A 288,358-nucleotide genomic window follows, 5' to 3' on the forward strand; every position below is an offset into this window, starting at 1 on the left:
GCAGAGCATCCTGAATCTTATTTGTAGATTGAGATGGCAAGTTCATCATATGGAAGAATGGAGGTGGAGAAATTTAATGGCACTAATTTCAAGTTGTGGAAACTCAAGATGGAAGACATGTTGGAAGATCATGACCTATGGGAAGTGACTTAAAATGCTACAAGACCAGCAACTGTAGCTCAAAAAAATTGGGATATCAAAGACCGCAAAGCTAAGGGTCTCAGAAGACTCTGTTTAACCGATGCAGTCCTTCTGAATGTTCTAGATGAGAAAACTGCATATAGTTTGTGGGAAAGACTTTGGGCCGTGTATTAGGCCAAATCTTTGGTGAATAAGTTGTTCCTAAGGAAGAAGTTGTACTCTCTGCAAATGGAGGAAGGTGGATCCTTAATGGATCATTTAAATGCATTTAATCTGCTAGCTACACAGTTGACATTAGCTGGTGTCAAGTTAGAGGAGGAGGATCATTGCTACACACTTTTGTGTTCTTTATCGGATTCATGGGACCATCTTGTGATGGCTCTCAGAAGCACATTAGTCACTTTCAAAATGGATGATGTGGTGTATTCACTGCTACTAGAGGAGATGCGGAGAAAGGCTTTCGTTTTGGAAAAAGAAGCCCTTGTTGTTTGTGGGAGATCCATTGAAAGAGGGAAGAAAAATGACAATAAGTCTGACAACAAGGGTAGATCCAAATCTCGTGGGAAGTCAATGACTTCCAATAAGTCCAAGGAAAAATTTTGGAACTGTGATAAACCTGGGCACTTTCGTAAAGAGTGCAAAGAGTCGAAGAAGAAGAAGAAAGGTTCAGATTCAGCTTCAAAAAGATCTCAAGAAGATGGTGATGCATTCATCGTAGCTTTGGCAGCCCATGCATATGAGGATGTGTGGTTGGTTGAATCGGGTGCATCTTTTCACATGACCTCTCATCGAAATTGGTTCTCAAAATATGAAGAGTTTGATGGTGGAAAGGTGTACTTGGGTGATGATTCTCACCTAAAGATAGTTGGATGGGGAAGGGTCACTATCAAATTTCCTGATGGACGAGTAAAGGGAATCAATGGAGTTATGCACATTCCAGGTTTGGCATGAAACCTATTATTTGTAAGTATACTGAATGATGTAGGTGTGCAAGTTGTTTTTTCAAAAGAAGGATGCAAGATGATGAGAGGATTGATAGTGCTTGCAAGGGGTACTAGGAGAGGTACCTTATTTCAGCTAGATGCATGTATTCCTCTATGTAATAGTTCTTCATCCTCACCATCTGAACAAGCAATGAATAATTCTATGGTTATTGGTTCCGATGGCAATGCACACACTTTGGAAGGTAAGCTTCTTGCAAAAAAGACAATGTTGTGGCATATGAGATTTGGTCACATTGGTGAAAAGGGTCTCAGAACCTTGAAAAATAAAAATCTCGTTGAGGGGTTAAATGATTGCAATCTCGAGTTTGACTTCTACGAACACTGTGTCTATGGTAAACAAAATCGTGTTCAGTTTTACTCTAGTTCTCACAAATCTTCTGATGTTTTGGATCTCATTCATTCTGATGTATTTGGTCCTATAAAAATTCCTTCAATCTCCAATTCTGTATTTTTTGTATCTTTTGTAGATGATTACAGTAGAAGGACATGGATTTATTTCCTTAAAATTAAGACACAAGTCTTTAGTCAATTCAAGGAATTTAAAGCCCTTGTAGAGAATCAGACTAGTAAGAAGATTAAGTGTGTGAGAACTGACAATGGTGGTGAGTTTTGCTCAGCAGAGTTTGAACAATTCTATAAAGAACAAGGTATCAAGAGGCATAAGACAAATCCTTATACCCCAGAGTAAAATGGAGTTGCAGAGAGAATGATCAGGACATTGATGGAGAAGGCTAGGAGTATGCTTAGTGGAGCTAGTTTAGAATGAAGGTTCTAGGCCGAAGCTGTGGCCACTACTTGCTATCTGGTTAATAGATCTCCTACATCAGCCCTTGTTGGTAAGACACCCATGGAGGTGTGGTCTGGTAAGAAGCCTTCAATTAGACATCTTCATGTTTTTGGTTGTGAAGCTTATGCATATGTTCCAAAGGAGAAAAGATCTAAGTTGGAAAACAAAGTTGTTAAATGTATTTTCATCAGATATAATGCTGGTGTGAAAGGATACAAGCTTTGGGATCCTGAGACTAGTAAGGTGTTGTATAGTAGAAATTTTATTTTAGAGAGCTAACATCTTCTCCTATTGTGCTACAACTAGATGAAAAAGAAAAAGAAAAATGTGTTGTTCAGTTGCCTCCTACCACTGAGAAGACTGAACAGAGAGACCATGTTGTGTCTAATGATGAGGAGAGCTCTAGCAACTCTGATAGTTTTGAAGAAGAGGAAGAACAACCTCAACCGTATCCCTTGAGGAGATCCAAGAGAGAAAGAAAACAACCAGAAAGGTTTGGTTATTCTATGTTAGATTCTAGTTGTGCTTTTGCTTTGATTACTAACACCGATGAGCCTAGATTTGTGAAAGAGGCTTTGGGCATGGAAGATGCAGGTTCCTGGATTGAGGCTATGGATGATGAGATGGCTTCATTAGAGAAAAACAAAAATTGGGACCTTGTACCTTTGCCTAAAGGGAGAAAATTTGTTGGCTATAAATGGGTGTTCAAGAAGAAATTCTATGCAGATGGCAGTGTTGAAAGGTACAAAGTTAGATTGGTTGGAAAGGGGTATTCACAGGTAGAGGGAATAGATTATGGTGAAATATTCTCTCCTGTTGCAAAGTTGACATCCATTAGATTTATGTTATCTCTTGTTGCATCATATGATTTAGAGATAGAACAAATGGATGTGAAGAAAACTTTCCTTCATGGTGATTTGGAGGAAGAGATTTATATGTCACAACCTCAGCACTACATTGTTAAAGGTAAATAATCCTTAGTTTGCATATTAAAGAAATCTCTATATGGTTTGAAGCAATCTCCTAGGATGTGGTACCTTAAGTTTGATCCCTTTGTGTTGTCAATTGGATTTGTAAGATCAAAATTAGATCATTGTGTTTATTTTAGAGTTGAAAATGATTACCTTCTTATTGTTGCATTATATGTTGATGATATGTTGCTGTATGGGAAGAGTAAGGGTATGATTTTTGATTTTAAATCTCAGTTGTTAGCACAATTTCAGATGAAAGATCTTGGGGCAGCTAGGTACATCTTGGGTATGGAAATCAGTAGAGACAGGTGTAATAGAAAACTTTGGTTGAGTCGGAGTAAGTATGTGAAGTTTGTATTGGATAGGTTCAACATGGAAGATTGTAGACCACTATGTGTTCCTATTTCTATGGGAACAAAGTTATCTGTAGATGATTGTCCAAAATCTCCTAGTGAGGTAGAGGACATGAGTAGAGTACCTTTGCCAGTGTAGTTGGCATTCTTATGTATGCTATGGTCTATACTAGACCAGACATTGCCCAAGCAATGAGAATCCTGAGTCAATTTATGGCTAATCCTGGATGGGTACATTGGGATACAGTTAAGCAAGTATTCAGATATTTGAGGGGTACATTAGATTACTCCATATGTTATCATGGTAACTCTTCTGGATCTCCGCATTCAGTTTGTATTCATGGGTTTTTGGATTCAGATTGGGTAGGTGATATTGACCGCAGGAGATCCACCAGTGCTTATGTGTTCACTATGTTTGGTGGTGCCATTAGTTGGATGAGCAAGTGACAACCTGTGGTTGCTTTGTCCACTACAGAAGCTGAGTACATGGCTGCTACTCATGCTTGTAAGGAAGCCATTTAGCTTAAGAGATTGTGTTCTGATGTTAGTGTTGATGCAGAACATATTACTATTTGTTGTGATAGTCAGAGCACTATTTGCCTTGCAAAGAATCCAACTTTCCATGCCAGAACGAAGCACATTGTTGTGCAGTTTCACTTTGTGAGAGATATGGTGGAAGATGGAAAGGTAAATTTGGAGAAGGTAGATACTGTGAAGAATTTTGTAGATGCATTAACGAAACCAGTGGGCACTGAGAAGTTCAGATGGTGTTCGGAGTCTATGGGCCTTTCAGCCTATAGCGATTAGTTCCTATTATGTTCTTGTTTCTCTTACAAGGTGTTCGACAAGTGGGAGAATGTTAGGAATAAGTTTTCTCAAACTTGGATAATTCCTATTCTTATTATTTGTTTTGTAAAATGTATATTTTTCAAATAATGTTGATGTTTCGGCATATTGAATTGTGTATAAGGAGATCATAGCTAAAATGGTTATGATGAATTCCTATGACACGTAAGAGCTATGTTAGGAAGATTCAATGATAGGTGAAGATGTGGCAATTGATAAATTTGAGTATTGTACATTCTACCCCAATAGTGGGGTTTGAATTTTTTTTAGGGTTCCTATTTCTCAGAGAATGGTAAAACCCTAATATGGTTATCTTTGGGAGTAACCCTAGAAATGAAGCACATGTTATAAGCATTTTTGAGGGTTGCAAAGAGAAGTATGTGAGAAAGTGTATTTTTGGTACTGTGAGTTGCTACTGGTGTCTTTTGTTGTCACTATTGAACTTGCATTGCAAGTGTATTGTAACCTTGTGTTGAAGATAATACATTGTGTAGGTTCTGGAGGGGTGAGGCTATTTTACCAAAAGGTTTTTCCCCACTGGAAAATCTTTGTGTTATGTGTTTCTTTCTCTATCTATTTTCTTTATGCTTGGTTTGTTGTAATATTGTTGTTTACATGATAGTGAATCTGTAAGTGTAAAAAATTTTAATAGGATTTGCAGCATACTTCTCTTAAGAGATTAGTGTAGGAAGCTATTTTCGTACCTGAGTTTCCTTACAGACTTGCGTATCGCCTGGTTTGCTCAAATTTTTTGGCATGATGTTGGTCATGGACCTGGATCATCTATTGGGGTGCTAATTAAATCATTGTTGCACTTTTATGTTGCATTGAGATGTGTACCGCATCTATCCTCCTGAGCTTATATTTGATTAAGTGATGTTTTTCTTGTGTTCTCATCTAGTCCTTGTGATATGATCTTTGTGATGGTGGTGCACCACACATGAGCACGTGCACATGCATTTTTTGGGTGAATTGCAAGGATGGATCTTCCATGGTACTTCAAAAAGTTATGATCATTTGGGGTTGTGTTGGGAATATGCATGCCTACAGGTACTCATTGTTGGATGAGCATGGGTAGGGTAGGGTAGCACCATGGAGGGGGCTTCTATCTCATAGCCTAGTGACCATTGCCTGGTTGGTTGGCAGAGGAATTTTTAAGTAAGTGATAACTAAATAAAATATTGGGTGGTCATAAAACTTAAGATAGTAAAATGGTTAGTGCAAGAGGCTTCCGTTGGGGAGTTAAGCCACATGATCTGAGATTGGGCCTTACAATGCCAAGTGACTCTCCATGTTGTCAAACCCTACATGGTATCCATTAAGTGTTTGACCTGGACCTATAGTACTTGCATTCTCTCATGTTCTTGGTTTTAGTCATCATTACTGCCTAGCATGAGTGATAGTCATGGACATTTTTTTAATGTGTGTTTGTGGTTGGATCATTATCTCTGTCAGCATGATGAGAGTGAACCTATAGGTTTCATGTGGTTGGGAGGCACAACTACCTATACCACTACTAGGGACTAGTGTATAGAGATGGTTTATTGTTCCAGTGTGATTGTTGCTTGATGTTTTCACTTGATACTTTGAGTTTCAAAGTATGCTTTCTTGTGATTTATGCTTTCATTGGAATACTTGGATATCATGTTTAGATGATGTTAGTTTATTTGACACATTCCCTTATTATGGTGTTTAGCATATGATTAGATCATGTTATTTTCTTAGTTGGAGTATCTATTGCTTACTAGTTAGCATGTTAGATTTCCTATTCTAATGATGTTATTATGCTTTAGTAGTGATATCCTCATAAGACAGCTCCAACTATCTAGTTGGCAGTTTGAGATGTTACGCGCGAGGGATGGCTAGAACCCTTGAGGTCTCATGCTGCTATTATAGTTGGGAGGAATCATGCATGAGTTCAGTTATGTCCATTTTTGTATATTACAATGTTACCTTCAATTTGTTTCCTTATACTGTCATGGTTTAGATGGTTATATGTGTTACTATCTTTCTACTTTTGCATTTGAGTGCCCAAGCCTCAACTTGTGGATCTGGTACTCCCTGGTGTGGAGGTTCTAAGTCTCTTTGTGCCTTTTTGAATGTTCAATAGAGCATTCTTGCATTTCCTAGGTGACTATGTTCTAGCACTGGGCGATATTTGTAAAGTATCGCATGGCCATAGAAGAAGTATCATGTGATACTAGAAATTATCGCATGCCCTTAGGAAGATTATCATGCGATACTTGATAGTATCGCACACCCTTTAAGGAACCATTGTAGAATACTAGTAAAGGATCACATGGCATTTGGAGAAGTGTTGCCTAAACACTGAAAGTATCGCACAACCTCTTAAGAAATGTGTACAATACTAGAAAGTGTCACACAGTGCTGCATGAAAGTGTCACCTGGGTTGTTGGGAAAACCTGTTTGGGTGAACAACAGACACTTTTTAGTTTGTTCAAAAGTTTCTGAGAGGTGTTTTGACTACCCTCTACGGCATTCTTGAATCCCTTGGTTTTGGATTTTGAATTCAAAATCATTTGTGTCCTTCTGTGGTTTGTTGTTTTTAGTCTGTAGTGGCATTTGGACATTTTTTTAGTATTTTGTTGTGATCTTTGTGATCCCTGTATGATGTTGTCATGTACATTCATACTTGTTTAAAAAATATATATCTTTACTAGTATTGAATCCTTGTTCCAAGGATCTTTGGGTAGGGCATTATAAATATCAGCCCCTTATTTCATAACTTGACATGGGTTTCTTTATGAGGTGCCACCAAGATCCCATTGGACTATGTTACCACTATCGAATACCCAATGTCCAGTAACGATGAAACTACTTTAAATTAAAACAATCATGTGTTGAGATGGGGAATCATCCCCTAGTCTTTGAAATGCACTAGCGGCTCAAGACCAGGGTGAAGATAAGAAGATACACTATTTGATGGTCTAGTCAGCACATGACTGGGCGTAGGGCATGAAGGTATTGTATATGAGAAATGTTAGTATGCTAATAGAAACCAAATTTAAATAAAGCTTCTACAAACCAAAAAAAATTCATAAACTTCAAGATAGACTAAGATGAGCTCTCAATTAAGAATATGAGCCATTAATGGGCTCTCTCAATAAGAAGCTCTCTTGTTGAGTGGCTTTGTCTAAATAGATAGGATGTATGCTCAAGCTTATGCTTCAAAAAGGGCTTCAAATGGAGTTGGAATTTGGGTGTGAGTGTATGGTTTTGATGTAAAATGGCTTCTTAAAATGGCATTATGACTTTACTTCATGGATTGTGTTATTTTTCAAAGGGGAAGGATCCAATTTATAGGCAAGAGGCTTGAGGGATTGAGGGCTAAGATGCAAGGATGGGAAAAAGCTCATGGAGGGCTCAGATTGCATGAGAGGAGAGCACATAGATTGTGCTTCCTTACAGCCAATCAAGGACTGACACATGTCACAGGGTGAGAGGATGGAGGAAAGGGGAAGGATGAGTCAAAAAAGGAGGCTCAAGGGATAAAATCTTCATAAAGACCCTCATAATGGCTTGTAAGAGCAATAAAAGGGCTTGGAAGAGTCATTTATGGCCTAGTGGGCTTCATAAAGTTTTATGGTTGAGATATTTTGAGGGAGATGAGAGCAATTTTGACTTGGGCTTGATTAGGAAGGTTTTAAGCTTGCTTAGGCTTGTGAAAATGATTAGAGGATGGATTAGGATGGTTTAGGATGAGCTTAGGGATAGACAAGTGGATGGCATTTAATGAGGGTGGGTGAAGGAGGAGATATTTGTTAACTTTGGCTTGGGTTAGTAAGTCTTAACCCATGTTTAGGGAATGTGACAAGGTTAGGAGGGGATTAAGATTAGGTTTAAAGACATCTTCTAGAAGAGTCTAGACTTTGGATGAGGATAAAGACTTTCTAGAATAGTCTAGAATTTCCTAGGATGAGGATGAAGACTTTCTAGAAGAGTCTAGAACTTCTTAGGATGAGGATAAATTAGATTTTTAGGAAATAAATAAAGTTTTATTTATTTCAAGGGTTTGGGTTGAGGAGATATTTATTAAAACCTTTTTAATAAAAATGAGGATTAATATTTAATCTTAATTAAATATTTTGAGTTGGGATTAGGGGTAGGAAATGATGGGATTAGCCTTTAATCAAAATTAAAGAAGGTTTAGAAGATTTTGGAAGAGGTTAGTGGTCTTAAGGAAATTGGCCAAGTTTTGGGCAAAAAATAATTTTTTTATTTATTTTGGGTTTTTTGGTCAATTTATTAATTAAATAATTAATAAATAAGGAAATAATGTTTAAATAAGATTTAAACATTTTTGGGAGGGATTCCTTAATTAAATATTTTAAATTAAGATAAAGGGATTTAATGGCATAAAAATAAATAAATAAATTAAATAATTAATTAATTAATAAATGATGATGTCATCAGGAATTTTTTAGAAAATAAAAATACTTTATTTTCTAAAGGTTTTAAGGTGTCTACATTTTGCCCCTCTTTGATGTGATGTCGCAAGTGGCATGGCATCAAAGATAAGAAAATAAGATGCCCAAGGCTAGAGCAGAATAGGAGAGAATGGACTGCAAGATGCCCCCTCAAGAAAACGGTGGGGAGAGAAAGCGAGGCTCGACGACTTCTTGAAAAGTACAAGAATCTGAGATGAGCAAGAAGACTCAGATTGGCTTAAGAGAAGAGGTTTAGTTAACTCAAACTCTCACTATGGGAGAATGACAAAGGAGAATTAGAGGCACAAGAGGAAGCAAGCTTAAGATCTCAAGGGTTGCAGAGGATGAAGGAGCAAAGCGCTATAAAAGGAATCTAGGATGGGGAGATGGATGAGGGGACTAAAAAGCTGATGCAACAAGATTTCAAAGAGTTAGATTGGCAGAAGATGGGTTTCGGAGATCCCTATGACTAGTATTGTGGATCTTGAAAGATGAGGCTTGGTGGATTGATTTGGATTGGTGGATCCCTAAGACTAGGATTGTGGATCCCTAAAGCTAAGAGTGATGATTGATTCTAAGAGATACGGTTGCAAAAGCTGGGGTAGGAGAGACAGATGCTGGATATGGATGGGGGCTAATGGAGATGAAGGGAAACCATTGAAGCATTTTGAGCGGGGGGGATACTTCAAAGAGAAGTACCACCATGTAGTTGAGCACTAGATTTGCTATAGGACTGTTGGTTAATTGCCAAGTTTACTAAGAACATCAAGGCCTTTTCACCAACTATCCAGAGGACTGACGAACTGACTCAAAACAAACACGCAAGGATTGCCCCAGTATCACACATGAATCCTAGAGGAAGTAGTGTGGAAATGACACTGGGTAACCCACAAGTAGAAAAGAAAACAAGCAAAAGACATGATCAAGACCTTATGCTCTGATTGCCCCATTTGCAGTATACCATGATATGGAAGATCGTGGCAACCTTGAGGAGGGAACAAGGAGATTGCTTGGAAAAGATATTTCAAGACCCAATAGGGAAGAGTCCAAATCAAAAGAAAGCGAAAATCCAAAAGAGAATCGTTTGCCAACGAGATGGGTAGGACGAGGTACTAACGGACCAAGATCAGACATGAGGAAAGCTATATCCTGCAAGGACCTATCGGAGAGAACCTAAGCTGAACTAAGAAAGATAACACTTTGGTGACAGGAAATCTAGCTAAAGGATGCATTGGAATAGCTAACCAAGATGTGCGATGGGTGCAAGATGTTGATCAAGGATGAACTAACACAAACACTGGATAGATACAATGGTACTAAGCTAAAGAGGATGTACAAGCTGATGGACCAAGATATTTACAAGCTAAAGCTGACTAAGATAGTTACAAGCAGGAAAAAGCTCAAGATGATAGGATAGCGGGATGGTTTAATGTTGTGCAAGATGCGAAAGCTAAGGGTGGGGTGATAGCGAAAGATATAGATTTGGCAGGATGCATCCAATGATGATGAGATATTTTGTGACCAAGGATAGCTAGAGGAGCAGGATGAGATGGCTGGATAGGATGGTAGATAGCTAGGATTATGATGGATATAAAGAAATGACATTAGGTTTGCATGAGGATAGCCTAGAGCTAGATACCAATGACAAGGGAGGATTGACAAGATAAGATCTCCAAGGAATATAGTGCCCCCAATCAGAAGATAACATGTGGAAGGAGGTCTTATGATGGATGTGATAGGATTGAAGCTAGGATGGAAAAAGCTAAAGGGGCTAGGGAGATGGATGATAGCTGGGATGGTTGGTCGAAGCTGCAGGAGATAAGTGGATGGTGTGAGATGGAAGATGGAGGGTGGAGGATAGGTGGATAGATTGGAAGATGGAGTTGGATGTCAAGAGATGACCAAAAGCATGAGGGTGATAGGCTAAGCTGGGGATGGCAGGATTACGCATGATGCTTGTTTGCCAAGTTTTCATCATGGTAATTGTCCAAGGCGCTTGAATTGCCAAGTTTTCACCAGTGGACGCTTTATTTTTCTTTATTATTTTTTGACTTTTTGACTTTCGACTTAGCTAGAATGATTTTGGCTTTCTTCAGCTATTTTTGGCTCATAGATGTTGGTAGGATGGATGAAAAAGGATTGGATTGAACAAGTGGAATGGTGGGTGGGAGTTTGATAGATAATGGATGCGAAGACATAAGGCTTGTGGGTAAATGGATGAGGAAAATGGAAAGATCATCATTGGCACACACCTTGAGAGGTGATAAAGTAGTGTGAAAGATGGTTTTGAGCGAGGTTGAGGAGAAAATGGAGGAAGAGAAAGATAAGGACTAAAAGTAGAGTTGGATGATGGAGGATGGGAAATTTAGGATAAGAAGCATATGGACTAAAACTGGATTGGGGGGATGAAGGATGCTTATATGGAGATTTGGATGAAGGATGGATGGATGAGGCTTTTTGAGTAGCATGAATGGATGCCAATTGAGATTTTTCTTTGAGATGCATTTCTTTTATGAGCATCTTGGGTAGCCACATGATTTTTGACTTTTTTAGCTTGGGCTTTTGTGGCCTCTTGACTTTTTCTTTGATTGGGATTAAATGTTTCTTGTTTTGAACATGTATTTTAGAAGGGACATGTTGAGACTTGGATTTTTGTGGATTTTTGGATTTATGCTTTTGTATTTTGGCATCCAATATGCTTCTATTAGCCATGGGATGGGAACAAGAGCATGGAGGAAATGGAGGGATAATTGATGGAGTGATAGGGTTTAAAGGTTCGAAGGGATTCAAGGGTGAGTGCCTTTGATGATCTAGCTGGTGGATTTGAGGGGATGGAAGGATAGATTGGAACATAGGATATGGATGGATATAATTGCCCAAAATAAATGGAGGGAAGGAAGGATATGGGCCCAAAATAGATGGAAATGGGGAAGGTGTAGGTCCCAAAACAGATGGAGGGGATAAAGGATTCATATTAGGTATGTAAGGACCCAAAATGGATGGAAAGGGTGTGGGATTTAGATAAGGGATATATGGACCCAAAATGGAGGGTTGGAGACAAGAAGTAGGATGAGGGCCCAAAATAGATGCAGAATAAGATGGATGGGAATTTTGGGGTGGAGATGGAAGGACTTGGGACCATGCAGGAATAGCGGGGATACCAACATCTAGAAATACATTTTCATTTCTTTTTTCAATATGATGTTCATTATTTAGAACACAAGGTGTGAGTCCATTACTAGCTGAAGGAGTTGGAGCTTCGGATATGATAATTAGTTCTTTTTTGATGGATCTATCATCATGGATTATGGGAGATGTATGATCATGAAGCAGAGGAGATGGGAGGATAGGATCTTGAGTTGGGTGGGCTGAGGGAAAGGGATCTTGAGATGGAGTAAGTAAGATGGTAGGATTTAGATATGGAGGGGATGGTAAAAGTGGATTATGTAGGGGAATAAGTGGGATGGCAGGATCTGCTATTCTATCGGAGGATATTTCAACATGCTTTTGGACAAGATCTTGACAGGAATGGATGGGAGTGGATGCATGAGGTTCATTATATGGGATTTGGATAATGCTTGGAGGAGGAGATGTGGATGGGATTTGGAGCAATTTGATGGGTGGTATGGAGATGATAGCTATGGGAGATGGGGGTGATATTATAGATGGGGAAGCTTCATCACTAACTACTTCACATGGTTGGATTAGATGACATGGCTTATCGACTGTTGGAGGCAACTTTTCTTGTATTTCCTCTAGGAGATTCCTTGGAGACTTGTGTGTCAGAGGTGGAGGTGGTGGATTGATAGGAATAGCTGGTGTGATGAGGGTGGAAGATTGGAAACTTGGTTGATTGGGTGATGGAGGAGAAGCTAGGATATCATATGGCATGACTAGATAGTTTGGAATAATTCTTGGATTTTGGGGGATGGTTGGTGGAAGGCCTCTAAGGCTCTCAAGATACCCGTCATAGTCAACAAGATTTTCATCATCATTGGAATAGGAGGTGGCGGGAGCAAGGACAATACGACCGAACACATCATGATAGGTTTGGGATTTCATGTTTTGATGATGAGTCAGATGGGGATGGGGTCTTGCATATGGATGAACATGGAAGCTCATGGTTGGATTTGGATTAAGCACAGATTTTGGATTGGCTGATGAAGGATTTCCTAGGGAGAGTCAAAGCTATATGACAGACCTAAGGAGGATTGGCTGGAGATTTTTGGCTTTCTTGTGGATGGAAGACTTCAAGGGCATGCTGTCAAAAAGTGAGAGTTTTGCTTTCCTATGTGCTGGATTGGTGGAGATTGTGCCAACTTAAGGATAAACTAATGATCCTATGGGCATGACACAAGATTGACCACTTGTGGATCCCAACCTTTAGCTCAAGGTGATGAGGGATAACAAGTGACAAAGCTAGATTACCCTAGACAAAGCTCTGTCAAAGGGATAACCTTGGTGAGGCTGGTGGATTGGTCAGATTGATTGGATAGAAAATTCTAGCAAAATGACAACAAATCTCTAAAGGCTTGGGTTTCTAGCTGGCCGAGGGGGATGATTTGGAGAGACTTTGGATTTGGAATTTTTCTAAAGAAAGGAAATAGATAGATTCGGTTGCAGCGGGGGAGCTTGGATGATTTTCTGATGAGGCAATGACTACGCTAAGTATGCCTTGAGCTGGGAGATTTTTGTTTTTTTGGGATTTTGACCAAAGTTGGAAAACATTCATTCAAAAGCTATGAACAAACAAGCATACAAAATTTTGGAGCAAGCACGTCAAACACACCAACATCCTAGGAAGCTTTCTACAAGGATGAATTTTTTTATAGCTAGGGAGTCCTTGATATACGCAAGGTACGTGAGCCCCAAATCCGTAGATGAAACCAAAAAGATGTCACACAGCCGAGAGGAGCGGTAACCCAATTCTCCTCTTTCACTTCTCAAGGGTATAAAGTTCCTTGAGGCTGAGCCCGAGTGACAAAATCTTGATTCCAAGAGAGGTGTCTTTGGATTCACCTCCCAATTTTTATACTCTGTCAGAACGCTAGAGTTGAGGTCATCCCAAGGGGTGATGAAATCCCCAAGAAGGCCTCCTAAAAAGTGTAAAACAAGACCACATACATGATCTTGGGCTTTAAAAGACACGCGTTTATTCCAATTGATGATTTAGATTTTGTAAGCTATGATTGAAGACATTTGTGATTATGGCATACAATGTTCATTCTAATTTGACAGCATCGTCAGCATAATGAAAGTCAAGAGATCCTCAACATAAGAAATGCGAGTGTCATTGAAAATGCGTCCAAACCATGCAAAGTTCATTGATTGTTAGGAATTCAAGATTGAGTGTGAGTTTGTTTTAAGCCCAAAACAAAGATATGTGAAACTCGATTTGTCAAGCGCACGTCCGGAGGCCCTCCACGTCAAGAGTTGTTCAATTTTAGTGCCCAAACTTGAAGTGTGATCGATTTAATCTAGAGTTTTGGTCATTCAAAATTTTTGATAAAGTTAAAGCAAACGTTCAAAGACCAAGTGAGTGAGTTAGATTGTGGAACATTTAACACCTTTTTCAAGTAGACTCATCCCCATAAATGGCACTAAGATTGCAACCAATGGTTGAATTGATGGGTGATTAGAAAAGAGGTGAGTCCAAGGAACTAATCAAATTGATTTTTTCATATTTGTATTTAACTTAACAAAGTTTCTTAAATTTCCAAAAATCAAACTTTTCCTAAATTGCATGTGGAAAAGAGATTTGTTTTGTTCAATTTTAAAAGCTCCAAATGAAGTGTTTGATATTGCAATGGTTAATTGATCATTAGCATTCAATATTGTATTTGTTGTTTTAATCATGCATTCAAGGAAAATTTGATTTTAATCCATGGCATTCAAGAGTGTGTTTAGCAACATGCATTCAAAGACAAGTGATTAAACATTCAAGTTTTTTCCTTTGAGCATTCAAGATTGAGATTTTGTGTGTTGTTTTAAGAACTTTGAAGTGCTTTGTTTTAACCTTAGATCATTCAAGATTGTTTTGGACTCAAAAGTGAAAATGAATTTTTGGACTTTGGTTTTCATTCAAGATTTGGTGTTCTAGTTTGCATGATTTAAGCTCAAAAATGATATTCCTAGATTGTTTTGATGCATGAAAAACTTAAGAAATATTCAAGATTTTGCAACAAGACATTTGTTTCGAACAAATAAAAAAGCTTTTAGGACAATTTTGGCAACCATTTAGGACTCTTAGTTTTCATGAGACTTTTAAAAGAACTTTAAAATATTTGCAAATGAGGTTCATTTTATCCTTGATTGATGCTTTGAGTTTGATTTAGATTTTAGTGTGCACTTAGTGTTGATTTTGAACCTTTTGAAATTGAAACTTGAAGTTCTTTTTAAATTCCCAAAAATGAAGTGTTCCTAACTTTGCATGAATGCATCTAAAACCTTGATGTTGCAAGGATGCAAATGATTGGATTGGTTTAGTTTCACTTGTTAAAAGATTTTTTCTTTTTTGCAAATTTTTAATTTTTTAATGGATTTAAGTATGATTTAGGGGTTCATTTTAAGCACTAAAAAGAAGTGTGTATGATTTTGCTTCCTTAAAAAAAAATGGCCAAGATCTCCCACAAGAAGAAGAAGAAGAAGTAGATGGAATAAGAAGAATATAGACAAGAAGAGGAAGAAGAATTCCAAGTGCTTTGTCCACCTATAAGCTTGAAAAATCTGCAAACACTATGAGATAGACTATGAGTTCCTTTGTCTTCTTCATGCTCATGTGGACCTACAAAACCAATTTATACAATCCTACCAATCACAAAAACAAGACAAATTAGCCAAAATTAGCAAATGACATACAAAACTTGACTAAAAAAGCTAATGAAGATGACCCATGCGGGGTCCCACCGGGCGCGCCAAAATGTATATGAGCAATGTTAGTATGCTAATAGAAACCAAATTTAAATAAAGCTTCTACAAACCAAAAAAAATTCATAAACTTCAAGATAGACTAAGATGAGCTCTTAATTAAGAGTATGAGCCATTAATGGGCTCTCTCAATAAGAAGCTCTCTTGTTGAGTGGCTTTGTCTAAATAGATAGGATGTATGCTCAAGCTTATGCTTCAAAAAGGGCTTCAAATGGAGTTGGAATTTCGGTGTGAGCGTATGGTTTTGATGTAAAATGGCTTCTTAAAATGGCATTATGACTTTATTTCATGGATTGTGTTATTTTGCAAAGGGGAAGGATCCAATTTATAGGCAAGAGGCTTGAGGGATTGAGGGCTAAGATGCAAGGATGGGAAAAAGCTCATGGAGGGCTCAGATTGCATGAGAGGAGAGCACATGGATTGTGCTTCCTTACAGCCAATCAGGGAGTGACACATGTCACAGGGTGAGAGGATGGAGGAAAGGGGAAGGATGAGTCAAAAAAGGAGGCTCAAGGGATAAAATCTTCATAAAGACCCTCATAATGGCTTGTAAGAGCAATAAAAGGGCTTGGAAGAGTCATTTATGGCCTAGTGGGCTTCATAAAGTTTTATGGTTGAGATATTTTGAGGGAGATGAGAGAAATTTTGACTTGGGCTTGATTAGGAAGGTTTTAAGCTTGCTTAGGCTTGTGCAAATGATTAGAGGATGGATTAGGATGGTTTAGGATGAGCTTAGGGATAGACAAGTGGATGGCATTTAATGAGGGTGGGTGAAGGAGGAGATATTTGTTAACTTTGGCTTGGGTTAGTAAGTCTTAACCCATGTTTAGGGAATGTGACAAGGTTAGGAGGGGATTAGGATTAGGTTTAAAGACATCTTCTAGAAGAGTCTAGACTTTGGATGAGGATAAAGACTTTCTAGAATAGTCTAGAATTTCCTAGGATGAGGATGAAGACTTTCTAGAAGAGTCTAAAACTTCTTAGGATGAGGATAAATTAGATTTTTAGGAAATAAATAAAGTTTTATTTATTTCAAGGGTTTGGGTTGAGGAGATATTTATTAAAACTTTTTTAATAAACATGAGGATTTCATATAGCACCCTATTAAAGGATTTCATATAGCCTATTAGGACTACTCTACTTAAGAGATTTGACTAAAATTACCTATTAGAATGTCTCAGCATAGATCCTACGATTGGAACTTGCTTGCCTAGTAAGATATCACCTCTACACAATGTCCAATTGTTCATTTACGATCAAATGTGTCAATTTTGTATCTTTCTCTCTATCCTATGTTCTTCTCTAACTAATTCTATAAGTCTTTCTTACTTCTAAGTCACCTTGAATGGCCTACAAACTATCTTGTTCACTTCTCCAATTTGATCACTCACCCATCCACACTGTAAAGAGTTTAGGGCTTCGTCGTCCTAAAGAAGACTTAGGTAGCTTAGGGTTAGGTATGAATCTACAACTGAGATTCATCCATTTTTCAGCTTAATCCTTCCCATTTTCTGATTGGCTATATGCAATTACATAGGGAATCCACATATAGATTCATCCTTATCTCCAAAATATCATAATCTATCCTTAAGTCGACTTAAAAATGGTTTAAAAAGTTGTTTGTGTCATTACAAACAAATATGTCAAAACAAATTGACACCCCAAGCAAAGCTATCCTTGTTACCCGTGACTCTCGCATCCCTAGCAAAAAAGCCCCAGATGTCTTCCCTTGATCCCCCCCTCCTCATCCTAAGGAGGTGAAAGAGGCCAGTGATGATGATGTGGAGTCTGATATAGAGTCTGAGGAGGAGGAGGAGGAGAAGGGAAAGGAAAGTGAGATGGAAGAAGATAAGGGGAGAGATAATGACAAGGAGATGGAGACCCCTATGGACCCCAAGGTTAACCCCAAGAAAAGAAAAGTGAGCCAAGCCCTGACCCAGGAACATCCTAGTGACCCTATTGAAGTGCCCCCCAGCCCCACCCCGCCCAATTTGCCTCAAGAGGTTCCCATTTCACCCCTAGAGGAGATGATTGAAATTATGGTTGAAAAAGGGGGGGAGGTAATTAGAAAGAACAAGAGGAGGGCCTGGAGGAACTTCTATGGGGACAAGTTCAGTTTGGGTATTGTTAGAGAACTTTCTAAAATCCAGGTGCTAGAGGACCTTGACAGAAGCACCCACTACGACGAGCTCCTTGACCCGGCTCTTTTGGTTATCTCTGACAATGTGCAGAAAACTAGTTTCAACTTCCTAAATAATGCAAAGAATAGTTTGATTGACAACTTTCGTTCCATCAAGTGGCTTTTTCAAGAAATTGAGGCTCTGAAGGACAGGAGCAACCAGCCCAACAACTAGGATACTAACAAGGACCATCAAGCCAGAGGGAGCAAGGACTAAGTGGGTAGCCAGGAGAAAGATAGAGTCTAGGCCTCCAGAGACCATCAGGATGATAGACTCACCCAGCTAGAGTAGAAGGTCCAAAGGCTAGATTCTGTCCACCAGATAATCACCAAACAGATAGTAGAGACACTTCACACCTTGAATGAGAATATTGTCAATCTGGGTGACTATCTGACTACTACTAGCCTTAAAAGGGATGCAGAGTAGAACACAGAGCAAGGATTCAACTGGGATGAATTTCAAAAAGAGGTTAGTGACCAGGAGAATTAGGGGAACCAAATGAACACTCCTACCAGGATTCAGGATGAAGTGGCCAGTCAGAAGGACAGTGATGCTGCAAAAACCCAGTAGGCCTTGGACACAGATGGCCACTAGCCTGTTTGCCTAGCTTTGTCTCTAGCCTTTGTACTTTGGCTTCAGGCCTTCTTTTGTTTTCGGCCTTCTGAGGCAGTTTTTTCTATTTGTTTAGACTATTTTTTCTCGCTCTTTTTGTTGTAAAACTTTGGGTTTTGAGATCCCTATAAAACTTGTTTTACCTAATCAAAAACAAATATGTCAAAACTATGTCACTCGACATATGAAGTCACTAATGCTTGACATGCACTATATTTCTATTTTGACTCGGCATCCACTATTTACTTGGCTCCTAAGTCACTCAGCATGGTCTATCTACTCCGCACTCGAATGACTAAACACATGAGTGACTCAACACTCATTGCAACTTGGCATGGTCTAATATTTACATGTTGTTCTCGACATGTATTACTAGTTCTGCATGAATTGGGTAAAAAGATTAAGTGTGTTGACACTCACTTGTCAAAACAATCTAAGATCAACAATCTCCCCCTTTGACATGAGTGTCAAAAATACTTGAATATACATAATCAATCTTATCTTCACAAGCATAACATTTCCATGACTCGTCTTATATATAAAACTTCAAAATTTTCAAAATTTTGCAATAACCTATATACCTTAAAATTGATAACTCCCCCTGAGTTAATGTAACTATTTTGTATCCAAAATCTATATCCTCTCTGACTTTAATGCATTGTATCTTATACTCTTTCATTTGATATGCTCTGTCATAGCCGATATCTACATCTGTTGCTTGTTGTTTTCTTTTCCCAAAAAAAATGTATATCACCCTTATGATATAACTTTACTACTAGGCTCCCCCTTTATTATTTCTTCTTTTATTCTCTACTCCCCCTTTTTTCATACTCCCCTATGGTATACTTATCCCTTTGCTTTATCTCCCTGTTTTTGACACTTATGTCAAATGGGCTATACACATATAGTGTGTTTGTCCAAAAAGGATTTATGGACCTCCATTATGATTTTGAGAGTTGCATCCCAATTGTCACATGCAACATCCAATGACTTTATCTGGATTGCAAGCTCAACAACAAGGTGCACTAAGCCATATAAGGTAGAAAGATTGGGATCTTTCTTTAGTAGAGTCTCAGCATAACCTAGTTCCTTGTGCAATATTTCCATGTGTGGGATAAGGGATGCCTGTATACATGTCAATTTGGATCTTATGCTAGCCTCTTCTACTATTAACACAACTAATTGACTTTTTTTGAAAGCAATGTATGAAAATGCTTCTCACTCTGAGTAGGGTTCTAGGGTAACCTTGTACTTGATATGTTGAGATTTCTCTCCAAGCTTAGAATATGATGTTGGGTCTCTTGAGTGAAGAGTGTAGGGTCACACAATTTGGTGTACAATGAGAATATATTCTCAAGTACCTTCTTCACATCCTCAACCTTTGTTGCCAATGCAACTTGAGTGAGTGTTATATCACTAGATATCTTTTCATTTACCTTGCTCTGAAATTTCTTTTCAGACTATTCTAAAAGTTTTGCATTAGCATCAATGTCTTCATTATTGACCTTTTCCACTATATCTGACAGTTGTTCTAGTAGTCACTTGGTATCTTTAGGAGTTTACAAACAAAATGCATCCGGAAAGATGTCTTTAATGTCTTGAAGTGTGTGCTTTTGCATGTGTTCTCTCCTACTTTCTTGATGCTTTTTCTTCTCTAACTTTGTTGCAAAAAGCCTATTTGGTCTAATATCATTGTATCATAATCAAACTTAAGTATAACAATCTCTTCATCAAGAATAATATCTCCATAGTGAATTACCTTTTCAACTTTTGAAGAGCTAGAACCTGGCACTAAAATTTGCAATGGTATAGGTTTTGTGCTTGGCTTCTGAAGAGTTTGTGTTGGTGGAGTGCCAGATGTTGGTAGAGTTACTAATGCTTGGATGGATTCTTACTCCTTTAACTTAGGTTTTTGCTCACTCTCTTTAGATTAGCTCTTGTCTATCACAATGACTTAAATAGCACCTTTTCCTTATGCTTGAGATACAGATGAATCTATCTATCTGGCTTCCTATTGTCCAGTAGTAGTGTCTTTGTCTTCTTCTGTAGTCTGCTTCTTCTCAATTGTGTCGATTCTAACAAGTGTATCAACCTTAGTAGATGTATCTACTATTGTTTGAGTCAAAGGTTGTACTTGAGTAACTGAAGGGATGATAGAAGGTGGTTCTTGTGGATTCACCTTGTCCCTTGTGACATCAGTTACTACCTTTTGGAGCTCATCTATTCTGACCAAAACTAGATTTTCACATAGCTTAGCTTGCAATGTAGATTGGTCCAATATCCTCTTCAAGTCTTCTGCAGTTAAGGGATTGATGTTCTGAGCTCAAAGATCAATGACATCCTTAACAATAATAGTTTTAGTAGACTTGACTATGTCATGTGGGTAACTGACACTTGGCACACTCTGTTCATCTTGTTGTTGTTTAGTTGTTACCTTGTCATCAATTTTCTTTTCAGTTTCCTCCCCACTATATCATTATTCTCCTTGCCATCATATTTTTCATCTTCATCCTTATCATCATCTTTACCTTCAGAGGGATCAACTTCTCCTTCCTTCACTATGGTTAACCCATAGATAAGTTTCCATATTTAGGTTGATTTATTGACCACATCTTCAATATCATTCTGAAGAACATTGAATGCTCTATACTTAGGTGTAAACCTAATAGCATATCTTTTGACAGCCTTAGCAATTTTTTTCTTTGTTAGCTCTAGCATCACTTAAGCTAATGTTGTTTCTCTAATTTGTTTTTCCAAATTTAAATAGTAATGTTACTTTTGCTCAACAATATCATATAATCCTTTTGGTATTGTGTTGGCAAAATCTAGTGGAGTATTCTTAAATTTTGAGATCATGGCATACAATGCCTCTTCCACTTGATTCTTCTCTTCATTTCCAAGTTTATAAAAAATCAATGTGTTTTAAACTAGATAAATATGCATTATTCTTGACATTTTCACACATATTTTCAAGATCAGAGAGTGGTTTGTGACTTACCACTTTGAATTGGCTTATATCCTATGATTCTATCCTTTCTTCATCTAAATCAGGTTGTACAACATATTTTCTTCTTTGTTTCTTTTGCACTTAGCCACCTTGCTCTATTTTCTTGGACTTTTCTTTGGCCTTCTGAGTTGTTGCTCATGTGCTTGCTCTGGTGGTAGGAGTTGTGTGCTTGGCTAGGCTAGATTTCACAGTTTTATTTACCTTTACCACTGGCTTTGCCTTAGCCTTCCTCTTTTTTGGCTCGACAGGAGGAGGTGCTTCCTCAGCTTCTTCTCCCTTGATACCTTATGTTTCCTCCTCTTCCTTATCCTCTCCCATGCCTTGAGTCAATTCATGAGGTTCTTGTGTTTGTTCTTCCTCTTCATCCTCTTCTTCCTCTTCTTCTTACTCCTATCCTCCTTCTCCAATTTTAGCTTTTAGCTTCTTAACCAGCCTATCTTTCTTCTTGAGAGTGGAGGAAGTTTTCAACTCCATGGTAACCTTTGATTTTACCATTTCATAGTTGCCAAGGGTAAAAGTACAAAGCTATGCCACCTTTTTGGTTGACTTAGTAGAACAACTGAATTTGAGTATTTCTATCTAAAAATCCATTTTGTTTAAACATATGATCTTGATAAATTTATTCTAGCTAAGTGATGCATGATCTCATGCTTTTCCAATTGGAAATATCTATTAAATGCATGTTTTATACTAGTTAGTGTCCAATTACTAAAGAATAAAATTATTTTAGAAAATTGATGTTTCAATAACTCTTGCTATTTTTATGATATTTTTAAAATATCATATAAACACCATTTTATATAGCTCAAGGTCAAGAATATTCTCATATAGATTTCATAGTGTTTTAATTAGATATAGTATATTGTAATTAAAAAATTCTACAAGTATGTATTTTAACACTCAAGAATATTTTGATATCAAGAAAGAAAAAAATACTATATTATATCAAAATAAATTTAAAAATATGGTGTTCTAGAGGAGAGAGTCCTCTTCCATAATGTATAATTTTTCTTTTGGTTTGAATAGATTTATTTTTAAAAATGTGGTGGGAGATGAAAACTATCAATTTGAGATGAGTTTAAATTTGAATTGTTATAAAAGAGGAAATATAGGTCTAAAGCAAATTTTTATTTCTGATTGTTCTAGCTACATATTTTATCTATAACATAATCTGATATCAAAGGGGAATAAGTTTATTTCTATGTAGTTTTGTGGTGGGAACTAGACCCCTAATTTTTAGTGTTTTTTAGCAACTAAAAAGTTATCTTTGAAAAATAGGAAAATATATCATTTCTTATTCCAAATAATTATTAAAAATTATAATCCTAAATTTCATCCATTTCTACACATTTCATTAGTTTACTTCATTTTTAAATTGTAAATAAAAATACCAGTTTTATGTCATTGAAGGTGAATAGTTGTACTTTTGTTAGCGTTTTCCTTTGTAAAAAGGTGTCACAAGTTTGTGCTTTTACCCCCAAATATCTTTGCACTTTTGTCAATTTCCTCTACTAGGAGTGTAGTGATGGCTGTTAATGCTTCATCAACATTAATTTCATACCCAAGTGGCCTTAACCATCTGACCCTTGGTGCAACAACTTGCACAAAAGTGTAATCAACATCAACCATAAAACATATGTCATTATAATGTTGTTCAACCAAAGAAAAGTTGGTATCCACATTCTTTCCTTCACTGATTTCTTAAAATCTTCAAAGTAACTTGTCATCAATGTTTCAAATTTTTCTCCCATCTTCTCAATGTACTCATTGACCTGTACTGTAATTGACCTATCGGTCTTCCATCCTACAGTACCAAAAGAGGGAAATGTATTTTGTACATAAAATAATATGCAAACTAGGATTGAACCAAATTTACATTGTGCACTCTTTGTCTTCCTAATAGCTCCATGATTTTCCACTAGTTGTTGTAATTGAAGCTCAACCAGATCATATGTATGATCTTTCTTCACAATCTTATAGCCAACATCTACAGCTATATTGGGTACATTATTCAATATATTGGATTGATAGAATTTATGAGAGATTACCCTCACAACAAATTCTAGCCGTGGATCAGTGATGGTATCTATTATCATGCCTCTCTTGTTATATTTCACTTTAGTATTTTTCTCTATTACTTCCTTGGAATCACTCCTTAGAGTCTTGGGCTGATCTAGAGTTGGGTATCCAATAACTCTATGAATTATTCTTTTGGTAATCTTAATCAGTCCACCCTCTAGCCATAAGGCTCCATCATGTATTCGGCTTAACACAATCTTAATCCATTTGGTTTTAAATACACTAGGAAAATGTAGGGCACACATTAAACCCTACTTCTCAACGATTTTATACTCTTCCTTCATAACACCATTTTCACATAAGCTATCATATGCATCTTTGATCTCCATATCTCCTATACCTCCTATTTTGCAATTGTAACACTTTCTAACATCTTGCACCATAATAACATTCGGCGAGATCATTAAAAGTGCACCAGAAGGATCTTGTTTTGTAAGCTATGTCAGGAATGGCCTTAAATATAGGTTGTTTCACTTTGTTACTAACAATTTGGACATTCAAAATTTTCTTCCCTTCTACATTTTTTGAGCTAGACGACATTCTGTCAAACTAGGGTTTGTGCAAAATAAGACTACGTAGCTCGACTTATGGTAAATACCTTGTGAAATCTGTATGCTGGTGTGATATCATTGTTGGATTCTCTAAAAATTAATTGGACAAGTTTTTGAATCACCTTTCACTCCAATTGCTCTTGCTTGAATTTGAAATTATGAATAATGAGCAGAAATTGATCATATACCCTTCATAAACCTTGCATTTAATGCTTAGTGCTTATACAATTGTAAGCTTGGTATCAACCATTTTTAGAATTACTCGACATTCATTGATATTTCCATCACTCAACATCTACTACAAACTTAGCATCTACTAGGTAGTCTAGCAGCTCGACATCAACTAGCATTCCACTCAGCACACACAGGAAACATTTCATGCTCGACAAAAACATGAAAATCTCAAAGATTTAACTTTAATTTTCATGCTAATGTAGATTTTTCAGTACTATCTCATTTTGGAACTGATGTATGATATAACACTTGAATATCAATCCCACATAGCTCTTGGTTGCCTAGTTTGATGAGGTGTGATCACCTGACCCATTGGGTGAAGTGATCCCTTCTCCATTTGATGTGCTACAATAATCCTTCTTCTTCCATGTCTTTCTCATCTCATGTCTGATGTGTTCAACATCTACCTTGCCTTTTCCTTTGTCAAATTCACAACTTGGTGCCTTTGACCTAGTTGGACAATGCTTACTGATGTGACCAGTCTTCAAATAGCTAAAACATGTAGTTTGACTCAACCACCTTTTGTAGTTACCACTAAAGTGTGTCCTTATGCAATTTTGAGGAACATGTCCATATTCTTGACAACAATGATAGCTATATCTTGTATTATAATTCTAATTATAAAAGTTCCCATAGCTTCTTACCTTTGTTGGCTTGTTTGATGACCACACGGATTTGGATCTATATTCAAAGGCTCTATGTCCATACTTCTGAGAGTTGTAGCAAGATCCTTCAAATCTTTGTTTATGCATGGTCCTGGTTCTGCATTCATGTGCCTGATGACCTTGCTTGTTGCACTTATAACAATGAGTCATGTTCTTAGGCTTGACATTCTAATTTGTATTCTTGCTCCTACACATATTAGCAGTATATTCTAGAAAATAATGATAGCTATATCTTGTATTATAATCCCAATTATAAAAGTTCCCATAGCTTCTTACCTTTGTTGGCTTGTTTGATGACCACATGGATTTGGATCTATATTCAAACACTCTATGTCCATACTTTTGACAGTTGTAGCAATATCCTTCAAATTTTTATTTATGCATGGTCTTGGTTCTGCATTCATGTGCCTGATGACCTTGCTTGTTGCACTTATAACAATGATTCGAGTTCTTAGGCTTGACATTCTGATTTGTATTCTTGCTCCTACACATAGTAGTTGTATGTCCTTTCTTACCACAATTATGACAAGTTGGTTTGGAGTTCTTACCTTTGATATTCCTTTCTTCAACAACTTTGGATGATTCTCCTTCTTTAGTGCTTGTGTAGCCCAATCTTGATGTATCATTGTTGGATCTAGGGGATCTCAATTGCTCAAAGTATTTGATGGCTTCATTTGGCTTATTGAAACTTTCAACAAATTCCTTTTCTCTTTTCAGGTCACTCTGCAACTATTCATTCTGTAACTTTAATGCAGTTATCACAATGTCCTTCACATTCAATTCATAGTTGGCATTCATCATTTGACTTAGAGTATCCAATTGCATGTTGAAAATCTTGGTGAGTTCTATTGACTTCTCTTCCAATCTATTAGCAAAAGCTCTCTTGTCTTCTTCAATCATAGCTTTGTATTCTATGGCTTTCTTCTTCTGTTCAACCACTTCACATACTAGTATGGCTTGTGATTCTTTCTCTAACTTGAGATTTTTGATTTCCTCAGCTTGGATTCTATTCTTTTCCATTAGATCTACAATAGTTGCATCAAATTCATTTGATTCTCCATCTGCAAATAGCTTAGAAGTGTCTATCTCTTTGTATAGTGTGTCATTCTCTGCAATAACAATCTCTTTCCTTCTCTTCAAGGATTTCTTTAGTTCCTCTCTTGCCTCATTCAGTTGGTGTAGTATGAGATCTATTTCAATCTCTTGGTTTTCAATAGTCTTTCCTAACTTGTAGACGTCCATTTCAAGATCTTTCCTCAAAGCTACAAAGCTTCTCTTTCAAAGAACAAGGCTTCGATACCAATTATTGGAATTACAAGTACAAAGAGTAAAATTCTGAGAGGAGGGGGGGTGAATCAATAGATTAAACTTAGACCCATAAAACTTTCACCATTCATTCATCATATGCATTCAATATGTAAAATGAAATAATGTGTAAATAATATGAAACTAAATCATGTAAACATGTAATCAATCACACAAATAACACTAGATATTATTACCTAGAAACTTTCTAAGAAAGAAGGTAAAACTGGGGTGGGGATGACACCCACAAATCTTTACTACTATAGCAATATAGTGTATCCAATTAAGGTTACAATGGTTTGACCATGAATCATGGTTTTCCCTTTTTAAGGCCTTCTCTATTAAAGGCTTACAAAGACTATTAAGTCCCACCTTGTTAGAGGATTTCAACACCCTATTAAAAGTGTGCCTTGTTAGAGGACTTCAACTTACAATCAAATAAGCACCCTATTAAAGGATTTCATACAGCTTGTTAGGACTACTTTGCTTAAGAGATTTGACTGAAATCACCTATTAGAATGTCTCAGCATAGATCCTATGATTGGTACTTTCTTTCCTCATAATAGATCACCTCTACACAATGTCCAATTGATCCTTCATGATCAAATGTGTCGATATTATATCCTTCTCTCTATCCTCTATTATTCTCTATCTGATTCTGCAATTCATTCTTACTTCTAAGTCACCTTGAATGCTCTACAAACTATTTTTTTTGCTTCTCCAATTCAATCACTCACCCATCCATACTGTAAAAAGTTTAGGACTTCATCCTCCTTAAGAAGACTTGGGTGGCTTAGGGTTAATTATGAATCTATGACTGAGATTCATCCATATTTTTCTTAATCCTTCCCATTTTCTGATTGGCTACATGCAATTACATAGGGAATACACATATAGATTTTTCCTTATCTCCAAAAGATCATAGGCTATCATTAAGTCAACTTTAAAATGGTTTACATAGTTGTTTGTGCCATTATAAACAAATATGTCAAAACTATGTCACTTGGCATATGAGGTCATTGATGCTTAATATGCACTATATTTCTATTCTGACTCAGCACCTGCACTGCTTGACAGCCATTGTTTACTCAACTCCTGAGTCACTCAGCATGGTCTATCTACTCGACACTTGAATGACCTGGCACATGAGGGACTTAGTACTCATCGCAACTCAGCATGGTCTATTATTTATGTGTTGTGTTCGACATGTATTACTAGTTTGGCATGAACTGACTAAAAGGCTTAAGTGTGTTGGTACTCACTTGTCAAAACCAATCTAAGATCAATAATTTCCATTACTCTTTAAAATATATAGACATCCTGGGCAATTTCTTTCCTTTGGCCAAAACTAACTACCCTTTCGATACTTTCCAAGAATCAAGATCAAAATTAACATTACAACCTTGTGTATACAACTGGCTCATAAAAATTAGATTACACTTAAGCGTAGGGACATTCCTAACATCTTTCAAAATCCATTTACTTTCTATTTTTAGTGACAATAAGATATCCCCTTTACCAAAAATGTCTCACTCTTTGTTATCCTGAAGAAAACTTTACCAAACATACCTTCATTGTAATTTTTGAAAGCACTCTATCATGGAGTAGCATGAAAGCATGCACTAGAATTGAGAACCCATGAACTTACATTCATGCCACCAGCTACAACTGCCAAAAAATCATCATCTTTAATCATTGTAGTATGTACACCATCATTCATCACTTTTTTTGGGGTCATTTTTAAATTCCAACATTGCTACTTTGTGTGTCCTGGTTTACCATGAAACCAACTACTTCTATTTATGCCTCTTCACTTTGAATGATGTTCAATCTACTTCTTCTATTGTTATTTTGTTTGTCTTGTTATTCACTTCTACCTTGATTATTTGTGCTCACAACTGTAAGAACATCACAGGAGGAAGATTTTTGGTTCTTCCTTCACATGTCTTTGCTAAGAAGTGTAGCTATAACTTCATCAAATTTTAGCTAATTCTTGACTTCTATTGAAGTCCTTGTAGCCATTACTACCTCTTCCGAGTTGTTTGAAAGTGAAAATAACAATTAAATTTCTTTGATCTCATCATCTAGAGTTATACCAACTAAAATCAATTGAGTTATTAAAGTATTGAACTCATTTAGATGATTAGACATCACTTACCCTTCTTTCATTTTCAGATTGTATAACTTCTTCATTATAAAAAAATTATATGATGTTGAAGGTATCTCATATAATGAAGATGAGATGACACATTGTTTGATAGTACTAGAAAAGTCATTGCCTTTACTGTAAAACCCCTCCCTTGGTACACTATTATAAATATTAATAACACAAATATAGTTAGAGCTAGAAAACATAAGGGAGGAAATGTCCTATTTCTATCTTTAGTGCATTAGAATGTGAATTATATATTGTTACCATATGCCTTATGATAAAATTATGGTAAGAAGGTTTTGGGATCTAAGTATGTCATGGTTGACATGTTCCTTATCTATAATGAACCTAAGAACTCAGTTAGATTGTTGTATATATTTTAGTTATTGATGTACTAAGTAACCTATTCAAAATTATACTAGGTTGATAAGCTAAGACCTATGGAATAAAGGCTTGAGATGGCATAACTAAGAAACTACATCGATGGGTTCATGATATTTTATGGCCCATGGGAAGACGAATCAACACCCACTCTTGTGAATAATATTAATAGTCCTAAGATGAAAATTGTTATCAAGTTTGGATAAATGTCTACATGGTAGAACTCAATATGATGTAATGTAATCAGTAAATTAGGTGGATATCTTGGTAACTATAAGGAAAGATTTTATGGACCAATAAAGTAAAATTGATTTATTCTATATTGGGCTCCAAAAACTATGTGATATTACTATGCAAAAATATTGTTACCTAAAATAATTGATACACTTTATAACATATTATCTCATAATAATAGAGGGATAATGTTAGCAAGCAAACTTTATTTAACTGAATCAAGGGATATTAGTTAAGATGCTTACATTCTGATAATTTTGACCTAAAATTTGTATTTGGAATTAATCTTCATGTTGGCTGATTTAGTTGTATAGATTCAACATTTCATCATTATGATAAGAAATGAATTATGATGTGATTCAGAAGGCTAGTTAATCTTTTGATTTGATATTAATGTGATATGCAGATTTTGGTATTTTAACATTTTGAATGTTATATTGAAATGATTAAGTAAAGGAACTCCATTAAATTATGTTAATATGGATTATACAACATTTAAATCCTTATGCATTTATGATATATATTTTATATGACCTCCTTGGACTACTGATGCTTGAGTTTAGTGTGCAGGAAGTAGAACCATGGAAATTTTCGGGGGAAACAAGTTCCAAACCTATGTGAACATGGTTTAGCCAAGGCAAATCTTTGGAAGATCCAAAAGCCTCATTGTGATGAATTTTATTTCGTAAATGTAAGCTTTCTTGTGTGTGAAATTGTTAATCTCAAAGCTGCATTATGGGGATGTCATGATGATGTGGAATGTGCTTTTATGTGTCACTTGACACTTGTAGATTTTTTTGTGTTAATGACATACCGCCTAGGGTTTCGGTCATGGTAGCATTTTACCTTAAAACTAATTATCTTATTAATGACTAAGTAAACCCACTTGGCAAGGGATAGGATGGGTAACAATCAAAGGAAATTCGAAATTAGACTTGACTAGGGTTTTGAAGGGTCATTACGTGGTCCCAAAGTGCCGTCTATGTGAAAATAAGCTACACATATGATAGTATAACATGTTAGGGACCTAATTTTGACCATATTGATTCCTAGGTAGCTTAGGGGGTCCCTTTACCCATGCATTCTTCCACCAATTCGAAAATTAAGTTGTTGCATGAGTTCTTCCCCCATGTTCCACTAAGTCAAATATAGCAACTTAGGGGGAGACAAGTTTGTAAGAGGAAGTGGTTTGGTGTTTTTGCAAAAATATTTAGTGAGAAAGCCTATTTAGGGAGTCTTGGACAAACTAGTGGGGTGTTCACCAACTCTCTAACTTTAGAGACACCTAGGGTTTGGAAGCTAGGAGGGAACTCTTCTACAACCTTTCATTTCCATTTTGCAAAGGAATTCAAGGTTGGTGTTCTTGCCATGTAGTTAATTTCTTCCATTTTGAAGTTGAATATAAGTATTGCATTCATGTGAATGTAGGTAGTGAGAATGTCATTGTAAGGAAAATGTGTGGTATCATCCTGTATCATGTTGTGTTGTGTTGTGATAAGTATGAAGTTTGGATTTCTGTTGTTTTCTTGCTTTAGATTTTCCATAATTTTGTACATGAGTGTTGTTATGGGTGTGAGGGCTTCACTCACCCTTTGGGAAGGGAAGAGAAGTCTAGGGAGAAGGGCTTAGTTGGGCTTAAAATATAGTTGAGAACCTTGGAGTATGGGCTCCATTGTATGCCATATTCATTCATATCTTGCTTTGGGGGTGATAAGGGAAAGATGGTGTAGAAAGGGAGTTTATGGAGTATGGGCTTCAAGGAAGCTATAACTTATGGTAGTGTGTTTGGAGGAGGTTTGTGGAAGCCCCGAAAGGGAATGAAAATTGTTAATTTGTGGAAGCCCTGAAAGGATATGTAAATTGTTGATTTGTGAAAGCCTTGAAAGGGCTTGAAGATTGTTACTCTAGATATGGTATGATATGGCAAGTCTCCTAATTGAAAGAATACCTTTACCCTATGTTCAAGGTTCCATTGGTGAACCATTGTGAAATACCCTTGGGATGGGATTTTTCAAGTGTTGTAATGTGATTTTTATGTATTTGTAAGATTGGAATGAAAACCGGTTTGAATCTTGTTTCCCCTACTCGGTGGGTGGCTTCATAGAAGCCTAGGATGGGAGGTGAGCCTCCATGGTTCCAAGTTTTGTGTTGTTTTGCAGGTTTTGAAAAGATGGTTCCTATGGAGATATTAGGTTTTCACCCTTGGGCTATGTTGAAGAACCAGGTGTTTGTGAAGGGATAAATATTTCCATGTCATCTCATGATGTGTTGTGTTGTTAAGTTTTCCTTTGTTGTTTTCATAAAAGATATTTATTCCCCATTGCATATTGTTGCATATGTGTAATGTGAAGTTTGGAAATTGGTATATGGTTGTTTTGCAAGAGAAATATTGTAGCACTACTATAGTTGTGTAGGAAGGTGGACGTCAAACCATGTAAAAGAATATTTAATGTTGTGCGAAAATATATTGAAGTTTTGTAAATTGATTTATTGTTCTTGATTAGATTTTTGTGTTCCATCAATAAGCCTATGGAATTTTTACGTCAGGGAAATATTATAATGAAAATTCATTGTAAATCTAAGAGTGTCTTCATTTTAAGATTTTATGATTTTAATTTCTATAATGGAAGTGAGAGTTCTTGCTTTTGTAATAGATCATATGAAATGATTCAATTTGTCTCTATAACAAGCAATACCATTTGTAATCCAAGCCATAGTAGTAAACATTATAATTAATCTAGTACATGAATGTGTTAAAATTGGTTAGCTTAAAACAATAAAATCTCTAAATATGATAATATCAACTTTATCACAAAAACAAAACACCTTGTCTTCATAGTTAAGATGGAAGAAAATGAATCCCTAAATGACATAGTTTGAAAATCCATAAGGGAAAATTTGTTGTAGGTGCATATTTCACTCTCTTGGAAAATGTATGGGAGAAGGAAATAATTCCTCTCCCCAATTACAGACAATAAAATATTCAAAAGATTAACACAAGTACAATGTCCTATCAACTAAATAGACACACCAAATAAGGATTATAATAGAAGATTTGAAGAAATGTTGTGATAATATCAGTCATGTGATTGCATGTCAAAATCTACAACAAAAAAAAATGATAATAATAAAATTATACCTATGAAGAGATGTGTGTGGTAATTAAAATATCTGTAAAAAAACTATTACCTAGCCTAGGTGGGAAAGTACCCACATGTTCAAACTTTTAAAACAAACATATATTTTCTTTTAACCCTTGGAAACCCTTCCCAAGGTTGACCCCACCTTGGTTACATCACATAACACCCTCATCTTCCACGTGGAAGGGAGTCCCCACTAAAATAACCCCATTCACCTCCTCCTAGCGCATGAATATGGGGAGAGGTTAAATTAAGACTAAGGGAGGACTTAGTTGGTGAAAGAGATAACCTAGGAATTAGTAAAAGTTAACCACCATTTTTATGCATCGGAGTGGGAATCTAAAGAGGCCCTCTTGGAAGTAGGCATCCCATCTCCTTGTCACATGCTTTAATTGGGAATGGGGCATGCCTAGGTCAGAGTTAGGGTTGGGGAGGTAAAGTAATAATTGGGGGGGGGAGATAAGAAAGTCAAGCTAGAGTGGCAGATAGGTAGTATAGCTATTGGGGCTTGAAAAATAACTTTTTCTTTTATAGTTTTCTTTTGAAATATGATAGGAATTTCATGTTTATGTGGAAATGTTTAGAGTTAGATTATTATATAAGTCATGTGTTAGTGGTAGGTTAGTTTAGTAGGAAACCGTTGAAAAGGGTAATAGTGAGTTAGTACTTTAGTTGTTTGAATTATTAATTATGTTGTTTTTGTTGCCATTTTATTTTAGCATTGGAAAGAGGAAAGGTAGGTAGCAAGGAAGTGAATTTGGAGATTTAATAATTAGATTGTTGCTAAATTAGTAACAGTTAAATTTGTAGATAAAATCAGTAATCAATAAAAATAGCTAAAATTTAAATTGAATTTAGTGAGGCATGAAGACATAGCTAAATTGGATGGGAAGTTGGTCATATAGTTGGTGTAGGAATGTGTAAATTATTATTTAATAAGTTTATTAATGGATCTTTATATACTTTTGTTTTACATACATGCGTATATACAAATTTAGTGTTATTTAATATATAGGACATCTTATAGTAGGAAGTGAAATTATATGTATGCATTGTATAATGCGCATTAACAAAATGTTAAATTAAATGGGACAATATAATAATACACATGAATAGAAGTGGACATAGGATGTAGCAAGTCAAGATTATGTGTGTGGGTGTGGGTGTGTGTATGGTTATGGTTAGATGACCCCAAATCAGAACTTTTAGGACAATTATTAAACATCTTCACTTTCACAAACTATTGAATCACTTTAACCACATTGATGTAGAATTTGAATGTCACCTTTACATACATAATGTCTTATTTCAAGAAAAGGATGTGTATTCAAAATGATAACATCATCTGACTCCTACATTATAAATTAGATTCCAACAAATGTTAGAAAACTAATTGTCTCCTTGGAAACTTGAAGTCTGAAGTTTCTAATGAAACATAATCCTCCCAAATCAACTAGAATTAATTAGATCCAACTCAATGATTGAATAAAATAACAATCCTACATCCTCAAGTAATAGGAGTTGTTATATTCAAACAACCCCAAGTTTGGTAGAATATTCATAACAAGGTATAGGTCTATTTATGTGCTATCCTCTAGTTCACCTTTCAAAAATAAAATAAAATTTGTTGATTGTGTTTTTCCTTGTAAAAGTCTAGGCATGACATTTACTTTCAAATCAAGTTTCTCCCAATAATTGTCCAATATGTTTCCTTTACCCTTTTACCAAAAAAAACATGTTTCAAATCCCACTTGATAAGAAGTGAATCTATCTACACTTTCCATGGCCCAAAATTTTACACATAATTTTTTTCAATTCTTCACTTATCTACCTCAGCTACGACACCAAGAAATTTGTACCAATTTCCATAAAATCAAAGTAATCATAACCAACTCTAATACCAATTGTTGAGCTACAAGAAAAAAAAATAAAAATCTAAGCTATATCAAACAACTAAAGTATAAAGAGTTCAACACTAGGATTTATAGTGGTTCATCCAAAATGCTTGTATTCCATCCACTCTTCAAGTAGGGAAGTGTCTCTTATTTAGATAATAAAAAGTACAATACTTTCAGCAAATACAAAACTGGTTTTGCATATTCCTTTTTTAGTCAGACCCAATGGAAGATGAAAAGCAAGGGAAGAGGAAGAGATGACAATAGTTGGGCTTCACCATCAGAACCGTTACTAAGTCCTATTCCAAAACCATTAAAATTCAAACTCCATCTTAGTTTCAATTTAATTTGGATAGGAGGAAGGATTGAAGGTTAAGTCATTTGAGAATTTAGTTGATGCTATGTTGCAAAAGCCACCTAAAATCCTTCAAATTTTGAAACAATGAGGAGAAAAATATTTTAACTAAAGTTCAAAAGGAACAACATCCCAAATCTTGTAAATGTCATTTATAAGATATTTGGACAATTTGAAGTTATTATTGAGATGTATGCAATTTTTAAAAGTTAAACATTTTAACCCTCATATATTACTAATTCTATAATGTCATTTTTTAAAATTATTTTGTTATTCAATTGAATCAATAGGACTAGATTTCTTTTAAACGTTTATCATTCTATTATACCAAATTTAAAATAATAATAAAATTAAACTCGTGTCATGACTAATTCATGTGAGGAGACAATAGTTTCTTGGGTTTTCATATGCTTAAAAACTATCTAGAGGCTTGAGGTTTGAATTATTTTTCATATTAGGATTTTTCCTTTCCAAGATTTATTGGCTTTGGAAATTGTTATTTCATACCTAATAAGAGACTTTCATATTGTTTCTTTGTTAAGAACTATAGTAATTCATTTAGCAATGAGGAAAATCCCTATTAGAATATTTGGAATAACTAAGAGGGGAGGTGAATCAGTTATCCCTAGGTCCATATGTATAAATCAAACACTTAAAACTTCAAGAAAATCAACCCAATAATTCACTGAATAAAATTGCTCACATTAACCTGAACTATTCATTCCATAATATCTCTCTCTTCTATAGGTGCCAAATTGTAGAAACTTATCACGGTCAACAATAAACTTAAGCTTAAAAATAGTAAGTAGCATAAACACACAAAAAACATCCACACAATATTTGACATCAAGATTTAATGTAGAAAACCAATTTGGGAAAAACCACCAGTAACATGCTACCACTTTTCACAGATATAAAGTGAGCTCTATTAGGAGGCAACCGCATTAAAGGTTACAAAATACACTATTAGGTGTGACCTTATTAAAGGATACAATCACCCTGTTAGGAGTGACCCTGTTAGAGGACTTAAATAAATTCTATTAGAATGTCACCTTGATTAAAGGATTTACAAATGACTTTAGGTAAACCCTATCAAAAGGATTTTACAACTACTACAATAGTTAGAAAGTAATAGAAAAACTTTGATCTGATAACATACAACTCACTTTGCAAATTTAGAAGAATATTTAGCTCAACTATGGTTCATTGATTAGACTCCAACATTCTCATCATCTCAGATCTTCTTGGAAACTCTTCAAGCAATCCTTCACCTTAAAAACTTCACACAACTCCTTGCAAGTTTGTTCACCACTCATCTTCACAAGTTTCCAATCTAATGACCACACAAAAAAATTAGATACCTCCTTAAATAGGTAGTCTTGATCTTTTTAAGCTTAATCACAATTGTAGATCTTAGTGTTTATGATTAGATCTGAAAAAATTAATGAATCTACCCATCTTCTTGTTCTTCTTCTCTTCTCAACATCTATTCTAATATTATCCTTTCATCTCTCAACTAAATATTTTCTTGCATTAAATAATACAACTCATCAATCCTCATTATCAAGACGTTTTTCTTATCCCAAGATTTCAACTATGTTGACTACAAATCTTGATTCATTCACAAATCATTATTTTTTTGTCACTCAGTCATCACTATGCCTTCTCATTTTTCACTGAATCACTTAGTCATTACTACGTTCTTATGCCCATTCTTCACTAGACCACTTGGTTATTGATACATTCTTTTGCTTAGTCAATACTGTCACTCAACAATCTTTGTTATGCTTGGTAATTCTTAAATCTTTTGCTTCAACTCCTTCATTGATTATGCAACACTAATACTCAGTCAAGCTTATCATTATGACTTGTTTCAACTTTGAACTTCATCTAACTATCACCTTCACTTCATATATTGATTAAACAATAAATTATCTTGTGAAGTACAAACTTATCAAGTCTCCATTGTAATTACATCTCACTCACATATCTCAACTCAACCTTTCACCAGGTTTTGTCATGATCTCTTCTTTTCAAATCCTCTTCATCAATCAATAGATATGGCACTCTGCACTATTAGTGAATTTCTCTCCAGTGGGTTTTACATCAATGACAATATAAAAATTGTTCCAATTAAGATCTCAATAATTATAGCTCCAACAATCTCCCTCTTTGACATTGATGACAACACCTTGAAGTACATCCTCAAGTTACCATGCAATCTAAAAATAACACAACACCTTAAGTGTTCAGATCCCTCTCTGTAAAATTGGTAGATATTGAGTAATATTCTTAGTTTCATTTTGATTCTCATCTAGTCAAATTTAGTGATAATGATAGTCTTTAATTGTATCCCTTTGATGCAAAGTGCTAGAAGCAAAAGATGGTTTTGCCCAAAATTGGGATGTTGCACAAATCTTTGAGGAAATTGCTTGACATACCAAAAGGTGACAATGCAAAGGCTATAAGGTCCAAATCATTTTCTATACTGATAATGGATCACCCTTGAAAAGATCCTACCACAAATTTCCTCCACCAATCTCCAAACTGTGAAATTCAGAAAATTGCACTTTTAGGCCTAAAGCCCAATTAGCCCTCCTAACTCAGTATTTAAAAAATAAATTAATATTTCTCCAAAAGACTTGGAAAAAATTAGGGATTCTAATACCCTTTTATAAGTTCTTAGAGACCACAAATTTACAGACTCCAACCCTACTCCAGCATTCCAAAATGGTCTCAAGACTCACAAACCCAATAGGCCTAATTGGATGTGGTTTCTTAAGGAACTACCCTAGAATAGATACATGGGATTGGATCACTATTATTAATGGATTCTCTAACCAAAAAATACACTATTTTAATCATTCATTTTCCAAATAAATACTTCTAATTCATTTAATCCTTCAAATTCAATTCCTAGTTGCTAAATACATAAGGATATTTAGCCTATGGCAAGGAAGGAAAAATAGAAAACGTCATTCCCTAAGTCTGTGCTTTTGGAACCTAATTGTAAATCATCCTAACTTTATCCCCCCAAGTCATCATACAAATCCACTTGTGGGAAGTCAAGTTAGGGCTTTATCTTTGATGGATACCCTAGATTTAAGGGTTTAACAGACCAATTTTCCAAGAAAGAATGTAACTTTTTTCTTACTTGATGGAATGACTTCAAATAAACTTATACAACATGTTAACTCCTTCCCCTATCTAACCATTTCATTTTAAGACTTTGGAAAACTCTGTACAAAACCATACCAACAACAAATACAATGGATTTTTGCACAAAACAAAGTTTACTTTATGGATATCAGTAAATCCTTTCGTATAATGGTGATCTCTTTACTAGAGAGAGATGAAACAACCTTAAATATCCTTCCTCCAATGGATACAACCACATTTTGGGAAGTTGGAGGTGGTTTTCAAGTTTTTGCAACTTCTTGGCTAAAAGTTGTTAATTAGCAACTTTTGCAAAAATTGCAACTTTGCCTTACAAACAAAGAAACTGACTCCTACACTTCCTATAAGCTTTACATAAGAATAAAACATAAATAAAACTTAGTTTTTAGACCATGGTGACCTTATTTAATCTAATACTGACAAAGACTCCTAACTAAGGGTCATATAGGACTAATGCAATCAAGATTTATAAAACATCCTAAAGCAATGCCCTTTACAAGTGACCAAGACCAATATTTAACATGTCTAAGCATGATCAAATCATGGTTCTTATCATCTTGTTTGGGTGATGTATACCCTTGCTCCCTTTCCTTGCCTTTGCTCCTTGTCCTTGCATGGATGCCTTGCACCACCCTCTTTCTTTATGTCTTCATTAACATCGTTCTTCATCATCTCTCCTTGTCTATCTTCATCTCCCTCATTGGAAACTGCCTAAAATCTTCATTATCTCCCTCTTTGACAATAATGCCAAAGACATATCAACCACTATAAAAACATCAGGTGCACTGTCATACATATTCTTCATGTAGATATCATCAGTCTCACTTGTAGATTTTCTCCTTCTTGTTAAATATTAACATGATAATCCTATTGGTCTGAGAAGTGTAGATTGCACCTCAATCTTCTTCCATTAATATCACAAGTTAGCCTTTATATGCACTAGACTTCACATAAGATAGGCGGCGATCCTTGAAGAAACTACATTTTGTGGTAACCATAACAATTTTGTTATGTTAGTTAAGCAATTAATTATTTCTTGAGGTGTGGATTATCTCAAATGGTGTTGGTTGACCTAGGGAAGGTCATGTTCCTTTAAGGGACATGCCCTTTGGTCTTGATATATATAATAAGCATTATTGTAGTTTGAGGACACGCAATAATTAGAAGTCTACTCTCTCAAGCAATAATACCTATACAAATACATTGTAGATATAAATCAAGTTCAAATCAAAGTTAAAGAATTTGCAAAAACTTACATGGTATTAGAGCTTAGTTTCTTCGTTGGAAGCTTAATCGCTTGAAGGTAGATCCATTCAAATTCATGGGTAGAATCAAACAAGCTTGGCTAACGGATGGTGTATTAGAATTTCCCAAAAAAAATATTTCTCTAGAAGCACAACAAGCAAGAAATTTGAACCAATTTGATAATGAAAATCCAAATTATCTAAAATTCATTTTTTCTCCATTGTCTACTATTATGATCCTCAGTTTGACATAGGTTTATTTGGTGATCTTTCTTTGATATATCTAGGAGGAGAGTTAAACTAGTAAGCTAATTGGAAAGGTTGTTTCACTACATTCCATGACAGGGATTTTCTGTGGTTGAAGTTATTGTAAAGGCAAAACTACACAGAAAGAATGATTGAAAGCTAGATGAGTTAGATTGTCTTTGAAAGTCATAAATATCTAACTTTCAAAGTATTAAAGTCATAAACCAATGGCAAAAATAAATAAGCTCTTATCAGATGCGTGATATAGTATCACATGGTCATTGAGAACTAATATTTGTTGAAATGATAGTGGAGCTTATAAATAAACTTGGGTAAAGCATCGACAATAATATTTGACAACTTTAGTAGGATTAGGCATGATGTTCATATTGAGCATACAAATCACTTCTACTTACTATGAGATGAGTTCAGTGTTGGGAATGGAATTAGTATGGCCTCTTACATGATTTTGGTGTCTTGAATTTAGCTTCTTACACAAGAAATTTAAGAGTGAAGCTTGCCGTAAAATCTATGAAATTTTTTTTATCACATTGAAACACAATTGTGAGGTACAAGAATACATTTTGATCACAGAATTGGAGCTACACAATAAATATCATTGACAGTGTATATGTAAAAGTAATAAATAAACGAGAGCCTCCCTCAGTGATTGAGTGTTTCTGGGGTATCGAAAAAAACAAACCACCAACTCAAAAATATTCCTTGCTCCTAACAAGAGTCTAGGTGAAGATTGGGATTACTGCCATTACAAATAATTTATTTGTGTCATGATTTGGCAAAATATTGCTATTACAAGAATCCCTAGTTGTAATGTTGACCTACATATAATGAGTTAGTACATATATCCACTTGTATGAGCACAATGTCTCAACCTTAGCTTGTCTGTAGCTGACTTGTTGAAGATTGCCATTCATAGCAGACTGCATGCACTAGGAGTTGTGGTAGAAGCAATGGGAGGTGGTTGAATGATTTAGAGATGAAGTAAGTGTATTCAAGTTGTGATAGATTCCATTTGATAAATTGAATAGTGTATAAATTTTGATATGCTAGAGACCAGATTTGAGTATATCTGGGGAATTAACTAAGGGTATGGAGTAGTTGAGATTCATACATCAAGATTCAACACTACTATAGTTCATCACCAATTTCAGCATTCCTTGAGAATCGTAGTGATTCAAGGGGTTGGAAAAATTGGAACAAAGATTCCACCAGAAGTGAAATTATTGCGTGGAAGCTAAATTCGGTATGCTCTCTTAATATCTTTTCACTATTGAGAATCGAGGAGTTTAATCACATTATTACACAAAGCAGGACTCTATTAATAGGAAAGCATTGGGGCAGATGCAGATGTATACATAATATATAATTACTAGAGTGTTATGCACCAATTTGGAGAATGGCAATGAAAAATGAAAGAAAATAATGCAACAAATTATGAGATGGGGATGTTGATTTGATGTTACATTTTCAAAGGGAGATGTTCAACCTCATAGGGAGGTTGAATCAACTATCTTATTGTGTAGACCAAAGCCATATCTGTTGGAAGGGAGTATTTCAATCATTTTACGTTGCTTGTTAATTTTTATTTTTTGTGATATGACTCTTTTCAGAAATGAGTCTTATGTGCGATTACATTTCTTTCAGAGTATGAGTTAAAGAATTAAAATTGGTTAAACCATTAATTCTGAGATAAATCTAGACTAAGTGACATAAACATAAATTCTCATGGTTTGATAATGACATGTAACCCCTTGAGAAGTTATCTGTAATCTTTGACTAGATAACAAGAGGAGATCTTACAATGTACAAATTGAGAGGGAGTCCTACCAAATGTAGTTAAACCTAAACTTCAAAGGAAGTAGATAGGAAACTTTTAAACTCTTCACTAAGAGAGTATATCACATTAAGTTTCATGGACTTTAGTTACTTCAATTTAGTTTAAATACAGTAATGGATAAATTGAGAACTTGCATACATGGATTGAATCCACCTTAGAGATGCTCGAACTTAAGAGGGAGTTTATATATGGGCCTACTTTCACCTAGTTTTGCATTATAAACTCTTCCTTTGGGGATTCATATGTATTAGCATTTATTTTCAAGACTTATATTTAGCCTAGGCTACATTATTGGTTGTGTTTGTTATAATCATTGGCTATGTTATAGAAAAGACTAAACCTCTTTTATATAGTTGAGTCTATAATTGGATATTTTGCATGATCATGTATCTGATATGTGAATATAGCATAGACCATATTTGTTGCATATTTGGCTAAATTTATCTATGTGTCTTTTTTTTTTTTTGTGTGGATAGTAGTGATCCATGGTTTGATTCTTCTCAACTCAAGGATTGAGTACTTAGTGGACTTAATGTTTGAATACTAGTACTCGGAGCACTTGGTGAATATCATGTATTTGATATTTGGATACTAGTGTAGGTGACATCATGGATTTGATATCCAATTTAGTACTTGGTGGACTTAACGTCCTGATACCAGTACAAGTGACATCATGGATTAGATGTCGTATTTATTACTATCTGACTAGAACCAAAATAAGTGATTTATCTAAATTAGAACCACTAATGTTTCAAATGCTTTTAAACTTACAGCTTGGAAGGTTTCTATGACAAAAGGATACCATTCCATGTTTGAGAAATTGTTCCAAGGCCTAAAAGGAAATTTGTTGTTTCTTCTAAATGGATATTTAAAATTAAGCATGTTGTTGATGGTAGCATTAAGCTAGATTCATAGCTAAAGGATTCTCTCAGAAGAAGGGAATTATTTATGAAGAACCCTTTGCTCCTAGTTGTCAGATACACCTTTGTAAATATAGTCCTAGCTATTGCAACATTGAAGTGATGGAAAGTAAATCAGATGGAAAGATTACAGAAGAGGTTTATTTGGAACAACCTGAAGGATTTGAAACTCATAACCCTAAAATATTTGTTTACAGGCTCAAGTATGAGAGAATTGACTTGGACCTTTATGGGTACACATGCTTAGATTGGGTTGGAAGTGTTACTGATAGGAAAAGCACTTCAAGATGTTGTTTTAGCAATGATATCTTGGATATGCAAAAAGCAAGCATCAGTAGCACAGAGTTCCACATAAGCTGAATACATTGCTACAACAATGACCTCTCGAAAGGCAGTTTGGCTTAGAAAGTTCTTGTGGGATCATTTGGTCAACCCATGAATCCTAATACTATTCATTGTGATAATCAGAGTTCCATTAAGCTTTCTGTGAATCCAATTTTCATGACAGGTCCAAGCATATTGAAATTCCTAACCATCATGTAAGAGATCTGATAGACAAAAATTCTATAAAATTAGAATACATTTGCACTGTAGATCAAACAATAGATATTCTTACCATACCTCACTCTAGAGTGAAGATAGATCACTTTAGGAAAAGACTTGGAATGGTTGAATTATTATACATTTGTATTCTTTAATTCTTAAAGAAATAATTTTTAAAATTATTATTGTCAGGCTATTGACTATTATGGGCTTCACCATTTGTGTTCATTATCTAAGAGGTGACAATCTCTGAGATAATGATCACTTGTATAAAAGACATTATGAGAGATGAAGATATCTTACATAATGTGCTAAATAGTAGAGATCCATCCACTATCAGATCTAGATGAGTTCAAGATCACATTATGATGTAGATTATTGTTATGCATATGAGTCACAATTTAGATAAAGGAAGAATTTTATTATTCTCTAGAGTTTATCCTATGTTCTAGTAGATCTTAACTCAGGATCATATTGTGATATAGGAATGTCAGTTCCTATGAATCATAACCTAGATAAATGAAGAACTTAATTGTTCTTCATATTTTATCTTGTGTATAACATTACATGCAATACTAAAGTGATAAGTCATAATGTGATTTGACTTAGTATCATATGTTACATGATAACACTTTTCTCAGAATATTCAGATAGATATAGAGTATCAATCTATGCTTATTCATCATAATTGATGATGCTACATATGTTATTTCTTAGTATGATTATCAAGTTAAGAGGGAGTGTTAAATATTAACATGATAATCCTACTAGTCTGAGAAGTGCAAACTGCACCTCATTCTTCTTCCATTAATATCATAAGTTAGCCTTTATATGAACTAGACTTGACATAAAATAAGTGGCGATCCTTGAAGAAAATAAATTTTGTACTAACCATAACAAATTTGTTATGTTAGTTAAGCAATCAATTATTTCCTGAGGCATCGATTATCTCAAATGGTGTTGGCTGACCTAGCGAAGGTCATGTTCCTTTAAGGGACATGCCCTTTGGTCTTGATATATATAGTAGCCATTATTGTAGTTTGAGAACACACAATAATAAGAAGTTTGCTCTCTCAAGCAATTATACCTATATGAATACATTGTAGATATAAATCAAGTTTATATTAGAGTTAAACAATTTACAGAAACTCTACACCTCTAATAGCAAGTTCATCTTCAAGACCATCTCTTCACATCATTTCACGCCTTTGGGCATATCCTAAAGTGTGATTTTATGTATCAATGTGTATGATATTTTGATAATATATTTGATACAAGGAAACATCTCCTTATTAGATAAAAATAGAGGAGAATGGTCCCTACTGTATCTCTCAAGTATTCATGTGATTCCTTAGGTAACACCTTAGTAAATACGTCAGTTATCTATTCCTTTGTGTTCAAATATTCAAGCCTCACTTCTTTGCCTTGAACCGATTATCTCAAGTAATGATACTTGATCTGAATGTATTTTGTCTTGGTGTGCATCACATGATTCTTTAAAATATTTAGAGCATTTCTATTTTCACAATAGATTACTACTAGATTAGTAATATCTTCCTTCACATATTTCAATAATTGCTTGATTCAAACAATGTTAGAGAAATTCACTGCTACTACAACATATTCAACTTCTTCTATGGATTGAGAAATGCAGTTGTGCTTCTTGTTTGTCCATGAAATTAGTCTCTTTCCAAGAAAGAAAGCACCTCCACTAGTTCTCTTTCTGTCATCAATATTTCTAGCCAAATATGCATCTGTATAGACCTTTAGCTCAAATTTATCATTCTTCTTATACCATAGCCCATAATCCGATGTTCCTTTCAGATATCTTAGTATCCTTTTCACAACCATCATGTAATTATCTTTATAATTATCAAAAAATCTTGCATCTATTCTAACTACTAATGCAATGTCAAGTCTGCTATGAACTATGTACTGTAATTTTCTAATCATTAACCTGTATAATGTTTGGTTCACCTCTTTAGAATTATCATTCTTTGAAATTTTATGTCCAGTAGCCATAGGTGTTCCAACTGGTCTTGAGTCTTCAATACCAAACATTTTTAGTATCTCCTTAATATGTTTTGATTGTGTAATATAGATACATTTCTTCATCCGATATACTTGCAAGAAAATAAAGAATTTTATCTCTCCAAACATAGACATTTCAAACTCTCTCTTCATATCATCGAAAAATGATTTACGCAAATCATATTTTTCTCCAAGTATAATATCATCTACAAATATTTCAGCTAACATTATCTTTCTCTCATAATCATTCTTCAAATATAGATTGATATTGTCATTTTTTTTGCAAAACCAATTTTCACCAAGTATGCATGTAATCTTTCATACCGTGCTCTAGGAGCTTGCTTCAAACCATACAAAGCTTTGTGCAATTTACATACCATGTTTCTCTTGCTAGGCTCAACAAAACCTTCAGGTTGCTCAATGTAGACTTCCTCTTCAAGTATACCATTTAGAAATGCAAACTTCACATCCATTTGATAAACATTGAATCCTTTGTAATAAGAATATGCAAGTAAAGTTCTTACTCCTTCCAACCTTGCAACTAGAGAAAAAGTTTCTCCATATTCAATTCCTTCTTCTTGTGCATATTCTTTACAAACTAGTCTTTCTTGTTCCTTGTGACTTCACTTTTCTCATTCAACTTGTTTGTAAATATCCACTTTGTTCCATTCACATTCTTGTCCTTTGGTTTGGGTACTAGGGAACATGTCTTTTTATTTTCAATTTGTTCAATCTCTTCATTCATGGTTGTATTCCAATATTTATTCTCAAGTGCATCTTTGACTTATCTAGGATCATATTAACACAATAAGCATGTATCACTCCTTAGTCATTTTCTTGTCATAACTCCTAAATCTTTGTCTCCAATGATTTGGTCCGGTGCATGATTTCTTCTCACATTTTATAGGGAAGGTTCTTTTCTTATTTTTTCATCTTGATGTTCAATAGGTTCTCCTAGTTCAACATATTCAATCACTTTAGGTTCCTCTTGATGTATTCTTGTCTATATCATAGGTTCATTATTCTGATGGTTAGAATTCTATGAATGTTGTTCGGCTTCAAAAATCTAATGCTTGGTAGGCATTGTTTCTTGATAGGGCCTTTTTGTTGTGACTCAAGAGTGTTCACATTCTATATTTCTTCAGCTTGTATCTAAGGTTCAGGACTAATGTCAAATTCTCCTTCATAGATATATACAAACTGTCTATAGTCTACAAGTTCTTTCTTTCATTCCACCTCATTCTTCTCTACAAATTCATCAATTCTAACATTTTCACTTTTCACAACCTTGTTAGTGTTAGAATTCAAACATTTTTATGCCTTACTCTTTATGGAATAACCTAGGAATATGCCTTCATCACCATTACCATCAAGATTTCTATTCCTTGAATCTTTTAAAATATAATATTTTCTTCCAAAAACTTTAAATTAATTTACATTCGGTGCATGTCCAGACCATAAATCAAAAGGTGTTTTATTTGTAACTTTCTTGACTTGTACTTGATTTAGTGTGTTGATTATAGTGCTAAAAAATTCTCTCCAATAATTCAATCAAATGTTTTCTCATTCATCAATGTCCTTGCACAGTCCATTATGGATCTATTCCTTCTTTCAGCTATACCATTCTATGGTGGAGTCCTAGGTGAAGACATATATCTTTTAATTCCTCTATCATTGTAGAATATGTTAAACTCTCAAGCTATGAACTCTCCATCTTTATCTAATCTCAAGCACTTCAGGATCTTACCTATTTCCTTCTCCACTCTAGCCAAATACCACTTAAATTTTTGAAAAGCATTATATTTTTCTTTAAGAAATATTACAGTCATCATTCTAGAGAAGTCGTAAACAAATAAGATAAATCTCAATAGTAACTTTGCACTCTAATAAGACCACATAAATTAGTATGAACTAATTCCAAAATATCATCAAAAGAAAATGTTTTGCTCTTGAAACTAGACTTAGTCATTTTTCCCAATTGACATTGTTTACACATCACCTTATCTAGTTTACTTAATCTTGGCAATCCTCTTACTTTTGTTTTCTTTTTTATCTCAATAAAATTATAAAAATTTACATGACACAACCTCTTATGGAATAGCCAAACATCTTCATATTGTGAAAATAAGAATGTATCTTAATATAGGTCTAGATAGAAAAAATTAACTCTTATTCACTCTCCACTTCCAATTAGTTCACTAGTAGCATCATAGATCCTTTCATTCTTATTTTAGAAATCCAACCCTATAAGAATAACTGATCAATTATGTCACACTCAACAAGTTATATTTCATACCATCAACCCAATATGCATTATCACATATGATCTTATCATCTAGAATAATTGATCCTTTACCTTTTACATAACATGGTGCATCATTTCCAAATTTAACATTATTACCATTGTACTGAATCAACCTTTCAAACTTACTTGTATCACTAATCATATGACGTGACCATCGACTATAAATTATCCATCTGCTATTTTTTCTTACATGTGAAATTGGAGCAATCTTTTCATATTTCTTATCTTCATCAGGATCATCTTTCATAGAAAGATACATAACTTATACATCATTTTCATCAATACCACTAAAAGAACTTTCTTCATAAATATAACAAGATTTCTTACCTTTTCCTTTGTAGTCTTTATTACCTCTATCATCTCTATTATCTCTCCTATCTCGATACTTGATGTCCTTCATCTCATCCTTATCTTCTCTATCAAGACACCTTGCAATAATATGACCAACCTTGTAGTAATATGACCAACCTTACTGCATCTTAAACAAATAATAAGAAGTTAACCTTTGTATCTATCTTTTCCTCTAGGTAGCCTCTTAGCCAGTAATACCTCAAGTTCATCAAGTTCTTTATCTAAGTCACTATCAAGATTCACATGTTTTCTTTTCTTCTCCTTTCTAGAACCATCAAGAGTCGCTTTTTCTTTGAATGCACTTTCAACATTAGTAAGGGAATAATTATCAAAATTAGCCAGCTCAAAATTTGTGAGTCTGCCAACTAGACTATCCAATGTGAGATCATTACCAGGTGTGCATCTCAACTCTTGTATTGTAGACACTCTAATATTGTACAAATATGAAGTAAAGTTCTCATTACCTTGGTAATCACTGTCTCCTTAGAAGTTTCACCTCCACAACTCTTCACAACATTCACAAACTCTTTAATTCACCCAACATATTGTGTTATGTTCTCACCTTCATTCATTCTCATATCATCAAAATTTTCTCCTAGACTTTCTGTCTTATCTCTCATCACATTTGAGTCTCCTCCATAAATTAGTGTCAGCTTGGCCCATATTTTATTTCCATTCATACAATCTTTAACTTCATCAAATTTAGAATAGCTTAGAGAGGATGAAATCTCAATCATCATTTGGTAGTGCTCATGATTCTCTCTCATATGTTCAACAATCATAGGTATAGGAAGTGTAAAAGAATAAACATGAATCACCCTTTAGGATATCCAACAAGGTTATGACCGAAAGGGTTACAACCATAACAACAAGATACCACTTGGCATTGACATGGCATGAATGTGGCCCAAAGGTCACGACTGAAACCCTTTGATCAGTTATAACCCTTTTAGCTGAAATGGTACAAAGCAAATATAAGTTTCAGGTGGTGACCCTTAGCAAGTCATTTTCATTATAGCAGCTTCCGAATTTCATGTAATAGATTAGGGTGTTTTGGTCATAAGACATTGGTGAATTTTTTTCTTGTTGAGTTTTTTAAGTGAGTATATGTTAGTATTAGTTTAATTAATTATTTTTTAAGTGTTTTATTAGTTAGTTAGTTATATTTATTAATTAGATTAGTTTTTAAAAAAATTTAGTTATTATATGTTAGATAGATTAAATTCATTAGAAAATTATATGGTTAAATTTAATCTAATTAATCTTAGGTGTAAATTAAACGTAGATAACTATAGTCTTAACATTGGTTAATGATAGTCATAGATTAAACTTAGCTAACATAGATTAATGTAACTAGAGTATTGAAATTAGTTAGTTATAGTCAAAGGTTAACTTAGTAAACCTAGAATCAACATATCTAACTTTTAAGATACAAAACAAACATTGTCAAACATTAGGTAGAACTAAACTAGAATAACTTAGTTGTTCAAACTTATTCAAAAGATATATAACATAAAATCTAGAGGACTAACTTAGTTGTTCAAATATATATAATCTAAAGTTAAGTTCCATCTAGACATCAAACCTAGAAAACTTGTTCAAACCTATAGTTAACTTAGTTCAAATTTAGTAAATAGTCTTTATCAATACACTTAGTTTCAAATTGACTGAACTCTAGAGTTTTTTATCATGCACATGTACACAATTTTTGTTCAAATAGATGAGCTATACATTGTTGATATTGATATGTTGATATATATATATTGTTATAGTGGAGTTGTTGTTACACCAAAAGACTGACCTTTCAATGTCTGATACAACCACTCAACTTATAGTACACAGGAGGTGGTTAAGCCCTTGTCACAAATCCTAAGGGGAGCACTGATTGAATTTTCAACAATCTCCCCCTCAGTGTTACCTGAGGGTCTGAAGATTCAAACCTATGACCACGCTCTAATACCACTTGTTAGAGTGGGTTTATTGTTGCACCAAAAGATCAACCTTTTAATTCCCGATACAACCACTCAACTTCAACTTAGATGTGATTAAATAGTGGATATACATAATGTTGCACATATATGTTGTAAATTAAAAGTTGATTTTTTTATTTACATTTTATGTATCTGTGTACATATATGCATTTGCAGAGGTATCTTTGTCATAACTACATCTTTTTCTCGATTTGTAGACATATAAAAATCTTTAAATACATCATAGATTATGGCATGTGGTACTTGAGGTGCACCTACATCCTCAAGGGAGGGTAGTGTTCATGGAGGGGGTGGTAGTGTTGAGTCTAGTACAAAAAGTAGAGAAACATCGTCTACTAAGGAGAGAGAACATTTATTTAGAGATATCATTGCTAGGCTATCTCATGCAATTGAATTCTTAGATTCTACACTCTTGACTTTTAGAACCCTCCCTAATAGGGAGAAGGTTATACTATGAGAGATGAGTTGTATCATGTATGATCTAGAAAAATGAATCATACAACCTATATGAAGATATTAGTATTGATTCTTTTAATTCTTCTCATTCTTGCAGTGTCACTAGTTCTATGAAGTATAGGTAGGTTGATACAAAGTCTCCACTACTATGGTGAAGGTCATGTTTCCCTTTTATATAGATATGAATAGGGTTAGAGGTTACTTGGCTATGAAGTGTACGAATGAGTTTGTTGCATCATTTATATATCCTCATTGACATCACGAATGGAAATAGAAGGATGAGTTTGAGTTTCCCCTATATTTCTACAAACAATTATTTGTAGAATTTAATTTATAGTATGAGGTAAATTATACATATTTTCTAGGTCATGCTAGGTAGAGCCTAGGTAGATTATCAAAGAGTTTAGGACATGCAGACCCCTGCGCCCATTAATAAATGGACAATGGTAGGTCCAAACCTTTTGGTTATGCCACAAGGTCTAGAGATGATTGCTTTAGGTTTGAGTGTTCCAAATGATACAGTTAGGAATCAGATATATTCTAGCATTTCTACAGTGGCTACACAATTATAGGAGATTTCATTTGATTGATGTGGGAGATATATGTTGGAGTCTCATGGTACCATTCTGATATCCACATCCTCTAGCACATGAGTTGATGATGCATATGGAATAGTAGACATACCTTCTTCATGAGAGGTTTCTACTTTATCGGATGTGGATGCATTATGTTGTATGGCATCAGATTAGGCTACTTATCTTCTTGGTCCATATCTGGCCCTACCGAAAGTCACGGGGATTCCTCCTAGTGACATTGGTGGAAATGTTAGGTACATTCTCTCATGTACAATAGGATCAAAGGGTTCACAGAGATAGGTGTATATTCCTACACCTTCTACAACACCTACACATACTCAAGCCCCTACTACACCTCCTATAGTACCCCACTCCCCCCCCAAATCATGCCCCTATAACACCCCCTACTAAGGCCCCCATAGTATGCTAGCATCTATTTACCACTATACTTACAAATGAGATGATCGATTTAGACATTGGCCCTATTTTATCACTACATGATTCAAATATTAGTCAAATTGGTAGAGAATTACATGATGCTATGGTAAATATATATCTAAGTTTAAATTTATTTATTTTAATTTACAATTATACTTACACGTACTTGAGTTTAAGTACATACCTAGAGACATACATATTTTTGATTCAATATAACTTAAATATGTGTACATGTACATGTGCTACAGGGCCTTAGTGATAGTATGTTACATTTTGGTGATCTGTAGACACCTACAGATCCCAGACAACATGACTTAGATGTATGTAATTTAAATAAATTTTGTATACATATAATGTGTGTAATTTTATAACTCTATAAAACAGATTTAATTTGACATGTATATGTGTATTTATTTCATTTGACACAGAGTTTAGATGTGCATCATAGAGCTTTCTAGGGAGATGGATCAAGAGAGGGAAGCAATTGATCAACATATATATATATATATATATATACATATATATATATACATATATATATATACATATATATATATACATATATATATATACATATATATATATACATATATATATATACATATATATATATATATATATATATATATATATATATATATATAGTGTTTGTCTTATTTTAGATGTGTATTTCATTGCCTAGAACTGTGTTATTCTAGATTTTGATATGGAAACATTTTATATTTTATTTTGGATACATTTAATATGGAGGTAAGTGTTTTATATGTTATTTGGATACATTTGATACAAAGACATTTGATGTGTTTTTTCAAGACATTTTGTATGGTATTTTGGAGACATTTTATATGAGTACATTATTATCTAGAGATGGTTCATTATATACACATATAGATACATGTTATTGCATAGATGTGTTATTTTGTATATGTACATGTTATGTTCATGTCTTATGTCTTATGTTCATGTTACATGTTCATGTTGAATGTACATGTTATTGATCTTGATGTTCATATTTTCATTAAAGTACATATTATAATCAAGTCACATCGCATGTCTTAATCTAGAGATGGTTCATTATATACACATATAGATACATGTTATTGCATAGATGTGTTATTTTGTATATGTACATGTTATGTTCATGTCTTATGTCTTATGTTCATGTTACATGTTCATGTTGAATGTACATATTATTGATCTTGATGTTCATATTTTCATTAAAGTACATATGATAATCAAGTCACATCGCATGTCTTAATCTAACTTTAATGAACAATAAAATGATATGTCTTAAGGGGAGGTCCTAAAACATACATATAAGAACATAAAGAATACATTAGAGCATTTAGTCACTAAATAACACATAAGAGTTCATTGATTAAAGAAAAAATAATATATTCAAATAAATCAAAGCATTCAATCATCAAAGAAAGTAAATAAGAACATAAACTAAAGCATAAGTAACATCTTGAAACGCATATATACATTGAACCATCTAATGCACTCACAAAACATATAATCATAAAATCATATATATCAAGTACATGAATTAAGGGGAGGTCCTAAGAGGATGTCTTAAGGGGTTGTCTTAAGGGGAGGTCCTAAAACATACATAAGAGCTACATTTTTTAGCTCTTCTAGAGCTTCACAAACATTGTATTTTTAGGATCCTCTCTATTTTTTATTATCTCTAGAAATTTTTCATGTTCTTAAATAGATAGTTTCCACTTTTGATTTTTGTGACGTCCTCTTCTTTGTATTCCCTCAAATTGCAACTTTGTTGCTATTATAATGTAAAATTTTCTATCCAGGCATGTATTCAATAAATTTGATACCACTTTCAGTTACCCTTGTTTGTTGATAATATGTACCTTTGACGAAAACTGAACCAATTGGATATGATTGTCCATCAACATCTACAATTCCTTCTACCAACTTGTGTTTTTCTTGTGTGCATCTTAGAAGATAAAAGTCTACATTTTTTGCATTAGCTACTAAGGTTTGGACAACAAAAATATATCCTACACATAAAGTTAGAAGTAAAAAAAATTGAGTGTTCAAAATCAAATATATAAATTGATCTTTTAATGAACATACATACATACATATACCTTGGCAAAGTCAAGAGTGGGCGATTGGATTGGATGGATTCCCGGTCTAATTTTGTCTAGGGCTATGTATGACCTTTCACTTAGGTTACTGGGTGGGTGGGATCTATAGTATTGGTACTTGTTGGAAAGAACCTCTTCATGGGCCCTATTATTTTATGGCTCAGTTTGTTAAGTATTATTTAAAGTTAGCTATTGAAATGCACCTAATCAAGGATCCATGGATCACAAATCGAGATGACTGCACAGCTTTACTAGTTTGATCTTGTGTTAAGTGTGTATGTATGTAAGTAAGTAAGTAATAGGTAGCCCGTGGTTGGTATTGTTTAGTGGTATCCCTCCCTTAGCTATGTATGTCATAAAGATGAGTTAATGGTGGTAAGTTCTAATATGCCCTATGTATATGTATATGTATACATATACATATATATGTATATGTATACATATACATATATATGTATATGTATACATATACATATATATGTATATGTATACATATACATATATATCTATATATGTATATGTATATGTATACATATACATATATATGTATATGTATACATATACATATATATGTATATGTATACATATACATATATATGTATATGTATATATATATGTATATATATACATATAGATATATATATACATATAGATATATATATACATATATATATATGTATATGTATATATATATATGTATGTATATGTATATCTCTATATGTATATATATACATATATGTATATACATATATATACATACATATACATATACATACATATATATATATACATATACATATAGATATATATACATATACATATTTATATGTATATCTATATGTATATGTATATGTATATATGTATATGTATATGTATGTATATATATACATATATATATATATACATATACATATACATATATACATATAGATATATATATATACATATACATATATATGTATATGTATATGTATATGTATATGTATATGTATATATATACATACATATACATATACATATATACATATACATATACATATACATATATATACATATACATATACATATGTATATGTATATGTATGTATATGTATATACATATATATATGTATATTTATGTATATGTATATGTATATGTATATGTATATATATACATATACATATACATATACATATGTATGTACATATACATATACATATAGATATACATATACATATGTATATGTATATACATATGTATGTACATATACATATACATATAGATATGTATACATATATACATATAGATATATATATATATACATATACATATACATATCTATATACATATACATATACATATGTATATGTATATGTATATATATATATCTATATGTATATATGTATACATATGTATATGTATATGTATATGTATATGTATATATATTTATATGTATATATATATGTATATTTATATATATATATATATGTATATACATATATGTATGTGTATATGTATGTATATATATATATGTATATACATACATATACATATATGTATGTACATACATATACGTATATGTATATGTATGTACATACATATATGTATACATATACATATATATATGTATATACATATAGGTATATGTATATGTATATACATATATATATATACATATACATATACATATATGTATATACATATATATATACATATATACATATACATATATATATACATATACATATACATATATATATATATATACATATAAATATACATATATATACATATAGATATATATATATATATACATATACATATACATATACATATGTATATGTATATGTATATGTATATGTATATGTATATGTATATGTATATACATACATATATGTATATACATATACATATGTATATACATATACATATACATATACATATACATATACATATACATGAGCCGAATCTGTTAAAAATGGCTAACAGGTTATTCCGAGAGGGGAATTAATTGAAGGGGTTATTTTTGTAAATTTGGTTATAGCCTTATTTTGGCTAATTTCATGTATAAAAAGGGGGTTTAGGAAACTCTTAGGATATTCAGGTGATGAGAATAGGAGAATGTTTAAGAGATTTTTGAAGATTATTCTGCATGTCGAGGGCATGCTATGCTGATGTGTTTAAGGGAATAATCTTGCTGCATTTGTAATTTATTTTGGAGATTAATCGGATCGGTCATACTCTATTGGAGCCGACCTGGAGACGTAGTCATGTTTGTGGCGAACTTCGAAATCAAACTCTGTTTGCATCTTCTTATCTTCTCTCTCAATTTTGTTTCTCATCTTAAGTTTTGATTTCATTGATAGTAAATGCATTCAGACTTCCGCTAAGTTGTGATTTATTTAATTTTATTTTATTAAGCATTCATTACTGCAAATAGTCTAGATCCATTCATCAGATCAGGGTCTAACCTTTTTACTTGTTTCTACCTCCTTTGATGGCTGTACTAGGCTTGTGGCACTTTCCATGATGGGTGGCTGACCCTTTGGTTTAATACTTTCCAATTCTTTCTGCAGCAATCTCTTTTGCATGGGTAAAGTAGCAATAGCATCCCACATGGAAATATTCACATTTGTCTTCTTCATTTTTTCTACCACACTGAATGGCGTAGTAGGTACTTTGGTAGGAGCCTTGGGAGCAATATTTGTAGGAGGTTGAGATGGAACAACCTGAGGATCACTTACATCCTTTTTGCCATTATTTTGCCTTTTCTGCTAAAAGGTATTTGATTGATCATTTACTACTTTTTCATGAGGTATTGCATTTGAAGTTGAGGCATGATTGGGAGGAGGAGGGGTAGCATCTTCAATAGCTCTTCTTTTGCTCATTGTGTTGTGAGCAATGAAATCCTAGTTTAAATTACAATGTTCCTCCACCTGATGATTCATAAAGGAGCAATCACCTTGTCCTTGCATATACGAGGCATCTTTAAATTGGTCCTCCTTGTATGATTGTCCTATTCCAGGCTCTTGGATTGTCAAAGCCAACTAAGATTCAGCCTTTTGACACATGCAATAGGCATAGGAGTAGATACATGAGGGACAAAAATCTTGATCTTCAGCCATGTTGTTTTGAGGAACTATGGCCTTACTTTGGTTTACATTTGAGGTTAAAGCATGGCTATTCTGCCTATTCTGATCAAAATTAATTGTTCCCATGATTATGATTTGGAGGCCTACCACTATTCAGAGTTTGATATTGCAATTGATGAGCCTTACTACCTTAAGCTTTTTGTCTCTCTAAAGGCACCACCTTGTTGCTCACTTTCTACATCATAGAGAAGCTATCGTCTGGCTTCTTCTCTTGGACCTACAATCTTTTATCTATGTTCTCTATTTTCATCATCATAGATTGCATCATCTCCTTGATTTCATCTATTCCATTTGAAGATGTGGAAATTTGAGTGACTAGAGCAAGGGATTGTGATGTGGAAGTTGTGGGAAGAGGAGCCATTGCAAGTTGGTTATTTGGAACGTTAGGGAAGAAAGGCATAGGAGGCCTTGGAACTAGCTTACCTCCTTGTATTAGGATATTTTATGACTTTATTTCTATGTCATAAGCATTAGGAAAGTTATCTCCTCCAATAGTTTGGATTGTAGTGGCAATGTCATGATTAAAAGCTTTGAGGTAATGCAAGAAGCCATTACTAGGGGTAGGCTTTACTGAAGTAAGTATTCTATCCCATGTCTTTTGAAATCTGTAGTTGAAATTAGTCATAAATTCATGGGGGGCTCTTTTTATAGTAGTCAACTATTCTAAAAGTGATAAATGGTCACTTTTTTCCTCAAAGTGTTTGCACAGTCCTACTCCTAATCCATCCCAATCTGCTATAGAACCATGAGCCAAACCTCTATACCATTGTAGTGCTTTTCCTTTCAAGGATGAGGCTAGAAGCCTAACTGCAACATCATCTTCTATAATACCATGGATATTGTAGATATTTGCAACTTTTGGAATGTGTTCTAATGGAGAGATAGAAGTTTCACTAGTAAATTCTAGTATACTTTTGAGTGTAGCTATTGGTATGTCATGTCTTTGGGCCAATAAAAGACTAATTCCACCATTAAAGATGGCAAAAGCATGAGCTCTAGGTTGTGCCATATAGCAAGTGATCTATTGATATGTGTTGATGGCAATCTAGGCTGAGATCTAATAGCAGGAGGAGTAGAGATGGATCTTGCAAGTGTATTTTTTACTATTGCACTCATAACTGGTGATAAAGATACTCTAGTCTTCCTTCTTCTAGGATTTGAAAATGAAATCTCTTGGTACTAAAATTTACCTCTAGAAGATGCCCTTGTTTCTGCTTTGGGCATGAATTACTACAACTTTTGTCTGGAACCAGATGTATTTGAAGCTCAGAGTCACCAAGTACTTGAAGAATGAATCCCTTGAAGGCTTGAACAATAAAGCCAGTACTATCTCCTTGGTATTAATCTTGAAATCTTCCTTTTGACACTAGTATACTTGAATTTTTTGAATACCCTCCCATGAGGCATGCCAAAAATTGTTGTCATAAAAGTTTGCACCCTTGTCCAAAGTTTTTACCTAAGGACAACCTTGTGAAACATGGAAACAACCTCCAAATTGTGGGACTTGAACTATGAGGTTGATTCTCTGAAGAAGGCTAGCTTCCTTTACTATCAAGGTGCACCTAACTACTCTTGGAGAGGAAAAGGAAGAAGGAATGCATAGAAGCAAATCTACCTATTCTAACCTAAGGGGGATGATGCGCCAAAAATAGAGCATTCAAACAAATCTCTGCCCGTACATGCACTATTGAACCATCATGACACCAAAAGATATACACATCCAAACTTGCTTTAATCTAACAATCACATGCAGATTAGAAAAACCCAAATGAATGACACAAGGAAAGAGAGGATTCACTTATATACCGTTCATAGGCCAAAAGAGATACAATCATGTAAGATTGCAGATATCTACAATACACCAATGAGAGGCAAATAGTTCTTGCACTTCACATCAATGGCTAAAGGAGATAAGAATGTCATACAATTCAGAGGCAAGGGGGATTTATAGTGAAATTGCAGAGCAATATTAGAGAAAATAGAGAAGGGTCGACCTCAACAAAATCTACAAAAATTGCCTTAATAGCTTAGGCATAACTGAGATGTTCTCTAACTAAAATTACTCCACAACCACTGCCATTAAGTCTCTTTAGAGATCTGGAGAAAATCTAATCTGGACATAGATTCAAATACAATGAAATATGATATTTTGTTGAAATAGGGCCTTGACAAAAATGATGCCATTAAACCATTTTGACTAAGTAGATGGATAAACTGGGGTGGTGGAGTGTTCTCTTTCTATTTACTAGGTTCAACATTCATTCAAGAGTAGTTGGAATTGATCATGAGGATCAAATCATGCAAGAAAAATTGATTTCCTTTGTTTCTAGCTCATTAGTCAGCAAAGTCAAAAGTCAACTGAATCTTGCAACCAAAATGGGCCATGCGGGCTAATAATTTTTTTCATTTTGCCACCCCGTAAAGTCTCCACGTGGTTGACCACATCTTCTCAATTAACTGAGCCACCTTCCCAACTTAACCACGGTGTCACATAACCATTAGCCTTAACTGTTAATGCCTTAGCTAGGCCCATAAGGACACATGTCCTTCAGGTTCTTTCTCACATTGTTTAATTACCTTGCATCTTCATAATGCAATAAAATGATGATCATTGATCTCCGTAAGATCAACGATCATGAAAGATCTTCATTATACTGTGCCTACCCTTAATAATTCTAGGCCCATGAACTACTCAGCATACACCTCAGCATGACCTGGCTGACATCACCTTGTGGCTTATGAAATCAACCTAACCTCACAAAGACACATGGTAGCGAGGCGCTTGCCTGCATTCCTTAACATCCTTGCATCTTCTTAATGCGGGTAAGAACCCACCATAGATATTTTTGCATTAGATGGTGGAAGGTACAAATTGAGAACATGTGGCAGCTTCGATGCCAAACTGTAACTTTTATTCCTTTCAGCCCGCAAGGACACATGGCGATCTAGCACTTTCTTGCATTGTCAGGAAGTCTGACAAAACACAAAATGCAGGAAAGTGCCTGCCAATAAAATTGCCAGCTCACCCAGTAGCTTCCCAACTTGTAGCCCACAAGAAGAACATGGACCCACTTTCCATGTGTTGCAATGATGCTTCCCCAGATTATGTAAATATCACTTGTTTTGAGAAAGCAGGAAAGCACCCACCGTAGATCTATGCAAGATTTGACAGTGCGAAAAGTTGTGGGCCAGGGGAAATTTTTTTAGGAAAATAGGAAATACCATAAAATATTTTTTTTTTATCACTCGTATTTCTAGGGAATTTAAATAATATTAAAGATGGTTAAAGACCGTTGGGTGGGCCGACATTTAAATTCAAATTTTTGGTGGGGGAAAATATGGTTAACAACAACCTCCTCAATTAGAACCTTGTTAGAAGATTGGGGAGATTGTTAGAAGATTAGTTGCAAGCATGAATGCTAATGATATTCCTATGGGGGAGTATTTTAGATATGCTACTATAATGATATGTTACATTCATGACTAAGTTTGTCATTGATGTCAACATAGCAATTTTTTGTGGTATCTGATAGAAGAATAGTGGAAAGATCAAGTTGGTATGGACAACTAGTTGAGTGTTTACACTATCCTAGGTTATGGAAGGCATGTTCTGGTAAACTTGTTATACCTTTTGGAAGAGTTGATATTATGTGAATTGAGGTTGAGGACATGAAGAAGACATGATCGTGATAATTTGGCTAAGCTAGTTCATCATAATGTAGTGTTTATGGAAAGATATTCAACTTGCAAGGTGAAAGATTAATGTTATCGCTAAGTGTAAGGTATTCTTCATGTGGTCCTATACTAATTAATTGAGAAGGTCTAATAGCCAACTCAAGGAATTTTTTTGAGGACTTGGTTTAAAGGAAGGATTCTTTCATTTATCATGATATTGTTTATGAATTGATGATAAGCAGTAGCAAGAGAAAAATGCAAAGTTGAGCAGAGCAGTGAGGAAGTGAAGGAAACTTCATTGCTGAGGTTTAGCTAAGTGATCTAAGGTTCATGACATAGTATAAAAAGTCTAAATTTGATTGGTTCAACTGACATAACAAAGGAAATAAGAACATAATAGTAAATTACATTTTTAAGTGGTGAGCTCTTCTTGTAGTTGAAATTGCATGTTTGGGTAATGGGCTTTTCTTGCATACATTGTACTACAACTTCTAACAGAGTTGGCACAACTCCTAATAGGGTTGGAATCTCCTAATAGGGATTCAAAGTCTCATAATAGGGACTCATTGTACTAAAAAATTTAATAGACTCTTAATAGGGTCCATCCTCTAACAAGGAATATTTATATTACTACATCATCTTGTGGTCATCATTCCCACCAGAGTTTTGCTAGTCAACATATCTGGTGTTGTTATTATGGTTGTTGTTTACTTTGGTTGAATGGTCAATTTTTTTTAAGAAGATAAATGTTTTAATTTTTGGATAACCGATTCACCCCTCGGCCCCCCACCAACCCCCCCCCCCCCCCCCCCCACCCACCCCTCTCAGTTATCTTGGTGGACTATTGTTTGTAACACTGTTGGGGTGAGATCATCTGTTCACATAGTCCTTTACCTCTAGCCAAATTGGTAATCTTGATCTCTATGTCATACTCCATGACTTTGGTGATCCATCCAACCCTCTTCTCATTGACATCCTTATTCAAAAGAAATTCCTTCACACTTGCATCATGAACTAAGAGTTGGATCCTATTATGTGACAAAAGATGCCTCAACTTATTTAAGGCCCTTATGATAGAGAGGACCTATTTTTCTAGATAACTATACTTATCTTCATAGTCCTTTATCCCTTAACTGGAAAAAGATATAGGTTGTTTTTCATTTGTATCATTCAGTTGTGTCAAGACAATTGATATACTTGAATCACCTCCAAGGGTATAGAGAATGAAATCCTTGTCAAAATTGGGATTGATAAGGGTAGGAATTGATGCTATTGCTGCCTTAATCTCTTCAAAACTAGTTCTCCCTTCCTTTTTCCTAGTGAAGCCCATATTATTTTTTACCATAGTTGTAAGAGGCTTAACCATGGTAGCAAGATTAGGGATAAACCTTCTTACAAAGTTATTTCTACCAAGAAATCTTTGCAGCCCTTTCTTATGAGTAGGAAGTAAGAGAGAAAGAATTGCCTTTGTTCTCTCTATATCAATAGCCAAAACCTCTTTAGACATAATATGTCCAAGAAATTTTCCTTGATTAGTAGAAAACATATACTTTCTTGGATTCAAGGACACACCATATTCTTTGTATTTATTGAATACCTACCTTAGGTGACCAAAATGATCCATTTCATTCTTGGAGTAGACTGTTATATCATCAAGGTAGAAAAACACAAACCTCTCAATCATATTCTTGAAGGCTATCTCCATTATATTTTGAAAAGTAGCACCTGCATTAGTTAATCTAAAAAGCATCTTACAATAAGCATAGTTACCCCATTTGGTAGTGAAGGAAATCTTATATCTATCAGATTCCTAACTAACACTTGATTATACCCTGAAAAACCCATCTAAGAGAGAAAATCTTTCTAAACCACTGACCTTGGACAAGATTTCTTCCATGGAAGGGGGAGGATGGTGATATTTAAGAGAATCCCTATTAAGGTCTCTAAAATCTACACATAATCTAACCATTCTTCTTACTAACAGGGACAAAATTGGCTATTAAAGAAGAATGTTTAATAGGAAAAATTATGTTGGCTTCTATAAGCTTGAATAACTCCTTTGTCATCATAGACTCAGTCTTAGGGTTGACTAGTCTCTACTTTTTCCTAACAGGTTTTGCATTATCATTTAAATCTATGGTATGTTGGAACAAACTTAGATCAAAACCCTTTAAATCATCATATGTCCATACAGATATATCATTGTGTTCTTGACATAAATGAACTAAATTTTCTTGCTCAACTTCAGAGCATACATTTCCCAAACTGAGAGCCCTTTCATTAGCAACAGTGACATGTATGGGATCCTCTTTGTTTACAACCAAATTCATACTTCTGCTCCTTGCTTGATCATTAGGGTTGAAGATACATTGAATTTTAAAAGAAGAAGGTAATAAAGAGATTCTCCATTCTTAGAGAATATTGTCTCCTAAAGTTATAATTTTGCAGATGCAATTGGAGGAGTATCTTGCAGCTAAGGCATCCTATGATAAATTTTCTTATACTGACTTGAGCACAGTAGAAGTTGCATCTTATGCATTTTGTGTACTTATCAATAAATCTAATATAGCTAAAGAGAATTGGAAGAAGGATCTTGAAAAGCTGAAACTTGGTTTTACTAAATGTATTTCAAGAATTTCAAGTTAATCAAAGGAAGGTAACACGGTTTTTTTCTTATTGATTTCACATCTTTGTCATTGATGTCAAAGGGGGAGAAGAATGTAAAGGAAAATTGTATAAAATATGCATATACATGTGAGGGGGACCTTAGATATGTATATAGGAAATCATTATAATGAATTGATAAGGAATGTAATTATCCATCAAGGCATGAATAAAATGTTCAAGTTTTGAAGCCTAGTTTTGAGTAGTTACTTTTATTTATTTATTATTGTTTTGTATGACATCATTTTGGGACTTAGCCAATTTTCCCAAATGTTTCCATCATTGTCAAAGGGGGAGGTTGTGGGAAATATGGCTAAGTAGATTTGATAGTGTTTTCATTTAGGAAAATATACATATTTTGGTATTTCATTATGAAATCGGTGATAGAAAATTGTCTAAGTATTGGACATATTGTAGCAATACATAAATACTTTTGGTATTTATAAATGATAGAGTTCAAGCTAGGACATGCATTGTTGAGGAATGATCAATTATAGTGTCTTGATGATGTATGAAAGTGGACAGGTCTTTACAGATACTAAGACATCGGTTGTAGCTGAATTACCAGTATAAGTAATTAATAGAGAAGAACAAAGCACAATAGTATAATTGATTGTATAGCTTAATAAATTATTATTTTTATCAAAATAATTACTTAGCCATGATGGACCAACATTCTATATGTTAACCCTAAAGTCATTTTATAATTAGCCAAGCATGTGGAAGCATCAAGGATTACTAAGAAGAGCTTTTTTAATCTATGAGGTATAAGTAAGATTATATCTTGTGTAGTTAAGCAGAATGTTGAATGTAATGCAAACTATTGTGAAGGAAGTTTCTATGATATGTTATCTTTGTATAATGCAAGATCTAGTGTATGATTAGAGGGTTCACAAAATATAGCTATGAGAAAGTATTGTATGTATATCTACTCTTGTGAAGAAACTTATTTGTATATTGTATGTTTGGTTCTAGTTTGGGCCCACCTTTCTTGCATTTAATTTTGGTATAGGTAGTTAATATCATATGTGAGTTGACTTGTGGTTGCACATGCATTTAGTGTAAGATTTAATTTTGTGATAAGCTGGCCTGTGGCTACACAAGTATTTAAAGAGGTCTAGGATTGAGTTTTAGGGAGATTAGTAGATTCAGGGAAGACTTAGAGGATTGAAATGTGAATGTAAAGTTGGATCATGAATCTAGAAGCTATGATTTTGTATTTGGTTGTAAACCAGATGCCTTACAACTGGGAATGTATGTGGATTATTTGCTAAATCAATAAGAAATATTTTGTTCTCTCCCTCCTTGGTGTTGTTCCTTTTTGTTTGTTTCTGATGTGTTTACTCATATAGGGAGGATTATATAGCTGGGTGTGCCTTTAGCCCTAGTTGTTCTCTCCCTCACTGTATCACTTTGCTAAAAAGAAATGATGTTAACTAATGACAAAATGATTGTAATTAATCTAGAAAAAATAGTCAGATTCTAAACAGTTCTCATCAATTCTATCATATCTATATCTACTAAAAATTATCCATTTAAATCTTGTTCCTATTTTAACACTACTCCATACTAAAGCAAAGAAGAAAACCATTTCTATTAAAATTAATAACAAGCTATCTTAAAATGTTTTAATAGATCTACCTTATCATCACAATCCATTTGAGAAGAATGATTCCTATTTCTAATGCATCCAATACATGAATAAGGTCCAAAATGATTCCCTCCATTATCAAAGTTTCAAAGTGGAGCCTTAAATCAAATCTTTCCTTAAAACTTATGAAATTTTAAGACAAATTCCAAACTAGCTTCATAAACTGTTGAACTTTCAAATAACTTCCTAAAACTATTACAACTTGCATATCAAAGTAATGTAATAGTGAATATCTTTCCAAATAAACTAGGAGGGGAATATATAGAATTCCTTATTCAAAAATAAAAATAGTCAATCTGCATGTATAGGATTAACTAAAACAAAAGAGGATAGAACTATGAGTGATGTTCATTAGAATAAATCCATCAACTATGTACTAGTCATTCATAAAAATGTGCATTCATACTTTAGTTGAATGGTCATTTTCTTTAGTTCTATCATGCAATTTCTTAGTTAAATAGATCACCTAGAGTATATAACTTGATCCCTTTCAAATATCTCCACCTAAAAACTGTGAGCATCTTGGACATGGTATAGTGTAGAACAATATCAAAGTTTTACATTTCCAATTTAGCTTGACTAGGGAAAAATAAACATTTATCAACTAAATATCACATTAATCCATTAGTACAAAATTAACTCTAAAATACAATAACCTAAGTACAAATGCATATAATTCTTATTATTTACATACATTAACTATTAGAATATATAGTCCAAAAATATAACTGAGAGTGGGATGGGGAGGGGGGGTTGTGAATTAGTTATCCAACTAATATCACAATTATCAACATTATTAAAATTTAACCATATGAGAAATATAATCAAAAACCACAACAAAATACTAATGCACAATAACACTAGATATGTTAATTAGGGAAACCCTTGATCAGAGGGAAAACCTTGGTGGGGATGGTACCCACAAGATGATGTACTAATATAAATATTCCTTGTAAGAGGATATACCCTATTAGGAGTCGATAACAACATTCAGTACATATCAATCCTTGTTAGGAGACTTTGAATCCTTGTTAGGAATTGTGGAAGAGATCTAGACACACTATCCAAATAGCTTCAAGCATAAGATCAATGAGTGCACTGCCCAAATGATCTATGTATTATTCCTTATAGAATAATAGAAATGAATAATACTTCCTCTTACTATCCTATCAACCAGACTTTTCCTCCTAATCTTTTCACTAGGTCAAAAAACTCGCATCCAATAATCCATTGGACCACTTACTCGCATTCAATAAATAATTTACTCCTTTTTGCACTTTGCATATACTTCAAATACCATACATATCTTACAAACAAGGAAAATATCTTTCCTTTATACCATATCTTCAAAATAATTCCTTGAGTCGGCCTTGAGGCTTTTCCAATTAATTATAATAAGACAACTAAATAATTTACAATTATAATAGCATTGTCATATCATATTTTATACAACTTCTCACACATGTGATACTAAGGCTTGTGCATCCACTGACATCATCATCAGACTGTCATCATTCACTGGCTGACCGCACATGAATAGATTATATCACTGTTAATGGATATAATGCAACATTAGTAAATTTGCGCTCAATTTTCAATGAATTTTGATCAAAATTTCAACCTAGGTTGGTTGAAATTTTGACCATGCAATTCGTGGTAATTTTTCTTGTTCAAATTTTGACCACCTTGTAGGTTGGTCAAAATTTCGATCAATACATTCGTCAAAAAAATTTAATTTATGCTAGCTCTGATTTCTCATTTTTGGTTGAAATTTCCATTGATGTTTGGTTGAACTTTTTTTAGAATTGGTGGAAATTTCAACCAATTCTAGGTAGAAAACTATCAAGAATTGGTTGAATATTTTTTTATAATTGGTAGAAATTTCAACCAATTCTTGGTAGAAAACTATCAAGAATTGGTCAAAATTTCCACAAATATTTGGTCAAATTTTTTTTTAATGTTGTATCAAGCAATTATTTCTTATCCAAGCCATTTAATTTGCAACCTTTTAAATCTCTGCAAAGATAAAGTTGGAGCAGGAAAAAAAATCTTCTCAAAGGTGTCCTCTGATTGTAAATCATCCATTTCATTATCTGTTCAATGAACAAGACATATCTAGTTCAATAGATAATGGAATGGATGCTTTACAATCAGAGGACACTTTTGAGAAGAAAAATTCTCCTATTCCAACTTTATCTTTGCAGAGATTTAAAAGGTTGCAAATTAAATGGCTTGGATAAGAAATAATTGCTTGACATAGCATGGAACAAATGGACATTTATGCATAGGGCACCATCAATTATGTGAGTGATGTTGATGTAGCTTAATTAATTCAAGGGCTAGCTTGCTATAGTAAGATATGACATCTTATAAGAGACGAAGTTTAAATTTCCCTCACTATAATTTACAGACCTGTAACCACACATAAATGCAAAAATTCTGTGCTAAATGGGCATGGAACACATGAATAGACCTTGAATTTGAATCCAAACATCACCTATCAATGGGCCCACATGAAATAGAAATTACCTCAACAAAAATCAAGCTTTACCCACATAAATAAATAGAAGAAAGAAAAACTAAATAACTGGACAATTCTCAAAAGACAGTAACTAATAACCTATCTTCTATGAGATTTATGCAATGGGTAGAATGGACTACTCTCTCAAGAGTAAACTAAATTCAAATCAATAGAAAAGTTGAAGGGGAGTTTTACTAGCTATATACAAAAGTGCTTGTCACCTCTACAAGTCAAAAAGTAGACTAGTATGTGTTAAATGCATGTTTACAATGACAAGAGATAATGGTCAAATGCGATGAACATTCAAATTGTTCTTGGCATTATTAGATAGCTCAAATATGCAACAAGGTTGAGCTACATGAACATGGGTGCCTGTGAATAGAACTCACATTTAAATAGTAAAAATACGTGTCAATCTTATGTGGCTTAGCTCATATGGTGTAGTGCCTACCCCTAGTTCGCATTTCTGTTATCATTGCAAACTCTTTTAGGCCAATTTTATTCTTATGATTAGTGGCATTGTTTTAAAATTATCAGATATTATTTTAAATTTAGTTGGTTATATGATGAGATTACTTGGTACTCTACATTTCATGTATGCATGATAATTAATATAGTGTTTTCAGTTATTGATGATGATTAGTTAGATGGTTTATTATCATATGTGTTTTCTTATGGATACTTACCCCATACTTGCATGTGTATGGTGTGCATGTTTGTTTTCTTCATGTATGGTGTTTCTGATGTGGTTAAGGAAGGGAGTCGTAGTCACCTACTAGTTGGGATCTACACGATGCACCACTTCCTACCATTGCATGTTTAGCTTAGAATATTGTGTCTGTATATGCATGGATTTTATGCAGGTTGCAGGTACTGGGTATCCACTTCCCTGAATTGCCAGGATGAGCGTACCCTATCACATTATCTCAATGGTAAGAGAGGGGAGATAAATTCTCAAGTCTAAATCCTAAACCTTTAAGTCATTTGTCCTAATTGATAATTAGGACAAGTATCTGAGTCGTGTACCCTTTGAATGCCTTTAATGATGTTAATTCGTGATTATAACCCTTTAGTTTGATTTTGTATGTGTTTTGCTATGATGGATTTTCGTATGTTATTTCATGAGTCTTTGATGAATTTTCTATTAATTAAGTCTAATTAAAAGATTGAATGAATGATTTAATTTAATGGAAAATTAATTTCATATTTTAATATCTAATTATATTTAATTAATTGAGAAATTAATTAAATAAAAAGAATTAAATTTGAGATAAAAGTTATAAGTTTAAATTTTAGAATGTGATAATATTTATTTAATTTAATAATAATATATTTAGAGTTTATTTTTAAATAAATACGAAATATTATTATTATTTAAGTTAATAAATATTTTATCAATTTAGTTTTGAAAATAAATTTAAAAGTGAAAAGATATTAATTATTAAAAAGTTGTAAGTTCGCATGATTTATGCATGAGATTAAAATATAAGAAATTAATTAAAAAGATAAAATAAGTGAATCTAATAAAGATATCTTAATTGCATAAAGTGTGTATGAGTTTAAAACTTAATTAATTAATTAAAAGAAGTCAAGTGAATAATAAAGTTATTTAAAAATTCTTTTAATGTGCATGAAAAAGATTAATGCAAGATAAAACAAAGATTAAGAAAAGTTAATTTGGAGTTTGAGTGTTGTGAGCAAGGAGTCCTCTCGGTTGAATGCACAATTAGTGCCCCTATTTAAAGAAAGAACTCTTTATCTCAATTAGAGGGGTTCATTTTTGGGAAGATTTTGGACGTGAATTTTGGAAGCAAATTTTGAAGCAAAGTTGGAAGCGAATTTTGGAAGAGAAAATTTGGGGAAATTGTTAGAGAGAAGTTCTTGGATAGAATCAACTTCTCCCACAAATCTTCTGGGCATTGTGAATTTAGCATCAGAACCAAGTAGGCTCCTGATTTCTATTCACCCACTTAGAATTATGTTATTTAAATACTGTTGTCTTCTTTGTGATTGTTAAAATCGAGTTTATGGGTATCATTGTATGAATCTTTCACTCTCTTGTTATGAACTTTATGATATTGTGTTGCATCTCATTTGTATATAAGAAGTGGAAAATAAATCGATTTGAAAACCTTGTCCGTAGGTAAAAAGAAATTATATTTAATTCAAGTGGGTTTTGAATTCAAAAGGAAATTCAAAGATAATGTTGAAAGCAGTTTTTAAAAAATGATTTTGTTAAAAGAAAATATTTGCATTGTAATATATATATATATATGCAAATCTTATTACATAAATTAATTTGATAAAAACAAGTATTTTAAACAAATAAGTTTATGCATACATATGGGAGAGTAGAATGTTTTTTAAAAAAAAATTTAAAAATATATATATATATATATATATATAATTACAAATGGGGTGGGGGTTTGTTTAAAAAAATTTAAGTGGGAGGCGAGGGCCACCACCCCCACCCCCCTTTACATTATTTTGGTGGCCACATAGCCGACAACGGCTGATGCAACTGTGCCTATGACTAAGGTTGTAATACAACTGTAGCAACAGCCATAGGCTACGACCACTTGCGATTATATTTCGCGTAGGTGAGTTTTGTGTTTTTTTTAAAGTTTTGTTTAAAAATTAATTTATATATATAATGTTTATTATTATTTTTTAATAAATTTTTTAAGTTCTATTAAATTTAGTTTATATAAAATTTATTTAATAAGATATATATATAAATATATTAATTAATGTTAATTTTGTTATATCTTATTTAATGTATATTATGTTAAAGTAATTAATTAATTTACTAATTATTTATTCTATTTACTTAAGCTTACTTAGGTTAATGCATTTTGTTTATTTATTGTAGCCTAGGAGTTTGTTATAAGTTGTTGAATTTATGAGAGTTTTTTCTCTCCTAAGTCATACTTATCCTCTCACATTGCTCGAGGACTTTCCACCTTATTATGTAGATGTATGCTTAATTGTCACACTTATCTCCTAGCATCTTCTAGCTTGTTCTAGGAGATTTCTGGAGCTCTTTATATTCAAGCTCCCTTGTTGTATTTTCATAATACAACATCATCTCAATTCTCTCATATTGTAAATACATATTTACTTGTGTTTGTATATTCTCTCTCTCTCTCATGTCCATTTAGGGTTTTTCCCTTGCTCCATGGTCTTCCTTCCTTGGCTTCTCTTTGATAGGTTTTCACATGCAGGTGATCTTAGGCATCTTTGGAGTTGGATTTCATCAACTCCAACATGGTATCAGAGCCTCCCAGCTACTTCTTTGTTGAAGAATTTTTGAAGCCGTGATTCAAAGACACAAACCCTAGTTTGTTTGTGCTTTTTTTTCAAACCGGGGGAACAAAAAAATTTCAGAGCACTTTCAGCCCAAACAAATGTTGTCATTGGATCCGGAAGGCCATTTGCAATCAGGATTCATATAAAACTTGTCAATTTTGGAGACAGGGCTCTGGGAGGCAAAAAAATTTAGTTCGGGAGGCCGTACAGACGATTTTAAGGGCATTTATTGCAATTTTATTTTAAAAATTGCAGTGCCACTGCAGGGCCGACCTGTGCACAACCTCGACCGAGCTGCTCTGCTAATTTCTCTACCAGTCTCACCGCTCTGCCCACATCTATCGCCCCCTCCAAGCCTCTGTTGGTGGTTTTGCCGAGTCAAAGCTTCCTCTCCGCCAACCTCTGTGTCCGTTTTTGAAGCTACAGTGTGGACGTTGTCTACACTATCAGTGATTGCATCAGCGCTAACCAAAAATTGACACGTCGACAAGTCTCTACCCAGTCAGCTTCTACTGCACTGGTACACATGTCCTGCCTGTGTGTCTTTTGTGCACAGTCAGCACAATCTCCTCCTGACATGTGGTAGGGTTGCCACGTGGTGCTTTTCCACATGGCACCTACCATGTCAGCCTGCTTGCAATGTGGTCTCCATGTGGCACCTTTTTTTGCATTGATATGCCGTAGGCTGTCAAATTTAAGGTTGTGAAATGCTGACATCATCATGATGTCAGCACTACATCATCCACTTCATGCACCTCTCCTCCAGGGTCTATTTTGACCTCCCTTTGATTTTTTGGCCATAACTTGAGCATACAAAGATATTTTTCCAATCCGAAAGAAGCACTGAAAAGCTGGTTCTAAGACTGATACATAGGTGTAGGTATTTTTGCTTTTTTATTGCCCATTTTTGTAGTTAAAGTTTGAATTTTTTTGACTTTGGTATGCATATCTTTTGTGTCCCATGCTCATTTTTTGAAAACTTTATATTTTTGGAAAGTTGGTTCTGTCACCTTTTCAGAAATGTTATCATTTTTCTTAGTTTTTGGCCCATGCTCTTTCTATCATATTTTTGACATTTTCTCTATATGGTGGATATCTTAAGTGTTTTAGGCCCGAGGATCATTTTCCTAGCATGGTTTTTCTTGTTTTAGGTTGTACTTTATTTTGTTGCAGCTTGTTTTCAGTTTTGATCATTGTAGCTATCATTTTGAAGCACTTTTATGTATCACACTGAGATAAAGTGTCACTTTTACATTTTGGGTTCATGAAAATTATTTTTGAGTTAGTTGTACATGCACTATTTTCATAAAGCACCATGGGGGGATAGTTGTTTGTTGTTTTAGCTATTTTTCCTTTGTCAAGTGAGTGTCCCTTCCATGACATTAGCCTTATGTAGTGTCAGTGTGACCGTGTCTTTATAGGTGTTTGTACCTCTTCCTCTCTCGTCATTCTTGGTTCATCTATAGGAGACTTTAGCCCACCTTCTCAGTTTCCTATCATCTCACCTCATTTGCATTAAGGGGGGGTTATACTATTGTTCTAATGCATCCTTGGTTTGATGGTTCAATAATGTGAACTATGTATTCAGTGGTTGATCCTGTATACAAGGCGATTGCAGTGGCTGGCTACCTATGCATTTTAGTGAAGATGGATCATCAACCATATAGACATGCTCGGTTCATGCCTTCTTCTTCCATGGAGGTTCTTCAGATCAGCAGTTTTCTTTCTAATGGCAAATTTGTGGCTTCTTCATGCTTCAGTGATGCCTCTTCATGATCACTCCTTGTTCCTATTTTTAGAGGACATTTCCCTAGTTGGAGGCTTCTTCAATTCTTCACTAGGTTACCTCTTTTTGGGGGAGGGTTTTTCCCACGTGGTTTTCTCTCTTTCTCCATTTACAGAGGTTGTATTTTGTTGCTTGTACATGGGTACCTAACATAGCCTCATTACTGAGACCCATTCTTGCATTTCTTAATTTTGTGAGCTTAAGGCATTTCCCTAAGTTGCACTTAAGGGGGGGTGTTAGAGTAAATAATTAATTTACTAATTATTTATTCTATTTACTTAAGCTTACTTAGGTTAATGCATTTTATTTATTTATTGTAGCCTAGGAGTTTGTTATAAGTTGTTGACAATACAAGAGTTTTTTCTCTCCTAAGTCATACTTATCCTCTCAAATTATTCAAGGACTTTCCACCTTATGTGGATGTATGCTTGGTTGACACACTTATCTCCTAGCAGCTTCTAGCTTTTTCTAGGAGATTCCTGACAATCTTCATATTCGAGCTCCCTCATTGTATTTTTATAACACAACATCATCTCAATTCTTGCATATTGTAAATACATATTTTTTTGTGTTTTCATATTCTCTCTCTCTCATGTCCGTTTAGGATTTTTTCCTTTCTCCATGGTCTTCCTTCCTTGGCTTCTCTTTGATAGGTTTTCACATGCAGGTGATCTTGGGCATCTTCAAAGTTGGATTTCATCAACTCCAACATGGTATCAGAGCCTCCCAGTTGCTTCTTCGTTGAAGGATTTTTGAAGTCGTGATTCAAAGACACAAACCCTAGTTTATTTTTTTTTCTTAAAATTGGGGGAACAACAAATTTTTGGAGCACTTTTAGCCCAAACAGATGCTACCATTGGATCTAGAAGGCCATTTTCAATCAAGATTCATATAAAACTTGTCAATTTTGGAGACAAGACTTCGAGAGGCAAAAGAATTTAGTTCGAGAGGCCGTACGAATGATTTTAAGGGCATTTATTGTGATTTTATTTTAAAAATAATAACGCCACCGTCGGGCCGCCGCCGCGCCTCCCTGCGCTCAACCTCGGCTGGGCCGCTCTGCTAATTTCTCCGTCGATCTTGCCGCTCTGCCTAGATCTGTCGCCCCCTCCAAGCCTCTGCTGGTGGTTCTGCCGATTTGCAGCTTCCTCTCTGCTAGCCTCCGTGTCCATTTTTGAAGCTGTCGCATGGATGTTGTCTGCACTGTCAACAATTACGTCAGCGCCAATCAAAAATTAACAAGTCGACAAGCCTCTGCCCAGTCAACTTCTGCCTAGGAGTTTGTTATAAGTTTTTGACAATATGGGGTCATACTTATCCTCTCACATTGTTCGAGGACTTTCCACCTTATGTGGATGTATGCTTAGTTGTCACACTTATCTCCTAGTGTCTTCTAGCTTATTCTAGGAGATTGCTAGAGCTCTTTATATTCAGGCTCCCTCATTGTATTTTCATAACACAACATCATTTCAATTCTCTCATATTGTAAATACATATTTTCTTGTGTTTGCATATTCTCTCTCTCTCATGTCCATTTAGGGTTTTTCCCTTGCTCCATGGTCTTCCTTCCTTGGCTTCTCTTTGATATGTTTTCACATGCTGGTGATCTTGGGCATCTTTGGAGTTGGATTTCATCAACTCCAACATATTAAAATTAATTTAATATATATTAAATATTTTAAAAGAAATATTTTTAATTTATAATATGTCAAATTTAGATACTATATTAAATTAACTAATAGTTTGTAAATAATTTAAATTATTTTTAAATAAACAAATATTATTAATGATTTAATTAAGTGACTTAAATTTTAATAATATCTAATTAAGTTTTAATTAAGTTATTATTAAAATGATCGGCGAATTATATATTTTATTAATTAATTTAATTAAATTTTAATTAATTAAGATTAATTAGTAAGGGCAGTGGTTTAATTTGAGCTGGGGTGTTGGGGTTGTTTTAGCCTTGACCAGTCTTAGGATGTTACTAGAGGCTTGAGAGTTATGTGATTGTGATGTCATGTTGATTTGATCTCAATTTTTTCATCCCAACGATGGTAATGTGATTGAGTATGCTCTATGACATGTTTGTATTTACTGTTGTTATTGCCTTCCAGTCTTCTTGTATGAAGTTGAGGTGTATGTACATGAGATTCTTGACTTAACCATTTATGAGTCCTCGATCAATTATATTTGGGTTGCTTTTCAGTTGCTTTGATAGGATTGAATTGTTGCTTTGTTTTGATGGTGTCATGTTGTGACATGTTTGACTTCACCATTTTTGGAGACTTTGATCAGTATTATTTTGGATTGCTTTCTAGTTGCTCATTGAGAACCAATGGATATTGTGATTTATCTTTTGATGCTTTTTAGTTGCTCACAGAGAACTAATGTGATTATTATGATTATATTTATGATGCTTTCCAGTCACTTGTACAGGACTGAGGTGATTTTATATGATTATTGATTTGTGTTGTTATGAACCTAGGGTAGGTTATCTACTTGTAGTGTCGAGAAGTGGCTTGCAATGGGGGCCAAGGCCCTAAAGTGGTTGCCAAGGTAACTCATTGTAAGTTGTATTAATAAGTGAAAACATTACACTAAATGTGAATTAAAATGAACCTAATAAGATAATTGTATGTTCTCGCCCATGCCTCGAGTGCTAGTATGGACTAGGATGGGAGTAGAGAGAATGCTTGGTTGTGACCTTACATTCCATAGTATGCCTTGTCAGTATGAGAGGATACTAGTGGCTGCATGGGAATCAGTAGGGACCCTGGAGTCCTAAGCTAACTGCCAGGCTAACTTCTACGTGATGCATGTGATGACACTTGCTCACTTACAAAGTAGGTTTCCTACATGTCTTTCTATGCCTCTCAGAATTAGATGTCGATCTGTCTTAGAACCTTTGAGTTAGAATACTTTTAGCATATTATTATACTTTTAGAATAATTTTTTATTATTCTTTCATGTGGATATGGTAGTTGCTAGACTTAGTATTAGATTATATTTAAATATAATTCAACATCATGGGATCTTTAAGAAATGTAACCTGTTATGTATGCTTTAGTTGATTGTATGTTACTGCTTCCACTATTATGTGTTTGATGTGCATGTTATACTTTCTTACTAAAAAAAATGTTGGAAAACTTAGTAAAACTTTAGGTCATTTCATTTGGGTCCCTTGGTGGGGCATTACATATGGCATATAAGTCAACTTATTGGAAAAATAAAATATTTACTAAGAAAAAAAGGTTTAAATGAGCAAATTGTGAATATGATTGTGAGCGGATAGAATTTAAGAAATCTAAAGAAGTTGAAATTTCAAATGTTCTCATGAAGATTTTTATCACCTCTTCGAGTGAAGCATTTCAAACTCTTTCTTCGATGCCATTAATAGTCACCTCTAACTGACCTGGTCCTGCAAGTGCGCCATGTAATTCACATCATGAGAACTCATAAACTTAACACTCAATACCACAAATTTATAGATAATTAAAGTAGTGAGAAGGATAGAAAAGGAATATTATAGCCAAGGTATTGGTAGTTGGAAGACCAAGGTCATTGTGGAAATGAATTGAAATAATGCCACTCTTAATGCCTGGAGTATTGGCTTTGATGCCTTCAATCAATTCATAGCATTTGGAAGGAAATAAATACCCCAAAATATCCCCAATGTCAACAACCATGGCTCCTACCTTGATCACCTCTCCCAATATCTTGTACGAAAAAATTGGATAAGTCCTACCAGTAGTTAAGTTTATCAATTTCTGTGACTTGATACCTCCACACTTTAAGGGTGAACCCACAATAGTGGGTTACACTTTTTTGGAGGAAGAAATCCCTCCAAAAAAGTGCGCACGAGAAAAATCATCAGAAGAGTTTTGATAGAAATGAAAATTAAAAGTTTCTATCAAAACTAAATATGCCCTTAGTTTTGATCGAAACTACGTACGTAGTTTTGATCGAAACTACGTACGTAGTTTTGATCGAAACTACGTACGTAGTTTTGATCAAAACTAAGTACGTAGTTTCAATCGAAACTAAGTACAACCCATGGGCAGTTAAGAAACCGCACGCGGGTTTATTAGTTTCAATCAAGACTAATAAAAATGACATTTAAAAAAAAAATGTGCCAAACCCTAACCCACATAGGATAAAAGGGGGCCCAAGCTATTGTCCTGTCACAATTTCAATCAAAACAGGAGGACTGACTAGCATCCATCCCATCAACCATCCAAAAAAGGTATGAAATACTTGTTTTTTCCCTTCTTATGTTGTTTCAATTGAAATTTATGTGTTTTTAGTATTTAAATATATGTTTCTTTGTATATTTTTTTATTTTTTTATGTATGCACATTTATATATGTGTGTGTGTGTACACATATATCATGTGTATATAAATGGCATATATATGCATATATATGTATGATATGTATATGCATATATATATATATATATATATATATATATTTATTTATTTATTTGCATATATATGTGTATATATATGTATATATATGCATATATATACACATATATATGCATATACATGTGATATGTATATTTGCAGACATGATATGTGCAAATATACATATCATGTGTATATGCATATATATATATATATATATATATATATATATATATATATATATATATATATATATATATATATATATATATATATATATATGTATGTATGTATGTATGTATGCATATATACACATATATATGCATATGTATACACATATAGATATATGCATATACACATGCATATATAACATGCATATATATATATATATATATATGCATATACACATGATATGTATATTTGCACATATCACATGTGTGTGTATGCATATATATGTATATATCCTAATGCTATCACTCACCATAATTCCAAACATAACACTAAATCATTTTCCTAATCGTAACATTAATTTTAACCATATCCTAAAACCTAAACCTAACCCTAACTATAACTATATCTCTAACCTAATGATGACCCTATATATAACTATATCTTCAACCAAAAATCTCATGTTAACATTATGTATGAAACAAATCCTAATCTCAACTCTAGACCCTTACTATAATATTTATCCTAACCCTTATTCTAACCTTAACCATAAATAAACCCTAAGTACACTCTAACTATTTTACCTAATCTAAAATCTAAAACTAGCCATAACCATGACCTTTAAAATAATATCTAACACTAATTCTAACTTCAACTATAAGCTTTACTCCAATTCTAATCATAACTGAAATGCTAACCCTAATTTTTTAAAACCCCAATCTAATTATTTCTCTAACCTAAGATGATGCTAAAATTAACTATATATCACTAATCCAAACCCTTACCATGGTGTAAAACCTCAACCATAAAGCCTAACGTTGACCCAAGCCATAACCCAAACATAAAACCTAGGAATGTCATTAACCCAAACCCTATTCATGACCAACCATGATGTAAACCCTATCCTTAACCTCAAATAATATTTTCAAACTATTTCTAAACCTCAACCCAACCAAATTCTAATTCTCTCCCTAACTAAGAGATAATATAAACACTACTCATAACCCTATCCCTAAGCAAAGACATAACTCTAACCCTACATGGTGCATTATATGAATTCTAACACTGGCCTTTATTATAGCCTTAACCATAAACCTGGACCTTAACTACAATCTTAATCATAACCAAAGTTATACTAATAATAATCCTAAGAAAAGTATTTCTCTAACCTAAGAACAATTCTAAACCTAACTATATCACTAATAGAAAACCTAACCCAAACCTTAATCATGATGTCAAACTTGACCTTGACCCTAAAGCTTAATATTAGTAGTAACACTTACGCTAGCCATCCCCAAACCCCGAACCTAACTATATTTTTATTCCAACTTTTAACTCTAATTTTCTAACCATGATTAAAACAACCACACCATAACCTCAATGCAAAACCCTAAACCTAAACTTTATCCTAGTATGCATATATATACACACACACACATGATATGTGCAAATATACATATCATTTGTATATGCATATATATATATATATATATATATATATATATATATATATATATATATATATATATATATATATATATATATATATATATATATATATATATATATATATATATATATATATATATATATATATATATATATATATATATATATGCATATTTACTTCATGGACCTAAATTACACTTGACAAGTTTATGTGCACACGTATGTCTAAAACCTTTGAACATTCAATCTAACTTCTAGAAATATAACTTGCACACATAGTTCTTAGAAGGTCCTTGAGTTACAAACATTATATATAACAACATGTGTGTTTTAAAATTTAGTTTTTTTAAGGTACATGTTCATTTATGTTTCAGGACTTCTATATATATGTACACATGTACACATGTTTAATTTTATTAAAACAATTTAGATTATTTTTTAATTTTGTCAAATTGTACATGTATGTTAATATAAATTTCAAGTTTATTAAATGTCATACATTTTAATTTTAATTTTCAGGTTTACACATTATACATGCACCTACATACATTGACACATGGTTGATCAACGACCTTCTATCCCCCCCGAGCAGCCTATCTTAGGGCCTGAGCAGTAGCCTATCCTCTCTGAGCAGCATCATGTCCCCCATAATCAACTACCTATCCCACCTTAGGAGCTCTATGATCACACTAACCAGGACATTCATAGATTTTAGGAATCCTTGACTAGTGGCACATGCACTAGTGTCTATAGTAGTACATGCCAGATTATCTTACATAGCATGGCATTTATTCGAGATGAGATTCATGGCACTACCCCATATTCTGCACAGACTATATAGATTGTCCTTGATAGTAAAAGATGAGAGGTCTCCTCTGGTCTTTCACTCCAATAGGTGCAAGGTTTAGTGCCCAAAGATTTCCTAAAGAGGAAATGTTTCCCTCATTATCTTTCACAAAAGTATGTGAAGAGGTATTGTCCCCTTAAGTTTATAGATCCACAGGTGGCTACATTGATATACCCACGCTTCCTTGCTGTCCATGGTCATAATCCAAATAATGATCAAATTCCACTCTATTTTTCCTAGAAACTTTATGCAGAGGTTCATTTAGGCAGGGTGGTGCACTACATAGATTTACCAGGACATTTAGGATAGGGGTGTGGTAGACTAGCTGATAGGCAACCGGGTCATCCCCCACTGCCACATAGATTGATTTTTAGAGAGAGGGCACCTGCAATTTCCCCTATGTTAGGTCCATCGATTGATGAGGCTATGCGTAGCACTCTGTTACATGGAGTCATTCAAGGATTTGGAGAGATTGCAGTAGCTATCAGATCTATTTTGAGTGATGAGGTTGGTCAGTATTTGATGTCTCGTTGGTGTTCTAAATCATCATTCTATGCTTCATCTTCAAGAGACTTGTATAGTGCAGCAAGCATCCCTTCAGTGGCTAGCTTAGAGGGTCTCATTGGAGTCTTGGCATGAGATAATATGATTGGTCTGGCTTAGGATCTATTAGATACATATAGATTTGTATCAGAGCATCTTGGCATACCCATATCAAATGTTTGAGATCATGTCCATGGTAGTACTAGGATACATCCTCAGCCATATTCCTCTCATCGATCAAGTAGTGGTCATAGTGGTAGTGCACATGATGATCCACCTACTGACCACTCTTTTTCTCCAAAGAGACATAAAAATACCACATACCCTTCAGCCAGTGTTACAAGGCAGGCTCAGAGTTCAGATGTGGGCCTTGATGATGTTGATTTGAGCTTGTCGACCACAGGATGGATGGACTTGTTGACATGTGATGATTCTACTTCTATGCCATCTCATCTACATAGTCCACTTGGCTCATCATTATTAGGACATGTGCCAATCACCAGTCATGGGGCTCGCGTAGATGTAGATATGGACCTTCATGTGATGCAGCAAAATCTAGATGCATTAGAGGACACGATCAATGCTAGGCAGTCTGAGTATTATCAAATGCCACCATCTACACAGGTAAATTTTTTTTTGTTCATGTTAAAATTTCAATCATTTGAAACTAATTTAATTTACACATGTGCATGCATGCACATGTTTGTATATCATGCATGTAGATTTTTAATCATAGAGAAATTTTAATTTGATGTGTTGCACGTGCACATGTAATGTAGCGGGACATGCCTCTTTTTACTCTAGCTTTGATGCTAGACCATGTACGTCATCAAGGCTCATCAGATGATGTCAGTAGTGAACAGGTAATGTTTATTTATGTTTTGATTATGTGTACATGTATTTCAATATCACTTTCTCTTGATTAAATGTATGTATATATTGATATCACTTTCTCTTGAATTTATATATAGGGGTCAGCACATGCTAGTGAGCATCTTGATAGTCAGTCTTCAGACCACATTATGAGGAGACATGGTGATGATAGTCTTGCACCTGATGATCTATATTTTTTTTTATCTAGATGATTTGTTCTAGACTTTCATCCAGAGAGACATTAATATATTTGATAGAAACTTTATATACACACATGCATGTTATATTTATATTTGATTTGATATAGATGTACTTGGATCTGCATGTCTACATGTGTGCACACTATTTATATTTGATATTATCTTTTGATAGATCTCTAGATAGATACATGTTTAATTGTTATTTGTTCTCAAGATGATTGATACATGTTACATTATGTTGTGGAATCTAATACATTATAGATCTAGATCTAGTATATTATAAATTGTTTCTAGAAGATATGTAAGTAATGTATTTAGATATGTACACATGTAATATAATGATTATATATATATATATATATATATATATATATATATATATATATATAGAGTTAATGTAATTTAAATGTCTATTAATATATCATGTATTAAATGTTCAAGTATCAAGTAATTAGTTGTACATAATTCCTAACTTGAGTAAATCTATAGAACTCATCCCTTTTATTTGTACACATATCCTAGAATTTTATCCCCTTAAGCCCAATGTTCTAATTCAAGTCCAACTTAAAACATGTACATGCTCAAAATTTAGTTAAACAAATCACAATTTGAACTTGAAATCTCACATGTTAGGTAATTAGTTAAATCAAAAGCTCACATGTCCTAAAATTGAAAGCACGTCCTAATTATTTAAATTGAAAGCATACATGTGTCCTAAAATTGACAAGTTAAATGAAATAGAAAGTTCAATATAATTAATTTTACAGACCCCTAATTTTATCCCCTTAAGACAAGTGGTATTCGAATTTCTTTCCCTCAAGGTGCACATGTCAAGTAATTAGTGTACACACATACATATAAGTTCATATTTTCTATAATTAGTTACTTTATGACAATTTGAATTCAAGACATTGAGTTAAAAATGAAAGAGTAAAAGTTCAATTTAGAAAATTAGTTATTCCACCAAATTTCAAATTGATAAAAAAAAATAGTTATTCCACCAAATTTCAAATTAACCAAATTTCAAATTGTTCTTGAGTTACATTTCAAATTAGGAGTTGTTTCTATCTCATATCAAGTGGATCAGCTCGTTCTTGGATAACATTTAATATTTTCTCATCATCATCAATATGGAGCCTCCACTTACGTATTCCAGGTCCTTTGACTGGATGAAGAGTTAGACTAGTGGCAATAAAATGGTTACTATATTGATATACCTTATTGTTAGGTTGATAATCGGTGAAATGAATCCAATTTTTTAAGTACTTTTCTTTGCTTCAAATATGTTCCCTGTACAAAAATAGAACCTGCACATATACACATTTAAAAAATACATCAATCTTGAATTTAATTCAAAGAATTTGAATTCATAAAAAACATAGATACTTGACATACATGTACATAATTCAGCTATATACTAACCTGTGGGAAAAATAATTTCATCACTTATTTTAGTCTTTGTTAGCTTCTCTCTTTCCATGGTTTAACATACTAAATTATAGCTAACACCTTCTACATTTTCCAATTCTTCCATGACTGCAAAAACATTTCCTACACAAACTTATATATGTCAAAATTTTGGATACATGTCATGTACATAAGTACATATATATAATAAAAATTAACCAAAATTATGAAAAATTTATGCATGTACATGATCCAGGTATATATATAGTTCATACATACCAACTCTGATCAATCCTAAAATATGGTTATAATCACTAGAAATCAATGGAATATCATCATAGTTTTTGTCCTCAAACTCATTTATATTAATAACATCTAGTGGCACCAAAGTGCATTCACCCACATATCCACATTCTTGATTAATGCAACCATCATAGTCTTCATCAATACAATGAAGCCAAAAAAATGTGTATTATCTTGTGCATAATGACCACACATTACTATTTGTACTCATAACTGAATGCAAAGATTGTGTCTTCTCTACCCTCTTGCATGCATGCATTGATCTTCTATCAACACCTAAATGTACACAAGGTCCATAATTTAGTTAGAGATCACCTAACGTAACATATTAAATATAAATTCAAGATTCAATTTAAAAATATGAAAAAATTAATTTATATATACTTGATACCTCCCAAAACACTCTAAATGGTATGACTCGATGCGGTGATGATGTGTTATCTATATTTGTTGGCATCAAAAAATGTGTTTTGCACCACTCAACCACATCATGAGCATTATTAATGTGATATCCTTTATAGTCCATTTGATACTTTCTTAAAGCACATTTGATACAAGCTCCTGCACCATCATGCTCACCCTTTCCATGTCCACTCAAAAAAAACTCCAAATTTATGGTATATTAAGGTATCGATGATATCTATATAATGCATAAAATAGTCTAACTGATTTAAATTGTGCTACACATCCATCTGACCATACAAATTTTTTTTCTATTTAATGTTTTTATTTTTCAAATATTCAAAAAAAGTCTTAAAACAATGTTCGACAAAATGTGTGTCATTGTCTTTGTCATCACTAATGTAAAAGTGATACTCTTTTTTAATGACTTGTGCTTGATCTATACTTTTCACACCATCTAGATCAATTCGTGCATGTTGATAAGACACTTGAACCATAATAGTAACCTGCTCTGTATAGTAGTATTCTGCTTGAAGTTGTTTTTGAGATACGAAAGAGTAATTCTCTACAAAGTCAACAACAGATAGAATTGTTTTGAGTGGGAAATTTTCTCTTAGTGTTTTAAATTATTCTACTTGCCACTTAGCAAAAAATGTATGGTGTATATATGGTTGAATCAATTTATGAAAATTTGACATAAATTCTCCAGCTGATATCTCATCCTCTACATATTCTAACCTTGTTGATTCTTTTCCAGCTTTTATTTCTGACTTTATGTATTTATATCTCTTAGATTTTACCATCCTTGTCGTATCAGTATCTTGTTCTCTCAAAGGAAATTTAGTCAAGTTGCTACATGTTTCACAAGTTCCTCTTATGCAATCTATTTCACCTATTCCACAATCATTTGGTTTGTCACATAAGATTGATGTTATGAATTGACTTGGTCGTTTAGGAAAAGTATTTTGAGAAGTTCCACCACTTTCTTCTATCATCTTTCAAAACCCTTCATAGTACAGATCAAATTCAACATGATATCAACAACAATATATTTCAAAAGATTTATTTATCTTCACAAAATAGGGCTTCAATCTTTCAAACATTGTTTGTCCAATCTTTATGTTAGGATTTAAATTACAAAATGAGAGATACAATTCATGTTGAGTGGTATCCAACCAATGTTTTTTGTGTTGAATATATTCCTTAGACCCAATCCTCTGCTTGATGATATCTCTTCTATTTGGTGAAGGATGAGTATTATCAATCCAAAATTGAATAACTAAGTTCTTAACTGTTTCCCCAATCCTGTCAGATCAAGGAGCTCTACACATTAGTGCACTATCATTCAAATTGTTTCTCCTTTTCAAATAATGTAGTACTGTCTTCCAACTATACCTGAAATGAGATGATAATGAAGAGATCTGTCTATTTTGGGATGTTTTCTTATTTAAAATAGATGTCAATATCACTCTTTGTGCAATGGATTTATCTACAAATCTAGTTTTTTTCCCAATGGAATGTAACCCTTCCTTAACACTTTCAACAATATATTTTTCTAGTTTAGAAGTCCTCCTCTTTTTTATTCTTGTATCTATACCCAATAGTCTTAGTGGCTCTTTTAATTCATCTTTAAGAAGTGAAATTGATAATAGTTGAGTTTTCTCCACTATTGATAGATTCTCGAATTGTGCAATTATGTCTTTAGACTTTTTATTCAATTTCCTCTTCGTAGTATGTGTAGGTTGATTAGCATATTCTCTCAATTTTTCCACATCCATTTCAATTAAATGATCTATGTTTCTATGATTAATTTTTCTCTTCAATCTTTGAGCTAGATTAACATTCTCATTTGTTGTTTGATCTTGGGTTGCACAAGAAAAAATGAAAGAAAGTCTTAAGATACAATCTCTTTAGGGTACATATATGTATACATATATACATGTTTAACTTGAGTGAAATATTATGTACTTGATTAAATTATCTAACTTTCAGATGGTCCTTCTTCAATATCCATTGCTTCATCTTCAATTTCCTCATGTCCAACATTTCCATCATCTACTAGATTGCACGTGTACGATATAACAAATAAAATCAAGTAAGTTTATAAGGGGAAATATCACTTGCTAAATTTTAAAATTAAAGATATAAAGTTTGATAAAGATAAAGAAATCTAGAGAGATCTATATTATATACTTGCAAGAGATGCACATGTACCTGTTTGAACTTGGGATGAACCTTCTCTAATGTCAGTAGGTTGTCTTGGTTGACTACGTCCTAAATAAATTCATTTATTTAAATTTAATCAAAATCTAATAAACCTTAATGGACTATAAATTATTAACATAATTGAATAAACAAGGTAATTCTTGTGCTAAATAAATTCATAATTTAAATTTATTCATAATGTAATATTTACCCTGAGGACTAAATATGGACATAATTGAATAAACCCTAATAGCCTAAATATGAAAATAATTTCAAATAAACTCTTAATATTAAGTTAATAGTAACGCTAATTTAAGATAAATATCATATTTCTAATTGGATTTAAACCCTAATCCTAACTAAATAAACTAATTAAATACACTGGAAAATAGATTGTGCATGTGTACCAGATCTAAGATAGTATCTTGCTAGTGTTTTTTGACAATTTTCATCTTCTTGTTCCTTAGTTCTTCTTCGTGCATATTTACTTGCTCTTTTATCTTTATTGCCCATGTCGTAAATTCTTCCTCCAGAATTTGAAAATAGGTTGAAGTTTGTCAATATTTCTTTCTTCCCAATTCAAAATAACTTGATTTCACATGAATGTAAATTTAAAAAAATGAAAACTCATATTTATATAAGTTTTTTTTTCTTTAAAAAAAAAACCTTATTAGCTGACTAGGGAAAAACACCTAGGTGCCAACTAGAGAAACACCCCTAGGGGTGGACTTAAAGTAGCTCAATAGGCTACATACAAAAAACTTGAGCAAGCCTCAATTGAAAAGTAATTTGTGTTTAAGGGACTTCACTAAAAGTAATTGGCATGTGGCACTGAATGAAGAGAAATAGGCAAAGAGATTAGATTAATAGGTGAACATCAATAATTTCAGTTTGGCTACACCCACATGGTGGTTTGAATTTGTTAAGATGCCCCAGTATAATCCAGGTATGAATATTTTGTACCCTATTTGTGAAAAGTGATATTTGCATCCTAGGCAATGCATTGTTTAAGGACGAAGGAGATTTTTATTGCATGTTGTTCTTGTTAAATACACACTAAACAACATGAATGAAAGCTTCTATATCTCTTATGGAGATCCCACATAAAGCCTCTGCCCTAATGAGTAGTTTGATTCTTATGACTTCAAGTCCTTCAAAGTCCTAATGATTACAATAAAATAAATTACATGAAATGTGCTACGCACCCTCTTCAGAAATCCTCAAAGATTAGAAGTCTCCTAGTGAAAACTACTTCCCTAATGGTGCAACTAATCTACATAAGTGTGGGTTATGAATTTAGTACTACTTATGCTTTAGGCTACATGTTAATATGAATAGTAATATTACACACTCCAAAGCATGAAATCTTATAAGATCATCTTGAAAGAAAAAATCTCCTAGCAAGTGAGCTAAAATAAATAACAATGGCTAGAACCATCCAAGTGATTTTATTCTCATTTATGAACCAAACCACTCACCGTGGGAACCCTACTATTTTTTAGTCTACAATCCTCCAGTGTTTAGCCTTCAAAAATCCAACTCTCCCAAGCATCAAAATTATGACTCGCAAAGGTAAGTTCCATTTTCCTATTTACCTATAATAAAAGCACATCCAAAGTTAAGCAAATTTTACATATTTGCATTAGAAATTAAATTTAGAGATGTTTTTCTAAGCAAATATAATCCAATTATTAGGACTGATAGCATCTTTAGAATACAATCTATTATAATGCAACATAGATAAACAACAACATGCAAAATATACAGTGATATACCTATTGACTCTGATCTCCAATGCTAAAGGGTGTTCAAAAAAAAAAAGAGGTATAACAATTCTAGGCTAAAGTGTGGAACCAAGATTAAATTAAGGACAACACAGAGTTCCAGAAAAGCTTGTCTGATAATATGATATATTGATCAATTTCTCAATATTGAGTCCTTAATGCATAGTAACAGCTACAACATAAAATAATAAACAAAACCAACAAAAGGTTGTATGAAAAAAAAAAAACCCCAAGAGAGAAAATAACGAAAATGATGGAGAGGTCACACTGGGTATCTAAGCAAAAAGAAGCCAAAAGCCAAATAACACTGATGACTACATGTCCCATCTTGGGTGATTGCACTACCAAATGAAAGCACCTGAATTATATCAATCCTAAGGCATTTTAACTGATCACTTACCAATTTCTTTGCATAGATATCTTGTAAAGTTACACTAATCAAAAGTATTTTTTGTACAAGGAAAGCTAAAATCCATGTAAAGATTAAAAATGTCTATCATAGGATGGGTGGTCCATAAATGTTTTCCATAGTGGAGTTCTTGTACAAAAAAGAATCAAAAAATGCCTACTAGAAGATCAAATATATTGTACACGGTAGATCAAACAATCCACAATGTACATAGCCTATTAGTTATCAATTGTAATTAATAGATAAGTTTCCCAAATATGGAATCAGATTGTCATTTTGGTGTTAGTACTATGTTGATAATAATGGCAAGATGTTGCATGCTATAATGTTTAGTTGTAATCATACTATTCAAGGAACATGAGATTGCTTAAATTATAATACTAATAAGTGATTAATATAGCACCAATATGTAGCAAGCCAAAAATTGGAATGTATAGTTTCATGTGACATATAAGAGTCATCCAAATAGAAAAAGAAAGGCTCCATATTGTAAACTAGATAACCTATAATAGAAAATTAGATAGTTCACAATACCACATTACACAAAACATGGCCAAAGTTTGAGTATCACTTGAAAAAAATTATACCTTCAATAATTTGCCTCCACCTACTAAGGAACGTAGACCAACATGGTACTACACAAGATCAACCAAGGGATGTTTTTTTATAGAGAAAATTAGTACATTATAGATATATACATGTTGTAACTAGTTACTAATTTGAAGGATTAAACTTTGGAAAATTTGAAGTTCTATTGGAAAATTTATTGTATCCACTTGCCTTCCTTTGGAAAACAACAAGAAATTGGGCAGCAAGATCTCTCTTAGTCACATTCGACATGGTGTCTAGCTACCATCCACCACTTGGACCTCTTTGTCTGGATACATGGTATCCTGGTCGACCTTTTACATGTAATGATGTAACAAGTCCATCTTTTAATAGGTCACATGTTGGAGAGTAAGGGACCTTATTAATCACATTCTGCTTCTCAGATGTTGTTTCTAGTGTTGACCCACCATCACCATCACGTATATGCCTTGTATCCTAAGGTGAAGAAAACTGTGAACTAGAACCAAGCACTTGATCTCTTCCACTAATGCTAGCTCCCTTGGAACTTCATTTAATTTATTTGATTACAAAATGCTTGTGTGCTAACATTTTACAAGTCCAAGGATTAACAACTTCCCCCGTTTGCACAATCAAAAAGCATTGATGCATTGCTAATCAAAACTGACTTAGAAGAATGCAGTTGGTGGCACTTTATTGCAATGCATTTTTATAAAGAACAAGCACTATAAAAATCATTTATGGTGCATGGGGATTTTGTAGTTTTTAAGGGAAAAAATCCTAAAACAATGAAAAATAAAGAACTTTGGATTCCTTGTGATTTTTCTAACCGAATCCAAAATAAAATTACAGAAGTTCTACTCACTTGTAAGAGGCATAAAAAGGTACTTGGGTACTTTTGTGCAGAAATAGAAATGTTCAGGCAGTGCTTCTAGCAACGCACACAAAAAGGGTAATAGAGCTTGGGAAATGCTTCAAGCAGCATGCACAAATAGTAAGAGAGTGCAACAGACAAGAAGCATTTGGACAAAGGCAGTTGGTGGAATGAGGCTACATGCACAAAGACCAGCTTATATCTAAAAACTATGAAAGGGGTTAAAAAAGAGTGTATCCTAAAACCACAAATGTTCCAATTGTTGCCCAACACACACACTTGTTATATAGTAAGGGATGTTGTGATCCTTCATGAACTTGAACAATTGACACCATGTTAGAAATAGTGTTGTGCAAAAGGATTGCAAAATAGAGGGAAATGGCCATGAAATACACATGATTTAAATAGCTACATTAAATAGCCCTTTACTTCATAAATTACTTCAACTCAATCATTATGTTGTACAGACAACCTCATCATATGTCACTTGAAGAAGCCTATCATATACAACATGAGGGACAAATCCATAAAATTAAATCTTAAAATGTTACAATAGCACAAACCTCATGGAACACATGTGGGATGAATATACATAATCAAGTATTAACCCTTTCCAACATTCCAACTTTATGATAATAATTTACTAGTCAAAGTCCAACAAAGTGGAATGCAATGACTGCAAGTATTCTTGGGTATCTGTTATAGGCAACCATGGTTTGGAAGAAAATTAAGAGTATTAGTCTTGTAGCCAGGAAAATGAGCTCAATAAATAATTTTGAGATGTTTATCTCCTAATGATCATGGATAAATAATTTTTAGGTTTTCTTACTTGTTTTAGAATATACTAACTATATTTCATATTGATCAACTCTAGAAAGAAACTAATTTGAAAAGAATTATTTTCTACGACATTGCATCAATACTTTAACAAGGGACACATGAGAGTGTCTTGTTTTCAAATTTGAACCCAAAACATATAAGGCAGTAAATTTTTTAAGAAGGAATAGAACCAAATAAATGTAATCTCATGAGGGCACAACCCTCTATACTAGACTCTATTAGGCTACAATATGACCAATCAGCTTATAGGGTGATTCTAGAAAGTTCTTTACTATTCAAAGCATAAGCTAAACCTACCCAATATATACCCACATCAGTTTCGGTGTATTCAAAACTTTTCCAAGTGACCACATCAATGCTCCATATACTCTCATTAGCTACAATGCAATAAACAGATGGAATAAAATAGATAACAAGACAAATAGAAAACCAAAAGCATATAGTTCTAAACAAAATATCAGTAAGTATATAGGACTTAGATATCAGTAAGTATATAGATTAGGAAAGTGAAGAAAACTATGGATCCTAACCAAGCATTATATTAAAGCTTTACAGGACATGGCATAAAGGACCCAAAACTTTCGTATTCAATTTTAAAAAGTAAATTGAGCAATGACATTTTTATGCTATAGTTAAGAGACAAGTTGGTTCAAGAATATAAAAAATACAGATTATTACCTCTTTGTTTTCTCCTAATGTTACTCTTGCCTACCCACGTCTTTTCTAAGCCTTGCCAGTTGATGGATTTGATTGTATTCCCTTACCAATGCAAAACCAAAAAATTAAATCATTCAATGCAATGACAATAAGAATTGATTGAGTATTGATTGCCTACCCACGTCTTTTACAAGTTGAGTTGGAAGAAAACCAATCCATTGAGTATTGATTGAAAACCAATCCTCGAGGTACATCTACAAGCCATATAGACATGAAAGGCTCTTAACTTGAATTTGAACCTCAGTCTTCGCTATTGTAAATAAATTTTCTATTATTTCCACTAGAATGGAACCTAATGAATCATTAAAGTAATGAAGTATTTTTAAGATTTATTCTAGTCATGGTGTTTACTATTTGTGTTTTTAGTGAAGCCAATTCAGTAAATGTGGGAGATAGTATCACCCATAGCATATTAGTGAAGATATGATGTTGGAGTTAAAAATAAATTTAAGAAAATTTTGAAGTTATGATTTTTTATGTTTATAAATTATTGTTGATATAAACAAAACAAGCTGAATTAGAGGTCAAGATTATGACAAGAGTTTCTCAAAGCTCTAGTGTTTTGGCATGTTTGTTCTATTGAATAGAAAATGCCAACATTGAGGTTGAGAATTCTAGGTTATATTTATTTTTTGTGTTGAAGGTTATATTTATTTTTTGTGTTGAATAATGGATGATAGTAAATTTTGCAAGCCTATACCAAAGTTAATTATGTACTTAATTTCAATGCCTTACTATTATCTTGATGGGAAAATTGATAACACACTATTAGTATTATGTTATTTCAGTTTTTTGATCTCAAATAAATGAAATTCAATAGGGTTCAAAATGATTTGAGCACTCAAACATTGTTTCAACATTTCAGCATTTTTAATTTAATTGTTTCTTGAGCCTATTCAGGCATATGAGTGAAGGTATGAAGTTTGATTCAATTGTTTTCATGTTGATTAAATTAACCTTAATTTAGTTTCACCATAATGACAATACTCAAGATTATTGTTGAACCTCAGAGCTCTGGTGTATGTGCTACGTTTGTTCTGTTAAAAAAATAGGGAATGCCATGGTTAAGGCTTATAAATTTTGTGTTATACATGTTTATAGTGTTGAGTAATAGATGCAAGATATTTTTCCAAGTCCATTTGAAAGAGTCCACTGAGGAGTTTTGATTTATAAAAAGAAGTCAACACTCGACCAACTTCTAAATAGTGTCTTAGGATTAAAATGTTTTTCCTAAAAATTATAGAATTTGCAGTACTAAAAAATGGATGCATCACTTGACCATGGGTTTGTCTATGAGTACAGTGCTTGATGTAAAAACATACAATGACCATGAATTAAAGAGCACAATCAATCGTGTGACTTAAAGCACATTATGATATTGATATCATGATTTAACTCTATAGTTTTTGAGTCAAACTCACACAAATGATTCTTGAGTATTGGTTCACAAGAACCCATCTCTTATGAGAATGAATGAAATTTTTAACACTAATTGCATTTAGGTGATGCTCACAGAGTTGAAGCACCAAAACTTTAGTGGGGTCACCTATCCCAGTGCTACTCTAGCTCAAGCACACATAACAATGAAGTTTCCTCGAAGGTTAAGCCCACATTACTTGAACCTCCATGTTCAAGTGCACTTGAGCTGGAGTGGTATTCGAATGGGTGACCTCTTGAGAAGTCCCAGACCTTTGTGAGCATCACCTAGATGTAATGAGTGCTAATTATTCCATTCATTCTCATGAGATATGGGTTCTTGATGAAACATGGATCAGTGTGTTTGACTCAAAAACTACACACTTGATTCTTGATAGCAATATCATAATTTGACTTGCTATGGAAAAATCTTATGCTTATCAGTTAAGACACATTATCTAAATCAATTGCATAGAGAAAATAGTTTCTCAATAAAAAATAGCTCATTAAGAACATATGTTGTCTAAGTTCATTCTCTTGTCTACTGTACTTATACAATTTGAGCTTCATAACATTGATCTAAAAGTTGCACTTAAAATAAAAATACTCTTTACAAATAGAACTCCCAACCTTAAATCATGATATTTGCAAGTTCAAAATATGAGTTCTCAAACTATTTGTCTAAGTTCTTTTTCAAAATAGCTATTATCTTCACTTTCCAAAATCATCCTACATCAAACTCTTTGAGTTTAACAATACCAATTATTTGTTTTAATCTTAATTACATGGCATATTATTTTAAAAAAATTCTTCCAAAAATTCCAAGTTTCTCAATCACCTTTTTTTCACTGCCTCATTTTCATACTCATCTACTTTTTCACCTCTGCAGTTGTATTTCATTAACTTGAAGATCACTGGTTTGTTCTTGATATTTCCTATTATTAGCCCTTAGTTTCAACTGGACATTTCCATGCTTTGTGATCATCACCCCTATGTTGGTAATAAATTATTTCTCTGCTTCCTCCATGTCACCAACCATATACTTTACCTTCTATTGTGTTCATGTTTTGGTCTTGAGAATGATCTCTTCTATCTTCAAGACTATATGTTGGATTTGTTGTTCTTTTTGTCTTATCCACTATTACCACCTTAATTTTTTTGTATTTCTACATCTCCATTTAGTGAAATTAGGGTTGACTCTTCCAAATTTCATATGATTATAACTTTCTTTCCTTTTTAGGTAAGGAAATTTCAATTCATTTTGGAATCTATTATATGTTAAGTATAACAGCCATAATTGGACATTGTTTGATAATTTTCTTTTAGTGCTTAAGCTTTACAGATTTAAAAACAATTCATTACCAACTCATCATTTCATAATCAGCATTCATTCTTCATAGCCCTAATTAGTTCTACACATTCCCCTCTCCATACATCTTTTTGTGCAACTTTCCACCACACATATATTTTCTTAAAGGTCTCAATTTGTTTAATCTTGATGGGCCATTGAGTTGGCAAAGTTTTTTATTCAACATATCTATTTGATGAACATTATATTTATTTGAATTTGTTGTCACACCAGTCATTGTAACCAGTCATTTTGTGTTTACATTTTCTATTGCAGTAAGGGATTAGGAATGATTAGAGTCATTCCATGAATATTCAAGCCTAATTCATGGAGTGAAAATTGTTTACTTGTAATATATATAGCTAACAATGCATATGCAAATTAATGCAGATCTAAGTGATCATAGTGAAGAACAGTGAGGGAATACACTAAAATTGGGTACTCGAATACAACTGTGGCTAATCTAGCCAACTAAAGGAGGTCTTTCATGTTTGGGAACATTATGTGATGCTCATTAGATGGAATCCATCTTCAATTTCTTGTAGGAGGGTCTAGAACTGGCAGATTGTGGAAGCCCTAAATAATAAGGGTTTTAAGGCACAAATTGGGGGCTTTGATGTTGTAGGCCCTTTGGAGTTAATTCCTTTTGCATATGGCCATTCTAAGGCATAAATAGTCATTATGCAAAAGTTGGGTTTGATAGGAGGTCACCAGGGGGTACTTCCTTTGTTAATTTGAGCAATTTTGTGCATTAAAACAAGGTACTTGTTGGGTTCAGTAGTGTTTGTCCAAAGTAGTCACATAAAAGTTTTTGATATGTTATGGAGCTTTATAAAGGTTATTTGTAAATGAAAATGTCTAATCAAGTGTTTTGAGAAATGCTAAGGTTATTTTCACTCCAAGTCTATTGCAGGGCTTTTAGACAGCCTTTTAGGCCTTTTGGGTCAATTTGTGAGAATATCTTGAATTGGGAAGTGAGAATTGAATTCAAAGCCCTAGAATCCCTTGAGTCTAAGTAATTGGGAGTTTTTAAGATCACAATCATCAATTAGGAGTATTGTAAAATACTTTAGTAAGTCAAGTTCCTAAAGCATTTGAGGATTTTGGATAGGCCAAGTGCCTAAACCTTTGAAACTTGTAAACTCTTATTGGTGTTTTGAATAGCTTCCATTATTTCACTACATCAACAATAGAATGTAGTGATCAAACACATAACTACGAAAATTGTTGAAATGGCTAAGTGCATAATGCATATTCAAAATGTAGCATATTGTTGCTGGGTAAAAGCAGTACAAACTACTATACACATTCTCAATTGATGTCCTAGTGAGTGTTTACCAAATACTACTCCTAAAGAGTTTGGACAGGTCTTAAGCCTACCATTGATTATTTTTGTATTTTTGGGTATGTTTCTTTTGCACTAGTTAAACATAACACTGAAGAAAAACTAGATGTAAATAGTTATAATTTCAAATTTTTTGTCTATAGTGAAAAATCAAAAGCATATTTCTTAATTGATGTAACTACTAATAAATTAATTGTTAGTAGAGATGTGATTGTTCATTAAAGAAAACACATGTTACTTTGCAAATGATGATTCATGAAAGAGTTTGTAAGTAAAGAAGATGATTCATCAAGTAGCCAAAATTTAGAGTCTGGTGATGATAACAATGAGGATAAACCACAGCTCCCCTTGGATACAATAAATTCTCCTCTAAGTCAATCTTTTGACTATCCATGAGAAATGCCCTGAACTCGTCTAAAATGGTTTGATAAAATCATCAAGGATGTGAAAGAAGATGGGAAAAAAATGCTCAAATAAGACAAGTTGTAGAAGAAAATAGCCAATGTTGTTGAGCATGCAAATTTTGTTTGAATCCTGAAATTCAAACCAACCCAATTTAAACAAGCCTCTAGGTAAACCAAAATGGGAAGCTTCTATGAAAGTAGAACTTGATGCCTTGACAAAGAACAACACATGGAAGCTTTGTGAATTACCTCATGCAAAGAAGCCTACTAGTGGAAAATGAGCACACAACATGAAATATAAATTAGATAGGCCCATTAACAAGTTCAAAGCTCCACTTTTTGCATCAACATAATAGTGGAAAAGGATTTGTGAATTAGGGAGAAAGATCATACTCACCTTACTAGTTTTGACGATTGAGTTGACTACCTATCCCTAGCTCTATGGTAGCGGATAGAAACCTCTATCCCACTACACCAACATTAGAACTACTGAAATACTGTGAAGAAAGGAATGAAGAAAATATATCTATCTAGTGTGTAAAAGAATCTTTCTTGCACTCATACCTTACTAACTTTAAAAACTCAAACCCTAGTTGCTTCTTTGTCTTTGCTAGTTTCTGCAGCCTTCATGATGAACACCATCATCTTCCACAGATTGCATGTTATTGGATCATCTCTCCATTTCCACAATGTCTTCTCAATGGAATGTCACTCACAGGCCCTATTACTTGTGAATGAATTAAATTTTCTCTTTTTTACTTATGAATGAAACTTTTTCTTTTTTCGTTATAACATTGAGTTGGTCGAAATTCAACTTGGGAAAACATAGGTTGGTCAAAATTTCAACCAAAGTGGGCATATAATTTAATTTTTTTGACCAACATGGGATTGAAAAATAATAATAAGGAGGATTCATAGCTTTGGTAGAAAAATAGGTGAAAATGTACTAGTGCAAACATTAGAAACTACTTCTTAGGTACTCTATCTCTATACTACTCTATGTAAATTAGGTACAACTTTTGTAAATCTTTGACTTACATGTTGTGAATTGAGCCTTCACATCAAAAAATTGTACCAAGCATGTCCATAAATGTGCATCACTAGACAATCAAAGCATTTTCTATACAACTAAGATCTCTATCGACTACTCTATCAGTCTTCACATACTTACTACTATGTTGACATCAATGACAAACACAATCATGAATGCAACATGTCAATACTCCCTAATGCTTAGGATACTCCCCTAAATTATTATCATCAGCATTCATGCTAAAAATATCCCCTTTTGGCATTGCTAACAACATAGATGAAAAACATCTAAGCTCCAAGAATACCAAATGATGTTGTTGTTGTTGTTCTTATCTTCTCAAATCCTCTTCATCAATCAAATCTGAAATCCTCTGGAACACTACTTTGTTCTTCTTCTCTTCAAGATTGTCAATAGTTATTCACATTAAATAACTAGCAATACATCAAAATTCCTTAAGCTTCATATCTTCCCCATAGAGATATTCCTCCTTCTTTACATGAATCTTTCTAAATCTCCCTAATAAAGTAGAGACTTCTCATGCACTCTTCTCCCCATACATACTTAGGAGATGTTTTTCATTCATATTCTCTCCCATGTACATCAATGAAAAAGGCCTCATTATGTGAATTAAATGCTCTAAGTTTTCAACCAGCTCAAGTTTCCAAAGACATTGTTCAAGACCAAATACTAAGAGTCCTCAATGACTCAGCTCATAATACATACTCCCCCATACAAGAAGCATCAACATTCAGTCTAATATATTAATAGTGCTTTATACCACTATATTGATGCAATCTCTACATAAAATACTCAAAAGTAGGTAGGAGCATAGCCCCAAGCATACCTCTCAAGTACTCAAATGTATCTTTAGGTAAGGGCTTTGTAAAGATATTTGCAATCTAATCTTTACTACTCAGATATTCTAGTCTAATCTCTTTTTCTTTTTCCTTCTCTCTCAAGAAATGATACTTAATAGATATATGCTTAGTCTTAGAATGAAAAAAAGGATTCTTAAACATACTTACTATACTTGTGTTATCACAATATATGATAACAAGTTATGCAAACTCAATCTTGATATCCTTTAGCATTTGTTTCATCCACATTACTTTATCACAATTGTTTTCTAAAGCAACATACTCTTCTTCAACTATACTTTGTGAAATACAATCTTATTTCTTACTCATCCAAGAAACCAATATTCCTAAGCTAAGAAAAATTGCTCCACCACTAGTGCTCTTTCTTTCATCCATTATTCTTGCCTAATCTGCATCACTATATGCACATAGAGTGAAATCACTCAAACTATCATACCAAACTTCGTAGTCAAATGTTCCTTTCAGTTATATGAATATCCTCTTTACTACTAAATAATGATACTCTTTAGGATTATCTTGAAATCTAGCTACAATCCCACCTACATTTTCTATATCTTGTCTAGTGTGAATCATCTATTGCAAACCTCCAATCATGGGTCTCTACTTCTTCTGCTCAACTATAGGTATCTCATCTTTGCTATATAACTTGTGACAACTTATCATAGTTGTACCAATGGGTTTACAACTTTCCAATCCAAATATTTTCAAGAAGTCTTTCAAGTATTTAGCTTGTGAAATGAAAATACCATCATTGTTCTACACAATCTGCAATCCTAGGAAAAACCTCATTCCTCCTATCATACTCATCTCAAACTCATTCTTCATCTCTTCAAAAAACTTATCACTTGCTTCATCATTACCTCCAAATATGATATCATCAAAAAATATTACTATTATCAATAAACTATTCTAAATTTCTTTCAAATACAATTTACTATCTTCCATCCCTTTAGCAAATCCAAGTTTTGCCAAATAGTTGTCCAACCTTGCATACTAGGTTCTAGGTACTTGCTTCAATCCATATAAAACATTCTTTAGTTTGCATACCATATATCTATCTTTTGTCAGAGGAAAACTCTTAGGCTACTTAGTATATACCTCTTCTTGAAGGTCTCCATTCAAGAAAGCCGATTTAACATCCATCTAATATACTTTGAACTTCTTATTTATTGCATAAAAGCCAAGAACATTCTTGTTGCTTCCATTTTAGCTATAGGGGCATATGTCTCCTCGTAGTCTATGCCCTCTTGCTATGAATATCCTTTGCACACAAGTCTAGCCTTCTTTCTCACAACTTCACCTTGTTTATTCATCTTATTTGATGTATTTTTTCTAGGAGTTATCAGCTCAACTCTTTTTGATACTCTAGGATCATATCTCTTGTCTTCAATCTAGTTTCCATTATGCAAATCATTGGTAATCTCAATGATAACTTCCACATTTTCATGGTTAGCCTTTGGATCAACAATAGTTACCAAAGATATATCTTCTATTATTTCCTCTGTCTTAACCAATTCATGCTTAGTATCACAATCATCACATTCATTGAAGAATCTTTCCATACTTGCATTAAATTATTCATCTTCATCAAACAAAAAATTATTTCTAGTTTTTCTTACTTTCTTAAGACATCTAGATGAAAAATGACCAAACTCTTTATATGTCCAACAAATAAAAGTTTCCATACCTTCTGGCTCACTTTTCATGAGCAGATCAATACCTTCTTTGATCTTCTTGTCTTCTTTAGATTTGGATCTATCTTTACTTGTGCTTCTATCCTTTTGTATGCAACAAAAGGATTCTACATTGGGAAACTCAATGCTCAGTTCTTTACACATATCTAATAACTCACCAACAATATTCATCTTCTATGTCAAAATTTTCCCCATTAGACTTAGGATTATCTTTTTTGAAATGACTCGCCACTGGTCTCCCAAATCTATTAAGCTTTCTCTTCAAGGACGTGATGCTTTGATACCAATTGTTAGAATATATAATCCACCAATATAACTGAGAGGGGGGGTGAATCAATTATCTAACTAATATCACAAAAATTAACCTTATTAAACTTTAACCATATGAACAATATAATCAAAAACCACAACAAGATACTCATGCACAATAACACTAGATGTGTTAACTAGGGAAACCCTTGATCATAGAGAAAACCCCAGTGGAGATGGTACCCAATAGAGGATGTACTAATATAAATATTTCTTGTTAAAGGATGGACCCTGTTAGGAGTCTATAACAATATTTAGTACATGTTAGTCCATGTTAGGAGACTTTGAATCCCTTTTAGAAGATTCCAACCCTATCAGGAGTTGTACCAACCCTATTAGGAGTTGTACCAATCCTGTTAGGAGTTGTGGAAGATAGCTTGACCCACTTCTGAAATAGCTTTAAGGGGTAGAGTAATAGAAATGAAAAGTACTTCATTCCTCTTACTAACCTGTCAACTGGACTTTTTCTCCTTCGGATCTTGTAACTAGATCACAAAACTTGCATCCAATAATCATATGGATCACTTACTCAAATTCAATAAACACTTTTCCCCTTTTTGCAATTTTCATATACTTCAAATACCATACATATCTTACAAACAAGGAAAATATTTTTCCTTTATACCATATCTTCAAAATAATTCCTTGAGTCAGCCTTGAGGCTTTCCCAATTAATTATAATAAGATAATTAAATAATTTGCTATGGTGTCAAGGTATCTTTCCCTTTTTCTTTATATACTTCCATGTGTAAGGTTATTTTTGGGCACAAGGAAAAGCCCTTTTCTAATATGTCCCTGCATGAGGGGTTAATGCTACTCATATATGAGAATTTCAAGGCTCAAACTAGAAGCAAAGCTTTCACCTAGGTTGTGGATGATTCTACGAAAATGGGAAGCTCTAGCTTCTCATCTAACTTTGAGGATATTTAGAGTATTATTTCAGAGGATGAAAAAGATCACATTTCATCTAGTAAGAAGGCCAAGGCTGAGGAAAAGAAATCACCCTTGTCAATTAAAACCCCATACAGGAAAAGCCCTAGAGGGTTAGGGCCGACAACTTTAGGTCAGGGAGATGAAGAATATAATGAAGAAGGGGAGGATATGAATATTGATGATGAGAATGACAAGGATTAGGATAATAAGAAGGAAGAGTTAGTGGCTAAGGGGAATTTGGATTCTGGGCTAGAGATCTCTACCATTCTTCTTTCCCCTATTCATCCTCAAGAACAAGACAAGGAGAAGAACAATGGTGAGGGTGGAGAGGTGCTAATTAAAGATAGGCACATGTCTTGGAAAAATTTCAATGTTAGAACTTCCAAAATGGGTATTGTCAGAGAGGTAATGAACCCCCAAATTCTTGAAGAAAAGAAGGGTCAACTCCAAATGGAGGATATCATTGATCTAGCCATGGTGGCCATTACAGATAATGCAAGGGAAATAGGCATGAATTTTCTTAATAATTTTAGAAATAGTATGATTGACAATTTTAGGTCAATAAAATGGCTATACCATGAATTGGAGGAGTTCAGAGAAAGAATAGGCCAGCTGGATAACAAAAGGAAGAAGCCATATAATGGTGATTTGAATGATCAAGGAGAGTTCCTCAGCTTGGCAGAAAAGAGAATTTAGAATTTGGACAATTACAACCATAATGTAGCTAATCAAATGATTTATATTCTGACTTCCATAAATGATAACATCTCTTCCCTTGCTAGTATGTTGAAAGCCAAAGGTTTATTGGATGAAAATGAGGAAAAGAACAGAGCTAGAGATAGAATGGAAGAGCACATGATGATGGACATTACGTTTAGTAGCTTGGATCAGATTGGTCAAAAGAAGTAGGAGCAAATTGCCAAGGACTTACACAAACCCTATGAAGTGGCAGAAACAATGTAGAAACTTGAGACAATGACAAAGGAATAACTTAGGTTTTTCTTTTCCTGTCTTTTGGATTGTTAGACTGTTGTAGTTTTTTTATAGTAGTTTTTTGTCTATCTATTGTTCTGGCTTTTTGCCTTTCTATTGTACTGGCCTTGTGGTTGGTTGTTGTTCTTTAGTTGGGCTTTTGTTTCTTATTATCAGCCATTTGAAATATTTTAACTTGTGGGTTTCAAGATCCCTATAAAACCTATTTTTCTTATCAAAAACATGTCAATACTCTCCAATGCTTACGATACTCCCCCAAAGTAGTATCATCAACATTCATTCTAACATTAACTTTCAAAATATGTCTTTTTGGTTATTGAAAATAGGAATAAAAAGATGTATTACATCATGTCCATCATTTCTCCCCTCCCTAATTGACACAATATCCTCATCGTGTTGGATCTAGTGGGTCCATGTTTCTTCTTCCATGCGGTCATTCCAAACTTCTTCATTTTCAACTTATTATACGCACCCACTAGAAAACACTCTTTTCTCAAATGAACCATGACTTCATCTCCAATCTAAAATTCCTTATACCTCTTTTTCATCTTTGCCTTAGCATTACACTATGTATTCATATTGATAATGTGTAACCTCACCTCCTCATGGATATTCTTCTAGTTTTTAGCAAATTCTTTTGCTTTAGCACCACTTATTTCTCCTTTATCTAACTTCATCAAGTCAAAAGCATTTTTGGGACTATTCCCATATAAAATCCAAAATGGTGATTTACCAATACTCTTGTTGATAGAATTGTTATATGAAAATTTGACCTTTGGTAAAATCAAATCCCATCCTTTTGGTTTATGACCAACCAAGCATCTCAACAAGTTTCCCAAACTGCAATTCACAACTTTTATATACCCATCTATTTTTGGATGATGTGATGAACTAAACTTCAAATATTTCTTCAATTTCTTCCACAATGTATTTCAGAAATACCCAAAAAACTTTGTATCTCTATCTAAAACTATACTGTTTGGTAGACCATGTAGTCTCACCATTTATCTCAAAAACAACTCTTCCACATGAACAACATCACTAGTCTTCTTTCAAGGAATGAAATGTGTCATCTTTGAAAACCTATCAACCACAACAAAAATAGAATCATGCCCTCACTAAGTCCTAGGTAATCTAAGAATGAAATCCATGTTGACATCCTCACATGGCTTCTCTAGTGCAAGTAATGGCTGATACAACCTCATATTCTTTACTTCTTTTTCCATTTGACATACTTTGCAATTCTACCAAAACTTCTTGACATCTTGATGCAATTGTGGCCAATAATAGTTCTCAGCAACCAAAGAAATGGTTTTATCTCTACAAAAATGTCTAGCCAATCTTCCACTATGCTTCTCCTTGATGAGATTATCTCTCATTGGACTTTTGGGAATGCATAATTGACTTCCTTTGAACAACATATCATCTTGGATTATGAAATCAAACCACTTCATCTTGTCAAGAGTAACAGGTCATTTTTTGGGTATTTTCATGCACTGAAAACATATTTTGGCAATAATTTAACTGGTATAGACACCTAGAGAAGGCCAAGTTATAATTTTTAGAAGTCCCAAAGACTGTCAAGTCATATAAAGTCTTATTTCTTCTTATCTATTTATTTTTCATAGTTTTAGAGTCATGTCAAGGTCCATGCACCATTTAATTAATAAAATAAAGAGTGTGGGCCTACCTAGCACCTTTTTAGGAGTCTATTTGTACATAATTTTCTTAAAATTAGTATTTTTAGTATGCTTTTTGCAAGGAAAAAAGACTAGATCTAGAAATGACATGAAGGATTGCGTTTCCTATAAATACAATATTGTAATATGTATTCAACACTGGTATTTTGATGCAATAAAGTTTTTTATTGGTGCTCTAGTGTTTCTTGTTGAATGTGTAATTCCTTTATGAATTTTATGCTCATGAATAATGATGAAGCCAATAGTTTTATTGTATATTAATGCTTATGTGATCAATTAGTTTTTGGTAGTTTTTATATTTCTTAACAAATTCCTCTATTGTGATGAATTGAAGAAAGGATCACATTGGAGTTCTTGCATAGAAATTTTTGTTGTGTGCACACACTTTTCATGGCTAAAATATTTGATGAATTGTGAAACATCATTTTGTTGTATGTAGTTCCATTCATGATTGCATAAGTGGAGTTAAGGATGCGATGTTCCTAGTTTTAGTGGTTTCCTCTTGATCCTTATGAAAATATAATTGGAAAATGTGTTGTTACTATAAGTTATGTCCATTAGGAATTCCTTTTTCAGTATTTTTATTTAATTTCTTGTTACCCTATCTTAGTATTTTTCTTTTGAAAATGTGGTTATCATAGGAAATCATATAGTTGCATTGTTAGAATTTGCATTCATCATAAAGTCTAAAAAGTACAAAAGTAAATATCAATTAATGGTCCCTTGTTAGAATTCTATAGGATTTATAAATACTAGTTAAGGCCTCCTTGTGAGAATGCATGTTTATATTCAATTGAGCTATCTAGTGGGTTGAAAAACAACCATCTGGAACCTTATAGTTGGTTAATTAGATTTTTTTTTTTAAAAGAGAAATTTGAAAGGATTTATGTTATTTTCATCATGTAAATTGACTTCTTAACAGAAGTAGTGCTAGAAGGAGGGCAATAGTTTTGCAGCTTTACAACTCTGAGATTATACAATTGTGATGGTGCATAGGTGCATAGGCATGCAGGTATGTAGCTCTAGAGGTGAAAAATTGGAAGATCTTGATCTACCATCTCCCTTTAAGTGAGCACTGAGCTCCTTGCTTGAAAAACATGAGTTCCTAGAACTCAACCATTTTTGTAAGCCTCATAGCAATAAAGGGATACCTAAACTCTGCCCATTCATGCCACAAGTTTGATCATCCTCATCATCCATCTCACACTCTTCTACCACTTTCCACACAATTTTAAATAACTTTCCACCCAATAAAATTCATCCACCATCACTTCCACCCATGACTTTCTTTTCAAATGTACAAGAATCATTAATTAAATTGCAAGGCTCACATCATGACCTTCCCAAGAATCCTAAAAATTCTATCCAAAGTTCCTCTATCTTGAAATGCTAAAAATGGAAGACCACATTAAGGTTTTCAAGGAAATATGCAATTGGGGGAAATCAAGCATCACAACATGGTTCTTTGTCTATTCCTATACACTTTGGGATAATTCACATAAACTAGTATGTGGACCTACTGGTAGTCTTAATCATAAATTGGGTAGCTTTTCAGATGTTGTTCTTGGATCAGTTCAAGACATTCATGAACCCTGCTCTCTTACAAGATCAATTTTTATCTATCAAGAGAAACCTGACAGAAACCATCTCTTGATTCAGTCATCATTTTCATATGATGTACTAAAGGTTGGATTCCCTTTACATTGTACCACTTTGATTTGTGATACAGATTTACTTGGACTCTAAAGATTAGCTCACATCTATTTTTATACAAAGACTTCCCATTATAGATAGTGACACAACAGAGAAAATATTTGAAGAGACAGTTACCTTCACCAAACAAGCTAATCCTAATGGTGAAGGAAGCATGGTGATTCCAACTATCCCTTCCATGATGGTCCCACCTTATCTTGCAGGGGTACAAGTAGTGCCTACTCAATTTCCCTTATTGAATCTTGTATCAATGCAACAAGTTCCTATTTTTTTGGACCCTTTCATACTTATCTAGGATATGAGCCTCCAAAAATAACATTTTTTGAACATAACATTACACCACCCACTAAAACAAAAAATAATGTGACCCTTAAATTAGAGTAGATGAAGAAAGAAAAGTCTTAGATAAAAAATGATCCCACCAGTCTTCAATTATCACAATAATAAAACAATAGTTGTTAATGATCTAATGCATCCCTAAACAATAATAGTTATGGGAAAAATCACACAAAGATGTTCAACTCCTATAGGAATTGCACCATGGGAAATAATTTAAACATATCATATCATAATAATGGGCTTCCAAGAAAATACCAGTAGTGGAATGCTCACCCTAACAATAGAAGCATTCTTGTTGATAGCAACAACAATGTTCAATTCATTGAGATGAATCAAATGGACATAAACCACAATATCCCCAATGTAAACAAAAACATGTTCTTTAGGAAAAGTCAAGATCTGAGCCAAGATCCTCACAATGTTGATGTCATGCCTCCCTTGCAATTCAAAACCATTTTATTTGAATCTTACAATTCTTCACTATGCGAAGAGTAATAAGACTTGGCCAACAAAGAATTTGTGTTCCCATTCAATAAAGAAGTGGAACCAGAGCCAACTAAAATAGTTTCCTTCTGCAATGATAATTTGAACACTTGTAACTTGTGCAATTGGATGGAACCTTTAACTAATGGGATCATTTTGGATTATGACCTATTCCTCATGATTTCTAAGCAAGAAACAATCTTATTCCTATGCGTGCACATGAAGATTGTAGAATGATCTGAACACTAAAAGGAAAACTAATGAAGGGATGATAAAATTATAGATATCCACAATACACTAATGAGAAGCAAATAGATCTTGCACAATACATCAATGGATGAAGGAGATAAGGCAAAATGCCATACAATTCAAAGGAAAAGGGAATTTATAGTGAACTTGCAGAGTGGTATCAGAGAAAACAAAGAAGAGTTTGACCTTTACAAAATTTATAGATGTAGAATTAGCAAGGACATATAGAAAATGAATCAGTACTTGAGGTACATTGAAATTCACTGACTATTGGCTTTGGCATCAGATGTCAACACTAGTACATTCGACCCCATTTTTAGACCAAAATTTTTGACCATCTAAAAAATGGGGTCAAATTGGTCGTTTTATGCAGGCAATGTATACAATTTTTTTAACTAGAAGCCCGTGTTGGTTGAAATTTTGACCAACACGAACTTACACTTTATCAAAATTAAAAACAAGGTCTTTGCCGTGCTAATGTATATAAATTTTTTAACTAGAAGCCCGTGTTGGTCGAACTTCGACCAACACGGACTTAAACTTTCCCAAAGTTAAAAAGAAGTCTTTGTTGCGCCCTAATTTCAGTCTTGCATGACCGGAAGAAAGGCTGTGCGGTTAATGTTGGTCAGATACTGCATTTTTTGGTGCCATTACATGCAGAGGAAGGGTTTGAAGATTACGTGCCATGTTTGCCAGCTTCAGTGCAACCTCTGTCGGAATAGTAAGGTTCTATCTTTGTTATATCTCCTCTTTTTCGTTGTTCAGCACATCATCTTCAATGTGATTGGAATTCGTAACATGTAATTTTCCTCAGCGGCTCCTACCTTACATGTCTTGCGTGGATGTTTTGTTTATTGGTTTGGGAGTTTTCTTTTCACTGCTAGACACCTCTATTTTAAGCTGTGATCTTCTAGCCATTGGCTAGCTTCATGGTGGATTCCCCAACTACGGGTTTGATGCTTTGGATTGGCATGAAAGGTTTTGCTAGATTTGATGGTGGATTTCCCAACTAAGGGTTTGATGATTTGGATTAGCAAAACTTGGAGAAGAATAACTTGAGACTCATTTTTTTGGCAATATTTTTCTAAGTGCATATTTTTCAAAAATAATCCTACTTTTGGTAAATAATACATATTTTGCATTTGCGTAAACGCAATCTCTAAGCAAGTATAAAGATTACAAAATTGGTGTGGCCACAGGAAGATAAAATTGGCCATGACCAATTCCTATAACAATACAGCTAGATTAACATCTATAGTATTTCTAATAATAAGTTTTCTATGATTGAGGTTTATTCCAACCATTGTTCTTGTCTGGTCTACCGAAAAAAACCACTACCACAAAAGCCTTATTTTGACTATTCCTTTCTACTCAGTGATGCAGGAGCATACAGATCGATAGGTGATCCCACATCAACCAAGAAAATATATTGGTAATTTTATCTCAGTTTTGTATTCTTGCCATTTCTCAGCATCAAGTAATCTTTGATTTTATCAGAAATGAATAAAATGGAGTTTCTATCTTAATGCAGTTTTTTATGCTTCACGAGTAGTTTTTGCAGAGACTAGAAAATGTATGAGGATAGGGTTAAAATATTTTATATGGATATTCTTGAATAATGTGGAAAAGTTTTGAAGCCATATCTCACCATTTGGGAGAACTTAAAGCCAGTAGTTCATGCCAACAATTTTACAAGAATTTTAAAATTCAAAATTAATAAAAGGCTGGTGCAAAAACCGTTTGAGGGAAGCATGATGATGTTATTTCACTTATCTTGGCCAGTTTTCAGTTTTCAGAAAAGCAGAGCTTTCAAGAAAAAAATGCATCAAAAGTTACTTTTTGACATGTAATTGCACAATTCCAAAACACCAATTTGATCAAATTATTCTGGTATGATAATAAAAAGATTGTAGCAATTAAATCATTGGATCTTACTCCTTTATGCGTCATATTTACATTGCATAAAGACGTTTGGGTGATTGAATTTGACAATGGTCCAAAATTTACTTTGAGAGCCCATAAATGAGTTAAATCATCCTTTCAAAAAATTAACTCATTTCAAAAATGTGCTTCTTATTATTATCTTCAAACATTAAATTGTATATAATTGAAAACGTTAAACATAGAATTCTTTAAAAAGGAAAGAAGCTAAGGGAAAGGAAGGTGACAAGTGGAAAATAAAAGTATGGGAGAAATTCTTAAAATCTATTCATTAAAACATCAATAAAATATTAATTAGAATGCCAACATAGAGGGAGAGACGATGCAGAATTGAAGGAAGATGGCTGTATACAATTCAAAAGAAAATGAAGAGAAATACACGAATTGTGAGAGGACCATGTGAGGATAAATTTGAAATTTTATTGTAGATTTATAAGCTATTATTTGATGCAATTGATTTGCAAGATTGTTATCAATAAAATGAAATGTATGTTTAATTTGCATTTAGGTTTTGGTGCGAGAAACAAATATCTTGCATCACTCAATCACTAGTTGAGGGTAAGGGTACCCACAAGTCAACTACTACACCATTGCTGATCAGCAAGGTTGTAATTGGCATGGCAAACCCATTCCTAGGAATGCATCAATCAATATCTGGTCTAGCCCTCCCAACAAAGCCATTTAATAAATTACTTTCCCCAGGGTTTTGATGATATCTTTATAATCATCTAGATCTAGCAAAAGAGCAATTAAACAATTGAGCTTATCTCAGCATTGTATCAATGTTAACTTGATTCCTCTATGAGTTTTCAAGAATTCATTCCATACAGCCATCATCATGGCATATATAAAAACTCCACATTCTGTCTTGAAGACCTTTATGTGTTTATTTCAAATGTTACCTAAAGAAAATGTACTTTGTTGCGACCAATCCAACATTGAAATCCATGTTTCAAATATCATAGTAGCCTTTGTGGTGAGATGCAAGGGAGACATAAGAATGTTGTCAAATCAACTAGCATATAGATAAGTAGGAAATATTTTCCACAGCAAGTCAAATTGTGATATTGCTATTAGGATTCAACATTGTAGTTTTCAAGTCAAACTCGTTGACCATGTTTGATGAGTAGTGGTTCACAAGAACCCATCTCTCATGTGAATGAAACGAATGCTCAGCAATAGCACTCATTGCATCTAGGTGATGCTCACAAGGGTGAAGCACCAAACCTCACCCAGGAAGGCCAAATGCTTCACTCCAATGAGAATCACCTAGATAAAATAGGGTGAGGGTTCCACTCATTCTCTTGAGAGATGGGTTCTTGTGAACCATTATTCATGAAACATGGGTCAATGAGTTTGACTAAAAAAACTACACAATTGAATACAAATATTGTTAAAATGGGATAGTTAATTAAGATGATAATTATTGTTCTACAATATGATGATCTTCGAACTGTAGGAAGTATATCACATTTATTGATTTCGATGTGTATCTTCCCATCACCGAAAGCTATATATATATTCAATAGCAACTTTAGGATCGGTCATGACTCTTAATAGTGAAAGGTCATGATTAGTTAGTGTTCACTAACTAACTCAAGCCAATATAATCGATCCATATATAACATATTGAATATAATGCAAAAAGCTATTGAGATAGTTGATAATGGATTCTTTGCTTCTCACAATTACATAATAATTTCTATTCAACACTTATCCATAAAATGAGAATCTGCCAATTCGAAAAAGCCTTCAAGCAATTGTGATACTAGTGGCCCCACTATATTGGTTTCTCTTTTGACTATAGCTCCTCAATTATTCAGTGCCTCTTTTCCCTGTGTTTTGCTTTTAATTATTTTCATAAAAATTAAGCTTGTAGAGTCTTCAAGAAACCATTTAGCCAATGGGTGAAAGAATGGCAAAATTATAGAAAAGAGACAATTCAAAATAATTCAGACAATTAAAACTATGCTAGAGTTTGTGTAAACTAATACAACAATTATGTACCCCATTTTCTTCAATACAGATTCTATTCACAAATAAAACTTATCTACATCAATTGTACCCTTGTTTACCCAATGTGCTCACAAGTTTGAACCTCTTCACATTGATGCTAGTGGCATTCACGCCAGATCACTTAATGCTGATAAAGTTACAGACCCTTGCCAGTGTAGTCGTGGGTTTTGTCTCTTTTAATATGTGTAGAGAATCCTCTTTCATTAGATAACAAAACTCTTATGATCTCAAATCAACCTAGACTACTATTGTTCCCAAATTGGGACTATTTAAATCCGATGTAGAACTAAAACCAAATCTTGAAAAAGAAACCGGTATCATAAAGCATACCCCAATTTCATATTCAAACATTTAACTTCTTGAAACCAATAACTGATACCAAGAATTGACTTGGAGAAAAACAAAATTGAGATCTTTGAAATTGTATTGTAATTGGTGATGATTTCAATTACAACTCTCTTTTAAACTATTGTTAAACCATTTCATACTCATCGTGACTAGCCACCAAGGTAAGAACAGAGAAATTATAGATAGCTTTAGTATCTTCAAACCAAATAGCAATTAGTGCAGGTTTTGAATACAATATAGTTCCATAAAATTTGTTTACTCCATCTATGATGATTCAAAAATTTAAGAACATAGAAATGTGCATAAGAACAATGAAGAAACAAAAGATCTGAACAGAATTAAATTCTACCATTATTCCATTCCTGATTACATTGTTTCTCCACTTTCCTTGATTCTCAAATCTTCTCATACTACTATTATTCAAAAAAATTATATATATTCCTCTCAGGTTTCTTTAATTACATATATCTAAAGATATTCAAAAGAAGGTAACCCAATAACTAATTCTTAAAGCTAACTTTTAACTTCCCACACCTGACTCATTATAATTCTAAATATATTAAAGATACTAGTAAAGTATCTTGGAGTTTATTCAAAACTCTTAACTTATAACCCCCAATTACATCATTAAATTAACTATATAAAACTAAGACTCATCCCAACATTATTAAAATAATCATTTAAAGTGCATTAGAATACCAGATCTTGAAAATAATTGGAATCTCTGGATGCCCCTATATCATTATGCCTTTGCCTTCTTCCTTGTAGCTCTTGTAGGTCCCTATTTAGCTAGTTTTTCTAGCTTAGCAGTAGGAGGAGTCTGATCTCCTTGTAACCTTGTGAGGTTGAGGAGTAACCTCAACTTTTATTGCCAAAATATCAGGTGTGTCTACCACCTCTAAACTCTTATTGAAAAACATGTGTAGATGACAATATAAGATTAGGTCTCATTTTGAAGGACATGTGTAGATGAGAGATGGATTGGTGTTAAATCAAAAAAGAAATCAGCAAGCATGACCATTCATTTTGGTATGATCGGCACTTCTTAAGAAAAGGGAATAAAGTTTTTGTGGATATAAGTCCTTGACAACATATATATAGTGCTAGTTACAAGATTTCAACTACTATTTATGTTTCTCTGTGTATATTTTTGAAGTTGGTATTTGAATTGAGGTTGGTGTCTCATGTGGTTGAAGATGGTGTTCCAAAGAGGGTTCGTTCTCTCTAGGAGTTGGTACTCTTGGTAAGTTGGTGCTAAATTTTGTACTGTTCATATAGCACATTCTATACCATCCACTGTACACCAATCTGCATACCCAGACATGAATCATTTATAGTTTGAATCAGCTTACCAATGCAAATTCAATTCCTTGAGTTCTTTTTCACATAAAACAACTTAATTGTTTGTTAAGTTTGAAAATGGATAAGAAAACCTCAAATCAAATTAGATAATGCAGAGCTTGATGATCTTCTTTTAATACCAAATATTCTTGCATTTAAAGTTTAATGAAACTTACATCATCACATACCATTTATTCTCTACTTAACAACATTAAGTCTGCACATTTTATGGCTTCCAAACAGCCCGATAATATTATGATGGATGGGATTTAAAATCAACTCAATTAAACCATCTTAGAGCTTCCCAAAGTAACTTTTTATAATTCATTGAGGTGACTGGGTGGGAGTGACTTGGCGAGCTGACCTAGAGAGTTGACCTAGGGGATGGGCTTGGTGAGAAAACTTAAAGAGTTGACTTGGTGTTAGCACTTGAATTATCGGCTTGGCAAGCAAACTTGGGGACTTGGTGGGACATGTGGGCGAGCCAACTTGGTGGGCTGGCTTGGCGAGCTGACCTTAAAGAGTCAACTTTGTGAGTGTACTCAAACAATCAACTTGGTGATATGACTTGGTGGGCTTGGCAAGCCGACCTAGCGTGCGTACTTGAACAGTAGACTTGGTGAGCTGACTTAAAGAGTCAACTCGTTGAGGTGACTTGGTGGGGGTGACTTGGTGGGCTGACCTAGAGAGTTGACCTAGGGTGCAAACTTGGTGAGTGAACTTAAAGAGTTTACTTGGTGAGCGTACTTGAATTGTCAACTTGGTGAGCTGACTATGGGAGTCAACCTGGCAAGCTGATATGGCGAGTCAACTTAAAGTGGCAACTTGGTGGTGCAAGTTGGTGAGCTAACTTATCGAGGCCACTTGGTGAGGCGACTTAGCGAAGCAACTTGGTGAGCCGACCTACTAAGTGTACTTAAAGACTGACCTTGATGAGGTGCTTTGGTTGGGTGACTTGATGAGAAAAATTAAAGTGTCAACTTGGCATGCTGACCAAGTGAGTTTACATGGTGAGCGACCTTAGAGAAGCAACTCTATGTGGCAAGGTGGTAAAACCACTAGGTGAGTCGACTTCATGAGTTGACTTAATGAGTAAACTCGTTGAGGTGACTGGGTGGGGGTGACTTGGTGAGCTGACTTGGAGAGTTGGCCTAGGGGGCGGACTTGGTGAGCGAACTTAGAGAGTCGACTTGGTGAGCATACTTCAATTGTCAGCTTGGAAAGCTGACTTGGGGAGTCAGCCTGGCGATCTAACATGGTGAGTGGGCTTAAACTGGCAACTTGGTTGGGCAAGTTGGCAAGCCGACTTAGCAAGGCCACTTAGAGATGTCACATGGCGAGCTGACTTGGTGAGCAAGCTCAATGAGCAGACCTAAAGATTGACCTTGATGAGGCACTTTGGTGGGGTGACTTGATGACCAAACTCAAAGAGTCAACTTGGCGAGCATACTTGCACTAGTGCATTTGGGTTCATTTTTCGACCTTCATTGATCAAATTTTTGACCAAATTTGACCAACCCATTGGTCAAAATTTTTTTGGTCGAAGTTTTGACAAACTCACTGGTACATGATTTGTCTCAATCATATAACTAATTATATATTTTTCATATTAGTTACTGTCAGTGTTTTTCAGGCATTCTATAAAATAGTTCACATGCCTTGCATATGATATGACATTTTGCATGCATCCTGCACTCTCTCTCATCTGGCTAATGATGGATTATGTAGAGTGATCTGAAACCATGATGCTAAAAAACACACAATCAAATCCAAAATGAACTTGCACTACAAATGGACTGTGGAAATCTGATATTGGTAAAATTGCATGCATGTCTACCAGGATAATCACAACTTAAACATATATTTGTCCTGGTAGACATGCATGCAAAATTAACAATATCAGATTTCCACAATCCATTTGTAATGCAAGTTCATTTTGGATTTGACTGTGTGTGTTTGTTAGCATCATGGTTTCAGAACACTCTCTGTAATCCATCATCAGCCAGATGAGAGAGTGCAGGATGCATGCAAAATGTCATATCATACGCGCAAGGCATGTGACTGTTTTATAGAATGCCTGAAAAAAAAATTACACCTACCTATTGGTAGAAATTTTGACCTTCATTGGTCGAAATTTCTACCTTTATTGGTCGAAATTTTTGACCTTCATTTGTCAAAATTTCTACCTTTATTGGCCGAATTTTTTTCCATTATTGGTCAAAATTTCTCAAAATTTTTGAACTTCATTGGTCGAAATTTCTACCTTTATCGCTCGAATTTTTTTCCCATCATTGGTCAAAATTTCTACCTTTATTGGTCAAAATTTTCTACCTTCATTGGTCAAAATTTTGACCAATTCATGGCAGAACTTCCAACATGGCTATAGAGGGTTTTCAACCAATATGTTGGTTGAAATTTTGACCAACCAAAAGGTTGGTCGAAATTTTGACCGAAAAAATTCCGACCAATGGGTTGGTCAAATTTGGTCGAAGTTTGGTCAAAAATTGGGTCAAAATTTTGACCAATAATGGTCGAAAAATGGTCTCAAATGTACTAGTGCAAAGAGGGAGAAGTGTGCTATCATATCTCATAAAAAATTTAAGAGAGGAGAATTTTTTTTTCATAGAAATTTTGAGAAGAGATATCAAAGAGGGAAATTGAACTTGATCTGATATTTAGATGAAGTTGTTGTAGACAAAAGTTTTATAATAAAGGGACAAACTGAAGGCAAAAAGAGTTGACACTAATAGATGGAGTTCTCATAGATAAGAATCAAAATGAAACCAAGGATATATTTCCTACTTTATTCTTGCTTTAAAAATTTTATTACATTATGACATGTGGTGTTGCCATCAATGCCAAAGAGGGAGATTGCTTGAACAATTGATTAATTGTATATTATCTTTGATGTTACAAAAAATTTCATATCATTAATAGTTAATATATACCAAGCTCACTCGGGCATTGAAGACAATTTTATGTGTCTACCGAGTTCACTCAGAAGACAAAGGAAAGTTTGCAGAAGATGAGTGTTAAAACATATATATGGATTGAAGGACTTTTGTTTAAACATTTCCCTGATCATGTACTCTAAACCTGTGTAGAGGAAATAGAACTATATGACATCATCTATGCCAAAGGAGGTTAACCATCTTGGTTTTCCTCTTAATACTTGAGACATGATGGGGTCACTTCTTAAATTACCCTGGGTGTTTGATGTGGGAGCATCCTGGGTATAAGAGGAATCTTGCATCACCCAAAATTATTACCTTTTAGTTGTTTCAATAAGGGTTTTCCTAATGTAGAGATGTTTTCTATGGAGGCTTGCTACATAGTAAGTCAGTCATACAAACTCAAAATGTTCTAATTTCAAAGGTGAAGGTTCATTTTAGTTTTATTAAATTTTCAATGGAGTTTCATGGCTAGATCATATCTATTTGTGAAGTTACTACAGATTTTTCAATTTATAATTTTAGTATAAAAAAACTTCAATCTTAGTTTTGAAGGCCGTAGAGGCCCCAAATGAGGCCTAAGAACTCGACAGATGGGCATTTGTGCAGATGTGAGCTTGTAGATCAAGAGGTGAGGTTCTCAAAAATTGGTTATAATATCCAATTAGAGCAACGGTTGAAGTGTTATGGTCTTCAAAAGTTGGCCTACCCAAAATTTCTAAAATAAATGTCAAAAGTATATTTGGCTGACTCTATTTGCATTGTTAGGGTTTGTCAACTCTAGGTATTAAGTTTGATTGTCTAGAACCTTCTCGGGTAGCATAAAATTTCCTATTTAAGAATGGCTCGAACACTATCTAGGAAAACTCTATGTGATAGTTCACAACTTTGTCTTGTAGATTACTGTAATGACGGTACCCATGTGGGTTAACTTATTAAATTTTTGAATTTTGTAATTCCACATTTATGGTGATAATAGGAAGCCCATATTTTGTTCTCGCAATTGTTATTGCTTCTTTTATGTGTTTATGGTATTAATGGGAGCACCCTTCATCAAAATTTGAGTTCTCTTTCCAACAATTGATGGTAGCACACTTATCTCCAAGTAATTTGAGTTTTGTAGCAAATATTATAATTGACTCTATTCTCCCATTAGAAGAGGACTAGTCTTTTATTTTTTCTAGAGAAAAGTACACTTTTGTGGAAGGTGGTATTCTTTGGCTTACTCAGCTACATACACATCTTTCTTCACCCATCACTTATTCATATTTTAAATCCCTTTCAAAACCTAATTTCTCTTTGAGAGAATACTTTCCCACTAAAGAGTATCAACATAAAGTCTGCAATAATTATTTTCAATCCATTTTAGGGATTGAAATAAGAGGTACAACTATCTAGGTCCATAAAGCTTTAAGTGTGGATATTGATTATAAAGTCTTCAACCTCTGAAGTTGGCCAAAATTGTGTTTAGATTCCCAACATCAAGTAGGAAAGGCTTGTAGGAATTCAACTATCAATTTTGAGAACCAACACACTAACCCATGTTTGATACAATATTTACCATTATATTTCTTAAATACCTCTTTGTATTATTCATGGTTCAAGAACTTGAGGTATATTGAATTATAATTCCATTGGTATAGCTTGCCATCCTAGAGCATATAGGACTCACATTTTATCTCTAAAGCTTCACGTTGTGAATTGTTCATCCCTTGGGGACATCAATTTTTCAAAATTTAATACATGATACCTTGATACCAAACATCTAATATATCACCTCACTTGTATATACATACAAAAATATGCCATGCTCTTCATTATTTTCCATCCTCTAGGTTAATCCTTGTCCTCTTACTAGCTTCATAGGTTGAATTTCTAAGTCAAATTCTTATAAGACAACCATCTATTTCCCTATCCTTTCACCTAGCTCATTCTACATAAATAACAACTCAACTAGAATATCAAGTAGAATGGCATAGACCTTGCTTCATAGTATATAATGGAAAAACTTTTTCATCAATTTCACTAGGAAAAATGATTATTTATCCAAATTGGGATAATTTAATTTAACATTCTTCAAGGGGATACTCATGAAAGAAATAGACCTCCCTATTGATCTCCAAGTCATATTTCTTATTAGTGTCAAACACTTAGTCATCTCTAAGGTAGAGTTGGTTAGTCATCACTATGACTGAGCTATTGTATGAAGGTTGGGTAAAGTGTATGACTTGTTCACATTTCATCTTGAGCTGAGAAACTCTAAGGTTTTTGAGCACTCAAGTACGTACCGAATGTCAATTTATGCTAAGTAAGTCAGAAGTCAGTTGACACTAAGCTAAATAGAGTTAGTTCATACTGAGTCATGCAGTTAGTGCTAAGCATTTAGAAGCTAAGTGACATCATGAGTATTAGTCATGATTAAGTATTAGGATTTTCTTGTGCTGAGTAAACTAGTTTTGGTATATGTGTTTGGAATGACACAAACACTTATGTAAACCATTTTTGGCTAACTTCTATACACAATGTAAAGGTTGTGGAGACAACTAAGGAGTTTTTTGTAACATATTTTGTTAGAGTCCACTAATTCCTATGAAGGAAGTGTAACCAATCATAAAAATGGAAGGACTAATAAGAAAAAGGGAGACATCTAGATTGGTTATTATGACCTAGAAGCTTCTCTAATTGCTTATTTAAGGAGGATCTAAATTTATAAATCAAAAGAGATGAAGGAAAGAGTGAAGAGAGAAGTGTATGTGTGAAAGAGGCTATGTTTTTCTATTTGAAGAAAAGATAAGGCAGAGCAACCTAGCAATAAATGACATAACATAGTTTATTAGATAGGAGATCATATCTGAATTGGAAAGAGGATATCCATAATTTAGCATCAGAGTACTAACCAAAGTATCAAGTACTAATACATTATATCAAGAGAATTAGGAAAAATCTCTTAATAGAGTGGTCCTAATAAGCCTATACAAATCTCCTAATAAAGTGCTTATTTAGTTGTAAGTTTAAACCCTTTCATCAAGGTAGACTAAATAAGTCTTGTAAGATCTTACTTTATTGTTGTAGTAGTGAAGATTTGTGATGTCATCCCCACCCCAATTTTTAGCTTCACCTTGGAGGGTTTCTGGGTAACCAAATATTTTGTGTTATGTGTTTACATTTACTTTCATATTTATGAATCTGATAAGTGGTTAGATCTATTTCAGTTTATTGTTAATGATTGATGATGGTGATATGGCATGGGTTAAAGGAGAATGTATTTGATTTGTTTCAAGAGATATAAGTTTTATAGGTCTTGATTCACCCCCCTTTTAGTATCTTACTTTCCCAATAGACTTCTAACAATTGGTATCAGAGGTTTGTTATCTTAGAAGAAGTCTAACCACTTGAGAGGTGAGATCTTGGAGATGGAGGCTTATCAATTAGGAAACATCATTGAGAATCATAAGCTTGACATACATATCATAATACAACAACTTGAAGCAGCAAGAGAGGAGTTAAGAAATCCTTAAAAAGAAGGAAGGAATTGGCTATCCAACAAAATGACACTCTATATCAAGAAAAAGACACTAAAAGACTACTTGACAATGAAAATTCCAGTGAAAGTGTTGTGATAATAGTAGACCTATTGGAAAGAAATAATATACCAAGTGAAGTGGTTAGAGGATTGAAAAGAGATCATTAAATCTAATCAATAAGACTATGTGAAGTGATTGAATTGAAAAGGAAAGCTAAGGAAGACAAAGAAATGGTAGAAGATGACAGGAGACAAATGGCTACTAGAGTTTATGAGAGTACATTGTTGACAATTGGATAAATGTAGTGATGTAATTGTTGTCATTAATGGAAACACATGATGTACATACTTGTACTAAACCTTAGAAATAAATATACCTAGCTTTTGGTGCTCAAAAAATTGTCTAAGTACGAAATTTGTTTACAACAATACATTATTTTGCATGTAACTTTTTTCAGACATCGTATTATGACTAGAGAAGTTAGATGGAGACAGTATACATATTGATGATGATGTGTATAACCTCAAACATCAATACAGATAGTAAAAAAAATAGATATTCATGATTTACCCAATGAAATAGAATAATAGAATTAAAGGAAAGAAATTATTTTGTTTACAAAATAATTACTTGACCAATTAGGGCCAGCATCCTAGATGTTTACTCTAAGTTGGAAAAGTATATTATGGTCTTAGCCAACCTAGTAGAAATTTGTGTAAAGGCATGGTATTTATTCAAAGGACGTCTTATGAAAAGAAGTGTGCAATTGTATTATAATAAGTGATATGTGAACTATCTGTGAAGTGATATATGTGAAGTTTTTGAGAACCTAATTTTGTGATCCGAGATCAAGATAAGTTCAGCAATTAGTCAAGAAGAAGTTATTGCATCTATACATCTATATTTGAGATACTTAAAATTTAGATACTTGTTTAGGCAATGAGCTCTTCTTTTAATTGGGAGTGCATGTTTGGCCAATAAGCTCATCTTGCATCCATTTTTCCACAACTCCTAATAGGGTTGGAATCTCCTAACAGGGATTCAAAGTCTCCCAACAAGGACTCTCAATACTAAATTTTCTCATTGACTCCTAATAGGGTCCATCCTCTAATAAGGAACATATATATTAGTATATCATCTAGTGGGTATCATCCCCATCGGGGTTTTCCCTTGGCCAGGGTTTCCCTAGTTAACAAAATATGGTGTTATGAGTTCTCTTTATGCATGGTTACTATATCTATCTAGTAGTACTTGTTTACTTTCTTATGCATGGTTCAAAGTAATTTATAATATCCAGTTGGCAACAAAATTTTGTAGAATATTGATTCACACCCCCCCCCCCCCCCCTAGTATTTCCTATTTCTAACATACATATGATGTGCAGAAGCCTAGAAACAATTAGTTGTATACGGTGAATCAATTGCTAGTTACAAATCAAGAACTGAATAGAAAGGCCATAGAAATTGCAAATCTGCAAAATGAGTTAAGATCTAAAAAGGAACTCATTAAGATGATGTAAAAACCTAATGAAGCTATGAAATACCTTGAGGAATTGGTGAAAACACCAAGAATACCTGGTGACATGTTTGGACTAGGATATAAAAGGTACCCATAATCTACTAAAGAAGGAGAATCATCAAAGGGTGGAGAACAAAGGAATGCAAAGAGAAAGAACAAAAAATCTACATGTCATCACTATGGGGAACCATGAGATACAACAAATATCTATAGAAGCAAGATTGGTAAGAAAAATCCTAAACCAAAATTAAATGGATAGTATTTTAATTGCAAGAAGCAAGGGAAATAAGCACATGAATGCAAGTCAAAGGCTACGTATACACTTATTGCACCTAGATTTGAGGGATATTGCTACAATTGGGAGAATTATGGACATTGTGATATCCCCATTTTGACATATATAATTTAATAATAAATAAGTATAAGTTTATATTATTAATAATATATATAAATATAAATTGTATATATTATCATATGACTATATATGTATTAGATATTGGAAATTATATACTATTGCATATAAATAATATATAAATAATATATTTATTTATTTATTTATATCAATACTATGATATATAAGATTACTAAAATGAATAAATAATATTTATAACACTAATACTATTAATAACGATATCACTATAGATATAATATTTGTTATTAAACTTATATTAATAATATATATTAATATAATATATGGTATTATTAATATAACTATATAATTAATTTAATTATATTATTCTTAATATAACATAATTATTATCAAACGAAGGATATAACTCTATGAAACATGAATGTGTGTGTGTGTGTGTGTGTGCGCGCGCGCATGCATGCATGCATGTATGTATGTATGTATGTATGTATTCAAACATTGAGAGGGATAGGATATTGAAGATTATCAAATTGAGACAAATAAGTAAATGTCCTAAAAAGGGACATTGCAAGTGGTATCAGAGCATTTGATTCTTCCAACCTGTGATATTTCCATAAGACTACAAGATTTTATTTTTCATAGAATACAAAGACCTAACAACTTGCTCATCCACTTGACATTCAAAACATGCCAATGAAAGAATTTTAGTTATCTCATCAAAGAAAAAAAAAATGATCATATGATGTATGCAAAATCTCATAATGTTGATGTCCTTAACGTAGAGAGGATTCTCGAGAGTTTGTTGATATTTTAAAGCAATTGTGATAGATGTAATCATTTCATTTTAAAATTATATATTGATATTTTTTTAAATGACTCTACAATAGATATCTTGGAGATAAACATGATAGTGATCCCATAAATACTTTTGTTAGAAATGCTTTAGAATAACTGAGAGTAGGGGGTGGGGGGGTGTGAATCAGTTATTCAAGGTCCAAATGTCCAATTAAAACTTTTTCATCGAGCCTATTAAACTATTCATTCATCCAAGCTTAGAAATTCCTATTTAGCAAGTTACTATAAATCAACATGCAAGCATAACACATGAAGAATCAACACATAACATAGTGGTTTACATGGAAACCCAATTTGGAAAAAACCACCAATAACATGCTACTCAATTCTCACTCTTCTAAAGTGATGCCCTATGAAAGGCTTGCCCTATTAAAGGCTACAACACACTATTAAATGTGACCTGGTTAAAGGATTTAACCACCCTGTTAGAAGTGGGCTTGGTTAGAGGACTTTAGAACATTCACTTGGAATGTCACCTTGTTAAAGGATTTACAAATGGTTGTTAAACCAACCTAAGTCCATAGGATTTTTACCCTAACTGATACAATTGCTAGAGGGTAACAATAAGGGGTTTTGACCTGATTACAACATACAACTTATCTTGCAGATTTCATATCACTCTTCAGCTCATAACATTGCTTGGCTTTCAGTCTCTGCAACTCTGACAACTTGTCCTCTTTTTAAACTTTGTCTCCTTGAGTCTTCATGCTCAATATCCCAGTGCAATCCTCTCTTTTTGACCACTTATCAAAGCAAATTCGTTGTGCTCTGTTCTTCCTTCTCCTTTTGACGTCTTCTCCTTAACACCTTTCAATCACTTCATAATTTGGCACATCAGCAGCTCTTGCTTCTTGGTCTATGACTCCTTAAATAGATGTTTGGAATCTTCTTTCCTACTTGATTCTTTACTCCTTTGATTTTAGTTTGAATGGATTAGGTAGGATTCATTGAATCTAACCCACATCTTGTTTCTTCTAGAAACATCATGAAGAATCCTCTTGAATTCACTCTAAAATAGTTTACATAAAATTTTGTGCCACCAGCTCATCATCCTTATCCTCCAACTGGTTCACAAAATTCAAGGTAATAACTTCATCAACTCAGATTTGGCTAATCTTTGACTTTTTAGTAATGCAGCAGCTCGGTACTATTAAAATTCTGGTGCTCGACACATACTGTGTTACTTGGTATCAACTACATTTTACTGATGCTCAGCACTGTGGATTCACTCGACATTCACTAAATTTTTTTCTAACGCTTAGCACCTCTTACTTTGCTCGACACCTAACAAACTTGGCTCCTTCTGTATCACTTGGCACACACTAGAGTTTGCATCTTCTCGACATTAACTAAAAAATTTCTCGGCTTGAACTAGCTTGCTTAGCACTCACTAATGAACTTAGTTAAGCTTTGCAATCAACCTTATTCCAACTTATTCCTCCAAAGTTTCTAAGTGTGACCAACCTCTGTATCTTCAAGTATGTTGTCAATACATCATTTAACCATTGTCTTAACTGATCCTTGCACTTTATTACAAAACCATAACTCAACCTTTCCCTTAGGTGCTTTTGTTACATCTTGTTGATTAAATCCTCTTCATCAATCAACTAAGTGATAGTACTTCAATCTTATAAAAAATTTTCATTCTAGCTAATAGCAGATTTGACATCAATGACAAAACAATGATTGATAACATTCTTTAATAAAAATCTCCCTCTTTCAATCAATCTTCTTCAATGATCTTTTCAATCAAATTTTCAGCAACTTTATCTATTACAAACTATAAAGGAGAGACACCTACATTAACAGATGTACATGCATTAATAATATACAGATTGAATGATAATTTGAGATGGCTACTATATCATTCATTCTTGAAGGAGACAAGAGCAAGAAATACACATCTTAGAGAACATAAACTATAAACAAGAACCAGCTATATAATAACCCTTAGAAGAGCATGCTTTCATATTTCCTCATCTCCATATAATATTTCATTATGTTTATTAAACAAGGAAGATAAATATACAAATCAAATGGAGGAATATATATCCAGAGGATGATTTATGAGAAGTAAGGTAGAGGATACATGGAATTCTTTTGAGCCTTGACAACCAGATCAATCATCTTTAGAAGCCAAAGAAACCCTATTAAAGTTGTCATCTAAGTTATACACATGTCGAGTGTTAAGAAGATAATTATGTGACAGATGGTGCAGTGTACGCAAATAGGGTCACACTCCTCCCAAACAGTGACACACAACCCCAAGAAGGTAATGTTGAAATCATGAGAGTAGGAAACAATCATAAAACTAAGGTATGTAGGAATATGTTAAATAATACATCAATAATTGTTAACCAAAGTCTATAGTACTGACAATGTGAAGAATAAAGGATCGAGCACCCACCGACCCATAAGGTTTTTAATTATTTTCATTTATTAATATATTTAACATATTAGTATAATTTTATGTGAGGGGTGGCTTCCACGATGCGGTAAGTATTTAATAAATATTATATGAAATATGATAATTGAAAATATATATGATAATTAATTATATATGTGTATAATTACATTTGATGACATTTAATAATTTGATAAAATGACTGTAGGATTCAATATGGAAGTATGATAGGTAAAATATTAAGTTTATGTGTTATTTTTATTAATAGGCAAGACTTAAATTTCTAATAGCCTAATTAACATTCTTATTTTTCTACATATATTGTTATTATCTTTCACATTATTGACACATTTTACTACTGTGAAAGATATTGAATTGTCTATTAATGATTCTAGTTACAATGAAATGAAATTGATCTTTAAGTTGATAGGTAATAATCAAAGAATATTGTTAAGTAAAATCAATAAGGTTATCTAAGGTCGTCACCTTCCAAGATAAGATAAGGCTGGTAGTGGAATGGGCTAGGTGACACCACTTGAAGGTACTAGTTAAGGCATGCGGTGCAATGGGCATTGGGCTGCATCATCCAAGGGTACTAGGTAAGGCCTATGGTGGAGCGAATACCCCAGGGTACATCATACAAAGGCACTACCTTGGAGATGATGATCATAAAGAGATAACAATATTGAGGGAGAATGGTGAGGTCCATGATTCGGTAAAGGGCACCCTATTATAGTTTCTCCTCCTATACTTAAGAAATGATGAGTTAATAAATTAAATATACTTTTGAAAAGTCACTAAATTGAGACTATAAATACCTTGTCATGGGATTAATATAAGAAATTATAATAATTAATGAATCAAATTACCTCCTAAGTAGACCCCCTTGATGGATATCAAATGTGGCCATCAAGGCCGAGAGGGCCAAATTTTCTCTCTTGGGCTTAGGTAGGATATTTATTACCATCTAAGTAGACCACCTTAATGCATGCTAAAGTGTTTCCATCAAGGCCAAGAGGGCCAAAGTTTTGCTCTTGGGCTTAGATTGGGAAAAGAATGTTAAGATGGACATCTAAGAAAACCACTTTTATGGAATGGTATAATATTTACATCATGTCCAAGAGGACCAAAGTTTCACTCTTGGGCTTAGATTGGTCAAGTTATGAACCATTGACATCATGTCAAGCTAGTTCAGCTAAGAATATGCCAAGTAGACCACCTCGTTGGATGATTGGCTGAATTACAAGCCATAGATGGTCATGTGAGAGATACATTGATTTCTATCCAATACATGTTGATACCTAATTTCAAGGTAATGTAGAGAGAGCTAGAAATAGCAAAGGAGGTAGCAAGAAGATATTCCAATCCCTCTACTGCAAAATGTCTAGTTGATTTAGCTACTCAACTAGATATTAAAATTTTAGGTTTGGAATCTGTTAGAACTAGTTGGGATAACACACTTACCATGGTTATATAGATTCACAAACCATTATTGTACAAATATGGTTTTGCCTCTTTACCCCAATAACCATAAGTGACAAAAAAAGGGGGGAATAGGGAATTAGAAGAATAAGCATATGTCATAATGGGGAATAAGACATGACACATTTTTTGGTCATATTTTTCAATATCTCATTTTTTTGCACTTAGAGTGTGTTAGAAGTCATGTATATATGATGTACATTGTGAGATTTTTATGGAGACTGAGTCATAGTCTAAGGGGGAGTACTATTTTTTACAATTTTGGGTGTAATGATCAATCATGACAAAATGTTTTTGCTACTAATGTCAAAGGGGGAGATTATTGATATCTAAGTCATGTTTCTTATTAGTTTCAAACACATAGTGACCTCTAAGGAATATTTGGTTGGTCATAATTGTGATCTAGCTATTCTACAAATGTCGAGTAATGTGTATGACTTGTTTGCATTTAAATTAGAGTCAAGAAAGTGTTAGGTTGTCAAGCACCCCAGTATGTACATAGTTCTAGCTTATGACAAATAAATTAGAAGTTAGTAGACACCAAGATAAATGAAGTTAGTTCATGTCGAGACACACAATTAGTGCCAAGCATTCAGAAGTTGAGTGACATCATGAATATTAGTCATGATCGAGCATCAAGGTATTCATGTGCCGAGTAAACCAATTTTGGTATATGTGTTTGGAATGACATAAAAACTTATGCAGACCATTTTTGATCAACTTCTATAAATTATTTAAAGGTTGTGGAGATAGCTAAGAAGTTGTTTTACACATTTTCTCACAATCCACTAATCCTTATGAAGGTAGTGCAACCAATCAGAAAAATGGAAGGACTAAGAAGAAAAAGGGAGAAATTTGGATCATTGATTATGATCTAGAAGTCCAAACCCCATATCAAAAGAGATGAAGGATAGAGAAAAGAGAGAAGTGTATGTGCGAAAGAGGCTATGTTTGGATATTTGAGGAAAAGATCAGGAAGAACAACCTAGCAATGAAAGAAAGAGAAAATTTATCAGATAGGAGATCATATTAGAATTGGAAAGAGGATCTTTGTAATCTACCATCAGAGTCATAATTGAAGGATCAGGTATTGATACATTCTAGCAAGTGAATCAAGGAAAATCTCTTAATAGAGTGGTCCTAATAGGCCTATACAATTCTCCTAATAAAGTTATTACTTACTTGTAATTTTAAACCCTTTAATCAAGGTAGATTGAATAAGTTTTGTAAGCTCTTAGTACAGAAAACCCATCATAGGATAGACCACCAAAAGTGATCAAATATTATAGCCTTAACAGACATGCTTTTTTACTATAATAGTGAAGATTTGTGGGTGTCATCCCCACCCCAATTTTTAGCTTCACCTTCAAGGGTTCTTGGGTAACCAAATATTTTGTGTTATGTGTTTCCATTTACTATCATGTTTATGGATGTGATGAATAGTATGATCTATTTCAGTTTATGGTTGTATGATTCATGATGTTGATATGAGATGGGTTAAAGGCAAATGTATTTGATTTGTTTCAAGAGATAGAAGTTTATAGATCCTAATTCACCCCCCTCTCTGTATCTTAATTTTCTAATAGAATTCCAACACTCTCATCCTCATTATACTTCTTTTGCATGAGAATGTCTATCTGTGAATTCTCTCAAGAAAAAGAGTAGACTTTGAATGGTAGCTAATAATCCAGACTTGCAAGCACCGGGGCAGTATAAATAGCCACTTTGATATCTTCAAAATATTAATTAACCTCAAGAATCCATTCAATATTCACCCCTTTATTTATAAAATTATTAATGGGTCACACTCTTTTAATAAAACCACTAATGAACTTTAAAGCACAAACTTTATCTTCCCAAAGAAAGACTCTAATTCTCTATGGATGTTGGGTGGAAACAATTTGAGTATTTCTTCTACACTCTCTAGAGCAATTAAAATACAAACTTAAAAAATTTCATGTCCAAGGAACTTCCCTTTCATAACCCCAAACAAACATTTCTTTGGATTGAGTGATATGCCAAACTTCCTGCATCAATTAAGCACTTGTTTCAAATTGACAATGTGATTTCTCCCATTCTTCAAAAATACTATAAGGTCATCTATGTAAATGAGAATGCATTTGTTCACCAGTCATTTGGAAATTCCATCTATGACACATTAAAATGTGGCACTAGTGTTAAACAACCCATAAGAATCTGCATATGTGTGAATGTTCCCCATTTGGAACTGAATGCTATTTTTAACCTCTCTTCTTTTTTCACCATTTACCTACTTATATCCCAAGTACACATCTAAAAATGAAACCATCTTGGATCCATTCACAATTTGCAATACTTTTTTTGAGTGAAGTTAGTGGGTAATTATCCTTATGAGATGCTTGGTTTAAGTTCCTAAAGTCCACACAAAGATGAATCTCTCCGCTCTTCTTTCTTATAGGCACTAGATTAGAAACTAAAGTAGAGATCCTAATAGGGAAAATGATCTTTTCATCTGAGAATTTCTGAATTTCTTTAATTTTCAATGGTTTAATGATCAAATTCACTAGTCTTTACCTTTGCCAAAAAATTTTGGCATCAAGTTTCATAACTCCATGTAATTAAATCTCTATATTCCATGAGGAGATGTAACATTTCATCTTTTTCTTGGGTGCTACATGATTTTCCAACCTTGACCATTTTGGGATCATCTTCAGTAGTCAAGTTGTAAGAGTCACACTTGTTTTTTCCTTTCTCTTCAAGAGTTTTCTCATGGCATGTTGATTCATCTTGGTAAAAAAATGCACTCCAATTCACCATCACCTTGGGGATAGTGTTGGTTTTCATATTTATGATGGTTTTTTGATCTTGATCTTCTTCTTTTGGGTCTTCTTCAAGCTTGTCATCAATTATCTGTCTTCTAAACAAGCCATTGCACATGATAAACTCTAGAATGTGTTGGTCATCTTGGAATACTTAAAAATTAGTAATATCATCTAAGATAGAGGGGGCAGCCACAAGTTTTATGGAGAACCTTTTGAGCTTCAGCTTTTCCACTAGTTACACTATGCTAGTGGAGATAACAATCACATTGGAAATTGCATTCCTCCTTTTGGAGATAGATTTGACATTTAATGCCTCAAATTTGTTCACCAAATCCAAAATTCTCTTGTGATGCATTGTCATCCTTTTTTCATTGCAAGAGTAAATTTTTCTAACTTATCAAATTACTAGTTTTGAATCTCTTTCTAGCGTGAGCACCTTGTATTTCTTCTCAAGTGTGAAAAGGAGTCCTCGCACAAGGGCCTTGTATTGTGCCACATTGTTGGTGCATATGAAATAGAGATGATAAGCAATGTAAAAATATTTACCTCTTGGATAAATTAGTTTAACTCCATCTCCAACTTCTTCTTTTCATCTAGAGTCATCAAATTTTAAATTCCATATGTCAACTTCTTTGGGTGCTTTAGATTTATGTTTATTCATTTTGACCTTTTCCTTCACATGATCTCTAAAGAACCTTTTCTTTACAAAATATTTCATCTTCCCTTGGGTTTTCTTAGGAATGCTATTGGTTTCCTTTGATACAAGGATAACCTATTCCTATTGTCTAGCCTAGATTTCTTCAATCAATTCAATGATATTGGAAGTTTTGGGTTTAGGGTGTACATCCACTATGACCCAATATTTTCCTTTTACAAAGTGTCACATCTTGCTAATTGTGACCATTCCCTCACAAGGAGAGGAAAGAGCCCTACTATTTGAGGATATATATAACTATATGATGCATCAAGATATCCTTCAATCACTTTGAAAAGGAAATCATCTGCCATTTTGTGCCCTTCTTGGTGAATCAAAATGTCATTGTTACTCATGATATTCTTAAGAACACTATTTATTTCCTCATTGTTTATCATCAATAGGTTATCAGGATTTGTGTCTGTAGATCAAGACAACTAAATCAATACTTGAGCAATGACAACTTGAGCATTTGAACTCAAAGTGAATAGCATGATGTGACCTAAAAAATCCAGAGAGTAGCAAGATATTTAGATCTATTTCATTCCCAAGATACTATAATTTGGCCATCTTGTAGTCCACAAATTGAGTGAAAATTTTATCTTTAGAGGAAAATTCTTGCAATCTTGCAGTGGGGCTGCCATCAAAACTCTCTAATTCAATTACATCAAGTACCATAACTCATTAGGATTCTAAGTCTAATTGAAGAAATAATACTTCATTAGGGGCATTGTATTATATAATTATTTTCTTTAGGTTAGGCTTGACATCAATCTTGATCAAAATGTTGAGTCCCTTCCTTGGTAACCATAATTGAGTAAAATTTGTAGAAAACCATCCTCTCAAGAACTTGGTCCATTCCCTAATTGAAGCATGTTGTATATTTTAGGGATGTCCACCACAGAGTTAGATCAATTTCCAATACTAGAAATGGTCATGAAAAGCTTTGCCTCCTCTAGATTAAGAACTTCCTCTACTACAGTTTGGTCCACATTTCCTTCTTCTTCTCTTTCATGCTCGTTTTCATCATCTCCTATGGAAAGATACATTCCTTTGCGTATCTATTCTTGCAATTCTTGAATTTTCCTCTAGAGGGTTCTAAAATCCTTAGGTGTAACACCTTCAACTCTTCCACCACACTCTCTTTATGGAAGCATTTTTGGGCTTCTACTAAAACCCTAGTGCAAATTTCCTGACAATCGATGATCTATCTACATGCTTAGCCCAAACCATGGTCCTAGTGCGAACTACCTCACAGTCAGTGAACTATCCACACACTTAGGAACTCCAACTCATATACCACTTGATGAAGGGTGTTCCCCTTAATAGCATAAATACAAAATAGAAATAAATAAACAATCGCAATTGTGAGAACTAAATATGGGCTTCTTATTATCATTACAAATGTAGAATTATAGAATTCAGAATTACGATATGTTAACCCACATATGTGCCTTCATTATAGTAATTTGCAAGAAAAAGTTGTGAACTATCGCCTAGAGTTGTCCTCTACAATGTTTGAGCCTTTCTTAAATAGGTCACTTTATGCCACCCGATAAAGTTCTAGACACTCAAACTTAATACCTAGGGCCGACAGACCCTAAATATACAAATAGAGTGTGCCAAATACACTTTTGACATTTATTTTAGAAATTTTGGGTAGTCCAAATTTGGAAGACCATAACTTTTGAACCTTTACTTTCTTCGATTAGCTATTATAACGACTTTTTAGAAACTTAAACTCCTGATCTATAGGCTCAAATCCATCAAGTTTTTGGGCCTCATCTAGGTCTTCTAAGACCTTCAAAATTGAGCCTAAAATTTTTTTAGACCAAAATTATACACCAAAATTCTATAATAACTACACAATTACATAGAATCTAGCCATGAAACTCCACTAACAATTTGATATAACTAAAATGAACCTTTACCTCTAAAATTAGAACATTATGAGCCTGTATGATTGACTTACTAAGTAGCAAGCCTCCACAGATAATAAGTATGCATTAATGAAACCCTTATTGAAATGATTGACAGGAAATATTTTTGGGTGATGCAAGATGGCTCTTACACCCAGGATGCTCCTACATCAAAGTCCTAAAAGCCTAGTTAATTGAATTTAACTTCACTAAGATGAAAACTAGTTACATAAAAACCCCTATATGAGTTTTGTTTATCGAGGATTTGTCCTAATTTGAATCTATCAATAACAATGTAAATCCAAGAAGATATCTTGTAGTTAACAATATTTATGATTAATTCCCAGGATTTGGAAAGGAAATAGAGTATTATTATTGATTCTAAAGATGAGTACAATTGGATTTTGATTGGTTTCAATTCCTACCCTATACTATATGTCTATGCATGTATGTGTGTGTGTGTGTGTGTGTGTATAAATTCTGATGACAAGCTCCAAAAAGGAAAAATTGATCACAAGAATCCATTTTTTATGTGAAATCATGATATTATAATCAACAAATCCCTCTTGATGTGAAATCAAAAAATTGGATGACTAGCTTTACATGTCCAGCAAAATCACAAAATCAGAGAAGTGGCATTTGTTGCTTAGCGAAATCACAAAATTGGAGGAGCCAAGTCACTTTGTTTTGGAAATTGCAAAATCAGGATATCTATGTTATGGCATAGCTTAAACTCTAAAAAATCATTAAATCATAGTTTTTTACATCGAAAGCATAAAAATAAGTAATGATATTCTTATGGAGAACAATTTTTTTGAAGTTTCATCAATGGAACTTTCTAGGGATGCAAATTCATATGAATATGACAAGAATCCAAATATCTTTGCAACAAGAAAATAAATAAAATAAAGCCCTATTCTAATAATATACAAAAATGATGTGCCATTTTAAAAGAAAAAGGGTTTAAGAATTTGGGCATGAATAGGAAATTCATGTATATTCCTATTTGTATCCAGCAAAAAAATGAATGTTCTCCTAACCATAAAGCATCAAACTTTTCACATTTTCCTTTTTCTTGATCCTTAAAATTCCATTTTAGAACCCAATCACCAATATTAAAAGTTTTATCCTTTTATTTCTTATCATGAAGATGTTTAACCCTTTTTTGTCTTTCAATGTTATGCTCTAATGTTACTCTTCTATTTTCATCTAATTCTAATAATGCATTAAGCCTTTCATCCATAAAATCTATGTCTTCTATTTGTTCATTTTTTATGAACCTGTAAACTGGTAGTAAATTATTTTCTGGAAGCTTAGCCTCTTTCTCATACACAAGCTCAAATGTTGAAAGCCATGTGGCCTTTTTCTATGTGATTATATGTACCCATACTACAAGATATAGCTTGGAATCCCAAGCTTTCTTATTGTTACCCAACATTCTCTTAATAATCTTAAGTACACTTTTATTAATAGATTCATTTTGGGAATTCCCTTGAGGATGGTAAAGAGAGGAGTAAGAAATTTGAATGCCATATTTAATTTAGAATCTTGAAAATTCCTCTTAGCTAAAATATGTGTCATTGTCAACAACAATCTTTCTAGGAAATTAGAATCTAGTCAGGATATTGTTCATCAAAGAACCAATAACAACCATACTAGTGGAATTTCTGGTTGGTGTTAATTCCACCCATTTAGTAAAATAATATGTGACAATAAGGATACAATTGTTTCCACTACTTGATTTATTATTGATTTCACCTATCAAGTTGATTCCCATATTTGAAACGGTTCTTCAGCTTGTAGGGTTATAATAGGAAAGGCTCCATCATGCTTAAGCTTTCCTTAAAAAAATTAGCATGCTTCACATCTTCTAACATAAGAAATTCAATCTCTAAAAATATAGGCCTTGTTCTCAAGCTCAATTCTCAAGCTCATCTCTCCTTTTAACCTCTTTATTATAGGCCTCCAAAATTGTTTCATATTTTCTCTATAATTCAAACATGGCCTATTCTTCCTTCTTATCAGTGGCCAAAACAAATTGGGATTAATCCACATTCCAATGTGTTGCCTGCACATGAGAGGTATCAACCACCCTCCTCACAATGATGTTTCCTGTCAGCCCAAATTCATCTGGTTATGATGAAATAGCCCTAGACCCCCTTCTCAATGACTACATGACAAGAGAATCTTGATCTTCACTAAATGAAGTCCCTACAAAATCCTTTTTATCGGGGTCTTGTAATTCCAATTCATTAGAAATAGAATTAAAAATCAATGCATCTGTAATATCCCAATTGGGAAACAATAATATATTAGAAGCCTTTACCATTTGCCTCCCCTCTTCAGGGGTTATGTTCTAGAACTCTTGCATCATTTGTTCCTTTATTTGGTTTTGGATAGAGGCTTCATCCATTTCTAGATGCTCTACCATCAATTTTTTGCATCTTTCCTCAAAATTGCTCATATTTTCCCTCCATGCAAATTGATGGAAAGCCCTATACTCGACAAAGCTATCATCAAACAAAAATTGTTGACTAGCTTGTTCCAAAATAAGGTCGAATTCCCTTCCTCTGTAATCTATAATTATTAATTCAAAACATGGCACTAGAGGCTCTTGGGGTTCTCCTTCATTTATTTGTAATTGTGTGACCAAAACTTCCCCTTGTGATCCCAACTACTCAATTTGCTCTTCAGTGAGTTTTTCCTATTCAATTCTCAAAGGGGTCTGGGAGGGTGAGTATTCTTCAACATGAGGATCCTCTTCCCTTATTATCTTTCTCCTCTTTAGAGAGGGTTCAGAAGTCCTCTCTTCCACAACAGCACTAGTGGACACTATTATTTGTTTTCCATTGTCTATAGTGGCCCCTTTATTCTAAATAAGAATGTACCTTGGCCTTTTCTAGACAGTTGATTGACCTGCCCCTATATTAGGAGTAAAACTCAATCTTCTTATTACTTCCCTGGTCTTATCTGGGTAAAATCTAATAAGGAATTATTTCTTTTCATTTATTGCCTCTATTATTTCAGGAAAAGTATTAATAAGTTTCCTTATCTTATCTACATTTGTAACTGCATCATCCAAAGGACTATAATCTGGGTCAAAACAATGAATGAAATCCAAAATTTTAGAGAAGACTCTCCATTTTTCTTTTCTAGTCTCCTGCTCTTGCAAGGAGTACTCATTCCTTATTATATCTTCTGGGAAGTAAAATTCATGCTCAACTTGTCCAAGCTTAATTCTACACCTTAGAGCCAAATTAAAAAGTCCCTCAAAATCACCATAATGAGGGTGAGAAATAGCCATCTTGTAGGGATACAAAATTTTGTTCAGAGAGAGCCAACCCCCTTTTATGATTAAAAAATGATGGGCCATTGTGCAAGTGGGGAAAATTGACCCTGTTGACCTTTTCAACAAAAATGTTTCCTCTACTCCTCCCAACTACCACAAAAACTCAGCTACTCCTACCTTCAAGGGCACCTAGTAAGGTAATACATGGGGACTTCCCTTAAAACCATGAATTTTGAAAATAATAGAAACAGAGTATGGGATGATATCACCAAATTATGTGAAACTTTTAAACCACTCGGGTTATCCATAGGCCTAATAAGACCCATTAGTGCCTTGGGGATTCTGGGATTATCACTCAATAAGAGGCATCTCAGCTTGGAAGTAAAATACTTGTCAAACCTGACAAAAAAATCACTCTCTGCATCCCAAGTCATAAATGCACTCCATAATTGAACTGGAAGTGCTTCCCCATTCTCCTCTCTATTTAATTTCATTTCTTTACCAAAATATTCAACTCGTTTAAACAAAAACATGTACATCAACAAAGAATAATGACCAAAAGTTTTTTCCACCTTGCTCTTAGCAATCCCAATTAATCCATGGTAATTTCCTCAGCTAAATAAGAAGCAAAATAAAAAATGATGTCCACACCAAAAGATGAAATCCGCATAACCATATACATAAAATCCACAAGCATAAATTCTTCTTCATCTCTCCCAAAAACTCTACACAGGGTCCTATATATCTCTATAGCCCTAGAATTGAAATATGCCCTTTTGAAGGGTTCCTTAGAGGTTGTTGTTATTGTTGGCAGGGTTCCAATTTTACCTATATGTGCCTTAAATGAACCTTTCCTAATGGTATCTTTCTTGGATTTTTATTCCTTTTCTAATCCTTCCAAATCAATGGGCACATGGTAATCAGTGATAGGCCCTAAACCAAAAACTTCCCTAATCTCATCTAGGCTAACTGTAATTAGGACCTTGCCATCAGTTCTTCTCACAACCCTAATGGCTTGGTCATAGTTTTTGGCCACAACTTCAAGAAGATCATAGTCCATGAAAACACTAGGAACCACTAGTTTCCCTAGATCAAAATTCCAGATATTGGCATGTGGGGCAAAAAGGTTCCTCTCTAAAAACCATTTTTTAAAACAATTCTAAAAAATTTTGAGAGGTTTTGGCATCCCAAACCCAATTACCCTTGTCATATAATCCATCTGCTATTTTCAACGTAGGGTTTAATGTAGTGAGCTTTTTTACTTGTACAGTTTCAATAGTGGAATTGGGAAGCAACTCAAGTAAATCATCATGGACATTCTTGTCCAAATAATACTCCTAACCAGAAAATCCCTTCTTTGGATACATTTTGAATTGTAATTTGCAAAATTAAGACACTACAAAGATTACAGTGTAAATACTTTCTTGATTCTTTGATTATTTCTCTCTATAACTCTGCAATGTCTTTGTGAACATTGGAAATTTGCTTCATGTTCTTGTCTATCTCAGAACCTTCTTAGTAATGGCTTCTACTCAACAAAAGCTTGAAATCTTTATTTGCATGGGATGAGACTGAGAAAATCTTGTATATTATAGTCTATTTTCTTTCGTACGTGAAGCTTTCAAGCTTCATAAATGCATAGAGTGGAAAAAATAGTGTGGTATCATCTTTCCTTTTAAATTTGCTCCATTGATCTTTGAAAAATCCTGTGATCTAAGGATTAAAACCAAGCTGACTCCTCTTTCCTCTTAACACATTGGCAATCAAATCAATGAAATGCTTCCATCTGTACCTTTCCTTCAATGTTGGTGTTCCATTCTGGGCCCACTGATGACTAGGGACACATGTCATCAAGTCGCTACCTCATTATACATAAACTTTGAGCATCTTGCTATAGTAAGATAAAGAGAATCATTGATCCAACTTTGATTGTGTGGAAGACATTTGATACAACTCTTAAGAGAAATATGGTGGGTCCCTCATTCTCTACCTTGCTATACATAAACTTTGTGCAACTCTTTATAGAGAGATAGCGACGGTCGTAGATTTGAAGTTGATCTAATGGCATGGAAATTGCATGAACTTCGTAGTATGTGGTGGGTCCCATATTCACTACGTCAAATAGAGTAAAAAGTGCACATCTTTCTATAGCGAGATAGAGAGAATCATTGATCCCATCTTGATCTAACAATCAGAATATCTCATGTGTTTTATGAATGGGGCATGGGTCCAAGATACTGATGACATGAGAAATCCTACACATCTGGCATAATAAAACAAAATTTTAATACTAGTCACCTTTTCGATAGCGAAGTAGCGAGTTCCAGTGTCTTAACAGAACTCGGCATCAAAAGAATAAAGGCAAGTTAAGTCACAATCACCCCAATTAAATTCTTTTGACATAACAGTCATTACTCACCATGCCATTTGGAAAATTTTATGGTCACCAGGAAGTTTGGAGGCCATCATGTAATATATTTCTCGGCTATCCACTATGTTGCTAATAGCAAGGTGCTTAGTTTTTTCGATAGTGAAGTAGCGAATCATTAGAGAAACCATTATTCTAGTTATTTCTTCTACCCACCTTTTACTAGGTTCCTTTTCCTATTTTGACAATACTGAAAAAGTACACGTGATTGAATACTTCGAATGCAACATATTTTGCAACCACCGCATCTCCATTTTATGGAACCATTCTTTAGTTTTGTGGTATTCACTACCTTGCTATACATAAGAAGTGTGCAACTCACCATAGCAAAGTAGTGATTGTTGTAGATCTCACCAGAATCGAACAGTGAGGGACATAAGAGAACAAGACCACTTGGGGGTGTGGAAAATTTAAAATGAAAATAGAATATTCACAAAAATTAAAAAAATATTTCGCACCCAAAACTTTGAAAAGGAACGAGAGATAGGGTTTAACAAGTTTTTTCAAAGCCAAACAAAATCTAGAAGACTAAACCAAAAACCTTATTCACCAACGATGGACTCAATCTGATTTTTTATACCTAGGGTAGGGAAATTTTACCATGCAAAAAATTAGACCAACAGATGGCAAGGGAGTTTTTTGATATCTTCATGTTCATCAAAAATATGTTTTAAAGCCACCAATCCTTTAGGTATCTTATTGGACTTAAGCTACACAATTGCTTATCCAAAGACGATATCATTTTCATCTTTATTTTCAACAAGCCCATTCCAATCAATACTAATATCTTGATAATCCATTTCACATGTCAGGAATTGCAATAAATTTTTGTCATCTTTGAAAACTTGCCAATTATGTACATTATCAAGACTAGATAGTCTATTTTTTATTTCAACCTAACAACTTCTTGCAATGGAATATCAATTTGTTTAATAGCTAAATTAGTCATTATATTAGCTAAAAAACTAATAGACCTATTGATCCAGCTAATTGAAAATGCATCAAAAAACTCTAATAAAGCCCGCACATAAATTTTATACCTCTTTAACCTTGAGTTTTTTGTTATTTTTATTTATCTCTAATTTGACATATTATAAATTTTGAATCTCCAAAATTGAAAGTAATTTTATTTTTATGAAATTTGGCAATATTTAGACCCAAATTAGAGCTTCATATTTAACAATATTATTTTTACATTCTAAATTCAATAGAAAGGCATAGCTGGATATTTTACCTAATGGTGATGTAAGAATTGCTCCAGCTCATTACCTTCTTCACCACATGCTCCATCAAAATGCATTTTCTACAATTCACTATCCTCTTCCTATATAAGAGTTTCATTCAGATTATCTTCTGTAATTTGAATAGGTTTAATTATACTTACATGGAAATTATCAATATCCATCTGGCAAAAATTGATCCTATTATTAGGTTAGAAGTTTTCAAAAAAATATTCATACCTCAACTCTTTATCAATCCTAATGTTTTGGCCATTAATTAGAATAGTTGCATAGGATAAATCCAATTGTATGTGTCCTCCAAATAAATTTGACCATTGCCTTGAAAGTAACATACCTGAATAGGGTAAAAATGGATCTTTAAAATTGCTTATAACATTCACCACTATTCATTTGTTGTTTTAGAATTGATATGACATAAGTCATAGAAAATGCTTAAAATTAAACAAGATAGATACATACCTCATAATAGAACTAATCTAGAAATACCTATTTTTTTGATGCATGTGAATAGTTTCTAGAAAATCTACAACCTGTTCCAAACTGGAAATGTCGAGATGGAGAAAATCTAGAAAAAATTTATCCTTCTAAATGAAGGTCAACCTTGACCCAAATAGTAAGGCACAATCTTACCCTGGGACACAATTGTACCCCAAAAAGTTGACCTTAACCTACATTGCTCCAATGAAAATTCCCTTCATAGATCTCAAAAGTTTGTCAAAAAGGGTATACAAATCTGTACTATAATCTTCAAAATAACACCTACATATATATCTAAAAATGGGGTTTTGGGGTGGCTACATAGGGTTTTGCCTTAGTAAAACCACTATTTTGGCAATTTTGACCTCCATGAATAGCCAAATATAATAGAATGTATGTGTGTTGAATGTGTAATGCCAAGATCTAATCCACTAGATTGAAACCCTAGCATGAATATGTATGAGAAAGCAATGCATAGATTTGAATAAGACAAGAAAGAATACCAAGTTACCAAGGCTAAAGTACTCTTACCATACTCATAATCTGTAATTACTATCCCATGATTGTATCTTTGAAAGCTTGAATATTGATAATAGTGGATCAAGGAATATAGGCTCTCTCATGTTCCAAATAGATGTTTACAATGGTGTGTTAATAAAAATGCTTGATATCAACAATGGCTTGACATTCTATATCATCCTCTTGTAATCTTGCATCTTCAACTCACCATTGCTTATGACCTCTTGTTATCTCACTTCATTTTAGTTGTAGATAGATGCAAATGAGAGTCTTTATATAGAAGATTCAAGGTGAGGCTCCTAGAGTAATGTGAGGACCCATAATTCAAATTTCACCTTGAATTATGGTTCAATCATAATAACCAACTAAGGAGGGAAAAGAAATAAATGAACCTTAAATTAAAACCCTTCCCTATTCAGATCTAAGAGCCCGACATTGATTTTAGGGCCTTCCAAGACCAAAATTTGAAAAGGGGGATCAAATCCCAAAGATAGTCAAGGATGACCTCAACCATGTCCTAGCTTGGGGATGATCTTGACCCTACCCTAGGTTAGGTATGACCTTATCAACCTTGCCCTAGGTCACGATCGACCTAGGGGTCAAAACCTAGATAGAGTAGAAAATAGAAGGTCCTGAGGATGCCCAAAAACCTAGATATGATATCAAAATATGACTAAATACTAGGAATAGGAAAAAATCCTATAATGCATATAATGAAGGCTAGGATTACCTATTCCTAAGTTTTACCTAGAAAATAGAGTCATAGAGGAGGGAAATTAAGTAGAATCTTTGAGATCCTAACCCTAATTTCACCTAGAACGAATGAATCAAGTGCAGAAAGCCTCCTAAATAAAAATCTATGATGATAAATGTACTAAAAGAGGGTTCTAAACCTACCAATATGGAAGTGCTTCCATTTTAAGATGATACACTTATCCCCCACTTTAGCTTAGATATGACACTACATGAATATGCAAGCTAAAGTAAGAAAACATCATAGTAAATAAAAAGGATATAGTCAAGTCCTCGATATAGAGATCCTGCAGAAAAAATCTTAGAACTTAGAACTTGCAACACACAAGGTTAATGAAAATCCATAAATCACCTAAAGCTTACAAATGAAACTTGAGAAGTGCATAAAGCCCCTTATGCCCCCTATTTCATCTTTCTATTTTCGAAGGGTGAAATCGAGTGATATGGGTAATTCTAGACACTAGATATACAATTTGTTTAAAATATATTTATTAAACCACTTAGAAGGATTTTTAACCTTCCTAAGTTTATTAAAGGATTTAGGTATCTAAAACACAATTCTAATGCCACTAATGGCACTGAAAATAGAGTTACCAAAGTCAAGTTATGATGAAAAGAGTGAATGTCTATCAAAATGAATGAGAAAAGGGGAATTCAAGTTTACCATGAGTAAACCCTAAAAGAAACCCTAAATTTAACTATAAATAATGAAAAGGAATTCATACTTGCCTATTCTTACATTTTGTATATTCTAAAAGAGAAAGAAAGATACCAAGGAGAGAAGAACTTTGAACAGCACACATGGAGGTATTGAGACAATGCCTAGTTACTAGATAGTCACTTCCCAAGGTGAGTTTGATGTTGTTTGTTTCTGTACTTAGCAAAAAAAAATTATTTTGTATAGACAAGGTTGACCCTGACCCTTAAAGGTTGACCTTGACCTAGTAATTTTGACCTTAACTCAAGAAGGTTGACATAGACTAGCAGGTTTTCATTCCTTATAGGATGAGGTCATCCTTGACCCAAGAAGGTCAACCCTAACCCTAGAAAGGTCCACACTGACATAGGAAGCTCAACCTTGACCCAGGAAGGTCAATCTTTCCCTAGGTAATGTCAACCTTGACCTAGTCAAGATTAATTTACAAATTTGATCATACAGAATATTGATATGCTATTTATTTTGTGCTTATAGGACATGGTTCGTCTCTGAGAGCATCCCTTTGGAGAGTTTCTTGTTACCATTAGAGAGAGACTGTTCAAGCTTCATAAGGATGATATACCACTACTGAGAGACATATTACTATAATAGGTAGTATTCCTACCATAGATCAGGCTACACTAAGCCATGTTATCAGCTCTGATAGAGAGGTGGGATGAAGATATATGCTCCTTTCATCTTTCCTCAAGAGATATCACAGTGACATTAGAGGACATCTATAGAATCCTATGGCTTCAAGTCTAAGGTGAAACCATCAAACCTAGATCTCAGCGAGTGTGTGAGGATATCCTTACAAACAAGGAGTGTTTTTTGGGATAGGTTCCATAGATGCAGAGCTTATCAGATCATGTCCTTCTATCATCCATACTATCAGGCCCTAAAAATTTGGTACAGAGAGTGATGCTTGGTATAGTATCCTTAATTGTGTTACCCAAATCAAAGGGTATTATATTTTTGGCACCTCTTACCCTTTTTATACAGAGGATGGAGAGTGAGAGGACTATATTCTCATGGGGTCATAGAATGTTAGCTTAGCTATACCATGAGTTATGTCAGTTGGTGAGATATCAGAGAGAGAGTCTATCGATATGCACACTCTTACATATTTGGTTGTTTGATAATTTCATATGTACATGTCCATAGGGTATCCTAGTGATGGTAGATGCGAGCATAGCAAGAGTCTTCTTTTATCCACTAAAGAATGCCTAGCAGTTTAGAGATATCTTGTACTGGAGGGTATCCCTAGACTACATTCTGAGTGCAGATGTGATATGGAGACCCTATGTGGGATGATAGAGTGGCCTGATACTCAATTCTAGATAAGATACACATAGCAACAAAATCTTCTAGAGGATCATTAGAATCATATAGTGATTCCATATTACTATGATTAGGTGATGAGATAGTTTGACCTAGTACAGGGAGTCCCTAGAGAAGTGCCTTGCTATATGCATTTGATGAGGTATTATCAAAGACCCAGTGCTATACACCAACCATCAGCAATAGATATAGAGGATAGTGATATCAATGATACAAAGGATATAGAGGTATCATCAAATGTAACATATTTAGGTATGAGCCAAGATTACATCAGATGCTAGAGTTTACAAGGGTCCTACGCCATCTTCCTTGAGGATTATCCTATAGGTGATCTAGGTCTCTTAAAGAGGACATGCTAGGATGATGGTACAGTAGAGAAGGATGAGGATATTAGATATGAGGAGGAGCACATCTCCAAGGGAGATCCAATGGAGGATGAGAGAGGAGGAGAGAGTAGGTGAGCAAGAAGAGGAGAGAGCAAAGGAGATTTCCCTAGCTAGTGATATTGGTGCAGATGTACATATCTATCACATATCACCACTAAGATCTTGATGACCCCCATGCGCCCATATAGAGACACCACCAGTGAGGCCTAGACATAACAAGTGTGGATAAATTATGACATAGGGAGGTATGGAAAAGACTAGAGCCAAAGGTACACCTAATAATCCAATCAACTTGCAAGAGTTAACAAAGCAAAAAACAACACTACAAACAACAACCAAAGAAGAAAGGAGTAAAAAAACTTATAGATTCATCAAATAATTTTAATAGATTCATAGCTCCTATATCAATCATAATCATAGCTCTTGCATACATCATAATCATAGCTCCTATATCAATTATAATCTTATTCATCACCGATCATAATCCTAGAATCATAATCTCCGCGACCCTAACATCTTCGAAATCACTTCCCTAGGTTTAATTTAGAACAACCACTCACCCCCCCTCCCTCCCCCTATAGTTAGTGTTATTAAACCATTGGTTATCCTTGTGTACAAGGTTTTCTTTTGTATCATTATCCCATAGTGCAAGTATGAGCTTCCTTAGACCTCCTCTCTCAACCATTCTCGGTCCTCCTACTCACCCTAGATTATTGTACTTTTCCAGAAGTTGTTGAGCCTCACCTTCTCTCCTCGCCACCTTCTTGGGGGGGCATCACAAAGTCCATCCTCTCCTCTTCTACTCAAAACTGGGGCAACCATGCTATTTTAAAAAGTCTTTTCCACATCATTTATATTCAAACTTCTTTGAAATAGTGTTGTTCCAACACTATGTCAAAGAGGGGCAAAATGTAGCCACCTAAATATAATTACACAAATAGGTAATCATATTTAGTCATCTCCTAGGAAATTATTAATTAAATATTTATTCTTTAATTAATTAATCAGCATACCCTAGTTAATTAATTAATTTACTTAACTATAGTCTAGTTGATAAAATCAAATGATAACCCAAAATCAATTTATCAATTAAAACCCTATTCCTCTATTAAATTAAATAAATCCTCAAATCTATTTAATTTAATCTCACATCACCCATTTTATTAAATAGATAATTTAATAAATTATCCAAACCCCTAAAAATCCCTAAACTCTACCTTTACCCTTAATCCAACCCATTCACCGATACTAACCTCACTTAGTCTCCTAACTAACCCATCTCATCAAAGCTAAGCCACTTGCCTCCTAACCCTCTTTCTAAGCTAAGCATAATCCCCTCCTAAACATGTGCACAACTTTAAGCAAGGGTTAAGACTTGCTAAACCAAGCCAACGTTAACAATCTCATCATCAACCTCACCCTTAAGCATTTATGGCTCTTACATAAGCATTAAAAGGTCTTACATAGAATGTATGAACATTTATGAAACCCTTATCTCTTGAGCCTCCTTTTTTGACTATTCATCTTGCCCTTCCCTCCATCCAATCACCCTATTACATGTGTCACCTCCTTATTGGCTCCAAACTAACACAATCCATGTGCTTCCTTTTAGGATATCCTAGCCCTCCATAAGCTTTTCCCAATCCTTCTATCTTGGTCATCCATCCCTCTACCCCTTAGCCTATAAATGAAACCCCCTCCCTTAACAAATATCATCCACCTTCCATGCAAAGTTATCATGCTATTTTGAGATCCTAAAAACTACCAAAATACCATCATAATGTTGAAACCCCTCCATACCTCTATTGTTGAATTATCCATCCACCCCCATACTTGATCATCATCTGTCAATTGGAATCTTGAGCACACCATGAGCACACATCTCTACCCATCAAGGACATATCTACATCATCATAGGTTATACCATAAGGAGCTTACCATTCTTGATTTTCCTTCTTTCTTGGTGATAATTCCATCCTATCTTAAGTGTTAAATAGTTAGTTGTGTGAATTCTTTTGTTTATGAGTTAGTATTCAATATGGCACTACTAAATTAGGTGATACACTTACAAAGTCCAAACTTCTTCATTTTCAATTTACTATATGTTCCAACAGGGAATCTTCCTTTCTTCAAATGAACTATCACCTCATCACCAACTTCAAAATCATGATATCTTCTATACTTATCAGTATTCTCCTTACACTTTTGATTACTTTGTTTCATCCTCAACTTCACTTTGTTATGTAAAGATTCCATAAAATCAACAAATTCTTCCCCTACAACACTTCTCTTTTCTTCACCGGAAATATCTCTCAAATTTGATACTCCACTAGGTTGCATTCCAATAACAATCTCAAAAGGTTTCTCCCTTATACTCCTATTCATAGAATTATTATATGCAAACTCATCTTGTGTTAATACTACTTTCAAATTACTTGGATTGTCTCTAACTAAACATCTCAACAAATTACCCAAGCTTCTATTCACAACCTATGTCTGTCCATCTATTTGTGGATGGAATGTAGAACTAAACCTTAATTTAGTACCCATCTTCCTCCACAAAGTCTTCCAAAAATAACCAGAAAACTTACTATGTCTATCAAAAATTATACTTCTTGGCAATCCATGCAATCTCACAATCTCTTTGAAGAAAAGTTCAGCAATATGCTTAACATCTGATGTCTTCTTACATGGTATAAAATGAGCCATTTTAGAAAATCTATCCATAACAACTAATATAGAATCATACCCCTTCACTGTCTTAGGTAATCCTAGATCAAAATCCATACTAATGTTACTCCAAGATTTCTCATGAATAGTAATAGGTGTATACAAACCAGTATTTTGACTTACTCCTTTTACAACTTGACAAATTCCACAACTCTTCACAAATTTTTGAACATCCTTATACATTTTTGGCCAATAATACTTATCCTTTAGCAAAATCAATGTTTTATCAATTCCAAAATGTCCAGCCAATCCTCAACTATGTTTTTCCTTGATCAGATTAAATATCATAGAACTTCTAGGGATACACAACTAAATTCCTTTAAACAACATACCTTCTTAAATTAAATATTCATCATACTTACTTATGTGAACTATTAGATTTGGTGCTCTGCACTCTCTCCATGTCTCAAAAAAATTAGGGTCAGTATCATACAACTCTTTCATTTCATCAAAATCAAGAACTCCAATCTTTATCTCAGTCAATAAAGAACATCTTCTACTCAATGCATTAGCAACTCTATTAGTAACTCCACTCTTATTCTTAATGACAAATGTGAAACTTTGCAAGTATTCAACCCACTTCATATGTCTCTAATTCAATTTATGTTGACTTCCTAAGTATTGTAAAGCTTTATGATCAATATAAAAAACAAACTCCTTATGAATCCAATAATGTATCCACTTCTTCAATGCTTGAAAAATAGCATAAAACTCTTGATCATACATAGAATACTTCTTTTTAGCATCATTCAAATTTTCACTAAAGAAAGCAATAGGTTTTCCTTCTTGACTCAATACAGCTCCTATTGCACTACCACTAGCATCACATTCAACTTGAAATACTTTATTGAAATTAGGAAAAGCCAATATAGGTAACTCAACAACCTTTTGTTTTAAAGTCTCAAAATTCTTACCATCTCCATGTGTCCACTTGAATTCCTTTTTATCTCCTCTTATTGTCTCAGTCACAACATTACATACAGAACTGAAATTCCTTTTAAATTTCCTATAAAAACAAGCCAAACCATGAAATGATCTTACCTCACCCACATTCTCAGGTGTAGGCCATTCCAAAATTGCTTTAATCTTCTCAAGATCCATCTTCAAACCATCGGCCAAAATCACAAATCCCAAATATGCAATCTCTTCTTGTATAAAAGAACACTTGTTCAAATTAATCAACAACTTCTCCTCTTTCAATCTCTGCAATACTTGTCTAATATGCTCAAGATGTTCTTTCTTAGTATTACTGAATATCAAAATTTCATCCAAATAAACAATCACAAACTTACCCAAGAATCTTTTCAAAACTTCATTTATTAACCTCATGAAAGTACTAGGTGCATTAGTCAAACCAAAAGGCATAACCACCCATTCATACAAACCATATTTTTTATTGAAAGCAGCTTTCCATTCATCACCTTCTCTGATTCTAATCTAATGATAGCCACTCTTCAAATCAATCTTGGTAAAATACTTTACTCCACTCAAACAATCTATCATGTCATACATCCTCAACATAGGAAACCTATATATCACTGTGATCTTGTTAATAGCTTTGGAATCAGTACACATTCTCCATTCTCCATTCTTTTTAGGTGCTAATATAGTAGGTACAACACATGGACTTAAGCTTTCTCTTATCAAACCTTTCCCCAATAACTCATGCACTTATTTGTTGAGTTCTTCATTCTATGTAGGCGTCAATCTATATGGTTCTTTATTTGACAAACCAGCTCCAGGAACCTTAGGTCCACTTGGTGAACCCTCATCATCTCCTTGAATCATAACATTTTTATTACCTTGCTCACTTTCAAAAGATCTACATTCAAAAGATCTATGCCCTTCTTTACCACATCTGAAATAATTACCATGAAAACTACCTCTAGGATAATAATTACCTCTTCCTTAGTATGAATCAATACCTCCTTGGTAAGAACTACCACCTTCTACTCGGTCTTTTCTTTGTCATTATTCTTCCATTTAGATTTGCCTTTATCTTGCACATAATTGTCAGATTTGCCACCTTCACCATAAGATCTACCTCTACCTCTCTAAAATCTACCATTTGTGCCTCTTTGTCTTTGTTCATGCTTCTTTGTCAAGATCTCCTCAACCTTCAAGCCATATTGGTATGCTTCTTCTACACTTTCCAATTTCACAAAACTTATTTCATCTTGAATTCCAGATCTCAACCCATTTATGTATCTTGCAATTTTCTCAACATCATTATCCACATGTCGAGATCTAATGTCCAATCTATATAATTCCTCAATATATTCCTTCACACTCATGTGTCATTGTCTCAAATTTTGCATCTTTCTCAACAAGCTAACTTGGTATTCAATAGGAAGTAATTTTCTCTTTACCTTGTTCACCGTCTTCACCCAAATTTTGATCTTTTACTTTCGTCTCCTTTGTCTATCAGTTTGTAAATGCTCCCACCACAGTGAGGCATGACCTTTCAACCTTGTAACTACAATTTTCACCATCCTATTATCATGAGTTTTTTTATACTCAAATAACTTCTCCATTTTAGAGATCCAATCTAATACAACATTGGTGTCCATTATTCCATCATAAGGAACAACTTCTACAATAGGTTTTGAATTTTCTCTAGACAATACTCTCAACAACCTTGCTTCATCTTGGTTTTCTTCAAATTCTAGATTAGGGTTTGGTGCTACTACTTTATCATCACTTACATCATCAAGATGTGCTCCTTTTCCTTAGGTTGTCTCTATAGCATCTAATCTGGCTGCAATTTGTCTCAATGTATCTAATATTACATTATCAACATTTCCTCTACCTCAAACCATCTTTACAGATCAGGTTCCTACAAGATCATAACCCTCTATAAGTTATAGGTCAAAATCCATAGATCTGCAACCCTAAAACCCAATTCACTTAGGGTTCTACACAATCCAATCACCACATGGATGAACTTCTGCTCTGATACCACCTGAAACAGGGAGGTATGGAAAATATTAGGGCCAAAGGCATGCCCAGCAATCCAATCCACCTACAAGAGTTAACACAGTGGAAAACAACACTACGAGAAACAACCAAAGAAGAAAGGAGTGAAAACACTTATAGATTCATCAAATCATTTGAATACATGCCCAACTATAAGGCCTTCTAGGTTATGATCAAATACAAAAATTATAACTTCCAGACACTTATCTTCCTATTCTCTACCCTCTCTGAATCCACCTTTTTTAAAACTCAATCCTAGACTTCTTTAAATACTTGTGCGACCATAGGTCACCCTATCATAGAATTAAATCTTACATTAAATATATGCACAACCACAAGTCATCTCACATCAATTATTAACTACCTATAATGAAATTAAATATGAGCAAGGTTGGACCAAACTAGAACCAAACATAGATAACCCAACAAACAAAAAATCCACAGAAAATTGACACTCGGCATCCAAACAAATTCTTAACAACCAAAGGATGACTTGACAACCAAAGATCACTTGACAACCACACGAACTCGACAACCATAGGATCACTCAGAAACCACATGAACTCGACAACCAAAGGATCACTTGAAAATCACACAAAATTGGAAACCAAAGGAATGACTTGGCATCAACTAAGAACTTGGCAACCAAATAGGATGCTCAATAATGCAAGACATTACAACTTGACAAAATTGAAAAATATGCAAGATAGTAGAGAAACCCAAGATACTCCTGTATCAAAGTAGTCACTCAATGCCCCCACCATCTAGACCTTTTAGTGACATCCAAGAGGGAGACCTAGTATGAAATATGTGATGTGATAAAATATGTAATTTGATTTGAAAAAGTTTGATATTGACAAATGTAATTGTCATTCTATAGCTAGTGTAGTGGAGTGGAGGAGTTTTGTATTTGAGGTCCTAAAGGATACATGTATATCCTACCAAATACTAATGAGTGAGCGAGAGTCTTCTCTTGGCTATAGAGATCCTAGTAGGAATTCCTATATCTTTGCAGTCATCCAACAAGAGTTAAGAAAGTGTAAAGAAAGGGGGGAGAAACTGATAGTTGAGCTATAAAGTGCCTGAGAGAGCTCATATGATATGAGCATATCCAGGAGCCATATGCAGATACACAAATCTACCTCTTCCTATTATAGGATAGAGATATTTGGTAGCCATCATTCATCAAAGTGTAGTGATAAGCATAGTCATAGATAGTGCTATTGGCTATATATGTATCAAAACTTTAATCGCTTTTTGATGAATGAAAAACTTTCTTTACTAATTAGTTCTATGTTTGATATAAAACTTAATATAAAGAAAGAAGGTCCATAAATATATTCAATATGTAATTTTTCTAAAACTACATAACCCATAAAACAAAGTATAAGGGATATATAAATGCAGAAAGAAAATAAAGAATAAAATTAAGGATAATAACATTTAAGATTCATAATATTAATAGGTTCCTTAAAAGAAACACCATCCATATCAGCATGTTTATAAGCATCTAAACCAAAATCTTGAATAACAACAAAAGGTCCAAGTCAATTAGGTCTAAACTTTCATTTTTCACTAGGTAAAGCATTCACATTTCATTAATTCTTATAAAAAAATAAATCACCAACTGAAAAAGTTTGTTCAATTGCCTTATGATTATATTTCTTCTATAGAGATTTATAAAAAGCTTTTATATGTTCTAATGCATGTATTCATTGTTCATCCAACATTTCTAACTCTTGTAAGTGTTGTTCCTAAAAAGTATCTTTGTCAATTATCCCGTGAAATGAAACATGCCAAGAAGGTATTTTAATTCAAAAGGCATAATAGCATTAGTACCATAAACAAGATTGTAAGGAGAAGTACTTGTGGAAGTACAAACACTCATCATATAAGCCCATAAATAATATGTCATTTGAGTATCTCAATCCTTCACATGCTTGTTAACTTTTATTTCTCAGAATCTGCTCAATGATTTTATTTGATGTTTCAGCATGACCATTAGATTGAGGATAATAAGAAGTTGAAAATTTATGTTGAATTCAATATTTCTCCAAGAATTTCTTGACTTCTTTATTTTTAAAAGAGGTACCATTATCTAAAACTATTGCTGAAGGTATACCAAATCATGTTATGATATTATTAAGGGTGAAATCATAAATAAAATCCATAGTTGTTGAACGAAGAGGAAAAACTTCAACCCACTTCATGAAATAATCTGTAGCAATTAGAATGTATGTATGCCTATAAGAAGAAGCTAGTGAGGTTTTTCCAATAAGATCAAAACCCAAAATACTAAAGGGCCATGGAGAAACTTGATTACTAAGCTCTCTAGGAAGAACATGAATCAAATTACTATGTTGTCGACATTGAGGACATTTCTTAACAAACATAAAAGAATCTTGCTCCATCGTTTGCCAATAATATCCCATTCAAACTAATATATTAACCAGAGATTTTCCACCAAAATGCCCTCCACAAGAACTAGAATGAGCTTCTTCCAAAGCTACCAAAATTTCAGTTCTATTGAGACATCTTAATAATAATCCTTCATAAGAGCATTTGTAAAGTGTATCTCCTAAAATAATATAATAGGGTGCAAGCTTCCTAATAAGATTGCACCTATTCCTCATTCCTAATTTAGGAAAAGTACCATCTTTCAAAAAATGAAAAATGTGGGAATACAATTCATCCAAATGCAAATTTAAAAAATCATAGGTAATCCTTTTAGAAATTTTAGGTTTTTTAAGAGTTTGTATAGTAAATTGAAATTTTTTAGCATTATTCTCAAGATACACCAAAGAAGTTGTGCTTGTCATGGCACCTACATGTCGATTATCTTTGCTAGGTAATATTTGAATCATATAAGAAGAGAATTGTAAAAGCACATCTAGAGCCAAATCTCTATATTGTGTTATTTTATCTTTCTTAGTTTGATAACCTCTTTTAATTTGTTCAACAATCAATTGAAAATCTCCATATATTTACAAGTGTTTGATGTTAATAGATGAAGTTGCTCATAAACCAGCTATAAGAGCTTCATACTTCACAATGTTAGTAGTACAAGGAAAATTTAATTTGTATGATAAAGGGATTAGCTTTTTCATAAAAGGAATTAAGAAAATACCAGCACAAGAACCTATCATACATTTACATCCATCAAAATAAAATTCCCACATATCATCTTGTTGAATAGCTAGAAGATTATCATTAGGAAATTCCATAGAAGTAAAATGTATTTGAATGAGGACAAGGAGCTTCAACCAAATAATCTGTTAAAGCTTGTCCTTTAGACTTTTGAGAAATTAAACTAAGATCAAATTTTGTAAGTAACATTAGCCACTTTTCCAAATGGCTAGAGAGATTAGTTTGTGAGAAAAAACATGTTTCAAAGGATCAAACTTGACAATCACATTGACTTCAACATTTATAAGATAATGCCTAAGTTTTTGACATGCACAAACTATAGCTAGACATTGTCTTTCCAAATCTATGTATTTTTTTACATAATCAAGTAAATTCTGACTAATGTAACAAATAGTTCTTTCCTTACCAGTATAATCATTTTGAGCTAACAAAGCACACACAACCTTCAGAGTCGCTGAAGTATACAAATGAAATGGCTTATCAAATTTAGCTAGCTACAAAATAGGAGGATTTTTAGGATACTCCTTAAATTTCTCAAAATTTTGTTTAAATTCATCATTCCAAGAGAAAGGAGTATCCTTTCTAAGCAAGGAAGTAAAAGGAATTGTTTGATCAACTAATTTAGAAACAAAGTCTTTCCTTGTAAACTGTGTAGCTGAGAAATATTCTTAGGAGGAGGCATATTAATAATAGCATCAATCTTTTTAGTATTAAATTTTATGCCTCACTTAGAGATTATATATCCTAATAATTTTCTAGAGTCTACTCCAAAAATGCACTTCTTAGGATTCAATCTCATTTTGTAACATCTAATCCTTTCAAATATTTGTTGTAAGATAGTAACATGATCTTCTCTTTGTATAGACTTTGCTAAGATATCATCCACATAATCTTCAAGGATCTTATAGATGTAATCATGAAAAATCAAAGTCATAGTGTGTTGATAAGTGTCTCCTTCATTCTTTAATCCAAAAGGCATCATGACCCAACAATATGTTTCCTAAGGTGTTATAAATGCAGTTTTAAATTGATCATCAGGAGGAATAAAGATTTGATTATATCTATTAAAAAAACATCTATAAATGATAAAAAAGCATGACCCAACATTGAATCCACAATCATATCAATATTAGGTAACAAGAAATCATCCTTTAAGGATACCAAGTCCAGATCTCTAAAATTAGTACACAACCTTATCTTATTTTCTCCTTTTTAAGCAAGCACAATGTTTGAAATCCAATATAAGTAATCAATAGAATGAATAAATCCAAAATCTAATAATTTTTTAATTTTACTTTTGACTAATAAAGCAATCTGTGGATTCATCTTTAAAATTTCATGCTTGACAAGTTTCATATTTGGTTTTAAAACAATAATATGAGTAACAATCTTAGATTCTATACCCAGCATATCTAAATATGTCCAAGAAAAAATATCCTTGAATTCAAGTAAGATGGAACTCAATTGATCATGTTCATCCTGATTCAAATATTTCCCAATCTTTCTTATCTTTTTAGGATTATTCTCATCCATTGGAATATCAATAGTCTCAATTATTAACAAATCACTTCGTATTAGAGGATCCATCGATAAAGGAAGAATGTCCTAATTATCGCATTCTCTAAAATAAGAATATGTATTTAAACAATAAGGCTTTCTTCATTTGTGATGGACTTTATGAAAATCTTCATAAACCCCTAAAAAATCAATTAAAGGTTCATCCTCAGGAAAAATATCCCAAGTTCTTGATTCATGTTAATGAGAAGTGGGTAAACTAATTTCAAGTGACCACCACATATATGATTAACATTAAGAGGAAAAATCAATGGTTGTTTATACAAATTAAATCCTAATCCATATGTATGATCATAAAGTTTGTTATCTAGAGGTACTTGTATACCTTGCTCATATTTACCACATCCTTTCCCATTAAATCCTAATTTTTTAAGAAAATGATAACCAAACCCATACCAATTAGTCATTTGAGATGGATTTCAAGGAGTAGCATATGTCACAATGTTAGAACAATTAAGTTTTATCATTTCAATCATTTTATTAATCAAAGCAGCAAAAAAATTACTTTTTAGTTCCTCAGAAAGTGGAGAAGGAAAAAAAACTTGTTTCTCAAATTTACTTTTTCTCTTTAGGAATTCCAAATCAGAGACCTTATATTCTCCAATGATAATAGGATTAAAATCCAATGTCCCCTAATCATCCTCATTCAAAGAAGAAGATTGTGTTGGAATTAAAGATAGAGTAACTGAGAGGAGGGTGAATCAGTTACTCACAAAAATTAATCCAAAAATCCCTTAGATGTCTTAATCATCTAGTTACTACTTTTATTCAATAAACAACTACTATAACTCGATAAATTAAACTATTACTTTCTTTTCAAGCATTCATGCATGTAACTGAAAATAAAGTGAACACAAGAGACACCAGATTTAACATGGAAACCCAATATGGGAAAAACCACCAAGTAACTAGTCACCAATTTTTCACTCTTCTGAAGTGAGCCCTGTTAGGAGCCAACACTGTTAAAGGTTACAATACACATTGTTAGGTGTGACCCTGTTAGAGGATTTAATCACCTTGCTAGGAGTGGCCTTGCTAGAGGTCTTTAGAATAATTCAATTGAATTGTCACCTTGTTAGAGGATTTACAAAATGGTTGTTAAACCAACTCTGTTAAGACATTTGAAATCACTGCTACAATGGTTAGAAAGAAACAATGAATTGACCTGAACAAGATGGAATTGAATTTGCTGGATACAGGTCTTTGTTCAGCATCATTAGATCCTCCTTGATCGAATATGACTCTGCTACCCCTCAATGATCTCTGATCATCCTTCAAATTTGCTTCCACAATAATCAGTCTTCATATCATATTAACTTCTCATACCTCCACATCATGCTCTTTTGAATTTGCAACTTGACTTCTTACTTATACCATTCAGGTTGTCAAGTTGGCCCATTTACATGTTACATTTATCAATAATCCATTTATCAGTCATCTACAGATATTACTCTTAATCAAATAAACGTTATTTCATAAGACAATGAAATTCTTTACTGGCCAACCCTGCTCGGTAAGTACTGCTTCTAGGAATTTCTAGAGTTAACCTTCTTGACTCGGTTAACATTACAATATCCTTAAAATCCTTTGGGTGCCAAGTTCGCTTGGTAAGAACTAAATCTTCCAAATTTCTTTTGATGACCAAGTGAACTCGGTAAGAACTATTACTATCATATTTTCTTTGATTACCAAGTGATCTCGATAAGAACTAAAATTCTTTGATTACCTTGAAAGCTCAGTAAACACTATCCTTTGCCCTTCTGACCTTCTAAGCTCAGTAGACACTGGATTCTTGGAGATGTTAATTACACTTGTGTTATCAAAAAACATAACAAATAGTTCTATGAATTCTTGCTTCATACCTTTCAATAATTGTTTAAACCACACAATGTTTGAGCAATTTACTGTTGCTGCAACATATTCAGCTTCTGTTGTGGATTGAGATATACAATTTTGCTTTTTGCTTGTCCAAGAAACCAACCTTTTTCAAGGAAAGAAAGCTCCTCCACTTGTGCTCTTGTTGTCATCAATATTTCCTACCCAATCTACATCAATGAACACTTTTAAATCCAAATTTTCTCTAATTTTATACCATAATCCATATTCTTTAGTTCATTTTAAGTATCTCATGATCCTTTTTATTGCCATCATGTGATTTTTTTTTGGTTTTGCTGAGAATCTTGCTACAATCCCTACTTCAAGGGCAATGTCTAGTCTTGTGTGCACTACATATTGCAATTTTCCAATCATAGATCTATACAATGTTTGATCCACTTCCTTTGATTCATCATCCTTGGTGAGTTTTAATCTAGTACACATAGGAGTCCCAACTAGTTTGCAATCTTTCATACCAAAAATTTTTAATATCTCCTTGATGTATTTAGATTGAGTGATGTAGATGCCATTCTTATTCTGTTGAATTTGAAGACCAACAAACAATTTGATCTCACCAAACATTGACATTTCAAATTTCTTGTTCATTTGCTCTGAAAATTCTTTGCAAAGATCATCATTTCCTATGAACAAAGTATCATCTACAAATATTTCTGCCAAAACAATCTTATTATTTGGTCCTTCCTTTATGTACAAACTACTATTGTCATTAGTTCTTTGAAAACCAATCTGAATAAGATAGTTATGCAATCTTTCATACCATGCTCTAGGGGCTTGTTTCAGACCATGTAATGCTTTATGAAAATTGCAAACCATGTCCTTCTTGTCTGGATCAACAAAACCTTTAGGCTGCTTAATGTAAACCTCTTCCTCCAATATGTGATTGAGAAATGCTGACTTGACATCCATCTAATAAACTTTGTATCTTTTGTATGCAGCATATGCAAGTAAGGTTCTCACACCTTCCAATCTTGCAATAGGAGCAAAAGTTTCTCCATAGTCTACACCTTCTTCTTGAAAGTATCCTTTGCATACTAGTCTAGCTTTGTTCCTTGACACCTTACCATCTTCATTTAGTTTGTTTCTGAATACCCACTTTGTTCCAATCACATTCTTGTCTTTGGGTCTAGGTACAAGAGTCCATCTTTTTTTTTTCTCTATACGTTCTATCTCTTCATTCATAGTTTCAATCCAACTTTCATTTTCTAGTACGTCTTTGACATTTTTAGGTTCAAAATCATTAAGTAAACAAGTGCCTTTCAACTTACTTCTTGTCATTGTTCCTTCTGATTTATCACCAATGATCTAATCTGGTCCCTGATGCTTTCTGACATACTTAGCTAACACGAGATCCTTTCCTTTTGAATGACTTGCATTGTTATCCTTATGTATCTCAACTTCTAGTTTTGATTCTAGTTGCTCAAGCTTGATAGATGCTAACTCGATAACTTTCATTTACAACTTGTGTTCTTGCAGCTCGGTAGATGCTGACTCATTTTGAACTTCTTGCAACTCGGTTAATGAAGACTCTGGAGTTGAGGATTCCTGATTGATTGGTATACTTGGTATTGTATTAGGTTCAATGTAAACAAATCTTCTGTAGTCTTCAAGTTCCTTCTTGCTTTCTTCTTTTGTTCTTTCTGCAAACTCATCAACTTTCACATGTGCACTTTCTATGACTTTGTGAGTAGATAAGTTCAAACATCTATATGCTTTGCTTTTGCAAGAGTATCCCAAAAATATTCCTTCATCACTTTTTACATCAATTTTACCTTTTCTAGATTCTTTCAAAATGTAACATTTGCTTCCAAATACCTTTAGATAACTTACATTGGGTTTGTAGCCATACCACAATTCATAGGGTGTTTTGAATGCATCCTTTTTCTGTTGTACTCGATTCAACATATGAACTGCAGTGCTGATAGCTTCCTTCCAATATTTGATAGCAATGCCTTTCTCAATCATTAAGGTTCTTGCACAATCCATTATAGATCTATTCCTTCTTTCTGCTATTCCATTTTGTTTTGGAGTTCTAGGTGTTTAAACCTGTCTTTTGATTCCTCTTTCAATGCAAAAGTTATTGAACTCATGTGAAATGAATTCACCACCTCTGTCAAACCTTAAGAATTTTAGTCTTTTGCCTATTTCTTTTTCTACTCTAGCCAAATACCATTTGAACTTTTCAAATGCTTCTGATTTCTCTCTAAGGTACATGACAGTCATCATTCTTGAATAATCATGAACAAACAGAATGAAGAATTTTTCACCAGTATAACTTTCAATACCAATAGGTCCACACAAATCAGTATGCACAATTTCTAGAACTTCTTCAGTCTAATAGTTCTTACTTTTAAAACTAGTCTTTCCCATTTTACCAATTTGACAATTCTTCCATAGACCAACCTCAGGCTTCTTTATGTTAGGAATACCCCTTACTTTCCTAAATTTACTGATCTTTATTGAGTTGTCAAAGTTTACATGAAACAACCTCATATGCCATAACCAACTTTCTTCAATTTGAGCAATGAAACATGAACATTCACCAGATCCAATCAACTTTCCTTTGCCATCCAACAATCTTGCTTTTCCATGCATGAATTCTTTCTTTTCCACACTCAACAAATTGTTCTTTAGTCCTTCTACCCAATATGCATTATCACATACAAGTTCCTTGGTTAGAGAGATTCTTCCTTTTCCTTTTATACAGCAAGGTTCATTGTTACCAAATTTTACACTGCCACCATCATAGTCTTCAAAGTATTCAAACTTAGTCTTATCACTAGTCATGTGATGAGAACAACCACTATCTATGATCCATGTATCATTTTTGCTCATATGAGAAATTAGTGTCATTTCCTCATCATTATCAGATTCATCTTTTATAGCAATGTAGACAATTTCATCTTCTTCTTCATTATTAGAATCATTAGAATCTTTTTCCATAAAACATGTTTACTTACCTTTATCCTTGAATGATTTGAAGTCTTTCTTGCCATTGTACTTGTGAAATTTCTTCTCATCTTTGTTTTGCTTATTTGGGAACCTAGCAGCAATATGTCCAATTTCTTCACAAGAGAAACAAATTAGAGGAACTTTACCTTTGTATTTTCCTTTGCCTCTTGAATATTTTCTTGCTAGTAGAGCTTCAACCACTTCAAGATCACTATCTGAACTTTGTTTTGATTCTTCATCACTTTCTGATTGTGATTCCTTCATCTTTTTCCCTTTTTCTTTCAGTGAAAGCTTGGCTTCAAATGTTGATTCAACATTCTTGGCAATTGGAATATAGTTGTCATAGTTGTCTAGCTCAAATGCAGTCAATCTGCCAACTATGGCTTCTAAATTTATTTTATGATTTTCCTCACATCTCCTTTCTTTAATTGCAGAGACTCTGATTGCATAAATAGGAAGTAGAGTTCTAAGAACTTTACTTGTAACTGTCTCCTCACTGATATCTCCTCCAGATGCTTTGATTGCATTAACACATGCTTTAACTCTTTCAACATACTTTGCAATTTTTTCATCTTCTCTCATCCTCATTTGATCAAATTATCCTCTCAAACTTTCTGCTTTGGCTCTTCTTACATTATCATCTCCTCCATAGATTTCTTTCAGCTTGTTCGACATTTCAAAGGTAGTTTTCTAATCCTTGATGTCATCAAACTCTTCATAACTTAGAATAGATGCTATATCTATCATCATGTTATTGTGAGTCTTCTTTTTAGCAATATCATTGACAGATAATGTACCAGAAGGTTCTTCATATTTTTCATCAACGTATTGTAGTCCTGTATCACCAATGGAAGCCAAATGAAGCCTCATCAATCCTTGCCATGGTAAGACGTTGTCTCTGTTAAGTCTTGGAATTTCCCTTTTGTAAGACATCCTGATCTTTAGCTTAGATCCTTGAAATCTTTTTCTGTAAGCACCAAAAGCTCTAATACCAATTGTTGGAATTGAAGATAGAGTAACTGAGAGGGGGGTGAATCAGTTACTCACAAAAATTAATCCACAAATCCCTTAGATGTCTTAATGATCTAGTTACTACTTTTACTTAGTAAACAACTATTGTAAATCGGTAAATTAAACTATTACTTTCTTTTCAAGCATTTATGCATGTAACTGAAAATAAAGTGAACGCAAGAGACACCAGATTTAACGTGGAAACCCAATATGCGAAAAACCACCAAGTAGCTAGTCACCAATTTTTCACTCTTCTAAAGTGAGCCCTATTAGGAGCCAACCTTGTTAAAGGTTACAATACACACTATTAGGTGTGACCCTATTAGAGGATTTAATCACCCTGCTAGGAGTGGCCTTGCTAGAGGTCTTTAGAACAATTCAACTGAACTGTCACCTTGATAGAGGATTTACAAAATGGTTGTTAAACCAAATCTGTTAAGACATTTGAAATCATGGCTATAATGGTTAGAAAGCAACAATGAATTGACTTGAACAAGATGCAACTAAATTTGCTAGATACAAGTCTCGTTTAGCATCATTAGATCCTCCTTCTTCAAATATGACTCTGCTGCTCCTCAATGATCTCTGATCATCCTTCAAATTTGCTTCCACAATAATCAGTCTTCATATCATATTAACTTCTCATACCTCCACATCATGCTACTTTGAATTCACAACTTGACTTCTTACTTATACCATTCAGGTTGTCAAGTCGGCCCATTTACATGTTACATTTATCAATAATCCATTTATCAGTCAGCTACAGATATTACTCTTAATCAAATAAACATTATTTCATAAGACAATGAAATTCTTTACTAGCCGACCCTGCTCAGTAAGTACTGCTTCCAAAAATTTCTAGAGTTAACCTTCTTGACTCAGTTAACATTACAATATCCTTAAAATCCTTTGGCTGTCGAGTTAGCTCAGTAAGAACTGAATCTTCCAAATTTATTTTGATGGCCAAGTGAACTCAATAAGAATTGTTACTGTCATATTTTCTTTGATTACTGAATGATCTAGGTAAGAACTAAAATTCTTTGATTACCTTGAAAGCTCGGTAAACATTGTCCTTTGCCTTGCTGACCTTCTAAGCTTGGTAGACACTATCCTTTGCCTTGCTAACCTTCTGAGCTCGGTAGACACTATCATTTGCCTTGCTGACCTTCTGAGCTCACTAGACACTATCCTTTGCCTTTCTGACCTTCTAAGCTCGGTAGACACTATCCTTTGCCTTGTTGACCTTCTGAGCTTGGTAGACACTATCCTTTGCCTTGTTGAATTTTTGAGCTTGATAGAAACTATCCTTTTCCTTGCTGACCTTCTGAGCTCGGTAGACACTATCTGATGACTGATGTGACATTTGTGTGACATCAAAGACAACACACAATTGAACAATTGTATCCAACAGATTGAGCCTCTAACTGTTGAATCTCAGATTGTTGTGTCTTAGTTTGTTGTGTCTCAGGTTGTTTTTCAATCTCTTTTCTTGGTTGAAGAGGCTCAAAGATCTTAACATATTATGCATTTAAGCAAGGATTTTGATGCATCATCCACATGCAATGTATACATTAAGTTTTTATAAATAAATTGAACCTTGTGATGAAGGGTAGAAGGAATTGCATACATATTATGTAACCACAGTCTTCCTAAAAGAATGTTATAATTGAGAGGTCCAAGCATAACATGAATAGGCATATTTAGATGAATAGACCTACTTTAATAGGTAAGGTAATAATGCCCAAGGTTTATTTTGCAATATTATCAAATCCACATATAGGAACATTATCATGTTGAATAGTGGCAACATTAGCCTTAATCACTTTAAACATCTCCATACTACAAACATTAAGCCCAAATCCATTATCAATTGATATTCTTTGAATGATACTCCGATTAATAGAAATAGTAACCATAAGAGCATCATATTGATTTTGCACCTCAATAGAAGGTAGATCATTATCAGAAAATAGAATAGGAGGTACAAAAGGCATAGAATGAATGTTCTCTTGATTAGGAGGCAAAGCACAAAGAGTGGATAAATATTTTTGCAATGCCTCATAATATGTCGAAGAAGTTTGAAGTAACTCCCATAAATATATCTTAGTAGAAATAGCATGTAATTGATCGAGTAAGTTATACTACTTCAAGGTAGAAGAAAACTTAGGATCTTGAGGAAGAATAGGTTGAGAAGGTGGTAAAGAAACCAAAATAGTAAGCTGAGGGTTATTTCATGTGCAATAAGTATATGAAACAAAATCAGTATTATTAAAGAAATCCAAAGGATCTCTAGGTTTACCCTTAATTGTTATTCAAGGACATCCTTTTACCGTCATCAAAGGTTTAGGATATATCACTTTAGTTTTATCAATGTTGCATATAATTGAACATGAAGGTAACCATGCACACACCCTATCGTAAAATTCAATTAAAGAGGTTATGGAGGAGAGTGAAATAAGAATAGGATAAATGGAGATCTTATCCAAACCATTTTCATCCTCACTTCCATGTACCTCATTAGGGAATCTATCCTCTTTTGTAATAAAAGTCTCATCAAAGTATTCCATACAAGAATCATTCATATTGAAATACTATGAAAATGTAAATGTTTTTTATATTTTTAAAGAAATTTTTCAATAGCTTTTTAATTTTTGAAACATATAAATAAAGGAAACCTAATGCAAGATTTAAATCTAACACCAAAAAGAAAGCATTGTTTATCGTAGGTTCACCAAAATGAATAGGGTAAAAATGGATCTTTAACAATACTTATAACATTCACCACTATTCATTTGTTTTTTTAGAATTTATATGAGATAATTCATAGAAAATTCTTGAAATTAGAGAAGATAAGATACATACCTCATAATAAAACTAATCTAGAAATACCTGTTTTCTGATGCCTCTGTGTAATTTCTGGAAAATCTGCAACCTATTCTAAATTGGAAATGTTGAGACAGAGAAAACACACAAAAAAAGCATCCTTCTAGAGCCAAGTCAACCTTGACCTAGATAGCAAGGCCCAATCATACCCCAAGGCATAGTTGTACCCCAAAAAATTGAACTTGACTTGTATTGCTCCAATGAAAATTTTGTTTGTGGATCTCAGAAGTTTGTCAAAAAGGGTATCCAAATTTGTACTTTGATCTTTGAAACAACACCTGCACATATCTAAAAATGGGGTTTTAGGGTGGCTATATAGGGTTTTTCCTTAGTCAAACCCCCATTTTGGTGATTTCCACCTCCACAAATAGCCAGATATAATAGAATGTGTAATGCCAAGATCTAACCCACTAGATTGAAACCCTAGCATGAATATGTATGAGAAAGCAATGCACAGATCTGAATAAGATAGGAAAGCATACTGGAAGCCCTCAAGGCTAAAGCACTCTTACCAAAATCATAATTTGTAATTACTATCCCATGATTGTATCTATGAATGCTTGAATTTCGATAATGGCATATCAAGGAAGATAAGCTCTCTCTTGTTCCAAATGGATGTTCACAATGGTGTGTTCATAAAAATGGTTGATATCAACAATGGCTTGATCTTCCATATCATCATCTTGAAATCTTGTATCTTCAATTCACCATCTCTTGTGTGCTTCTTATGACCTCTTGTTATCTCACTTCAATCTAGTTGTAGATAGATGCAAATGAGAGTCTTTATATAGAGGCTTCAAGGTGAGGCTCCTAGAGTAATGTGAGGACCCATAATTAAAATTTCACCTTGAATTATGGTCCAATCACAATAACCAACTAAGGAGGGAAAAGATATAAATGAATCTTAAATTAAAACCCTTCTCATTTAGATTTGAGAGCCTGGCATTGATTTTGGGGCCATCTGAGACCAAAATTTGAAAAGGGGGATGAAATCTCAAAAAGAGTCAAGGATGACCTCAATCATGACCTAGGTTAGGGATGACCTTGATCCTTTCCTAGGTTAGGGTTAACCTAGTTGACATTTCCCTAGGTCAAGGTCAACCTAGCCAGAGCAGAAAATAAAAGGTTCTGAGGATGTTTGGATACCTAGATATGATATTAAAATAGGAATAAATGCCAAGAATAGACACAAAATCCTATAATACATATAATGAAGGCTAGGAGGACCTATTCCTAAGTCCTATCTAGAAAATAGAGCCATAGAGGAGGGAAATTAAGGAGAATCTTCAAGATCCTAAACCTAATTTTACCTACAATGAAGGAATCAAGTATAGAATATGTCCTAAATGTAAATCTATCATGATAAATGTACTAAAAGAGGGTGCTAAACCTACCAAGATGGAAGTGCTTCCATTTTGAGACGATACAATACCATAATAGGAAGGAAGTTCAACTACAGGAATATCTAATTTTATATTAAATATCAGGAGAGGTAGGAAATGTGAAGTCAACATTCTTAACCATAGATACAATAGGTACTGATCTATTATCCATAGCATAGCACTTTCCATAAGGGATTTCTACTTTCAATCCTAATTCTTTCATGACTTTAGTAGGCATTATTTTCATAGCTACTCATGAATGCACCATGCAATTCCTTACTAATATATTGTTTATTAATAAAGTTAAGTAAAAAGGGTCCACCTATTGGGTATTCCCATTGACATTTTTTCCTAGATAGACAATAGGAGTCTCACCAAATTGACACACTCTTCTTTTTCAGTTTCAAACAAAATCTCCAAGACTTCTCTCCCATATATTTTAACTATTTCTAGAAATGGTTCTGAAATCTTCAATTGGGATAGAGCATTAGAAATAAATGAACTATTACTTATAGTTTGTCTATTCAATGAAGAATGAGTTACTTGAGGATCAGTCTATTGTTGATTTCTTGTCATCATCTTATCCTTATTTCTCTTATGTAAAGAAGGTACTCCAATCTTCTTACTTTATCTAGATTTATAATTCTATTCCTTAATATGTATTTACTTCTTTCTTGTTCTACTGTTGCAATTTTACGAGATCTCATTTCCTCTTTAGTGGTTATCCTACTTATAGGTCTCTCATCACCAAAAAAAAAATGTTGAACATATTATTTCTTCATTATTTTGGTATAAATGTCAAGAATGTGCTCTTCTTCAAATAAATCATCTTCTCCCCAAAATGGTTCAGATGATAATGTGTTCACAAATTTGTGATCATCCCCTCGATAAGTTCCTTATTCTAATATGCTTCTCACTACCAAAAATTGTTTCAACATATGAGGTAGTATACAACACTCACAACAGGGATCTATTTCCACATAATTATTATTTTTCTTCAAAGGATCGAGAGTTTCATTTTTCCTCACTGATCTACCATCTTTCCAGGATGTATTATAAGGCAAATCTTGTAATCTATATCTATATGTTTTGTAATAAGGTTTCTCATTCCTATTTGACCATGTTCCCTCATTCTTATTATATCTGACATAAAGGTCTTTGATCATACCCAAAATTTTACCACTTCATCTTTTCTTCGCTTATGACTTTTAGGATCAAATAACCTTGGGTCATCTCTCTTACCAATTTTACTAGAAGCTTTCCTATCATCTTTAATTTTCATTTCAACCTTAAAGATTTTTATAATGTGCTTGGTCTATGTGACCTTATCTCATAGTGATTCTTACTTTCAAAAACACTAAGGAAAAAGTTTAGTATAAATGATTCAACAGGTCTAATATATTGTGGGATCATGTTTAAAACCTTATTAAACTGAAACACTGATTCATTGGTGCTCTTCTTAATGTTGGCTAATTCATGTAAAGTAAAAAAAGCTTCACTAAGATTTCCAAATTGCTCAAGGAATAAATCAAAAAATTCTTTCCAACTTGATATATAGATTGATCTAGGAGACCTCTATACCATTCAAAAACATCATTAGTTAATGAATGGACAAATAATTTCATAAAAATGTATTCATCATGTTCCTCAAATTCTTCTACAATATTTTTCAAATTAATTGCATGTGTTTCAATTGATTGATTTTCTTCCCTAGAAAATTTACGTATAGTGGTCCTCAAATCATTTGACATGGAATTTGGATATTCGACTATCCTAGTGAAGTCTAATTATTTATATCTCTCAATTTTTTTGGGAGGCCTCAATCCTTGATGGTGACAATTTTGTCCCCTCTAATTATGTACCATATTATTTTGATTGTTATTATTATTTTTTCTCCAATTCCCATTAGTCTAATAGCTTTGATTTTTGTTTTGATTAAGAAAATGACATGTCACTTCATTCTTATTATATAGAGGATCCTTATGCATAGCATTAAATGAAGAATTTATACTTTTATGAGGGATATATTTAGATGACTCACCTTTTTCTCTTGTTCATTTTGAATCCACAATTTCATCCCTTTTGAGACCTACCTTTTCCAATAGTTCACTGGGACCCTTCCTCGAAGATTTTGGTGCTTTATCTAGGAAAAATAGAATTTGGAGAGCCTTAGTGAGCTTTTGTGAATCCTCATCATCTTCTCCTTATTCTTTGATTTCATCATCTACTTGATCAGTTTTGGGTTATTCCTGATTAATAAATGAACCAATCTGAAATGGATTTTCTTCTCCTTCTTCATTATTATCTTGGTCATCACCACAAAACTTTTTTTCTCTATTAGAAAAACATTTATATCCTATGAATTACATGTTAGCAATTTATGTGTCTTTTATGTTCCTTTTATTTGGAGTGTATTCAAGACATTCTATTTTGGAATGAACTGATCTTGTTCCCCACATAAATTTCAAGGATAAATACCTATCACTCTTCTTCTTTTCAACCACTAACAGTTGATCATTCATGAACACATGTATTCATGAATTATAAATAGAGTCACTGCCTCTCCTGAGGATCAATACTAGATCTTATGGGTTCTCCCCTCTAGTAGAATGTACTTTTGAATAGGGATGATATTCAATTGTTCTCCTTTGGTCTTTCAAATTGAAAGCTCTAGGTAATTGCACAATAGAATTGTGAGCAACTCTCCCCAACAAAGTTTCCAATCTATTGGTTCTCAAAATTAATGGTTTAATTCCTACAAGCCTTGCCTCCTAAATGTTGGTCTAAATCTCAACACAATTTTGGCCAACTTTGAAGGTTGAAGACTTTATAATCAATCTCCAAACTTTAGGCTCTGTGGACCTTAGTGGGTGTACCTCTTATTTCAACTCCTAAAATAGATTTAAAACAATTATTGTAGACTTTATGTTGATATTCTAGAGTGGGAAAGTGTTCTTTCAAGGATAAATTGGGTTTTGAAAGGGATTTAAAATATAAATAAGTGATGGGTGAAGAAAGATATGCATGTAGATGAGTAAGAAAAAGAATATCACCTTCCACAAAATTGTACTTTTCTCTAGAAAAAAATAAAAGATCATTCCTCCTCCGATGGGAGAATATATTCAATGATAATATATACTACAAAAATCAAATTAATTAGAGATAGGCATGCTACCATAAATTATTGGATAGAGAACTCAAAGTTCTGAAACCTAGTTAATTGAGTTTAACTTCACTAAGATGAAGACCAATTATACAAAATCCCCTATACAAGTTTTACTTATCAAGGATTTGCCCTGATTTCAATCTATCAACAACAATTTAAATACAAGAAGACAACTTGTATTTGACAATATTTATGATCAATTCCTGAGCTTTGGAAAGGAAACAGAGTATTTTTATTGATTCTAAAGATGAGTGCAACTAGTTTGTGACTGGTTTCAATGCCTACCATATATTACATATAAACATTCTAATGAAATACTTTTTGTATCTTTTTCTTTTTGTATATCTATAATCTCTATCTCTATAAGATCTGGGTACCCTTTCTTATAGAAATTGAAAGGGTGCAAAAAAGATTCAGACCTTTACAAATGAAACTAACTAAACACTAATTGAAACCATTCACCAAAATTTACAATCACAAAGCTTTAAAGAAGCTTAAAAATAAATTATAATCCTTGCATCATATCTAGAATTTCTTCAAAATCTTTGTTCCCATAAAGGTCATCAAATTCAACTAGGATGGCATAAACCTTATCTATGCCTTCTTCAAGCTTCAATTCATGAGTATCACTCACATAATTGGCATAGCTTATTTGTAGTTCCCAAGAAGCCACATACATATGATTCAAGACATCCAACTAATCTTTTGAAGCTGATGATAAGTTAGGTTGCATGACTGGCTTTGGATTGTCTTCTTCATTTTAAGCCTAAATCGGTAATCCCATGGTGGAGAATCCCTAAACCTACACAAACACAAAACAAAAAAATCTTGCACAATAGGAATGTTACAGGTAAATTTTCCTTATTATATCCTCTTACGAAATGATTCGGTGATACATTAAATTCAACTAGTTATTTGCATGCACAAGCACAAAGAAATTGTCACATCTATTTAGTGTTAATTTAAGACAAATAAAAAATACTTAGACTCTTAATGAGAATGTCTTGTCATAGTACCAAAGAAATATTCCTTCAAAATATCAATTTTTACAATTGAGGTCTTGAAGAATTCATCCCCATGCAAAATCATGAAATCGACATGTCAAGAAGTCACAATCCATGAAATGGCAAAATTGGACACAAGAATCCATGTTTGATGTGAAATCACAACATTAGAATCAACAAATCACTCTTGATGTAAAATCACAAAATCATATGAGTAACTTTCTATTCCCAACAAAGTTGCAAAATCGGAGAAGTGACATTCGCTGCTTAGAGAAATTGACAAATTAAAGGAACAAAGTCACAAATTTGGGATCTTTATTTTACCGCATAGCCAAAACTCAAAAAAATCATTAAACTAGAATTTTTTTCATCCAAACTCTTAAAACGAGGAATTATTTTCTTATGGAGAACAAAAAAATTTAAAGCTCCATCTCACTGGAATCTAAAACTCATCAAATCTTGAGGTTAGGCTATTATTGGCCTACACTTTTCAAGGATATGCACAAACACATATGCTCATGTCATATTTGTCAAACTAGTGCTAATAGAGAGAGAAATTGATCAGGCATGTCATTTTAACTAGTATTTGAGGTATGTCCTTTTTCCAAGTGCATGCTAGGTTTTATTGGGCCTACAAACCCGTTGTCTTCTATGGACAATGTGTTCATATTGACAAGAACTAATTATTACACAAGGTGGCTAGAAATATAAACATTTCAGAATTTTCCTACACAAATGGTTACCAAATTTATTGAAGAACATATCTCACCAGGTATGGGACGCCCTTCTTTCTCATATGTGGCAATGTAATGCCTACCCCTACTTGACCTTTCTGAGTTTTTTTTGTTGTAATTTACAAGTGGGAAGATTTACTTATGAGAGGGGGTGAATTAGAAGTAACTAACTTTAACCTTTTCAAATTCTTTTAACTAAAATCATCCACATGCATCCAATCTATGTAAAGAACATGAAATTAAAGACATGCATGGAAATAGACAACACAAAAATTTGGTAACCCAAAAACCCTCCAAAAATGAGAAGGTAAAATTGGGGCGGGGATGACAGCCACAAAATATCATTGCAATAATGTGTAACTGTTCAAGGTTACAATGTTTGACCACTTCTAATGGTCTACCCTATGAAAGGGGTGAACCCACAATAATGGGTTACACTTTTTTGGAGGAAGAAATTCCTCCAAAATCACAAAAGATGATTTTTTTGCCCAAAAACTTTCGATAGAAAGTACTCATATAGTTTCTATCAAAACTAATTTATAACCTAATTTTGATCGAAACTAGGTAAACGAAAAAAAAGAGTCCTAAATAGTTTTGATAGAAACTAAATAGTTTGGATCGAAACTATTTAGGACAAAAAAATTAGCCTAAATATTTTCAATAGAAACTATTTAGTTTCTATTGAAACCAAATATTAATAGTTTCTATCAAAATTATCTAAAAACTTTCAATAGAAAGTTAGTTTCTATCCAAACTAGAAAACTAGATGTCTTTTGAAAATTCTATAATAGTTTCAATTATTTTCATGGCTTCCAGGCTCAATTACCAAGTCTAGATGGAGCACTAAAATCATGTCATTTTCATGGTAGAAGTACTCTAAATGAGCTTTCGAATGACTATGAATTTGCTACATTTTGAATTTTTTAGGTATAAGTTTTTGCACATGAATTGAATAGAGGTTCATTATAAAAATAAATCTCTCTATTGAACGCTCATGGAAAAATAGTAACTAAGAGAAAAAAAATTGAAAAATAACTATGGTCTTCATATTCAAGTCCTCTATCTATCAAAAAAAGAAATTTTGAAACCAGGTAAATATATAATAAGTTACATGTGTCAAAAGTTATGTATGTCCAGATTCATGTTAGGTCAACTTTAAATGCTAATAAAATATAAAATATTAAGGATAAAAACATCAGATCACTTCTATGGTTTTGGTATGGATGTTAACAAACTAAATTTGAAAGAATTACATTGATATCTATTGTAGAAAAAAAGTTATGTGTGTTAAAAACAATGTCACTTTTTAAAAATAAGGTTTTTGATAACATATCAGTTTTCATGGGAGTAAAATAATTCAATCAAATCAAGTCAATTTTTTTAAAAATATATATATTTAGATTCTACACAGAAAATCTTAAAAGACTCTAGTTTACTTCATCTTCAAATTCCTAACCGTTAAATGGCAATTTGCATCCGAAAGTGAAAGTTTTCTTGAAAATTCATAGTTCAGTGTCAATTTAGGCAAAAAAGTGTAACCCACTATTGTGGGTTCACCCAAAGGCATGTCCTGTTAAAGACTTTACACCCTATTAAAAGTTACCTAGTTAAAGGATTTCACTACCCTGCTAAAAGTAGGCCTGGTTAAAGGACTTTAGTGCATTCACTTGGAATGCCACCCTATTAAAGGATTTACAAATGGCTTCTAGGCCAACCTAATTCCATAGGATTTTCATTATCTAATACAATTGCTAGAGAGTATTAGAAAGTCTTTGACCTGATAACTTTGCAATCTCCAATTGCTGATTCTAGATCCTTGTTTTTCTCTTACTGACCGAATCCTTGCTTGATGTAATATGTCACTCTTTGAAGTTCTGATACTCTATTCTTGATCAACTAAATGTTGCAATGTTTCTCTGTTCTTCAAAGTCTTTTCACACTTCCCTCTGAATTTTTCTAGAGTTCACCCATACACTTCTCTCTTACACAAATAAAATGGGGTTTCATCCTCATTTTAAAGACTTTGAAGACTTAGGGTTAGGTATGAATCTACGATCCATATTCATTCTTCATTTCCCACTTAATTCATGCACTTTTCTGATTAGTTGCATGCCTTCTCCATTTTTATTATTGGTTGCATGCTGATTGCATAGGTAATGCAAAAGATTCGTTCTTATCTTTAATATCCTTCAAGATTCTCCTATGTCAGCTCAAAAATGGTTTACATAGGTGTTTGTGTGATTACAAACAACTATGTCCAATCTGTGTTACTCAGCACTTGTTACTTCTAATGCTCGACACTTGATCATTCTGTTACTTGGAACTTGTTGTAGTTTTTTTTGGCTTGGCACTTGAACTTACTCAGCATCAACTATTTACTTGGCATCCATAGTGACTCGGCACCTGTACTTTTCTCGGCACTTGAACTTCACTCAGCACCTAAAGATTGCTCAGCACCTGAATTTCACTTGGTAGCTATTGAATTCTCTGGCTCAGCATACACTTTAGCTCGGCATCATCTTTAGAATTTGGTTAAGTGTGTTGACAAGTTCAAATGTCAAAATCAATCTGAGAGTAACAATCTCCCCCTTTGACATGAGTGGCAAAAACACTTAAATAACCATTATGCATCTGATCTCTATGAGTATACTACATGTTTTGTTCGGCATATGTACAAGACTTCAAAAACTTGTTAAAAATTTTGTATACTTCAAAATCTTGTAGCTTCCCTTGAGTTAATGTGTCAATACCATTCCTGTAGCCAAAATTATTGTGCTATATGTATCTCATGTTGTTGTATCTAATCTCTTTGCCTTTATTTTTGTATCTGTGTACCCTATTTCTACTTTATATACTCTGTATCTGTGTTGCCTTCCATTCTTATTTACAACTCCCCCAAAATATTATATCTCCCTCTTAATTATTTCTCCCCCTTAACTATATCTCCCCCTTTTTGACACTTATGTCAAAGGTTTCTAAGGATTTAGACCATATTTTTCCAAAAATGTTTTATTGACCTCCATAATCATCTTGAGAGATGTATCCCAATTGTCCAAAGCAATTTCCAATTATTTATGTTGGATAGTTGTCTCTGCTACAAGATGAACAAGTCCTTCTAAAGTAGAAAGATTATGATCTTTATTTAGTAGATTTTTTGCATAGGCTTGTTCCTTATGGATGTTGGAGTTGAGGAAAGCCAACTCTGAAGACGCCCAAGATCACCTGCATGCGAGAACCTGTCAAAGAGAAGCCAAAGAAGAGGAAGAGCATGGAGCAAGGGAAAACCCTAAATGGACATGAGAGACAATATGAATGCAAACAAAATGAAAATTTATTTACAATATGCACAATGATCTTATGAAAATACAATGAGGGAGCCCGCTTATAAAGAGCTCATGGAAGCTTGTAGAACAAGCTAGAAGGTGGTAGAAGATAAGTGTGACAACTAGAAGGGAACAAACTCCCGTGTTGTCAACAACTAACCACTACATGCATTAAATATTAAATATTAAATAAATGCATGACCTAAGTAAGCTTAAGCAAATAGAATAAATAATTAATAATTAATTATTTACTCTAACACCCCCCCTTAAGTGCAACTTAGGGAAATGCCTTAAGCTCACAAAACTAAGATGAATGCATAAAGGGTCCCGGCAATGAGGCCATGTTAGGTACCCAAGTACAATGCAAGAGATGCAACCTCTGTAAATGGGGAAAGAGAGAAAACTACGTGGGAAAAACCCTCCCCCAAAAAGAGGTAAGAACCTAGTGAAGAACTAAAGAAGTCTCCAACTAGGGAAATGTCCCCGGAGTGATCATGAAGAGCATCACTGAAGCATGAAGAAGCTACAAATCTGCCAAAATGCTGATCAAAAGAACCTCCATGGAAGAAGAAGGCACAAACCGAGCATTTCTATATGGTAGATGATCCATCTCACCGAAATGTATAGGTAGCTAGCCACTGCAATCGCCTTGTATACAGGATCAACCACTGAATACATAGTTCACACTATCGAACCATCGAACCACGAATGCATTAGAACAACAGCATAACCCCCCCTTAATGTAGACGAGGTGTGATGATAGGCAACTTAGAAAGTGGGCCAAAGTCTCTTGCAGACGAACCAAGAACGAGGAGAGAGGAAAAGAGGTACAGACACCGATAAAGACACGGTCAAACTGACTCTACATGGGGCTAATGTCATGGAAGGGACACTCACTTGACAAAGGGAGAATGCCTAAAACAAAAAACAATAATCCCCCCCATGGTGCTTTATGAAAATAGTGCAAGTACACTTGACTCAGAACAACGTTCATGATTCCCAGAATGCAAAAGTGACACTTTATCTCAGTGCGAAACAAAAAAGTGCTTCAAAATGATAGCTACAATGATTAGAATTGAAAAAAAGCTGTAACAAATGAAATTACAGCCGAAAAGAAGAGAATCCATGCCAGGAAAATGATCCTCGGCTCTAAAACATTCAAAATATTCACCATATAGCAAAAATGCCAAAACTATGATAGAAAAAGTAGAGGCCAAAAACTAAGGACAAGGACTACATTTCTGAAAAGTACACAGAACCAGCTTTCTAGAAATATAAATTTTTCAAAAAACAGGCATAGGACGCAAAAGATATGCTTGTCGGAGTGAAAAAGAGGACTACAGACTTCAACTTAAAAAATAGGCAATGAAAAAGCATCAAAACCTAAAAATACCTACACCAAAGTCTTCGTCTCAGAACCAGCTCTGTAAGATATATTTATGTACATTGTAAGGCTCTTATACAGTATATTGTACATACCTACTATACATCTATCTCACATCTACTTTCTTTATAGCTTATGTATTAATTCTTACATTTTCTCCCCCATAACTCATCATTTCCATATCTTCTCCCCCTATATTTTCTCTATATCTTCTTATATTTTCTCCCCCTTTTTCTTCTATGTCTTCTCCCCCTTTGACAATAATGCCAAATATTTATTCTAAATATTTACATATTAATACCAAAATGAGACAAAAAGTTTGAATGTACCTTGAACATTATAGCAAACATTTTGTCCCAATCATCCTGCAAGACCTTACATGTGTGAAGTGCAATCTACACTTTTGCTGACAACTCAATCATGTGGTCTATTATGGAGAAGTTGTTGGCATGGATGAGGGATTTGGAATGTGCAATATGTTTCTAGGTGCATCCATGTTGGGAAGAATCATGTTCTGAATATTTACTAATATAGATTTGGTTCTGGCCTCTTCTCTAAGCAATTCTACTTGTAAATCTATCAAAAATTTAATATTATTGAAATGTACAAAGCTTGAACTTGGGTCAAGTTGCAACTGTTGAGCACTTGCCTTGAGGTCTTCATCAATCTTGGACAATTTTTCCTTTGTTTCCTTAGAAAAATTTGAAACATCGCATAGCTTACCAAAAAGTAATGATACATTTGTCTATGAAGTTTCTAGAGAGCCCAAAATGGTAGAGAGTTCTACTTGATAGATTGCAATGTGCTCTAACACTTTATTCTCATATTTCTTCTCTTCCTTTTGCAGTAACTTGTCCTATCCATCTAAATCTTCATTGAACTTATGAACTACCTCTACTAGCTGAAACAAAATTGCTTGAGATGAATCAACCTCTATACCTACAACCTCTGTCAAAATGTTCTTGGCATCCTCAATGATTTTCAACTCTTTGTCCCTTTCCTCTCTTAGCCTTTGCTTCTTGTCTTTCTTTTGGAGAAGTTCACCAAATTTTTGCATTTGATCTAGATTGAGTTTGGAAATGTCCCAATTTGGGATCACTATTTCCTCATCAAGATCTATTTCCTCCTCCTTTTCTTTTCCAAGGCCCAAAAATTTTGTGCTTGGTTGAAGCTTGGTCTCAACTATTCTTACACTTATTTCTTGCTTACTAGGAATTGAAACAACAATAAACATAATAGGACTAGCCAAAAAAACTAATACTACACTTGTAGAAATAGCTGTAGTATCCAAAATTGATGTATCCAACATGGTAGAAGAGGGAAGAGTCTACAGCTCGGTAGATAAAGTGGAGGCTACTTCAGTTAATGATGTGCTAAGTTGTGGTGGTGCAAAGATTGATTGGTTGGTTGTGCTTGGAGTGTTGGTCACAATCAATCCTATAGAGGTCATCTCCATGCTTGATGTAGTCAATACCTTTCTTGGAGAATGAGGAAGTGAGGCTATAACTGCTACAACAATCTTGACTGGGCCAGTTTCCTCATCATCCTATGTTTCTTCTTTGGTAGCCTCTTGCTCCTATTCCTCTTCATTGTCAAAATGTGTTTCTTCTTCATCTTTCTCTTCTTTTTCATCATCATCATCATCATCTCTCACTTCAATAGAAAAATCACTCAATTTATGAAGAAGGTATATATTCTTCTAGGTATTCGTTGCATTCCGTACTACATGCTCAATACATTTTATCAAAATCAAACAAGTGTTGAATTTAAAAGTTAATTTATCCTCATTTTTCTTTATAGATTCTTTAATCTCCTTATCTATTAGGCTTGGCATAAGTTGCCTCAGGGTTTTCCCATAGATTTCTTTTACAGTTTGCATGGAAAATTCCCATCTTGGCTTAATCTTATCCATCAAAATATTAGGAAGCTAAGAAGTAAGCTAGCCTGGTGAGTATTTCCACTTACCCATTTTGTCCATCACCAGGTTTTCAATCTATTTTTGCTCTTCCTCATTCCTAATTTCATACTTCAATGCTTTTAAAAAAATTATGTCAGCCCCATGTTGCAGTTCTTTCAGTCTATCTTGGAAGGTGGGTGCAGGTTTTCAAAAAAGTATATCTCCTCCTTCCTTGTCAGCTTTCTTCTTTGAAGTTCTCCTTGTAAACACCATAGTGGATGGCTTGGTAGGCTTGGTAATGATTACCTTTCCCTTCTTCTTCAATGGTTCCTCTTCCTCTAATTCCTCCTCATCATCTACTTCTTCATCCTCTCCTTTTCCCTCGGTCAACAAAAGTGTGGAACTAGTTTTTAACTTGTCAATTCTTTTCTTGCCCTTTTTTACCACTTGAGGGAGCTTGATTTCTAGTTCTATCCTAGCCTTGGCTTCATCATATGTACCAAAATATTAAGCCTTGGGATCAACTGGTTCATTTACAAGTGCCTCAATAATGTCCTTAGTTTCATCTATATTAACCTCATATTCAAGAGGTTTCACCCATGCAATTCTAAGCCTGATTGCCTGAATGTATACCGTATCACAATATACCATGAAATATACATCATCTTTGTAATCTTCAACTAATTTTCTTGGAATCCTAAATCTATTATTCATTTTCTCTCTAAATGCATCAAAATAGTTATCCATGATACGATTATAGTTCTCTCCCATCTCAGCAATGTATTCATTAATTTGGTAGAGAACTGGCACATCTTTTCTCCATACAACTGAACATTTTGAAGGGAAAAATTATGAACATAAAAGAATAAAAAAGTCAAAAGAGAACCAAACTTACATGGGTTTTTCTTTGACATTTGGATTATTTTCATGTTCTTGTTGAATTGCTTCAACAGTAGCTCAGCAAGGTCAAGAGAAAGATTATTCTTCACTACCTTGTATGCAAGGTCAATTGCTTCACAAGACACACTGTTCAACTGGCTAGAGCTATAGGTCTTGTGTGCTATGATATGAATGTCGAACTTTAATTCCATATCAGTCACATCATTTATCTTCATGCCTCTATCAGCCCATTCTACTAGAGTTTTCTTCTTAAGTTTAGGCGGACCTAGGGTTTTGGTTGTTTTAGCCTTGGCCAACATTAGGAGCCGATGACTCTATGAATCATCTTTTTCATGATTAAAACTGGTTTTTCCAACCATAACTGTCCATTATGCACCTGACTAAGAATAAACCTAATCAATTTCACTTGAAATTCATGGGGCATATGAGGAATATGAGTTAACCCTTTTGTCTTTAGGTGTTGATCCTTGGGTTTCAAGATGCCATTAACACACAACTATCCTAGGGCTTCATCCATTTCAAAAGTGCCAATATCTTGAATCATGCATTTAAAGTGAGAGTGAATGTCATTAATCAATAGTACCTTTGGAGGGATTTGAGACTAGGATCCACTCAGATCTAGGGTTTTGACAATTGCAAGAATGAGCTTGAAGTCTAGAGCTTTCCATTCACTGTGAACTAGCATATCTGATCTTCACTTTACCTTGCTACTGTTGGATGCCATCTTCACTTGGTAGGGTTTGAGAAAATTCAAAATCTTTTGTTAACAATTTTCTCAAATTTCTTGGAAGCTTCTAAAGATCGCACTACGCAATAGCTCTTGAAAATTCATGGTGAAAATGACTTCGATTCCATTCCTTTTATCAAATTTTTCCTTATATTCTCGATGCAGATGGTAGATCAAATTGACAAACTATCATCCACTTCCTTGTATTGATTACTTGATAAATTCATTCATCATTCAGTAGCCATATGAAACTTTACTTACTCTGACCTCGCTCGGTAGAGTTTGTGACCCAACCTCACTTAGTAAGGAAAGTGACTCGATAGTGACCAGTACCCTTTTCACTTGGTGATCCCTTTGTATCTTGAATATAGCTATGGATCTTGTTTCCTTTCAACTGGAACTGATTTAGATGTCTTCTTTGATAGCCTAGCCCCAATTCTCCTTTGAGAACTCAAGTAGAAATTGTGGACCCACCGAATTCTTGAGTGACTTGTTCATCATTATTTGGACTTGCATTCTTAGTAAACTTTGGAACCCATCGTTGTCTCATCTATTTTCAGATGCTATCAACCTTTGCCTTAATTTTCATCTTTAATTCTACAAGTATTTATATAGTTCTTGGCAAGATGACCAAGTTCTGTATAAATGAAACATCTTTTAGTTGTAGCTCTTTTCCTCAAATGATGCTTTACACAATTCATTCCAATATGTCCTAATTCTCCACAATAATGACATCTATACCAGGTGTTGTAGTCCCAACCAAATATAGCTTTCACAATTTATTCTACTAGATTTAATGTCTTGGTTTTGCATTTTGATCATTTATGCTCATGCTTCTTACATTTGTGACATTGGCCTTCAAATCTTGGTTTCTATTTGTATTCATTTTCTTTATGACCATGTTGATTGTAATTGTAACATTTTCCATTGAATTTTTCTTTTCCATTACTCCAACATTTTTTTGAAGTATGACCTATCTTACCACAATGATTACAAGTAGGTATTTGATTCTTTTGATCTCCTTTCTTAGATGATTCTCCTTCTTTTGTATATCCAATTCCTACTTTTCCTTTTTGTCTATAGAGATTTTTCTCATTCAACTGATTCATGTCTGCTTGGGATTTCATCATTCTTTCATTGATTTGTCTTTCAAAGTTTAGGTCATTCCACAATTTTTCATTTTTAGATCTTAGACTAATGATTTCTTCATTTGCATTGGAGAGCTGATCAATGAAGTTGGCCTGTTGAGGCTTACATTGGTCACTTCTGATGATTTGCCCTGTTAGGAGTAATAAGGATTGCTAGGCCCACCTTATTAAAGGATTTACAAACATACAATGAAGTGTGCACTCAGCAAAGAGATTTACAAAAGACTATTAGGTCTACCTTGTTAAATGATTTGACTAATCCACCTATTAGGATGAAACAGTAGCTGATCTTTGGTCTACAGCTTGGTTTGTTGAATGAGATTCCTTTATGTGTATAAATCACCTTGCTATAATAGATGAATCTTTGATGCTCCTTATATAGCTATAGCCTTTATAATTTACACTTTCTATTCTTCTCTCATCACATTGATTCCATGCATATATTCGCATACTCATTCACACTTTGGATGTGATACAATACATTACATATATACCAATCCAATTATACAAATTACAAAGTCAGCCACAATACAAGTTTACACAAATATTACAAAGTTGTCTCAAATGTAGATGCTTAGGTTTTGAAGAGTGACTCGATGAGGTTCTGATACTTGGCATCCACTTTCATTTCTCGACATCGTCATGCACTCGGTAGACATAGAAGGTCGGTCCATACTGATCACTTCCAAGTAGTCTTGAACTTGATCTACATTAGTGACTCAGCAAATACTATGAAACTCATCACATAAACTAGATCACTTGGTTACTTTTGTATAGCTCGATAAACATTATCACCACAAGCTCAGTATAAACTGAGTCACTTGGTTAACACTGAGTAGCTCGGTTAAAACTGGACTCACATCACTTCAACTTCAAACTTGATAAACACTACATAACTCAATTTGCACTGGTAAACCTGGCATACACTAAGATGCTCGATTTACACTGCTAATCTTCACAATAATTGTAACTGCTCGGTGAACACTAGAATTTTTCCAAAGGACTTGATAGCAATTATAGAACTTGGTAACAATTGAAATGCTTGGTAAACACTATTAACTATACAATGAGCTTGGTAGATACTTACAACATGAATAAGTGTATGTCACTAATAACAAAATTGATTGATATGTCAACAGTTTTGATCATGATCTTTTATACTCAACCATGGTAATGTGTCTTGTATGTTCTATGAGGAATTTTGATCTATTGATTATTATTGCTTTCCAGTGTTTTTGTGTGAAACTGAGGTGAATAGTGGGACTTATCTAATATGACCTTTGAGTCTTCGATTACTTGTATTTGGATTGCTTTTCAGTTGCTTGTATAGGACTAAGGTGTTTGTATGATTTGTTCTTGGTGATGTCATGTTAGGACATATATTGATTTATGTGTACTTGATTTTTGATTAGTCATGTTAGGATGATCATATTGGTAGAATCTATGATTTTGATTAGTGGTTTTTTAGTGCTTGTTAGTTGTTTGTTTAAGAACAAATGTATGGTATGTGGTCTTTTAAGATCTTTTTGCTTTACTATGCTTAGGGTAGGTTATCTATATTTCATGTTGGGAAGTGGCTTGTAATGGAGGCCGGAGCCCAAAGAGGCTACCTGGGTAACCCATTGTAGGTTTTTTAATAAGTGATAGCATTTCATTAAATGGGTTTAAAATGAATTAGCAAGATATTGGTACCATAGAAAGTCACTAGGGGGTGAAGGATTAAAAGACTAGTCGAGTAACCCTAGAGCTGACTAGTTAGTACGCCTTATCTATACGAAAGGGTACTGATGCCACATAGAGACACTAGGGGGTCAAAGTCTAGCAAGGTTGCTAGGGTAACCTTAGATTTGGCTCATGCAATGACACTTTCCCACATGAATAGTAGATTCCCTATGCGTCATCATTGCCTCTGGGTTTAGATGTCACATGTGTCTTAGTACCCTGAGTTAGATTGCTTTTAGGTTTTCCCTTGACCTAGATTTTACTGTTGACTTTCAAGTTTGATATCCTATTTGGGATTTGAGACTATCTCCTCAATGCGATGGGAGTGGACCTTTTTGTGTTTCACAAGATCAAGTGGTAGTGTTATTTACTCTTACCATTGAGATCTGACAGTTTGATTGTTGTGGCTAGAGTTCCCTATTCTGTATCTCTTTCATTCTATTCTTGTGTACTATGATGGATGGTTATACTTATTGTATTGTAATTTATTTCATGAATCTTAAGAGATGTTGTAATCTATTTTATAATGTATATTCTTTCAGCCCTTCATACCCTGTGACTTGTATAGTGGATGATGGTGCATTATGATTATTTCCAAGTGGCATTCAAGATAATTGTATATTATTTAAGTGGATTCATACTCATATATTATTAATTGTTGTTGATTTATTATATATTCGATTTAGTGTTAATTAAACTTAAATATGATTCACCATCATGGTTGTAACCTGTTTATGTGTTGTTGATGTATGAGTGTATGTTATTGCTTCTGATATTCTATAACTATTGTTGTATGTTATCTTCAAAAAAAATGGTTGGCAAACTTAGTTTGGGTTCCCTAGCGAGGTGTTACAAGCAATGGATCCTCCTTTGGATCATTTTTTTTTACTTAGTAGTCCTTGGAGAATCAGGTGATAATCAAGTATTCTTCTAATTACTATCTATAAGGAAATGGAATTGTTGAGTCTATAAACAAAAACCCAATAACTATCATAAAACACCTACTCACAAAGAATTCAAGAAATTGGCACATGCAGTTGTAGTATGCCTTATGGACAGACAGATTTAGAGTTAAGAATGCTTTAGAAACATCCCTTTATTTGTTCCTATATACGGCCAAGAACCTATTGTTCCCCTCAACCTCAAGATTCTTGTGTTCTAATTCATGAGGGAATATGTTGAAAACATCGATAGTGTCCAAGTGAGATTGATAAATCTCTTAGAATTAGATGAGAAAATAATGGTTGGACACATGTCAAAGAATCAAGTGGTTGTCAAATGCTAGTTTGATAAAAGAGCCACCATAAAGGCTTTCAAAATCTTCGATCTCATCCTCATGTGAGATAAGGTAAAGGAGAAACTAGGAAGCCACACCAAGTTCCAACACCTTTGGGTCAACCCCTACCAGATAGCTAAAATCTTAGGGGATAATACTTTCAAGATGTGCACACTTAAAGGGGAATGGATTCCATTTATAATTAATGTAAAACTCCTCAATTATTATTTGAAGCCTAAGATATTAAAAAAAAATGAGAGTTCTTTTCTTAGGTTGTCTATTGAGTTTTGATTGTTTTGTTTGAGTCGGGAGTCAATGTGTACTTGGAGATGCCCTAGGTAAGTGAAACGTCCCAAATTACCTCAATCCTTGGAAGAGGTATTTCTTCATCAAAGAAATTGAATAAATTTGTTTCTTGTAAGGACTAAATACTAGTATCATGGGCAGGCAATATGGGATTCTCTACTCCTAACTCAGATTTTAGGTTGATCATTCTCAACAGTTTACTTATATAAAGAAATGAACTGATCAAGTTGCTTTCAACCCAAGTAGGAGGTAGCTAAGGGAAGTTCAAAACTCTTTACTTTGAGAAAATTATTTCCCCATAATTATACCAAGATCGCATCTGGGTGTGTGATTTTCCCAAAATTTTACTAAAAGAGGAATGCATAAGACATCAAAATGATAAAAGTCTGAAAAGAAAGAACGCCACACCTTGACCGCATAGTCTAATCATGATCAAGGGGTACAAAAAGAAAAATAAGAAAAAATTTAAAGGTATCACAAAGGAGACTTCACCAATAAGTGGAAAAATCATGCAACACTAGCACACCATAATTGTCTCTTTGTTAGATAAAACAAACTTCAAAGAAGGATCAAGTGGAAACACGTAACTTCTACAAAGTTGACAACTGGATCGCTGAAATACAAAATGCAAAAAAATGATACCTCATCAAGATCCCTTTGAATAGATTCTTGCATCTCATCATGTAGTGATAAAAAAAAATGGTGAGATATACAAAACTCTTATAGGTCAATGACTGATTGTTCTAAAATGGCCAAATAGTCATGTAGGTTGGTGCTTAGGAAAGTCAATGGAATTAAGACACTAAGAACATTGATCTATGCATGTCATTGAGATGAAAAAGCAATGGATAAAAAAACCTTACCACTATGACTTTCTACCAAATGTTCCAACTCTAAAGGCACCTTGTAGGACAGAAAAGGGTAAAGGGACCAAATTTATTGTCCCCATCTACTAGGAGAAGTCCTCGGTAAGACCCAAGACCTGTACAAGCATGTAAGAGATGTGCCATACATCCTAAGGGACAATATGGTCAAGGGAAATAAGAAGGGGAATTCTTCTAAGGTGAAACAAGAATGGGCTAAAGAGCCTCTAGTCCTAACTAAATCCTTCCCATCAATCCTAAAATGAATTAGATTAGAGATGGTGATAGTAGGATTAAAAAGGATGAAATTGAAGAATAAAAGTATTGCTTCACCTCAAATTCTTGAAACCATTCCATAGTTTGAGGAGGAACGATAGGAAGAGGACGAGATTGATAATCTCCCTCTTAATAAGACAACATGTTCAACATGAACCATTGAAGAAGAGATAAGGAGAAGTGCAAAACATAAGCATCTAGCTATTCAAGATCAATGTATTCAAATTGAAGAAGAGTCAGAGCATGAAGGATGGACTGAGTCAACACTAGGAGAGGGGTCATATGTGTTCAATTTTTCATATTTTGATTAGATGCTCATTGTGATGTATTCGAAGGAAGGAGAGATTAGGAATACACCACAATAGGAGCTATTAGGAAATGACTAAAATAAAATACCTCCTCTCCCATAGGGCCTAGTTAGCATACCTCCTCTACCTCCTAGAAATATGGAAACACCTCCTTTGTCTCCACTAAAGCAAGAAACTATGTCAATGCTCCCTCATATGCTAAAAGAGAAAAGTTAGAATAGTGTAGAGGGAGAGACAAATGTATTTCACATAGAGGAATCTCTGGTAGAGGTGAGATAGATGAAATAGTGCAATAGGATCTCTTAATGTTGTAACCATTCCTCTATTCCTACAAAAAGAGTGGTCGCCTTGAGTGCAAAATAGCCCAAAGTAGAGGAGACCCCAAATAGCGCAAATAAAGGAAAGGGAGTGGCAATCATAATAATTTCGTTATCTAGCTAGTAGATGTCTTCAATGGGTACTACTCTGACATGGTTGACTCGGGAAGTGGTGAACTAACAGAGGATATGTATACAAACTCTCGAGGAAGGGATATCAGCATTGATGCAAGTCGTGTGGACTATGGTGCCCCCTTTGGAGGAGCCACAACAAATGTCCTTTGTCTCAAAGAACAAGAAGGATAACATAGTGGAAAATATAACCATTCCTCTACTCCAAGAAGCCATTATACCCCAAGAATATTAGATATAAGAGGTTGTATTAGGGAAGCCTAATAAAGACATTGCTAAAGCATTGATGACCTTGGCTCTCGAGTAGGTGTTCTAGTAGTTGGACCTAGGAGAAGAAGAAATCTAAGTTTTGAGAAGATATAATGATGTCTTACAAGAGTTTGTTAAAGAGGTGGCGGGTCCCATTGACTTGGATGACCCTAAGATTTCTCTAATGGTTACCCTCAAAAAATGAGCTCCAACCTCATAATCTAGTGACTCATTTTTGGATGCTTGTAAGAGATGGCACCTTAGTTTTGAAGAGCAAGGAGTAGAGATTATTGAGGCAAATATGCATCTACTACATAGTATATAGAGGAATGTAGAGAGGATAGCAATAGTAGCCAACTGGGATTTTGGACTAATAAATGAAATGTCCACCTAGAAAAATTACCTAGAAGTGTTGCAAATAATAAAAGGCCAAAGGTACCGTATGTTGTTGACTATTTATATAGGAGAAGAGTTAGATAGGATTGATGACTAGATTGAGAAGATACAATCAGGTAATAGGGTCGTGTTGCCTCTATATGAGGATATCTAGGAGATGTAAGCTAGAACTCATGCCCAAATTTTGGAGGTTGATAAGTATTATAATGCACCTAGTCTAGATATTTTTTATGATGAGTGTAGGACACACTTATTCTCCATGTGAACAATGGTACAAAAATTTTGGGCATGTTTTGAAATAGTTTCCTCTAAGGACGATAGGGGGCATATATTTAAAGTTAAGAAGACATTGAAAGAGTTGGAATCCAAAGTGGATGAATTTGTGGAAGTGAGATAGGAGGTTTGATACTTTTATAGGGAAGTAATAGAAAAATATCAAGCCTTAGATTTTTTAGAGCCTTAGAAGATTTCTACCTCCATCTAGAAATTCAAGATGACACATCCAGACATCATTTTTGTGGAGGGTCAACAAGACATAGATGATAGAAATTAAAATTTTGGGAGTTAAAAGATTCCTCATAGTTTTGACCCTAGGATACCTTAAGGAGCATTTGTGCATAATTTTCAAAGGTGTATAAGTGTGGTGATTTTTTGACTACTTGTGGTAGTGTCGATAGTTAACTACTAGTTCTATTTCATGGGCATTATCATGCACTAAAATTGCATTTTGGTGGCAATTTAACTGGTGGAGACATGTAGAGAAGGCCAAGTTATCATTTTTAGAAGCCCAACTAACTCTCAGATCATCTAAAGTCTTATTTCTTCTTATCTATTTCTTATTTGATAGTTTTCAAGTCATGTGAAGGTCCATGTACCATGCAATCAATAAAATCAAGAGTGTGGGCCTACTAAGCACCTACTTAGGAGTTTTTTTGTACATAACTTGATTAAAATTAGTATTTTTAGCATGTGGTTTTCAAGGAAAAATCTCTAGACCCTAAATTTGCATGAAGGTTGGGGTTTCCTATAAATACAAGAATGTAATATGTTATCAAGGCTAATATTTTGATGCAATAAAGTATGTTATTGGTGCTCTCATTCTATGTGTAGTTTTTTTTTGTTGGAATGTGTGTTAACTTTATGAATTTTATGTTCATAAATAAAAATGGAGCCAATGGTTTTTTTGTATGTTAATGCTCATGCGATCAATTAATTTCTAGTGTTTTCCATATTTGTTAACAAATTTCTCTATTGTGACGAATTGGAGAAAGGATCACCTTTGATTTCTTGCATAACAATTTGTCTCGTGTATGTGCATTTATGTAGCTACATGATTTGATGAATTGTAAAACATGATTCAGCTCTATTTGGTTCCTTTGATGATTGCATCAGTAGAGTTAAGGGTGTGCTACTCCTAAAAATTTAATTTGCAATCACGTTGTTACTATGACTTATGTCTATTAGGAATTTCTTTATTAGTAATTTCCTTTAATTTCTTATTACCCAATCTCTTTAGATTTCTTTTTTTTTGTTGGAATGTGTGTTAACTTTATGAATTTTATGTTCATAAATAACAATGGAGCCAATGGTTTTTTTGTATGTTAATGCTCATGTGATCAATTAATTTCTAGTGTTTTCCATATTTTTAACAAATTTCTCTATTGTGACGAATTGGAGAAAGGATCACCTTTGATTTCTTGCATAGCAATTTGTCTCGTGTATGTGCATTTATGTAGCTACATGTTTTGATGAATTGTAAAACATGATTTAGCTCTATTTGGTTCCTTTGATGATTGCATCAGTAGAGTTAAGGGTGTGCTACTCCTAAAAATTTAATTTGCAATCACGTTGTTACTATGACTTATGTCTATTAGGAATTTCTTTATTAGTAATTTCCTTTAATTTCTTATTACCCAATCTCATTAGATTTATTTTTAATATGTGGCTAGAATAAGAATTCATATAGTTGCATTATTAGAATTTGTATTCATCATAAAGTCTTAAAAATACAAAAGAAATATCATTTTGCAGTCACTTTTCAAAGTTTTGGATGATCTACAAATACCAATAAAGGCCTTCTTGTGAACATACACATTTATCATCAATTGAACTATCTAGTGGATTGAACATTAACCATCTAGAACCTTAGAGTTGGTTAATATGGTCAACTTTTCAAGGGAGAAATTCCTAAGAATTTTTGTCATTGTCATCATGTAAAATGACTTCTCAATAGTTGGTAATAGTGAGAGAACTCAAGTTTTTAATTCTTATATTGACACTTATAAGAGAAGCAAGAAGAAAAGTATAAAAGAAAAAAAAATATGAAGGGAAACAATTAACTTGCCAAATAAGTAGCCTAAGAGCCAGAAGTGTCCAGCTAAAGTGGGATCTCTCAAAGTGAAGAAGTGTGATTAGAGAAAGATCATCTTCAAGGTAGTGATTGTGTTGAGAAGATGAGAGCAAACCTAAAACAACACAAGGATTATCATGTGCTTAAGCTACCAGAGTAAAGAATACCATCCACCAGAGACTAGAATTATAGAACCCAAAAAATCTAGAAAACAGTTCTAAGACTGGTCAAGCGATTGGAAGAAGGATCTAAATCAAGCTAAGTTTAGGAGCTAAACTAATAGGTCATTTCTCTATTGTTCACTTATTTATACAAAAAAAAATATCATCGAGAGTGGACCCTAATAGGTTCTTTGTATAAATCCATTAATAGGGTGACACATTAACTTGTGCTTCAAAGTCCTTTATTCAAGCTACTACTAATAGAGCAAGATCTTCACAAGTCTCTTTCAAATCCCCTAATAGGGTGGCACTTCACAATGTCATTGTAATATTTTAGCAAGGATACACTCTTAATTGGGCACACTTTAAAACAATGCAAACTTGTGAGGATCAACTTGCACACCATGGTTTTTACCCTAGTTGGGTTTCCATGAGACAAACATTGTGTTATGTCTTTCTATTTTCATGTGATATCTTTTTCGGATAGAGTTATAGAATACACTAACCTATAGATAAGTAATGAGTGAAATTTGAAGTAAAAAATTGTGCTTAGTGAGTATACTAAGTCAACCCCCCCCCCCCCCCCCCCCCCATGTATTAGTACACTAACCCATGGGTCGGACCATAAATTAGTACCATAGTGTAGGTCCTCAAAAAGACAAGAGTCTAAAAACTCAAGGAAAAGATCAAGATGTTTTATAGAGATGTGTCAAATTTATCTAGGGAAAAATACAACTTATGGTGCAGAAAGATGCACTTGTATATGGAGACTCTTGGAGATGCTTACTAGACTCGTGTATAACCAGCTAGCCAACTCAGTACCAACCAACTCAAGGAGAAGGAAATACACACTTCCATAATGGATTCTCTAGTGAGAACCCTATCATACTTAAATATGTAGAGGAACTAGAGACAGCTTATGAAATGTGAGAAAATATGAAGGTCATCCATGGTGGAGATAAAGATGTCATGAGGGCTAAAGATAAAATCCTTTGAGGAAAGTTTGATGATGTGAGAATGTAAGAAGGTGAAGAGATTTGAAGCCTATGACAAGTGAGTGAATGGAATTATGCTATCCATTGAAGCATGCAAAGGAGTAAGATCAAAAGATGAGTGCATGAGAAATATGCTAAGAACTCTACTTCCCAAGTATGCCATAAGGGTGCCATCTATCTGAGAGCTAAGAACTAGATGGAAGTGTCACTTGATGCATTAATAGGAAATTTTACTACATTTGAACTTATTAATTTTGACAAAAATCAACCACCTAAGGTTGAAACTATGTTCAAAGCCTCAGTTGCACTAGCTATAATGTCGAGAGAAAGAGGAGACCCAAACTCTTTAGAATATAGAAAGGAGTTTGAGATTATGTACGCAAAAGAAGTCAAACAAGAAGACTTGAAGGCTCCATTTGTAAAATGAATGGTCATAGATAAAGGGAAGTACAAGGGTAAGATTCCTTTCAATTTCTTTAACAACAAAAAGGTAACACATTATGTTGCTAGATGTCTAGAACCTATCATAAATGAGACAAGAAACTGGAGAGAAAGAAATAACTAGAAAGGTCTTGGCAAGAAGTGGTCAGAGGAAAAAGAGAAGAAGTGGTGCTACACCACTGAAGAAGGTGTGAATGGCGAAGACTTAACTAATGATGAGGAAGATAATGAGAAAGTATCATTTGTTTCTATCAAAAAAGAAAGGGTGGAGAAAGTCCTCATAACAAGTATTAGTATCCACAAAAATTGGACAATAGATAGTGGTTTCTCACATCACATGTTAGGTGATAGGAGCAAGTTCCACAAGGTCAAGGTCTATAATTGAGGAGTGGTGAAGTTCAAAAAAAACTCAATGTGTACAGTGATAGGTGAGGGTACTATAGCCCTAAATGAATCCACTACCTATAATGATGTGTATCTAGTGGAAGGATTAGAATACAACCTATTGAGTTTGGCTCAACTAATGGACAAAGGATACAAGTTCAATTTCAACAAGAGGTCTTGTAAAATATTTGACAAGATAGGCAAGTTGTTTGCAACAGGAGAAAAAATTAGAGATAACCTTTTCTACTTCAATTTTTCTAGTGACACTTGCATGGTAGCTATAAATAATAATAGTTGGTTATGTTATAAGCGACTATGTCATGTAAACTTTCAAATCATTCTCAAATAAAATAAGAAGAACTATGTAAGGGGTTTACCCCTTATTACTAAACATCATAATGTTATGTATAAAGATTGTCAACTAGGAAAGTAGAAAGCTTAATTTTTTTTATAGAAAGTCATTCATGTGAAAATAGGCATTAGATATAGCTCATACTGACTTGTGTGGATCTTTGAGGACAAAGAGTGTATCTCGTGACAACTACTTTATCCTATTTATTGATGATTTTTCTATGATGTGGGCTATTTATTTAAAAGATAAGTTAGAATTCTTTAACATGTTCAAAGTGTACAAGGAAAAGGTAGAAAGAGAGATTGGTAGAGGATTGAACGATCTAAGATAAGATCAAAGAGGTGAGTTCACCTCACAAGAATTTGAAAGCTACTATTAGGAGCACAAAATAATAAGGAAAATATCAACTCTCAAAACACCACGACAAAATGGTGTTGCTAAAAGAAGAAATAGAACAATCATAGACTATGCCAAAACATTAATGATCCAAAACAATGTTGCTACTGGGGAGAGGTTGTAAGCACAATAGTGCACACCTTAAACTAGACATGAGTAAAGAAAAGGACAAAGAAGACTCCTTGTGAACTATGGTTTGGTTACATACCATCCATCAATTACTTTGAGGTATTTAGAAGAAGGTGTTATATCAAGAGAGATGAATACCAAAGGGAGTTTGAGCCTAAGAGCGATGAAGGTATCTATTGAATTTGATAAAAGTTCAACCTCATAGTTCCCAAGAATCACCTACATGCCAACACCTATCACAAAAAGAGAGGAGAAAAAGATATGGAGGTTGGAATTCCCAGATCCACAGATGAGACATTCTTCATGAGCAAAAAGAGAAATTGCTATTGATCAAAAGTGAATGAATATTTTACAAAGAGATCAATCCTTATAAAAGGAGATCAAAACCCTGATAGATAAAACCTAGGTTGCATGATAATAATTAATAAAATAATTAATTATTATATGCCCAAAGTTTAACGTAAGTAAACTAGAGATAATAAGTGACTTAAGAAAAACCTTTATTACTTTAACACCCCCCTCCCCCCTCTTAAGATAAACTTAGGGAGTAGCTACAAACCTAGAAACTACTACTAAAAGTAAATTTTGGTCCTGACAACAAAGCCTGATGAGGTACCCAAGCACAAACAAATCTCTAAAAAGAGGAGAAATGGAGAAAACCATATGGGAAAAAACCTACTCCAAAAAGAGATGGAAATAATGAGAAAAAGAACTAGTGAAGGACTGAAGAAGCCTCCAAACTAAGGAATGTCTAAGAAGATAGGAACAAAAGATGATCATGAAGAACACCGTTAAAGTGTAAAAATGCAAATACTATCAAACTACTAATCTAAAGAACCTCCACTGTATTGAGAAGACTGAGTCTGAAGAGCTAATCAATCAAAGATGGAAGGTATCTTCATGGCCTCCAAAAATAAGAATGAAATAATGTTTATATGGTAAATGATCCATCTCACTGAAATGCATAGGTATCCAGCCACTGCAATTGCCTAGTACATAAGATAAAATATTTAATATATAGCTCACTCCATCGAACCAAGAAAGTAATAGAACCAACATAACCCCCCTATAATGTTGAGAGATAAGACATAAATATTGAAACTGAATGAGAGAAGAACCAAGAATATCAAGAGTGCCAAAGAATTACAAACACCTATAATGTCAAGTGTCATCAAAACATCATGAGATTGTGGAAGGAACACTCACTTGACAAAGGAAGATGGAAAATATGGCCAACATGAAACCCCCCAAGGCTCTTTATAATGTAGTGCGAGTACAACAAAACACAAATACAATAGAGGGGCACTTTATCTCAGTGTGTTTACAAAAATACTACAAAATAATGTCAACAAGGATCGAAAGAGATAAAAGGTTGATACAAAAGACAGTACAAGCCATGAAAAATCATCTAAAGCAACAAAATTGATCTTCAGGCCTTAAACAACCAAGATATTCACTAGAATTGGAAAAAAAAAAAAACTGAATGGGATGTGCCTAGAGCATAATTTAAAAAATAGAATGTCTCAAGATATGTCTCCTGGAGTGCAAAATAGAACCTCTAAATTTGACTGCATAAACTGGCAACCAAACAGTATAAAAACATCAAATAAACTTCACCATCATGACGGGCTCAGAATCGACTTTTTGATGATATCTTGTTTGTGAAAAAAATAATCTAGATGAGCAAGTTACGGCCAAATCACCATAGGCAGGTCAAAAAAGATCTAGAAAGGAAAAATAAAAATTCACCGCCTTGGGACCCATGCCAAAATGCATTAGGAAGTGTTCCCGCTAGTGCTAGAAATTACCTTGGGAAGCATGATAGTTTCATACCAAAAATTATCTCGAGAAGTGCATAGCTTATTTCAACACCAAAAAAAAAATTGTACAAAAAAACCTTGATTTTTGTGCCAAAATTTTTATTTATGTTCTAGAAAACCTCAATTTTTGTGTCTAAAAATCATAAAATCACCGCCTCAAGAAATTTGCGCAATTTAGGAGCAAATATTTTTTGCCTCATATTCCAATTGTGTTCAAATTGAACAAATTTTACATGAAAATAGGGGTATTTGGGTGCCCTAAGCTCAATGGTGAGGTCTATTTGGGCTCAAAGCGTACTGAAAAAAGGTAAACCCCCCAGATCCAATACAAAAAAACTCTAAAAAATAAAACCTCTGAAAGAAAAAACACAAATCTGAAAGCCAAACCTCTTATAAATAGAATATGGGCATGAAGATCTAGAGCTCTAATACCACATTGAAGTTGATGAAAGATCAACCTCATAGTTCCCAAGAATCACTTGCATGAAAACACCTATCACAAAAAGAGAGGAGCAAAAGCTATGGAGGCGAGAATTCCCAGATCCACATATGAGTCATTATTGATGAGCAAAAAGAGAAATTGTTATTAATCAAAAGTGAATGAATGTTTTACAAAGATATCAATCCTTATAAAAGGAGATCAAAACCCTGATAGGTAAAACCTAGGTTACATGATAATAATTAATAAAAGAATTAATTATTATATGCCCAAATTTTAGCTTAAGTAAACTAGAGATAATAAGTGACTTAATAATTAAATCAATATGATTTAATTAATAAGAAAAAACTTTATTACTCTAACAATGTCTTTTTGAGATACTCTACCAAGACTAAAGTATACCAATGTCAAAATCTTTGGACAAACAAATTTGTGGAATCTACAAATGTAAAGGTTGATGAGTTTGTAGAGAAGAATGAGGAAGAAAAGAGGAACCAAAGGATTACAAAGAATTTGAGCATATTCCACCAAGTGATACAATGGAAAGGGTACTGGTAGAGGTAGAACTTGTACAAGAAGTTGTGCCAATTTGAGCAGAAGAAGCCAGACATGAAGAGTAGAGGGCAAAAGCACCCAAAGGGAAACCAATGCTAGCTAATTATGTGAGGAGACACCACTTAGTAGATCAGATCATTAGAGACAAGCATGCTAGATTAATAACCAGGAGAAAGGTGAGAGAGGGATGATATGTCTACCCTCACGCATGGAGCCTAAGGCTACAAGAGAAACTTTGAAGGATTAAGATTGCAAGAAGGCCATGAAAGAAGAAATTGATCAAATAGTGAAAAATTATGCATGGACCTTAGTAGCCTGACCAGATGACAAAAATTTTGTCAACACAAAATGGGTGTTTCAGAATAAAATAAATGAAGATGGTGAAGTGGTCAGAAACAAGGCCAAACTTGTTTGCAAGTGATATGCACAAGAAGAAGGTATAGATTATAGAGAAACCTTTGGCCTAGTGATCAGATTGGAAGGAGTTAGGATGCTCCTAGAATTTTTAAAACACAAAAACTTCAAGGTATATCAACTAGATGTAAATTTTTCATTCTTGAATGGAGTTCTAGAAGATGAAGTCTACATTGAGCAACCTGAGGGATTTGAGAATTAAAAAGGCAAGAACCAAGTGTCTAGATTGAGAAAAACCCTATATGGATTGAAATAGGCACCAAGAGCATGGTATGAGAGGCTACATTCATACCTGATAAAGATTGGGTACATAAGAACTAGTGATAACTATAATCTATACATGAAGCAAGCGATAGAAATGAGCCTCTTGATCATAGAGATCTTTGTAGACGACATCATCTTAATTGGTGGAGACAATATGCTAAGTGGTGATTTATTTGAAGCCATTAAGGATTTTGAAATGTCTATGATAGAAAAAATAAATTTCTTCATTAGACTTCAAGTATCCTAGCTAAAAGGGGGTATCTTCATAGGGAAAACAAAGTATGTCAAAGAAATACTTAAAACATTTGGCATGGAAGATGCAAGACTAGTAGGCACTCCAATTGCAACCAAATGCAAGCTATCAAAGGAGGATAAAAGACCTAAAGTGAATGAGACACTTTATTGGTCAATAATAAGTAAACTACAATATGTGGTACATACTCAACCAAATATAGCACAAGAAGTTGGGTTAGTGGCCAGATTGTCAACCAACCCAAAGGAGTCACACATGGTGGCTTTGAAGAGAGTCTTTAGGACTATAAAAGGTACTAAAGAATATGGTCTATGGTATCCCTGTAAATGCAACTTTGAAGTCAATGTCTTTACAGATGTTGATTGGGAAGGGAACATAGATGACAGGAAGAGCACAAATGGAGGTCCATTCTTCCTTGGAGGAAGAGTTGTGGCCTAGACTAGCAAGAAGTAGAAGCAATCAATCATTGAAGTAGAATATGTTGTTGTCCATATGAATTGCACTCAAGTTGTCTAGACAAACAACTACTTGAAGGAATCGAAGAGAAAATGGAGGAATTGGTGGTTATCAACTGTGCTAACAACAGTGCTATCAATATATCCAAAACTTTGGTCATGCACTCTAAGACTAACCACATATCCATCAAGTACCATTTTGTAAGGGAATAAGTGCAACCAAAAGATGTCAAGTTGGAATATGTACCTACTAAGGAGCAATTGCCCGATATCTTCACCAAGCCTCTTCAAAAAGATGTGTTTGAGTATATGAGAGAAAGTTTAGGGATATTAGCCCAATCCATCCTGAACTAAGTCAAACCATGACAACATCAACCCATGCTCAAGGAATGCACCACACTCCAAGTGGATTGTTGAGAATAAGGGATTGCTCCGTAGGGGGAGCAGTCAAGAAAGAAACAGAGAAGGAAATATCATTTCCTTTGCCATTGTTTTCAAAACAAGGAAAGTTGAGAAGAAGAAAATGCATCCTCGACAATCAAAGCATGAAAATACACTATCTCAAGAGGATAAAATAGAGGAAGGAAGGAAGAGGAATGCACACACTCAATGCAGAAAGTGAAAAAGTGACTAAATGTTGTCATCAATACCAAAGGGGGATATTGTTGGCCTAACTGTTAAAGACTAAGTATTAAAGGCTAACTAGTAGATAGAATGGTAGACTCAGTCATCAAAGATATTCTCATTGCTGGCAACATAAGAGAAGGGATCAAGATCGATAGACAAGTATAATTGAAAAGGCATGCCAATGTGTGACCCCAACACTTAAGGGAAACCAAGAAAGATGAAAATCCCAATGGAAGTAATGACAAAGTTGATCCACTTAGAAAAAGCATGATAAGTGAATTCCATGCAAGAAGAAGAAAGCCAAGTAGTAGAAACAATAGACATAATAGCAAGATGATTTACTATGATGAGCACAAAGCAAGATACACATGACTACCTAGTCATCTAGAGGGTAAGAATTCAATTGATGTCACATTTAATGGTGATGGGAGAAAGGACTGAGGCACGGTCAAAAGAACTCAAATTTTGAGTTCTTTCCAATTAAAACTAGTCACTAGGAACACATAACACCCGTGACTCTTATACGAATGAGTCACAACCTGACAAGAGTGGCATACCACTGCAATAGGCAGCTAAGTCAGTAATAGGGAGGGAATTCTAATTTTGAATTCTTAGATCAATGCTTCCCAATAAAGCAAGAAGAAGAGTATAAAATAAAATGAAGCTAAAGGGGGCAAGGTTAGATTGCCAAAAGAATAGCCTAAGAGCCAGAAGTGTCAAGATAAAGTGGGATCTCATAAAGTGAAGAAGAGTGATCAGAGAGAGATCATCTTCAAGGTAGTGGTTGTGCTAAGAAGACAAGAGAAAACCTAAAATAGCATAAGTAGTATTGTGTGCTCAAGATATCGGAGTAAAGCACAACAACAACCAAAGAATGAAGTTGTAGAGCCTAGAGAACGAAAAGCACAATTTTAAGACTAGTCAAGCAAGTGGAAGAAGGATATAAATCAAGCCAAGTTCAGTAACTAAACTAATATATCATTTATGTGTTTTTCACTTATCTATACAATAAAAAATCTTGTCAAGGGTGGACCCTAATAGGTTTTTTATATAAATCCCTTAATAGGGTGAAACATTAACTTGTGCTTCAAAGTCCTTTAACTAGGTTACTCCTAACAAAGAAAGATCTTAATAGGTCTCTATCAATCACCTTACAAGGTGATACATCATAGTGTCATTGTGATCTTTTAGTAGGGATAAGCTCTTAACCTGGCACAATTCAGAAGAGTGGAGACTTTTGAGGATCAATTCATACATCGTGGTTTGTACCCTAGCTAAGGTTTCCATGAGATAAACATTGTGTTATGTGTTCCTATTTTTATGTGATATGTTTTTGCTTAACCTTGACCGGTTGAGTTATAGCTTGCACTAACTTGTAGAGAAGTAGTGAGTGTGATTTGAAGTAAAAATTCACACCCCCTCAAATCCCCCCCCCACCCACCCCAAACAAACCCCCTCACCCCCCCTAGTACTGACCTATGGGTGGGACTAATAGTTTTTTTTGCTTAATCTCACAAAAAATTGACTATTAAACAACAATTCATAACTCATATTCATAAACCATTTCCAATACACATCAACAAAGGAATGAACCACCCATAAATTGCAAAACAAAGTTTAGAATTCGTCACACAAAAAAAACTTTTGGATTATATTATATTTTAATACTAAGTGTAAAATTGTACAAAATTTAATCTATTATAGTTCTTTCTGTGTGTGTGTGTGGTGGGGGGGGGTTGTGGGGGGATGGCAATAAAGACACTAGAAATATAATGCATTAGTAATGATTAATGGGTAGTTCTATGCATTTTGTTGTATCAATAATATATTTAATTTTAAAAAATCACATGGTATTTATTAAATGAATAAATATTTTTTATATAATATTCAAACAAAAATGTGACTATATTAATGCATAAATTTATGACATATACTCTTACAACTATTAAACACACTTCAATATTTGAACGGTCTAAGTTGGTGCCAAGTAAAATCACATGTGAAATTTTTTAATTAATCTCAAATTTTACAACTATTTACTTAGTATGTATAACTAAGGTTTTACAAGAACATCATTAAACTAAGGTTTCATAAGCACATCATTGACTATGGTGCCACATCATCTTGTTTTTTTAAGATATAAAAAATGTCCAAAAATAAGTTGACTCCTAGTTGTGCACTAATTTATATTTTATTAATGTAATAAAATGCTACAATAATCACATGATTTGTCACTTTTTTAAATAATTAAATACATTTAAGGATATTAGGAGAAAAGCATGAGTATCTATTATAGCTAACTTCACACACAATAAGCTAGCAAATGGTGCATTAGAGTTTGACATGTTTTTTGAGTTGTCTTCATATTTTTTGAGTATCAAAGACAAATGTTGCAGAATATATTATGTGCACAAGGGTCAAATAGTGGTCATTCAAAGTTACTTTTGAAGCATATTCCTTATTGCCCTATTACTACTTCACTTTGATAACCAAATTCTTTGCACAATTGATCCAACTCTTATGCACAAATGTCTCAATAATCATGAACTGTTAGTACTAATAAAGTTGCACAATGATCTAATCACTAACTTATTCCCCCACTAAATATTTTTTAAAGGAAAATTTAATTAGCAAATCTAATGAACAATAATTGGAACATGCATTGTTGAGCCCTCTTTTATTCTTTGCCATATCTTGTTGGAGAGGAATCGACGAATCTTTCAAGATGTCTAGATTGGTGCCTTTCATCTTTGGTGGAAGATCTCCCACTCTCTTCAAGAAACTATTGATCTTGCTATTTGCAATCGTCTCAATTTTCATCTTCAGGATGGGCCCCTAGGGACTGTGGGTCAATGGTATCATAGTGTACCCGAACATCCTAGGCAGTAGGGGAAGCAACGTGTGAATCATGAGGGGCATTGGTCTCCTCCTTCTTCTATTGGAATTCTTAAATTCAACATTGATGGTTCTTCCTAGGGGAATCTAAGTCGTGTCAGAATTGGAGGTGTGGCTCAATGCAGCTCTAGAGAAGTTCAATTTCTTTTCTCACTGCATAAGAGTTGACATACTAGCAATCTCATGGAGGCTCTGGCCATTTTATATGTTGTGGAAAAATGTTGTTTGAGGGGATGGGCAAGATTATCTGCGAGTCTAACTCCCAAGTGGTTGTGAACTTTCTTATTTGGCAGGCAATTGATGATGTTAGTTGGCAATTGGCTTTAGTTGTTAATCAAATTCTTCTATTTCATAATTCTCTGGAGTCTGTAAATTTTACTTACATTCCTCGGGAGTGGAATTTGGCCAAACGGACTTCTGACCATGCTCAGGATCAGAATATTGTGAATAGGGGATAGCTTCCTCTAAATTTGTCTTGTGATTTTGATGACCATGTTGATCACGATATAGCTCCTTACTGATTTAGTAAAAAAAATTGAAACATGTGCAAGTTCTCTTCTTCTATATTATTAAAATTTATAAATAGAAAATCCTTAAACTAAATATTAGGAATAATAAATCAATATTTTAAAAAAGTTGTATTATAATGACAGTTATTATTTTGTGTTGTCTATGAAAGTCATTCTTTAATCTTAAAACCCAAATTTCACCAACTCTCGATGGTTAATTTATAACAACCCAAATTTAAGGAAATCGAATGCCTTGCTTTATTATCACTCTTCAATTTAGAAACAAATGCTCCAACGATGAATCAGTGTTGCCATGAATTTACACTACCAACACTTTTAATCTACAATTTGGGCAGACAAAACCAAATTCAATTATATCGATGCTTGACATTTTGGGCATGCAATAAAGAATCCATAAATGAACATTTATGATTGGACATGGGTGGCAAAAATTAGAGGCCTGTCATTACTTATTGTTGGAAGTACAAATGACACGCATTTCATATGGAATGCAAATTTGACAGATAATGTACGATTTGAACTACATCCTTTTAATCCGGCATTCCTTATTATAAGAGAAGATTATGTAAACGAAATAAGAGGAGACAAAGAAGGCAAAAATCTCGAACTGATTTTTATATATTGTACATAGAGATCACTATTACCTTTACTAACCCTTATGACGGAGATTGCACTTTATAATAATTGTCTTGTTCAATTATAGTGGAAGAGATTCATTATGTTCATTCCTAATAGTTGTTCACCAAAAATTATAGTACTTTTGCACAATGAACCAACCCGCAACTAAGAAAGCTAAAAATTAATCAACTATTAGTATATGTGTGAAAGGCTATTAGTACACATGTTACGGGTTATTAGTGCATGTATTAGCATTGTTTGGACCTTTTAACAGTATCGATCATGGACCCCATTAGCTACTAGATCTCTTCGTCTAGTTGTTCTTCTTCAACATTTAGTCATAGTTTAGTCATAGTTTATTTTTTTCTTAAATAGATGACACGCATTTCAGATAGAATGCAAATTTGACAAATAATGTACGATTTAAACTGCATCCTTTTTAATCCGGCATTCCTTATTATAAGACAAGATTATGTAAACGAAATAAGAGGAGACAAAGAAGGCAAAAATCTCGAACTGATTTTTATATATTGTACATAGAGATCACTATTACCTTTACTAACCCTTATGATGGAGATTGCACTTTATAACAAGGACGCAAAGCGTCTAGTTCCTGTCGTCATGTATTTTGAATTGGAGGCTGTAGTGTTCAGGTGAAATAACTTGTTCATTTTGCTAGTTATTATTGTTTGATTTTCTTGTATTTGTTTTATTTTGAATTGGAGGCTGTAGTGTTCAGGTGAAATAACTTGTTCATTTTGCTAGTTATTATTGTTTGATTTTCTTGTATTTGTTTTATTTGACTAAGTGAACGAGGCAATAAGACTGCAGAATTAACTTTTCCTACTACAAAATACAATAGTTGATTTGTCATATTTTTAGAATCAAATTTGCGGAGAACAATTTTGAATGTCTTAATTGTATGATGATTAATTTTTATTTTCAATCACATTATTTACATTGAGACAATGATAACAACATTTTCTAAAGTTAAGAAAGAAGCATTTGCATTATATTCATTCATATGCATGACAACACTAAAATTTATGTTCACATATGACATATGACGGTAGGAACTAGTTGTTCTATTTTTTTAATTTACTTCATGGCATATAAAGTAATTTTATAGCTTCGATGCTATAGAGGGTGACAAAGAAGTGAAAGCTGACTAACAATTTAGAAATGTCTGAAAATAAGGTACATAGTTGTAGACATATTTGGTTTAGTATTCAACCTAAGCTATTGATAGAATATTGTCTGTAAGCATATGTACAACATAGCATTTTCGTTTATGATGGCTCAATGGACTTTGTAGCAAAGGTTCTTGTAATAAAGTATTATGTAGTTTTTTTATTCCTCTTTTGCCTGCAATGTCAACAAAAGAATTACATTAGATATTTGTTATTGATACATGAAACATTTGTGCAATAATTCATGTCTTTAGTGTTTTTTTAAAAGTATTTATAAGCTCACCTTTTCACTTGTTTGAGTGGTTTGAAGCAAGTTGACATGTGTGATTGCATTGGCTTGGGCCAGTGTGAAAGTTGCTTGAATGCAAAGGTCTCTTAGCATGAATACAACTTTGGATTTTTGCTGCATATATTCATGATACTTGATGTTGCGGAGTGCTGGGATTAATTGGTCAACCATCATGTTGTCAATGAAGCACTGGATTGGTTGTTTATTTTCACTAAAAAGCAATGTCTTGAAGTGTAACTTGTGCACATAGTTGACATCTTGCTTGCATCCAATACAGTGTGCAGTTTCTTCTTCGAGGATTCCATATCCTTCAAATTTGTGCTGGCAGTGTGGACAAAATGCTCCAAATGGATTGGAGAATGGATTTGCAATCTTCAATTTCCCATTGACCTGTTTCAAAGTACAGTTTCTAAGTGTCAATTACATGTTATAGCAACAATTGTTTACATTTGAACAATGATTTTCTTTTACCTCTCTAGTTTTCTGCATTATGTCATGTAACATTTGCAATGTCATTTTGTCATTTAGCTTGCAAATAAATGTGGATAGGCCTGTTCGAAGTGTTTGTTTTCGGTCTGTCCTTCTTACAATGTTTCTAAAAAGCCATTTTGGTGTTTCATTTCGAGCAAGATGTTCTTCTGATGAGATGTAGTGCTGAATAAAATTTGGATGGATTTCCAACTGCGTAGAATATACATATAGACTTTAAAATATTGAATTGAATATTTCCATAATAAATAGTGTGCTAATTTGAAAAAGTACAATTGGAGAAGTAATTTGTATTAATTGTTACCTGTGCCCTGTCTTCCTCAAAATGACCATCCTTTATTTCTAGAATGTTGAGGTTGCCTTGCTTTTGTGCTGCAACGACCAATGCACCTATTGTTCCAATAGGGTAGTTGCTTGTGCTATTTAACAGGTTCCTTATTGTAGTGCTGGGGATGAAATTTCTAGTCATTGCATATGCGATTGATTGTTTCAACAATGCTTGTTTCATTTAGTACAAGAATGCAATCACAATCACCTCTATCATAGTCTGATTTTGATTGAATTTCAAATCCGGTTATAGAGACACCCATGCCTGGGATTATTTTGTCCTCATATTGGTGGATTAAGTTTTCAGTAACAGTCACTGTTATTGTCATCTCTGCTTTAGGATCTGTTAGGTCTGCCCGTAGCACTTCTCGTGTTTTGTTGACTTTGTCAAGGTTGACTTTGTAGACAACCAAGACATCTCCTTCAAATGTGTTGCCTCCTTTTCTTGCATTCAAGTCTTCTATAGAAATGCAGCCAGGTGTTTTCAATTTTGTCCTACATTGGTACGTATGTTAGTGTATTTTTCGTCTGAATATGAAACTAAAAAAATGTTAAAAGAAAATATAGGTTACCTTTTTGTAGATTGTTCTTGTCTAATTTGTGTAGCCTTTCCTGCTCTTTTGTTTGCATCCATTGATTTGTCTGCATAAATTGTGGGTAGAAAAAATTTGTTCAGTGCATCAAATTCTTTGTTACTATGTAGATATTTTGTAATTTGTATAATGTGGTTATTGAATCTGAAAGTTTCATGTTAGTACAGTAATTACTAAACTACTTTGTCTTAAATTGTTTACCATGGAATATTCTAACTTGTTTTCGTTTTAAACATTGTAATATTGCATATTTTGTTTGTTGTACTACATTGTTTTTTTGGCAACAAGAAATGAGAAAAGGAATTGTTATGTTGTCTAGTTATGTGAGTTTGATGTGATTATGTGGAGTAGATAGTTGTTGGTGATAAATGTATTTGGAGAAATGTAGGATGTTGTTGGGTGAATTTTCAGTAATTCTGGTCATGTTGGGAAAAGTTGTCATTTGTCGGATGGATTTTTAATATTGTTGATAAGTGATCAGTCCAGTATGCTTTTGATTTGTAAATATTGCATATATTTGTATTTATGTTGGACCAAATATGATCAATAAGTGGAGTGTTCATATTGTCTGTATCTTGTAAGAGAAATTTAAGTTTGTGGTGTTGCATGTAATTGTTAAGAGTTTTAGCTCGGTTGTTTGTTGTTTGCATATTTATATTGAAATCTCCTAATATGTACAATATGTTATTTTGCTCTATGTTGTTTAGTACATAATTTAGAGCTCTTTGTATCTCATCTATATCGGAGTTTGGCCTTGCGTATAAGTTGATTATATTAATTTTATTCTTGAAGCTTGTTATTATTATTCTCTGTATTTCTACATTTTCTGTAATGTGTTCACTGATCTTGGTTGCTAATAATCCTTTTCTTGTCAAAGTTAGTAAACCATGGATACCATGAATAGAAAAGTAGTTGTATGTGTCAGTAAAAGGTTTTGAGGCATCAATTTTGCTATTGGCTTCCTGTAGGCATAAGATGTCAGAAGAGACGATGTCATAGTCAGTTGAGAGGTCAAGTAAATGTGCATGGTATCCACGAGTGTTTAGTGAGCAAATGGTCAAATGTTGTAATGATCCCAAGCATATGTCATGATTTTGAAGTTTCCACTGTGCAATTGTATTTAGCCTTTCCATTTCTCTAATTATTTTTTGATTGACTTTGAAATTTTTGCTTGTAAGAGGCTTCATGAAGTATAAGTGATCAATTGTTCTTGTTCGTGAAAGTACTGTATATGTGAGCCCGTGATTTTTCACTCCTATTGGGTCAAAAGGAAGCGCGTCCATTGTTAGTCCTTGAGATTGATGGATAGTACGAGCACATGCAAGTTGAATTGGAAATTGTTTTCGTATGGTTATTTTTTTATTTGCAGTTGTTTTAAGGATTGGTCTTGCAATGCGTAGAATTGGTACCCAATCTTGTTCAATTTCATCATTGTAGTATGTAATATACTTTGTTTTTTGTTGGTGGCCTATGTTTGCATCATTAAATTTGATCCATACAATGTCCTGCTCATTATTTCTAGTGTATAATTTGAAAATTCCGTCAGAGTCATTGACAATACCATCTTGTGTGTTGTAGTTTCCTGAATAAATTTCTATGAGCACTCCTTCCTTCACATTTATTTCAGTAGGAAGGCATGTTGTATGAGCATAAATTCATAATGCATTGTAGTTTTCCTCAAAATCATCAATTGCTCTTAGTGTAATTGTATTTCCAGGCATACTTGATAATATATTCTTGTTGTGTTTATCCACATCTGATCTCCTAAAGTATAGGAAAGGAAGAGTGGGGTCAGTTGGTATGGGTGTTATGCAGTGGTCATTAAGGTATTCTATGTCTTCTATTGTTTGTTCACCTATACGGATTCTGTTTAGAATGTGAACAAATGTGGTGTCTTTTTGACGCATTGTATTTCTCAAAGAGAAACACTTTATATTGTCGTTCCAGAAATTGTAAGGCATCAAGTCTTTGCCTGTTGGTTTGCTTTCAAAGACATTTGAATCTAGAACTGGTAATGCCTGGTATAGGTCACCACAGAAGATTGTGTCTAATTCTCCAAAATAAATAGTAGGTTTTTGCATGATGTCACGCAAACGTAAGTCAATGTATCTCAAGAAACAGGATCCCACTAAGGATATCTCATCTATGAGTAGGATTCGAAGTTGACAGTAATGCTTAGACATTTTGTCAAGTGTATCACTATTTAGAGGGATAAATTCGGACTTATTGAATGGTATGTGTAATGCAGAATGTATTGTAACACCGCCAATGTTGTAGGCAGCTTTTCCTGTATATGCAGCTATCAATCCCTTTGGTTTGTCAGGGTCGTCATTGATGTCATTACTATATAGACATAGCAGTGCATTGTAAATAGCTTTAGCTGTAAATGTTTTCCCAGTGCCAGCACCACCTGTGAGGAAAAGGTGTATTGGTGTGACCCTATCTTTTGTTTCTTGGTTATGATGTCTTTAACTATCATTTGTTGCTCAATATTGAGTGTTCGACGCAAGTTGAAGCAGTCAATGTTATTCATTATCTGTGGGTGTTTGGCTATGTCAAATCCAACATTTGATGATGTATACAAGTTTTTATATGAATTTGTTGGAATGTCTGTTGATATGTCATAAGCTTCATGTATTATGTCATTTTTTCCTTTTTCCTTGTTTTGTTTACTGGAGTCTTTGAGCTGTAGTTCATTTTCCTCTTCTTCAATGTTTCCCCATTTGCTATTCATATTATAACAAAATTTTGCACGATTTCTTATAATTGTTTCTTCATGGTATGTATATGCTAATTGCGAAGAGCTGAAATTTTCAAAGATTGTTTGAATACTTATTATAAATGGAACATATAATAGGACTTGTTCTCTATAGTAGTTTTCTAGATCAATGTGGATGTTGTAATTCATAAAACATATTATAGCAAGGTTTTTTTTCTTTCTAGTAAAATGTTTAGTTCCATTATATTCTTAAACAAATTCGGCAAAGCATATGTGGTTTAGAGTTTCTGAACGGTTAACATAGTAATGTAGTGAAGATTTTGCCATTATATTCTCAGATTCATCTGGCTCTTCTCTCAACTCTTTTGAAGATTTAAGAACAAAAATCTGCTCATCATCAGGTCTTGTGTCAATGAATATACATCTTCGGGAACTTTGATTGAGTGGCATTGAGAGGACTAAATGTGCAGCTTGTTGTGTTGACATCTGTTGCAAGTTTAGTAAAGCATTTCCTAGTTTTTTTATCATGTGAAGTGCATCTATATTATTTCTTTGGTGGTCTTTTCGAATCTATTTGAATGCATTTGTCATTGATCTGTCTACTTTTGCCATATATGAGCTGCAATACATAGCCGCGGCATATGCATTTAGTACAAATTGTGCATCTGTATTTGCTCTCCATAACAATGGCATTTTCTTTGAGAAACTGTTATTCCATATTTGACAAGGTTTTCATTTGAGAAATAGAGTAGGCCTATCTAATGTTGACCTAATTGAGTTGACATAGTCCTACTTTGTCAATTGCAGTTCATCTAGAAACATATCATATGTGAATGAACTATCATAGTTTGCTTTTTCTAGTGTTGAGAATATGTTCGCTGCATTTGTTGATGTTGTATTAGAGCTTTCTGCTAAAGGTTCAAGTATCATTGTTTTTGGAAAAGGAGGGATGGGAAAGTTGTATTGGCATGTTCTTCTTCGTGATCTTTTACATCATTTTGTATGGTTATGTATTTGCAGTTTTGCTAAAGATTGTTGTAAGTGCTCTGTACTACAAGTTATGTAGTTATTGACAAAATTAACTATGTCCATGTTGCTTTCTCTCCCATAGATTGGGGCATTATGTACCCAAATCAGAAGATGGTCATGTTCATTACCTCTATTTTGAAATTCTGTTACAGAGAAAAAGTCAGAAACCTTACCAAAGAAGGAGACATCAGTCATTATTAATTTTTGGATAGCTTTTGTTCGATGGCGATAATAACGTGCACATGTAACTGGGTCTTTGCGAATGAGGGTGTTTATGTCAGTATTACTTTCAGAAGTTATTTCATTGTTCTCTGGTTTTGATTCATTCATTTTGTGCAAAGAGTGTAAAGTTTTTGTTAATGGTTCCCAATTTTGTTCTGCACTTGTAAAAGTAAGGAAAAAAGTTGGTGGTCCCAATTGACGTATCATAGCAAAGGCATTTTTTTTGAGTTGTTGGCAGTAGTCTGGAGATATTCGTATCCTTTTGAAGTCAACATAGCCAATGTCTGATTTCAATATCTTCTCTAAGTTTGGCTTGTTTTTGACGTCTTTTGCAATGAGTTTCCTTCCTTTAAGTTGACCTTTTCTTATTCTGACCCACATTGTTGACAATACTTGATGTATTAGTATCTTGATTGCTTTGAAGAAAAGATTTGTTGTATGCAGTGCAAAATTACGGTGACTGTTTAAGACTTCCCATTGTGCTACTTTTTGATAACTTAATTTTTCTAAAACATGATTTTTTCGTGGTTCTCCAAAAAATAGTGTAGGAAAATTCATTTCCTCTGCATGTTTATCTTTGAATATTCCTATTGGATAAGATTCTTCAGCAGGTGCTATTTCAATAATTTTGTCATGCATGTTTTGTATGCTTCTTGAATCTGTAAATCCATGTATCAGTGTTTCTAATGGGTTAGCATTGTCACTATTACTTTCTGAATAAGAATCAGATGACATAGATTGACATAATATTTTATCTTGTTTCTCTTCCTCTAGTAATTGCAACCATGCATCATTGATTTGAACATTTTCTAATTTGTATAATGTTGTGTCTGCCAATTCATGAAGAGCTTGCATAATAAGATTAGGCCTTACCATTCCTTTTTGAAAGCCACTTTTATATTCAAGTCGTCGCTTAAGAGAGACTGCAACAGTTGATGTGTTATTGAATGATAGGGGCAAAGCGTTTTGGACAATGTTCAAATTGACAAGCACATTTATGATAGAACCGGTTAGACCAATTTGTGATCTTCTATGTCCTAGTTCCCATATTTGAGCAAAAGCAATTCTCAAGGACACTAGTCTTTCCTCTAGTTGACTTAGACATTTTACATGTTGTAAAGGATTATTTGTTCCAATTTTTTCTGGTGTTGCAAATTTTGGAAGCTTTGATTGTTTAAGTGATTTGTTACATATTTTGCATATGTTTGCATTATCATTTGGGTAATTACGTTGGGTCAACATTTTGTATATATCTTTTTCCTTGGCTCTTACATGTTTGATATTTTTTTTGAAATGCAAAGTCTGACAAATTGGGCAGGTATGTTTCGGAGTGTCTTGTATTTCAAATTCATATATTTCTACTGGTGTCTTCTTTGATCTTGTTTGCTTTCTTTTTAAGCTATTAGTTGTTGGTGATATAGTTTTTGGTGATATAGGTACAACATTAATATTGAATTGTTGTTTATGACTATTCAAACTAGGTTTATTGCAGAGTAGACTACTTTCATTGCTTATCATTTTAGATCTAATGAATTTTTTTGTGTTTCTGAGATATTGCGAAATAATTTCCTTAGCAGAATGCATATTTTGTTGCTCTTTATTGTTTTTAGGACCTTTTTGCATTTTTTGTTCTCTAATATTGCGATTTTTTAACATGTCCATATTCTGACCAAGCAATTCTTTAAACTTATGAAAATTGATTGTATGGTTTATGTGTTAGACTGGTTGCAATTGCAACAAAGGTTCAAAATGGCCACTTTGAGGATTCGTATCATGAAATAGTATACGATATGGTTCTTTGTTCAATGTTTTATTGAAGTCTAGGTATTGTTTTCCTGTTTTCAGTGAAAAGACACAAATACGAATATTTAACCACTTGGAAAGCCAGTGAATGCAAAATATGTCTCCCCATAAACCAGTTTCAATACTATTGTTTACTTCTTTTGCAGATAGACGCATTCGTCGCAAGTAAGTGTTCTGGTCGTTTACATTATGGAGGTCTTTGATCAGAAGAGGATGCAACTCATGATTGTATGCATGTAATGCTTCTGGATCTGCTTTTGCAAGGCACATTGAAAAATAGTCTATTGTACCATTTCGTAGCTCTTTGACAATTTTTGTAAACTGAAGTAAGTATTCAATAGAGTCAAACAAGCAGTCGCCAACATTGTATTTGAATTTTTGTAGTCTACAAAGTCCTTGGTTTGCCAACTCTATATCAATGTTGCATGATTGATCTTTATTAGTCATGTTGGAAATGTGAATATTTGATGATCAAAAGTTGCAATTGATGAGTATTTGTTGGCAATGCACACTTGTACTTAATGCATTTAAGACATAGTAACTTCTAACATATGATAATGATCTTCATAGGAAGTGGGTGGAATGCACTGTATGAAACTAGTCAACTTCTCTATGAATTCTGGATTCCTTGGTTAATTGTTAGCTATCGTGTCTTAGCCTGCGCATGCAAGACAGATACTTTGTTAGTTTTGTTTAATTACACTTTTCAACTTTGTGATGAATAATTTTGTTTAGACTCTTCCAACATATAGACGCGAATATGTACATGATCATGTTGCAAGAGACATTAGACAAATTTGGAAGAAAATATTTCTTACTAATTAACAATACTTAGTAATTTATGTTTGCCACATTTGAATATGTACTATTCATAATCTATCCTAGTATACAAGAAAAGAACGATTGTCTTAGAACAAATCATAGATACTATACTGTTTATAATCACCAAGATATAAATATATATGCGCAAGCATTACAATATAGCTGTAAAAACTGACTATAGAGAATTCAATGAAATGTTTCAAGATTTTTGCTTATGTGTGCAAGCATCTTCAACATTAATCTCTAAGTGCAAAAACTTTTGTATATTCACAAAGATCTTATAGTGGATGCACAGATGCAGGTATATGTTTGAGGAGTGTGCTTTCCATATTATTTATCACATCCACAATTTCAGATAACTTGCTTTCTAGAATACCAATCTCCAAAATTATCTTGTCATTAATTGACAAAACTTTCTTATCGACATTATTTGTCAAGAGAAGAGTTCCATATGCTCTACAACCTGTATTATGTTCTGCTGCATCCACAAAATTGCTTTTGTAGTCCACTGTTTCATTCATACTATAGAGACTCATATCATAGGTGCTTGAATCTAGTTCTTTAGGTCCACTTTTTGTGTTCCATGGGAGCATTGGTTTAAGCTTGCGGTTGTTCATGTTCTCGTACCCTACAATTTCTCAAAAAATATAATTAGATATCTTTCATGTTCAAATGTATTTGATTCACGTTTATTTATGCAAATGATTCTAATTACTTGGCTACACTATCTAATATTTTTCATTGACTATGATTAGAAAATGCATCAAAAACGGTAAAAGGAAATACCATTTTGTTGTTGTACTCCTTTATATTGAAAGTGCTCAGATTTCAAAATTTCAATAGCATTTTGCAATAAATTTGAACCTGCAACATTGGAATCGTAGGTTGACGATGGTTTTCCTTGAAAGCTTGAATGCATGTTCGAAGTATTGTCCAATTTTTATGCATCGTTGATGCTATCATTTCCAACACAGTTATGGGCAACTATGTTTCCTAGTAATCCCGATGATGTATGTGTATATGGTGGGAGATAACTAGTTTGATATTGATTAGGAAAAATTGTTGATGATTGACAATCTTTAGTTTGTTGGACTGCATCAAATTGTAATTTGTAGGTGTCATTACACAATGGACATTAGGTACTACTGTGCTATCAAATGGGATGTCATCTAAGGATGGTCTTTGTGATAGTGTACCATCATGTATATTAGACAATGGTGCATAGTGAAGCTTTATGTTTTCCTCTTGATGGGTTGTGGTCTGGTAGATCAGATTTTCTGTTATTAATGGGTTAATATGCACTAATGTATCACTGGTTTCTATTGCACTTTTCTTATAGCAGTCTGCACAGTCTATCACTCCTCTCATAGAAAGTGCTGCTTCATCATATGCATTTGCAGCTTCTTCTAGCGATTCAAATGTTCCAATCCATTGGCGTCGCTTAGTTTCTGGATCCCTTATCTCTGCAGCATATCGACCCCAAGGACGTCTCCTGATACCCTTGTATTTCCTATGCTTTGGACATTTTTTGGACCTGGAAGACAAGTTTTTGCTTTCTTTAAAGGTGGACGTGTCTTCATTCTCCAAATCTATAATTCTTTTTGCCTTGAAACAAGTCATCTATATTCTTGGTTCTGTAAAGATGGTGCACAATTTAGACAAAGTAGACCAATTGAATAGATGAAAGAAACAAAGATATCGATATAGTATCTTTTTACTAAAATGCTATGTAGAACAATTCAAAATGTTTACCATGATTTTGTTATTTTGAATATAGTAATTTAGATCTCATTAGAAGTAATGAGATCTAATTATCTAATTTTTTCAATTTGCAATCCTTTATTATTATTTTACCAAACAATAAGAGTAGACAATGTTTAAATTCTAATAGTTCTTTTGACAGATTAATGTACATGATGTAAGGGTCCAGATCTAGTATAAAAATAAACTTACACAAGAATTTAGAAAATGGATGCAACAAAAGAAACAGGTAACATGAGTTGATCCTGTGAATCAATAAGACTAGATGATGTTTAAGGTCTAACACTTCTTTAGATAAATCAATGCAGATCATGTAAGGGTCCAGATCCATTATGAAATAAAAGTTGCATAAGAATTCAAAAAGTGGGTCCAAGAAAACAAAGAGCTAACATGACTTGATGTTATGTTCTTGGTGCAGCAAGTATTTTGTAGCCAGACACTTCCTTTAAATTATATATGTTCGCATTGATTAAATTACATGATTCTCAAAAATTGACACTCCAAATGTATACTAGTCTCTATGTTATGTCCTTCGAGCTCCTAAAAACTACATATATTTCTCCATTATGTACAAAGTGACATAAAAAACTATTACGTCAAATTCTAATAGGAATATGAACAAAGGTGTTTCCTTGACAATAAAATATAGCATTAAGAGAATGCATATGTTAAGTACCGCAAACAATTCAGGTAAAGGCATGGTGCCTTTAGGAATCACCACAACAATTTGCTTTGGGGAACTTGTTTGTATGTGGAACCTTGAACTTTATATACCACAATTATGTCTTCAAAGCTTGTCTACCCTGTCATATGAATATTGAAACCTTTTGTTACATGCCTATTGCTATCTGTCTAGTAGACCATGTAATTATAAATCATTTAATATTATCTTCAAATAGTATTATAATTAATAAATTGAAAGGCCTATTGATTGACATTGCTATTTTTTGTCTCCGATTAAAAGTCACATAAATTTGTCGCACAGTTTCATGTGGAGTGCAATATTCAAAATTTGGTTTTTTCTTAGTGGAGACCCATGAATGTCCTTAGTTCTAATGTCTTTTTAATATGCAATGCTAATTCTAGCATTTTCTCAAAAAATTGTGTCAATGTTCTAATGCCAAATATTGAATAATATGACAACTTAAAATAATAAATACTAACTGTTTCTACTAACTAATGGATGGTTGGGTCTTCTATCATTATGCTATGTTCGTCCTCCAATGCAACTACATGTATAGCTATTAGTGGAAAACTGTAAAAAATTACATTGAAGTGACATTGTAGTGTAAAAAATTAGGTATTACGTACAGATGTCGTTGATGCTTTCGCAGATCGAAAAGCTATAATTGCCGTAATGAATTTTCAATTTCCATAAATTTTTCATGAAGAAATTATAGTAATTATAGTTGAAGTATCCTATGATGCTTGAAAGCAAGCATAACAAATCATATGCAAATTTGATGTGCTTTGCAAACTTGGAATTTCAACAACAAAGAGACATGAATACAACTTTTTTCTCATGGAATCAAAATATTACATGAAATTGATTCTTTTATCATTGGTTGCCATTGTACAAATTATCGAATAATCTATTTCTATAGCACAATGGAGCATATAATTATACATTATAAGTATTTACTTTTGGCAACAACCATGTTGTAAAAATTAATTCATCCATAGAGGATGCGCCATCTTCCAATATCTGCTACAAGATGAATGCCAGGTGGCATCTCGTTATTTGGAAATACAAACAAATAATGGTATGAGTAGTGGTGCTTTATGCTTTTAGTAGCTATAGCACCTGTAGTACCATCATACCATTCTCCTAGAAGTTGTATACTGTCATATGTTATAATCCATTCAAGCGAGAGAGTTGGATATGATATGAGAAGGTTTATTATGTATACAAGTGTCTCACTTTCAACAGGGGTTTTAAATGGTGATAGCTGACAAAATAGTGTTTTGCATGCTGGATTAAAAACATTTATGAATTGTTCTATACTATGATTCTCATAAGGAAAATGGATTAGAATATCTTGACAGTGAACTATGATATGAGCTTCAGTATATACTCGCACAAGATATTTCAAGTAAATCAATTCTCCATTTGTCATGAATGGAGATAAGACATGAATTTGATTGGTCTCTGGTATTGTCTGAATGTTTCCCCATCCATTGTATTGAAACATTGCATCATGGTTTTCATAAAAATATTTTTCCAATATATTCCTTTGACATTCACTTGGAAGTTGTTGGATTCTTTCAAGGACCTCAGATTCTGGATTTTCATGATCTGATGGGTAGTTTATTGTATTTGATTCATTTAGAGTTTTCATATTCATGCAATAGAAGTACAGGAAACCTGTCAACAATGGCCAATAATTCTTAGATTTTGCTAAGCATCAATGAATTCTAACACATAGCTTAACTTCATTACATAGTACAAAATGGTAATGAATTGATTTCTTCAAATAATTGAATATTTGTTTATCTAAAATTTCAATATCTGTAACCAGTTTATAATCTATGATTTTTTTTTGGTTTTAGTTAGTTTTCAGTTCATTTATCCTTTATTAGAAGCTATTTTGTATCTTAAATATATATTGAATCTAAGTAAATAAACATTGTTTTATGGGTAGGATTTATATACATAATTTTTTTGACTACACACGATAGAAAATATGTTCAAACTATGTTTCATGGTATCTAAACAATGTGAATTTGAAAAACTATGTTTCATGGTATCTAAACCATGTGAATTTGAAACATCAATTCTTTTCTCTAAGTGACAATTGATACAAACATCCCTCAATCAATAATTTAGAAGAGAATATGGAAAACCAAGTAGATAAATTTCCCAAAATATTAGTACTAATGAAATATTACTGTTCTATAAATTATTGTCATAATTACGACTGCTTGATGATTACAATTACAAATAAAATTTGGACTTTTAGTTTGAAAACTCTGAATTGAAACATACCGATTACTTGTAGCTGGCAATGTCAACTGTCTGAACAAATTCCAAAACTCCTAGCACAGTTCAAACATTTGCGAAATCTACAAAATTCAAAAGTCACCAATATAAGACATATAATCCATAAATAATTTTTTTTCACCTTATCAGAATACATTTTTTACAATGAAGTATGACAATATGCAAAGGAAAACATAATTTATGAGGCAATTAGGCATTATTTATCATGCTACATACCCATTGTTTAATTGGTGTAATGATTTTCAATCTATGTTCAAATTTCTCCATTTCTACTAATACATGTAATACTTAATGTACAAACTACTTCAGTGCAACAAGTCTTCGTAAAAAAAATCACACTTTGCAATATGGAAAACAAAAAGACATATTATTAACTATGGATACAACATTTACCACACAAGAAACATGTCAATTAATTTATCGACATCAAATGTTTAGAATTTAAAGAGCATTTTCAATACTATTCTTAATCAAATAATAATTTCCTATCTAATGTATATGCATTAAATTTGATCATCATTGGTTTTGATTTAAAAGATCACATAGTTAAAGACTAGTCCAAAATATAACAGTTTACTATTTATAGCATTGATTTTACAAAGCAGTAGAATTCATTTTCCTAGCAAGGTTAGAGGTGTATACAAATTATTGTATACAAATTACATATGCTATGGAATATGTACATAGAATCATGACATGTTATCTATGATAACAAGTCATGTATTCAAATTTTGGCGAGCTAAGAAGTAGTCATTTCTGCCAAGGAGCAATTGTTTTGTGCATAAGTTCTGATTGGAGGAGGAGACATATGCATTTGGAGGAATATGAGTGCATTGCATATGGCTGAGATTCTCAAAGCACTCTGCTGTGAAAAATGTGAACAATGAGCATGCAAGGCATGATCAACAATTGCCTTATATTTACTACTAATCGCAATTTTTAGGGAATTGTACACACAAGTTGTGACAGCACATGAACTTAAAGATTCTAGTGAAAACAGTCCACCTATAAGGTCATTACTCATCTCTATAACATATGCAGCAATGTATGGATCATAGTCTTCTTCAGGCTTGAAGTAATGCTTCACATACGCATTTGCTAATTGCTTCACAATTTGTATATCTTCTAAAAGGTCCATGCAATTGGTCAAGAATTTAGAAACAATGTCTGCATAATGTGTTGAACTAGATTTATTCTGCAACAATTCTTCACTGAGCACTATGCGCAAAGATTTCTCAACATTTGGGCATTCAATAATAAACACAGTCTCCAAATGTCTTGAGTCAATTGCACCAATAATTGGAGAAGTCCATTGTGCACTTGGGAATGGAATAAAAATTCGGTCACACATTCTGAAAGTCCAAATCTGCGAGAAGTGACTACGAAATTAGATTAAAAAAAAGAGTTATAGATAATAATTAATATGTTTTTAGACATGGAATAATGTATTCTTATTTGACCTATTTGCAATGCGAATGATACTGTAATTTTGTTTGATTAGTCTATTGGCCTTGTTGAAATGGATTTGACTACTCACCCTTGAAAATGTTGTTTGTGTCTTCTATGATTGCTAAATTATTTCTTCACTTTCATGAACTTGAAGTTGAGAAATTTGTCTCTGGTATCCAATACTCTGACTCATTATTTTTGAAATTATTAAAATCATTTGCTAGTTTTCTCACATGGAGGCAAATATAGAGAGAATAAGGTGATGTTGTGCTTTGCTTGAACATTAATCAAATGGGTATTTCGAATGCCAAGGAGAAAGAACTGATTAATTTCCAAATATGGGAAAACATGCATTGATTTACCAGATCTTTGACCCTAATGTGAAGCTATATGCAGAAAGTATAAGTTGACAGATTCTAGTCAAACAATTTCATTAATTATGTGATTCCATATTACTGTACCAATAAGCACAATGACTTAGTGCACAACTATGATCTTGCATTTTTAAAACCATGTTGGATGCCTTAGACAAAAAAAATGATGATGTGCCATTATATATGATAGGTGAGACTTGAAGCCATTTTTTTCAAAATGAGACTTTCCAAGTAACGAGTTGTACAAGATTAAGAATGATACGAAATGTGCACATAGAATTTTGGATGTTCTACTATAAGACTCTCTCAACTAAACAAGGTTTTCATACAACCATACATGAGGCTATATTAACACAAGACAACAAATTAAAATGTTTCATTAGGATATGAGAATAGATATAAATCATTACTACAAATACCCATAAACTAGGTTTTATACAACCAATAATGTGATTCCACATTAATGTACCAATAAGCACAACTGTGATCTTAGGATTTTTAGACCATTGTGGATGCCTTAGCAAAACAAAATGTTGATGTGTCATTACATATGATCATGGGGTTCGAAACCAATTGTTTTGATAGAAGACTTGACAAGTAAGTAGATGTATAAGATTGAGAATGATATGAAATATCACATAAATTTTTTTGTCTTCCACTATAAGACCCTCTCTCCACTAACCTAGGTTCTCATAGAACTGCAAACGATGCCATATTAAGGCAGGACAACCAATTAAACTATTTCCTTGTAAGAAGAGAACATATATAAGTTATTACTACACATGCCCACAAACTAAGTTTTTATAAAACTATAAAATGAGAAATAACTATCTAACTAGCAAGATGCACCATGACATCAATTAGTCAATGTTGCATAACTAAAATTTCCTACTTACTATGATCATCATTGATAAGAAGTCAAAACTTCCATACAACATTCAACCATCGATACTAGAGTATATCCTAATGACTAAATAGTATAAAACAATTTAAAGAAATGCTTAAAATATTTCCTAGACTTTACCTTTTATTTTTCCTTAAAACACATAATTAACTATTTAAAGAAATGTCAACCAATTTAAAATATTTCCTAGACTTGCCCTTTTAGTTTCCCTTAAAACACATAATTAACTATCTAAAGAAATGTGAGCGAAATGTTTCCTAGAAGACTTGGCCTTTTAATTCTCCAACACATACAAATTACATGTGACATGCGTGTCTGAGCAGAAATTCGAATGGAGGGGGGAAAAAGATAAGATTTAAGTTCCTGGTCATGTCAGAGATGGGCAAGATTTATCCTGGCATTAAATCCAAAGATTTTAGTTCCAAACTCTGCTCGCCCTTGGTTTCAAACTGACGCCCATAAACATTCCAAACACCCTGCACATGGTTCAAGGATGAAGCAGGAGGATACGCTAAAACAAAGTGGGGTGTGCAGGTTTGTCTGCATAAAATACAGAGACTTTAGTGTTTCCCCACGTCACGCCTGCATTCGAGAGGTTGAGGTACATTTGCAGCGAAAAAGAATGGGAGTAACATTTTCAAAAAATAAATATAGTAATTACATTGCCTTTCATTTTATATATATATATTTTTGTTTTCTAAACTTTATGAAGTTTTGTGGAAAGGTGGCCAATCCCATTTCAAGCGAAAACTTTTATGGCAGTCTAAAATGTATGGGGATACGTAAATGAGTGAGTGGAGGTCGTTGAGAGAAAGGTGGAAAAGTGGGTGCGTCCTCCAAGACAACCTCCACCATAAAGACCTTCTTATCTCTTTTGAATGTGCTCGCTGCCCAAGGAGGAAGGTCTTTTAGCATAGTCAACCGCATTAAATTAGGCAAGTGCCCTTCTTACATTCTCCCAAGATGATGGCGGCAAGAACTGATTGCTAAATCCTCTGACATCGTGTCAGGAGCCATCATTCCTTTTAGGCGCATGGCAGAGGGATTATATTTTTACTTTGTGTAAACTTGACGGTTCAACCACTCTGCCAATGTGGAGACCAATGAATTAAAGGAGAACAAAAATTATCTCAGCCTAATTTAACTTGCAGATGCTTTTGGATGAAAAGATTTATGCGACCTGCTACTTCACTAATAATAGTCTGACCAACAATCAATATAGGTGCAAAAACTCTAGTACGCACTTTAAAAAGCTATTAAACCAAGACCCCCATCGAAGCAAGATTTGAAAAGATGCGTGCACCTTTGGGAAAAGAGCAAGAGGGCTGAAAATATTCACTGTTTTTCATTCTTAACAGAATTCACTGTTTTTTAGTCTTAAATACCTTTTGTAAGCGCTTACTCACAGTCGCGCTCAAACAGAATTTCTTTCTATTCTACAAAGAGTCATCCAAGTGCATGAAGCAATATTCGAGCTTATTCTACCACCAAAATTTGGATTCAATTATAAGAAAGAAAGAAATAGGTTTGTTGTTTCCGGAACAGTCCATTAAGTGCTCAAATTCCATAGGACCTGATCGGAAGCATATTGGGGTGATAACTGCTTTCCATAACAGTTTGTTGATTACTTGGAGGCATGGGCTTTTTACTTTTAAATGTGATTTGGTAAGTGTCTGATAAAAGAGCTCATGACATTTTTGGGTTCTTTGTGGGTATGCTCGAGTTTGATAAAAATGGCCAAAATGAGTTAACAATAAACTAAAGCTGTCATATTCTATGAAAAAATGCATCCTTTACCAAAATCATAGCAAGTGCAGTGTCAGAAGCAAACTGTGCAGATCTGTACAGCTACAGCCAGATGTATATGAACAAGAACAGCTAGAACAGGAGAAGGATGACAACGAAGAAGAAAAATCTGAAAATAGACATCATGTATGGCAAGGAGTATAAACAAGAACCCATTTTTGCCTGTACCCATCCTACTGCAATTAAATATACATGTAGATATATAACAGGTTTCAACTATAACACGCTGTGTAAACAAAGACAGCTCAAACACAAAGCAAAAAGAAAAACACAGAATCGAATGGCAAATGCAAAGCATGCTTACCTGAGAAGGAACAAGCACTGTCTAATCTTTCCTCTCTGGTTTTCATGACCCCAGAATCTGGTCATCTCTCTATTTGTAACTCACGCACACCGACATCCACAGAGACCAATAAAAAAAATCAACCATGGATTCAGGGATATTGAAGATTCATAAATTTAATAATGTCACTGTTTACTCAGAAGAATGAGCAAGGGTGCAAGGACAATGAAAGATTTAAAAATAATGATGATAGAGAATTGTAGGCAAATATTCAACACTGTCAATTCTCAGTGTAAGACCAAATGCATCGTGTCCTCATTTTATCCTAAAATGTGCTATCATATGCCAACACAACAGTTCATGATTTGTACTTAGGCCACAAAGGAAGAGATTTTGGTTAGATTTTTTGCACCCTCCCTGACACAGCCATTAAAACTGACAAGACAAAACAAAATCATGAAATTAAAGACTGCAAAATACCCATCAACGAGATGAAATATCACCATTTCATCACAAGATGGTGGAAACCCTACTGTTTGCAGTACTCACCAATTAGAATGTGACAACAAAGCACTTGTGAAAAATAATTTAACTCTGAAAAAAAGAAAAACATAGCAAAATAGGTCGTGGGGAAAAAATAAAGTTCTCCCATTGATCAACATTAGTGGACAAATAACAACAACCCAGTTGCTATAGTATCCTGCCATACGGCAGGAACTAATAATTGTCTTGTTCAATTATAGTGGAAGAGATTCATTATGTTCATTCCTAATAGTTGTTCACCAAAAATTATAGTACTTTTTCACAATGGACCAACCCGCAACCAAGAAAGCTAAAAAATAATCAACTATTAGTATATGTGTGAAAGGCTATTAGTACACATGTTATGGGTTATTAGTGCATGTATTAGCATTGTTTGGAGCTTTTAACAGTATCAATCATGGACCCCATTAGCTACTAGATCTCTTCATCTAGTTGTTCTTCTTCAACATTTAGTCATAGTTTATTTTTTTCTTAAATAAGGGAAAACAAATAGTTAGAATTGATTAATGATGCAAAGCACCAAATTCTTGTCAATGATGTAATTAGGTGAAATGATAGATTGATGTAGCAGAGTTTATAGATTTTGACTTAAAAGTGTTTTTTATAGATTGGTACTTTATTATAGTGGGGGAGCTATATAAAAATGATGAAGAGCAAATAAGTGTTTATCAAAGAATGCATAAATCAATGATGTTTTCAAGTGCTTTCAAATGTTTTCTAAAAATAAATAATCATATTAAATTATTTTATATATATTAAACCCTTGATTTTTTTTGTTTTCCAAATGTTAGGAATTCATTATACGGGTATTGTATCAAGTTTCTCTTAGTTGGATTAGGAGTGCACTTGGCTATTTCAATCATGATGTATATAGAGTTGCTTGATAGGATGCCTGAATTATTAATATTTTGGTGTTTTGAGATGGACGATATGTGATTAGTGAAGAGTCATAATTATAAAATACAAATATGAACTAGAAATAGATCAATTGATCTCCTTAAGCTATGTGTTGAATATAAAAATAACTAATTATTTATTTCAAGTTTAAAATATCAATGCATCTAGTTTCGATAGGAACAAAATGAACTTTGTTAATACAACTAAATCACAAGTTAGAAGCATGTTTGATATTTTGTTAATAGAAAAAAATGTGTGTTCTTTATTATTAGATATATTTAAACAATTGAATATCTCTCTAATTCTAGAATTGTTTTTTCAAGCCATATCTTTATGGATCCTGTAATCATCTAGTTATCCAGCCAACTTTATTTTTTTGCATCTTCTAAATGTTTTTTTATAAAAAAAGTAGCAAGAGGATGTTGGCCTGTGGAACAATCAAGAACAGGCCCAAAAGGATGACAGTGGACTTAATTAAAAGCACATTAACAACACATCAATCAAATCATAACAATAGGTAGTATCAAAAGACTAGGAAGAACATAACGTAGGATACCTCTGTCAAAGAAAAATGTTTGAATGTGACTAACCACCAACCATAGACAACACTATCAAAGATCTTCTTGGGACAAGTCCCCACAAAAGTTGCAAGCTTTAACCAAAAATAACAACGAGGGACCAAAGTGAAACATTTAAAACTAACAGTAATCACCTGATCATAGGGAGAAAAGAAACTAAGAGTGAGTGATACCATCATTACAACTATAATAGCCTACAACACTCAGACATTTGACCATAATAAGAAGCTCAAAAAAACCTTTGAAGAGGACATGCCTGACAAAGATCTTTTTGTTCATAACATCAACCCTCTCACAATTAAAATGAGTGCCAAGTGGAATCTCCCTTTTCACCTCAATAAAAAAAGGGTCCACCTTAATAGGAACAACAAGAGAACATAACAATGCCGAGGAGAAGCCCTTAAACCACCAACCTTCAACATGATCATAGTAGAGATCCTAGGAAATCTCCACCATAGTAGGGGACTATTAACCATTTTCTGAACCTCAGAAGAACCTGTCTAGAAAATGATGACCACAATTGAAGAATCAAAAAACTCCCAAATCACAAGAGTCATCACCACCTCAATAGGGCACTCATCCACCTTAGTAGGAATTGTGAAACGAGGATCCACCAAAACAACCCAAGATCACCCTCTAGAAGCAGACTAGACCAGAGCAAGCAACCAAATTGAAATTGAGAGAAACCCATAGCAATAAAAACTAGGCCATAATTCCATACCTATGTTGGAAATATTCAGGATATGACAGCTTACTGAGAGGGGAGGGGTGAATCAGTAACCTTAAAACTTTTTATTAATTTACCATACATCCATATATGCTATTGCATGCATTAGTTCTAAAACATAAAACAATCATTACACAAGTGAACACAATATTTTGGTGACCCAGAAACCTTCCAAATAGAAAGTAAAACTGGGGTGGGAATGATACCCACAAAACTTCAATACTGCAGTATAAAGTTGGCTGTTAAGGCTTACATTGACCACTTCTGGTGATCTGCCCTGTTAGGAGCACAAAGGACTGTTAGGTCCACCTTGTTAGAGGATTTGCAAACATACAATGAAGTATGCACTCTATTAGGAGATTTGTACAAAGACTATTAAGTCTACCTTGTAAGAGGATTTGAGAATCTGATTCACCTGTTAGGATGAAGCAATGGATCTGCTTGCAACTGATTGCTGATAAGATCCCTTATGCACTAATCACCTCATGTGATGGATATAACTTTTCAGTCTCTGAATTGACCTTGTTGTGTACCTTGAACTGCTGATGATGATCTTTCGCATATACTTCTCATTCCATGCATCATACATTCATACATACTTACTTACTTGATATCCTACAATACATCTTACATATATACCTTTCAAACTTACAAAATTACAAGGTCGGCCAAAATACAAGTAAACAAATACATTACAAAGTCGGCCCAATAGTAAATAACTCGGGTTCACTGAACTAACTCGGTGACCTTCTGATATTCAACATCCACTGCATTACTCAGCATCATCATGCACTTGGTAGAAGTGAAGGCTCGGTCCATACTAATCACTCGATGTAGTTCTGAACTCGGTAACCACTGGTGACATAGTAGATGTAGTGTTACACGGTAGATATTGTACACTGAGTTTACCTTGCTTCACTTGGTAAACACTGAATCTTTCATTGCTCAATTTGCACTGAATCTTCATGACACAAACTATCTTCTCAATAGACACTGTGAAGCACGGTAGATACTGAGAAGCTCGGTAGACACTACTAGACTTCACATTGTCTATATTTGCTCGGTAGCCACTGCTTGCTCGGTGTAAACTACTGAACTAATAAGTTTATAGGTAACCACTTGATGCTCGATAAGCATACAAAATTGAGTAAGTGTTGTCACTAATGGAAAAATAATCATAAGGCCAACAACCTGCACAACCACCATAGGGATTGGGAAGAGCATGTTGGTTTGTAGTGACTAATCAAGGAAGTATTATACTAATTTTAACCCTAAAGCAACAAAAATGCTTGTATAAAAAGGGCTTAGAGGTTGGTATTTTTATAAGGTGTTATGCGATAATTGCTTATTGTGGTGGTATTGAGCTATAAGAGTTTACAGATTGTAATCAGTTTATAATCACTGGATAGTAATAGTATTGGACTCATTGTTTGGTGGACATAACCCATGGATTGGGTAAACGATGTTAAATCTTGGTGTATTATGTTCTCTTCTATACAATTTATTATTTTCTAATATTGTTTATATTTGCATGTAATTTTTATTTATGTCTATGGTTGATCCTAACAAGTAGTATCAGAGCAAGGTTTTTTCTAAGCTATTCTCTATAGGAAAGTCTCACAGTTGAGTGGGAGTCTCACAATTGAGTGGGAGAGATGGAAAATGAGGGTATGCTAAAGGTGGAAAAGTTTAATGGGTAGAACTTTCAGTTATAGAAAATACAAATGCAGGATTATCTTTATCAGAAGGATTTATGGAAGCCATTGGAAAGAAAAACCAAGAAATGGGGAACTATAACGGATGAGGACTAGGAGATTTTAGACAAAAAGGCACTTGGAAGTATTCGATTATGCTTGGCACCATCGGTGATATTGAACATTACAAAAGTGAAGATGACGGAAGAGTTGATGCAAACCCTAGCAAAGTTCTATGAAAAGCCCTCCACTTCAAATAAGGTATTTTTGATGAAGCGTTTATTTAATATGAAGATGAAATAAGGTGGATCTATTGTGTATAATTTAAATGAGTTTAATATTGTTACAAGTCAGTTATCTTCTGCGAATGTTAATTTTGATGAACAAATTAGAGCTCTCTTGATTTTGTGTTCTTTTTTGGAAAGCTGGAATGGCTTGTAATGGTTGTGAGTAATTATGTTTCTAGATCTAATATCCTAAAATTTGATGATGTGATTGGTGTTATTCTAAGTAGGGAAACTCGTAAGAAAAACTCTAGTGAATCTACATCAGGAAGTGCTTTGAATGCACAAAGAAAAGGCAGAATGAATGAGAGAGGAAGTAATTCTAGAAATCATGAGAAATCAAGAGGAAAATCAAAGGGAAAGAGGTCTCAATCTAGAGGACCAAGAGATTATTGGTACTGTGGGAAGCTAAGGCATAAGAAGAAAGATTGGTGGACTCAAAAGAACAATGAAGGAGATAAACCAAAAGGGAACAATGAGGTAAATGTGGTAAGTAACAAGTTTGAAGAGGATGTTTTGCTTCTTTCTTTAGAAAGTGTTGATGACTCTTGGGTTTTTAGATTTTGGGGCTTCATTTCATGCTACACCACATAGAGGTTATTTTATTGATTATGTCCAAGAGGATCTTGGGCTTATTTTTTAGGGGGATAATGAATCCTATCATATTTTTGGAAAGGGAAAAGTTAAGATTAATTTGCAGAATGGGAATCATTGGCTACTACATGAGGTAAGACATGTTCCAAGGTTGAGTAGGAATTTAATTTCAGTAGGGAAACTCAGTGATGGGGGTTGTGCAATGTGAGGCCTCACCCCGACCCATCATAGCATGGATATTTTATTTATATTTTGATATTTGGGATCATGATATGTTGACAATTATTTGGGATTTTATGGACAATAGATTATTTTATTTATGCATTTTGATGCTTTAGTAGTGTTTTACAATATATGCACTTAGAACCTGTTATTGTGTAAGAAATGCTTGGAAAACATATGGATGTAGTTTTATGATAGATGTTAAATTGATTATGATGCTTTATGAGATGAGTGATTATGATATGCAAAGAAGTGGTTATGATGACCTATGATACACAGATAAATGATAATGTGATTTTGATGTTTATTCAAAATGCAGATAGATGCTAATCTAATGACTTATGATATGCAAATCTGATATTCTAACACCTTAGATGATTTAAATGGGAAATTTACTAGAATTGTGGTTATCACTATATGCATTTACCTTATATATGTTATATGAACTCCTTGGACTACTGATGCTTGAGTTTATTTTGCAGGAAGTAGAACCATGGAAATTCTTGGGGGAAACAAGCTCAAAACCTTGTGAACACAGTTTAACCAAGGTGAATCTTTAGAAGATTCAAAAAACCTCATTGTGAAAGTATTTTTCTTTGTAATTGTATGGTTGTTTTCTTGTGAATATGTTTAATCATAACCTAGATGCATGAAGGACATGTCAAGGAAAATGTAATGTATTTTTTATGTGTCACTTGACATAGACCTATCGCCTAGAGTGTTGGTCACAAGGTCACTTAATCTTGGTCTTCTTCCTTCCTTTCAATTAATGCTTAAGTACACCCATTTGGGAGAGAGTGTTAGGATGGGTCACCATCATGTTGAAATTCGAATTCAAACTTGATATGGAGTTTAGGGGGTCTAAATGGGATCCTAAAGTGTTATTTTATTGTTAAAAAGCCACCCAAATGGTAGTATAGCATGTTAGGGGCCTAAATTCAATTATTTTAATGTTTTCCTTACTTTGGGAACTCCTTAAACAAAGCCAACTTGAACCAATTCGAAATTTGAGTTTTTCCATGATAGAACCCTCACAACCCCACTTGGTCAACCTTCTTATTTTGGAGGAGCAACAATGTAAGATAGGGAGGCTAGATGTTCTTACTAAAAAAGGGTTAGTGGAGAGTCTTTTAGAAGGGGGAGTGACAAGTTAGTGGGTTGTTCACCCACTCTCTAATTTTAGAGACAACTAAGTTTTGGAGGGAGATTAAGGGACTTCTACTACAACTATCCTTACCCTAGCTTGGACCAAGGTTGGTGACTCAATCATGTTCTTTTATTTCTTTTCTTTAGTATCGATAAGACAATCTGCAAGTGTGAAGAGATATCAATGGAGTATGCATTGTATCGTGAATCTTGTGTTATGAGCTTTGTCATTGTATTGTGAAGAGGTGAATATGTCTTGTGCTCTTGGAGATTTTTTTTCCTTGGTTTTTCTTTTCTTGTTTCTTCATTTGTTTTTGTTGTTGATTCTTGTTGAATGTAAGTGTTGATTATGATTATGGGTGTGAAGGCTTCACTCACCCTTGGGAGGGAAGAGAAGATTTGGGTGAAGGGCATAAGTTGGGCTTGACATTGCAGTTGAGAAAATTACCTCAAGAAGAGGGTTTGTTAATATCATGGAGTACGGGCTCCATTATGGCCATGAATCTTCTTGTTTTGGGAGGTACAAGGAGGCTTTGGTGAATGAGGAGGAGATGATTTTTTTTGAAGGCCTTGAGGGGCAAATGCAATGGCAATATGTTGTTTATGTTATGGTGGCCTTGAGAGGCAAAATGCTATGGTGATATGTTATCTATGTTGTTATAATATCTCATCTTTGAAGAGCTCACCTTCACCCAACATTTTATGATTCCAATGGAGAATCATTGTGCAAGCCATGGGGGGGTGTTGAGTGTGTTTGATGTTGTCTTTTCATGCAAAGTTTGGTGAAGTGTGTGTGTAACCTGTTTGGTTCTTATTTCCCCTACTCGGTGGGTGGCTTCATAGAAGCCTAGGTTGGGAGGTGAGTCTCCACGGTTCCTATTTTGTGTGTTTTGTGCAGGTTTTGTGGAGATTCATGCTATGAAGTACTAGGGTTTAACCTTTGTCAAAATAGAGAAGATCGAAAAGTGAAAGAAAGCTCAATGTTTATGTTATCTCAGTGTACATGATTTTGAGAGTCTCTTGTGTTGTTTCAATGTGATGTAAGATGGTGTGTTGTTGTTACTATGTGAGTAGGTGGAAGGATGTAATGTGAATGTTGTACATATATGTTTCATTGTAAAGAAATGATCATGTGGAGTTTTATGTGTTATGAAAGCATTGGTATGAGTTGCAGATTTACATTGGTATCATTGTTATCATTTGGAAAAAGTGTAAGAAAGGTTAGGGAAGGTATACACCTTATTAATAAGACAATATTTATTTTGAAATTGTGATGAAATTTTCATTAGGATGCATCCTCTTGTCTTGCTTGCATATCATTTAGTGGAATGTTATGTTAAGGTTGAGTGTTGTAAATAAGAGATGATCTAATCTAGACAAAGAAAGTTGCATACATGAATGTTATTTATAAGAAATCTTCCATGTTCAATTTGACATGTTATGAAGGAAAATATGTACGAAAGCTTTCCCCTTGTGGTATTTTTAGATGACTAATTGACAATAATATTCCATAGATGTTATGTGATACCATTGATTTTAATTGTATAAGTTTAAACTTAGTTGATTACTTACAATCCTTTTGTGTACCAAATAAAATAGAAGGAAAGTTGTTTTTTTTATTACATGGATATCATTTCCTTTAGTTTTCCAAGATTAATATGCCTCTAAGTAGAGGAGCCATCAACTCAATTTCATGATAGGTTGGAATGAAGATTGTTTGTAAGAAAAATCACAAAGTGCAAACTTATAAGACATATTGTTGTAGGCATGCATTTTCCTCTCTGGAAAATGTATGGGGAAGCCAAATAAATCCTTACCCAAATACAGAGCAATAAAATACTAGAAGAATTTTCTCTAGATTGTAGGCTATCCAATAATAACAAAATAACTTATAGAAATAAATGAATATCCTAGGCAAGCACTCCTAGCAATACCTACCCTAAGTGATAGAATGGTACTCTTTAGAATCATGTGACCTCTAACTCACATCTACATCCAAATAAAATAAATAAATAAATTAATTAATTAAAAATATATGTATATACCTATAAGTACCTATATGTTTAAAAGTAAGATCAAACATAATAAAGTAAAATATTAAACTCAAAAAAAAATATAACCAAACAATAATCTCCTCATTTCAAGCGCCTACGTTTATTAGAACACTTTCAACATTGTTTTTTTTAATAAAAAAAAATCTAAATATAGGGTCATGACCTGACCACTCACCTAGGTAAGTTTACCAAATAACCAAAGTTGAATGTTTCTTTGTTAAAACCAAAATATAGGCCTAGCAAGTTCCTTGTTATCTTGGAAAAAAGTTTTTAAAAGCCTTTCCCACCCACCTAGGCATAATGATTTCCCTTAAAAATCTGACATCCCTATCATGTCAAAATCCTCTAATCCCTAGGACACACCTCCACACTTTGGAAAGGGGTTTAACCATTAGGTGCTACACTTAGGCGCATGGGGAATAGGGAATCATGTCACATCCTTGCCGTGAGGGATATAGGCTTCCACACTTAGCTTTAGTGGGACATTTTTGAAATGGCATGTGATCCCTTGTTGTAGGAGGTCGACTTGGGAGAATGGAGAAGTGGAAAAGACATGTAAAATAGATTATGTCCTCTTAGAGCAGACTATGTTTATTATTTAATAAGAGTACCAAGGCATGAGAGAAAGAGAGTTATAGGGAATAATGCTTAGGGGTGGGCTAGTTAAGTATTGTCTAATCTGATTTTAATAAAGGTGGATTAGTGAGTAGTAAGTAGGAGTGTGGTGGGGAGTGATCATATAGTTCAATTTGGTTAAGTGTTCACTTAGGTATAGTTATTGATTGTATTATTGTTTTAGTATATTTTATTTTATGTATTATTATTATTATTATTATTATTTTATTTCTATTATTAATATAGTTACTAAATTAGTATTAATGCTTTTATGTCCTCTAAATAAATAAATCGGATGTTTATGATTATATAATTATTACACTGTGATTACAAATCTTATTAATTTACATACATTAACTTGGGAATTATTTTTTAATTTAATAGTGGATAGTCATTATGGGACTTTTTATATACGTAGGCCTCATTTGAGGTTGGATAATTTCCTTGGAATCAACCTTAATTCATTGGTAGAGCATCATTATTGACGACACCAAATGGTAGAAAAATAATAGAAATAAAATATATGTATGTAAATCAATAATAACAAGAATCTAGTCATAATGGAATTACAATAGATAGTATACATATATTTGTTCCAGTAACCAAATGATGGTACATGGTAGGAGATTAGGGTTAGAGCTAATGAAATGATGATATAAAAGAACTCATCAAATTCGGTATACCTATAAATACAATATAACAATTAATAATCAAATAAAACGATATGAGATTGGCTTGGAAATGTAAAGAACTAAGATCATCTTGTAAGAGCAGACATATATAAACATGATTAAGAATATTATAGTTTGAGTTAGTTTATAATAGCAAACAAGTTAGATGTTATAATTAGATTAATGATAAATGTTCAAAAAGAGTCACAATTATATCTAGATTATGGATTAGTATGTGGAGATGTCAACCCTGTATCTTAATGAAATGTATTTGAAACTCACTTAAAATACTATGACCCCTTCCTTAACTTGAACAATGTAACATGTATAAATTTATTAGAAAAAAAAAATTGATTGTATTTTTTCTAGTAAAATTTCAGGCATGACATGCAGTTTCTTTTAATTACAAAAATTGGAAGGTTTCAAAAGGTTCCTTTGTAGTAGAAAAAGGTGTGAAAGTAAGAACCTTATATTTTGTAAAAGTCATACAGCTCTTACTTTAATTATTTTAGAGAAAAATGAATGTTCAATAACAATTGTTGTAGTTCAGTAGGGAGAATGGATAGTTATTGTAGATTCTGATATAGTGTTGTGGTACTATAGACTTGGGCACATGAGTGAGAAAGGTATGAAATTACTTCATTCAAAGCAACTTTTATCGGGTGTAAAATGTGTCAATATAGATTTCTGTGAAAGTTGTGTGTATGGAAAACAAAAGAGAGTGAGTTTTGTGAAGAGTGGGAAGTAAAAGAAAAATGGGAAATTAGAGCTTGTGCAGATAGATGTATGGGGAACAACTCAAGTATCTTCCCTTGGTGGCTCTTATTATTATGTTACATTTATTAATGTTGTAATTAGAAAAGTATGGGTATATTTCCTTAGACATAAATTTGATGTATTTCAAACTTTTAAGTAATGAAAATGCTTGGTTGAAAATGAGACTGATAAGAAATTAAAATATCTCATATCTGATAATGGTGGTGAGTATTGTAGTTATCAATTTGAAGATTATTACTCCACTAATGGTATTTGTAGACAGAAAATTGTTCTAAGGACTCCATAGGAAAATGGAGTGGCTAAACACATGAACAAGACAATAATGGAGTGTGCAAGGAGAATGAGGTTACATATTGGGTTTCCCTTTAAAATGTGGGTAGAGGCTACCAATACTATTGAATATTTTATTAATATAGGTCCCTCTACCCCTTTGGGTTGTGGTATTCAAGAGGAAGAATGGACTAGTAAGAAGGTGAGTTATTCTTTTTTCAAAACCTTCGATTGTGAAGGATTCACACATATAGATTCTAAAAATAGAGCCAAGCTAGAAGCTAAGTCAAAAAAATGTATATCTATTGGATATGGCATTGCTAAATTTGGTTAGAGACTTTGAGATTTTGAAAATCATAAAATTGTAAGAAGCAAGGATGTCGACAATATTTAATGAGGAAGTGTTGTACAAAGATTTTTTGCAGCAACATGAGAAGAAAGTAGATGATTATGTAGTGTTGGATAATCCTCCAAAAGATGATGTTCCATAAATTCCTCATGATCTACAACAACCGCAACAACAAATGCCACACACTTCAGTGAATGTTAGACAGTTAACAAGGCTAAGTATGTTGGATGCAATTGATTAATTGTGTATTATCTTTGATGGTACACAAATGTCATATCATTAGCAGTCAGTGTATGCCGAGATCACTTAGGCAGTAAAGACAGTTTTCTATGTCTATCGAGTGTTCCTATGGTTGTTGAGTTCTGAAGGCAGTGTCTACTGAGTTCACTTGGGCATCGAAGGAAAGTTTGTAGAAGATGAGTGTTAACCGAGCTCACTCAATTAATGAAGGAAAGTTGGATGGAACTAGTGCTGACCAAGCTCACTCGGTTGCCAAAGGATTTTTGCAAGATTGCAGTGTTAATCGAGCTTCTATTGGTAAACATAGGAAATCATTTATGAGTTAATTTCTACCTAGCAGGGTTGGCTAACGAAGGATTTTTTTATTTTGGCATATTAAAGCTTAATTTATTTATCTATTGATTCCAACTGACTGAGATGATGGATATTAATTATTCTAAGTTGTATTTGAGCCAACTTGGCAATGTGAAAGATTTGATCATATCTTTCAACCGGCTATGTATTTTGATCTAAAATGTTTTGTGTAAGGTTTTGATGCATCAGAGAAACTTTAGTCTAACTTTTAGATTTTTTTGAAATATTTTCAATTTTTTATGATTTTTCCTTGATTTTTCATAAAAAATCATTTTTGGGAGTAAATTAGCATATTTTTCAGAAAAATTTACAGTTTTGGAAAGCTCTCTAAATTTTAAACAAATTTTATTCTTTGTGTTTCAATTTTAGAGGTCATATCAGGGGTCAATAATTCGAGACTCAAAGAAACCCTAGATTTGAAAGATTTGATCATATCTTTCAAACCGGCTATGTATTTTGATCTAAAAAAATTTTTGTAAGGTTTTGATGCATCAAAGAAGCTTCGGTCCAATTTTTAGATTTTTCTAAAATATTTTTGATATTTTATGATTTTTCATTGATTTATCATGAAAAATTATTTTTGGTGGTGAATTAACATTATTTTCAGAAAAATTTATAGTTTTGGAAAGATCTTAGAATTTTAAATAAATTTGGTTCTTTGTGTTTCAATTTTAGAGGTCATATTAGGGGTCAATAATTTGATTTGCAAAAACTGGTCTATTTTGACAAAATGATTCCCTAGGGCACAAATTAAAAGATCTTTTCAAATTTTTTGCATTTTTGGAAAGCTCTCTAATTTTTGATAGGGTTACTTTTCTATATTTTGAGTTTTGGATCCGAATTCATATCATGTAGATCCAATCTTTATGACTAGGTCAAAAATCAATTTTAAAAAATGGCATTTAATGAATAGCTTGCATTTAATTTTTACAATGAATCAATGCATAATGTGAGCTTTCATTTGGGTTACTTGCTGATTATTATCACTTTTAAAAATCAAATTTTTAGATCTAACCCTAGTTTTGCATGAGTTGGACATATATTGCATATCTTGTGTTTGCTTGTGTTGTTTGTTGCTTTGTTCGTTGCGAGTGAGCGATCAAGCGTAAATGAAAGGTACAACAAAGAAAAGACGCATTGTAAGGATTATCAGGTATTTTGTTTGAACTCTAAAATATTTAAATTTTGGATTAGAATTAAACCTCTCATGTGTTTGGCTTGAGTGTTTTACATGCTTTCATAAAACACATTTCAATTGATGCTCTTGATGGGAAATGAATGAACATAGATTTACTTTCATACAAGTTTGTGTAAGTGAAAGCTGGTGTTTAAACCTTAAGTAATTCTTGGTTCCTATATCAAATATCTCATTAATTGATTGAGGGCATGGATTCATTCCTTGTTTACATAGGGAGTTGAATGCATCACTTTGTGGACTCACTCTATGTTTACTTGGAAAGTTAAATATTCCATTGTTCAACCCTTTTTCATTTGTGAGTAGTATTGACTAGCAATCTTAGATTACTTGTGATTGATCTAGATTGCTATCTTGGGTTATTGGACTCGCTAATCCATCGGCCCCTCATTTCCACCCCGTGGTTACAAGATCAGCGCCACATTAAGGGGGAGGGGTTTACAGGAAAGAAGTGTTAATTGCTCCACTAGGTAACCCTTTTGTGCTTTTTGGAACTCACTTGTTTTCTAAGGTGTGGACTCACTTTGAGTTTGTGTGAAGAGTTAAATGTTCCACTTTTGGACTCGCTTTGAGTTGGTGTGAAGAGTTAAATGTTCCACTTTTGGACTCACTTTGAGTTTGTGTGAAGGGTTAAATGTTCCACTTTTGGACTCGCTTCACATTCTCTTGAAGGGTTAAATGTTCCACTTTTGGACTCGCTTCACGTTATCTTAAAGGGTTAAATGTTCCACTTTTCGACTCACTTCACATTTACTTGAAGAGTTAAATGTTCCACCTTTAGTGCTCTAAATAATTTTGATAGTGAATTACTTAGTTTTTATTTCTAGGAGGCTTGCTTGGGGATTTCATCACCCCTTGGGATGACCTCAACTCCTATGTTCCAGCGGAGTATAAATATCGGGAGGTGAATCCAAAGAAACCTCTCTTGGGAATTGAGTTTGATATCACTCTTGGCTAAGCCTCAAAGAACTTTATACCTTTGAGAAGTGAAGGAGGAGATTTGGGTTACTGTCTCCCCCCAGCTGTGTGATTTTGGATTCTTCTCATCTACGGATTTGGGCCTCACATACCTTTAGTATATCGAGGACTCCTTTTAGAAAGCCATGTATATCCTTGCAGACAACTTCATAAGGTGTTGTTGTGTTCTAAGTGCCTGCTAAAACATTGTCAAGAACATACACAAGTAGAACCTTTAAGGAGTAGAAATACTAAGTCACTATACTTGTTCATGCGCAAGGTTGCTTTGCCCCTTGCTCATTGATTGAAGACTGTTTGCTTGAAATGCCTGTTTGCTATTTTGTGTGCTTGGTTCATGATAAAGAATCTATTGATACATCTAGTTGGATATTTAAAATGAACTAAATCTGAGTTCTTGAGTTGAGACTTTATGATCAAATAACTTTGTTATCCCATTATTTCTAGTCTCCCTAGGTTGGTCCTATTTGGATTATAGGCTACTTACCCCATTGTTGGAAGCCTTTTTGCACCTTAGGTTATTGTGCTTTGACCTCTTGAATTAGTAGTCATTGATTTCACAAGAGATCTTATTTGGAGTTGGTGAATTAGAAACCGTCCTTGTTGAGAAAGATATACACTTGGATCCTTTGATATTACACTTGGAGAGTCTTAGTAATCTCTTGTCCATTCACTTTCATAAAAAAATCAATTTTAATTATTTATAATTTGGGTAAATCATCCTCCTGGTCCATATGTGCTAGGGTATTCACCCAAAGTTTTGAGCACCTCTGTGGCAGTGTTGGTTTATGCCTATTGCAAAATTCTATCTTATCACATCTCTTTTGGACAAGTTAGTGCTTTTACTATCCTAGTTTGGTACCAATATTTCTTAGGTTTATCCTATCAATTAGTACCTTTTCTTTCATGCCAATTATAACAAGATATCAAGTAGATCAAGGAAAGCAACCTCAAGTTGTCTTTAAACAATTACCCTTAGTTCAAACTCATAGAAGACGTAAGGGAAAGGAACCTGTGTCTATTCAATCACCTGAGAGTATTCCAAAAGTTTTGTGTGACCCTAGTGGTGATCTTATTGAGTTGAGTACACCCTTAGCATCACCTCATTCAGCTATGGATATAAGTTTTACAAGAGCGCCATACAAGAAGAATCAAAGTAGTGAGTATAATGTTGACCTTTTGAGTGGTGATCCCACTCGTGGAAGTAGGCCAACTTCACCTCTTATTGAGGATAGGTATTTGGATGCACATCAAAGGGATGAGAAAGGAAGACATTATGCCTATCAAGAAGAGGAAGCCCAACATGATGATCAAATTGGTGAGCCTTCTAGTGTTCACGTGAATGCAACATTTACTAGTAATCAATTTAGACAATCAAGACCATGTACACCGCTCATGAAACCTCTAGGTTATGCAAGTGGAAGGCTCAAAGCAATTGATCATGAAAGAAAAGACCTTCTAGAAGAAAAAGCTAAGAAAGAAGAAAAATTTCAACTCCAAGAGGAAGAAAGGCAAGTTATTATTGAGATGGGAAGAAAATCCTGTCAAGAAGAACAAGACTTTTTCAAGACTTCACAACTTGACAATCAATTCAACAATGTGCACATTGGTGGTGGAAACAACTCTCCCCCATCTACCCCTCCCAAGACTCCACAAAGTGGGAGATATTCAAGAAAATCTTCACAATCTCCTGCTCCTAGAAGAAGGCAAGCTTCAAGACATGATTATTATAGAAGACCAACATCTCCTAGAGTTTCAAGAAAACCTTCACAACAAGCTCATCATGGTTCACAATATGGAGGTGGTAGCTCCAAATTTGAATATAATTCTTATGATTTCATGGCTATACCACAAGATCCACATTTTCAGCAATGTATGGAAGCATATATGGACCAAAATAGAGATGCATGCTTTCAACATTTGATCAACAAGGGTGCTAAGGTCCCTTACAACTTTGATGTGGATAAAAAGATTCAAAAGCATGATCCTTCCATGAAAGAATAAATTGATGAATTGAAGAAACAAATGAAGAAAATATCGGCACCCAAGAGTTCTTTTTCATTTGATTCAATTTGTCCAAATCCTTTTGGTAAGAGTGTTGACATGAAAGATTTTCCTAGAAAAGTTGAGATCCCCCAATATGATAAATATGATGGAAATGGGGATCCAAATGATCATGTGTGTCAGTTCTATGCTATGAGTTTTGAGTTTCATCATGAGGACTCATATCTTATGAGATTATTTCTAAGGAGTCTTAAGGCTCAAGCCATGGAATGGTTTACCAATATAACTCCTCCTGTTAAGACATTCCTTAAGTTAATTCAAAGATTTTTTCAACACTTTTCATACAATCTTTCGCGATCTGTCTCACTATTGGACTTATGTCACACAAAGAAAAATCAAGGAGAACCCTTTGTTACTTTCTTGCAAAGATGGAGATGACAATGCTCTCGTTATTCTAGGACTATTCCTGAGAAAGAAAAGATTGAAATCGTCATTAGTAATATGGTTCCTGAGATGAAGTATGAAGTTAAGAAGATGGTTTTTGAATCCTTTGATACCATGATTGAAGCTGCATTTAGAATTGAGTATGTTTTGAGAGAGCAAGGTAGTTTGACAAAAAATGGGAACAATAAAAATAATGGTCATAATAACAACAACAACAAGGATAAAAGAAAGAACATAAATTGGAATAAGAATAAACAAGTGGTCAATGATGGAGTTGTGGATTCCTCAAACCCTAAAGACCAATCTGTTCTCCATTTGGCTAGTGCTAATCAACAGAGTAACAAACCAAGATATCAAGAAAGGTCTAAAGGAGAGAAACATAACTTTACACAATTAGGTGAGATATATGAAGAGATATTCACAAAGCTCCTTGCACGTGATCTTGTGCACCCTTATGATGCTGCAGAGTTCTACATACCTGAAGTTAAGCCATGGTGGTGGGATGAGAAGGCTTATTGCAAGCTTCACAATGGCATTGGACATAATATTGAAAAATGTGGGAGATTCAAGCATATTGTTCAAGATCTAATTGAGACCGGAAAACTTAAAATAGATGGACTAAATACCAATGCTGATCACACAGCATTCAAAGAGCCTTTTCCCAAGTACGAGAAAGCAGAAGCTTCCCAACCTAAGAATGGTAGGGCTGCAATCAATTATACTTATACAAATGCAGAAAATGTTGTCAATATGCTTGAGGTTGTAGAAGAAAGTGTCAACATGATGGAAGATAAAGATCCTAATGGTTATAATTTAAATTTGAACTCTCCTACCTTTGGCAAAAAACCTATTTTGGTGCTAAGGGGTGCTCGCTCTAGAGAGTCATCTCAAGGTCCCCTTATCATTAGAGGACCCAATTCAAACCAGTCAAGTAAACCTAAGCAAGTGTCTTCCCAAAGTCTCAATGTTGTTACGCAAAGTCAAGGTCCCCTTGTTATCAAAGGACCTAGTTCAAACCAACCAAGTAAGCCAAAACAAGTGCAATACAAGAATGTTCCTTCAAAACCAGTGGTTAATCCCAAGTCAAATTATAATCTTGTTGATCAATTGCAAAGAACTCCTACTCAGATTTCAATCTTTGAACTTTTAGAGTTGTCTCTGAGACACAAGTAGGTCCTTGAGGATGCTTTGTGCATGGCAAACATCCCAATAATTTAGACGTTGATCAATTCCAGAACATGGTTAATCATATTACAAGCCCTCATTATCTTTCCTTTTTGGAGGAAGATGATGAATCTTTGAGCCATCCACACAATCTTGCCCTTCATATTGAGGTTATGATACATAGGACCCGTGTTAGGCATGTGTTGATAGATGGGGGTGCTGGGCTTAATATTTGTTCTTTGAGTCTTTTAAAGACATTGGGTTATTCTGAACATGTTATTGATAGCAAAAGAAAGATTACTATCAAAGCTTATGATGAGGCAGAGAGAAGTTCAAAGGGGTTGGTTGTCCTTCCTGTTAGGATTGGCCTTGTGGAAAAAGATATTTTATTCCAAATAGTTGATGTTGGACCCCTTGCATACAACATTCTGCTTGGTAGACCATGGATTCATGATATGCAAGAAGTACCATCTACTTATCATCAGTGTGTTAAGTTTCCTTAAAATGGAACAGAGATATGTATTCCTGGGGATAACACTTTGTCTATTAACTCGATTTCAGTAAGTGCTCATGTTCCCCTTAATAGACAAGAAGATGATTTTAATACAGTTTTAGCTGATTGCAAGAACAAGTTTAAGTCCATAGACCTTGGCATGGGCGGATATCAACTTAACTCCCTTGCTGCATTACTAGTTTCACCTAGGTCTTATGGTAAACCTTCACAAGAGATGAAACCTTCCTCTTTAGCTATGACATTGTTTGACACATTTGTACAGTTGTCAGTGCCTATTCAAGATGAGAAAGAAAATGTGGCTGTTAGAGATTGGATTTATAGAGAAGAAAAGTATTTGCACAATGAAGATTTCACTCCTTCACCTAATGCTTATGGAAGATGGTATTCTTTTGTCAAGAAAATGGGTTATCCTAGACATGGTCCTCTTAGTAATAGATTGGATGCTAGAGCTGAACCTCTTGATCATCAAATTTTTGGATGCAAGTCTAAGAAGTCAGTTGGCCTAGGGTATGTGGATCAAAGTAAGAATGTTGTGTCTATCCTTGATAAGTGAGACAGTGAAGAAGAACAAGAATACATACCTAATTCAAAAAACCAACAAGATATGTGTGAAGATTGGGTCCCTTCTACTAATCTCCTTTGGGGAGATTTAGACAATTTGGTATCTCATGAGACAGTTGCCAATTTAGAACAAGAATGTGTGACTCTTAATAATATTGAAGCTTCCACATCCAGGCATCCCAAGCATTCATGGTGTAAGCATCCTAGTCGAGACTTTGAAACAGATTCTAATGAGTATGAATGGGATTCTTTCTCATAATCTTCCACAGTTGATATAGATGTTGATGTTGTTCATACATATAGTTCTCAACCTGAATTAGTCAATGAATCATGTGTAGGATTAGAGGATTTGAACTTGCATGTTGCCTTAGTGGACGATTCTTCACTTGTGAGGACGAATCTTGATTTGGGTAGTTTAGGAAGTTACTTGACAGACCTCGAATCTTCAAACACTAGAGATATCATCTGTATTCACAACCTCAAACCTGTCATTGATTTACCCCTTGTTCATCCTGACCTAATTGATTGGTCCCAATGCAATCAAGAACCTGAGCTCTTAACATTTCAAAATGATTATGAAATAGCCTGTTATTTGAATGTAATTGAACCTATAGTCTCTTCCACCAGTGAACCAGCTACTAGTATGACATAGCCAGATATCAAGTACCTTAGTCGCAAAATAAAGAGAAAAGAAAGGAAAAAGAAAAGGAGTTCTGATGGCAAAAACCACTATGTAGCGGTGTCAAAACCAAAAAAAGTAAAAAGAAAGGACGTATGCAAGGGTGAAAACCTCTCTAAGGCACTTAAGGATGAGGTACTTGATTCTCTTCCTAGTTATTTTCAAGATAGATCTTCAGTACTTATTGAACCAACACAAGCAGTCAATTTGGGTACAGATGAAGCTCTGCAAAGGGTACATTTGGCTCAGTCTTTGTCATCACAAGAAAAGGAAGCCTATACTAAGTTCTTACAAGAAAAGAAGATTAATTTTGCATGTACTTATTCAGATATGCCAGGGTTGGATACTAATCTTATTATGCATCACTTATCCATAGCTCCAGGTGTTAAACCAGTTAAGAAAAAATTGAGAAAAATGCATCCTCATATAGCTCTCTTAGTCAAGGCAGAATTAGAGAAAATCCTTGGTGCAAAATTCATAAGAGCTATTGACTATGGCGAATGGATATCAAACATTGTACCAGTTTCAAAACATGACAAAACCATTTGAGTTTACATAAATTTTAGAGATGTTAATAAAGCATGCCCAAAGGATGATTTTCCACTTCCTAATATAGACATGATAGTGGATATGACTGCAAGTTATGAGATTTATTCCTTAATGGATGGTTTTTTTGGATATAATCAAATTAAGATAGCTCCTGAACACCAAGAAAAGACTGCATTTACTTGTGCATGGGGTACTTATTGCTGGAACATTATGCCTTTTGGATTAAAAAATGTAGGAGCTACCTATCAACGAGCTATGACAACTATTTTTCATGATATGATGCATAAAAACATGGAAGATTATGTGGATGACACCTTGGCCAAGTCTAAGAAAAGAGATACACACTTAGATGATTAGAAGTCATTCTAGATCGTATGGAACAATTTCAACTAAGGTTAAATCTTAAAAAGTGTGCATTTGGAGTCAGCTCTGGTAAATTACTAGGATTCATTATTTCAGCAAAAGGGATAGAGGTGGACCCTAAAAAAGTTCAGGCAATTTTGGATATGCCACCTCCTAAAAACATTAGTCAAATGAGAAGTCTTCAAGGACGTCTTCAATCTATAAGGAGGTTTATTTCACAATTGGTAGATAGAGCTCAACATTTCAACAAGAACTTACATAAAGGAGTCAAATGTGTATGGAATGATGAATGTCAACAAAGCATGGACCAGATCAAGAAATACTTGGAAAATCCTCCTATTTTAATGCCTCCTATCCCAAGAAAACCACTTATCCTATATGTTTCAGCAACAGAATCTTCCTTGGGGGCATTATTAGCTCAACTTGATGAACATGGGAAAGAAAGAGCAATATACTACATTAGTCATACTCTTGTTTCATATGAGGTTAATTACACCAGTATTAGAAAGCTTTCCTCGCAGTTGTGTTTGCTTCCCAAAAGTTGCGACATTATATGCTTGCGCACACTATACACCTCATAGAAAAAATAGATCCACTCATGTACTTACTATGTAAGGCTTCCCTCACAGGTAGACTTGCTAAATGGATGATGATTCTTTGGGAGTTTGACATAGAGTAATCAAAGGACAAGTTATAGCAGATCAATTGGCTGATTTCCCACTACAAGATGATGCACCTATTCAAGTTGATTTCCCAGATGAGCACCTCATGTATATGACGGAAAGAACATGGAAGATGTTCTTTGATGGGTCCTTTATGCAAAATGGTTCAGGAGCTAGTGTGTTGTTTGTTTCTCCTCATGGGTACACAATTCCTAAATCTTACAAGTTATTATTTCCATGTACAAACAATATTGTTGAATATGAAGCTTTAACAAATGGACTTAAGATGGCCATAGAATGGAGAATTATAGAGTTACACATTTATGGAGATTCACGGCTGATAATCAACCAAGTCAATGATGATTGTCTAACAAAAAATGATAAATTGGTACCTTACAAGAAAATAGTGGATTCCTTGAGACTCTACTTCACATTTGTCTCATTTCAACAAATTCCTCGAATAGAAAATAAGACAGCTGATGCTATGGCTACACTTGCTTCACTTCTTCAATTAGAGCAACATGAATCAAGATTTGAATTCCTGGTGGAAGAGCTACATCACCCTATCTATGATTCCCAAGAAAGTCATGTTATATGTACCCTTGTTGGTCATGAGTCATCTCGTTATGGTGCCATTTACTCATACATTCATGATGGAATTATACCTAAAACCTTTAACCAATCTGAACATAGAAACCTTATTCGAAATGCCTCTCACCATTCCCTTATCTCTGGTGATTTGTATAGGAAGGGTCTAGATGGAACACTTCTTAGATGCTTAGAAAAGGATGAATCTAATCAAGCATTAGTTGACATCCATGGGGGTATCTGTGGGGGACATTCTAATGGTCTTGCCGTGGCTCGAAGATTGCTTAGGGTAGGATATTATCGGCCCACAATGCAAATTGATGCAATAGCTTTTGCAAAGTCATGTGAAAAATGTCAAAAACATGGTAACCTGATACATACTCCAAGTAGGGAGCTCATTCCTTCTATTTCTCATTGGCCATTTCAGTGTTGGGCCTTTGATCTTGTTGGGAAAATTAATCCCAAGTCATCATCTGGACACAAGTTTATTATCACTGCCACTGATTATTTCACTAAATGGGTAGAAGCTATCCCACTTTTTGTTGCCTCGGGTAGATAGTTTCTCTATTTATTTTGAATCATATTATCTGTAGATATGGAGTGCCTTCTGAGATTATCACTAACAATGGAGGTTAGTTTAAAAATAAGGACCTTAAGCAAATTTGTAAGAAGTTCAAGATAAAACAACATTGGTCCTCTATTTATTTCCCACAAGGGAATGGTTAAGAAGAACCATCAAAAAAAATCATTCTTAAAATCTTGCTCAGAAGAGTTCATAAGAATGGTAGAGATTTGTATTTACAAATAAATCCAGCTTTGTGGGCCTATAGGACAAGTATTTGCACTCCTACTGGGGCTACTCCTTTTGCTCTTACATATGGTGCTGAAGCAGTGTTACCTTTAGAGGTTGAGATTCCTTCACTTAGAGTTTCTCTCAAAGGTCTAGTTACAGATGAAGACTGCTATGCCATGAGACTTCAAGAGTTAGAACTTCTAGATGAGAAATGACAAGCATCATTTGACCATATGAGGGTCTATCAAAAGCGTATGTCAAAAGCATTTAACAAAAAGGTTCACCCTAGAGAGTTCCAAGTGGGAGATCTTGTCCTATGTGTGAATCATAAGAATTAACAGAATAGAGATCAAAAGGGTAAGTTTGAACCTAATTGGCTTGGACCTTACATTATCACAGTAGCTTTTGGTTCTGGTGCTTATTTACTATCTACAACAGAGGGAGAGCAACTCCCTGATCCTATAAATGTCTTGCACTTGAAGAAGTTCTATCGATAATACCCATTCTGTCTAGGGGCATCTTTGTATATATTTATTGACCCTAATTTTTTTTTTAAAAATTGATATATTTCAAAAATCCAAAAAAATGATATATTGTAAAAAAATCTAAAAATTGAAAAATGTCCTGAAAAAAATGTTCTTCTTAGTGACAACCTAGCAATAGGCACTTTGATGTATCACCAAAAAAAATCATATATTCCAAAAATACAAAAACAAAAAAAAAAAATTCACAAACAAAAAAGAAAAAGAAAAAGTGCCTTGGTGAAAACCTGGAAACAGGCACCTTGGTAGCAAAAATACAAAAAAAAATATTAAAAGTCCTACAAAAAAATTTTTAAAAAGAAAAAAAAAAAAAGAACCCAAGTGGTGAAAACCTGGAAACGGGCACTACTTGAGGCCTTTGCACCACTATTTCTTAGTGCATGTCCTCGACACTTAGCCTTTCTTCATCATGCCTTGTCCTTGTTGCCTCAGTTTGGAATTGGTCTTTGTCTAGGGGGCATAACTATGTTAGCTTTGGTCTCTTGGATGTGTTAGTCTTTAGGACACCTCGCAAACGGTGTTTTTTTTCAACACTTATAGGTTTGGTCTTACCCAGTATCATCATGTGATCTTCCCTTCCTGCAAGCATTTGATCCTTATCCTTAGAACTCAGTATCAGTTAATAGACTTAAATTTTTTAACGCAAAACTCAATGCTTGACTTATGTCATGATATTTTCTTTGTGTGCTGACTATTATTGATTTTTGTTGAGTGTCCTTGTCTAATAAGTCTCTCCATGATGCATTGCTAGAGGACTTGGGGCATGGGACATGTTTTTATTTGTTTTTTGCTTGCAGGTGTGGTCTTGAAACTCTAGAATGTCTCTTGTTGTCCCCTTGAAATGCTTAGGAGATTTGAGGCATCATCCTTGATTGTTTTTGCACAACCGTTCTTATGGTCATCTTGGTACCTATGCCTTGATGTGAGCATGGTTTTGCTACATTAAATTGGGTAAGCTAACATCGAAGTCATCTTGACCTTTATGTCTTTGATGCTTATGTTAGAATCTTTCCACATTCCAATCCAATATAAATTACATTCATATCTTCATAGTTGCACTTGTGACTAGTGATGATTGTGTGATTTTTGATGTCTGTTAATAATGGGCCAATGATGAAAATAAGTCCTTTTACATTCTTTAATGAATGATGAACACAAAAATCCTATGTTATAGTTGCTCTTTTGCAAGTACACCTTTGCATTTTCATGTAGCTTGCATTATTAGACTTCATGTTAGTTTGCATTTTTAGGCTGCATTATGAGTTTGAGAGGGTTCTCCCTTCATCTTTATTGTGGACTTTTAATCAACTATGGTCACGTTTTGATCTTCATTTCCTTATCTTCTTTCGTGATCTCAATCAAAATTTCTATCTTAAATAGTTGATTGATTTTGGGGCATTTTCTTTTCTTCTTTCTATTTCTTTCCATATCTTCCAAACTTCTATCTTCCATTTTCTTTTTCCCCACTTCTTTTCTTCTAAATGACCTTTGGGGCATTATATTTCATGCTTGATGATCTACCTTGGTTCTATAATTCTTATATCTTTCATCTTACATCAAGAATCTTATCTTTTGTTTGATTTGATCAAATTTAGCAATTTGTTGTTTCTCCTCTATCTCATTTCGATTTCGATCATGAAGGGACAGTAATTATCAAATTCAATTTTTGATTTAGTTTTATCAATTTTATCCTTGACTTTTTCAAGTCAAAATTTATTTGTATTCTTTGTCCTGTTGTGTTCCCAATTTGACCACACACCTGGGTTGTTTTGTGATCCCAAATCGACCTCACACTTCAATTTCTTTCTTTGACTACATGTGTTCTCAAATCGATCACACATTAGTCAAAAAGGGGAAAATGTATGCATCCTAAAATGGTCACCTAGACTATGGGCCCCCATTATTCAATTTATCAAATTTTCTAAATCAATGGTGTGTAATATTTTATTAAATCAATTCAAATCAATTTCCTTGATCAAATTCAATTTGTTTTATTTTTAAGGTTGATCATTTTATCCTAAGTCTTATTTAATTAAAAGAACTTGCTCTCTTTTAATTAAATAAATAAGTCCCCGTTTAATTAAAAGAAAACCTCTCTTTTAATTAAATAGTTCATCCATATTTAATTAATTAAGAGAAAAACCTCTCTTTTAATTTAATTAAATAATTCCTATTTAATTAAAAGAACTTGCTCTCTTTTAATTAAATAAAATAAGTCTCCATTTAATTAAAAGAAAACCTCTCTTTTAATTAAATAATTCATCTACACATAATTAATTAAGAGAAAAATCCCTCTTTTAATTTGATTAAATATTTCCTATTTAATTAAAAGAACTTGCTCCCTTTTAATTAAATAAAATATCCCACTTAAACCTCTTTTTGATGAAAAAGGAGTTAAAACAAATAAAAAATTAAATAAATCTTTTATCTACACTTAATATGGGACTTATCTTCATCCTTTCTTCACTTTCTTCTCAATCACTCCACTTTTCTCATTGGTGGATCTTTAGTTCACATGGATCATTATTTCTCCACCCTTGATTAAATCTTTTTCCTCTCAATCTAGATCGTCCAATCTTCTTTATAAGGGAGAGTCCTCTCCTCATTTTTGAGAGACCCATTATTATGCTATTGTTATGTTGCAGGTTTGGAGAATGATTTTTGAAGAAGGAGTTTTGAATATTAAAGCTTTTGTGGAGAACTTCTATCTTCTTGTCTCATTCTCTCTGACATGCATGGCTTCCATCATCATGATCCATACTTTGATTTTCATGTTAGCTTAGATCTTGCATTGATAGACTAGATCTTGCTTTCATAGATTAGATCTGCATTGTTATTTCTTTTCATAGATTAGATTTCATTTCTTGCATTGTTTTGCATTGTTATTATTTAGATTAGTTTTTCATTTCTATTTTCATACATATTAGATCATTGAATCTCTTTTTTCGTGGTGTACTTGCATGGGCACAAACTAGGTCAAACTGAGGGTCTCCATTACAAACCCCTACACCCCATGAATAGGGATCTATGAGTCACCATTCGAGACCTCATTTTTGAGAAATCTTGAATATAATGGCTCATAGAAGTGTGCTCACATTTTAGGCATACACTTACTAAGTTATAACATTCTATATGTGTTTACCAAGCTTCCGCAGTATTTAGTTTTCAGTTTTCATTTTGTACTGACATCTAAGGGATCTAGGATTTATTTTAGTAGTAACTTATTCACCCCTCCCCCCTCAGTTACTCCTCTTACAATTGGTATCAGAGCTTTTGGTGCTTGTAGAGAAGGTTTCAAGGACCTAAGTTAAAGATTAAGATATCTTACAGAAGAGAGATCCCCAAGCTGAATAGAGACAATTTTGCAACATGGCAAGGACTTATGAGGTTATACTTGGCTACCATCAGTGTCTCAGGATGCAAGTATCTTGATACTGAATATAAGACTCCCACTAGAATATTATCAGTTGAAGATAGTGTTGAAAAGAAGAATCATAACATCATGATGATTGACATTGCATCTGCTCTTAGTTATGTTGAATATGATGGAGTCAAAGACTACAAGATAGCTCATAAAATGTGGATTGAGCTAAAAGACATATATGGAGGAGATGACAATGTAAGAAGGGATAAGGCTAAAAGTCTTAGAAGTCATTTTGATTAGATAAAAATGAGAGAAGATGAGAACATTGCAAAATATGTGGAAAGGATCAAATCAAGTGTATGTGCAATCAAAGCATCTGGAGGAAACATTGAAGAGAAAATAGTTGTAAGTAAGGTACTTAGAACTCTTCTTTCTATTTATGCAATTAGAGTATATTCTATTCAAGAGATGAGATGTGATCCAAATAATAAAATATCTTTGGATGCTCTAGTTGGAAGATTGACAACTTTTGAGTTAGATAACTTAGATAACTATGTTCCTAGTTCAAAGGTTATTGATTCTACTTTTAAAGCTAAACTCTCACTCAAAGAAAATGGTAAGAAATAAAAATCTAGTCAATCAGGAAGTGAAGAAGAGGGAACATCAGAAGAAAGTTGAGAAAATGATCTTGAAGTTGTTGAAGCCCTACTTACAAGGAAGTATTCCAACGGTAGAGGAAAGTACAAAGGTAAAGTTCCTCTGAACTACTTTTCTTGTGAAGAAATTGGTCACATTGCTGCTAGGTGTCCAAATAAGGAAATCAAAGATGAAAATAAAAGCAATAAGAACAAAGGTAAGAAGAATTTCAAGAACTACAAAAACTACAAGGACAAAGGTAAGAAATCTTGTTTTATAGCTAAAGATTCTGATAACAGTCAAGATGAAATGGTATATATTGCTATGAAAGATGAATTTGATGTTGAAGAAGATAAGATGGAACTTATCTCTCATGTTAGAAAAAATGATATATGGATCATTGGCAGTGGTTGTTCACATCATATGACTGGAGACAAAACAAAATTTGAGCACATGGAATATTATGATGGAGGTAGTGAGATTTGGAAACAATGAACCTTGTAACATAAAAGGAAAAGGATGTATTTCATTGACTAAAGAACTTATATGTGACCATGCTTATTGGGTTGAAGGACTAAAGCATAATCTACTGAGTGTAGCACCACAATTGAATAGCATTGGATTTAAGGTAGAATTCATGAATGGACAAGACAAACTATTTGATGTAAAAGGAAATCTGGTTGGATCTGGCAAGCAAACAAAAGGTAATCTATTTTATCTTGATCTCAGTGATTGTTCATATTTTATTGCTCAAGTAGAAGAAAGTTGGTTATGGCACAAAAGGCTATGTCATGTAAACTTTGATAATCTGGTTAAGATAAACAAACATAAAAAGGGTAAGAGGTATTCCTAGTTTGAAGAAACCTAACATGGGTCTATGCAAGAATTGCCAAATTGGTAAGATAGGAAAGACTAGTTTTAAAAGAAAAAAGTATCAGTCAGAAGAGGACTTGGAAATTGTTCATACAGACTTATGTGGACCTATTGGAATAGAAATCTATAGTGGAGAAAATTTTTTCATTCTTTTTGTTGATGACTATTCTAGAATGATGACAGTAATGTATCTAAAAGAAAAATCAAAAGCCTTTAAAAAATTCAAGTGGTATTTGGTAAGAGTGGAAAAGGAAACTGGAAAGAGGTTGAAATGCTTAAGATTAGATAGAGGTGGTGATTTCATTTCCAATGAATTTAATAATTTCTACATTGAAAGAGGAATCAAAGAAAAAGTATCAGCTCCTGGTACACCACAACAGAATGGTATAGCTGAGAGAAGAAACAGATCTATCATGGATTGTGCAAGAACCCTGATGATTGAAAAGAATGTTTCTCTCAAATACTGGAAGGAGGCTATCAACATTGCAGTTCATACCTTGAATAGAGATAGTTGAAAAAAGATTCAAACAAAACACCTTATCAGCTATGGTATGGCTACAAACCTAATGTAAGTTACTTGAAAGTATTTGGTGGAAAATGTTATATCTTGAAAGAATCTAGAAAAGGAAAATTTGATGTAAAAGGTGATAAAGGAATATTTCTAGGATGTTCCTATAGAAGTAAAGCATACAAATGTTTTAATTTGTCATAAAATTATAGAAAGTGCACATGTTAGAATTGATGAGTTTGCAAAAAAGAGTGAAGAAGAAAGCAACAAGGAGCTAGAGGATTGCATAATATTTGTTTACTATAAACTTGATACCCTACCAAATCTATCTAAACGAAAGGAAGTTTCATCTTCGGAGTCCCCAAAATCTTCAATAGTTACCGAGTTGTAGACAGTGCAACCTGAGTTATAATTTGAAGGACCTGAGTCACAATCAGATGCTACCGAGATAGTTCAAACTGAGCTTGATGGACCCAAGTCATAGACAAAAGGACCTGAGCTTGAAACTAAAATTCAAGATGAGGATAGTGGAACTCATTCAAAGCCCAAAGAGCATGTGTTAGCAAGATATGTTAGAAGGCATCATGCACCTGATCAAATCATTAGAGACAAATTAGATGAAACAATGACAAGAAGCAAATTAAAAGGTACATGTTTACTTGCTAAATTTAAACCTAGAAGTGTTAAAGATGCTTTGGAAAATGAAAGTTGGATTGAAGCAATGTATGAAGAGATAGAACAGATAGAAAATAACAAAACTTGTACTCTTGTTCCTAGCAGAAATAAGCTAAATGAAGATGGAAAAGTTTTAAGAAACAAAGAAAAATTGGTGTGCAAAGGCTATCCTCAAGAAGAAGGTATTGATTATGGTGATACTTTTGCTCCTATGGCAAGACTAGAAGGTGTTAGAACTTTACTAGCATATGTGGCACATAAAGGATTCAAAGTGTATCAAACGGATGTTAAATTTGCATTCTTGAATGGAATTCTTGATGAGGAAGTGTACATTGAACAACCAGAAAGTTTTGTAGATCTTAGCAAAAGAGATATGGTTTGCAAGTTACACAAAGCATTATATGGTCTCAAGCAAGCTCCCAGAGCTTGGTATGAAAGACTTCATAATTACTTGGTACATATTGGTTTTTAAAGGACAAATGACAATAGTAGTCTATATATCAAGGAAGGACCAGACAAGAAGATTGTGTTAGTAGAAATATTTGTTGATGATACTCTATTTATAGGAAATGATGACTTATGCAAAGCATTTTCAGAAGAAATGAGTAAATAATTTGAGATGTCTATGTTTGATGAGATAAAATTCTTTGTTGGATTGCAGATACAGCAGAACAAAAATGGTATCTACATCACTCAATCTAAGTATATCAAGGAAATACTAGAAAAGTTTGGAATGAAAGATTCAAGACTAGTTGGAACCCCTATGTCTACTGGACATAAGCTCTCCAAAAATGATGATTCCAAAGAAGTAGATCAGACCACATACAGATCAATGATTGGAAAATTGCATTATGTAGTACACACAAGGTCTGATATTGCTCTAGTAGTTGGAATAGTGGCAAGATTCTTAACAAATCCCAAGGAAAATTATATGATAGAAATCAAAAGAATCATGAGATATCTAAAAGGTACTAAAGACTGTGGCTTATGGTACAAACTTGGAGGCAGTTTAGACTTGAAGGTGTTTATTGATGTTGATTAGGTAGGAAGTATTGATGATAGGAAAAGCACTAGTGGTAGAGCATTCTTTCTTGTTAAAAGATTAGTGTCTTGGACAAGCAAGAAGCAAAATTGTACATCTCAATCCACATCAGAGGAAAAATATGTGGCAGCAATAGTTAATTGTTCTAACATTATTTGGTTCAAACAATTGTTGGAAGGAATGAAGATAGAGATCAAGGTTCCAATAGTCATATGCTGTGATAACACCAGTGCAATCAATATATCAAAGAACCTAGTGATGCATTCCAAAACAAAGCACATTGCTGTAAAATATCACTTATTAAAAGAGTTGGTGCAAGATAAAGAAGTCAGATTGGAATATGTTAATACAAAAGAACAGATTGTAGACCTATTCACCAAGCCATTACCTAAGGATGCATTTTTCTATCTAAGAGGTAAGTTATTGGTCATTCCCCTATTTAAAGCTTACTATATGAAGTTTAGCGATGCATCAACCAAACCATTTTGAAGATCAATCAATTGGTGCATAATTGACAAGGGCATATTGTAAATGAATTAATGCTTAAGGTACATTGATATTAATAGATTTTTTGTCTTTGGCATGTATTGTCAAAGAGGGAGAAGTTTACTGTCACACCTCATAAGAAATTTCTCTAAAAGGGAGAAGTTTTCAGTAAGAGGGAGAAGTTTGCTAACATAGAAACTTTATGAAGAAATGTCAAAAGGGTGAATGAACTTGGCAAGAAGTTGTTGTAGACTGAAGTTTTCTGACAAAGGGAGAAAATTGAAGGCAGAAGGAGCTCACATTGACAGAGGGAGTTCTCATGGATGAGAATCATAATGAAACTAAGTATATATTACTTACTTTTTCTAAAAGAATTATTATGCTATGACATGTTGTGTTGCCATCAATGCCAAAGAGGGAGATTGTTGGACATAATTGATTAATTGTGTATTGTCTTTGATGTTACACAAATGTCATATCATTAGTAGTTAGTGTATGTTGAGCTCACTCGAGCAGTAAAGATAGTTTCATGTGTCTACCAAGTGTTCCTGTGGTTGTCAAGTTTTGAAGGCAGTGTCTATTGAGTTCACTCGAGCATTGAAGGAAAGTCTGTAGAAGATGAGTGTTAATTGAGCTCACTCAGTTAATGAAAGAAAGTTGGATGGAACCAGTGCTAACCGAGCTCACTCGGTTGCCAAAGGATTTTCACAAGATTATAGCGTTAACTGATCTTCTGTTGGTTAACATAGAAAATTGTTTCTAAGTTAGTTTCTACTGAGCAGGGTCAGCTAACAAAAGATTTTCTTATTTTGGCAAATTAAAGCTTAATTGTTTTATCTATTGATTCCAACCAACTGAGATGATGAATATTAATTATTCTAAGTTGTATTTGAGTTGACTTGGCAATATGAAAGATATAAGTATAAGGTCAAGTTGTGGTTTCAAAGTGTGCAAGTATGAAGTTGTGAGCATATTGAAGATTTAATAATGCAAAGAGGAAGCCAATTTGAAGGATAAGAAAAATATCTTTGTGGAGCAAAAAAGTTATATTTGATCAAGAAGGATCAAGTACAAGCCAGAATAGAGATCTGTAATAAGCAATTTAGTTGCATTCAAATTAGATCATATCATTGTTACTCTCTAATCATTGTAGAGTGATCTAAATCTCCTAACAGAGTTGGCTTAACAGCTATTTGCAAATCCTCTAAGGTGGCAGTTCTATTGAATTGTCTCAAGACCTCTAACAAGGCCACTCCTAACAAGGTGATTAAATCCTTTAACAGGGTCATACCTAACAATGTGTTTTGTAACCTTTAACAGGGTTGGCTCCTAACAAGGCTCACTTCAGAAGAGTAAAAACAATAACTATTTACAATTGGTAGTTTTTTCCAAATTGGGTTTCCACATTAAATCTTGGTGTCAAATGTGTTCAAGATATTTTTTTTTATGTGTTTGCAACTAAGTTAAAGTAATGGTAATCACAGATAACATTTTAAGTTTATATGTTAAGAATTTACCAAGTACTTACGAAGTTACAATGTTCTGTATGTGTTTACTGAGCTTTAGCAGTATTCGATTTTCAATTTGCATTTTGTACTAACATCCAAGGGATCTGGGATTTATTTTAGTAGTAACTGATTCACCCCTGCCCTCTTAGTTACTCTTATATTTCCAACAAAGTAGACCTATAGAAATATTTTCTCCCTCTTTGTTCATTATTTTACTAATAGATGTTGCTGAACCTAAATGTCATGATGAAGCTATGTACGTGGATACTAAGATTTGGTAGGAGTCTGCAATGAAAGAAGAAATGGACTCCTTGCTGAAAAATAAGACTTGAGATTTATGTAAGTTGCCTGCAGGTAAAAGGGCTTTAAAAAAATGGGCTTATAAGTTGAAAGAAGAGGATGGAAGTAAGAAAATATGTAAAGCCAGGTTAGTTGTAAAAGGATTTGCACAAAAAAAGGGCATTGATCTTGATGAGATATTCTCTCGTGTTGTTAAAATGACTTCTATTCACATTGTTTTAAGTATTGTTGCTATTGAAGATTTGCATTTGGAGAAGCTTGACATTAAAACAACTTTTCTTCATGGTTATTTAGATGAAGAGATATACATGGCACAACCACAGGGATTTGAGGTCAAAGTTAAGGAGAACTTATTGTGCAGATTAAAGAAAAGTCTATATGGTGTGAAGCAAGCACCTCGCCAATGGTATTTAAAATTTGACAAGTTTATGTATGAGCATGGATATAGTAGGTGTCATTCAAATCATTGTATTTATTTTAAGAGGTTAGATGATGCTAGCTACATTATTTTATGTTTATATGTTGATGATATGCTTATAGTTGGGTCTAACATGGATCACATTAAGGGGTTGGAACATCAGTTAGCACATTCATTTTCTATGAAGGGTTTGGGGGCAGAAAAACAAATCATCAATATAAAATTGTGTAGTGATAGGAATAACAGAAAATTGACTTTATCTCAAGCTGATTATATTGCAAAGGTGTTGCAACATTTCTCTATGGAGAATGCTAAAGTTGTCAGCACACCTTTACTTGGTCATTTGAAGTTGACTAAGAAGATGTGTCCAAAGACACAAGAAGAGGAGGATAAGATGTCCAAGGTACCTTATGCTTCAATTGTAAGAAGCTTGATGTGTGTTATCTTATGTATGAGGCCAGATATTGCACATGCAATGGGAGTTGTTAGTAGGTATATGAGTCATCCAAGGCTTGAGCATTGGAATGTGGTTAAATGGATTCTGTGATATTTGAGAGGAACATCTAATAAGTGTTTACATTTTGGGGGCTCTACTACTAATTTATAGGGCTATGTTGACTCAGATTTGGTAGGGGATATTGATACCAGGTGGAGTACTACAAGTTATGTATCTACTATTGGTGGGGCAGCAGTGAGCTAGGTTTCTAGGTTACAAAAGGTGAACGCTTTATCCACTATAGAGACAGAGTATGTTGCTGCTACAAAGGTAGCCAAGGAGATGATATGGCTTCAGTTCTTCTTGGAAGAATTGGGACACCCACAGAAGAATAATTATTTGTTTACAGATAGTTAGAGTGTCATTCATCTTGTGAAGAATTATGCTCTATATTCAAAGAAAAAACACATCTAGTTATGATACCATTTTATTCGGTTGGTTTTGGATGATGGATAGTTAAAATTGGACAAGATACATGGAAATGAAAATTTAGTAGATATGTTTACAAAGGTAGTGAAAAATGAGAAGTTGAACTCCTCTTCAGCTTTGGTTGCTCTTCTAGACTAAACATAATAAAAGAACAACAAACTAGTCTAGGGTGGTTTGATCTAGTGGGAGCCTTATGGAGTAACAACATAGTTATAGGATCAATCTCCAAGTGGGAGATTATTGTCTAGTGTGGAGCCTGATTAGTCCCCAAGTGGGAGATTGTTACTTTTTGGTGACTGATTAGGTAAGTACTATACATACTCCATAATTGATCGACATTTTTGGGCTAACATGTTGTAACTAATTTTAACCCTAATTAAGTGGCAAAAATACTTGTATTAAAGGGGCTTAGGGTTGGGGATTTTTATAAGATGTGATGCACATGATAATTGCTTCTTGTGGCGATATTGAGCTGTAAGGGATTACAAATTGTAATCAAGTTGTAATCATTGGATAGTAATAATATTGGACTTTTTGTTTGGTGGATGTAGCACAAGGATTGGGTGAACCACGTTAAATCTTGGTGTCTTGTGTTCTCTTTTGTGCGATTTATTATTTTATAATATTGTTTATATTTTCATTTAATTTTTATTTATTTCAGTGGTTAATCCTAACATAACACATGAGAGAAAGAGGGACCCTTCTAAAAAACCATTGATTTGCACACCAGAGAAAAAGCTTTGCCATTTAAAGAAGAATTTTCGCAGACAAGAGTTGTTTCATCCTCCTCAAAAGCACCATTTTTATTATTGCTCTTAAAGACCTTAATTTCCCCTATTTTGCATCTACCTCTATTTATGTAATCCAGCGAAAGAGTTTTAGAGTGCAAAGAACATTTCAACCCAATAAGGTCAAAGAACGACACCACCAAGCCTATGATCAAGCAGGATTTCAAATTAGAAAATAGGAACACAACAAAGTCGACATCCATAATAGGGAAAGCATGATCCAGACCACCCACCCCAAAGCCACATTGAGGATCCCTCTATCTGGCATGACATAACACATGATCAACTGAACACAAAATCACCACTTCTCCAAAAAGATTAGCCATCTTCTAGCCACAAAAAGGAGCAACCAAAAGCAAAATGAACACCACTCTTATCTCAAAGGGGGCTGGAACACTTGACAATAAAGGGAGTCATAGTCTCATTCCAAGCATTACCCACATCAAATAAAGAAGGGATGACCTAGGTGTGTGAGATCTCTCCCTCATCATCATTACTGGTAAGAACAACCATAGATATGGGAGAAATTCCCACAAATGCACAAGCAAAAGTATCTCCTTAAAGAGCACGTAGCTAGAGATACAACAAGTGACATTCAAAGGAGGAACAAAGTTCCCAAAACTAGTAGGGTTGTCAAAAAATAGAGACCAAGGGGCAAAAACCCCCATTCCAAATTTTCCAAAACTTTTCCAAGCATAACACGAAGTCGAGCAATCACAAATTGCCTTCAATCATCTGGATCATCGTCATCATCAACGTTTTCCCCTTCCAGGTACATAAGATTCAAATTACCTTGCCAACTCCTTTTCCCGCTCACCTTGTTCATCATCTTTGTTGTTGGAATTTTCAGATACATCTTCTAAATATTACTAAAATGTCTTTTCCATATTTGAAGTAGGGAATATTGTATTTCAAAATTATTTTTAAATATTAGATAGTAATAATATAGAAACAAAAAATATTTTTTGACTCAATTGTTTTATCATGCATGGAACTCATTTGACATCCTAGTGTTGTTTTGAACAATAGACCATCGAAGAAAAAGATTAAATTTAAAATATAGAAGATATGGATTAGCCTTACTTTTGCACACTATGTTTCCTTTGTATGTAAGGTTTAGGTACTAATCTTTATCAAAATAACTATGTGCTAAGATGATAAAAAAATATTTTAACAATCAAATGTAAATATTTTTAATGAATTATTTAACAAATCTAGTAAATAGTAATTAGAAACAATGTATTGTAATGAGAACTTGTTATTATCTTTACTGTATATAGACATTCATTCTTTGGTGTAATTTTTAATGATAAGTATCATGTTAGTATTGCTTTTGGATTAGACTGTGTTGAAATTTTTTTATCATCAACGTTTCGAATCACACTAGGTGATTCATCATCAAGATTGGAGAGCAAGAGCTGAATCACTTTATTTTTTGCAGCTCTTGCTCTCTCATCCTGATGATGAATCACGTAGTGTGATTCGAAACATTGATGATAAATTTTTTTAACACAATCTAATCCAGAAGCGATCTAACAATTTTAATGAATTGTGGAAATCTGATCTCTTTGATAAGTATCTTTATAGTTATATTATAACAACAATTTATTATTTTCTTAGCTATTTTTCTACAACCATTATTTAGTTTCCATATATTAATTCAATACACAAACTTATCATAACAACTATCAAAACCCTAAATTAAAAACTAAACAAAAATGTTACCATCTTCCTCATATAAACTAAATTATTTGGAAACCCGAGGTCTGAAGATTGACAATTGAAATTTCAGAGAGGGACTACTTAAATGTTTCAACTACTCCTCTGAACAATTATAAATTCGGAATTTGTGATGGAAACTTTGAGCGACACTGGGTACTTGAATTTATAATCCAGTGCTTTAACACTCTTCAATTTAGAAACAAATGCTCCAACGATTTAATATTTTCTTGTTATGACATGTTTTGGGATGACATGTTTTCGACAACAAATTCAATTTATTATTAATGGTCGACATTTTGGCATGCAATACGGAATCCATAAGTTTACATAATGAATTGAACGGTCGATCAGTTAAAGAGAGCAAATAGTATAATACGAAGTACATAATCAAAAATCACTTTTCTTCTACAGCAGTACTGATATTATATATTGTAAGTAGAGATCTATTATGATCTCTACCAATAGATGTTTGTGGAGATTGATAGTGCACTTTGTGAAGGTATCTCGAGTCGTTAGAGATGTCAAGCGATACAAAATAATACTAGAGAATAAAGTATGTATAATCATTTTCATTCCAGAGGAAAATATTATAGAAGGGAGTTTTTTTTAATTGATCAATGCTCATACAATTAAAAATAGCAGTTTCAATAAATAAACATGTTGCAAATTTGCTTTTGAAATATCAAGTAACAATACCAAAAAGAAATCAATCATTATACTACTTAACAGAGAACCTAAGGAACTCGTGCAATTATCTTAAGCATAAATATTCCTTATTCTCAATGTCAAAAATTGGTACTTAATCTTCTCCTTCTGGTTGATGTAGGTGGCTACATTTTTTAATCCGGTAACACATAAAATCAAATTGTAACATAATATCACAGTAAAACTATAACATCTCCACTTCCTAGTGAAGGACATGGTTAGAGAAAACAACTAGACATGGACTTTTCCAAATATTCATCAAAATCATTTGCCTAAAAGAATCAACAATTAAGCTCCTATACACTCCAACACCCATAATGGCTTCTTTCTAGCTCAAAACATGGTAAAAAGTAGTAGGCAAAGAAGAAAAATCACCAAACATATAAAACATATTGTTGAAAAGATTTCGAGATCATTTTTTTGAACGGTGAAGTCATAGAAGTGGTGATTAAATTACATCTATTTTATGTTACATATGATTGGAATAAGGGTCATGATTACTTGTCAAACTTGTTGAGTATACTTGAAGTCTAAAAAGTATGTTCAATAGTTTATAGGATATGAAAAAATAAACATTTGATGAAATGGCATGACAATATATTATGGTTATGCTCATGTATTAGAAAGTGAGCTTTGGGTTCCACTCTGGATTTCCATCAAATAGTGGTCAAGCTAAACCACTCAAACTTGGACCAATTCATGTCAAGCTACAAGAAAATACAACAAAACACAAAAAAATGAGAACAAAATCTTAACTATGTCACACAACTAAAATGCAAATAGTTCAACACCAAGAGTTGAATGAGATATGCTTTGTATTATGTCCACTCTTCAATTAGGACAATATATCTCATTCAAATAATACAAAGTATGTGATGCTTTTAGAAGATACAAAACTAGTTTTACATATTCTTATTTTCAATAACACCTCATAGACGACAAAAAGGCAGGGAAGAGAAAGAGACAACAATGGTTAGGCTCCACTGTCAAAGTCGTTATTGATTCCTATTCCAAAACCGTTACAATCTCCCACTTAAAGTCCAACCAAAGGTACACAGAGATATCCCCTACATGGAATGCTTATGGTCATGTTGCCCTACATGGAATGCTTATGGTCATGTTGTAACAATGTCAAGAGAAGGTCTATAGAATTCTAGCTTCTCTTATGATAAGTCTACCTTTGTTAACACATCATCTGAATTAACTTTAGTATCAATCTTCTAACTATGATTTTCCCTCTTTAAGAGGGTGATGAATGAAGTAAAATGTGGTCTCTATATGCTTTGTGCGACTATGAAAAGTTAATTTTTTAGCCAAATGAATGGTACTCCTACTATCACAAAATAGAGTGAAGTGGGATTGCTTATACCCCAACTCTCTCCAAACAATCATTGTAACCATATCATCTCTTTAGCCCCCTCAGTGACAGTAATGTATTCACCCTCGGTAAAGGATAGAGAAATGACTTTTTGCTTACAAGAAGTCTAGCTAATCTATGCCCCCCCAAAGTAAATACATAGTATGTAGATCTTCTTTTGTCTAGATCTTAAGTCATATCGAAATCAACATAACCACAAATATGAGGAGTCTTACTATTAAAACACAAAACATAAGAGGAAGTGCCCCTCAAATACCAAAGACTCCATTGAACTGCTTGCCAATGATTTTTTTCTCAAGTTACTCAGAAAACCACTCACAAATCTCACTACATGAGCAATATCCAGACATGTGCTAATCATTGCATACATCAAACTCCCAACCACTAAAGAATAAGGAATGTCATCCATCTCATGTTTTTCTTCCAGAGTGGAAGGACGCATCCTAGAAGATAAGCGAAAGTGATTAGCCAATGGAGTAGCAAATGATTTGGCAGTTGACATATTGAACTTCTCTAAAACCTATACAATGTATTTTTCTTCAGATAATATGACTTCTCATTTTTGTCTATTTTAGATTATATCCATCCCAAGAATCCTCTTCCTTGTCCCTAAATCTTTCATGGAAAAATGAAGAGCCAAATGCATTTTCAACTCACGAACTACTCACACTATTCGCAGTAGCCAACATATCATCAACACAAAGTTAGAGAATGACAAACTCACCATTTGGAAACCTCTTGTAATAAACACATGGGTCTGATTCACATGTAAAGTTTTTTGTGTCATAAAATTATTTTTTTGTGACATAAACTTATCAAATTTTAAATACCACTATCACAGATCTTTCTTCAACTCATGCAAACTCCTCTTTAACCTACAACATAAATGCTCATGTCCCTATTTAATGCAACCTTCAAGCTTCTCCATGTATAGTTTCTCTTGAATATCAACATGTAGAAATGTTGTTTCTATATCAAGTTTCTCTAGATCAAGATCCCAAGATGATGTTATGCCCAAAAACAAATGAATAATTTGCATTATTTACAATTGAAGAGAAAATTTCATTAAAATCAGCACCCTTTGTTGAGAAAAACCTTTCACCACTAACCTAACCTTGTATCTTTTTCATCCTTCATCTTCCTCTTTTATCTGGTAGATCCATTCATTTTACAAAACTTTTCCATTTGGTGGAAGTGGTACTAAATCCCATGTTTGATTGGCATTTAAAGATTCTAATTCATCTTTCATGGCATCCATCCAATACTCAAAATTGACATCATTACATATGGGTAAGTGCACCAAGTTGTGGTGCCAAAAGGGGGGTATAAGTGGACACCTTTTTCTTGAAATCAGCAATTTCTGAACTTCAACAAGAATTTGAAGATAGTTACGTTCAAAATTTTAAGATATGACAAAAACAAAAGTCGTAGTCCTTTGAATCTAGTTTCTAAAGTACTATTTTTTTTCAAAATGGTTTAGTTTTAGGTCCTCAAAAAAGGGGGACATAGAAAGTGGTACTGTTTATTCCAAAAAAACACAACACAGTACAAAATGTGCCCCCCAAAAAAATTTAACTTTTTTTTTGAAAATTTGTAATCGCTCTAGTCAAAAGTTACTTAACACTATGTAGTTTATCCCAGATTTTTCGGGTAATTTTATAATGTGTTTTTTTTTAATGAATTTTTTAACTAGACACATCTCAAAAACGTGAAATATTTGTGTGCTCCCCCTAGAAATAATTGAAAATGAATCTAAAATCAAAACTTTTTTTTCAAAGTGTGTAGAATGGAGTCTAGTTTCTAAAAAACTAAGCTGTTGCAAAATTCGATGAACGAGCTGAAATCTACAGCCCAATTAGTACATGGTGGTTTTTAACAAAAAATGGGCATATATTCAAAAGAAATTATAGATGAAAGGCTTGAAATAATTCAAATTAAAAATAAATTATATGGTTATATAGCTAACACAAAGACCTACAATGTCATGTAACCTAATCTTATCGATGCCCAACCATGAGGAATCCTGAAGGAGAGCACACAAGAAAAATCAATCATTTTTTGTATGTTTGTAGCAAAACACATCACAGACCTATTTATAAACTCCAAACCTTTGGGTTGGATCTCCAAGGAAAAACCAAGCCTTAGGCTTGGTTTTAATGCAAAGCTTTGAATAGTGCGTAAACCCTATAGTGCGCACGCGCTATTTAAAGCTTTTAAATTTGGGTCTCAATAGTGCGTGCATGCTATAGTGCGCATGCACTATTGAGACCTAATTAGTGCATAGAGAAGGAAGAAGAGATGCAAAGTAAGAGCAAGAGAAAGGGGGGAGATGGCTCTGTGTGTGTGTGTGTGTGTGTGTGTGTGTGTGTGAGAGAGAGAGAGAGAGAGAGAGAGAGTAGGGGATGGGAGAGGGGAGATAGAGAGTAGGGGATGGGAGAGAGAGGAAGTAAGAGAGAGTAGGGGTGGCAGAGAGACTACGAGATGGGAGAGAGAGAAAGTGTGAGAGAGAGTAGGGGTGGAAAAGAGAGAGTATGGGATGGGGGAGAGAGATTGAGAGTAAGGGATGGGAGAGAGAGGAAGTGTGAGAGAGTGAGTAGGGGTGGCAGAGAAAGATTAGGTAGTGGGAGAGGGAGTGAGAGAGGGAGAGAGGGTGAGAGAGAGAGAGAGAGGAGGATGGGAGTGTGTGTGTGTGAGAGAGAGAGAGAGTAGGGCATGGGAGAGAGTGTGAGAGTGTGAGAGACAATAGGGGTGGAAGAGAGAGAAAGTAGGGGATGGGAGAGGGAAGAGAGAGAGAGAGTAGGGGATAAGGGGGAGAGAGTAGAGAGGGAGAGTGAGAGAGAGAGACAATAGGTGGTGGAAGAGGGAGTGGGAGAGGGAGAGAGGGGGGATGTGAGTGTGTGTGAGAGATCTAGAGAGTAGGAGATGAGAGAGGAGAGAGAGAGGGGGATGGGAGTGTGTGGTGTGTGTAAAAGAGAGAGAGTAGGAGATGGGAGAGGGGAGAGAGAGAGAGTAGGTGGTGGGAGACAAAGTGGGAGAGAGAGAGAACGAGAGAGAGGAGGATGGGAGTGCATGTGTGTGAAAGAGAGAGTAAAGAATGGGGGAAGGGGCAGAGAGAGAGTAGGCAGTGGGAGAGGGAGAGAGAGGGGAGATGGAAATGTGTGTGTGTGTGTGTGCGCGCGAGTAGGGGATGGGAGAGAGTGTGAAAATGTGAGAGAGAGTAGAGAGGGAGAGAGTGAGAGTGAGAGTGAGAGTGAGAGAGAGAGAGAATGAGAGTGAGAGAGAGAGAGAGTAGGCAGTGGGAGAGGGAGTGGGAGAGGGAGAGTGAGTGAGAGATAAAGTAGGGGATGGGAGATGAGAGGGGGGGATGGGTGTGTGTGTGTGAAAGAGAGAGAGTAGGGAATGGGAGAGGGAAGAGAGAGATAGAGAGAGAGTAGGGGATATGAGAGAAAGAGAGTAGGCAGTGGGAGAGGGAGTGGGAGAGGGAGAGAGAGGAGGGATGGGAGTGTGTGTAAGAGAGAGAGTAGGGGATGGGAGAGAGTGTGAGAGAGAGTAGAGGTGGTAGAGAGAGTGAGAGTAGGGGATGGGAGAGAGAGAGTAGAGAGGGAGAGAGTGAGAGAGAGAGACAATAGGCGGTAGGAGAGAGAGGGGGAATGGGAGTGTGTGTAAGAGAGATAGAGTAGGGGATGGGAGAGAGAGAGTAGGTAGTGGGAGAGGGAGTGGGAGAGGGAGAGAGAGGGGGGAATGGGAATGTGTGTAAGAGAGAGAGAGAGTAGGGGATGGGAGAGAGAGGAAGTGTGAGAGAGAGTAGGGATGGCAGAGAGAGTACAGGGTGGGAGAGAGAGAGATTGAGAGTAGGGGATGGGGAGAAAGAGAGAGTACAGGATGGGAGAGAGAGATTGAGAGTAGGGGATGGGGGAGAGAGAGTAGGTGGTGGGAGACGAAGTGGGAGAGGGAGAGCAAGAGAGAGGAGGATAAGAGTGCATGTGTGTGAAAGAGAGATAGTAGGGAATGGGAGAGTGGGGAGAGAGAGAGTAGGGGATGGGAGAGAGAGTAGGCGATGGGAAAGGGAGTGGGAGAGGGAGAGAGAGGGGGATGGAAATGTGTGTAAGAGAGAGAGAGAGAGAGTAGGGGATGGGAGAGAGTGTGAAAATGTGAGAGAGAGAGTAGGGGGTTGGCAGAGAGAGAGAGTAGAGAAGGAGAGAGTGAAAGTGAGAGAGAGAGTGAGAGAGAGAGACTAGGAAATGGGAGAGGGGAGAGAGAGTAGAGAGAGAGAGAGTAGTGGATGGGAGAGAGAGACTAGGTGGTGGGAGAGGGAGTGGGAGAGGGAGAGAGAGGGCGTGGGAGTGTGTGTAAGAGAGAGAGAGAGTAGGGGATGGGAGAGTGTGAGAGAGAGTAGGAGGTGGTAGAGAGAGAGAATGGGATGGGAGAGAGAGTGAGAGTAGGGGATGGGAGAGAGGAGAGTAGAGAGAGAGTGAGAGAGAGAGAGTGAGAGATAGTAGGCAGTGGGAGAGGGAGTGGGAGAGGGAGAGAGAGAGGGGGGATGAGAGTGTGTGTGAAAGATCTAGAGAGTAGGGATGCGAGAGGAGAGAGAGTGAGAAAGAGTAGGTGGTGGGAAAGGGAGAGAGAGAGTAGGCGGTGCGAGAGGGAGAGAGAGAGTAGGTGGTGGGAGAGGGAGAGTTAGAGAGAGAGAGAGAGTTAGAGAGAGAGAGTAGGGGATGGGATACGGAGGAAGTGTGAGAGAGAGTAGGGGTGGCAGAGAGAGTACAGGGTGGGAAAGAGAGATTGAGAGTAGGGAATGGGGAGAGAGAGATTGAGAGTAGGGGATGGGGGAGAGAGAGAGAGTAGGTAGTGGGAGACGGAGTGGGAAAGGGAGAGCGAGAGAGAGGAGAATGGGAGTGCATGTGTGTGAAAGAGAGAGAGTAGGGAATGGGAGAGGGGAGAGAGAGAGAGTAGGGGATGGGGGAGAGAGAGTAGGCGATGGGAGAGGGAGTGGGAGAGGGAGAGAGAGGGGGGATGGAAATGTGTGTGTGTGTGTGTGTGTGTGTGTGTGTGTGTGTGTGTGTGTGTGTGTGTGTGTGAGAGAGAGAGAGAGAGAGAGAGAGAGAGAGTAGGGGATGGGAGAGAGTGTGAAAATGTGAGAGAGAGTAGGGGGTGGCAGAGAGAGAGTAGAGAGGGAGAGAGTGAGAGAGAGAGAGAGAGTAGGTGGTGAGAGAGAGAGAGAGAGAGAGAGAGAGAGAGAGAGAGAGAGAGAGAGTATTGAATGGGAGAGAGAAACTTGGTGGTGGGAGAGGGAGTGGGAGAGGGAGAGAGAGGGGGGATGGAAGTGTGTGTAAGAGAGAGAACATGATGGGAGAGAGAGAGTGAGAGTAGGGGATGGGAGAGAGTGAGAGAGAGAGTAGGGGGATGGGAGAGAGTGAGAGTAGGGATGGGGGAGAGAGAGTAGAGAGGGAGAGAGAGAGTGAGAGTGAGATAGTAGGCAATGGGAGAGGGAGTGGGAGAGGGAGAGAGAGAGAGAGAGAGAGAGAGAGAGAGAGAGAGAGCAGGGGGGATGGGAGTATGTGTGAGAGATCTAGAGAGTAGGGGATGGGAATGGAGAGAGGGTGAGAGAGAGTAGGTGTTGGGAGAGGGAGAGAGAGTAGGCGGTGGGAGAGGGGATGTGAGAGAGAGAGTAGGGGATGGGAGAGAGAGAGAGAGTAGCCTAAGAGAGAGGGTGGATGGGAGTGTGTGAGAAAGAGAGAGTAGGGGATGGGAGAGGAGAGAGAGAGAAGGGGATGGCAAAGGATAGAGAGTGAGAGAGTAGGGGATGGGAGAGAGAGAGTAGGTGATGGAAGAGGGAGTGGAGAGGGAGAGTGAGAGAGAGTAGGTGATGGGAGAGGGAGTAGGAGAGGGAGAGTGAGAGAGAGAGTAGGGGATTGGAGAGGAGAGAGAGTAGGGGATGGGAGAGGAGAGAGAGAGTAGGGGATGGGGGATGGTGGGATAGGGAAAGATGTGTTTTGACATAGTGCGTACGCACTATGTCAAATCATCCAAAAATAGTAAAAAAGAAAGTTTCGGTCTCATTTCATCCATTCTCTACTTTTGGTCTGTTGTGCATTTTGTTGTTCCTACAAAAAACATGGGTTTCAACATAGCAAACACTATTTGAAGACTTTTTGAAGCGAGCAAACACCAAATTCAATCATTGGATACACGATTTGAAGACTTTTTGAATATTCTTTGTATAGAAAAGGTTAGTGCAATCCTTTTTAAATATTGTTTGTTGATCTATAGATACATATTTGATTATAATTTGACATGTTGTTCAAGATATAGTGAATTCTTTGAAATTTGTATGTTTGAATGAAATATTATTTTGAAATGGTTCAAAATTTGAGAAGTTGTTTGATATATGTTGTGTATTCATTCAAATAATTGTAATTTTTATATGTATTTGAATGATTTGTAATTTACACATTGTAAGTAATTCAGATGTTTGAATAATTTGACATGTAGAAATTATCATCATGCCAAGGAAGAAACCAAAAACTCAAACAAATGAAGATAGGGAGAGAGATTTGGAAATTAAAAGAGATAAAATGAAACTACTACATGAACAAAGAAAATTGCAAAGCAATAATGAAGAATTGACTTTCGAAGAGGATCAAGAACCACCGATACAAAGAAACAAAAATGAAGAATTGGAAAGACAAAGAGAACGAATGAGACTGTTACACTCAAGAAGAAAATTGAATTGTGAAGCTATAGTATCTTCCAATGTTGGAGTCATATCATCCTCTCATGTTGAAGAGACACTAATTTATAGATCCAACAATGTACACACTCCATCATGTCATGTTGAAGACACAACATCAACACATCAAGTAGGTGATATTCCATCTTTTGCATCTTATTGCCAAGGCAAATCATCTTTGGTTCAAGGTACGAAATACACTCAACCTTATGTTGATTTTCAAAATGTTGAGGGAATGGAAGAGATTATAACACCTTCTAAAATTTGTTTTAGAAGACCAAAATATTTGATTGATATTGATAGTAACATTTTGAAATCAATGCCTGACAAGATTAGCAAGCATACTTGTCAAAGAAAAGTTAATCATATGTGGAGATTATTTTTTGAAGAGTTAAATATTACATGTCAATGCCAATTATTTGTTGAAATGATGTTGAATTTTACAGAGGCTAGTCATGGAAAGGGAGAGCATGATGGTATGGGCGCATGCATCAAAAGAGCCTTAGCTCATGAAGAACTAAAGTACAAAGATGGACCAATATTGATAGATGCAAAATCCATCATCCAGTGGTGTAACACTACAATGGGTCCAGGTAAGGAAGGTGAGTCTACGGTTCATAGATTTTTTTGGTTGATAGATAATACTGACATTGCACCATATCAGGATTGTTGCACACTAACATGATCCAGTGAGTTGTACTCTTTTAGAAGCTCTGATGCAGGTTCATGGAGTATCCACACACAAAAAATGGCATGCTATTGTCCATCACGTGTAGAGGAAAATTGGGATGACTGTGAGTCGACCGAATGGGTGGACAAATGGGATATATGAGTTTTGGACCCAATTGACACCTATCGTCCCCCACAAGCACTAGAAATGGTACAGATGGATTCGTCTATTGACTTTGACCACTTGTCTAATCTAGTGTAACCTGGTAATATATACATTTATATATCTTTGTAATTTCAATATGTAACTTTAGAACTTTTACCTAAGTATTTTCTGAATTAATGACCGCATTTTGTACATTTGTCACTATAGGCCATGTTTTTGTTGTTATTGCACTTGAAGACAATGAAGAAGGGACATATTATTATTTGTGTCATTGTGTCCAAGCCAAACAAAAATTGGATCACTTGGTTATAGATAGTGAAGGTTTAGAGTACCATGTCAGTGCAGTGGTTGTAACTAGCACATGGCTTAGATGATATTCTATGAAGAACCCTAACTTATGGTTATTCGAGGATTGGCAAATAGAGAGGAAGATTCTTCATTATTCAAACCTTGTTGTCACATCAAATGTTCACTTGATAAAATATGGTGAAAAACCACATAATAAGATTCTTTGGAAAGTTTGCAAGTCAGACCACAAGGCAATACTTGAGACATTAAAATGTAGAGTAGATCCAATTGGCTCATTAGATTGAATAGGGAGAGAGGGGGAGAGAGAAAGTGTGATCAATTGGATCCAAATACAATGTTGCAACCTCTCCCCCAAGATTGTCCACATGACAAGGTGGACCATATTGTTATGATGTGTAAGTGATGAGATTAGTTTAAATCATAGATTTTATGTTTTGATTTGTTTAGAATCTAGATACATTATTTGAATTTATATTAGATTCTTTAATAGGACCCATTTTCAAATTAGTCATTTGAATAAGTGAAAGTTTAGATTTTTTTGTTTAGATCAAAATGTAATGAAAGAACATGAAAATTGTTAGAATGTGAATGCTTTGTGATGTAAAGTCATGATTGTGTGCATGTAACCAGAAACTTCAAACTGGTGAAAGCAAGGATACAATGGGAGAAGTTTCCAAGACTCATCAAGCCATATTCAGTAAGCCACTTGATCATTGCTAGAAGCTCAAACAAATAATTCTTTGCATTTGGAACATTGTTACCAATAATGATATTATGACCAACATGCTTTTATCTTTTAATAAAAATCAAGAGGAATCTAGTGGTTCAAATGTTGAAAGTGAGTCTGCTAATAGAGGGACATTTAGGGGAGGAATCTTGTAAGTGAAGCTGCAGGACTACAAGGCATGTTGTTAGGCCTAGTTTCAGAAATATTGAAGTTTTTGTGTTTAAACCATTGACGAAAGTTTGAAACCTATTCAAGTACCTTTGATTGCATATTTTAGGGCTATCGAATCACATCATAAGACTTTTTGGTGGATAATTTACCATTTCACTTATTGAAGGCACTTTTGGTCACTAGATTCAATTATGTATTTGATTGATTTTGTATTTGGACCTTCGATCCACCATATTCTACCCTACAAGTGGACTTCACTCTACATGCCCAACCCTCAAACCTAAGGTTCTCAATTGACTTAGATCAATCACAACTTCTTAGGGACTCCCCTTCCCCAATAGGCTTAAAAAGGAAAACTCTCCCTAGAAGGGTTTAGAAATCAACTTTCTTGATAGAAAAGGTTTCTATGAACCTAATCTCTCAAAAACACCCAACTTTAAGGTTCCCAAACCCCCAACAACTGATTTTCATAATTGTTACCAACATTTCTAATAGGGCTAATCCTAGCTTTCTCAATCAAACTCCCAAACTTTGAAAAGGGCCACACTATATTTTCACCTCTTTAGACACCATTTAACCACCTCTTAGATATTCCAAAATATCAAACTCTGACTCTATTCCAGCGCCAACTAACACCCACTTTGAGGCACAGACCCAATTGGCTAGATTAGGTTGGGTTACAAAGGAAGTATGAGTAAATGGGTTCATAGACCTAATTCCACCCATTGAAACTCTTATTCATATCCAATTAATCCTCCTACACCCTTCACCTAGGTCAAATCAATCAATTTGGAAGCATGAACCTTCTTTCTTCTTCAAATCTAGACTAGACATATAGTAATGTCCAGTCTAGGGCTTGCTAGTAAAAATAGGTAACCTACACCTACAGTTCTGAATCTCTGCCATCTTGAAGTACCCTCTCCTATCTTGCATTCCCCAAAGTGGCATTGAAATCTCGCAGTGGAATTGCAAGTTAGGAGACCATCTTGAAGAAACCCTCAGATTTAGGGTAAATCTGACCAACCTCTACAAAAACTGATGTAACTTTTGTTGTAGATAAGATAAAGACTTCAAACCAAATGAAATGGAACACTAACTCAATCCTCTATCCAATAATACGAAATTTTCACTCCTACCAATCTATACAGGCTATACATAATTGAAACAACAAAGAAAAAGGCACAAATTATGAGTTTTATTCAATGTTTGTTGTTCACCCATCCATACAATGGGTTTCTCCTCTTGTGAAAACCTTAAATAGATGTCCTCCAATGGTCACAACCACTTATCAACACTAACACTAATAATTTTCAACACTAATCAACAAGAACACTAAAATATTGAACTCAATCATAACAAAAGATAGATTATTATACTCAAACTCATGAAAAACACTAGCTCATTGGTCAAGTTGATCACATATAAGTATAGATATCTAGTATGGTCGGATATCTTTGTGAATATTCTTTCTTTTGCACTTGGAATGGGGTTATAATTCACTCTACAACTCAAGATATTCCCATTTTACTAACTGATGTCCCCATTTTATGCCATTACCTAGGGTTTCATCTATTTTCCCTCATATCTTGAGAATCCACCATGGGAAATTAATGACCCTTGGGAATCTGAGTTAGGACAATTTTTTTTATGTTCCCTTTGGTTTTAGTTCAAAAGAATGAGGCTGGAGAGAAAAACTTGATGCCCTAGGCATGCAAGATCCATGTGCATGCTAGAAATCCGTAGCAACATCTTCCATAACTCGCTACAAAGAAGGTTTAAAGGCTTGAAAATTGGTATGTGATCATCTTACATGATCCCCCTCATGTTTAAATTTTTGGATTGAATTTTTTCTCAAGGGGTAGGGTACTTCCTTTGTTAATGGATGCCTAATTGCCTACATTCCTAGGTGAGCCTTAAAAAACTCAGTTGTTGCATACTTCTCTTGAGATCCCAAGGCTTTAGTGTGTTGTATAAAACCCAAAAGGGTATCCAAATTAGTGATTCTTTTCTTTGGGTTGTGAGGAGATGTTTGCAATTTTCCATGTTCAAGGCCACAAGCCTAGTCTTGAGTTTGTGAAGCAACTAGCCAATGAAAGTTGCATAGTTTGAATCTAATGTTGGATTCATGTTATTTTGGACCTAAATAGACCCTTTCCATTCTTGGAAGTCATCCCTAGTCCTCATTTTCATTTGTGGGGTTTTCTGTCAAATAAGTCTTGTGATGCCCTTAAGAGAAACTAGTGATTAGTTGTCTTTGTGATAAGTTTTCCTTGTGATTGGGGATTCCTAGGAGTGGTTGGGTTGTGATAACCATACCATCTTATCAAACACTTGTGATAGGTGTTTTGGGGCTGATTGGATTAACAATGACACTCATTGTTCCTTAACCTTCAGTGAAGAGGATTCTAGGAACCTTGTCCATTCCCCTTACTCATTCCATTGCATCAAAGTGGTATCAGAGCCATGTCTCTTACTAAAGAGGAAGAAATACCTTTAAGGAGGAGCAATCTGAGGCTGTAGACCTTGATCCATTTGTGATGATGTAAAAGGAGAAAAAAATGCATAAAATATTGTCATCTTACATAAAATGTTGTCCTCTTGCATTTTTATCCACATTTTTCCATAACATAAAAAAAAAAAATTGAATATTAGGATACCCATTTTTCTCCTTTATAACATATCAAAAGATGAGGTATGGTTGTTTTGGACCATGTCTCTATTGTTACACTATGGGCCACTTTTTAGGCATAAAAATGAGCAATATAGGTGATTTTTCAAGGGAAACAATATTTTTATGTTTCTTAGAAGGTTATAAAGGTCCTTAGGGTCATTAGGTTAAGTTTCAGGTGTCTAGGAGTTAAGATGTCAAAAATTGCAAAAAATTGCAAAAGTTGTCAAAGCAAAATTGAAAAAATGCTAACAACTTTGCAGGAATTTGGAAATTGGTGAAGGGCTGAGCATTTGGAAATAATTTATTTTACTATTTTCAAACCTTTTCCAAGTCTTCGAATTGGAATCAAGTAAAAAATTTAAAAATCGCACTTTTTGTACAAAGTTGCATTGTTGAAAGTTGTAAAAGTTGCTCAAATTTGCAACTTAGTAGAAAAAGGGTCATGGAATCGAACTGTCTATTCCATTAGCTTCGGGTGGCTAGGTAAACCTTATCTCCAACCTCATCTCATCCCATTGAGCACTCAAACGTTCTCGAGCATACCAAACCAGAACATTCCTATATGACCATGTTGTGGAGACCTACAATAACATCTCTTTCTTTTTAGAGATCATGCTCTGTTTTGATTTAGCGACGCCATCTCGGGTGATGCTAAAAATTGTGTGTTGGCTAGTACAAAGTTGCCAACTACCAAATCTCTCCCACCTTTCGTCGTAGGATCGAACTATCTACTTTGTTAGCTCCGGGTGGCCTGGTAAACCCTATCCCCAACCTTGTCCCATCCCATTCAACGCTCAAACATTCTCGGGCACGCCGAACCAAAATGTCCCTAAGGGTCACTAAATACCATAGAGTTTCAATCTTTGACGGGGCATATCTCAGAGCTTGTGCAAGGAATGGATGCGATTCCAATTTCTATAGGACTATGTTGCGGAGACCTACAATAACCTCTCTCTTTTTTTAGAGATCATACTCCATTTTGATTTTGCGATGCCATCTTGAGTGATGCTAAAACTTGTAGTGTTGGCTACTACAAAGTTGCCAACTACCAAATCTCTCTCACCTTTCATCGTGGGATCGAACTATCTAATTCGTTAGCTCTAGGTGGCTAGATAAACCCTATCCCCAACCTTTTCCCATCACATTCTCAGGCACGCAAAATTAGAATGTCCCTAAGGGTCACTAAATGCCATATAGTTGTGATCTTTGACAGGGCATATCTTAGAGCTCGTGCAAGGTATGGATGGGATTCTAGTTTCTATAGGACATGTTGCAGAGACCTACAATAACCTCTCTCACTTTTTAGAGATCATACTTTGTTTTGATTTTGCGATGCCATCTCGGGTGATGCTGAAACTTGTAGTGTTGGCCAGTACAAAGTTGCTAACTGCCAAATCTCTCTCACCTTTTGTCATGGGATCAAATTGTTTGCTCTATTAGCTCTGGGTGGCTGACTAAACCTTATCCCCAACCTCCTCCCATCTTGTTTGGCACTCAAACATTCTTAGGCATGCTGAACCAGAACGTCCCTAAGGGTCACTAAATGCCATAGAGTTGCGATCTTTGATGGGGTGTATCTCAAAGCTCGTGCGAGGTATGGATGTGATTCTAGTTCCTATAGGACCATGTTGCAGAGACCTACACTAACCTCTCTCACTTTTTGGAGATCATACTCCATTTTGATTTTGTGATGCCATCTCAGGTGATGTTGAAACTTGTAGTGTTGGCCAATACAAAGTTGCCAACTACCAAATCTCTCTCACCTTTCATTCTAGGATCAAACTATCTACTCCATTAGCTCTGGGTGGCTAACTAAACCCTATCACCAACCTTGTCCCATCTCGTTCAGTGCTTGAACATTCTCGGGCACACCGAACTGAAATGTCCCTAAGGGTCACTAAATGCCATAGGGTAGTGATGCTTGACAGGGCATATCTCGAAGCTCGTGCAAGGTATGGATGTGATTCTAGTTCTTATAGGACCATGTTGTAGAGACCTATAGTAACCTCTCTCTCTTTTCGAAGATCTTACTCCATTTTGATTTTGTGACGCCATCTCGGGTGATGTCGAAACTTGTAGTGTTGGCTAGTACAAAGTTGCCAACTGCCAAATCTCTCTCACCTTTCCTCTTGGGATCGAACTGTCTGTTCTGTTAGCTCCAAGTGACTAGGCAAACACTAGCCCCAACCTCTTCTCATCTCGATGAGCGTTCAAACATTCTCAAGCATGCTGAACCGAAACGTCCCTAACAAAGATAATGACACATTAAGGGGCTTACAAGAGTTCATAAGTTTCTATTTATCTCCCCCACATTGAAAATATCATGGAAAAAACATGGTGTGATGTGTAGAAGGATAAGATTATAAAGGGCTCATAACTTTTCCTCCTCATCATAACTCACGATCTTAAGGGTTTATTAGAGGTAGGCTTAATATGGCACATATTCTAATGTGCCATAGGTTCATAAGATTGTATCAAAACTATCAAAGGAATGATAGAGATCACTATTTTGCATCATTATGAGGGTTTACGAAGGAATAATCAATGCATCACTATTTTGCATCACTATAGAGACAACATTAATGATAATCAATGCATAAGGTAAGGGCATTACAAAGGAATGAGATGAAAGGAAAATATTCAAGGCAAAAATAGCGAGTTTGATGAACAACTTTTTAAACCTTTGTAGTAGTTAGATCTTTGCTTCATTAATGTTTCATTAAATCTTGAGAATCCTATTATGTACACCCTATTTTTCAAACTACTAGGATCAACATAAGTGTAGCATTAAAAATATTCATCCAATTTTGGGGTGGAAGTTGGGGAATTTTGTTGGGGCATGTTTGTCCAATTCTCATTAAAAAATGTGATGTCATCTTTTCCACTCACATTAGGGCTAAAGGTGGGTTGTATTTAGCATAGGTGAAATGCCAAGATAGTCTAGATTCAAAGAACTAGGAACTAGTTGCATCATAATTGTCTCAACATGATGCCATAAAAGTATTCCTCTTCAAAGTTCTTCTCCTCCTTAATTGTGACAAGTCTGAGTCTACAAGTTGATATGGGATGGATCATATTTTTGTTTCTAGGATAATATTTTGATATGCCCAAACATAATGAATGAATGATAATAGCTCTCTGCATTTAGATAGGGAATTAGAAGTTAAATTTCTCTGTCTTGCCTTTAAGTAGTTCAAAATTGATTTCATTTGTTTCTATTGATTTTGTAGCACATTTGAATTGTGATTTACTTTTTCAAAGGTAGTTCTTACCATTTGGCAACACATATAAATACTTTACAATTCTTTAAAAAATGATGAAAAACTATTGCTGACTAGACCTACCATATAAATTTTATATATTAGTCTGTTAACAACAAGGAATTATTTTCTTTAATGTTTCATCCTAAGAAGTTGTTTTAGAAATCACATATTGTTGAATTGATTGCTTTATTATTTGTTTCACTGGCAATAATGTACAAGAAGTTAGTATCAATACTAAATAGAATAAAACTAAAACAAATACTTGTATGTAATTTTAATCATTTTATAATCATAAGAAAGTGTTACTTATATATATTTAGTTGGTCAAATTCATTTGGATTGGTTAATGGATTCATTTCGAGCTTCTAATTTTTGACCGATAGCCATTAAATGAGACCAAGCTAGTTAAAAGTTTGTTGGGGATACTTTTGGAGGACTTTATGACATTATTGACACTCCCATTGCCAACTCATAAATAAGCAAAAATATGGAAAAGATGACATGATCTTGGGTTGAAGTAAAATCTCAATAAGTGATGCACTTAATGAGCCATAAGAAACCTACGTGTACATTCCCCAACTTATAACAAATGGTTGGATATAAAGGCTCCATACGCTGGCCCAAAAATGGAAGCCAAGAATGTAACTGTGCATGTATTGGCACAGTCTCCTTGCGGTGTTGTTATTAATTTGGGCGTCAGTATATGATCCAAAATGTTATGAAGTACTAAAGCATGTAGTAACTTCTCCTATTTCTCTAGAAAATGTAGCATAGGTTTAGGGTCCCTTGGCTCCCAAGAATTTGTAGTAGCTATTCTCAGTACTATAAGATTAACTTCAATGAAGAGTTGAGTGTAAGGAGTTGAAGAAGCAAGTTTTTCTTCTGTGTAAATGCCAAAATCATGAGGCTCGTTCCCTTGCATAAGCCTTTCCCACAATGAAATTACCTCTAAACCATGCAAAGGATGTTGAACTGGCTCCCAACCTTGAAACACTCTTATAAACAATGCCAAAGCTAAACATTATGCATAATAGAGAACATCTTATCTAGTGTAGTACAAGATTGAGTAATTCTATGGTCTAGGAGCACCCCATCAAACCAAGGAGTCATAAGGTCTTCTCCCATCAAAATGAATAGTTTTAAGGTCTTCTAGGCCTTTTCAAACTTTTTTTTAGCATGTTTGGTTGTTTTTAGGCTTTCTTGCATTTAGACCATATTGTGTGAACCCTTGAACAACTTTGGTATTTCTATAAACCGGTTGATTCATGAGGTCACAGGGGTCTAGTAGTATCCTAGGGTCTTGTTAGAAGTCATAGGAGGTGTTAGGATTTTTAGAAGTCTTTATAAAGTCACAAAAAGAAAAATAAGTTGCATAACTAGGGTAATAATGCAACATTTATGCAATAATATGGATTTTTGTTTGTAATGGCTCCCTCCAACAATCACAACCTTTGAAAATTGGTTGGACCAGTTGAAGGAAGGTATTCATAAGCCCTTATAGGTGGGTGGAAGACATATATTTTACTTTTTCTTTGAAATCAATAAAGAAACAATCATTTTTCCTATAAAAAGACTAATTTTTTGTGCATTGTACGGACTGTACAGATCAGGGGGCCTAGAGAGTTAGTTTTTATTTAAATCCTATAGAGTCACCTTTCCAATGAGCCTAATTTGAGCCCTTGATTCACTGGGAGGTTGGAGATATAAGGTTTTTTGTAAAAGTTTCTTTCAAACCCTAACCACCTAGGGTTTTGGAAAAGAATGTTCATTTCTCCCATTTCCACTGTTGGAAAATTCTAATTTTTGGTGGAATGTGAGGTTTTCAAATGTACATTAAGATTTTTGTGGTTTCTAGGCTAGAGCAAATGGTGGTTGTATGAAATTTGCACAAATGAGTTGGCATTACCATGTGACACCTGTGCTGCATTATGGAATTTGCTAATTTGCATGCCTCGAGGTTTGAACCAGTAAGTGAAACTTTGGAATCTGCCTTCCCTTGTCCTAGCCTAATCATTGGATGCATTGTTTTGGTCTTTCTCACTAGATTTTTGGTACTTCCTTTGTTAAGGTGACCTAATTGGGGCAATTAGGCTTGTATAACAGTCTAGTTTTGGAAGGCTTGTAAATGGCTTCAGCACTTACCCTTCTATAGATATAACAAACTCAATAAAGGATACTTGGAATGCTAATTTTTTCTTGAGATCTTTTGGAAGATATGGTACTTGTTGCCTAATTTTTCTTTGGAAGGGCTAGTAGCCTAGATGTTGCATTATGAGGATAGAGTTATGAAATTTTTGTTTGGGTTGTTATTTGGCCATGGTTCCTTGGTTTTAGTGTTGGGATGAACCCCTTAACATGCTCATCAACCTTATTTGTGAGAATCCACCATTAATGGGTGTGAAGCCAAGTTTGCTAGTGTAAAGTTGTATGGATTAATGATGATCGCTTAGTGTTATTGTTGTGTCAAGGTGTAGAAGTTTCGGTGTATAATCTATCTTGTTAGATTGAAATCAACATTCTGCTTATTGTACCCTAACCTCTGCATCATTCTACCTATAAAATTATCTTTCCTATAAGGTATAACATTGACCAAATGTGCATATAAGGAAATATATGCACTGGAATACATGTGAGTGCCCAATACAATTGGTATTCTATGATGGCAGATATAACATATGGAATTATGAAACCTTGAGAATCCTATTAGGCTCTACATCATAACTAAATCTTAGAATTAATGTAACGTATTGTTTTCATTTTCAAATTTGTTATATGTTTGTAATAATAATTCATGATAAATTTTTAGATGCATAACATAGAAGGTGGGCTTTAAACATGAACAAGAAGATCATAAATCAATATGACAATGACATAAATTGCAAATGATAAATTTTTGGCTTTAACACTTATAAAGTTTATTGCTGATCAATATTGTATCTAAAATTCAAACTGATTAGGTATTGAATTAAGCTTGATAAACAAATGACAAAGAAGGAAAACTTTACACATGAACAAGATCATAAATCATATGACGATGACATATTGGAATTGATAAAATTATGCTTAAACAGTGATAAAGTTTATTGTTAATCAATATTCTATCAAAGTTTCAAACTAATTAGGTATTGAATTTAATGTCATGCATGAACATATCTAATTTAATGTCATACAGGAACATATCTAATTTAATGTCATACATGAACAAACATATAATATAAAATGATAACCAATAATGTCATGTATATTAACAAACACATAATATATTATGATAACCAGTAATGTCATACATGAACAAACATATCATATATTAACCAATAATGTCATAAGTTTAATAATTTCATGCATCAAATAAATGTCATACATCAAATATAAAATGTCATATATACATCAAATGTATATCGAATATGTCCATTGACATAAAATCTAACATATATGTCTACTGATGCCTATACATGTACATGTCTATCAACTATATCTTCTCCTTCCCATGAGGGGAAGGAAACTAATCTCTAGATGCCTTTGGTCATCGTGTGGAGGGAGACGGTGGTGATGATGGGGTCCTCCTCACACGCTCACTTGTCCTCTGTTGAGGCTCTTCTCTAACTCAAGGTGATAAAAAAATTGTAGATATGAATCAATAATTATTATACATTGAAATCAAATATATGTAGACAAAAAATTAATTATTTTCTTACCACCATCATATAGTCGCTCTGCAAGTCCACCTCAAAGGCTCGTGGATGATCATGTGTGACAAGACCCTACAACAATTCAATCAATATAATCATTTATAAATAACATTAGAAATTTTGATACTAACTATTATAAACAAGAACTAAAACCAAGAAAATTCTTTCATACCTCAATCAATGGTTGTGAACTACCCATAGCTGCAGCCACTCCACGATCGGCGGACTGCCAGAGATGAGGAGGAGTCTCTAATGTCAAGAGTTGCATGTCATACAATACATGTTAAATGTAACATGAAACATGAAACATGAAACAAATATAATCAAATGAATTAAATTAACATGAAACAAATGTACCTCTACGAAGCTCGTGTCACATCTAGGCTCAAAGTCTATAGCGAATGTCGACGGTCCTGTAGAGAACTGATGCACATGCATGAATTTTTTTCTCAATCCTTCATATGATTACTTAATAAATATATGTATTCATTTAAATGATTAAATCAATACATACCTCTATACTTGTCGACGGGACAAAAAATGGGGCCAGGGGTAGCTACTAGGCCCACCAACACTCTGACCCTAAATTTTGAACAATGTCAATACATGCTAATTAATTAGTCATTCACTATATATATGAAATGTGATAAAATTAGTTTATTATAATTGTAATTTACCTATGTGTCAATGCCAAATGTCTCATTTAGCAACTAATAAGTCACTAGCCCATCATCTGCACCATCTTCAGCATGATTGCCAAATGTGCATAAGGATCTGCATGATGTTCACATGTGACCATGATGTGCAGAAGGATCCTCCTCAACTAATGGACTCATTCAATAAATGAGGGTTTGCGTCAAAGCTCCAATAGTCCCTAGAGCGCTAGCCTCTACATGTTCCTTCACAACTGAAGGAATAGTCACATGCTCACCTTGTGGCTTGACCACAAGTGCCCTAACTACATTAGGGTCACGACATGCCCCTGACCACTCAAATGATGACCCCCCACCTCTACTCTGAGAGTCTAATATATCAAAATAATTGGGGATCTCCCCAAGGACAAACTCACAATATAAATTTCTTAAGAAATACATGGGAACCTCGTGATTATTGCAAGGAGGGGCATCAAAAACCATCCACCATCTATCCCAAAAATTATTTCTAATAGCATCGTGTATGCACCAATAGATGGGGAACCATTTAGTACCCTCTCTAACAATATCCACTAGGTTTTCTAAATAATGCACATATTCTACCTTTTGGTATATCTTTTTTTTCAACATCTTGATATGATAATTTATTTGCATAATATTTTTTTTTTCTTCCCTCTTAACCCGCCAAACATCTAACTGACCACTAACATTAGCTATGTGGGTCTTAATGGATTTGAGGGACGATGCCAATTGAGCTCTCATTGGACTAGTTTGTCCACATTGTTTCAACTAACAAATGAGTCCTTCTAATTCAATTTTGCCTCTTTCTATTTCATTTATTATATTTTCTTGTGTGCCAAGAGGAGGTCTTGCAATTGGTTAAGGTTGTGGAATTTGTTGTTCTTCTTGTGGAGGGTTTTGGTTTTGATCATCTTGAGGGTTTTGGTTTTGACCTTCTTGGGCATTTATCAGTTCATTATTGACATTTCCTGATAAGAAATCAATTGAAATCTAAATAAATAAACAAGTTTTTAAAAAATTGAAAAAAACCTACAAAACAATATAAAAAACATATCAAACAATGCAAAAAGAAAGATAGATAACATATGACATGCTCGTGATCTTGATCTTCAATGGCGAGGAGGCATATTGGCAAGGCGGGTGGTAGAAAACTTGTTTGAATGCAATCCATGTACGCGCTATAGTGAGGAGAAGTAGCAAAAAAGGTTAAAATGAATGGGTTGCAGGTATGCAGCCCATTTATAAAAAATAGGTTTTTTTAAAAGCGTGTGCACCCTATAGCACGTATGCGCTATTGAAAATTAGAAAAAAAAATGGTGTCACCTTTTTGGCACCACAACTTGGTGCACATACCCATACTTGTTTAAATGAATGAGGATATGTCTTATCAAAATATAAAAGAAATCATAATTTATAATCATCAAACTTTTGTGGATGTTTGCGTTCTCAAGTAGATCTTCTCAAGTGTGTATGTTGTTCATTTACAAGACATGAAAAATCATTCATATTCTCTTTATCTATAATAGAAAAATTATCACCAGTGCCCTATTCAAATTACACATTATGATCAATAGACTTCCAATTTTTCCCAATTGAAAAATCATTAATTATAGTGCCTTGTAGAATGTCTAGAATTGGTCTTTGAGAATCAAGCGAAACAATATTGTAGTGCCTCTCATGTTTGTAGTCTGTACCTTCTTTATTTTGATTTGAGAGATACTTGTTACTCATATTATTTTTACTTTTGAGATGAGCTGAGGGTAAGATCTTATACTTTGATTCCAATACCATAGATTCTATACTACTATGTTGTGCAGTTGATCATATTTTCATGTTGATGCCATTTTGAGATGATAGTATGTTTAATGATGATACATGGTTATTCAATATTTAGACTTGTCTCTACTTATGTTATGTGATGGATTTAATGCTATGTTTATTTGCTTCATTATGCTTTATGCGAATGTGAGTGATGTAAATGGGTTATTCTAGTATAATTGAATAAATGGTTAAATTGGGTGATTTAATGCATTTATTACTTTGGCTATATTATTATACATAATTGCAATTGATCATGTGTTTAAGTGTGTAGGATTTATATCCCTGGCAGTAGTACATGGAGTTACTGATTCAAGTATTCATATTTAACAATGGTGTCCCTGTGTGGTCAATGCATCTTGTTTAATTGTTTAATTAAACCTTCTAGTGATTTAATAAATCCAAACTCATCTACATTATGTGAATAGACCTATGAGCGTGTCTGTGCATTAACAAGTTTGCATTGTCATGAAGGTTGTTAAGGAATTTCTATGATTTTTGGGTTTTTGGGCTTTATTTAATTGATTTTTAATTTCTGGCAGCTTTCCCATAGATGAATTCCAATTATTTTAAATAGTATATATTCATTTGAGTTGATTCAGGGTTTAACTAGGTTGGCTGGTTATTTACCCTAATTGATTATTCACACAAAAAGTGAATAAGTATTGAAAGAGGAAATTAATTCCTCACTTCTCACTTTTGGAAATTGAGAATTTGAGAGCTTTTTCCAAAATCCTCTTCTAAAGGATTATGTTTTTGTTTGTTGTGAGAGTTGCGGGCATGGGATCTTCATGAGGTTAGTCTCATTGTATCCAGTTCAAGGAGACCTTGCTTTGCTATGATTTTTGGCGGCTTTTGCAGGTTATTTTGTTTATTGTATTGTTTCCCATTTCTGCCCCTTTTGCTATTAGGTAGGGCTCTCCCAATTTTGTGTTTCAGCTCCATTTTTCTGGTAGTTTTTTGTTGGGAGGCTGATAACTAGTGTTCCCCTCCATTTTTGTATGTTGGTTTTGCTTGGTTGGTTGGGTATCAACGTTTTCCTAGTTTTTGGGATGATGGTTTGGGGTTTCACACTATTATGCTAGTTGTTTTTGCATATGGTGTCCGAAGCCAAATTTTGTTGAATTTTTGTGGCTTTTGTGCCCTAAAACCAAATAGGTTTTAATCTCAAAGTTTTCAAATTTTGGCATTTTTACCTTGACTTTGTTAAGAATAAGGTGTCTCAACCTTGGATAATTCCTATTCTTATTATTTGTTTTGTAAAATGTATTTTTTGCAAATAATGTTGATGTGTCGGCATCTTGAATTGTGTATAAGGAGATCATAGCTAAAATGGTTATGACAGATTCCTATGACACATAAGAGCTATGTTAGGAAGATTCAATGATAGGTGAAGACATGTGGCAACTGATAAATTTGAGTAATATTATCTTTGGGAGTAACCCTAGAAGTGAAGTGCATGTTATAAGCATTTTTTAGGGTTGCGAAGAGAAGTATGCGAGAAAGTGTATTGTTGGTACTGTGAGTTGCTACTGGTGTCTTCTGTTGTCGCTGTTGAACTTGCATTACAAGTGTATTGTAACCTTGTGTTGAAGATAATACATTGTACATGTTCTGGAGGGGTGGGGTTGTTTTACCGAAAGGTTTTTCCCCACCAAAAAATCTTTTTGTTATATGTTTCTTTCTCTGTCTATTTTCTTTATACTTGGTTTGCTATAATATTTTTGTTTACATGATACTGAATCTGTAAGTGTAAAAGATTTTAATAGGATTTGTACCATACTTCTCTTAAAAGATTAGTGTATGAAGTTTTTTCTGCACCTGAGTTTCCTTACAAGTGGTATCAGAGCTTGATCAATTTTTTATCCTAGTTGTTGGGTAGGGCTTTTTGAGCTAATCTCAAGTTGAGTGGGAGTCTTGTGTAGAGAATCCTAAATCTTATTTGCAGATTGAGATGGCGAGTTCATCATATGGAAGAATGGAGGTGGAGAAATTTAATGGCACTAATTTCAAGTTGTGGAAACTCAAGATGGAAGACATGTTGGAAAATCATGACCTATGGGAAGTGACTTCAAATGCTACAAGACCAGCAACTGTAGCTCAAGTAGATTGGGATATCAAAGACCGTAAAGCTAAGGGTCTCATAAGACTCTGTTTAACTGATGCAGTCCTTCTGAATGTTCTAGATGAGAAAACTGCATATAGTTTGTGGGAAAGACTTGGGGTCGTGTATCAGGCGAAATCTTTGGTGAACAAGTTGTTCCTAAGGAAGAAGTTGTACTCTGTGCAAATGGAGGAAGGTGGACCCTTAACGAATCATTTAAATGCATTTAATTTGCTATCTACACAGTTGACATTAGCTGGTGTCAAGTTAGAGGAGGAGGATCATTGCTACACACTTTTGTGTTCTTTATCAGATTCATGAGACCATCTTGTGATGTCTCTCAGAAGCACGTTAGTCACTTTCAAAATGGATGATGTGGTGTCTTCACTGCTACTAGAGGAGATGTGAAGAAAGGCTTTTGTTTTGAAAAAAGAAGCCCTTGTTGTTTATTGGAGATCCACTGAAAGAGGGAAGAAAAATGACAATAAGTCTAACAACAAGGGTAGATCCAAATATCGTGGGAAGTCAAAGACTTCCAATAAGTCCAAGGAAAAATGTTGGAACTGTGATAAACCTAGGCACTTTCATAAAGATTGCAAAGAGCCGAAGAAGAAGAAGAAAGGTTCAAATTCAACTTCAAAAAGATCTCAAGAAGATGGCGATGCATTCATCGTAGCTTTGGCAGCCCATGCATCTGATGATGTGTGGTTGGTTGACTCGGGTGCATCTTTTCACATGACCTCTCATCAAAATTGGTTCTCAAAATATGAAGAGTTTGATGGTGGAAAGATGTTCCTGGGTGATGATTCTCACCTAAAGATTCTTGGACGCGAAAGGGTCACTATCAAATTTCTTGATGTACGAGTAAAGGGAATCAATGGAGTTATGTACATTCCAGGTTTGGCACGAAACCTATTATCTGTAAGTATGCTGAATGATGTAGGTGTGCAAGTTTTTTTTTTGAAAGAAGGATGCAAGATGATGAGAGGATCGATAGTGCTTGCAAGGGGTACTAGGAGAAGTACCTTATTTCAGCTAGATGCATGTATTCCTCTATGTAATAGTTCTTCATCCTCACCATCTGAACAAGCAGTGAAGAATTCTATGGTTATTGGTTCCGATGGCAATGCAAACACTTTGGAAGGTAAGCTTCTTGCAGAAAAGACAATGTTGTGGCATATGAGATTTGGTCACATTGGTGAAAAGGGTCTCAGAACCTTGAAAAATAAAAATATCATTGAGGGGTTAAATGATTGCAATCTCGAGTTCAAATTCTATGAACACTGTGTCTATGGTAAACAAAATCGTGTTTAGTTTTACTCTAGTTTTCACAAATCTTCTAATGTTTTGGATCTCATTCATTCTGATGTATTTGGTCCTGTAAAAGTTCCTTCAATCTCCAAGTCTGTATTTTTTGTATCTTTCGTAGATGATTACAGTAGAAGGACATGGATTTATTTCCTTAAAAGTAAGACATAAGTCTTTAGTTGATTCAAGGAAATTAAAACCCTTGTAGAGAATCAGACTAGTAAGAAGATTAAGTGTATGAGAACTGACAATGGTGGTGAGTTTTGCTTAGCAAAGTTTGAAAAATTCTGTAAAGAACAAGGTATCAAGAGGCATAAGACAACTCCTTATACCCCAGAGAAAAATGGAGTTGCAGAGAGAATGATCAGGACACTGATGGAGAAGGCTAGGAGTATGCTTAGTGGAGTTGGTTTAGAACAAAGATTCTAGGCCAAAGCTGTGGCCACTACTTGCTATCTGGTTAACAGATCTCCTACATCAGCCCTTGTTGGTAAGACACCCATGGAGGTGTGGTCTGGTAAGAAGCCTTCAATTAGACATCTGCATGTTTTTGGTTGTGAAGCTTATGCACATGTTCCAAAGAAGAAAAGATCTAAGTTGGAAAATAAAGTTGTTAAATGTATTTTCATCGGATACAGTGCTGGTGTGAAAGGATACAAGCTTTGGGATCCTGTGACTAGTAAGGTGTTGTATAGTAGAAATGTTATTTTTAGAGAGCTAACATCTTCTCCTATTGTGCTACAACCAGATGAGAAAGAAAAGGAAAAAGATGTTGTTCAGTTGCCTCCTACCCCTGAGAAGACTGAATAGAGAGACTATGTTGGGTCTAATGATGAGGAGAGCTCTAGCAACTCTGATAGTTTTGAAGAAGAGGAAGAACAACCTCAACCGTAGCCCTTAAGGAGATTCAAGAGAGAAAGAAAACAACCAGAAAGGTTTGGTTATTCTATGTTAGATTTCAGTTGTGCTTTTGCTTTGATTACTAACACTGATGAGCCTAGATTTGTGAAAGAGGCTTTGGGCATGGAAGATGTAGGTTCCTGGATTGAGGCTATGGATGATGAGATGGCTTCATTAGAGAAAAAAAAAAATTGGGACCGTGTACCTTTTCCTAAAGGGAGAAAATTTGTTGGCTATAAATGGGTGTTTAAGAAGAAATTCTGTGCAGATGGCAGTGTTGAAAGGTACAAAGCTAGATTGGTTGGAAAGGGGTATTCATAGGTAGAGGGAATAGATTATGGTGAAATATTCTCTCCTGTTGCAAAGTTGACATCCATTAGATTTATGTTATCTCTTGTTGCATCATATGATTTAGAGATAGAACAGATGGATGTGAAGACAACTTTCCTTCATGGTGATTTGGAGGAAGAGATTTATATGTCACAGCCTTAGCACTACATTGTTAAAGGTAAAGAATCCTTAGTTTGCAGATTAAAGAAATATCTATATGGTTTGAAGCAATCTCCTAGGATGTGGTACCTTAATTTTGATGCATTTGTGTTGTCAATTGGATTTGTAAGATCAAAATCAGATCATTGTGTTTATTTTAGAGTTGAAAATGATCGCCTTCTTATTGTTGCATTATATGTTGATAATATGTTGCTGTTTGGGAAGGGTAAGGGTATGATTTTTTATTTTAAATATTAATTGTTAGCACAGTTTGAGATGAAAGATCTTGGGGCAGCTAGGTACATCTTGGGTATGGAAATTAGCAGAGACAGGTGTAACAAAAAACTTTGGTTGAGTCAGAGTAAGTATGTGAAGTCTGTGTTGGACAGATTCAGCATGGCAAATTGTAGACCACTATGTGTTCCTATTTTTGTGGGAAGAAAGTTATCCTTAGATGATTGTCAAAAATCTCCTAGTGAGGTGGAGGACACGAGTAGAGTACCTTATGCTAGTGTAGTTGGTAGTCTTATGTATGCTATGGTCTGTACTAGACCAGACATTGCCCAAGCAATGAGAATCCTGAGTCAGTTTATGGCTAATCTTGGATGGGTACATTGGGATGCAGTTAAGCAAGTATTCAGATATTTGAGGGGTACATTAGATTACTCCATATTTTATCATGGTAACTCTTCTAGATCTCCGCATTCAATTTGTATTCATGGGTTTTTGGATTCAGATTGGGTAGGTGATATTGACCGCAGGAGATACACCAGTGCTTATGTGTTCACTATGTTTGGTGGTGCCATCAGTTGGATGAGCAAGCGACAACCTGTGGTTGCTTTTTTCACTACAGAACCTGAGTATATGGCTGCTACTCATGCTTGTAAGGAAGCCATTTGGCTTAAGAGATTGTGTTCTAATGTTGGTGTTGATGTAGAACATATTATTATTTGGTGTGACAGTTAGAGCACTATTTTCCTTGCAAAGAATCCAACTTTCCATGCCAGAATGAAGCACATTGATGTGCAGTTTCACTTTGTGAGAGATATGGTGGAAGATGGAAAGGTAAATTTTGAGAAGGTAGATACTGTGAAGAATGTTGCAGATGCATTAACGAAACTAGTGGGCACTGAGAAGTTCATATGGTGTTCGGAGTCTATGGGCCTTTCGGCCTATAGCGGTTAGTTCCTGTTATGTTTCTGTTGCTCTTACAAGGTGCGTGACAAGTGGGAGAATGTTAGGAATAAGGTGTCTCAAACTTGGATAATTCCTATTCTTATTATTTGTTTTGTAAAATGTATTTTTTGCAAATAATGTTGATGTTTTGACATATTGAATTGTGTATAAGGAGATCATAACTAAAATGGCTATGACGAATTCCTATGACACGTAAGAGCTATGTTAGGAAGATCCAATGATAGGTGAAGATGTGGCAATTGATAAATTTGAGTACTATACATTCTACCCCAATAGTGGGGTCTGAATTTTTTTTACGGTTCCTATTTTCTCAGAGAATGGTAAAACCCTAATATGGTTATCTTTGGGAGTAACCCTAGAAATGAAGTGCATGTTATAAGCATTTTTGAGGGTTGCGAAGAGAAGTATGTGAGAAAGTGTATTTTTGGTACTGTGAGTTGCTACTAGTGTCTTTTGTTGTCATTGTTGAACTTGCATTGCAAGTGTATTGTAACCTTGTGTTGAAGATAATACATTGTGTAGGTTCTGGAGGGGTGGGGTTGTTTTACCGAAAGGTTTTTCCCCACTGAAAAATCTTTGTGTTATGTGTTTCTTTCTCTGTCTATTTTTTTTATGCTTGGTTTGTTGTAATATTGTTGTTTACATGATATTGAATCTGTAAGTGTAAAAAAATTTAATAGGATTTGCACCATACTTCTCTTAAGAGATTAGTGTAGGAAGCTGTTTTCACACCTAAGTTTCCTTACAGACTTGCGTATCGCCTGGTTTGCTCAATTTTTTTGGCATGATGTTGGTTATGGACCTGGATCATCTGTTGGGGTGCCAATTAAATCATTGTTGCACTTTTATGTTGCATTGAGATGTGTACTGCATCTATCTTCCTGAGCTTATTTTTGATTGAGTGATGTTTTGCTTGTGTTCTCATCCAGTCCTTGTGATATGATCTTCGTGATGGTGGTGCACCACACATGAGCATGTGCACATGCATTTTTTGGGTGAATTGCAAGGATGGATCTTCCATGGTACTTCAAGAAGTTATGATCATTTGGGGTTGTGTTGGGAATATGCATGCCTACGGGTACTCATCGTTGGATGAGCATGGGTAGGGTAGGGTAGCACCATGGAGGGAGCTTCTATCTCATAGCCTAGTGACAATTGCCTAGTTGGTTGGAAGAGGAATTTTTAAGTAAGTGATAACTAAATAAAATATTGGGTGGTAATTAAACTTAAGATAGTAAAATGTTTAGTGCAAGAGCCTTCTGTTGGGGAGTTGAGCCGCATGATTCGAGATTGGGCCTTACAATGCCAAGTTACTCTCCATGTTGTCAAAACCTACATAGTATCCATTGAATGTTTGACCTGGACCTATAGTACTTGGATTGTCTCATGTTCTTGGTTTTAGTCATCATTACTGCCTAGCATGAGTGACAGTCATGGACATTTTTTTTATGTGTGTTTGTGGTTGGATCATTATCTCTGTCAGCATGATAAGAGTGAACCTATAGGTTTCATGTGGTTGGGAGGCACAACTACCTATACCATTGCTAGGGACTAGTGTATAGAGATGGTTTATTGTTCTAGTGTGACTGTTGCTTGATGTTTTCACTTGATACTTTGGGTTTCGAAGTATGCTTTCTTGTGATTTATGCTTTCATTGGAATGCTTGGATATCTTGTTTAGATGATGTTAGTTTATTTGACGCATTCCCTTATTATGGTGTTTAGCATATGATTAGATCATGTTATTTTCTTAGTTGGAGTATCTATTGCTTACTAGTTAGCATGTTATATTTCCTATTCTAATGATGTTATTATGCTTTAGTAGTGACATCCTCATAAGACAGCTCCAACTATCTAGTTGGCAGTTTGAGATGTTACGCGCAAGGGATGGCTAGGAACCTCGAGGTCTCATGATGCTATTACAGTTGGGAGGAATCATGCATGAGTTCAGCTATGTCCATTTTTGCATATTACAATGTTACCTTTAGTTTGTTTTCTTATACTATCATGGTTTAGATGGTTATATGTGTTTCTGTCTTTCTACTTTTGCATTCGAGTGTCCAAGCCTCAACTTGTGGATCTGGTACTCCCTAATGTGGAGGTTCTAAGTCTCTTTGTGCTTTTTTGAATGTTCGTTAGAGCATTCTTGCATTTCCTAGGCGACAGTGTTCTAACACTGGGTGATATTTGTAAAGTATCGCATGACCATATAAGAAGTATCATGTGATACTGGAAATTATCGCATGCCCTTAGGAAGATTATAATGTGATACTTGATAGTATCGCACACCCTTTAAGGAACCATTGTACAATACTAGTAAAGTATCGCATGGAATTTGGAGAAGTGTTGCCCAAACACTGAAAGTATCGCATAACCTCTTAAGAAATGTGTACAATACTAGAAAGTGTCACACAGTGCTGCATGAAAGTGTCACCTGGGTTGTTGGGAAAACCTGTTTGGGTGAACAACAGACACTTTTTAGTTTGTTCAAAAGTTTCTAAGAGGTGTTTTGACTACCCTCTACGGCATTCTTGAATCCCTTGGTTTTGGATTTTGAATTCAAAATCATTTGTGTCCTTCTGTGGTTTGTTGTTTTTAGTTTGTAGTGGCATTTGGAGATCCATTGGTGTTTGGACATTTTCTTAGTCTTTTATTGTGATCTTTGTGATCCCTGTATGATGTTGTCATGTACATTCATACTTGTTTAAAAAATATATATCTTTACTGGTATTGAATCCTTGTTCCAAGGATATGTGGGTAGGGCATTAGAAATATTAGCCCCCTATTTCATAACTTGACATGGGTTTCTTTATGAGGTGCCACCAAGATCCCATTGGACTGTGTTACCACTATCGAATACCCAATGTTCAGTAACGATGAAACTACTTTAAATTAAAAAAATCATGTGTTGAGATGGGGAATCATCCCCTGGTCTTTGAAATGCACTAGCAGCTCAAGACCAGGGTGAAGATAAGAAGGTACACTATTTGATGGTCTAGTCAGCACATGATTGGGCATAGGGCATGAAGGTATGTGTACTATCAAGGGCCCACCACCCAACATAGAATGATTGCTAATAGTTAGTTAAGTTTGTAGTAAAAGGAGTCAATTTCTTAGAGTTGTCACCACGAATGGTTTAGGAGGTAAGGCGGTGGGGTGTTTGGTAGTGGAGTGCGGTGACATAGATGAACCTACAGACTTGTATGGAGGAGCTTCATTGAATGAAACACAATAGGTTGAGAAATAATAGTGGGTATAGATGTGAGGAGGGGTTATGTTGTTATTGAGTGATTGAGGGGCCCAATATGTGGTGAAGACATGACAATGCTGACATGAATGTAACTCGAGGGTTATTTTGAGTGTGTCTTCTATTATCAAATAAATCAAACTATATATTATTAGTAAGAGAAATTTTTTAGTTATTCAAACCTTAGAATGGTTTCTCATTGAAGACTACATTACAATTATGAGCCACCTTATGAGAAATGAAATCTCACAAGCATTCAAAGAAAATTGATCCTCAACATACCTCAGAAATAAACTCCTTTTGGACTTAAAATCTAATTTTTTTCTCTGCTCCTTAGGAATGTGAACATAAGCATCATAACAAAAAACCCACAAATAAGAAAATGAAATTCTTTTACTGGAGTCCACCTTTCTTCTAAAATTTCAAAATCAAGGAGAGATGAAGAGGCTCAATTAGTTAAATAAAAAACAATATTGCAAGCCTCTACCCAAAATTCCTTCCCGAAACTAGCACTGGAGATCATACACCAAGCTCTCTCTCTAAGATAGTTTGATCAACCTCTCAGCTGCACCATTTTCTTGTGGCGTATAGGGGACTGTTTTAATCCTTTGAATGTCATAATTTGCACAAAATTTATTTAACTTTAAAGAGAAAAACTCTCCACCATTATCAGATAATAAACATTTAATTTTCTTCTCAACCTAATTTTCATGCATAGCCTTCAAACTTTTAAATTTATAAAACACCTTTGATTTCTTATTCAACATAAAAATCCATACTTTATGAGTGCAATCATCAAGAAATGTGACAAAGTAACTAGACCACTAATTGAAGTTACCTTAGTAGGACAAAAAACTTTGGATGCAGGAGCTCTAATGGAGAAGATTTCTTCTCATGACCTGTCCTTACGAAGTTGGTTCGAATTTGTTTCCATAAATACTATTTTTACATAGCTCAAAACCCATTAATTTAAGATTCAAAATCTCTTTCAAACATTACTTCAAGACCCTTTTTACTCATGCGATTAAACCTCATATGCAAAAGTTCAAAATTACTATCTATAATCGCCATGGCTACTCACATTTTTGTTAGAATTACAAGTAGGAAGAGTAAACTTTTGAGAGGGGGGGGGGGTGTGAATCAGTAGTTTAAACTTGGACCCATAAAATTCACACCATTCATTCATCGTATGCATTCAATATGTAGACTAAAATAACATGCAAAGCATATGAAACTAAATCATGTAAACATGTAATCAATCACACACATAACACCAGATATGATTACCCAAAACACCTCCAAGTGAGAAGGTAAAATTGGGGTGGGAATGACACCCACAAATATTCACTACTGCAACATTAAAGCATATCTAATTAAGGTTACAATGGTTTGACCATGAATCATGGTCTGCCTTATTAAAGGCTCACAAAGACTGTTAAGTCCCATCTTGTTAGAGAATTTCAACACCCTATTAGAAGTGTGCCTTGTTAGAGGACTTCAACTTACAATCAAGTAAGCACCCTATTAAAGGATTTCATATAGCCTATTAGGACTACTCTACTTATGAGATTTGACTAAAATTACCTATTAGAATGTCTCAGCATAGATCCTACGATTGGCACTTGCTTGCCTAATAACATATCACCTCTACACAATGTCCAATTGTTCATTTATGATCAGATGTGTCAATTTTTTATCTTTCTCTCTATCCTCTGTTCTTCTCTAACTAATTCTATAAGTCATTCTTACTTCTAAGTCACCTTGAATGGTCTACAAACTATCTTGTTCACTTCTCCAATTTGATCACTCACCCATCCACACTGTAAAGAGTTTAGGGCTTCGTCCTCCTAAAGAAGACTTAGGTAGCTTAGGGTTAGGTATGAATCTACAACTGAGATTCATCCATTTTTTTGCTTAATCCTTCCCATTTTTTGATTGGCTATATGCAATTACATAGGGAATCCACATATAGATTTCTCCTTATCTCCAAAATATCATAATCTATCCTTAAGTCGACTTAAAAATGGTTTAAAAAGTTGTTTGTGCCATTACAAACAAATATGTCAAAACAAATTGACACCCCAAGCAAAGCTACCCCTATTACCCATGACCCCCGCATCCCTAGTAGGAAAAGCCCCAGATGTCTTCCCCCTATCCCCCCCTCTCCTCATCCTAAGGAGGTGAAAGAGGCCAGTGATGATGATGTGGAGTCTGATATAGAGTCTGAGGAGGAGGAGGAGGAGAAGGGGAAGGAAAGTGAGATGGAAGAAGATAAGGGGAGAGATAATGACAAGGAGATGGAGACCCCTATGGACCCCAAGGTTAACCCCAAGAAAAGAAAAGTGAACCAAGCCTTGACCCAGGAATATCCCAGCGACCTTGTTGAAGTCCCCCCCAACCCCACCCCGCCCAATTTGCCTCAGGAGGTTCCCATTTCACCCTCAGAGGAGATGATTGAAATCATGGTTGAAAAAGGGGGGGAGGTAATCAGAAAGAACAAGAGGAGGGCCTGGAGGAACTTCTATGGGGACAAGTTCAGTTTGGGTATTGTTAGAGAACCTGCTAAAATCTAGGTGCTGGAGGACCTTGACAGAAGCACCCACTATGATGAGTTCCTTGACCCGGCTCTTTTGGTTATCTCTAACAATGTGCAAAAAACTAGTTTCAACTTCCTAAACAATGCAAAGAATAGTTTGATTGACAACTTCCGTTCCATCAAGTGGCTTTTTCAAGAAATTGAGGCTTTGAAGGATAGGAGCAACCAGCCCAACAACCAGGATACTGACAAGGACCAGCAAGCCAGAGGGAGCAAGGACCAGGTGGGTAGCCAGGAGAAAGACAGAGGCCAGGTCTCCAGAGACAATCAGGATGACAGACTCACCCAACTAGAGTAGAAGGTCCAAAGGCTAGATTCTGTCCACCAGATAATCACCAAACAGATAGTAGAGACACTTCATACCTTAAATGAGAATATTTTCAATCTAGGTGACTATCTGACTACTACTAGCCTTAAAAAGGATGCATAGCAAAACACAAAGCAAGGATTCAACTGGGATAAATTTCAGAAAGAGGCTAGTGACCAGGAGAATTAGGGGAACCAGATGAACACTCCTACCAGGATTCAAGATGAAGCGGCCAGTTAGAAGGACAATGATGTTGTAGAAACCCTGCAGGCCTTGGACATGGATGGCCACTAGCCTATTTGCCTGGCTTTGTCTCTGACCTTTGTATTTTGGCTTTGGGCCTTCTTTTGTTTTCGGCCTTCTAAGGCAATTTTTCTATTTGTTTAGACTATTTTTTCTCGCTCTTTTTGCTGTAAAACTTTGGGTTTCAGGATCCCTATAAAACTTGTTTTACCTAATCAAAAACAAATATGTCAAAACTATGTCACTCGACATATGAAGTCACTGATGCTCGACATGCACTATATTTCTATTTTGACTCAGCATCCACTATTTACTTGGCTCCTAAGTCACTCGGCATGGTCTATCTACTTGGCACTTGAATGACTCAGCACATGAGTGACTCAACACTAATTGCAACTTGGCATGGTCTAATATTTACATGTTGTTCTCGACATGTATTACTGGTTCTGCATGAATTGGGTAAAAAGATTAAGTGTGTTGACACTCACTTGTCAAAACAATCTAAGATCAACAATCTCCCCCTTTGACATGAGTGTCAAAAATACTTGAATATACATAATCAATCTTATCTTCACAAGCATAACATTTCCATGACTTGTCTTATATATAAAACTTCAAAATATTCAAAATTTTGCAATAATCTATATACCTTAAAATTGATAACTCCCCCTAAGTTAATGTATCTATTTTGTATCCAAAATCAATACTCCTCTCTGACTTCAATGCATTGTATCTTATACTCTTTCATCTGATATGCTCTGTCATAGCCGATATCTACATCCGTTGCTTGTTGTTTTCTTTTCCCAAAAAAAATGTATATCACCCTTATGATATAACTTTACTGCTAGGCTCCCCCTTTATTATTTCTTCTTTTATTCTCTACTCCCCCTTTGTTCATACTCCCCCATGGTATACTTCTCCCTTTTCTTTATCTCCCCCTTTTTGACACTTATGTCAAATGGGCTATACACATATAGTGTGTTTGTCCAAAAAGGATTTATGGACCTCCATTATGATTTTGAGAGTTGCATCCCAATTGTCACATGAAACATCCAATGACTTTATCTAGATTGCAAGCTCAACAACAAGGTGAACTAAGCCATATAAGGTAGAAAGATTGGGATCTTTCTTCAGTAGAGTCTCAACATAACCTAGTTCCTTGTGCAATATTTCCATGTGTGGGGTAAGGGATTCCTATATACATGTCAATTTGGATCTTATGCTAGCCCCTTCTGCTATTAACACAACTAATTGACTTTTCACTCTGAGTAGGGTTCTAGGGTAACCTTGTACCTGATATGTTGAGATTTCTCTCCAAGCTTAGAATATGATGTTGGGTCTCTTGACTGAAGAGTGTAGGGTCACACAATTTGGTGTACAATGAGAATATATTATCAAATACCTTCTTCACATCCTCAAACTTTGTTGCTAATGCAACTTGAGTGAGTGCTATATCACTAGATATCTTTTCATTTACCTTGCTCTAAAATTTCTTTTTAGACTATTCTAAAAGTTTTTCTTTAGCATCAATGTCTTCATTATTGACCTTTTCCACTATATCTGACAGTTGTTATAGTATTCGCTTGGTATCTTTAGGAGTTTTCAAACTAAATGCATCTAGAAAGATGTCTTTAATGTCTTGAAGTGTGTGATTTTGCATGTGTTCTCTCCTAAGCATTTCTTGATGCTTTTTCTTCTCTAAGCTTTGTTGCAAAAAGCCTATTTGGTCTAATATCATTGTATCATAATCAAACTTAAGTATAACAATCTCTTCATCAAGAATGATATCTCCATAGTGAATTACCTTTTCAACTTTTGAAGAGCTAGAACTTGGCACTAAAATTTGCAATGGTATAGCTTCTGTGCTTGGCTTCTGAAGAGTTTATGTAGGTGGAGTGCCAAATGTTAGTAGAGTTACTAATGCTTGGATGGATTCTTGCTCCTTTAACTTAGGTGTTTTCTCACTCTCTTTAGATTAGCTCTTGTCTATCACAATGACTTGAATAGCACCTTGTCCTTATGCTTGAGATACAGATGAATCTATCTATCTGGCTTCCTATTATCCAGTAGTAGTGTCTTTCTCTTCTTTTGTAGTTTGCTTCTTCTCAATTGTGTCGATTCTAACAAGTGTATCAACCTTAGTAGATGTATCTACTATTGTTTGATTCAAAGGTTGTACTTGAGTAACTGAAGGGATGATAGAAGGTGGTTCTTGTGGATTCACCTTGTCCCTTGTGACATCAGTTACTGCCTTTTGGAGCTCATCTATTCTGACCAAAACTAGATTTTCACATAGCTTAGCTTGTAATGTATATTGGTCCAATATCTTCTTCAAGTCTTCTGCAGTCAAGGTATTGATGTTCTAAGCTCAAAGATCAATGAAATCCTTAACAATAATAGTTTTAGTAGACTTGACTATGTCATGTGGGTAATTGACACTTGGCACACTCTGTTCATCTTATTGTTGTTTAGCTGTTACCTTGTCATCAATTTTCTTTTTAGTTTCCTCCCCACTATATCATTATTCTCCTTGCCATCATATTTTTCATCTTCATCCTTATCATCATCTTTACCTTTAGAGGGATCAATTTCTCCTTCCTTCACTATGGTCAACCCATACATAAGTTTCCATATTTAGGTTGATTTATTGACCACATCTTCAATATCATTCTGAAGAACATTAAATGCTCTATACTTAGGTGTAAACCTAATAGCATATCTTTTGATAGCCTTAGCAATTTGTTTCTTTGTTAGCTCTGGCATCACTTGGCACACTCTGTTCATCTTATTGTTGTTTAGCTGTTACCTTGTCATCAATTTTGTTTTTAGTTTCCTCCCCACTATATCATTATTCTCCTTGCCATCATATTTTTCATCTTCATCCTTATCATCATCTTTACCTTTAGAGGGATCAATTTCTCCTTCCTTCACTATGGTCAACCCATACATAAGTTTCCATATTTAGGTTGATTTATTGACCACATCTTCAATATCATTCTGAAGAACATTGAATGCTCTATACTTAGGTGTAAACCTAATAGCATATCTTTTGATAGCCTTAGCAATTTGTTTCTTTGTTAGCTCTGGCATCACTTGAGCTAATGTTATTTCTCTAATTTGTTTTTCCAAATTTAAATAGTAATGCTACTTTTTCTCAACAATATCATATAATCCTTTTGGTATTGTGTTGGAAAAATCTAGTGGAGCATTTTAAATTTTGACATCATGGCATACAATGCCTCTTCCACTTGATTCTTCTCTTTGTTCCCAAGTTTATAAAAATCAATGTGTTTTAAACTAGATAAATATGCATTATTCTTGACATTTTCACACATATTTTCAAGATCAGAGAGTGGTTTGTGACTTACCACTTTGAATTGGCTTATATCATCCGATTCTATCCTTTCTTCATCTAAATCAGGTTGTACAACATATTTTCTTCTTTGTTTCTTTTGCACTTAGCCACCTTGCTCTATTTGCTTGGACTTTTCTTTGGCCTTCTGAGTTGTT

Source organism: Cupressus sempervirens, chromosome 1 (assembly GCF_028749045.1).
Source record: "Cupressus sempervirens isolate cs-2001-9-10 chromosome 1, ASM2874904v1, whole genome shotgun sequence".
Lineage (NCBI taxonomy): Eukaryota > Viridiplantae > Streptophyta > Pinopsida > Cupressales > Cupressaceae > Cupressus > Cupressus sempervirens.